General features: G+C 48.1%; 7 protein-coding genes across 10 annotated transcripts; 1 reads left to right on the top strand and 6 right to left on the bottom strand.

Annotated features, from left to right (window-relative positions):
- Positions 1-3,586: 3,586 nt before the first annotated feature.
- TYSND1 (trypsin like peroxisomal matrix peptidase 1) lies at positions 3,587-12,042 on the bottom strand. The gene is made up of 4 exons (XM_072756219.1): positions 10,679-12,042; positions 8,696-8,826; positions 6,789-6,974; positions 3,587-4,468 (listed from the first exon to the last, which is right to left on the bottom strand). The coding sequence occupies exons 1-4, from the start codon at positions 11,911-11,913 to the stop codon at positions 4,251-4,253; spliced, it is 1,770 nt and encodes a 589-aa protein (XP_072612320.1). The 5' UTR covers positions 11,914-12,042; the 3' UTR covers positions 3,587-4,250.
- Positions 12,043-14,708: 2,666 nt separating this feature from the next.
- On the bottom strand, positions 14,709-29,913 carry SAR1A (secretion associated Ras related GTPase 1A). 2 transcript variants are annotated; one of them, XM_072756220.1, is made up of 7 exons: positions 29,716-29,913; positions 25,470-25,543; positions 25,230-25,349; positions 24,730-24,795; positions 21,621-21,724; positions 18,547-18,678; positions 14,709-17,106 (listed from the first exon to the last, which is right to left on the bottom strand). In XM_072756220.1, exons 2-7 carry the CDS (start codon positions 25,525-25,527, stop codon positions 16,990-16,992), a joined length of 597 nt encoding a protein of 198 aa, XP_072612321.1. In that variant the 5' UTR covers positions 25,528-25,543; positions 29,716-29,913; the 3' UTR covers positions 14,709-16,989. The 2 variants fall into 2 exon arrangements, with proteins under 2 accessions (XP_072612321.1, XP_072612322.1); XM_072756221.1 differs by lacking the exon at positions 29,716-29,913 and adding an exon at positions 29,166-29,594.
- An 8,921-nt stretch (positions 29,914-38,834) lies between these two features.
- Positions 38,835-76,521, bottom strand: PPA1 (inorganic pyrophosphatase 1). The gene is made up of 11 exons (XM_072756222.1): positions 76,291-76,521; positions 73,601-73,659; positions 59,069-59,122; positions 58,090-58,209; positions 53,501-53,587; positions 52,081-52,207; positions 47,589-47,716; positions 47,230-47,315; positions 40,910-40,979; positions 39,878-39,920; positions 38,835-39,188 (listed from the first exon to the last, which is right to left on the bottom strand). Exons 1-11 carry the CDS (start codon positions 76,352-76,354, stop codon positions 39,157-39,159), a joined length of 870 nt encoding a protein of 289 aa, XP_072612323.1. The 5' UTR covers positions 76,355-76,521; the 3' UTR covers positions 38,835-39,156.
- A 9,679-nt stretch (positions 76,522-86,200) lies between these two features.
- Positions 86,201-112,132, bottom strand: NPFFR1 (neuropeptide FF receptor 1). The gene is made up of 4 exons (XM_026003926.2): positions 111,913-112,132; positions 97,452-97,766; positions 95,029-95,128; positions 86,201-93,831 (listed from the first exon to the last, which is right to left on the bottom strand). The coding sequence occupies exons 1-4, from the start codon at positions 111,917-111,919 to the stop codon at positions 92,949-92,951; spliced, it is 1,305 nt and encodes a 434-aa protein (XP_025859711.2). The 5' UTR covers positions 111,920-112,132; the 3' UTR covers positions 86,201-92,948.
- Positions 112,133-121,933: 9,801 nt separating this feature from the next.
- On the bottom strand, positions 121,934-205,702 carry LRRC20 (leucine rich repeat containing 20). Of its 2 annotated transcripts, none has more exons than XM_072756223.1 (5): positions 205,590-205,702; positions 200,139-200,283; positions 168,910-169,059; positions 149,011-149,178; positions 121,934-124,461 (listed from the first exon to the last, which is right to left on the bottom strand). In XM_072756223.1, exons 2-5 carry the CDS (start codon positions 200,218-200,220, stop codon positions 124,307-124,309), a joined length of 555 nt encoding a protein of 184 aa, XP_072612324.1. In that variant the 5' UTR covers positions 200,221-200,283; positions 205,590-205,702; the 3' UTR covers positions 121,934-124,306. The 2 variants fall into 2 exon arrangements, with proteins under 2 accessions (XP_072612324.1, XP_072612325.1); XM_072756224.1 differs by having other exon boundaries at positions 205,426-205,661.
- A 26,647-nt stretch (positions 205,703-232,349) lies between these two features.
- Positions 232,350-257,462, top strand: EIF4EBP2 (eukaryotic translation initiation factor 4E binding protein 2). The gene is made up of 3 exons (XM_026003948.2): positions 232,350-232,757; positions 249,857-250,042; positions 251,005-257,462. Exons 1-3 carry the CDS (start codon positions 232,613-232,615, stop codon positions 251,034-251,036), a joined length of 363 nt encoding a protein of 120 aa, XP_025859733.1. The 5' UTR covers positions 232,350-232,612; the 3' UTR covers positions 251,037-257,462.
- A 2,713-nt stretch (positions 257,463-260,175) lies between these two features.
- Positions 260,176-268,114, bottom strand: NODAL (nodal growth differentiation factor). Of its 2 annotated transcripts, none has more exons than XM_026003957.2 (3): positions 267,846-268,114; positions 262,482-263,179; positions 260,176-261,083 (listed from the first exon to the last, which is right to left on the bottom strand). In XM_026003957.2, exons 1-3 carry the CDS (start codon positions 268,039-268,041, stop codon positions 260,931-260,933), a joined length of 1,047 nt encoding a protein of 348 aa, XP_025859742.2. In that variant the 5' UTR covers positions 268,042-268,114; the 3' UTR covers positions 260,176-260,930. The 2 variants fall into 2 exon arrangements, with proteins under 2 accessions (XP_025859742.2, XP_025859749.2); XM_026003964.2 differs by lacking the exon at positions 267,846-268,114 and adding an exon at positions 267,161-267,585.
- Positions 268,115-285,345: the final 17,231 nt, after the last annotated feature.

Below are 285,345 nucleotides of genomic sequence, written 5' to 3' on the forward strand. Positions count from 1 at the left end.
GCATCTGCCCTCGGCTCAGGGCATGATCCCAGGATTCCAGAATCAAGTCCCATATTGGGTTCTCTGCACGGAGCCTGCTTCTCCCTCTGCCTATGTCTCTGCCTCTCTGTCTCTCATGAATAAATAAAAATCTTAAAAAAAAAAAAAAAAAAGTGGCTTCCAAAGTCTCAAAGTCTCAAATGATTGCCTCCATTCCCATCAAAGGGAGGGGGGGAGAGCACACAGGTTGTTACAGCCAGGCCTGGAAGTGGTGCACCTCCTTTTTGCTCTAATTTCACGAGCTGGAACTCATGGGCACAGCCACCCTGAAAGTGGCCACCGTGAAGTCTAGCATATACCCAGGGGGAAGAGGGATGCTGGTAAGCTAGGTCTCAGTCTCCCTGGTTCTCTTCCTGTGCCTCTGCTTGTCTCTCCTTGGCCCCCTGGCAGACTCCTGTTCTGCTTCTCTCCTGTAACACTACTGGCCCAGGCCCTTCACTGCACCCACATCCCCAGTGTCAGCTGGAAGCACCCAGCCTCATGTGCAATGCAGATGGCTGTGAGGGGCTTCTTCCAGGCCAAAAGAACCCACCCTGACACAGCCCCAGCCATAGCAGGGCATAAGAAGATGATGGGCCCAATCAGACATCTGCTCTCTTGGGCATTTATTGAGGGAATTTGAAAACAGGGCATGTGATAAGGAGAGCTAGAGGTTAAAGGGCATGGACAGAGGGCCAGAAAGGTCTGGATGGCCAAATGCAAACCATGCTTACAAGGAAGGAGAGACCCTGCGTGCAGAGGCCAGAGACCGGGAACAAAGCAGAGAGGATGTGGATACAACTGGCGCATACCTAGTGGCCCTTGAGCCTGCCTGAGTCAAGGAGGTTTCTGACACCTGTCCAGGAGGTTCTGAACACTAGCTCTATTTTTATTTAGGTTACAGAAGTGACTCTTTGTTCCTAAAGTGGCACTAAACTGAGATCCAGCTTGGCAGGGTCAGCCAGCTCTTCCACAGTCATTCTAGGCTGTGAGGGTCCTGCTGGGAAGCATCTGCCTAGCTAAAGACATTTCCCACCCTGCCACTTGCTTCTGGGTGGAGCCAAGTTCTCCTGAAGGTACGTGAACAGAAGGGATATGCAACACTTCTGGTCTGAAGCAGTGAAGAAGCAAGGGTGACTTCCTTCCCTCAAAAAAAAAAAAAATCACAATAGGCAGGCTTGTGGGGGAGTGGTAATTGTGGCCTGTATGAGAATAGCCTCAGAGCATGGTGACAGAGGCAGGCCAAAGGGGTCAGAAGGTTGGCCACATGCAGGGGATGGAGCAAACAGGAAAATAAACTAGGGATAATGTAACATGTTTCTCACTGACAGGAGGGAGAACAAATAGGAAGAGGGGAGAGCCCGAATGAACCTCGTGGCATTAAATACAAGTCGGTTACTCGGTGGTAACTCCAGGTTCATCATATTCAGAGACAGAAATAAATATAGATGTAGGATCTACTGAGAGAGCCCAGGAGCAGCAACAGCTCGGAACAATAAGCACCCCTTATACCTAGATGTTGGCTTCTAAACACCATTCTCCAGTAAACAGAATCCTGGAGAAATGTCTGGTTCCAGGGAAAGTATAAGGCAAGCCCAGAACATTTTGTCTTGAAGGCAGGCCTCAGAGAATGATGGGGAGATGCCAAAAAGAAGGAACACAGAAGCTAGTTTGAAGGCGCTCTCACCAGCCAATAGTTTGGGCCTTAAAAAAAATGACAATAGATTATAATCCACTGAAAAAAATACGAATCCATGAGCCCACACAGATACAACTAAACAAATTGAGGGGAAAGCTATTATAATAGAATGCCAACTAATAAATGTAGGAGAAATAATGAAAATAAAGAAATGACCATTTTGCAATGATTAAAGCTACTCAGCCAAGAGGCATAAACAGGTGGTGAACATCATGGTGAAAGTGGGATACAGAACCGTGTATTTACATTGTTTCATAGTGATTCCACACAAAATAGTTATTAATTACAAAGGAGGAAAAAAAACTTTACAGCAGAGAAACCTCGCAGGCGCCACCTTACTCAAATGATCAACATTATCACCTGTAATAGGACCGATAAACATCACGGGCCACCCAGTGGACACATAAGATGACAGCACTAATGTGACATCACCACCAAAGAGCATATCCTGAATCAAATCAGGAGGAAGCTTGGACAAACCGAGGCTAAGGCGCATCCTCTGTTACCTTCAGGAGGGTCAAGGACATCAGACTCATCCATTTCTCTCCATGTTTAAAATTGTTCCAAAATAATTTTTCAAAAAGAGGCAGGAATCGGGGCCCCTGGGTGGCTCAGTTGGTTAAGCAATGGCCTTCAGCTCAGGTCGTGATCTCAGGCTCCTGGGATCAAGCCCTACGTTGGGCTCCCTGCTCAATGGGGGGTCTGCTTCTCCCCCTGCCTCTCCCCCACCCCCCACACTTGTGCTGGCGCGCGCTCTCTCTCTCTCTCTCTCTCCACCTCGGCGTTGCCCCAGATCCTGTGCCCTCACATGGTCTTCTCCACGTCTACCAGTCCTGCTCCAGCTGTCTTCTCCCCCACGTGCCCCCCCCTCCCCCGTGGAGCTGGCTCCCGAGGCTCAGTCCTACCCCTTCCCACTTGCCCTCCACCTGGCACTTGTCAGAACACACAAGCTTTCTCACGTCCTCATCCCAGCTCCTGCTGCTTTCCACCTGGGACACCCTCCCTGTTTCGTCTGTTCAGTAAATCCCTACTTCTTTTTCAGGCTTCAGCTCCTGAGACACCTTGATGAGGCCTTGCCTGAACCCCTCCCTAGGCCCCAGGACACAGCCTTCCATCAAAGCGGACAGAGCTGCCCTACTCGTTGTACTAATGGGCTGACACTCTGGTCTCCCCAGAGTACCGAGCTCCTTGGTACCCACTGGAAGAAATGTTCCCCTCACACTGCCAGCTAAGTCAGACCTCAGCCTTCACCCCCTCTACATCCATTAATCTACTGTGGGGTTTCTCTCAGGCTAGCCTGGCCCTCGGAACCATTCCTGAGCTGTACAGGGGAGAACAATCATTACAGTTCTTGGTTGCCCAATTGGCACTCAACAGACAGATGCTGGAAACAAAGTACTCCTGGATTCTCTCGGCTTAGAATTAGTACCCCATGCACCCCCCAGTGGCATTCAACCTGCCGATGACATCACAGTCATTTCTTGAGGGTCGACATGGGCAGGGCCCTGGGTACACAGTGCATGTTCTTGACTTGCAGGGTTAGTCTCAGCTCCTTGGGGCAGCCTTGGCCTCATCCATACCTCTGAACTCCCCAACCCAGTACAGGCCTGGAGACAGCCTGGGCACTCTGCGAGCCCCTGCTGCCAGGCCAGGACCACCCCCGCCCCTGGGATCTGCAAGCCCCACCCAGTGCTGTCTGGCACCATGACCAGAGTCCAGGCCGAGTCTGGAATGAGAGCAGCCCATGAGGACACACCACCAAGAAAGCAGGACAGAAAAGGTGTGTTTCTGTGCCTGGTGGTTTCCCATTCCCAATTCAACTTCTGAGACAAAGAAAAAAAAAAAAACCCAGAACCTGACGTACAGAAGTAGAGTTCTTGGATAACATCCTCTTTATTCCCCACCACCAACCAGACACATTCTACCCCACAAGATCCCTGAGGCCCATTTTATGGGCTGGAAAGTAAAGGCACTGTGTCAGAGTGCCCCTGGAGGTCAGCGACACCCAACTTATGAAGACCCACAACTTTCAGGGACTCCACCTAGAGATGTAGCAGAACAGAAAGCCGTTCTCTCCCTTTGTCTTTGGTCTTCAGAGCGCGCCGCTCCGCCAAGGGTTTCCGAGGAAGCCCCTGCCCCAGTGAAGCCGCTGCTCCGGCGGCCAGTGGCCATCAGCAGACAGTGAACAGGTACAAACCAGGGCTGGGCCGGCCCTCCAGCCAGCACCCGCGTGTCAGGGCCGGGACGGCTGTGCACTTGCACGGGGCCCCTCAGAAGGCCAAACAGTACAGCTGAGTCTAGTGCCAGGGGCCAGACGGAGGTGAGGGCTCAAAAAAGCACCCCCAAACAGGCTGCCCGGCTGGAGACCCATGGGGCCGAAGGGAAGCATGGTCCAGATTTCAGAGCTGAACGAGAGGTGGTGATGGGGCAGCGGCCCAGCTGGGGTGTGCCCTGTGGGGGGATCCCGGGGCTGCTCCCCCAGTGCGCCTGGGGCGTAAGGCGGTGGCTCTTCCGACCAGAGGGCTGCCAGGCGTCAGAGCTTGCTGCGGGGTGCCTGGGTCAGGGGCCGCTGCAGCCGCCACACCACCTTCACTGGCTCCGCGGCCCCGTCCAGCTCCCGGAGGCCACCCAGGTCACCTGTCTGCCTGTACCGCTGCAGGGCCGGCTGCAGCACGGTGACGGGAACGCTGAAGTTCAGGTGGGGGTACGTGGCCCCGGTGTTATTGTCTCTGGTGTTGCTGGCCACGATGCCTGTGCAGGAGTCAAAGAGGAAGCAGGGTGTGAGCCTGTGGCCCAAAGGACGATCAGACCCCCATCTCCAGGCCGGGGGCCCTAGGACTACTGGGGGCTTGAAGCCTCCTTCCTGGCCTCGGGCCTCCCATGCCTCGGGGCCCCTTCCCAGACCGACTTTCCCCTCAACGCTGTCAGGACCTAACACACAATGTCTCACTTACTTTGTGACCTTTCTCTCCAGCTAGTGTCTGTTTTGTGGGCTCTCCGCACACATGGGCCTCACACCTACAGACTGGTGCCTGACCCGGGGGCATCAACAGGAACGTGTGGGCTGAATGAATAGATGAGTTGTGCCTTGTGGGGGTGCATGTGTGTGCGCGAGTGTGTGCATGGGGATGTGCTTTTTTAGGCAGATTTACAGCAGCATTGCCAAAATAGGAGAGTCCTTCTATGCCCTTCAGCTCCTCCTCCTGTCACCGTGAAACACTGATCAAAACCAGGAAAGCAACCTTGGAACAACACTATTGACTGAGATACAGTCACGTGTGTGGATGTCACCAGTCAGATTCTATAAGCACTTTTTCTGTTCCAGGATCCATCCAATCCAGGGTCCCAGAAGCCTCTTGCTGTCATGTCCCCAAGTCCTCTCCAGTCTGGGCCAGGTCCAGTCTTTCCCTCTCTCTCTCGTGGCCTGGACACTTGGAACAGCACAGGTCAGTTGTTCTGTAGAACGTCCCTCAGTGTGGGGTCCCCCGATGTTATCTAGTGGTAAGTGTGCGATTGAGACTAGCGCCCCGTGCCCTTCTCAATGCGGCCTATTGGGAGGTGGCTGATGTCTGTAAGCATGTCCTGTGATGCCAGCTAATCTTGATCACTTGGCAAAGGTGCTATCTGTAGGTTTCTCTCACGTAGGCTTACTGTTTTCCCTCTTGTAAGTACGAAATAATTTAGGATCATGCAAATATCTCATTTCTACTTTCCACTCATCGGTGGGTCCTGTGTGCAGCAATTCCTTCTATGGTCTCCTAATAGCGGTTTTCTACTTCCCTGGTTTCTTCTGCATTTAGTAATTGGAATTCTTCTGTAAGGAAGCGCTGCCACTGGTCTCTGTCTTAATATTTATTCAGAGAAGCCAAGATCTGGGCTTTTGGTGTGCTCACTGCAACTGGGGTGTCACTGCTTCTAACCCTCTCAGCAGACAAAGCTAGATATAGATATAGATATAGATATAGATATAGATATAGATATAGATATAGATATATAGATATAGATAGATAGATATGCACTAACTCATGCCTACACACACATTGATATTATCACTACCTCCACTTCTTTGTGTATGTATTTCTAAAAGTCCGCCAGTCTATGGAGGGAATAAATGCAGACTGTGACAACTAGCTCTAAGTGTATCACCAGTGAATCATTAACTGTGCTAAAGGGGAAGCGGAAGACAGGAGTTGACCTAAGAAATGAGGGAAAACAGTGTTTTGCCAGGACATGTTAGGGCTAAAGGCAAAAAGAACTCTATGCACTTGAACGCTGTACTCTAGATGGTAGATCTATTTCATGCAGGGGTGTGAAGTATAGATTCTGCATGTACTTTGTGTCCTACAGTTGAAGAACTAAGGAAATCCATTCCAGCTAGCATGAGCAAGGCAAGGTTTCTCACTAGGTCAGAAGTAAGGGAAGGGGAAGCATCACATGACCTGGTGCAGGCATACAGCTGGAGGTAACCACATGCACTCAAGGTTGGCTTTTTTTTTTAATGTACAGACTGTTTTGTTTTGTTTTTTTAAACAGAATTAGTTACCATAATGTTTAAATCGAAAGGTTTAACAACCACATATTTAGAGGGGGAAAAAATGGGTCCAGAGCTGCTAGTGAACAACTACAGAATCAGGCAATGTTAGCCTCAGAGTCCTATGGGATGAGGCAGCGGGGTGCTGGAGCAGAGTGGTGCTCCCCCCAGTCCCCTTAACCCTCTACTCCATGCTGTTTTCACTCCCTCATTCATTCACTTGACCTGTGACTCCTGGACTAATCCAACTCCTAGTTTCACAGACCCAATGAGATCAGGTGACTTACCTAAGGTGCTGCAGTGGCTTAGTGGCAGAGAAGGAACCCGACTCAGATCTCTTTCCACCTTGCTGCTCAGCATCTGTCCCTCTCCACTCTCACGAGCACAACTGCCCGAAAACCTTGGCTAACTACCTCTTGGCCATAAGGCCCATCTCCCGAGGCCGTGGGGGGCTCCCAGGACAGGGTACCCGGCACTCATTAAATGGGACTGAGACTCTGGCCAAGGGGAAGGCTGGGAGAGGGCCAAGGAGCTGGTTACCCAGGAGGTCTCCTGTGCAGGTGGAGAAGAGGGGTCCCCCGCTGGAGCCGCCATGCACAGCACATGTGGTCTGTAGCATCACCGGTGTGTCATCCACCCGCACCACGGCTGACAGGATGCCTGAGGTCACCGAGGGCCCGCAAGCCTGGCCAAAGACGCCAAAGCCCACCACACTGACAGCTTCACCTGCCCGGAAAGAAAGGAGGATGAAGGTGGGGAGTTGCCTCTGTCTGACACGACTCACACACACTCCCCAGTCTGCTCCCTGTCCTCTCCAAAGTTCCAAACCTTCTCTGCCCTTCAGGCTGCTGCTCAGATACTCCTGCCTCCAGGGAGGGAGTCTGCCCCAGGTCCCTCTCGGGAAGAGGCTGGGACGTCCACTGAGCTCCCAGCACCTGCTCACCCCTTGTTCTCTGCCTCAGGCTGTTCTCCAGCCCTCATTTCCCTGCTGGATGAGGGAGTCACTCTTCAGGGTCCCTGGCACCCAACTCTGTGCTCAATAAATGTTTGTGACATTAACACCCATCTCCTCAAAGGGAACCCTCTTACACTGTTGGTGGGAATGTGAACTGGTGCAGCCACTCTGGAAAACTGTGTGGAGGTTCCTCAAAGAGTTAAAAATAGACCTGCCCTACGACCCAGCAATTGCACTGTTGGGGATTTACCCCAAAGATTCAGATGCAATGAAACGTCGGGACACCTGCACCCCGATGTTTATAGCAGCAATGGCCGCAATAGCCAAACTGTGGAAGGAGCCTCGGTGTCCATCGAAAGATGAATGGATAAAGAAGATGTGGTTTATGTATACAATGGAATATTACTCAGCAATTAGAAACGACAAATACCCACCATTTGCTTCAACGTGGATGGAACTGGAGGGTATTATGCTGAGTGAAATAAGTCAATTGGAGAAGGACAAACAGTGTATGTTCTCATTCATTTGGGGAATATAAATAATAGTGAAAGGGAATATAAAGGAAGGGAGAAGAAATGTGTGGGAAATATCAGGAAGGGAGACAGAACATAAAGACTCCTAACTCGGGGAAACGAACTAGGGGTGGTGGAAGGGGAGGAGGGCGGGTGTTGGAGGGGAATGGGTGACGGGCACTGAGGTGGACACTTGACGGGATGAGCACTGGGTGCTTTTCTGTATGTTGGTAAATTGAACACCAATAAAAATTAATTAAAAAAAAAAAAAACACCCATCTCCTCCTTGGATTAAGAAGTCTCTTGGTGAAAAAAAGTGGTGATGATGACGACCAACTGCCTGCCAACTTCCTTTCCCAAGTGCTTTGAACACACAGAGCATGCATCTAAGTGCTTTACAGGCAACGTCTCACTCTCTCCCCACAATGCCCAGGAACAGGGAGCATATCCCCATTTTACAGACGTGGAAACTGAGGCAAAGAATATGGAGTTGCCTGTCCAAGGACACAGGGCTAGCAAGTGGCAGAAGAGATGGCCACTTAGAGGTGTCGTCTGTCCATCACACTGCGCCTGCACGGTGACACGTCAGGTATCCAAGGCAGCATGCCGTGCCATCAGAGCCTCAACAGGGGACCACCACCCTGGCCAGCCCGCAGTGTTCTGAGGAAACCCCCTGCTCAGCCTCTCCACGTTACACTGCTGCAGGGCTTTGCTATGGATTCCATCTGCGCCTCCCCCACCCCCGCCCCCCGCCCTGGAGCATGCTGGCCACAAGCAGGGAAGCCTCCAAGAGCAATCCCAGCCGATGCACCAGGATGCTTCACTGCAGCTTCACACTGTCCCGACTCATTACCCCAGCATGGGGTGGGCAGGGAACCAGCCTAGGGCACTGGCCCGCCAATCTAGAGGGTCAGAGTGCCCAGCGCTGACTTCGCTCCCTGAGGTCTTCCCCAGACCAGAGGACCAACTTTGTCCTTTACCTTCGTGGAAGTGCTCAGTCGGCACAGGCAGGGGGATACCCTGTAATTCCTCCTCCAGGCTCACGACCGCTATGTCATAGGGAGAGGTCTCCTGGGTGGCAAACACCACATGTCCCCAGATCATGGCACTCCTAGGGGCAATGGAAACAAAGTGATGGGCTAGCTTTCTGACCCTTTAGTGCAGGGAGGATGCCAGGGAATGAGAGTGACAGAAGTCACAGACCTGGGGGTTAACGGGTCTGGCACCAGCCCTGCCACGTACCAGGCAGGCATCTGGGCCTCAGCCACCCAGTGGTACATTTCCAGACATGCTTCGCCGACTATAGCAGCCTTCTACATAAGCTCCCTGTGCCTCCCCACACTCCGAACACCCGGTGAGCACTATGGGCCAGGGCTGGTGTTGATGCTCTGTGAACACCATTTCATTTTGGTATTTAGTTCTCATGAAGCCCTAACAACTAGGCACTGGAGGGCCACCTGGGTGGCTCAGTGGTTGAGCATCTGCCTTTGGCTTAGGTCGTGATCCCGAGGTCCTGAGATTGAGTCCCGCATTGGGTTCCACTCAGGAAGCCTGCTTCTCCCTCTGCCTGTTTCTGCCTCTCTGTATCTCTCATGAAGAAATAAATAAAATCTTTAAAAAGAAAAAAAAAAAAAGAAAAGAACTAGGCACTGGTGTTATCGCCATTTTAAATGGTACGTTTGAGGGCCAGAGAGGTTGAATAACTTCCTCAAGGTCACACACTAAGCGGCAGAAGCCAGGGTACACATTCCCAATGTTTTCCTTCATTGCCTCATCTCAGGCAAACAATCCTGCCAGCTGGTGAGGCAGACACACCATTTCAATCCTGTGTCCCTAACTACATACATAAGCACTAGCACTTCTATGGCTCTCACAGGGGGCCAGGCTCTGTTCCAAGACTTCACAGGTCATCCCAGGGGGAGGCAGCCTACAGACCGGCCTGGGATCACACAGGGGCTTCCCGCTGCACTCTGCAGACATGGCTTCCAGCAGACCTAGTGGGCTCCCTAGAAGCCAGCATGTGTGTTGGCAGGGCCGGGGGATTGGGCATCTCACATACGGGGAACTCTTCATTATCAGTCTTCCTGCCCTGTTGGACACCAGCAGGGAAACCCTATGTCAAGGCCAGGCTGGGTTGACACTGGAAATTCAGCAGAGGGATGTGGAAATGCCTGGGCTGCGGGGCTAGGCTGAGCCAGGTACAGAACCTCAGGCATGAACACCAAGGTGCTACACTGCTCTGCTCCTGCGTGGGGGACCTGGGACTACAGCAGAAACCCAACAGGTACTAGAAACCCGAGCCAGGAAGCCACGGCCACTGTCCCTACTGCCCAACAAATGGAAGCCAAGGACGCCAAGAGCGCTCTTCCCTGCAGAGGGGGAACAAACGAGGAAGCCCCAACCTAGAACCTGGCTGCCAGGATCACCCGAAGATTGTTCAAATACACCAGTGTGCTGGGCCCCACTCCCATTCTAATTAGGTGGAGCCCCACACTTGTCATCTTTAGCCCGATGGGAAGTTCTGTTTAAGACCTAAGAAAGCAATCAAGTAAGAGTAAGAGGCCCGTGTCACGAGCCCAGGAAGGCAGCACCCTGGGCCTCTGGGGCTTCACTGCCGCTTCTAGGGGAGAAAGCGGGCTGGGGAGTCGGCTTTCAAGGGGCCCAGTGGTGCGGGCGTGCAGGGCTGGGAGGCCCAGTAGTCGGAATTCAGAAGCTAATGCAGGCTGGGGGGCGGGGCTCCAAGATGCCGAGTCGGGGATGCCGGGGCTCCCCCAGGGTCCCCCAACCCAGAGCTGCCGGGCATCTTGGCCAAGCCCCATTCGCCCCTTACTCTAGGCCCGGGCGCCAGGGAAGGGCGGGGGGGGGGGGCACTCAGGTCTCTATCCGCCCTCCACCCGCTGAGCAGCGCGCGACCGCCGGAGCCCTGGGGCGGGGGCAGGTTGGGGCAACCCCGCGGTTCTTACTTGGGGGGCGCGGCGCGCACCAGGACCCTGGCCGCCTCCCGGGGGGCCACGTGCCGGCAGGTCACCACGAGGCGGGGCGCCACGGCCACTCCGGAGCCCCAGACGGCGCCGCACTCCACCAGCACGGCCGCGGCTGCCCACGGCGGCCCGGGCGCCCGGAGGGGCAGGCCCCACGGGGCGCCCACCTCCGGCGGCAGGAGCGCGGCCAGGGCCGGGGCGCCGGGGCCCGGGCGGCCGAGCGCGGCCCGCGCGGCGCGGAGCAGGGGGGCGGCGGCGCACAGCAGCGTCAGGCCCACCCACTCGCGGGCCTTCCAGCAGAGCGGCGCGGCCACCAGCGCCACGAGCGCCCCCGCGGGCCGCGCCGCGAACACGCCGCCGCCCTCGGTGCCCGGCAGGCAGCGCGCGTCGGTGAGCAGCAGCGGGCCCGCGGCGTTGCTGAGCACCCCGCGGCTGAGCGTGTTGAGGAAGATGTCGGGGCAGAAGGCGCCGAACGGGGAGCCGCAGGCCAGCAGCGGCGCGCCCTTGGGCACGGCCCCGAGGGGCGCCACGGCCACGGCCGGCCCGCGCTCCGCCGGCTCGGGCCCGGGCTCGGGCTCCTGCTCGGGCTCCTGCTCGGGCTCCTGCTCCGGCTCCTGCTCCTGCTCGGCCGCCGCCGCGCCCCGCCGCACGCGCAGCAGCGCGAACCAGCCCAGCGCCCTCAGCTGGTCCTCCTCCTCCTCCTCCGACACCTCGTCGTCCGGCGCCGCGCTCGCGAAGCGCCACTGCTCGGCCGCCTCGCCCCCGAAGAGGCGCGCGAAGTGGGCCCGGAAGGCGGGGCAGCTCAGCAGCAGCAGCAGCTCGGCGGGCCTCGGCGGCTGCGGGGGGCGCGCGCGGGGGCGGGCCGGCGGGCCGGGCTCGGGGGCCGCGCACTGGGGCGTGCACAGCCCGGCCCGGCCCCGCTCCGCGCCGCCCGCGGGGCTCGCGGCCGCCGGGCCCCACTGCACGTGCAGGCGCAGGTCGTCGCCGCAACTGTCGCCGCGCAGGAAGGCGGCGCCGGCCGCCGTGAGCGCCGCGCTGCCGGCGCGCAGGAAGGGGGTGAAGATGCCCCCGTGGCACAGCACCAGGTCCGGGCCGCGGCTCACGATCACCCCGCTGCAGCTCCACGAGCCCGCCGCCGGCTGCCCGGCCCGGGAGGCGCTCACCACGCAGCCGGCCCTCTCGGCCGCCCTCATGGAGGGCCCCCACTGCCGCGCCATGTCCGCCGCGACGGTGCGCACGGGCCTCCGGGGGAACGCGGGAGCCGCGAGCGAGCAGCGAGCGAGCAGCGAGCGAGCAGCGAGCGCGCGCCCCGCCGGGCCCCGCCGGCCCCCGCCGGCCCCGGGCAGCGCCCCCGAAGCTGGCGGCGACAGGCGCGAACGCTGACTCAGGCCTTCCTCGTCGGGCGCGATTGGCTGAGCCGCAACTCCCCCAAGGGCCGCGCCGGGGCCCGAGCCCTGATTGGCTGCCCGGGCTGGCCCCGCCCCCCGCCCCGCCCCCGTGGCGGAGAGGTGCGGAGGGCGACGAGCTCAGGGACCGCGAGCGGCCGCGGCGTGCGGTGTCGCCCGCAGGGGGAGGCATAGAAACGACGCGGCCGGACTTGCCCAGACCCGGGCGGGATCCTGAGCCGTCGGCCTCTGACCCCTGGGATGAGAAGAGCAAGGAAATCCTGGGCCGCTTGGCCGCCTCGGTTGAGATTTTGTAAATAAACCCCACAGCCCTCCACCAGGTGGCGCGCAGCTCGCAGGGCTACACCTAGGGCCTTCTGAGGCCAAAGCCCAAGACAGAATTCGTGAAAACTGGGTTTGCGCAAAATAAAATTGCCCTTTAAAAACTATGATGGGGCAGCCCTGGTGGCGCAGCGGTTTAGCGCCGCCTTCAGCCCAGGGCGTGATCCTGGAGACCCGGGATCGAGTCCCACGTCAGGCTCCCTGCATGGAACCTGCTTCTCCCTCTGCCTGTGTCTCTGCCTCTCTCTCTCTCTCTGTCTCTATGAATAAATAAATAAAATCTTCTAAAAAAATAAAAATAAAAAATAAAAACTATGATGAACAGGGGCGCCTGGGTGGCTCAGTGGTTGAGCGTCTGTCTGCCTTCAGCTCAGGGTGTGACCCCCCCGGGGTCCCGGGCTCCCGTCCCCTATCGGGAGGCCTGCCTCTCCCTCTGCCTCTCTTTGTCTCTCATGGATAAATAAAATCTTGGAAATAAAACCATGATGAACAGGAACTGAAGTCAAAAATTTTAATTACACACCCCTGTATTTTTGCAGCATGCACATTTCCTCTAAGATTTAGAACCAGCACCTAGGGATTTATCAGGGCCAAACGCTTTTTCAGTAAAGGGCCAGAACGTCAGTACTTCAGGTTTTGCGGGCCATAAACTCTCAAATACCAAGTGTTTATTTCAAGTAGGCAAAAGCTAAAGGAATGGGTGGCCAGGTGGCTCAGTCAGTTAGGCATCTGCCTTGGTTCAGGTCCTGATCCTGAGCTCCTTGCTCAGCGGAGAGCCTGTTTCATTCTCTCCCTCTGCCAGCTGCTTCCCTGCTTGTGCACTAATTAAAATATTTTGGAAAAAAGATCACAAGATCCTGAGCCTTTAAAAATAATAAATGGGTGGCTCTCTCTCTCTTTCATGAATAAATAAAATCTTTTAAAAAAATTCAAATTTCAGTGTCCACAAGGAAAGTTTTACTGGAACACAGAGACACAGGGAGAGGGAGAAGCAGGCTCCACGCAGGGAGCCCGACGTGGGACTCGATCCTGGGTCTCCAGGATCAGGCCCTGGGCTGAAGGCAGCATTAAACTGCTGAGCGACCTGGGCTGCCCTGAAATTTGAATTTTGTCACAAGACAGCATTCTTTCTTTTCCCTCACAGGCCATACAAAAACAGGCAGCAGCCCAGATTATTTTGGTACATTTTTCTGTCAGCATTAACAAAAATTATTCAGTCAGTACTTAAATCACCTAACCTTTCTGCCTCAGTTTCTGAATAAAACTAATGCCACTCAGGATATTCCCCAGCACGACACAGGGTAATGTTTGCAATGCCCCCAGTGACACAAAGCTGAGTTAAATGACAACGCATCATAGTTTGAGATGGGACGGAAATTAGCAGTCTTCCCATCTGTCTTCTTTTGGTTCTGTGACACAGACAATGCCTCGATCGCAGGAAAAACTGTCCCAACTTCCTGGCAATTAAGAGTTTCTTTCTCTCTAGAGTCCCATGATTCTCCCTTAATGATGCTCAAGCCTCCAGCATGAACTGTTTTGCGTCAGGTTTTTCTGTTTACAGCATCAGAGTATAGAGTTCCAAGTCACAGCCAACAGCCGAGGTGAGACCCCCTGAGTGCTGGGCTCCCTGAGTCTGTACTTCTCATGTTCCACTCTAACTCAAACGACGCAGACAATGCATATAAACATAGAACCCATGGCATCATCTTAGTAACAGGGACATTAGTTTCAGCCTCTAATACTTTTTAATACTCAATCAAAAAGGACCTGTTGCATTTTGCTTCCCATTCTATTTGTCATATTACCTTAGTCTTAAGAATCTCATTTGGGTTTTCTAAAAACAAGGCTTCCTACAAGCCTAGTAAATGCACAAGCACACGCTTCATTCCTTCTCCTACTTTACCAAATGTAGCATTCAGCTGAATCTCTCCAACTCTGTATAAAATGGTAAATAGCTAAACTGGACCCAGTCCTTGCTAGTATGTTAGTATGAGATTTTGTTAAAAAGTATATCCCTCCCCCCCCCCCAAAAAAAGCATACCCCCAATCCTGGGATCATCACATGTTCAAAGCTTCTCAAATGGTACTAAATTTATCACTTTGAATAAAATGTGTGAATTGGCCTAGGTTTTTTTTCCTCCTAGTAGCAAAGTCACTTCTCGTCAGTAGGAAATAACTTTTGCTTCCCCACCCCCACCACACACACAACAAACATCAGCGGATGTTCAAACTTGGAACAAACCAATGCAAATACATGAAAAAAATAAATGGAACAAGACAGCAAGTTTGTTTTAACTTTTTATTAAAATGCTTAGATACAGACTGACTTTCTTTTGTAAATGACCGTTTTAACTTCTCCTGATATAGGACATATATGCACTCTGATAAAACAGAATGAAAAGTCTCAATTTATGGGAATTCCTGTACAAAGCTCTGATCCTTACTGTTAAGAGCCAAGCTCCTCACAGCGGCTTCTTTTGCGATCTTATTATAGGAACAGTGTTTTCTGTGGAGCAAGAAATAGACGGATGCCAACTGACTTTTCAATCCCCTCTTTCTCCAGTGGTCAACCACTTTCACAAAGAGCTGATCTGTGTAGAATCCACAGTTTTCTAGCTTGCTACAAAGTGATTAGGGACAAATGGGAAAAAAATGAAAACAAGAAAACTAGCACTGCAATCATACTTCTCATGTCTCTGGATAAAGAAGTATGGGTTACCTTTAGCCAAAGGAATTAAAAGTATGCAAGTTAACTACCTAGTTCATTCACCATTAGCTAGATTTGTTCATTTAAGGCTTTCACCCTCTTTCCAAACCCACAATTTTGTTTTAATCCAGCTATGCCTGCTAATAAAGAAAAGGCATGCTCTTCCCAGATTTATCCTTTACTGAGCCTCTGCATTTGGTACCTGGCAGTGAGAACATATGCTTTTCTAATAGGTCAGTACTGAAGACTAACAACAAGAAATCCATTAAAGAACAATACTCTCACCTCTGGAATATGTTATCCACACTTTCCTTACCCTCACATTAGACACAAGAATCCACTGAATTTAGTTCAATCCTTTGCAAATAAAGCATCATCACCACAATTTTGCTTTGAGGAAACTACTTTTAATCTCTCATTAAAGAAAAATGAAGATATCCACTTATCTTAAGAAAGGATCTAATATTGGTTAAGATCATGAAAACCCAATTTTACTTGTGGCACCAAGAAAAACGAATGCTATAAAAATGATCCTCATCACACTACTGGGCATGCTGAGGCTTTTTATACTGAGCTCTTACTGACAAGTGATGCTGGCTCAAAAGGAATAGCACTACACAAAGTTCTTAGAGTTTCCCCAGCTTACTTCTGGAATGGTGAAAGCCAATTCCATACCAAAAAAAAAAAAAAAAAGGTAACCGATAAAAAGAGCCATGAATAGTCCCATAAAGAGACCAAATCCTGCAAGTGAGAATTTTAAAGCCCACTAAGTAGTGCTCACTTCAGCAGCACATATAATAAAGCCCACTAAATAAATCTTTCCTGGATCCAAGCAAATGCTACAAATACCAGATTTTAAAGTTCTCAACTCATAGAATTAAAAGCCCATCGGCTGTTAACTGTCCTGTGGGACTCACCTATTCAAAAAATTTTCCCCTAGAATCTGTGCAAAAGTAACAGACACACCTGCAGTGTAGGACAACATGGGAGATGTTCTCTTTCATGAGGCAAGAGTCATTTATGAAACTGAAAATGAAAAAGGTGCTATGGAGAGAAACGAAGTTTCCCAACAGTATAAAAGCAAAGACTAGCTGAAATTTGTAACTTTAGAAGTAAAAATAATAAAATAACCCCTCTCTAAAGAAGTCCTCCACAGTGAACAATCTGCTCTACATACCACAATGAGGAATGATCCTGGCTTCCGTGGTGGAAACCTGCTACAAGCGCCAGGCCAGGCCCTGCCCTTCCTGGCTTCTCGCTGCACAAAGTGGGGCCACCTACTGCGGGGCAGCCAGACACAGGGGAACTTCTCTCACTGACCTGCTAATGCAACAGGAGTAGGTTCATTTCACGGGAGTTCTGGCCTCCGATGTGTTTCTGTGCATAATATTATGAAGTATCTAAATGCCATTCACTAGATCAAAAAAAAAAAGGAATAGAAAACTCTGGACCAAGGAAATTTTTAACTCAAAAAGTTAGGAGGGACACCAATTACATTAACAACACTTTCTTTAAAAAATAGAATCACTTTCTTTTGAAATCAACCACAGTGGTGAGACGTGTTTTTCTTTTCAGGTGCCCCATGTTGGCACACAGCTTTACTCAGCAAATCCTGCCAGCTTCCAAGTCCCGGGATGCTGACCTGCGCCGGCACGTGGGGCAGCGTCACCTCCCAACAGTGTGGAGAAGAGCACGTATCACCACTGGGCAATGAGAGAGCTGACTGACAGAGACTCTTGGCTTCTCAACGCCAGACACGGTTGAAGAGCTTTCCTTGTTCTATTAGAAAAGTTCATGAGGAAGCTGTGAATAGGATCAGTCCAGAGAAGGAAAACTCTTTTATTTTCACTGTCCAAACATCAGTCAATATACTGGGAAAGCCAGCGGAAGCCCTCGCCGTAGCCTTGCCTCTTGAGCACACTGCACATGAACACTTCCATGGGGCGTGCGTTCAGCTCCTTCAGGGTCACGTTCCCCTAAGGGAGGCAAAACCAAGAAAGGCCTGTTAGCATCTCTGTGGCAGAAAAGCTTGAAAGAGTGATCACCAATCACTGTCTTCATTCCTCAAAAGCAAACGGAAGTAGGAATTCACTATAGAAATGTGGTCCAGGCCATAAAGAGGACTTCCCCAAACTCTCTCTGTAAAGAGCCTTTTCTTTGAACACACTAGCATCTGGCAAGTTATGGCAGCTAACCAGGAAAAAGACCCACAGAATCAGCATGCTCCTTAATGGGCAGAGGTCTAAGACACTTTGGAAATAAGGACATTCTTGGGGGGCCTGGGTAGCTCAGTTAAGCGTCTGACTCTTGGTTTCAGCTCAAGTCATGATTTCAGGGTCATAAGATTAAGCTCCGTATGGGGCTCCTCACTCAGTGGGGAGCCTGCTTGGTTCTCTCCCTCTGCCCCTCCCACCATCATGCATGTTCTCTAAGAAACAAAAAAATCTTTGAAAAAACAACAACAGGGCAGCCCCGGTGGCCCAGGTGGCCCAGCGGTTTAGCGCCGCCTGCAGCCTAGGGCATGATCCTGGAGACCCTGGATGGAGTCTCGCTTTGGGCTCTCTGCATGGGGCCTGCTTCTCCCTCTGCCTGTGTCTCTGCCTCTTATTCTCTGAGTAAATAAAAAAATCTTAAAAAAAAAAAAAAAAAGAAAAAAGAAAAGAAAAGAAAAGAAAAAACAACAAAAAAAGAGGGGCTCGTAGGTGGCTTAGTCAGTTAGGCATCTGCATTTTTGGCTCAGGTAACGATCTCAGGGTCCTGGGATCAAACCCCTCCTGGGACTCCCTGCTTGGTGGAGAGTCTGTTTCTCCCTCTGCCTCTGTCACTCTCCTCACTCCCCTCACTCGTGCTCTCTCTCTCAAATAAAGAAATAGTCTTTTAAAAAAGGACATTCTCATTAACATAAGTATTCAGGGACGCCTGGGTGACTCAGCAGTTGACTGTCTGCCTTCGGCTCAGGGCGTGATCCCAGGGTCCTGGGATCAAGTCCCAAATTGGGCTTCCTGCGAGGAGCCTGCTTCTCCCTCTGCCTATGTCTCTGCCTCTCTCTCTGCCTCTCATGAATAAAATCTAAAAAAAAAAAGAAAAAAAAAAGATTTCTCTGAATTAGATTTAAGGAGTCAAAAATTCTTAAATTGATAAGTATGCCTTTCCTACCAATTTCTTCATCCTCATATACCTGAAGAAAACCTCATCAGAAAACAGTGAAAGAACAAGCTCCTGCCTTCAGAGTGACTATAAATCACCTATGGTAAACCCTAGGCCCAGTTATATTTCTGAAAGACAAGTAAAATCTAGATAGCAAAACATGAATGCCCCCCCCAAAACTGTGAAATCTGTATGAATTCATATTTCCATTCATATGTATCAATTAATTCATATTTCCTTAATATGTGCTCTGAAGATTTTTCTCTTACCTTTCCTGTGGTCTGTCCATAAAGCCCAAATATCTCCCGGAGTTTTTCTTCACTGATTGCATCTGTTCTGTCTATCTTGTTACCCAAGATCAGGATTGGCACATTGGATATTGTCTCATCAGTCATTAGAGCCTAAAGACAACAAAACAGAAGTAGGTGAGGAATCTACGAATGCCCACCAGATACGAAAACAACCCAGACTTTCACTTGTCTATAAAGTATCAAATGTAAAGTGAAAATCTGATCATTTTTATTACCTAAGTGATGAACTAAGTCTTGACATTATAGAACATTCTTAACATTAGGTAAGCCCTAAAAACTACCTTGACGATAGGTAAAAATAACCAGCCTCAAAACTGCAACTTAAGGCTGTGTCTATTTACAACCTTAACTCACAGATAAATCACTCAGCCACAGAGCATCCTCAGGCTCTCCACTGAGCAGTCCTAGAAGACTGAATGCTCTGGCTACAGAATCTCCAAGATGGCTACACGAAGTCCCCAAGTATTCACTGAGTGCCCAACGCGTGCAAATCATTATCTCAGGCACTGAGAGGAATACAAAAAGAAAGGCAAGACATATCCCTGGCTTCAAGAAATCCTCACTCTGTGTTTTTACATCTGTCAACAAAGTAAGACAAGTGGATGATTAAGTGTCACAATGAACAGGGACAGAATATAAGTACTGAAAGACATTTGGGGAAATCAAAGGGCAGGGAAAATGGTGAGCTTAAGGAACGTGTTAGCAAAGTTGCAGAATACAAACTAAGCTCTCAAAGATGGACAGGATTTGGATAGAAGGAAAGGAGAAGGAATAATTTAAGCAATGGCTTTACAGTAGGAAACTAATTCAGAAAGCCACATGGACAACTCCCTGTCTTTATGTTGAAACATCATAAAACAGAATGGGAAGCATGATCAACATTATGGTGCCAGTCTAAGAAGCTAGCTGCAATAGATCCTAAAGACTCCAAATCCAGAAATTACTGGATAGAATCTGTGTGTAATGAGGCACCTGGTGGCTCAGTCGATGAAGTGTCTGCCTTCAGCTCGGGTCACAACCTCGGGGTCCTGGGATCCAGGCCCACATCAGGCTCCCTCCTTCTCCTTCTCCCTCTGCCTCTCTCTCAAATAAATAAGATCTTAAAAAAAAAAAAAAAAAAAGGGAATGTGTGTGTAAAGAAACACAATGAATTCATACAAAGCATCTATGTGTCCTTAGATAAGAGACACTGACTTGACCTAAGATAGCAGAGTCCAAGAATAGTGCAGCAGGGACTGTGAAGAAAGAAGAGAAGAGACTGATGTCTAGATGATAAGACAGAGAAGAGGGACCTGAGCCAGCACAGATTTTTAAGCCTGGGAATCCAGTGCCCATTCACAGGAAAAGCTTGGAAAGAAGTAGAACTGAAGGGATAAAGGGAAATATGCTTTTGACCATTTTTGGTTCTCAGAAATGCTAGACAAAATCAGAATGAGGATGTCATTCATTGACTGAATAGTAACCAGATACCTACTATATGTCTGATGCTTTGCTAGGTGCAAGGGTTTCACAAACAAAACTAGGTCCCTCCTAGGTTCACGATCTGATAGAGACCTACAAGAAAACCAGTAAAGATCATAGACTCTGATAAGGTGGAGAGTCTAAGACCAAGAGATCAGGGAAGGCTTCCTAGAAGAGGTCATGGCTGAACTCTGGGATCTCTTAAAGGACATTTTTAAATTTACCAGTGAAAGTGGGTGGGGGTCAGACGAGAAAGTCAGGCAGGGACAGCCACTTGTGCATACTGAAAGAAGGACAAGTTGTTCTCTATGTTTGGAATGTAGTTCAAGGTAAGCAATAAAGAGAAAAAAAAGCTGGAGAAATAAACAGAGGAGAGATCAGGAAAGATCTTATGTGCTATGCAAAGGATTTCCAGACTTTAGCCCAAAGATGATATCTATTGAAGAATATTAAATAAGCCAATGATAGATCTAAAAACGTTCCTTCTAGCATTATAAAATGTGGCAGGGTGGTAGCAAAATCTACAGTCATTCACAGGCTCTGGACCACATATCCAGGTAGACGATGGGGAAGAGTTCCATTCTGGGAGACCAGAATTGGTAGGTAGAGTTTTCTAGTAGGTAACATTCTGTATGAGGCTAGAGCTAGAGAGGTTTATATAAGAGAAATCCATATGGGAGTCATCGGCATGTGGGAGGACCAGTGTCTGGGAGAAAGTACAGAATCTGGGGGACGCCAAGATTTAAGGGTTAAGCAGAATGGGTGATTGTAAAAGAATCTGAGCCGTATTAGCCAGAGAGAACACACCAAAACCAAGAATGCAAATGGGAGTTCAAAGAAATAAGAGAATGCCAATGCCAAGAGGTCAAGTAAGGGAAGGAATGCTCTATAAGCCACTCTACGTGAGACCAGAGCTATAGATTCAAGAAGTATACTTACAAATAAATGTGTAACAGGTTCAAATTGCCAGGAACAAGAATGCAGAGAGACAGTTACAAATTAAATAAGAGGTGCAGGGTGACCCAGTATGGGTCAACAAAGGGTAGGATTAGCAAAAGGCAACATTACAGAGAAACTGAGAAGCCAAGAAGCAATGTTGAGAAAGGAGAAAATCCAACAGTATCAAATGCTGCCCATGACCAAAACTGAAGGCTGAGAACAGACAGTGAAGGTCTGTGAAGTCATTCAGTGAGAGAGTGGGCAGGCACAAGTGAAAACCCAGATTCAAACACATAAAGAACCCTTAATCTCTCTTAGGGTTTCACTCCGCCAAGGCTTCGGAAACAGACCATCCGTGATCCCTATAATGCTAGGGCAACAGGCACACACTGGGGAGTATATGAACAAACTGGACATAGTCACCCTATGATAGATACAAACAAAGTTAACTTATACCAGTTCAAGCTGAGTTTGCTCAGGACACTGAAAAGCAGGGTCTTAGATTTTAAAACACTTTCTTCCTGTAACTAGGAGTTTCATCAAATGTTAACTGGAATGCTGAAGTACTAGCACTACTGACCTGTATTCCTTAAAAGAAATAGAGGCCAAAAAAGGAAAAAATATAATCATACATTTAGCTCAACTTTGGATTCCATGAGGCGAGGATGATCTGCACAGTCCACCAGAAAGACAATCCCATTAATTGCTGGGAGGTAATTTTTCCAAACCCGGCGTGCTAAAAGACAAAGTTTGTAGTTGCATTAAAGTTTTTTTTTTTTTAAAGTATTTTGAAAATTATATCTATTTTTTTGCCCTAAAATGGGCATACCTTGGCTCAGTTTCAATAGGATTCAACTCCATGTGGATTCTCTAAGCCCTAATAAGTATTAAATCAGAACAAAGGGTATACACTGATGACCCATGAATTGAATCTGATTTTTTCAAATTAAAAAATCAAGGTTTTCTGCCTGATTTTAGGAAAAACTGTAACATCTGGCAACCCTACACATACCTACCCACACATCACTCATCAGCTGGAACTGAATGGTATCCACCCCTTTAGAAGAGGTCTGGGCTCTTCCATTTGGCAGTTTCCACCACTCCCTACGGACACCTAGTCACTTTTACTCAGTTGAATGACTTACCTCAACCCTGAAGCCATTTGCAACCTGAGTTAAATTCATCAGGATGCAAATGACCTGTCCATATACCATCCATCCTAAGTTAAATCCTAACTAATCAGTATGTCTATGTACAACACACTAACTAGCTCCATCCATTTTCAGGGGATTGGGCTTCACAGCTGGTTTAAGTCCCAGGCAATTACCCCAGTCTGCCAATATTTAACCCAGGAGGACTTATAAATTTTTGTTTGTTTATGACATGAAGTGATAATGGTTTGGGAAGTGATGCTTTAATTATAATTTCTAAGCCATTCATTTCTGGCACTTTCAATGGATGAATAAACAAAGAATCTCTACATCAAACAATTAATAATGGTTACCTTCGAAAAGTGGGATGGGGAAGGAGAGGCTGGGGGAACTTCTACTTTTACCTTCCATATTTATACGCTGAGTGTGTACTCACTTTGTTACATGGACCCTGAACCAATGGAGTTTTATTTTGTTTTTTGTTTTTTTTTTAAGTTATCTCTGTACCCAACATGGGACTCAAACTCACAATCCTGATACCAAGAGTCCCATGTTTTTCTGACTGAGCCAGCCAGGTACCCTGAACCTGGCCTACTTTAATAGGCTAGATTTTTAAAGTTTTTTAAAAAAAGACAATCTTCAAATACATAGTATTTTAGCAACTTCTGTAAAATGGTGACTAAATTATAATAAAGTATTTCTATGAAATAAACTTTCCTCAAACAAAACAAAACTACATATAACACATTCTCCCTTATAATCTATCAAAACCTGAAAGCTAAATTTATCACACCAAATAATACGTAAGTCTCCTTTCAGAGGTCTAAAAACCTCAACTCTCATAATAGTATTATCTCTGAATTTAAATTTGTAAGCAGTTACAAATCCTTATGAAAGAAGCAGAAAAGCCACCATACACCCATTCTTACCCAAATGAAAACAATACAAGCTCATTATACAAAAAAGGATGCAAGATCATCTATCTAAAATCCTCCATTGAAACACACCTACTGCTGGTTTTGTATATATTCTTCCAATCTTTTTTCTGTAGTTATTTTATGTGATTATGACCACACTACATATGATTTTGCGGGATATAAATATTACGTGACTAAAACAAATGTAATTATATGTTAATGAAATCACTGACTATAAAATCATTTGGATCACTCCTTAGATTTTTGGTTAAAATTACTTAGCTAGGGGATCAGCGGTTTAGCACCTGCCTTCAGCCCAGGGCGTGATCCTGAAGTCCCAGGATCGAGTCCCACATCCAGCTCCCTGCATGGAGCCTAATTCTCCCTCTGCCTGTGTCTCTGCTTCTCTCTCTCTCTCTCACAAATAAATAAATAAAATATTTAAAAAATAAATAAATAAAATTACTTAGCTAAAAAATAAAAGCTATCAATATTCTGTTCTTTTACCTATTTTAAAAAGCTATAATAGGGAGCATCTGGGTGGCTCAGTGGTGGAGCATCTGCTTTTGGCTCAGGTTGTGATCCCAGGGTCCTGGGATTGAGTCCCACATCAGGCTCATCAGGCTTCCCACAGGGAGACTGCTTCTCCCTTTCCCTTTGCCTCTGTCTCACTCATAAATAAATAAAGTCTTTTAATAGTTTCTATTTCCTACTTTCCACAATATTCCCACATCTTAAATGTTTTACTTCTAAAGCCTAGAATCTTGCCAAATGGAAAGTGTCCATCAGAAAAAGGTGCCCCGGGATGCTGTGTGGCTTAGCAGCTGACCGTTGCCTCCGGCTCAGGGCCTGATCCCGGGATCCAGGATCAAGTCCCACATCAGGCTCTCTGCATGGAGTCTACTTCTCCCTCTGCCTCTTTCTGTGTCTCCCATGAATAAATAAAATCTTTTAATAAATAAAGAAAAAGATGCCCCATTATACGTATCTCCAAAACCCACACAAGATACCTGACAGGAGTCTAAGAACCAAATGGAGATGACTTGCATAAGACAGAAAGTACTGTGAGAACAATAAGATAGAAGGAAATCTACCAACCGCCCCACATGGATAGAGTATACAAAACAGATCAGAGTGGTCACATGTATATCACTGTATTATTTTTGCAACTTTTAACATATTTGAATTAGGTACAAATAATAAAATATTCTACCCACTTATACTCCACTGAATAAAGGATATAAAAGAGATAAGATTAAATTTGATACTATACTAGATCTTGTTCCAGAAGAAAAATGCTATAAAGATTATGGAGACAATCGACAAAAAGAGAAATACATACTACAGAGTAGATAAAAAATAAAACTTCCTAGGTTTGATAACTTAAATATTAGTATGTGTTACATAGAGAAGGAAACTAATAAATTGGGGCAAAAGGCATAAAGGAGTGGAGTTCTCTGTAATTGGGGCAAAAGGGATAAAGGAGTGGAGTTCTCTGTATTTATGCAACTTTGGACAAGTTTGAAAGTACTTAAGAACAATAAGTAAATAAAACAACTTTAAGATCTCAATAATTTAAAAGGTAAAAATGTCACACTACTTAAAAAAAAAAAATAAGAGGGTATAAAAGAACCATAAGTCAATACCATTCTTCCACTGAATTGTCCTCTTACCTTGCTCATGCCCACCAAGATCAAAAGTTGTAAAAGTCATTCCAGCAATTGTCAGCTCTTCTGATGCTGAAAAATTGTCAAAACAGAAAAAAGAAATAAACTCCTCCAAGCAAAAAAGACCCAACTCCCAATACTGTAAGCCAATATAAATGTAAAACTTAATGAAGCTTTTACCTTATAAAGAAAAGGATACAAGGGTGAAAACATTCTTAAATTATTCTAAAAAGTCATTTCTTTTTCTCCAATATGCCTGCTACTTCTTGCAAGTAGATATGGGAAATGTGTCCCCTTACAGAACTAGTGAGAATAGATACTGACAGAGTCCTAGAGGGTTAGATTTAGGGGCATGTGACCTGAGTGTGTCCTACAGGGAATTTTTTCAAGTGAGCTGTCTTTTGGGACTTCAGTTAATACAAGAACTGCATCAACTGAGGATTCATCCCCAAACTATGACACTGACCTTCAAATATCAAAAGGTCACCTGGTATTTTCAAACTTACTCGGATGTAATGTCGGAACATGTTGGCCCAATCGGTCATCTTTGAGCATGTGTAGGAGAGTGGTTTTGCCCGCATTGTCCAAACCCAAAAATACAAGTTTTCCAGATTTCTTGTAGAGTCCTAAAAAAGAAAAAAATTTTAACATAATTTTGTTTTCTACTTACCAAAGGCTGCTTGTATTTTTATTGAAATGTACAAAGTTTGAAACCTATGATATTTATTTCAAGGAAATGGCTTTACCTAGGAACTGGAGCACACTGCTGAAGCCATTGTAGATCCACTCAAAGATGAAAGACATTATTAACAGTTACTACCTGTATAAAATATGAAAGCAGCAAACATTAGCTTTCTGAATGTTAATACAGTTCTGGAGAAGTTAAGTCTTATTCTGTAACCCTGATGCATGTTTACTGTCCCATATTTTCAAGTATAAGAAAATAAAGGATTTTGTACTCTGAAGGGAAGTCTCTGGGGTCCTCAGATCTGCACAAACTCCTGGTTTTCTAACAATTTTCAATCTATGATACTCTAAGGACTAGGAGTTAAAGCTATACTTTCCTCTTTTAATGTGTACTCCTCCAAGCAGCTGATCATCCCCTGGATACACTGTCAACCAGTAAACAACACCTCTAAGAAATCAGTCACATCAATAATCTAGATAAAAATGTCACACTGGGAGCGCCAGGGTGGTTCAGTTGGTTAAGCATCTGCTTTCGGCTCAAATCATGATCTTGGGATCCTGGGATCCAGCCAAGCCGGTATCCAGCTCCTCCATGAAGAAGTAAGAGAATCCTTTCAAAAAGTGAATAATCAAGATCTAACCCATTTTACAAAGAGGGATTCTCTTAAAATAAGAATACTTGCTCAGGGCGTAGAAGTAGATAGCTAGCCAAGTACACACGTTAATTAGTACTAATATTAAGACCACTTTTCCTACTGTTTTCCATAAACCTAGACAAAACAAAAGATGCCTCAAAGCTACTAAGAGATCTACATACATATATTGGCAATAAGCAAGATCTCTGAAAGAAAAGGGTAACATCTAAAGCCAGTGGTGGTGTCAAAGTTCTCAGGGTCAGCATTTTCTGGTCACTGAACTTTTACCTAAATATCTCATTTGGCACAGAAAAAAAAAAGATCCCCCACTTTCACTCCTCTCCATCAGCAAGAACATGTGAGCACAAGGCTACACTAAATGTGATCAACTGCTATCAAATACAATTTTCATGAACTTTTGTTTTTTTAGGGGGACCTGGGTGGCTCAGTGGTTCAGTGTCTGCCTTTGGTTCAGGTCGTGGTCCTGTGGTCCTGGTATGGAGTCCCACATCAGGCTCTCTGTGGGGAGCCTGCTTCTCCCTCTGCCCATGTCTCTGCCTGTCTCTGTGTCTCTCATGAATAAATAAAATCTTAAAAAAAAAGGGGGGGGGGTAAACAAACATTTACTTTTGTTACTCTTAGTAGTGACTTTAACAGGGTTATCCACAAAAACCCACCTATATTCTTCATTCAAAGAATGCTAGATAAAGAAGTTGAAAAGTAGGGACAATATGTTAATTTGGGAGCTCTTGGCTGACTCAGAGGAACTTGTGACTCTTGATCTTGGGATCAGGAGTTTGCACCCCACATTAAGGGTAGAGACCACTGAAATAAACCTAAATATATATATATATATATATATATATATATTTTTTTTTTTTTTTTTCTGTCCAATTACTGGGTTTTGATTGTTTTTTTAAATCAAGCCTGACCTATTGGCTTTAGGGACTGTTTAATACTTATTTTCTACGGCTCTTATCACAGAAGACCAAATGAGGCTTGGGAGTTTGGGTGAGAGTCTAAGGCAAAAGCTTTCATAAAAAGATACTATGGGGGGATCCCTGGGTGGCGCAGCGGTTTAGCGCCTGCCTTTGGCCCAGGGCGCGATCCTGGAGATCCGGGATCGAATCCCACGTCGGGCTCCCGGTGCATGAAGCCTGCTTCTCCCTCTGCCTGTGTCTCTGCCTCTCTCTCTCTCTCTCTCTCTCTGTAACTATCATAAATAAAAAAATAAATAAAATAAAATAAAATAAAATAAAATAAAATAAAATAAAATAAATAAATAAATAAATAAAAAGATACTATGGGGTTGGGGTTTTTTTTTTGCTCTTTTCAGTAACATTAAAATATATTTTGGCAGAAACCAATTTAGCATGTTAGATAATTTGTCTTGAAACTTAGCACTTTAATAAGTTTAATGACTTAAATACACGTAGAAAGCTCCTGCTTTTAAGTTCCCACTGTAGGTAAGTAAAGGAACAATGTGCCTCTTCTCTACAATTCTCCCAAACCAGGCATCTTTCCCTACTTTCCTCAGTCTACAACTTGGAGAAACATGGCTCATCTTTACAGAGACCTCTGATTAAGATCACTCCCACTCCCATCACTCCTTTAAAACCCATTGTTACATATTTACTTGTACTACACTGGTTTGTGGTCAATACTGAAAAGTTTTACCACATCATTTTAGAATTCTTCCAAACCCAATGAATTCTCCAAGGGTGACAATGGGAAAACCCTCCTTTGAGGAATTTTTCATGGGAACTGAGCTGGTCTGATTTTCCAATTTATCTTCCCTTGACACTTCTGCTTTAAAGTCCTATAATTCGGGGCGCCTGGGTGGTTCAGCAGTTGAGCATCTACCTTCTGCTCAGGCCGTGATCCCGGGGTCCTGGGATCGAGTCCCACATCAGGCTCCCACAGGGAGCCTGCTTCTCCCTCTGCCTCTCTGTGTCTCCCATGAATGAATAAATAAATAAAATATGTAAAATAAATAAATAAAAGTCCTATATTTCTTCCCTCCAAAATGATCTATGGAAAAGTGCTTGAAAAAACTCTTCAGGTGATGCTAACAGAATCATAAAAACTATTATTGGACCCAAAGCGTTGCACTGTATTGCCCCTCAAAGTCAGAGAAATGGCTTTGAGGCTCCTCCATCCTTGAGACCTTAGGATTTGTACCCCTCGTGAGTAGTTCTACACTTTTTTTTTTCTTAAAGATTTTATTTATTTATTCATGAGAGACACACACAGAGAGAGAGGCAGAGACAGGCAGAGGGAGAAGCAGGCTCCACGCTCAGGGACTCCATCCCAGGACTCCAGGATCACGCCCCGGGGGGGAAGGCAGGCGCTAAACCGCTGAGCCACCCAGGTGTCCCATGGATGGTATTCTGATAATTAGCACTCTATTTATTCCCTGTCCTTGATCCACTCTATCACCTTAAGGCACTTCATGGCATCTTATGGCAAATCAGCATACTCTACAACTTAAGAACTCTAAACTACCACAGAAGCACTGCCAATGTACCCCAAATTAAAATTCGCAAATTTTCAGGACTGAAGTAGATAAAAAAGAGGAGGGGATCCCCGGGTGGCTCAGCGGTTGGGCGCCCGCCTTGGGTCCAGGGTGTGGACCTGGAGACCCGAAATCGAGTCCCGCGTCGGGCTCCCTGCGAGGAGCCTGCTTCTCCCTCTGCCTGTGTATCTGCATCTCTCTCTGTCTGTGTCTCTCATGAATAAATAAATAAAAATCTTAAAAAGAAAAAAAAAAAGAGGGTCACCAGCCATCACCGACCATCAGCCACTAACAGTGTATACGTTCCTTCCTGTACACGCTCACTACTTCCTCCACGTACTCGTCACAACTTTGAAACACCGTTCCAGGCCGACCCGGGAGGGACAGCAGGTTTTCAGCTAAGAAGCTGTGCCGAGCTGCAGGATAACTAGTAAAGGTCAAGCCCCCAGTCACGGCCTAGGCCGACGGAGGACGGACGAGAGCAAGGGGGAGACTCCGGCCGAGGGCCGCCGGGCGCCAACCCTCGCAAGCGCGCTCCCGGCCTCGGCGACGACCCCGACCAGCGCGGACTTCTACCGAACGCGCGGAGGAATTTTCCCACGCACCGAAGAGAGGGAAGAAAAGAGGCAGGTGGGGGGGAGGAAATACCGGGCTCGACCCGGGGCCTCACGGACGAGAACTCAGGGCTGAAGGCGGGGAGGCCGGACGCGCCCCGGAGCGACCCCCCGAGCTCCTCCTGCGACCCGCGGGGCCGCGGCCAAGGCACAGGCTCTGGGGCCTCGCGATTCCCCCTCGGGCTCAGACCACGCACAGTCATCAGGACGCCCGCCCAGGCTAGGGGCTCGCCGGGCCGGGCCGGACCGGGCAACCGCTCCGCAAACCCGGGCGCACGGGACACACAACGGTCACCCGCCCGGCGGCTGCGGGACCCCGAGGAAGGCCGACCGGCCCGCACCCCGAGCGCTATCGGAACGCGGCGGCCCGGCGGGGCGGCCCATCCCCGCCCAGAACCGGCCCCGCGGCCCCGCAGAACCGCCTGCGTGTCACTTCCCCCCCCAACTCCGCCCGCGCCCGCCTCCGCCCCGACCCTCCCCGCCGTCCGCGGCAGCCCCGCCGGCCCTCGGCTCCCTCCCCTGCAGCAGCCCCCCTGCTCACGGCCGAGGCGGGGCTGCTCCTCCGGCGGCGGCGGGCGGCGGGCGGCGTCGACCCTCCCTCACAGCACACAGCCCAGCAGCACCAGGGACCGCCAGCTACTCGCCGGATATACGCAACACGCCCCTCCCCGGGGACTTCCGGGCGCGTCTCGACCCCGCCCCCTCGTGGCGTCACGGCGCTCCGCCACGCCGGGGCCGCACGGCGATCCCGGGGCGGGCCCGCATTTGGCCACGCCCCCTCCCGCACGCAGAGCGAGACGCGCGAGACGTGGCAGCGTCGCGGCCCCGGGGGCGGGGCGGGAGCCGGGGGGGGTGGGGTCTCGCTCCGGATCTCGGGTTCGAGTCCCGCTGCCGTTGGACGGAGTCGGGGGCGGGGGGGCGAGGGGGCGGCGACCGGACGCTTGGTCGGTTCTCGGAAAGAAGCGTTTCCCCGACAGCCCTCCACCCTGGGTGGGTCCCAGAAAGCCCGTCCTTTCCGTCGCGGTTCTCTGGGATAGCCTGTGTTTGGGAGGAACGGCTAATATTCTGAGCGCCTAGGGTCCAGGCGGTGCTCCGAGCCCTTGGCGTGAATCCTCCCTCCATTTTTTTTTTTATTTGACTTCGATTACAGCCCTGATGAAGCAGATACTGTTATTATCCTCATTTTTTGCAAATGGGAGGACCAAGGTTCAGAATAGTCCAGTAGCCGAGCCTGAGCTCGTAGGCGAGCAAGGCGCAGAGCAGCGCGCTGGCTCCTTCGCTGCGGCCCTTCCCTAAATGAGCATTTCCTCACTTAATTCTGAAGACACAGCCCTACGAGTTTGGTATTATTACTCCAATTTTACAGATAGGAAAACTAAGTCAAATAATGAGATGGATGATGTTTTTGGATAGTTAAGGCCCGATATAAACATCTTAATTCTCCTTAAATACAACTATAAATTTAACATAATTCCCATGAAAGTAATAATAGGATCAGTAGGGTGTGTGTGTGTGTGTGTGTTAAACCACCCTGTTTTGTTCCCGCCTAAAATTCAAATGGAAAAATCAGGCTATTCAGGGAACAAACAGGATCTGAAAATGAACACAAGGACGGGGAGCTAGCACTGTCAGATACTCCAATATATTATAGATGCTCAGTAATTAGAACACCTTGGGGAGGAGCCCCTCGGTGGTTCAGTCGGTTAAGCATCTATCTGCCTTCAGCTCAGGTCGTGATCCCGGGTCCTGGGATCCAGCCAAGCCGGTATCCAGCTCCTGGCTCAGCGGGAAGTCTGCTTCTCCCTCTGCCCTCCCCCTGCTCCTGCTCTCTCTCCATCTCATAAATAAATAAATAAAATCATCAGGTGGCCATCTGGCAACTCCAGTAATATTCAGAGGGCACTGGATGAACAAGCTCACCCCTTTACCCCTTCTTTTCATCCTGTGAGTCTTCTGCATTGAGTTTGAATCCTCTCCAGATGCAGAAAGCCATGTTCTGAGGCTTCTCACCAGCTTTGGTGAAACCAGGGGAACTGTGTCCACAGGACTTGGACCTCCAATGTGTGTGCCCTGGAGGTATAGGGCTCTCCTAACGCAAGCTGTTGCATTAGATTACTGGCCCTGACTGAAGGCTGGCTGCAAGAGGTGGAGGTGGGGGGTGTCCCAAATCACAAGGATGGCTTGGGGGGCTCAGGAGGAAGGAAGGAGAACACAGGCAAATTATCAGGAGAGCTGCAAACTCTCCTTACCAGATAAGCAGCTTTGAGCAAGTTGACAGATGCCGCAGGCTACAGGATACCGCACTTCAAAATGGGTGAAAGGATGTTGCACATGTAAGCAATTATTTCTTTCTGCTCAGTGGTAAAAACCAGAATACCATCTGTGTCAATATGTACAAGTTTGTTCAAATCTTGCGACAAATGTAAACATTTGACCTTTGTCATCTGGAGGATTTCATACAATGTTGATTAGAAAAATCATCCTGAAAAGCAATCTTTTGTATTGTATTTTTATTTAGAGAGGGAAGAGGGAGGGGCAGAGGGAGAGGGAAAGAGAATTTTTTTTTTAAGATTTTATTTCTTCATAGAGACAGAGAGAGGCAGAGACATAGGCAGAGGAAGAAGCAGGCTCCATGCGGGGAGCCTGATGTGGGACTGGATCCCAGAACCCCGGGAGCACAACCTGAGCCAAAGGCAGGGGCTCAACAATAAGCCACCCAGGAATCCCAGTAAAGAGAAAATCTTAGGGACGCCTGAGTGGCTCAGCTGTTGTTTCTGTTCAAAGCCATTGGAGACGCATCAAGTTCTTAGTGAACTCCCCCTGTGGGCTCAGTGCTGTGCTGGAGGACAGGCATGAACACGGCCTCTGCCTGTGAAGAACTGGCAGAGAGTCTAGGGATCCCACTTCCATGCTCGCAATGTGTTTTAATAAGCTAGGAGGAGAGACAGGGCGGCTAGGGAAGTAGACTTGAAGCTGGAATGCAGTGCAGCTATGCCATCTGCCTCCACAGGGTAGGGGCAAGGAGACAGGTCAGGGGACAGTGGCCTCAGGTGCATGAGCGCAACAGCAAGGAGCCACAGGTCACTCTGGAACATCCACACTACCGCTCTCAGGTGGAGCCTTGGATGTCAGACTGGAAGAGGCCCTCCCAGGGCAACCAGGTCAAGCCCCTTATTTCCCAAGATTGGGAGTTGTACGTTGAAGGTGACCCAGCTGGTTAGCCTCTTGAGACCACCTGATGTGACTTGCCAGGTGAAGGAGACCAGCTTGTCACTGTGGGAAGAGCCATGGGGCTTGGGATGGTGTCACATTCCCAGCCCTTTGCAAAGGGCCTGGCCCAAGGCACTCAGAGACCTCAGGGAGGTCACTTGGCCTCCCTAGTTCCATGTTGCAAGTGCATTAAATGAGATGAATTACATAAAGTATATAGAACAGGGCCTGATATTTACTTAGCAAATACCAATTGGAGCTACTTATTTTTAAGATTTTTTTTTTTCGAGTAATCTTCTGCACCCACCATGGGGCTCAAACTCACAACCCTGAGATAGAGAGGCAGATGCTCTATCAATTAAGCCAGCCAGGCGCCCCACAAATGGGAGCTATTTTTGTTGCTGTGGTAGATGTTTGCTGATTATCTCATGCTGATTATATTACAACCTGCTGAGAACTCTTTCTCTGATTTATGATTAGAGTAGCGGTTTTCAAACATTGAGGAATGTTAGGATTACCCGGGGAGGGGAGAACTGGTTCAAAATTAGATTTCAGGGGATCCCTGGGTGGCGCAGCGGTTTGGCGCCTGCCTTTGGCCCAGGGCGCGATCCTGGAGACCCGGGATCGAATCCCACGTCGGGCTCCCGGTGCATGGAGCCTGCTTCTCCCTCTGCCTGTGTCTCTGCCTCTCTCTCTATCTCTCTGTGACTATCATAAATAAATTAAAAATAAAAAAATAAAAAAAACAAAAACAAAAACAAAATTAGATTTCAGGGCCTAGCCACACCCAATTGTAATTCAGTAGGTATTATATGTATATACTACTGTTTTACATATATATAAGGCTATCTATCATCTATAATATGTATATTGTATTTACCTCTTTATTTTTTACAAATATCTCAGGTGATTCAGTGCTCGTGGTTCAAGGACCACCAGGAGGGAGGCTGCCTTGAGCCGGGAGCCCTCTGCCACTAGCTGTGCTAAGCACTGTCCTTGGTGTTCTATTTCATTTGATTTTCTTAAAAAAAAAAAAAATTAAAATAAGTCACACATGCTTTTAGAAAAGCAATTTAAAGAGCGCAGAATCTCATCAAGTGGAAGGAAACTCGCTGGACCCCACATCTTCCATGCTGTTCTCTACATTCCTACCTCCTGAGATAATCATCATTAACTGTGGTTGGTTTTGTTTATTTCCAGAAATTGTGCCCATACAAGCATATCCACTAATGTAGCTCTTTTCCCCCATGCTTACTTTGTAAAAAAAAAAAAAAAAAAAAAATACCAAGAAGATCATAGGATAGAGCAGGGGTTGGCAAATGACTTCAGTAACACGTTGAATAGTAAATATTTTCGGCTTTGTGGGCCATATGGTCTCTGTCCCAACTACTAAACTCTCCCTTGTAGCTTGAAGGCAGGCACAGCAATTTGCAAATGAATGGGTGTGGCTGTGTTCCAAAGCAGTTTTAGTTACCAGACCAGACTGGCAGCAGGCAGCAGGCGGGATTTGGCCCACCGGCCACAGTTGGCTGCTAGAGTACAAGGTTCTCTTATCACTTGTATATTTTGAATATCTTTTCCATATCAGCTCATGCAGTGACTATTCTTTAACTGCTACATGGTACTGATAACATATTTAGCCACTTCTGAACTGGACAATTAGATGTTTTTCCGGGTTTTGCTGGACTAAACAAAGCCACCATACACTATGCACTTGGTTGACTATTCTTAGTCAACTGGAATGAATTCGCAGAGCAGAATTGCTGACTCAAAGGGTGTGAGTTTAAAATTTTGATGGACACTGCCAAATTGATCTCAGGCTTCTTTTTAAATTCAGATTGGCACATAACCTTGTGATTTTTTCATTGCTTAATCTTACTTCTGATGAGTATTTTCTGTTAATTTAAAGGTTTTGTAATAACTAAAGGAAAGATTCCAAAGACTAGCAGAGGGAACAATGAACTATATAGTAGTGAACTCAAGTTCCTAATTCTTAAATATTTGCCCACCACAAAGCAACTTATATAGCATTCTTGTCATTGTAAAAGCTAATTCCCTTCTGCCCAGACTCCCAGAAAGCAATAGGGGCAGCTCTTTTTAAATATAAGGAACATTCTGTGTAAAAGAACAGTTTAAGCCCTCACAGAGCAAATATACTGATCAAATAGGACATAAGTGCCTTTATAGCTGTAGCACATGCAGGCTTAGGTTCTGATGGTGAAAATGAAATTTGAATTTCCAGTGGGAGTTCTCAATCAGACTCTTTACACAGCTGGGCCTGTTTCAGATTCCCTTATCTGGAAAAATGCATTGCTCACACTCACTGTTGTTGAGATTACAATTATGAACAACCAGCCTCCATCGAGCAAGCCTCTTACCACTTTGGCACTCTGGAAATCCTTCATCTACATTCCTTCCATCCTGTGATGGCTTCATGATCATCTTACAGATGGAAAAACTAAAGCTCAAATAGGTTAAGTAATTTAACCATGGTGATATAGTCAGATTTGACTTCTAAGTCCGTGGGAAAAAATTCAATCATTTGCTGCATTGAAAACTGTCAAAAACCTTGCTGACTGATTCCTAACTAGTGGGCCAATTTTTATTTTTTTAAGATTTTATTTATTTATTTATTCATGAGAGACAGAGAGAGAGAGGCAGAGACACAGGCAGAGGGAGAAGCAGGCTCCATGCAGGGAGCCTGACATGGGACTCGATCCTGGGTCTCCATGATCACGCCCCAGACCGCTGAGCCACCGGGACTGAACTGGGCCAATTCTTATGAAGTCTTGCACATTGTATAATCTTTCTTTATATATATTTTTTTGTTGTTTATTTATTCATGAGAGACACACAGAGAGACAGAGACACAGGCAGAAGGAGAAGAGGCAGGCTCTGTGCAGGAGCCCAACGCAGGACTCAATCCTGGAACTCCGAGATCACGTCCTGGGCCGAAGGCAGATGCTCAACCACTGAGCCACCCAGGTGTCCCTATACAATCTTTCATTACAAAATCTATTTCTCATCCTGACAAATAAATCACTTAAGAAATCACATAGGATCATGACTGAGACAACATTTAAAAATACACTTAAAAGGGAGTAAGGGATCCCTGGGTGGCGCCGCGGTTTGGCGCCTGCCTTTGGCCTAGGGCGCAATCCTGGAGACCTGGGATCGAATCCCACATCGGGCTCCCGGTGCATGAAGCCTGCTTCTCCCTCTGCCTGTGCCTCTGCCCCTCTCTCTCTCTCTCTGTTACTATCATAAATAAATAAAAATTAAAAAAAAAAAAAAAAGGGAGTAAGAGAAACATTGCTAAAATCTGAATGCTGATGTTTCTGATTCGGGTCCAAACAAGATAGCATACATAGACCCATTTTTCCCTGCCCCTCATGGCTAAGCACAGCTTCAATCCTGGAAATGGCAAAAGAGACAATCAAAGGAAAACTCTGAAAGGTGGCAAAAAGGTGAGCTGGTTTGGGACCAGGACCAAAAAACAGCACAGTGGCAAGAGCACATACATCCTACCACCCAACTAGAGAGTCTTTCTCAACTCTTGACCTAGTAAAATAGGCTCACTCCTCTCCTTTAGAGAATGGGAGTCTCTCTGGTCGGCATGATACCACTTGGCAAGGGTGGGAAGACTAGCCAGGAATAAGCCACCAGGGAGGTATTTTCCAGACTCCCTGTTTCTACCAAGAGCCTCCTAGGTGGGTGGGCAGGCTGAGCCCAAGGGAGAAACCCAGCTATAGCAGGTAGACTAGTCCAGGAAGCCTCTTTATCCTTGTAGGCTAAATAAGACTCCTCCCCAACCCAGGGACACTTGCCTGAGTTGGGAGGATCAGTTGAGGGATCCACATGCCCTTCCTCCAGAGATACCCGCCAGTGCCTTGAAGCAGCACCTGCAGGAACCAACAGAAGCCCCACAGCACCAGAGAAAACCAAGCACATCAGAGTTAACAGTCCGAAGCCACTGAAAATTAAACCACCATGAAACCACAGTCCATAAAGTAGGCTGAGCCCCATGTGCTAGGCCTTGGTGGAGGATGCCTGCTAAAATACAAAATTTACGTAAAATTTACATAATAGACAACATGTCTAAGACACAACTAACCCATCATATCGTGAACGAAGAAAATCACAACTTGAGTGAAAAAAGACAATGGACATCAACACAGTAATGAATCTTGAAAAGGATTTTAAAGCAGCCATCTTAAAACTGCAATTAGACTGTCCATTAGAAACGCCCTTGAAGTAAGTTAAAAAATAGAAAATCTCTGCAAAGAAATAGAAGTTATAAAAAAGAACAGAATAGAAACCATAGAATTAAAAATACAGTAATCTAACAGTTCCATAATAACAGAACACCTGCTGGCTAGGTTTACCATGAGCTTGGAGATGACAGGACAGGTTTCACAAACTCAAGGACAGAACACAACACAACTCATCCAGTCTGAAACAAAGAGAAAATAGGTGGGAAAAACAAAACAAGAGCCTATGGACTCATGGACAGCAGCAAAAGATCCAACCCTTGTATCATTAGGGTCCCACAAAGAGACACTGCTTCAAGGCACTGGCGGGTATCTCTGGAGGAAGGGCATGTGGATCCCTCAACTGATCCTCCCACAAAGAGAGGAAGAGTACGGTTGGGGCTGAAAGAGTATTTGAAGAAATACTGCTAAAAAATTCCCACATCTGGTGAAAGACACAAATTTACAGGATAAACACCAAACAAACAGGATAAACACCAAGCAAACACCAAACAGGATAAAAAGCAAAATAGCAGTAATTATCTTACATGTGAACTAGTACAGCCTTTTTGGAGAACAATCTTGCAGCTTCTTATGAAACTAAGCATGTGGGATCCCTGGGTGGCGCAGCGGTTTAGCGCCTGCCTTTGGCCCAGGGCGCGATCCTGGAGACCCGGGATCGAATCCCATGTCGGGCTCCCGGTGCATGGAGCCTGCTTCTCCCTCTGCCTGTGTCTCTGCCTCTCTCTCTCTCTCTGTGTGACTATCATAAATAAATTTAAAAAAAAAAATTAAAAAAAAAAAAGAAACTAAGCATGCATCCATCATTTCACCTAGCAATCACAGTGACAGGTGATGCTGACACACCTATGTGTCTGGGAATGTTCACAGCAGCTTTACATGTAATAGCCAAAAACTAGAATAAGCCTACTATGGAATACTACTTAGCAATAAAAAGGGATGAATAAAAAGCTATGAACTATTGATACATGCAACAATTTAGAAGAATCTCCAGGGAATTATGCTGAGTGAAAAAAGCCAATCCCACATGGCCACCCACTGTGTGGTACCTATTATATAGTATTCTTGAAATGACAAAATTGTAGAAATAGAGGACAGATTAGTGGTTGCCAAGGGTTAAGGATGAGGGTAGAGAGAACCTGTAAGAGGAAGGTGTTGTTGTAAAAGGACAAGACGAGGGTATGCTGTCAGAACTGTTCAATGTCTTGGGGCACCTGGGTGGCTCAGTGGTTAATCAGCTCAGGTCATGATCTCAGGGTCCTGGGATAGAGCCCTGCTCTCTGCTCAGCAGGGAGTCTGTATCTTCTCTTTCCCTCTCCCCCTACCCCCACTCATGTTCTCTCACACACTCTCTCTCAAATAAATAAAATGTTAAATAAAACAAAACAAACCTGTTCAGTGTCTTGTAGGATGCCAGAACATACATGGGAGATTCAGTTGTACAGAACAATATGCCATACAAACGAGCATAGGTAAAACTGGAAAATCTGAATAAGATCAGCAAACCATATCAAAGCTAGTGTCCTAAGTGGTCATATTATACTATCGTTTTGCAAAATCATATCTTTGGAGGAAATGGGAAGGTATAGAGTGACTCTCTTTCTTACAATTGCATGTGGATCCACAATCATCTCAAAAAATTTCAATTAAAAAAATTTACTTAATACAGGCCATTACATGAGTAACATCTTATTTACAAATGAGGAAACCAAAGCTAGGTAGTGGGTTAACTGACCTAAGATTAGAGAGTTAAAAGCAGATGGGCTAGGATTGAAAATTCAGGTCTGTACAGCTCCAAAAACCACGACCTTAATCACAAAGCTATTTGGAGTGGATATCTCAGAATACAACACAAATGACTTAAGAATCCAATCTGCTGATTCAAGAAGTAAAAAAAGTAACTATATCATTTCAAAAGGTGAGCAAAGTTTTGCTTTTCACTAGGATAGAAGTTTAAAAGCTTTTGCTTTATAATGAGATGCTAGGAATCAGTAGGAATATAGTATCAGACTACTGTAAACATAAGGGATTTTATTCTCAGGTTCCTAAAAATAAAGTCAGTTTTAGTCTAATAATTTTGAAATTAAATTATAAGATCATGGATAGAAAACAAACACCAAATAGCGCACATGCCTGTTTGGTAATGTCAGGCTTCAGATTAAAGTAAAAATATTATAAATGAAGTTTCAGCAAAATAATTTTATTTTCTAACAAATGGTAAACATATACATCCAATATGCACTCATCTTGCACATTTATTCACAAATGACTTCCAAATTACAACTGCTTTGATATTGAAGAGTGTACTAACAGTTATCTTAGTTGAGATATGAAGAATGCTTTTAGATATATAACATCCTGAATATATTGGTCACAGCAGAATTTTGCTTTAGTTAGATTAGTTCTATGAATTTAAAGTTTTGAAAAGCTACTACTTTGCATCTAATACTCCACATGAATAGGATGCAGGAATATCAAGCTTGTATTCCACAGAATATTCCTTAGTTTTTCTGGTGATGGAACCACTTATCCACTGCATTCAGAGAAAAAAAAAAAAAAAAAAACAAATTAGAATCTCTATTAAGATTCAAAAATTTTAAAATAATAATAAAAAAATCAAAATACAGTCAAACTATAACAAAGAATACCATACTTGCTTTAATGTATCCTACCATGGATTACCTTAAAACAAACTTACACCTAAGTTTCACCGCAGCAAAAATAGGTAATTTAATCACAGTGTTTTGGGCTTTCTCACTCTTGATACTAATCAATATATATGTGATTCTCACCAGAAGACTCTTACAGAGAATTCTTTTTCTTTTTTAATTTGAGAGTGAGCGAAGTGAGAGGGGTCCTGACAGAGTTGCCCCCTACAGAGAACTCTAAACATAAAGGGAGAGAAAACTGCTTTCTGGGTGAAGCAGCTGGTGGCCTGATGGGGATCCAGAGCCCCACCTGCTCCAACATCCATAAGGCATCTACCTGAAACCCAGAGGGGAACAGTGGGTCATGGTTTGGGAATTGCTCTGATGGGGGGTGGCGTGAAAGGTGGTGTTACAACCATCTTTCTTCCCACATACTTATGGAACTCTAAAAATGTTTCCTCCCCCCCCCCTTCTCTTTCTCTGTGGATGTGGTGTGTAATATGTATCTGTAGATAGATATAATTTTCCCACACATACACTGTTTAGTGTAATTTTACTAGAATATAGATCTTACCATCTGTTGGTACTGTGCAGGCAGATTCGCATGGTGGCGGTAACTAAAATAAAATATTAAAATATATTAGTCTAATTCCAGAAAACAAGTAAGCTAAAAAAAAAAAGTATACCAATAAAAAAATTAAAAGGAATCTGAACAGAAGAGAACTTTCCCAATTTTTAGGTCCTAAAAATAATTTATAACATATAGGAGGTTCATTTGACTACCAAAAACCAATTCAGGCTTCTTAGCTTTCAATTGCACACGGGAGAATAAATAGAGATGTTGCCTGAAATAACTGATTGATGCTTATATAATGATTTTATATATACATACATATACATAGAAAGTAGACAGAGTATTCTCATTGAAAAGTTATATTAGCTAATGGTTTTTGTCTTCCAATTTTTCTTATTCACCTCAACTTTGTCAGGATTCATATATAAAGATAAATCTAAATATACAGGCTTCAATGTTTTTTCCTTGTACCATACCCCATTTACAAGGCAGTACAAAGTCAGACTTCATTTTCTTTTGTTTTCCTTATTGGATATCATAAATGAGAATAAGATTACCTCGTTCAGTCTTTTGGTTAATCTAAATCAAATAATTAAAAATAATACAAGCTAAAATTCTTTCCTTCATGAATAGTCTACTACCTTACAAGAAAGCCTTTTCTAGGATAATGAGCCACTCCTGCATGGTGCCTGAAACTTGGCCACTTTCTTAGTCCTTGCTATAACCAAGTCCAGTAAGTTCCGGTTAATTGGTACACAGGTATTTGGGTTAGTTAGTACATTCTGGAATCATTTTGATTGTTATAATTGTACTATTTTCCCATTTAGAATTGATTGGGGCCCTTCCCAGCCTCTCCCTTCAGTCCACTGTCTACTTGGGTCCACTCATGGTTTGTGGTTTCAAGACCTCACACAATAACATGCATGCAGGAGGAACTCCAATATTTGTTGAGAGAAGTACTTTCTCTCCCCATTAGCATCATATTTTTTTAGTCACCAGGTATGCTCTCGTTCAAAGAAAAGTTTTACATACAGCATCCACAATAGCTTTGGCAGCATCAGGATCACACTTGAAGGGGCTCTCAGACACCGTAGTATTCATGCTATCAAACAAAACAGAAGTAGTCATGAGTCACAGTAACAAAGCTGGTCTCTTACTAGTTAAAAAACAGTAGGTTGAGATGGTAGACCAGATGAGATTCAAGTCAGGTTTTCCTGAATCTCAAGTTTACTCAAGGTGCAGGACACAAAATCAGTATATACAAAAATCTGTTGCATTTTCCACACACAGTAATAAACAATCAGAAAGATAAATTAAGAAAACAGTAACATTTACAGTTACAAAAAGAACAGAATATCTAGGAATAAATTTTTAAAAGTAATCTCTATGTCCAACGTAGGGCTTGAACTCATAACCCCAAGATCTAGAGTTGCATGCTCTCCTGACTGAGCCAGCCAGGCATCCCAATTTAACCATGGAAAGAGCTGTAAGCTGAAAACTATAAGACCTTAATAAAAAGAAATTGAGGAAAATACAAATAAATGGAAAGATAGTCCATGCTCATGCTCATGGACTGGAAGAATTAATAAAATATCAAAATATTTATACTACCCAAAGCAATTTACAGATTCAATGCAATCCCTACCAAAATTCAGTGGCATTTTTCACAGAAACAGGACAAACAATCCTAAGATTTATGTGGACCCACAAAAGACCCTGAATAGTCATAACAATTTTGAGAAATAAGAGCAAAGCTGGAGGCATCACACTTCCTGATTTCACGCCACAGCGATCAGAGCAGTATGGTATTAGCATAAAAACAGATACATAGATCAAAGGAACAGTATAGAAAGCCCAGAAATAAAATCCATCTGTATAAGGTCAATTTTGTTTACAAAAAAGGAGCCAAGAATATACAATGAGAAAATGGCAGCCTCTTCAACACATGGTGTTGGAAAAACTGGACAGCCACATGCAAAAGAATGAAACTGGACTGCCGTCTTCTATCATACACAAATGCTAAGTCAAAATAGGTTAAAGACTTGAATGTAAGACCTGAAACCATAAAACTCCTAGAAGAAAACATAGGCAGTAAGCTCCCTGACATTAGTCTTGAGGATAAATTTTTGGATTTATCCAAAAAGCAAAGGTAAAAGCAAAAATCTGTAAGTTGGGAGCACTTCAAACTAAAAAGCCTTTGGCACAGCAAAGGGAACCATCAACAAAATTAAAATGCAACCTACTAAATGGGAGAAAATATTTGCAAAGCATATATCTGATGAGGGGTTAAGATCCAAAATATATAAAGAACCCAAACAACTCAATAGCAAACAAAATCTGATTTAAAAATGGGTAAGAGGATTGGACAGGAAATTTTCCAAAGAAGACATACAGATTACCAATAAATACAAAAAAACATGCTCAACATCATTCATCATCAGGGAAATGCAAATCAAAACCACAATGAGGTATCACCTCACACCTGTTAGAATGGCTGTCACAAACAAGGTATGAAATAACAAGTGTTAGTAGGATGTAGAAAAAATGAAGCCCTTTTGCACTCTTGGAGGAAATGCAAACTGGAGCAGCCACTATGGAAAACAGTATGAAGAGTTCTCAAAAAATTAAAAATAGAACTACCCTATGATCCAATAATTCCACTTCGAGTATTTATCTGAAGAAAGCAAAAACACTAAATGGAAAACCTCATGTTTTGTAGCAGGATTTACAACAAGACACAGAAACTACCTAAAGGTCCTCCAATGAACGAACGGATAAAGAAAATGTAGTATATACACACACAATGGAATATTACTCAGCCATAAGAGAGAATGAGATCTTGCCATTCATGACAACATAGATGGAACTTGAAGGCATTATGCTAAATGAAATAAGTCATACAAAAAAAAAAATACCATATAATCTCACTTATATGTGGAATCTAAAAAAAACAAACAACAACAACAACAACAAAAAACCGAAGTTCATGGATATAGAGAACATATTGGTGGTTACCTGAGGTGAGATGAAGGGTGAGCGAAATGGGTGAAGGGGGTCAAAGTTGCCAATTATCAGTTATGACTAAGTCATGGGTATGTAACGTACAAGCATAGTGACTATAGTTAATAATACCATATCGCATATTTGAAAGTAGCTAGGACAGTGGATCTTGAAAGTTCTTATATCAAGAAAAAAAAAATGTTGTAACTATGTACGGTGATGGATGTTAACTGGACTTACCATGATCATTTTGTAATAAATACAAATCGACTCATTACACTGTATACCTGAAACTAACACAATGTTATGTCAATTACATCCCAATGAAAAATAATTTTTTAAAAAGTTGAAGATAGTAGACCAGATGAAAGTCAAGTTTGATTTAGTTGAAAGCTTTCTCCACCTATATTATATATTCTATTTATTTTGCCAAGGCATAGTTCTTCTTGTTGCCACTTTTATTCAAGCACCCAAAACAAGTTCAAATTTAGAAATGCCCTGTAATGACTGAATGCCCTGTAATTCTCACTGAAATAACTAGAAATGCAAATTAAAATGAGAAACATATCCTTCCTAATTAGACAAAAACAAAAAACTTATCAGTTCCTATCAGTGCTAGTGAAATATCTGAGATAAACTGTCCTAGTGGGAGCAACACCTAGTTCCCAGAGAAATATTTCTGGAAAATACTCTGATAAACTGTGTCCATGTGCTTTGATAGAAAAGTTTCACCTCTTAGAATTCAGAGATTTAAACAATGATCTAGGGATGCCTGGGTGGCTCAGCGGTTGAGCGTGCCTGCCTGTGGCTCAAGGCGTGATCCTGGAGTCCCAGGATCAAGTCCCACATCGGGCTCCCTTGATGGAGCCTGCTTCTCTCTCTGCCTTTCTCTGTGTCTCTCATGAATAAATAAATAAAATCTTAAAGAAAAAAAAGAAAATGCAGACAATCATAAAATGAAAGCCTTCCTCTCCTCTCCAGGTGACTGTCTTCAAAGGCAATTTATAGTTCTTATTTCCCCCAGAAGAAAAAAATTTAGATATAAATACAGATGCTGGCATGTGGGTGGGTGGGTGTTTATCTTGCATAAATGGGATCATATTAAATATACTACTAGGAACTTTGCTTTTCTCCCTTAACATATTTTGGATATCATTCCATATCAACATATATAGAGATTTTTGAATGTGCTAATTACTATTCTATTACATAGATGTACATAACCATTATATTACATAACATTTTGTTATTATAAATGACACCATTTTATACATGGATCTTGGTGAACTATGGATATATTCCTAGCAGTGGTGGTATGAAGAAATACATGCAATTTTATTTTTTTATTTTATTTTGTTTTATATTTTAAATATTTTATTTTTTATTTATTCATGATAGACACAGAGAGAGAGAGAGAGAGAGAGAGGGAGAGGCGCAGAGACACAGGCAGAGGGAGAAGCAGGCTCCATGCAGGGAGCCCGACGTGGGACTCGTTCCTGGGACTCCAGGATCATGCCCTGGGCTGAAGGCAGGAGCTAAACCGCTGAGCCACCCAGGGATCCCATATATGCAATTTTAATTTCGGGGCTGGATCCTGTCAAACTGCCCTTTACTAAGATATACCCATCTATAGCTTAGCAGCTACATATGTATGTTCTTGGTATCCCTAGCTATCATCTATTTTTTTTTTTTAATTTTTGCAAGTCTAATGGGTGATACCATCATCTTGCTGAATTGCATTTTTTTCCCCAAGATTTTATTTATTTATTTTATTTGACAGAGAGAGAGTGAGCAAGAAAGAGAACATGAGCAAGGGCAGAGGGAGAGGGAGAAGCACATCCTCACTGAACAGGGAGCCCAATGCAGGGCTTGACCCCAGGACCCTAAGATCATGACCTGAGCTGAAGACAGACAATCAGCTGGGCGACCCAGATGCCCCTGAATTGCTTTTTAAATTATGAGTCAGACTGTATACCTTCTTCTATGTAAACTTCCTTCTCTTACCTTTTTTCTCTATCGAGTTGTTAGTCTTTCTTACCAACTTGAACAAGCTATTTAGCCCTTTGTTGTGTTTTGTTCAAATAAAAAAATACAACTGGGAAAAACTGTCTCTTGATACATAAAAATATCCATATCTTGTATGGATTTTGAGTTTGTGCTCTGTTTCGAAAGGCCTTCTCTGCTATAAGCTAATAAAGAAATTCAATTATACTTTTTCGAGAATCTTTTCACATCAAAATTTATGTGTCTGGAATTGAATATTGATGTAAGGGCTGCAAACTCAAGTACTAACAGACCGCACCCTGTTATCATAAAAGTGGGGAAAAGCTAAATGTAAGAAAGGTGCTGAACTACTTCTGAGGGGCACTCAGGGAGCCACCTGCCCAGTTACAGCACCTTTGAGACACAAAATGAAACAGCCAGGGGCACCTGGGTGGCTCAGTCAGTGAAGCAACTGCCTTCAGCTCAAGTCATAATCTCAGGGTTGGGCCAGGCCTGCATCAAGCTCCTGATTCTCCCTCTCCCTCTGACCCTCCTCCTCATTTGTGCTCTCTCTCTCTCTCAAATAAATAAATACAATATTTTTTAAAAAAAAAGAAAAAAGAAAAAAAGAAAAAGAAACAGGCAGCACATGGTGGCAGATGCCACTATGCATCTCTGATAAAAGGATATAGGAGGGCAGCCCTGGTGGCTCAGCAGTTTAGCACTGCCTTTGGCCCAGGGCCTGATCCTGGAGACCCGGGATGGAGTCCCACCCACATCAGGCTCCCTGCATGGAGCCTGTTTTTCCCTCTGCCTGTGTCTCTGCCTCTCTCTCTCTCTCTCTCTGTATGTCTCTCATGAATAAATAAAATCTCAAGGAAAAAAAAAAAAGAGTATATGAGCAAGATCGAGATCTAGCCTGTTTTCTTAAACAGCCAGAGGTCCAAAACCCTCCACCTGTAATACTTTGTTATAAACTAAATTCCCCTACCTCTGTGGGTCTACTAAACTCTAAAGGACTGAGTGATCTGACTTTCTTCTTCAACATCAAACTTTCAGGAAAACAATATTACTAAACAGGACAAAGATAACTCCACCCCACCACCACTACCTCATTTCCCCCCGCAGAATTGTCCTGGCTATTTTCACATGTAAATTTCTTCTAATGAAACGGAAATGTTATTTACAAACATAGCTTCCTTTTCATTCAACAGATTTTATATTCTTCAATAGTCTTAAAGTTTTCTTCTTCTGGGTCCTACCGATGTCTTGTTTATACCGTGGTATGTTTTTTTTTTTTTAACACTTTTTTTAAAATTTTTATTTATTTATTTATGATAGTCACAGAGAGAGAGAGAGAGGCAGAGACACAGGCAGAGGGAGAAGCAGGCTCCATGCACCGGGAGCCCGATGTGGGACTCGATCCCGGGTCTCCAGGATTGCGCCCCAGGCCAAATGCAGGCACCAAACCGCTGCGCCACCCAGGGATCCCCTATACCGTGGTATGTTTTATTTCTTAAATACTATATTCTGTATGGAGCCTTTTCCTCCACTATAGTTTCTGTTACCATTTGTATAGAAAGCTATCAAAATGAATACACATATATTCATTTTGTAGTTGGTCACCTTGCTGAATTCTTTACTTTTCCTATTGTTTTCTGGTTACAAAATCATATACCTGTGACAGTTTGCTCCTCCTTTTCCAATATTCCTGCATCAAAACACATCATTTCCCTTATATACTTCACTGACTACTATTTCAAGAACATTAGTTAAGTGGTGATAATGGGCATTCTCTTGTCAATCTTTACATACCCAAGAGGAAGTATATGATCCTGACCATGGTTTGGGGGCCAGACAGGCTTGGATGTGAGTCCTAACTCTAAAACACTTATCAGGGGAGGACATTGGTTAAGTTTAATTTCCCTGCTACATGCTTGGCAAATATTCAACTGCTCACCAAATATTAGCTATTATTATTAGCAGTAGTAAATTTTGTGTACGTGGTAGATACTGGTTTTAGCTGCAGCATATCTTACATATTTATATCAGAAAAACTTTGCACTCAACATTGTTTTACTCACTACATTCGGAGCACCCCGATATGAGGAAGCCTTTCGATACCCTCATGAAGCTCTGATCTCACTCTCCCTTTATGGTTTTAGTTTGTACTTGTTCAGAGAGTATCTTACGAGTACTTTTCAGTTGCTTACATATCTACCTTCCCACTCACTTTAGCACTGAATGACAAAACCAGTTATCTCTGTTCTAAGGGAATGTAATGATACAGTGTGCTTAGGTCATTGAAACCTTTGGAGCAAGCTGATGTGCTTGTTGTGTTAAACATGCAGAGAAGAGTTACTACTTACCAACTGATTCCCTTTCCATCGATTTTCTTCGTCACTAATGCTCTCCAATGGTCATGAGTGCTTTTAATAATATCAATTGCAAAATCCTGTAATTTGAAGAGATATGCCTTACAACAACAGGTAAGTGTTCTTTCCTTGTTAGCAGTTTCCCAAAGCCTGATAACTCTGTCTTTTCTGAATTCACTTCCTCATGTCAAAAACAGAAGAGAACATTTAAATGAATAAATCAACATTAAGGCTGTCTCACTTATGTCTTTAAACACTTGTTTTATGATCATATAGTCTTTAAATGGTTAATAAAAGTTACATTAGTCTCAATACAAACAGGCCTAAAGCTATACGTCAAAATGACACATTACCTTATCTTTAAATTCTGCATTGAAAGCAAACTGATTCTCTGGTTTTCCATCAGGAACCTTGTACCTTCTAAACCAGTCCACAGTAGCTTCCAGGTAGCCAGGTTTCAGCCGCTTGACATCATTAATATCTAAGAAGAGAATAAGCAGGTTGCAAGATGCATATATAATTATTCATGCAATAAAAATCTCAAGTATGTACTTTGAGAGAGCTATGAGATAGATTATCAACAAAGTAAAAGATAGCATAGCATTAGAACTAACCACCATGTTATAAAGAGAACACACATAAAAAGGAAATCATCTAGTGTATTAAGGGATCAATACAATAGTAACTTCTATTAAAAGAGAGGGAGGAAAAATGACTGAGAGGGAGGAAAAATGACTGGGGACTGCATAAGAAAGGAACTGGTTTGGCAAGTGTAGGTAATTTCTATGAGAAGGGCAGCAGATACTAAAACAGACAGCCTGAGGGCTATATTCAGAGGCACACACCCCAATTACCAAAGATAAGAAAAAAGGGATTATACTGAAATCCCTTGACCAGTGACCTGTTAGATAAGGCTAGACTTCTCACTCTACAGGATAGGCATCTATATCACAATGCTGTGGTTCTGGCCAACAGAAAAATGTCCTGTTTAAAAAACTTTTCAGAGTGCCTGGGTGGCTCAGTCAGTTAAGCAACCAACTCTTGATTTTGGCTCAGTTCATGGTCTCAGGGTTGTGGAATCCAGTTCCATGTTGGGTTCTGCGGTTCTGCAGTTAGCTCAGAGTCTGCTTGAGATTCTCTCTCCTTCTGCCCCTCCTCCAACTCACTTACTGGTCTCACAACCTCTCTCTCTCTCTCAAAGAGGATCAATGTATTCAACCTAGTTGCTTTAGTGGATAAGCAGTCCTCTTCCATGGCTCTGTGTCTATCTCTCCCAAAGTTGTGGCTGGTCAAGAGTTCTCCCCATCTAGAAACTCCAGTAAACTCTTCAAATTATAATGGATGGCAGACAGATACTGTCTTGAGTTGACATTGTAGGAAAGCTGCATGCTACTTGCACCATGGGGCAGCCACCCAGAGAAAATTTTCAGGGTTCTAATAGCTTCTACTGCAGGGAAATGATGCCCTAGCAAAATGCCACTGACACACTGACAGTTGTGGGTGGCTTCACTAACTGTGGCTGGAGCATGCCACTTAGCACAAGTGCTCTTATGTAAGTAGCACATATGAAAATAGACATATTGATCATGAGAATCACTGTACAAAATTTTAATACAGAACTATCTGAAACTATATTTATCCTTTTTCTGACTCTCTCTGACTCTTCTTCTGTCATCATATTGCCTTCTGACTATAGGTGAGAAAGGTTCTCTGCTTTCAAGGACTCATGATTAGATGGGGCCCAGCTGGATAATCCATGATACTCTCCCCATCTCAAGGACCTAATCTTAATCACATATGAAAGTCCATCTGCCATGTAAAGTAATCTATTCAGAGTTTCTGGGGACTAGGAGGTAGACATCTTTAGAAGGGGCACAGCTTTATTCTGCTACTATAAAATCCTAGAGGTTTTGACAAATGCATAGTATCATATATCCACCATTAGTGTCACCATTTGTGGCAAGCAGAAGACTGTCCCCACTTAAAGATGTACATACTCTAATTCCCAGAACCTGTGAATTTGTCATGTTACATGGCAAGGGGGAATGAAGGTTGCAGGTGGAATTAAGGTTGTTAATCAGCTGAACTTAAAACTGGAGATAATCCTGGGTTATCTGGGTGAGCTTAATCATAAAGGTCTTCATGTGGAAGAGGAAGGCAGAAGAATCAGGGAAGAAGAGATAAAAACTTGACTTGCAATTGCTGGCTTTTAAGATGGAGAGAGAACATGAATCACAGAATGTGGGCAGCCTTTAGAAGCTGGAAAATGCAAGGGAAAATATTTTTCTTTAGAGCCTCCAGAGAGAACACAATCCTGTGACATCTTGATTTTAGTCCAGTAAGACCCATTTCAGACAGGCAAGAGAAGGCCAATTCAATAACTAAAATGGATTTGATTATTAACTAGAGGCAAGATTAATATAAAAAATGGTCATGATAGGGTAGCCTTGGTGGCTCAGTGGTTTAATGCCGCCTTCGGGCGGGGTGTGATCCTGGAGACCCAGGATCGAGTCCCAAGTCGGGCTCCCTGCATGGGGCCTGCTTCTCCCTCTGCCTCTCTCTCTCTCTCTATCTCTCTGTGTCTGTCGTGAATAAATGAATAAAACTCTTAAAACAAAAAAAAATAGTCATGATAATAAGACACAGAGTTACAAGGTATAAACATTTCTTTTTCAAAAAGGACTCAATCAAATTATAGCACTAACCCATACATTTTTGGCCAAGTGATTCCCAATAATGGTTCCCAATGATTCCCAAGACAATTCAATGGGGGAAAGAATAAATGGTCTTTTCAAAAAATGGTGCTGGGACAAGTAGATATCCACGTCCAAAAGAACGATGCTGACCTCCTAATCCATAACTATACACAAATTAACATAGAAAAGATCAGGGACCTAAATGTGAGAGCTAAATTTATAAAAGTCTTAGAAACATAAGTATCAATCTTTGTGACCCTGGACTAAGTAGTAGTTTCTTAGATATGACACTACAAGCACAGGAAACGAAAAAAAAAAAAAAAAAAAAAAGATAAATCAGACTACACAAAAATGGAAAACTTGAGTGCTTACACTAAGAAAATTCAAGGACAACCTACAAAATGGAAAAAAATATAGGTAAATTATGTATTTCCTAAAGGTCTGGTGTCCACAATACATAAAAAACTCTTATAATCCAACAATAAAACATACCACTAGAATGGCTATAATAATAATAAAAAAAGTAACAAGTGAGCAAGGAAGTAGAGAAATTGGAACACTTATAGCAAGCTGGCAGGACTGGTAAAATGATGCAGCTGCTTTGGGAAAGAGTTTGGCCATTCCCGAAAAGGTTAAACATGAGAGTTTCCATATGATTCAGCAACTCCACTCCTAGGTATCTGTATCTGAGAAGATTAAAAACATTTGTCCACATAAAAGTTGTTCAGGCATGTTCAAAGCAGCAGCATTATTCCTAATAGCCAAAAACAAACCAAATGTCTATCAACAGATGAATGGATAAACACAATGTGGCATATATCAATGCAATGTATGGAATTCAGCCAAAAAAAGGAAGGAGTACTGATACGTGCTACAACATGGATGCACCTAGTAAGCATTATGCTAAGTAAAAGAAACCAGACACAAAAGGTCACAAGTATATGAAATTCCAAGTATACGAAACATGCAGGATGGGGAAATCCATGGAGACAGACTTGCAGATTAGTGGTTGCCAAAGCCCAGGAAGAGCAGGGACTAGGGAGTAACAACTTAGAGGGAAAGTTTTCCTTTCAAGTGATGAAATGTCCTGAAACTAGACAGTGGTGAAGGCTGTACAACCTTGTGAATGTACTATATGCCACTAAACTGTACACTTTAAAATGGTTAAAACGGTGAATTTTGTGTTAAGTGAATTTTACCACCAAAAAAAAAGAAAAGAAAAGAAAAAAAAAAGGGTGTGGGGGGGCAGAGGGAGGGGCGGCAGATGAAAGAAGTACTGATATATGTTAAGATGTAGATGAGCCTTGAAAACATGATGCTGGGTAGCCCGGGTGGCTCAGTGGTTTAGCGCTCCCTTCAGCCCGAGGTGTGGTCCTGGAGACCCGGGATCAAGTCCTCTGTCGGGCTCCCTGCATGGAGCCTGCTTCTCCCTCTGCTTGTGTCTCTGCCTCTCTCTCTCTCTCTCTCTCTCTCTCTAGCTCTCATAAATAAATAAATAAAATCTTTTTTAAAAAAAAAGGAAGAAAGAAAGAAAAAGAAAACATGATGCTATGTGAAAGAAGCCAGCCAGGCACATTATCATATGATTCCACTTGTGTGAAATGTTCAGAACAGGCAAATCCATAAAGACAGGCAATAGATTAGTGGTTGCCAGGGACAGCAGGAAGTGGAAATACTGAGGGATTGCTAATGGATATAGGGCTTCCTCTTAGGGTGGGGAACTTGTTCTGGAATTAGGTAGTAGTGATAGTTGTACAACCAAGTAAATATATAAGAAATCGTAGAATTATATACTTTAAAGCTGCAAATTTTACAGAATGCAGATCATGTCTCAATAAAAAAAATTTTTTTTTAAGTAAATAAATAGAGCAACTGAATGCTAGTATGTGTGGAAGGAAAAAAGAAAACAGTAGACACAAACTACCAGATTTTTCCTTTCCTGGAACAAAGGAGAAAGTTTAGTTAACTACTAAGAAGTTCACTATGTAAAGTAACATCGCTTTGTTGAATATTTTGCTTCTCCATTCTTTAACAGTCTGAAGGCATGGGCTTATTCTTTATTGCTTACTGAAGCCAATTCTGTCATTATAGGTTAAGTTTGGTGGTGCATAAGATTTGGATACAGACTTAGATCTTCAGATTTCCTTACCATTGTAATTGGCTGCATCAGGATCATCCACATTAATGGCAATGACTTTCCAGTCAGTTTCTCCTTCATCAATCATAGCCAGTATGCCCAGAACTTTCACCCTAATTATTTCACCTCTTGCACATACCTAAGAGTCAATACCCACAGTTAGGACCATACTACAGAATGAACCTTTGGAAGAAAAGTTTTACTTGGTAGTTAACAGGAAATACAGAAGATGCTGAATTTCTGCAAACTTACCTTAAGATTGTTCCTTTAAGCAATTTTTAAAAAGCTAAACAAGCAAATCCCTGTCAGTCCTATCAAAATTGAAAATAGGTACCTTATTACTTATAGGCCCTAAGAAAAGCAATAATATGGTTCAGGATAATTCCTACTTTTTGAACTGCCACTGTTTGTGCCAAAGAACAAATCCACCATAATGTCTCAAATTCATATTTAAATGTGTTTTCTTAAAATAAGTCAGTCAGAGAAAGACAAATACCATATGATCTCACTCATTTGTGGAATTCAAGAAAGAAAAAAGATGAACATATAGGAAGGGGGAAAGAAAAAAAGGAGAGAAGGAAACAAATCATAAGAGACTCTTAGAGACAGAGAACAAACAGGGTTGCTAGAGGGCGGTAGATGGGGTAGGGGATAGATGGGTGATGGGGATTAAGGAGGCACCTGTGTTGAGCACTGGTTGTTGTATGTAAATGATAAACCACTGAATTCTACTGAAACCAAAAAAAAAAAAAATTCTACTGAAACCAATATTGCACTATATGTTAACCAGTAAATAAATAAATAATAAATATAAATAAACAAATAAACAAACAAACAAGCTTTCTCAGCTTTTTATTTTATAGAAACGACTGAATTAGGCAAATCATATATGACTTAACTTTATGAGTTAAAAAAATGAATGACAGCCTTCTTTTTGGTTAACTATTTCCCTGAGCCTGAGAAAAACCATAAAGAAATAGAATTATAGTCATAATCTTAGAGCAGCCCTACTTGATAAAGAAATTCTGACCAATTGTCTCCAGCCCATGAGGTTATCTGGCATGAGTCAGGTCGCTGACTGCTCCCAGTCATTAGGTAAAGTTTGCCCCGTATTGAGATGAAATTTGCCTCCTAGTACTCTTCACCTACTGACTCACCATCTGCCTTCTGAAGCAATGAGGACACAACCATTTCTCCCACATGTATGTACAGTCATGTGTGCATATATACAAACTTTTCCACACTAGTTTTAAATGCACAGATTGTAACATACAAATGCTTCAATGAACCAGAAGCTTTTAATTTATCAAAGGGACATCATTATTTTGCTGATACTCATATATTTTATCAACAATATTTTTTGAAGTATGAACTTTGTATACCTCATTACTATCTTGCTGACTCTACAGAAAAATATTTCAGATTCCATTACCTTACTTCCAATTTCACACACATCGATGGGGTCATTGTCACCACAACAGCCAGTATGTTTGTCATTGTGTCCTGGGTCTTCCCAAGTCTAAAAAAAATAACAATAATAAGGCTGACAGTATATCACTCTTCTACATGTTACTAACAAAGTGGATCATGTTTGACATTAAAAAGTAACACCCCATGAGTCTGCAAAAATACAAATCCAGTCAACAATACTCAAAAAAAATTTTTTTAAGATTTATTTATTTATTTATTTATTTATTTATTTATTTATGATAGAGAGAGAGAGAGAGATAGAGAGAGGCAGAGACACAGGCAGAGGGAGAAGCAGGCTCCATGCTGGGAGCCCGACGTGGCACTCGATCCCGGGACTCCAGGATTGCGCCCTGGGCCAAAGGCAGGCGCTAAACCGCTGAGCCACCCAGGGATCCCCCCGAAAAAATTTTTTTAAATATGAATCTTTAGCTATTTTCTTCTCATTTTTAATTTTGCAGGTTCCTCACAGGGAGCCCACCCAATGCAGGACTCGATCCTCAGAGCCCAGGATCATGCCCTGAGCCAAAGGCAGATGCTCAACCGCTAAGCCACCCAGGCGTCCCTATTTTCTTCTCATTTTTAAGAAATTATTTCATTTTTTTTTAAAGATTTTATTTATTCATGAGAGACACACATAGAGAGAGAGGCAGAGACACTGGCAGAGGGAGAAGCAGGCTCCATGCAGGGAGCCTGATGTGGGACTCGATCCCAGGTCTCCAGGATCACACCCTGGGCCGAAGGCAGCACTAAACCACTGAGCCACCTGGGCTGCCCCAATTTTTTTTTTTAATTTTTATTTATTTATGATAGTCACAGAGAGATAGAGAGAGGCAGAGACACAGGCAGAGGGAGAAGCAGGCTCCATGCACCGGGAGCCCGACGTGGGATTCGATCCCGGGTCTCCAGGATCGCGCCCTGGGCCAAAGGCAGGCGCCAAACCGCTGCGCCACCCAGGGATCCCGAGCCCCAACATTTAATTAAAATTATTGTATATAGTGAAGATTCTTAGATGTAAAATAAAAATTTGGGCAGCAGGGATCCCTGGGTGGCGCAGCGGTTTGGCGCCTGCCTTTGGCCCAGGGCGCGATCCTGGAGATCCGGGATCGAATCCCACGTCGGGCTCCCGGTGCATGGAGCCTGCTTCTCCCTCTGCCTGTGTCTCTGCCTCTCTCTCTCTCTGACTATCATAAACAAATAAAAAACAATAATAAAAAAAATAAATAAATGTTGGGGCTCTATTATGCTACATATGCTATATATGCTCAAAAATATGCTAAACTGAATTTAAAACTTAAAAGAAAGAATAATCTTTTCTTAAGTTTATTTATTTGTTTTATTTTTAGTAATCTCTACACTCAACATGGGGCTTGACTCCCCACCTGAGATCAAGAGTCACAGGCTCTACTGACTAAGCCAGCCAGGGTCCCAATAATGAACCTATTTAAAACAAGCAAAAACAACCACCTAATAATAGCTCAGACAACATGCAACACAAATACAGACCCAAATATTTACCTAAAAAACACATTGAAAGTAAAATGCGTTTGATGAACTCTTCATGTTCACTATCTTCTACTAACTAGATTTTCTTTAGAACAAATTTCCAAAACAGACGTAGGTAGACAGTAGTACTAATGGAAATGAGGGGATCCCTGGGTGGCTCAGCGGTTTGGTGCCTGCCTTTGGCCCAGGGCACGATCCTGGAGCCCCGAATCGAGTCCTGTGTCGGGCTCCCAGAATGGAGCCTGCTTTTCCCTCCTCCTGTGTCTCTGCCTCTTTCTCTCTCTCTCTGTGTCTAACATAAATAAAAATAAATAAATAAATCTTTAAAAAATAAAGTAAAATAATAAAATAAATAATAAAATAAAATAAATAATAAAATAAAAAATAAAACAAATAAAATAAAAAAATAAAATAAAATTTAAAATAAATAAAATAAAATTTAAAATAAAATAAAATAAAAAATAGAATAGAATAGAAAAATTAAATAAAAAAATAAAATAAAAAAATAAAAAAATAAAATAAAATAAAATAAAATAAAAATAAAAATTAAAAAAGTAAGTAAAATAAAATAAATAAAATAAAATAAATAAAATAAAATAAATAAAAATAAAATAAAATAAAAATAAAATAAAAATAAAATAAAATAAAATATAAAATAAAATAAAAAATAAAATATAAAATAAAATAAAATAAAATAAAATAAAAAATAAAATAATAAATAAAATAAAAAAATATAAAATAAAATAAAATAATAAAAAAATAAAATAAAATAAAATAAAATATAAAATAAAATAAAATAAAATAATAAAATATAAAATAAAATAAATAAAATAAATAAAATAAAAAATAAAATAAAATAAAATAAATAATAAAATAAAATAAAATAAATAAAATAAAATAAAATAAAATAAAATAAAATAAAATAAAATAAAATAAAATAAAATAAAATAAATGGAAATGAGAGGCTCTGGTGGTAAAAGTGTCATCACTGACCAGGAGCCAAGACTGAAAAGTTTAATCAGGATTTTTCTGGAGCTTTCAATTGCTGGCTTTATTTCCTGAGTCCTCGTAAAGCATCTCACAAATGAATGGATAGTCTGCGCACTACCAGAAGTTTAAAATGTAGCCATTGTTCTAGTTCTTTGCTCCCCAATCTAGAACTTATATCTTGGATTTGTTTGCTACTCAACTGGAGTAAAGGCAAAAACATCACAGTGAAGAGGCATAAAGGGCAACTGGGGGATCCCTGGGTGGCTCAGTGGTTTAGCAGTGCCTTCAGCCCAGGGTGTGATCCTGCCTGTGTCTCTGCCTCTCTCTCTGTGTCTCTCATGAATAAATAAATACAATCTTAAAAAAAAAAAAAAAAAAAGGGCAACTGGGTCCAACAAAGCCAAATCCAACCTCCAGAAGAGTAAGTAGTTCAACAGTGTTTTCCCAGAGGGATCGTTTTTTGAGACTAACGACTAAAGCCACTAAAGTACAAGGTGAAGTGCTATAATTAAGGCAAATGACTCTGTGATTACCTGACAAGCTAGGAGTTTGATCTATGTTTTCATAACTTACAGATTGTTTCACAGCAGATTCCACTTAGTAGACTTAATGGTTAATAAAAACAAACCATTTATCAACAGGAAAAATTAAATTGAGTATTTCATGTAAAAATCATAAGTACCACAGGCATTAGCCTGCTAAATCAGAATTAAATATCCATCATTTACTTATAACAGACACAATTCTAGTTATTCTTCATTCAAATATTAAAAAAGAACCTACTATGCACACTGGGATGGTCTGGGGATAAATTGGTAAGCAATGTGGATATCCTCCCTCCTCAAAGTGTTGGCTATTTAGGAAAACAGAACCCAGGGCACCTGGGTGACTCCGTGGTTGAGCATCTGCCTTCAGCTCAGGTTGTGATCCTGGGGTCCTGAGATCACGTTCCACATAAGGCTCCCCAAAGGGAGCCTGCTTCTCCTTCTCCCTATGTCTCTCTCTCTCTCTCTCTCTCTCTCTCTGTGTCTCTCATGAATAAATAAATAAAATCTTTTTTTTTTTTTTTAAAGGAAAACAGGGGCAGCCCAGGTGGCTCAGTGGTTTAGTGCCGCCTTCAGCCCAGGGCATGATCCTGGAGACTCAGGATCAAGTCCCACGTCGGGCTCCCTGCATGGAGCCTGCTTCTCCCTCTGCCTGTGACTCTGCTTCTCTCTGTGTCTCTCATGAATAAATAAAATCTTTTAAAACATAAAATAAAGGAAAACAGAATCCCATTTACTACTCTATCACAAAAGAGTGGCATTAAGAAGAAGAAATCAGGACTCTTAACATAAAAGCATACATGCGCTAGGTTCCTCACAACAGCCTGTGAGCTAGGTGCTAGTAATATCTTGGGGAGATAGGTCTTGGGAAGGAAGAAAGGCAAGTTAGTCGAGTGAGCTAGCAAATAACAGACTTGAGATGTGGTACCAATACAGAGCTTTCAACCACCAGGCTATACAGGCTCTCCTAACAGGTTTGCCACTCATTATGTAAAGAAATAGTGTGTATGGTTTATGACCAGTCCATACAGAAAATAAATATTTCAGAAAAGAATAAACTTTCAAATGTGAATTTAAACACTGTAAACAGGGACACCTCAGTGGCATAGCGGTTGGGCATCTGCCTTTGGCTCAGGGCGTGATCCCAGGATCCAGGATCGGATTCCACATCGGGCTCCTTGCATGGAGGCTTCTTCTCCCTCTGCCTTGGTCTCTGCCTCTCTCTCTCTCTCTCTCTCTCTGCCCCTCTCTCTCTCTCTTTCTCTCTCTCTGTGTCTCTCATGAATAAATAAATAAATGAAATCTTAGAAAAAATAAACACTGTAAACATTTATCTTTCAGTTTATTTTGAAAATAACTTGTTCAAGAAAGTACTGAAATAATTACTCTTCTGTTGTTAAAATCTACCATAGTGAACACTTTCCACAGGTGTCTAAATCTTTTTCATTAACACCAGCGGGTTAACTTTTTGTAAGCTAAAAAGTACATTTCGAGCAATCACACAGGGACATACCTGGGGGATGGCACCATAGTTCCAGATATATCCTTTATAAGGGAACAAATTTGCAACATAACGGAGTTTTCCTTTCTTCACATCTTGTTTAATTGGGTTTAGAGGGTCCTTTGTAGCTATCTGAAATAAAAAATTTCAAATCAGAATATTTGGATATAAAATACTATTCAAATAAGGATTTGAGGAAATGAATTGTGGAATACATAGCCCCTAATTCCACTTTAATGACATGCTTTACCTCTAACATTTTCATGATTTGATATGTTTTTCCGTAATCAGCCTTTAAGTGGAAAACTTATTTGAGGTATACAGAAAGGAAAACAAACAAAAAACATTTACTTACTCCAGAAAGCAAAAACTAAAATTATCCTAATAATTCCTAACATTAGTAATAAATCCTAACATTGGAGAAATGTTTTAAGGTTTCTTTTAAACAGGCAAAATAAATATTATCCAACTTAAAATTTTCTTTAAAACATTTTAAATTATTCAAATATTTGAGTATATAACATATACAAAGTGGGGTTACTGTCAAAAAGCTTAATTAACTGATATAAAATGTGTAACAAATAACCACAACAAAAAGCCAAAACTATTAGGTATCATCAGAAAGAAATTAACAAAATGCAATAGAAATTCTAATAAAATCACAGGTGGCTGGGGTAACTAAAGAGAGCCCACTGACTCTGTGGAGGCATCAATGATGGACTTAAGAGGACAAAAGAGGAGAAAAAGGTAATTCTAGGCTTTCAAAATGCCAGAAGCAAGGGTGTGGAGACGGAAAGTCCATAGCATATTTGCAAACAGTAACTGGTTGGGTTGGAGTCTCAGTGGGAGATTGGCAGGCAATAGGGGATCCAACTGGAAAGCAGATTGCACTAACAAGAAGGGCTTCAGCTGTTGAACCCTTAAACAAATCAGTGTGGCTAGGTCAAAGTTAGTACCCTAAGTCTAATTATGAATATAAGGGGAAACATACCTCCATTTTTGCATTAGACCAGCGTGGTACTTCAACTACCATGTGGAAAACGTCCTGAAAAAAAAAAAACAAAAACAAAAAAAAACAGAATTCAGATGGTCCTAGGAGCTAATCTATTCTCTTACTTCAGTGAGCATGCTCTAGTTCTTCCAGAATTAAATTGTTCATTGTTTTGGACTTTGGAAGTCAATGGGCTTTCAGTAAAATTCATCAAAAAAAAATCAGATAACTGATGAAGAATGAAGAGATAAAGCAAATATGCAAAATAACTGTAGAATCAAGGTGGTGGCTGTATGCCTGTCCATGGTGTATATTCTTTCAACTTTTTTGTGTGTTTAAGTAAAGATAATAACTTTTTCATAATAAAATGTTGGGGGTGGGTAAGAATGTTCCTATAAAGAAACAGTTTTTAAACATAACAGAACTTCTATCTCTGAGGAAGCCCATCTTCAAAGTGATCATTTCCAACGGCTACTTACTTCCTCCAATGACAGTGCAATTGCTGAGGATGTTTTCGGAACTCTGATTTCAGAGGCAGTTTGTAAGACAACCCAAGTCCATTTAATTACTTTGTCATACTTTAGTTTTAGCCTCATACAAAATCAATCAGCTCAATTACCCACATCATTCTCCCAACTTGGCTGTTTTTAAAAAATCAAGTACTCCTTGAAAAGACAAGAAGTTTGACACTGAAGAGTACATAAGTTCCAAAAATATTTTGATTCATGGCAGTGCTACTGTAATTAGTTTACTGCCTTAAACTGAGCTTTACTTTTTTTTTTAATTTTTATTTATTTATGATAGTCACAGAGAGAGAGAGAGAGAGAGGCAGAGACATAGGCAGAGGGAGAAGCAGGCTCATGCACTGGGAGCCCGACGTGGGATTTGATCCCGGGTCTCCAGGATTATGCCCTGGGCCAAAGGCAGGCGCCAAACTGCTGTGCCACCCAGGGATCCCTTAAACTGAGCTTTAAATGGTCAAATTTATTTTTACCAAGAGATCAAACTTTTTTTTTTAAGATGTTATTTATTTATTTATTTAAGAGAGACGCAGAGAGAGAGGCAGAGACACAGGCAGAGGGAGAAGCAGGCTCCATGCAGAGAGCCTGATGCGGGACTCGATCCTGGATCCTGGGATCATGCTCCGAGCCGAAGGCAGATGCTCGACCACTGAGCCACCCAGGCGTCCCGGGATCAAACTTTAAATGCAGTTTTCCAATTTATAGCCTCTGCAAAAGGCTTATATGAAGACAAATCTGCAATTATTCTTTTATAAAATGTATATTTTTAAAGGGAGATTTCAAATGAAAATCACTTAGTTACACACTTCTTAGGATTACTTCTCTGCTACTTTGCATCACAAATAGGGACTGGTAAAAAGAGAGATAAGTGCTCTATCCCTGTAAGGTAAATACTATGTGGTTTAGAAAAAGTAACACATTGTTCATGGGTAGACCCAATCTTTGATTAAATTTCATTCTACCTACTACACGTTTTCAAGAACTGCATCTATCTTGTACACTACTCAGGTAGGTATTAAAATGGAAGATCTTGGGACACTTGGGTGGCTCCGTGGTTGAGTGTCTGCCTTCAGCTCAGGGTGTGATCCCGGAGTCCTGGGATCGAGTCCTGCATCAGACTCCCTGCGAGGAGCCTGCTTCTCCCTCTGCCTGTGTCTCTGCCTCTCTCTGTGTCTTTTATGAATAAATAAATAAAATCTTTAAAAAAAAAAAAAGATTTTTACGAACTAATCATACGAGTCATACGAACAAGCAGCAATATCTTAAGGGTCCACAAGATGGCGCTGCTACCACGTGAAAGTGAGAAGCAAAAACCAAGGAGACTGGTTTTTGTTTTTTTAAGATTTTATTTATTTATTCATGAGAGACACAGAGAGAGAGGCAGAGACACAGGCAGAGGGAGAAGCAGGCTCCATGCAGGGAGCCTGACGTGGGACTCAATCCCGAGTCTCCAGGATCAGGCCCTGGCCCAAGGCAGGTAGTAAGCCACCCAAGGATTCCCAGAGATTGGTTTTTTTAAAGAAAGCGTTACCAAATAAATAAATTACCTCAAGGGAAAAAGTAGCAAATAGAGGTAAAATATATGATTTCAAAATTTAGTAACTATATTTATAGAACATTTTAATTGGATTACATGATAAATACGATGATAAATATAGAGCCTCAAAATACATGATAAATATATGATATATATAGATCCTCAAAAACCACATTATATAATGATACAAAAACCCACATAACTATATATAATGGGAAGCAAGTAAGCAAGCAAGCAAAGAAAGAAAAGAAAGACCAACATTACAGGAAAGAAAACATCTTTCTGAAAATGGTAAGATAACTACTGCAAACAGAACTCCAAAACTGTGAAGGTTTGATGCTTTTTAGAAATTAGGTAAGCCAAAAAATAGCAAGGAGTATCCTTAAAAAGTCTCAGAGCTGATTCATTCATTTTCTTTCAACAAATAATGAATCACTGGGATCCCTGGGTAGCGCAGCGGTTTGGCGCCTGCCTTTGGCCCAGGGCGCGATCCTGGAGACCCGGGATCGAATCCCACATCGGGCTCCCGGTGCATGGAGCCTGCTTCTCCCTCTGCCTGTGTCTCTGCCTCTCTCTCTATCTCTCTGTGACTATCATAAATAAATTAAAAAAAAAAAAAATAATGAATCACTGATTGCCACTGTTCTGTTACTTTCCCAGGCCCTGAAGACTAGTGGTGAACAGAAATAAAAGCTCCTTTTACTCCCTAAAAGTTGGATCTCCAAATTGGGTTGTTTCTGTGTGGAGTCCTCAGGCTACAGCCGGGGAGTCCACAAACCTGAGTGAGGGACCTTGTCTGTAAAACGAAATGTTTAACACATTTTCAAGTGTTTGGGATGCTGTAGTGATTATTGTATCTTTTTTTTTTTTTTAAGACTTTATTTATTCACGACAGACACAGAGAAAGAGAGAGGCAGAGACACAGGCAGAGGGAGAAGCAGGCTCCATGCCGGGAGCCTGACAGGAAACTCGATCCTGGGTCTCCAGGATCACACCCTGGGCTGAAGGTAGTGCTAAACCACTGGGCCACCGGGGCTGCCCATTTATTATATCTTTTTTTAAAGCAATGAGCTTGGGATGCCTGAGTGGCTGAGGTTGAGCATCTGCCTTTCGCTCAGGGCGTGATCCTGGAATCCAGGATCAAATCCCACATTGGGCTCCCTGCATGGAGCCTGCTTCTCCCTCTGCCTGTCTCTGCCTCTCTCTCTGTCTCTTGTGAATAAATAAAATCTTTTTAAAAAATTATTAAAAAAATAAAATAAAGCAATGAGCTTATAGCTTTTAGTCATTATTCTCTCCAATTATTATCACAATATAGGTGTTACTTAAGTATTTTGATATACAACAGAGGAGCTTCATTCTTTAGCAGGCACTACTACTACAGAATAGTTTATTCCTCCTAGAAAACCATGGCTGCAATTCAGAGAGTTGTTCAGGTGACCAGTAATCCTTAGGATTTTCAGGGTAATATAAGTAATCCAACCAATTACTACATTGCCAGAAGCGCTTTTACTGTTAAATTATGCATTCTAATTGGAACTCCTATGCACTGTTTGTAGGAATGTAAGATGGAATAGCCACTGTGAAAAATGGCAATCCTCCCAAAAACTAAAAACAGAATTACCCTATGACCCAGCAATTCCACTTCTGGGTATTTACCCAAAAGAACTGAAAGCAGGGTCTTGAAGAGGCATTTGTACACCCATGTTCATAGCAGCATGATTCACAATATCTAAGCCCAAAAGAGGAAGAAAATTCTAACATGCTATAACGTGGCTGAAACCTGAAGATGTGATAAGTGAAAGAAGCCGGTCACAAAGGACAAATACTGTATGTTTCCACTTATCTGAGGTATCTAAAGAAGCCAAATTCAGACACACAGAGTAGAGGGTAGCTGCCAGAGGATTGGCAGGAGGGATGGGGAGTTGGTGTTTAATGGGGGTGGAGTTTCAGTTTGGCAAGCCCAAGAGAGTTCTGGAGATGAAGGGTGGTTATGTTTGCACAACACTGTGAATGTACTCAATATCACTAAACTTAACAATGCTTACGACTGTCAATCTTATGTGGATTTTACAATTAACAATCAGAAAAAATTACGCATTCTCACATTTCCAATGTTTACGCATTTAAAATACTGAGGACAAGGGGTGCCTGGGTGGCTCAGTAGATTAAGTATCTGCCTTCGGCTCAGGTCATGATCCCAGGGTCCTGGGAGCAAGTCCCACATCAGGCTTCCTGCTCTGTAGGGAGCCTGCTTCTCCCTTTCCTGCTCTCCCTGCTTGAGCTCTGTGAAATAATAAAATCTTAAAAAAAAAATAAAAATAAAATAGTAAGACAAGTTTTTAGGATATTTCGTACCACCCAGTTATGTATTCATGCCTTCTTTCACTAATCCCAACTGGTTTCAACTATGACTTAGCTCAATCCTAGACTTATTATCTTATTATCCCCATTTTTAGGGCTTCTCAGAACTCTGTTCTCCACCTCTACTCTACTTTGATTCTCATCCCTGCTCTGGCATCTAGGTCCTTATTTATAGTTTCAGAGGAAGGAAGGAAGAGGTTAGCATCCCTTGTAGGAGGATTCTGACAAGCCTGTGGGAGGCAGAGGAAAGGCAAACCATAGCTTTAGCTCTGACTTCCCAAAGTTAGGCATATCAGTCTTACTTCTCAGATTTGTAATCATTTCATCAATAAGAACGTCAAAATTTAAGGATAAAATTAATTACATCATTCCATTAAATTAAAAAGACTTTAAATAAAAGTATTTTAGGGACAGAAGAAATGTAACCTATATTTTGCTTAGTCTTTTCATTTCATTCATTAAATAGGGATATTATAGTGGTATGGTGATCATAAGTTTCATCTCCAAACTGGTTAGTTTTCTTGTGGGTCAAATTAGTAGTCTAATGAGTTGTTGGCTAGTGAGCAGGCTATAGCTATTTGGTAGGCTATTATTACTAATGTAGTTAAGTATGTGTATATAGGGACCATGCTCTTAATATAATTATATCCCATTTCTGAATCTTAGTAGTAAAGTTAAATGGGTCTTTACTGGGGGACCTGTGAACACCTCATGATTTACAATCTGTTTCCAACACTGCATCTGAAGCCTAGTGAACATGACATGCTATAATGCAAAATTATGTCAGTGGCTTAAATTAGCATTTTCAAGTTGATCCATCGCATTTCTCTGGATAACCTCAGGAATCAAGGAAGAAAGACTTAGGAAAAAATACAAAATCAGTCTCTGATTCTATCATCCTTCCTTTTACTTTTCTGTTTTGCACTAAAATTTACAGAAAAACAGTGGTAGTTAGGATTTTCTTCCAAATATATCTAGAGATTAGACATGAAGCAAGAGGCTAATAAAAAACAAGGGCAGCTTGCCTTTTTTTTTTTTTTAAACCTCTAGAATAGTTTTGGAGTATAAAATCCCTATCAGAAGAGTTCACATAAGGAAATGTTCCACCCCCATAGAGGAACTTTTGAAAAGGTATACCAGATTTCATCATTTCTAAGGTATTATACCTTACTAAGTACTCACCAAGTGACAAGGGCTCTTAACTCTTGATTTTAGGTTTTGGCTTCAAGGTTGGTCTTTTGATTACAGGATATACTCTAAACTATTATATGTAAATTGATTCCTCCTTGTGCACTGTCGGTGGGAATGTAAATCAGGTGCAGCCATTATGGAAAACAGTATCCTGGTTTCTCAAAACTCTAAAACTCGAACTACCATATAATCTAGCAATCCAATTTCTGGGTATATACCCCAAAGAAATTAAATCATAATCTTGAAGAGCACTCCCATGTGTGGGAATCTTATTTAGTTTTAAAAAAGGAAATCCTGCCTCTTATGACTACATGGATAAATGTGGAAGACATATGCTAAGTGAAATATATCAGTCAGATAAAGACAAATACTATCTGATCTCCCTTGTAAGTGGAATCCAAAAAAGTCAAACTCATAAAAACAGAGTAGAAAGGTGACTGCCAAGGGCTAAAGAAAAAGTGGAAATGCTGGTACAACTTTCCATTATAAGACAATTAAGTTCAGGAGGTCTAATGTACACCATGGCTTAATGAAATTTGCTAAAAGAGCAGATATTAAGTATTCTTGTCACGCACACACACAAAAAGTAAATATGTCAAATGGTGAAGAGATCTATTTGCTTAATTGGGGGAGATCATTTCACAATGTACATATATAAAAACATTATATTATATACCTTAAATACATGACTATTTGTTAATCCTACCTCAATAGAGCTGAAAAAAATTTAAAAAAAAATTTTTTTTTTATTTTTTTAAAATCTTTTTTTTTTTAAGATTTTATTTATTTATTCATGATAGACATAGAGAGAGAGAAGCAGAGACACAGGCAGAGGGAGAAGCAGGCTCCATGCACCGGGAGCCTGATGTGGGATTCGATCCCGGGTCTCCAGGATCGCGCCCTGGGCCAAAGGCAGGCGCCAAACCACTGCGCCACCCAGGGATCCCTAAAAATTTTTAAAACAAAAAAGTAAATGGGTTCCTGATTATTTCAATGACAAAAGATGTCTATTTGAGCAGCTGATGGAAAAAAAAAATATGATAAACAAAGCTCACACCCTATTCATTTAGAATTGTAACTTCACAAAGGAAAATATGATTTATGCCAACCAAAAAACTTTGCTCACTAAATTTAGTATTAAAAGTCCAGAGGAGATGGTTAACCTATTAAAATTTAAAACCCAAGGGCCCCTGGGTGGCTCAGTGGTTGAGCATCTGCCTTCAGCTTAGGTCCCACATCCAGCTCCCTGTGGGAAGCTTGCTTCTCCCTCTGCCTGTGTCTCTGCCTGTCTCTCTCTGTCTCTCATGAATAAATACATTTTTTTAAAAAAATTTAAAACCCAAGAAACACCTTACAGTAATACTCATTTAGGTTTCCAAAAACACAGATTTCCTATTCCCGGCAATTCCAACAAACTCTATGGTATGTATCTATAGAAAGTAATAAAACTGGGCAGCCCCAGTGGCTCAGCGGTTTAGTACCACCCTTGGGTCCAGGGCATGGAGACCCAGGATTGAGTCCCACTCCCTGCGTGGAGCCTGCTCCTCCCTCTGCCTGTGTGTCTGCCTCTCTCTCTCTCTTTCTCTGTGTCTCTCATGAATGAATAAATAAAATCTTTATAAAAAAAAAAAAGTAATAAAACTTAATTGACATGCCATAGCTAAAAATAAGCTCCTTTCCAACCCTATCAGATGAGCTTTAAGAGAACTAAATTTTAAAAACAGATATTATAATCTGTTTACTTTCTTCTCTTTATAAAATTAAGCAGATGACTGCATTTTCAGGTGTCAAACTTTTCTATGATTTCAAAAAATCCCTACTCATCAGGGAGCCTGCTTTTTTCTCTCTCTCTCCCTCTGCCCCACCCTGCCCACTCACTCCCTCACTCTCTTTCTCAAATAAATAAAATAAAATAAATCACAGGTTCTAAGCCAGAATGCCGGGGTTTCAAGCCTGTCACTGCAACTTATGAGTTCTAGCTGCTGATCCTGAACAACGGGGCTAATTAAAGAACCCAGCTCAGAGAATGACATGATCACTAAATGATATAATCCACATAAGGGCTTTAGCATAGTACCTAAGGTACAAGAAGCATTCAATAAATAGTATAATATACTTTTCTAAAGATTTATTTACTTATTTGAGAAAGAGAATGCTCATGAGAGGGACAGACAGAGAGGGGATACAGGCAGACAGCCCCCTGAGCACAAAGCTCAATCCCAGGATCCTGAGATCATGACCTGAGCCGAAAAGCCAAATGCTCAATGGTCTGAGCCACCCAGGCACCCCAGTAACAGTATTTTTTTTTTTAAGAATGCAATGATCTTTATGAGGTTTCATCAATAAGCTATATATACAGAACCATGGGACATCATCAGCCTAAAATGTAATCTAAAACACTCACTAAGATTAACACTGCTCAGAGGTGAAGTAATCTGCTCAATTATCATAAGTGGTAAAACCAGGACTAAAAATAAAATCCAGATTCCTTACTCCTGATTCAGTGATTTTTACTCTATAAAATAGAGCTTTGAAAGGCTAAAGAAATAATCAGTCCTTGTGCTCAATATCATCATCCTATTTGTTTGGTTATTGTTTACTGAGACTTTCCTAAAAAGCCAGGCATTGTGGCTGTGTTACATGCATAATCATCCATCTCAACTCTATCTTTTTGATGAATAGACCACAGAGATTATGGTTAGAATATCTCTTTTCAAAATTTAGTCACCTGAAAGCTCATTTGAGGGGGAAAAATGAGTTTACTCTCAGTTATGACAAGCCAATTAAGTTTAATTGTCATCAGTTTTCATCTGTTCCTAGTTCTAACTTTGGCTTAGGAAACATGAAACCAAAAGATAAACAAAACAAAACAAAACAAAAATCCAGAAAACCCATTCCATAAACATACAAAGTGAAGGAAGAAAACAATGTTTAAATTATTAATTCAGTGACATTTTAAAAACTTCCATTTAAAGAACTGCCTAATATAAAAGAAACAGAAAATTCAAAACAAAACAAACCCTGTAAGGAAGTGAGTAATCAAAAAAGCATCCACTTGGGTATATCTCCTATATAAAGGAGATATACCTATATCTCCTATACAGGTATAATACCTATATAGGGTATATCTCCTATATATCCCAGATACCTGGGTATCTTCAGGTACCATGAGATGGTATCTTTAAGAAGTTAAGAATGATAAATGAGGGACGCCTGAGTGGCTCAACGGTTGAGCGTCTGCCTTTTTGGCTGAGGGTGTGATCCCGGGATCCGGGATCGAGTCCCACATCCAGCTCCTCTTGGGGAGCCTGCTCTCCTCCCTCTGCCTGTGTCTCTCATAAGTGAATAAAGAAAAAAAAAAAAGATAAATGACGGCAGGGGTGCCTGGCTGGCTCAACCAGTGGAACATGTGGCTCTCGATCTTATTCAAGCCCCATGTTGGGCTCAGAGATTGTTTAAAAATAAAATCTTTAAAAAAGAAAAAACTGAGAACGATACACAGGTGCAGAAAAGATTCTGTTAAATTTCTGAAGCATCAAGGTATTTGATTACAAGTTTGACTTTTTTTTTAGAAGAGGAGAAAAGAAACATACTTCCATATTTATATATCCTCCCAACAGTCACTAATGGAAGCCTATATTGTTAGAACAAATATGTAACACTGAAGCTTAAGATACAGAAAAATATCAAACTTCTAAATGTAAATATCAAGTCATGATATTTAAGCACTTTAAGATTTAGATAAAGCTTAATCTACTCAGTGTTTCACACTTTTAGGCTATGTTCTGGATTTTAAAATTTCTCTTATCTCAGAGGTTTTATGTCAGAAGATAGTCTGAGCTACAGGTACTTTTACATTTGACCCAAAAGAGACCTAGAGCAAATGACAAAATCCATCGAGTCCTTCCCTTTGCCTTCTTCTACTCATGGACTTGGAAATAATCCAAGCAGGGTGTTTGAGTCACAAGGATTCCCAGAACTCTCTGGGAAATATATACCCTCAAAAACTGTCCACATGTGGATGGACCTAGAGGGTATTATGCTGAGTGAAGTAAGTCAATCAGAGAAGGACAAACATTATATGGTATCTTATTTATTGTTTATTTATTTATTTCTTCAATTTATTTATTAATTAATTAAATTAATTATTTATTATTATTATATTTGGGGAATATAAAGAATAGTGAAAGGGATTAAAGGGGAAGGGAGAGAAAAGGTGCCATTCTTGTTTCTTGTTACCACAATTTCCCTTTTTACAATACAACTGGCAGTTGCTCAAGTTGTATTCCTTTATGTATAAGATGACCAGTAAACTGTAAACTTTCCCATCCGGAAATATCAGTGAGGGTGAAAAAAACATGAAAGATACCTAACTCTGGGAAATGAACAAGGGGTGGTGGAAAGGGAGGTGGGCGGGGGGTTGGGGTGACTGGTTGACAGGGCACTGAGGGGGGCACTTGACAGGATGAGCACTGGGTGTTATACTATATGTTGGCAAATTGAACTTCAATTTTAAAAAAAAGGAGGTAGCCCAGGTGGTTCAGCGGTTTAGCGCCGCCTTCAGCCCAGGGCGTGATCCTGGAGACGGGGATCAAGTCCTGTGTCAGGCTCCCTGCGTGGAGCCTGCTTCTCTCCCTCTCTCTGTGTCTCTCATGAATAAATAAATAAAATCTTTTTAAAAAAAATTTTTTAAAGGGCAGCCCGGTGGCTCAGCGGTTCAGTGCCTGCCTTCGGCCCAGGGCATAATCCTGGAGACCTGGGACAGAGTCCCACATCGGGATCCCTGCATGGAGCCTGCTTCTCCCTCTGTGTTTCTGCCTCTCTCTCTCTCTCTCTCTCTCTCTCTCTCTGTCTCTCATGAATAAATAAATAAAATCTTTAAAAAAAAAAAAAAAAAAAAGCTGTCCACATTAAGAGGTCCTGACATGGAGCAGAATAGAAGTCTTTGGGCATTTTCCCTTAGCAGAGCCAACAGAGTTGTGTGAAAGGTACATTCCTTCATCATCACCCCTCAAATGACTGACCATATTAGTGATAAAGCCTACAGCCAGGGATCCCTGGGTGGCGCAGCGGTTTGGCGTCTGCCTTTGGCCCAGGCGCGATCCGGAAGACCCGGGATCGAATCCCACATAGGGTTCCCGGTGCATGGAGCCTGCTTCTCTCTCTGCCTCTGTCTCTGCCTCTCTCTCTCTCTCTATCATAAATAAATAAAAATTGAAAAAAAAAATTAAAAAAAAAAGTCTACAGCCATACACATAACAATGTTACATGAACTTAATCACATTGGAATTAAAAAAAAAAATCACACTCTTCTGTAGCCAATGGAATTAATCAGATCCTTTATTTAGGCTATAATCCAAAATAATTTCTGGGTACCACACCCTTTTTTGTGTTTTGTATATACTAAACTTCCTTAAAAACAAAAGAACTCTTCCTGCTTCTCAGACAGGAATCTGAAGAGCTGAGGTTCACTGAGCTCTGGATCACTGGTAAAATCCAGAGTTGTTACAAGAGCTTGTGTTTTTTAAGCCAGCCCAGGGTGGTACAAAGGCTGTGTCTTCATTTGAGTAATCCCAGATTATCACCACAATCAGTCCCATACCAGACTTCAAGGAGTAGCAGAATAATCTGAGTGAAGATGTTTTACACGGCACCAAAATACAGTCTCCATTTCTTATTTTGGGGGTAACGAAGCAGTATGAAAACTAGGCACTGCAGCTGCTATAAGCATCTGATCGTTGGCTAGAAAATAGTCTGGTTACTTATAGCTATGGTCTGAAAATTCGTGTCCCCTCCCTCTCAAATTCATTTGTTGAAATCCTCACCCTCAATGGTCATTGTACAGTAGGTGGGACTTTCGGGAAGTATTTAAGCCATGACTCTGGAACCCTCATGAATGGGGTTAGTACCTTATAAAAGAGGCTCCAGAAAGATCCCTAGCCCCTTCCTCCACATAGGTACATAGCAAGAAGTCCACGACCAGAAATGGGCCCTCACCCAACCATGCTGGCACCCTGATCTCAGACCTTCAGGCCCCAGAACTGTGAGCAATAAATTTCTTTTTTAATTTAAAAAAAAAAAATTGTTTAAGATTTTATTTATTCATGAGAGACACACAGAGAGAGAGACAGAGACAGAGACAGAGAGACAGAGAGACAGGCAGAGGGAGAAAAGCAGGCGCCACGCAGGGAGCCCGATGCGGGACTCGATCACGGGACTCCAGGATCACGCTCCGGGCTGAAGGCGGCGCTAAACCGCTGAGCCACCCGGGCTGCCCGAGCAGTAAATTTCTGCTGTTTATAAGCTACCCAGTCTACAGTGTTTTGTCAGAGTAGCCCAAAAGGACTAAGGCACATACAAAAAACCCTGCTCTAGGGACACCTGGGTGGCTCAGCGGTTGAGCATCTGCCTTCAGCCCAGGGCGTGATCCCGGGTCCAGGGATCACGTCCCACAACAGACACCCTGTCAGGAGCCCACTTTTCCCTTTGCCTGTGTCTCTGCCTCTCTCTGTGTGAATCTTGTGAATAAATAAAATCTTCAAAAGAAATTTTTAAAAATCTTGCCCTATGTCAAGAAAATATTTTTTTTCCTTAGCACATCTATATGTCAAGTTGATAAACTTTCAGTCATCATTTTATACTGCTTAACTACTCAAAATGCTGTGAGAGGGTATTGTGAAGTACTTTGATATTTATTTAATTATACACCAAACAGATAATCAAGCCAACCAAATGATGCCAATTCAAGAGGAAGGAAGGATCCTGCAGTTCATATCAACTCCCAGGAAATCATATGTAACAAATTAGTTTCTGAATAAATACAACTTTGAGAATCCCACAGGAGAACATGTGCCAATTAGAGGTCCCTGCTGTAACGGTGGCACATAATTGGCCTCTGGCTATTTGCTCCACTGTCTCCAGTTGGAGCCCAGCTCACGTAGGCTCCTCAGTAGCAACATGAGTTGGATTTTCTGCCAATGTCCAAGTGTCAATCTAGAACTGAAGCAAATTTCCTGGTAGTTCAGTGAATTCACCTATTTTTCTCATAGTCAAATACATAAAAGTAGCACATACAAAGACAAGATTTAATCTTTAATGCTATTCTAGGCATGCACTGGAATGAGATGTTCACATGTATTATGTATGGATTATCTAGCTAAGGAAGATTAATAAAATTTGCAGCATTTACAAGTCAAAAAAAATTTGTACTCACTGTGAATCATGCTTCCTGGTTGAACAGTAAGAATTTTTTTTTTTAAGATTTTATTTTTGAATAATCTCTATACCCAACATGGGGCTCAAACTCCCAACCCGAGATCAAGATTCCCATGCTGTATGGACTAAGTCAGCTGGGTGCCTCAAAAAGAATTTTTTTAAAAAAATTTATTTATTTATTCACAAGAGACACGCAGAGAGAAGCACAGACATAAAGGAGGGAGAAGCAGGCACTCCATAGGGAGCTCGATGCAGGACTCAATCCCAGGACTCCAGGATCATGACCTGAGCCAAAGGCAGATGCTTGACCACTGAGCCACCCAGGTGCCCCAAGAATTTTTAAAGATATAAAAAAGCAGCAGACATTTTTCCTTGTGTTGGTTCCTAAATACTGTATAAGTTCTCCTATTGGGAAGGCATCTAAAACAAGCTATGAATTAAAAAAATAATAACTATTAAACATTTGTACAAGTAATGCATACTCTGTAAAAATACTAGAAAATATAAAAAGGCAAAAATGAAAATACAAACAGAAAGAGACACTAGCAATTCTACTTCCAGAGGATCACAGACTATGTATATAGTTGTAGACATTTTTTCCTAGCCAAGTAAGATTCTTACCAATCTGTGGTAAACATATCAATTTGTGAGGTTTCTTCAGCTCGCCGGTGTGCAAAGGAACAGACCTCTCTTTTTTAGAAGTCTGTAGACTTAGAGTGCCTGGCTCAGTTGGTTAAGCATTCAACTCTTGATTTCGGTTCAGGTCATGATCTCAAGGTTGTGTGATGGAGCCCCACACTGGGCTCTGCGCTGGGCATGGAGTCTGCTGGAGATCGTCTCTCCCACTTCCCTCTCTTCCCTGCTCTTGTGCACTTGCCTTCTCTCTCAAAAAAAGTCTCTAGACTTAACCTTCTTATTAATACTACTTGTATCTTAAGTCTACCAATCCATTAAAAGTACTGCATTTTCCGGTAGTTACTGAATAGTTTATTTTTGCTGTTTAATAAATATCCCATAACCCAAATATTATGCTGGCTATCTGGTTAATTTTAAAACCACTTATGAAGTACTAAGATTTTAGTTCCAAATACACATACAGAGAAGACCAATGTGATTCCTTTCTTTAAACCAAGGAAGCCGGCACCCAGGTGGCTCAGCAGTTTAGCACCACCTGCAGCCCAGGGTATGATGTAGACCTGGAGACCTGGGATAGAGTCCCATGTCAGGCTCCCTGCATGGAGCCTGCTTCTCCCTCTGCCTGTGTCTCTGCCTGCCTCTCTCTCTCTCTCTCTTTCTCTCTTTCATGAATAAATAAATAAAATCCAAAAAAAAAAAAAAAAAAACAACACCAAGGAAGCTTAGCCCTGCTAAGTGCAGGGCCCGAGGTGGGGCTTGATCCCAAGACTGTGAGATCATGCCCTGAGTGAAAACCAAGAGACAGCCACCTAACCAACTGAGCCACCCAGGTGACCCTAAGCCAAGACACCTTTAAAACATCTGTGTCTGTTCCTCTACTCGTTCTCCAATTTATGGTTGCTTCTTTAGGCAAATAATCTGGATTTAAGACTGATTTATTTAGTCAATGTATATTTAACTCATGGCACAATGAGGCATTTTAAGCACTATCAAGATATATAAGAAAATCCATGTGGAACTAACTGATCTGAGTAAAGAGACTATGTTTAAATGATGAGGACAGCTTACCTTATCTGCATAAATTGGAACATCATGAAATGGAGATATATATTGTCCTTTTTCATTTTCTGCAAAATGAATTAGAAAAAGTTATCACCAATTTTTTGTTAATTGTGTTTCCAGATGCATTAAGCACACATTTTTAAAAATATTTTTTAGAGTAATTCTAGGTTTACAATAAAATTGAAAAAAAGGTAGAGATTTACCATATCCCTGCCTGCTCCCACACGTGCAGAGCCTCCCCCCATTATCAACACCATTCACCAGAATAGTGAAGTAGACATTTTTTATTCTCACACCAGAAAAACTGGTTGTATATTTTACTTTCCTGACCCCTCCAAGATTGGGCTAAGTTTTCATCCTATGCTTTCCTTAGGTGTCTAACAGATACCAACCTCTATAATGAGGGCAGGGGCTGCCTTACATAATTTTGTATACCCAGAGTCTAGCAGTGCCTGGTATACAAAAGGGGATCAAACTGTTTTGGACTGATCTTACAACAGTTAACAGTTTACAGAACTAATGAAACAGTTGGGCTGGGAGTGGGGTGGGAGACAACGGAGGGGACCAACTTGCTGAATTACAAAACCCTATTGTTTTAAGTATAATGTTCCAGGAAGACAAAGTCATCTTAGATCATTATATTTCTTAAGGATAATCAAGTTGCAACAACACTTTCACAGGTAATTTCTATATTCTAGAGACCTAACTCCCATATCCAAAAAGTAATTTCAAAACTTCCTTACTGTTCTTTAGGTAAACCTCAGAGTTAGTCCACGCTGTATCCCTTCACATTTAAAAACCAAGGTACGGGACGCCTGGGTGGCTCAGCGGTTGAGCATCTGCCTTTGGCCCAGGGTGTGAACCCCGTCCCACATTGGGCTCCCTTTGAGGGAGCCTGCTTTGCTTCTCCCTCTGTCTGTGTCTCTGCCTCTCTCTCATGAATAAATAAAATCTTTAAAAAAAATAAAAATAAAAACCAAGGTAGAAGAGCAAAGACTGAGTCCCATCTCCAGTTCCACTATGATCCCTTCAGACTCACCTGTGACTCTGCAATCCTATCCACTATCAGTTTTAAAGAGACTGGCAAATATAATATTACAGAGGTTAAAAAAAATCCTCTGTTAAGGAAGGTGCGAAGAAATCTATGGCTTTAAAAAACTCTTAAAGTTAATTACATACTGCTAATTACTGGCATTTAAGTCCCAGAAAGTTCTGATAAAAAGCTCCTTCAGCCAGTGCCAAAGCCAAGGAGTGGCTGCAGTCTTCCACAATGGCCATCAAACACTCCCTACCAACACGTAACCTAAGTAAAAACTGCTGCACAAATACTGCTTGAAGGCAGTTACCTAATCCTCCCTCCACCTTCCAACTCTAGGGGCACCTCTCTAATTCCCTCTTACAGAGGAATTCTGGGGCAACACTAACTGCAACACAAACTCCGGGGCAACGAAACTACTTTTCCGTGAATTATTCATCAGAAGTTCCCACACTGCCTGATTTAACTCTGAAATTAAATAAAATGGGGAGTCCTAGCCACCCTGGATTTTACAGGAATCGTCAGCTCCGTGCGTCAACCTGAGTTCACTTTGTTTCCTCCCACAGCAGGAGCTTTGTGCAGATTCTCTCCGTATTCCCATTTGCCCCCTCCACCTCGCTCTTTCCTGCCCTGCACACATCACACGCAACGACCTCGCTGCACCTGCCCTGTTCCCTTCCCTCCGAGTAAAGCTGTTCTTTGCAGTTGAAATTGAACGCCTCTGGTGACACATTACCAAACGCCTCGGTCGTCTCCAATAATCTATTCCTAGAGGCTTGGGCGGTGGGCGGGGGGGGGGGGGCGGGGAGCGGTAGGTAGAGGTAAGGCCGAGGTAGCCTTCCTCCACCTGCAGGATGGAAAGGTCGTGCACCGGGTGAAAGCGCAACTCGGCCGGCCCGGCTCTCAGCGCAGCTCCAGGTGCAGACTCGGGGTGGGTACCCCTCGGATGCCGATGCCCTGCCCGGGGGGAGGGGGGGCAAGAACTTGGCACTTTCTCACTCGTGCTTCCCAGACTGACGTCACCTGTTTGACTCGAGGGGAACAGCTTTCCGTTTCGCAAGCCGCCTTCCCAGCATCGCTGCTGCGGGGGACACCCCAGCGGGAGGGGAAGGAGCGCTACCGCCCCCCCACACCCCGGGGGGCTCGGGCCTCCACTCATGTGGCTCCTGATCCGAGCCTCAGTTTCCCCGTCTGCAGAACCAGGGGGCAGATGCGATCCTGCTCGGTGCCCACGAGCGGAGCTACGGCTCAGGAATTAAGGTCCTTAGGGAGTCACCCGCCACGCCCCAGTCCTCCAAACCCAGCAATCCTCTTACGAGGGTTCGTTCACCTCCAGACCCCGTCGGGGGTGACTCGGTGGTTTCCTGTCCCGCCGGGCGGTGCCCGCCAAGCGGGGCACCTGCAAGACCAGCCCGGCCGGGGCCGGCCCCACCGCGCGTGTGGAAGGGGAACGCCGGGCCCGCCGGGCCGCTGCGGGCGCCACCTGCGACCCGGGGAGGCCCGGCCGCCCAGCCCCGGGGAGCCCGGGGAGCCCGGCCCGCGCCGGGACGAGGGGCGGAGCGCGGCCCGCAAGCGCCCGGGCAGGAGGCGAGCCGCGGCCCGGGAATGAATGGGCGGGCGGGCGGGGACGGGCCGCGGGCCTCGGGCCGCCGACACTCACTGAGGAAGACCCGGTACTCGAGCGTGAAGGGCGCGGCGCGCTCCTCGCTGCTGAAGCCGCTCATGGTGCCGAGGACTGGCCGCCGCCGCCGCCGCAGAGCCACCACCAGCACGCGGCGCCGGCTGACAAGGACGAGCCTCCGCGCCTGCGCACCGCGGCCACTGGACCCGCGAGCCAGCGGGGAACGGCTTTAAGCGGCCGGCCCGCCCCGCGCGCAGGCGCACTCCGCCCCGCCCGCGCGTCCCCGCGCCCCGGCCCCGCCCCCGCCCCGGCCCCGCCCCTCGGGACCGCCCGCCCGCTGGCTCCCAGGCTGGGCCACGTGGCTGGCGGCGAGCGCTGGCGCGACCTGCCTCCCCCCTCCGCCCCGAGGGCAGAGGGACCCTGACCGAGGGCGGTCACTGCGCAGGTTCTCAGCTCGCACCGGCTAGGCGTTGACCGGCACCCATCCCCCACCTTGCACACTGGGAACTGGCACCCCCCCTTCGCCCCCCTCGCCCCCCCTTCGCCCCTCCTCCGCCCAGAGTAATTCCTGGTCTCAGAAGGAGTTCCGAGGTCACGTGCTTCATCAGGCCCTGCCTTTGATCTTAAAGATGCGCATTTTAAGCAAATCCGAAGCATATTACTGACACACGCACACACACACACCCCTCCCATGGCTACCTGGTGAGTAACCAGCTCCACCACTTTCTGGTGTGGGACAGCGGGCAAATTGCTGCTAACCTTTCTGACTCGGTTTCTCATCTTGGAAATGGAGATAATAATAGTAGCTATTATGAGTCGTTGGGATGATTAACTGACCTGAGGCATGTCAGGACTCCGAGGAAGAGCTGGCTCCCTGTGAGCACTATGGAATTGTGACTTGTTATTTCTACCCTCCCCGGTGAGGGAGGATTCACTCTGCCGCCCTCCTTGCTCAACTCACCCCGGAGTCCCAAGGGACTTTTCAGTTGTAAGCGTTGGGAAGGTCCAGGCATGAGCTCAGAGTCCCTTGAGCACGTTTCTCTCAGGCATAAGTTCCTTGGAGCTTGTTTTTCAACTTCTGTTCTATTGAGTCAGGCCAGACCCCAATAGCTAAAATCTGATTGAGGCTATGGTCAGTTAATTGCATCATTTACTTCCCCAATCCTACATATATATTTTTTAATGTATTTCAAAATCCAAATTATAAATTAGGAACTGATTATTCACTAATTTGATTATATAATAATGAGTATTTCAAAGAAAGCCTAGTTTGATGGGCTGGGTTCCTTTAAAAGATCTTGTTTTTCTGGGCCATTAAAGATAGTATGCTTTTGTTTTTTCAAGATTTGTTTATTTTTGAGAGAGAGTGTGTGTGTGAGTGGGGGGAGGCAGAGGGAGAGAGAGAGTCAAGCAGACTCCAGGCTGAGTGCACAGCCTAACACAGGACCCTGAGATCATGACCTCAGCCGAAATCAAAAGTTGGATGCTTAACTGACTGAGCCACAAGGTACCCTAAAGATAATATGGTTTAAAGACATTTTGATTTAATTTTTTTATTTCAAAGCAATGACTACTATATAAACAGAGATGACCCCTGTATTAAATGAAAACCTAGTGGGATAATTTTCTAATGAGTTAGAATGTTACTCCCTTGTCTCCATCCAGACTCCAGTTAATTTTCAGAAAGCCATGACTCACTGACCTTTTGAACAGTACACCACACTATTTTACTGCAGTTGGAACACAAGGCAGGCAAAAAAAAAAAAAAAAGAGTCAAGCAATAATTTAGTCAGTAATACAATATATTACTGGAAGTTAAAGGAATCTCTGCAGAATGAACACTAAAGTAGGATTAACTTCAGGGAGTTTCTTAAGGGGATGTTCTTTGGGCTGAGTTGCTCTCAGTTTTCTGCTTTTGAGCACAGGAACTAGCTTTTTGGAAAAACACAGAATCTTGTCTGTGGCTGACTTATGAACAAATGGAAATGATGCAATTGTGTACTACATACACTTTCCCTTTTGCCTCCTGCCAGCTCAGAGCAAGATAACAAAGTCTTGCTGACCTCTGGACTTGCACACCAACTTTTATTTCATTGAGTGTGTTTGGAAGGCCAGTCAGTAGCAACTCTAATAAAATGCCACGCCCTGGTTTTGCTGGGCCACAAGTCAGTGCTTTGGAACTTTTCCCTTGCAGGCAATGGTGGTGAGACCCACAGGCTCAAGTAGATGTTGTTCTATTTCTCATATCTCCCTGAGCCTAGCATAGTACCTGGCCTAGAGGAGATGTTTAGTGAATCTTTGCTGGGCTAATGGATAGAGGAATTAATGAAAAGGAGGTAACAATACCTTCATAAGTATATTAGTTTGACAAAGGATAAACCCAACTGCTGCCAAACGTTATATAATCTTTCTTGCTCTGTAACAACTCCAGTGGCACTTCTCTTCAATCTGTATCGTGTCTTCTTTGCTGTGCTTGACCCTAGCAGGTGCCTCTAATTTTCTGATGGCCTCTCTTCTTTGACTTATGACCACATTCTCCTCTGACATTTCTCCTACTTCTCTGGCCACTCATTTCACATTCTTCCTCTTAGCTTTGTCTTCATCTCTTTATCTTAATCATCATTGTCTTTCTTCTCATGTTCTCTGTCTCTAGAGATACCATCTCCCTAGATTGTCTCATGTATATATTTGGTATTAACTACCACCTTAGGTCTTGTAACATGAAAACTTTCAAATCTACAACTAAGTTTTATTTAACACTTATTGTGGTCATTGTCTCTGCTAGGTGGTAGGGATGTGGCACTTAGACAGACATGGTCCTGGCCCTCAAAGAAGGTATAGTCCAAAGGGAAAGCAGACTTCAGCAAATAATTACAATAAATGTGGATAAGTAGAGTGATAGAGTAAGTACAAGGCATTGCATTATGGGAGCAGGGAGCCCCTTCAAGGCAGTGATCCTTAATCTATGACCAGGAGGATGAGAAGGGGTTAATAAAGCAAAGAGAACAAGGCAGAAGCCAGAAAGAGAATATTAAGAGATGAGACCAGAGGGACACCTGGGTGGTTCAGCGGTTGAGCATCTGCCTTTGATTCAGGGCATGATCCTGGGGTTCCGGGATCAAGTCCCACATAGAGCTCCCTATGGGGAGCCTGCATCTCCCTCTGCTTATGTCTCTGCTTTCTCTCTGTGTCTCTCATGAATAAATGGATAAAATCTTTAAAAGAAAGAGAGAGAGAGAGAGAGAAGACCAAAGAAGTAGGTCAGGGTTAAATGGTGGAGGTTCCTTGGAAAGCATGATGTAGGGTCTGAACTTTTCCCTAAAAGCAATGGGCAACTTAAGAGTTTTTAGCAGGAAAGGAGCATGATCAGAATTGCTTTAGAAAGTGGCTCTGTTATGGGCAGCCCCAGTGGCCCAGTGGTTTGGTGCCACCTTTGGCCCAGGGCATGATCCTGGAGACTTGGGATGGAGTCCCACATCGGGCTCCTGGCATGGAGCCTGTTTCTCCTTCTCCCTCTGCCTGTGCCTCTCTCTCTCTGTCTGTGTCTCTCATGAATGAATAAATAAAATCTTAAAAAAGAAAGAAAGTGGCTCTGTTAGCAGCATGGAGCCTGGGTTGGAGTTTTAGCAAGACTACATACAAGGAGACCAAGGAGGCGGCTGCAATAGTGACTGAGGTTAAAGATGCTGATCAGGTCCTGAACATACGTAGCAAAAGAGAAGAGCAATGATGGAGCTATGTTTAACATAGAATCAATGCAACTGGTTTCATTGGTTGGATGGAGTGGAAGACAAGGGACTGATTGCTTGAAAAAGGAAGGAAATTCTGACACACGCTACAACATGGATGAACCTTGAAGACCCTATGCTCGGTGGAATAAGTCAATCACAACAACACAAAGGCTGTGTGATTCCATTTGCATAAAATACCTTGAGAAGTCAAATTCACAGAAACAGAAAGTAGAATGGTAGTTATCAGGGGCTGGGGTAAAGGGGGAATGGGGAGATAATGTTTAACGTTATGGAGTTTCAGTTTGGGAAGAGAAAAAAGTGCTAGAGGTGAATGCTAGTGATGGCTGCATGGCAATATGAATGTACTTTCTGCCACCAGACTGTACACTTAAGAATGGTTAAAATGGGGGGCACCAGGGATCCCTGGGTGGCTCAGCGGCTTAGTGCCGCCTTCTGCCCAAGGCCTGATCCTGGAGTCCCAGGATTGAGTCCCACTTTGGGCTCCCTGCATGGAGCCTGCTTCTCCCTCTGCCTGTGTCTCTGCCTCTCTGTGTCTCTCATGAATAAATAAATAAAATCTTTAAAAAAAAATGAATGAACATTTATTTCTTGTTCAAGTTTCGTGGTGGTGCTATGAATCACCTGTGGCTCTGACCCACATGCCTTCTCATTCGCAGACTGAAGCTGAAGTAGCATCCCCCAGCCTGCCCTAACAAGACCAAGCAGAGGGGGGAAGAAATGGCCAAACCACATAATGGCTCTTTAGCTTTTGCTTAGAAATGATGTATGTCACTTCCACTCACATTCAATTAGCTAAAGAAAGTTTTGTGACCTTGCCTGATGCCAATGGGTTATGGAAATATACTCCTCCTGTATGAGACAATGCAAATGGTAACCGTGTCAAGGACTATATAATTCTCCTATAGGGAGAGAAGCAAATAGATAATAAAAATAATATTCTCTTATCACAGTCTACCTTCTTGATCATAAATACTCATTTCTATCCTTTTGGTATGAAAAATATACTCACTCTTCCTAACAAGAGTGACACCCAAAAGTTTCAACCAATCATGACATGAAGGCCAAAGTTTAATATCTCATGATAGTCTCTGCATTATGTCCATATATAGCTCCTCTTGATCCAGAGACTAATGAACTCAAAGACAAACAAATGTCATCTACTGTCCCCCACATCTCTACCTAATACAAAATGGTTGAACAGAGACGGAATAAACACTTCTGTTCATCTAAAGAAAGAATGAAAAAAAAAATAAAGAAAGAAAGAAAGAAAGAAAGAAAGAAAGAAAGAAAGAAAGAAAGAATGACAGTCTCACAACCATCACTGGTTCTTAGAATTCCCAAATCCTGCTGGGTGTAAGAAATATTCCTTGATTAAGTTCCAGTGCAGGTCCCTGGGAATAGTTCCTCGTAACTTGTGGCTGATTGGGACCTGAGCAGCTTTCTCAGCTTCCTTCCTACGCACAGAAATTTGGAAGCCCAAATGTCTCTAGCAATCACATCTTTTAACCCAAGCTGATATGTCTTGGCTGTACACCTCTCTTTACACCTTAGTAGCATTTTACCAACTTTGGACAGTCAGCTCTGTGTGCCAAATACCACGCTTATGATTCTTTTCAACAAACCTATCTCTCTAGGCATAACTGCTAAGGTAATGAACTTACCAAGCCTCCGCTGGAGAGCCACGCTCTTAGTCTGTTTTCCCTGGGTCACTTTATTCAACCAGGGACTTGTTGGCAGCCACTGCTCATGACCTTGATCTGGTCTCTGTCCAGAGGCTGAGTTTTAAACTCTGTTTACAAAACAGTTCTTTTCTGAGCTCATCTATTTCTTTTTTTTTTTTTTTTTTTTTTTTTTTTTAAATTATTTTTTTTTTAATTTTTATTTATTTTATTATTTATGATAGTCACAGAGAGAGAGAGAGAGAGAGGCAGAGACACAGGCAGAGGGAGAAGCAGGCTCCATGCACCGGGAGCCCGATGTGGGATTCGATCCCGGGTCTCCAGGATCGCGCCCTGGGCCAAAGGCAGGCGCCAAACCGCTGCGCCACCCAGGGATCCCGAGCTCATCTATTTCTTGTAGCAGCCCTGTCAAATGCAGCTAAAAACAACCAAGGCACACTCATGACAATCTGTTCCCCAACCATTTTGTCTAAACTCACAAGCTGCTTAATAGTAATCTGCCTTCTAAATGACCAAAAGCCACACCACTTGCTGCCCACCGCTGGGAAGCAATGGCACATACTTAAGGACAGCATTCTGCAACTTACACTGATTATTCTATCAGTCAGATTTTCTAGATAATGTTGAGTTAACAGACAGCCGTCCCCTGCTGAAATCTCACTACATTCGTTTCTCAGATTACATGTCAGGGCTACAGATTGGTTTGGCTCTGCTCCATATATCTGTTATTCTAGAATCCTGATGGAGGGAACAGCTCTTATCGTGGTCTTATGTAGAGGGAGAAGAGAAACTTCTGAGTCACACTGTGGTTCCTAAAGCTTCTGGTTGGAGTTGATATAGAGCTTCTGTTCACTTTCCATTGGCCAAAGTAAGTCATGTAGCCAGGCCGAAAGTTAAGCGGACAGAGAATTATATTTATCTGCAGGGAGGCATTTATAATGCACTTGGTAACAAAGGGTTCTGTGCTCCTACTTCAGGGAAGAGAGTGAATAATTGGAAACAATAAGATAATCTTGTATTCCTCTGACACAGGAGTTTGGGAAACCTAGTCTATAGGGGACTACTGCCCCCTGCCCCTGTCCACAACAAATACAGAAGAGCAGGGAAAGAGAGTAAAGAATGGATGGATATGACAACAGCGACTTAGGACAGCAGTAGAGCTGGATGAAGAGGCAGCTTGAAGTCACAGTGGTGTAGTCCATTATATAAGACAGAGGAAAAAATGTCCAGAATTGTCAGTAACACATAATGGAGAAAATCTTATAGAGATTCTAGGGGGTGACAAGAGACAGAAGTCCAGGTTGAGAAGTTCAGTAAGTGGTTAGATATGAGGCCTGGAACTGAGAAGAGAAAGGAAGGTTGGCTAAAATCATTGATTTGGGCAAATAGAGCCACAGGAGAAAATGAGACTACCTAGCAGAACTATATATATTAATGAAATAAATATATATTTATATATAAACATGTAAATATTTAAATATAAATATATCTATATTTTTTAAAGATTTATTTTTATTTATTTATGATAGACATAGAGAGAGAGAGGCAGAGACACAGGCAGAGGGAGAAGCAGGCTCCATGCCAGGAGCCTGACGCGGGACTTGATCCCAGGACTCTAGGATCGTGCCCTGGGCCAAAGGCAGGTGTGAAACTGCTGAGCCACCCAGGGATCCCCCGAATATATATTTAAATAGAAATATTTATATTTAAATATATATTTATATTTTTATATATTTGTGTGATTGTATATTTAAGTTTATTTTACATATATATATACATGGTTTACATATATATATATATATATATATATATATATATATATATATATATATGGTTGTTGTTGTTTTTTAAAGTAGAGGGCCCAGAACAGAACCCTGAGAAATCTCAATATTCCAGGGATGGACGGCAGAAGAAAAGCCAAGAAAGGGTCAAAAGAAGCCGTGACAGAGAGGTGGGGGCTAAAACAAGGAAGTATGGTGTCTTGGAAGCCAGAGAAAGGGGAGAGGATTTAAGAAGAAGGAGATGATCAAGCCTTACATAGAGTTCTCAGCATAACTGGTGCATGAGCATCTCGTATTCACCAAATCCAAAAATCTTTTCTCTTGAGATAGACTCAGTTGCCAGTGCCTCAACTGCCCACTCATCCTACCAAGAGGTCCTTGTGGGTCTCTTTTGGTTAATCTCTGTGGCAGTCACTGGTAACCCACTCAATACCTGTTCACGCCCCTTTCTTTTTCCCAACAGGACTGTGTTGGTCAGACATGCATCCACTCACCCCTGGGTGGCCATGTATTTCGGGAAATGTGGTGCCATCCCAGCCCCAGGGGAGGGTCCGATTAAGTTTATCACAGTGATTCTGTTCCCCCTTGCCAATGACTAGTTTGGTTAGAAATATGTGACACAATGCTGCCAATGCAGTCTAAGGGGAGGTTCTCTTGCTTCTATGAGAGATGCTCTTCTTTCTTTACACATTGTCATGGAATTTGCCAAGCACAGCTGTCTTACAATCTGGAGGGGACATAGGCTGCAGGTAGTACAATATACCCAAAATGAAGATGCCAAATGGAAAATCTTAGGTCTTGATGTCACTGAGCTGCTGACTTATTAAAACTGGGCCCTTCCTGCCTAAGGCTTTTTATGAAACGATAATAAATTGACCTTACTAATAGTTAATGCATGATGTAAGATAATAAATTGACTTTGTTGTTGTGTAAAAACTGGTGTGATTCAGAGTATTATGTTTCTTGCAGCTGAAAGACATTCTAATGGATACAGCTTCCCATCAGTCACCTCCTCCCCAAGATTACTTAGGTTGGGGCAGCCCCGGTGGCGCAGCTGTTTAGCGCCGCCTGCAGCCTAGGGCATGATCCTGGAGACCTGGAATCGAGTCCCACGTCAGGCTTCCTGCATGGAGCCTGCTTCTCCCTCTGTCTGTGTCTCTGCCCCCGCCCACCTCTCTCTCTGAATAAATAAATAAATCTTAAAAAAAAAAAAAAAGATTACTTAGATTGGAGATTGACTCTGGTTCCAGGGAGGGGCCTTGATTCGTCTAAATCAATCATTGTAATCATATGCCCTTTACCTGTTCAGGTAAATGCTCCATCAAAGAGCATGGAACTCAGAACATGGCATTCTCCTAGCCACAGGGACTGGTTCAGGAATGGACACCTGATCTAAATAAGTTTCCTGCTTCCTTCTGAGAAGCTACTTTGTTCTCTTAGGCAAAGGTCACGGGAAGAGATAGTGCTTCTCAGGGCGCCTGGGTGGCTTAGTCGGTTAAGCATCTGCCTTCAGCTCAGGTCATGATCCTGGGGCCTGGGATCTGGCTCTCTGCTCAGCAGGGAGTCGGCTTCTCCCTCTCCCTCTGCCCCTCCCCCTGCTTGTGCTCCCTCTCCCTCTCTCTTTCAAATAAATAATCTTTTAAAAAGAGAGAGAGGTTCGTTCTCTCTCTTTCTCTCTCAATGTAAATAAGAAAGCAGGTAGCTCTGATTGCTGATGGCTGCATTCTGCACCCAGAGGGAAGCCAGGCTGAGGACCAAGTTCACACCGTAGATGGCAGAGCAGAGGAATGGAGACAGTGTAGTGTGGTCCTTGGGAACATTGCTGAGCTTCTGAATCAACCAATCACCTGCACTTAACTATTTTGTGAACCTTCCATTTAAGCCAGTTACCGGCAACTAAAAGTATCCTGGAATGATGGCCCATCCTCCCCCATCCTAGCAGTTATGGGATAATACCAAATTGATCTCTCAAATATCTTGCTGTCTCTTCTCCATTCCTACTGCCTTAGCCAATCCCAGGATCTCTAACCAAGATCCCTCCTCCTACCTCACTGGTCTCCAGCTCCATCTCCCTCCACGTCACTGTCTACCCACTGCCAGGAGAAGCTTTAACAGATGAAGATCCGAGTGCATCACTTCCCTGCCTCAAACCCTCCTATCTGGCTGGCTCTAATTCCATCTTTAAGACTTACTTCAAGCCTCTTACAGGAATTCAGCTCCTCAGGCTGTCCCAGCTCTTCTTTGGCCAACCATGGTTGTTCCCTTGTGAAAAGTAGTATGCCGGCCGCATAACAGTTTTTGTCTTTTCTCTCTCTGCCTACTGGGCTGTGAGAGGTCTGTGTTCCCAGAGTCAACAGACACTAGGTTTGTTGAGAAGGAAACATGCCAGAATTTAAGTTTTATCTAAACTTGTCACATAGGCCTAAAAGGAGGGAGCTAACCAAGTAAGAGACTTGCTGAAGTGTCAAGAACACTTGATCGCAACCCACAGAGCCTGAAGCTTCCTTTCGATTTCCCCCACTGTCAAGATGTGGGGGCCTCAGGGAAATTCCTGGGCCCCTATGCAACTCAGTTTCCCATCTGTAAAATGGGAATCCTGCCTCTCTGTCGGTGGTAACATAGCCTGCTGTCTGCCTTTTTGGGGAGGATGGCTACTTGCTGGGAAACTTTTCATTCACAGTAAAGATGCAAAAGAGGGAAAGCTACACATGCAATGAATGTAGAAAGTAAACACTCAACGCTTTCGTAATGAGTTTATTTTCCATGATTTATAGCAGAGGTAACAGGATCATTTTCCAAAGACATGGACTCGAGGAGAATGAAGGGGTGATTTTGATCATGAGAAGTGGCTTCAGAGGACCTCCAGACAGCACTGTGAATGAACAAATTACATTATGTAAAATACTCTTCCTTGGGGGTGGTCAAAACATGGAAATGTAGGTTGCTCTGCTACTAAAACAGCTTGACTTTGGCTGTTCTAACCTCTCCGTGGAGAGGAAGACAGAGCGGGGCGGGGAGTGATTACTCCTCAAACAGAGAGTGATTTAACACCACCACTGGCTATGTGACAGATAAACTAATTTACCCAAATCACTAAGCGTGGGTTTTTCCATCCACATTAATTTGGTTGCTTGCACATGACAACAGCAGAATTTGTTGGTGACAGGGATTCAAAGGTCTGGGCATTGCAGCTCAGCAAGAGAACACAAACAACTCAAGGCAAGATACTACAATCACTAGGGCAGCTTTCGCCCCATCATGGACTGCAAGGCACAGGAGTCACAAGGGTGATTTCTTTCAGCCGGTGAAGGCTTGATGTGGTGCTGGATCAAACTAAATTTTCACCTTCTAATTAAACTGCTGGTATTCCTTCCATCTCAAATTTTTGGAAGCCACTGAATGTGATGGAAATGTGGTCTTCCGGCCAACACAGCAGTCTGGAGCCTGTGGCTGGCTGGTTTTATTTTTGGATTACAGGGGACCTCCATCAAGCCTCTTTGTTTTATTCTGAACTTCACTTTCCCAAATATAGGAAGGAGAATCCACAGCGGCTTGGGGAGTTGCAAAACCTGTGCTTTCTGGTCAGTTGGATCAAGACATGAGTCCTAGCTTCACCACCATCTAGTTATGTGACCTTCAGGAAGTTATTTAACTTCTCCAAGACTTGGGTTTTCCATCTGTAATATGGGAATAGTAATAAATACTTGCTTATTTCATTACATCATCTATTCAGCAGACATCTACTGAGTGCCTCCTATGTACCAGGCAATGCCCTAGATCTGAGTCTACAAAGGTGAGTGAAGCAGACATAGCTCCTGTCCTCATGGAGCTTATGGTCTGTTGGGAGAAATATATAATAGGCAAAAGCACTTACTATTGTCCCTGGCTTTTAACAGGTACTCATGTTTTCAGATGACCAGAAATGTAGTTCTTGAAATTCAGTGCCATTCAATATGCATTAATTCCTTTTTCACCGATCCCTTCCTATCTCAAGGGCTTTACAAATGATATTCTCTATCCGTCTTGTTCTTTTCCCAGCAATTCACATGACTTTCTTGCTTTATTCATAGCTCTACTCAAACATCACCTCCCCAGAGGCCTTTCCTAATCACCTATTCAAATAACCCTCCCTCCTGTATCATGTTTCATCTACGTATCTTGCTTTAAACCTATTCTTGATGGGTTTAAAAATCACCTATTAGGGCAGCCCCAGTGGCCCAGCGGTTTAGCGTCACCTTCAGCCCAGGGTGTGATCCTGGCGACCCAGGATCAAGTCCCACGTCAGGCTCCCTGCATGGAGCCTGCTTCTCCCTCTGCCTGTGTCTCTGTCTGTCTCTCTGTGTCTCTCATGAATAAATAAATAAAATCTTAAAAAAAAAAATCACCTATTAGTGGGAGTGCCTGGGTTGCTCAGTTGGTTGAGTGTCCGACTCATGATTTTGGCTCAGGTCATGCTCTCAGGACTGTGAGATCGAGCCCCATGTTGAACCTCCATTGGGCTCCACACTGGGCATGGAGCCTACTTTAGTTTTTCTCTCTCTCTCTCTCCCTCTCCCCTGCCCCCAGCCCCTCCAAGAATAATCTATTAATGAAAAATTTCTCTTAGATTTAGGGTAAATTTTTGTACTAAAGTCTGCAGTATAATTACATTTTTATTTTTATTTTAATTTTTTTTTAATTTTTTTTTAATTACATTTTTAAAAGATAGGCAAATTTGGAAACATTTTACAATAAAAGATTTAAGAATGACCAATAAGAAAAAAAATTAAAAAAAGAAAAAAGAATGACCAATAAGCCTAAGAAGAGATGCCTACCATCACTAGTCATCAGGGATAGTTTTTCAAGACTGGTACTACTAAGCATTGGCAAGAAAAACTGGAACACTTGTACTCTGCTGATGGAAGTGCAAAATGGTGCGGCAACTTTGGACAATACTTTGGTGGTTTCTTACATGGTTAAACTATACACTCACCATACAACCCAGCAAACCCACACCTACACACTTACCTAAGAGAACTGAAAGCATATATATACTGTAAGGACTTGTATATGAATTTGTTTATAGCAGCATTATTCATAATTCATACTTGAATAACAACTCAAATGTCTATCAACTGATGAACAGAGAAATAAAATGTGATATAGCCACACAATGGACTACTAGTCAGCAATAAAAAGGAACAAAGGCTACAACACAGATGAATCTCAAGAACATCATGCTAAATGAAAGAAACCAGATTCCAAAAGCAACACACTGTATGGTTCCATGTATATGACATTTTGAAACCAGATGGATGGTTATCTGGGGCCAGGAGTGAGGGACACGGTTGACTGCAGTATGGCACAAGGGAATTTCGGGGGGATGCTGGAACTATCTTGGGTGTGGTGGTGCTTACACAACTGTACACAACAGCTAAAACTTATGAAAGTGTACAATTCAGATAGGCAAACTTTGTTGTATGTGAATTATGCCTTAATAAAGCTGTTACGAAGTTTTAAAACACATTGCTATATATCTCTACCAAATGACTTTATGCTTATCTCTTGTGATGGGATTTAGGTGCTTTTTATCTAAATGCTATAAAATTTCCACAATGATTATGGGGTATTTGTGTCAAGAGAGAAAAAACCAACAATAAAATGCCATAAACATAAATAATCGTGTTATTCCACAAGGAATCTATTGTCGATTCAACATTGTTTTCTTGTAATGATGCCCATTTGGGTTACCTCCTCCTCATCTATCTTTCCTCAGTGGCACTTTTCAGGGGTGAGCTGAGGAAACAGATGCAAAAAGGTACAGAGCTTAATAGCAATGCTTTGTCCACCCAGCTCTGGGTTTGGCTCTCACCTGGATTTCTGGATGAATACACAGTAGACTAATGATAGGGGGCTCTCGTCCTACTTTGCCAGCTCTCCGCCCTCCATTCCAACCCAAATCAACTCATGCATCTTCCAGGCCCCAAGAGAAAGTTCTTAGCATAGGACTGGGCAGATTGTGGTTTGTGGGGTCCAGGCCAGGAGCCTGCCTCCAGCTCCCATTGGTCTATTGAGTGCTGCATGGTCTTGGTGAAGTCAAGAGGCCATTCATCAGTGGAAACCCATGCTTAGATGACCGCTCATGCTGCACGTGGCAAGATGGGACACAGAGTCCCTCCAAGAGTCTTCGGGGCTGGAGGTGCTCAGTGTCAACAGGTCTCTGGCACTTTTCACCCATCACACATCCAATTCGTCTTCAGGCTCTCTGCCTGTGGAAGGGCAGTCACCTTAGAAGACCCAACTGGCCTGTAGACGAAGGATGGTACATCAGGAGAAGCATTGTTCACTCTATGTGCCTCGGGAAAGCTGGACAAGACTCCTGACAGGGTCCAGGTATCGGGACACAGGATTCCAGTGAGGACATTGAACCTGTAGCTATAAAAATAGTGTCATAAGATTTTATCCCATGGAGGAAACAATCAATTTTGTAGCCACTCTAGTGAAGAAATAAAGCCCATGAGATGCTCAGAACAGCGGGGTGGGCACAGAGAAGTGAGACGAATCACAGCTTTCCTTGACCTCTGCTTCGTCACCCATCGATGCTGAGGTGGGAGAGATCCTGAGTTTCCAACCTGGGGTCTCTGTCCCCAGGCTCACACAGGCATTATTTTCAGGAACTACTTCCAATATCTTAAAACTCCACAAGTGATTCACAATAATTAACATGAGGATGCAACCCAAATGCCCACCAATGGATGAATGGATAAACAAAATGTGGCATACACATACACTATAATGTTATTTGGCCTTAAATAAAAGGAAATTCAGACATACACTACAATACAGATGAACCGTGAAGACATTCTGGTCAGTGAAATAAGCCAGACCCAGAACACAAACACAATTTGATTCCACATGTGTGAGGGACCTAGAGTAGTCAAATTCATTGACACAGAAAGAAGAATGGTGGTTACCAGGAGCAGGGAGAAATGAGGAGTTAGTGTTCAATGGGTATAGTGTTACAGTTTGGGATGTTAAAAAAAGTTATGGAAATCTACGGTGGTGATAGTTACATACCAGTGTGAAAACACTTAAGGCCACTGAACTGTACACGTAGAAATGTTAATAATAGTAAGTTTTATGTTGTGTATATTTTACAACGTGTACAAAAAACAAATATTCTGCACATACCCACAAGGCCTCACCCCCTCATGAAAGCATAAAGTCATGCCTGTTACCATTCAGATCAAATCTGTGAATGGGCAGGCACAACCTTTGATTGATTTTCAAAAAAGAAAAACAACAGCAAAATATACGAACTATGACCAAGTGCAGTTTTTTGACAGGCCCAATCTTTCAAAGCATGGCATCTTTCGGAGGAAATATAACAAAGGGGCCTTGGTGGAGAGGTTGGCTGGGGTGAGCACTCTGCTCTCCCCTCACTATAAAGGCTGTGATTTTGTGGTTGCAGAGGCCATGCTAAAGGAGAAACACACCCCGGAGGAGAAACCACAAGGTGTCTCTGGACAGATCCCACCCAGCCACAGGGACAAGCATTTGGGTTTGAGATGGCCCTTTCTCTGGCCAATTTTTAGAGCCTGGAGACAGAGTTCTTCGCAATAAGCAGCCAGAAACTCTGTGCCCTATGTGACACTCAACACAGAGCACCAGAAATGGGGCCCATATGTGTATCAGCTAATGAGGAGCAGGATGGCATATCCTCTCCTGAGACGCCCCCCTTCATGACCCCCAGATACCAGGACCAGTGTGGGGTCACGATGGGTCTCAAGGGTCTGCTCAGTACATGGGTTATGGATATTTGTGCACAGAACAGCTCAGTCTGGACATCACAAGAGTAGACATAGTCCCGCTTCCCAGACTGACAGCTTGACGGGATCCTAGCTCCACGAGTGTTCTGGTTCACTGTCAGGCAGAAAACCTTTGTAGGAACTTCAATTCTCCTCCCCATTATGCTCCAGCCACTTCCCTGAGAGGCAGACTGCATCTGGAAAATACAACAAAGGGGCCTTGGGAAGAAACCTCAGAAGACAAATTCTAATCCAAACCCTGCCACTCTGTGGCTGGTGACCTTGGCCCCTTGCAGCCTCGCTCACATGGATCCAATGAGACAGTGTCTGAGGACATGCTCTCGGAGATCGTACTGTACAACTGCTCTGGAAGTTTCCTCTGCTCCTATGTCCAGTACTTAGAGTGGAGTAAAACAGGGTTAAGTCGTTGTCCATTACAGAAGCCATCAAGCCTCGGAGCTGCGTTCTCTGGCCTGACCCCTGGAAATAGTTATTTGCTATGCACTACAGTCCTAGCAACATTGTGTTTTCTGTAGAGATGAGGGGGAAATGTCCAGTGAGCTGCAGATTATCGGGGCCTTGCGGGGATCACACTGAGGCAATGCCATTTCCTCCCATCTCATGGAGAGAAGCCTCATTTCTTTGAGGTGATGCAGGTACACTGGGAGACAGCCAGAGAAAACAAAGGACCTCTGGTTGCCACCCCTTTTCAGAGGACTGGAGTTACGTGTACCAAGGAAGGATTTGGTGGTGGAGCTCCAGAAGGCCCCGAGGGCACCTGGACTTTGACAAGCCTACCCACTTCTGAGCCCTGAGGCAACAGGGAAGCGAGGCCTTGGGAAGGCTTTGTACTTGCAGCTCCAGTGGGCAGATGTGTTTCCAAAAGCTGAAAGGTACTGTGCTTTCCCTCCTGCCCTTGAGTAAACACTGTGGCCTTACAGCTGCCGGTCGCATTGTAAATTCTTGCCCGGGCCTGAGTGATGGCAGTGGGCCCTATGAGGAGAGGAGGGAGGGCCCTCCTCTTTTCTTGGGGCTCCGGCCCAAAGGGCAAGACCCAGAGTGTCTGCAACTGACAATCCTGCAGCTGCTCAGACACGATGTCCCATGTAGTACTCTGGGAAGAAGAGAACGGCCCAGAACCCCTCTCGGAACAAGCAAAAGACAACCCTACAGGGAGTCGGCAGGAGACAACACCGTGGTCTCCCAGGAAAGGGCGAAGCAGAGGCGCTTCAGTAATACGTGAGGGACTCCAGCACATGGACACAGAGCATCAGAGGGACAGGACAACTTTGCTTTTTCTCCTTCCCAGCAGCGCCATTAGGATTTACCCATTTCACTGTGCTCCACCTTAGGGGGCTCTTCTGGGGACAGCTGGAGAGGTCCACGCAGGCTCTGAGTCAGGCTCCTGGGAGGTGTCCAGCTGAGAGCCCAGGCTAGTCCCCTCGTCTCCGGTCCTCAGGTTCTCCTCTGTAGGAGGAGGGACAAGGGAACCTACTCCCGCAGCGTGGTGAGGATTCCGGGAGCCGGCGCGTGTGCGCAGTCGGCCACAAGGAAGGGTTTGGTGCAAAGTGGCTTCCTTCCGCCCCGGGAGGGGGAAGGCCGCAGAAGAGCAGATGCCCCCAGCAGCTGCCGCCGCCGATCCCGTCCAGGCTGCCGCGTGCCGCCGGGGCCCCGGGTCCAGGCCCGTGCGGGTGCCGCTCAGATATCCCAGGCGGGGGTGGTGACGGGCAGGTGGCCGCAGCCAGGGCCCTGCCCGGCCAAGCCGTGGTGGGCCACCCGGCCACCGCGCAGCGGGAGGCGGCCCGGCCGGGGCGCCCCGCTGCTCTGGCCCGAGTCGCTGGGCGGCACCTCCAGGGAGGGCGGGGCGCGCAGGAGCCCCCCGGGCCGCTCCGAGTAGGCCTCCCTGGGGCGCGCCCCCTGCGGCGGGCACGGGCAGAGCTGCGCGCGGAAGGCGGCCTGGAAGCCGCGGCGGAAGTTCTCGTTGAAGTAGCCGTAGATGACGGGGTTGGCGCTGCTGTTGCAGAAGGCCAGCCAGTGCGCCAGGGGGAAGGCGTAGACGGTGACCAGGTGCAGCTGCGGCTCGCTGAGCTGGCCGTAGTCGGTGAGCAGCAGCAGCGCCCAGAGCGGCAGCCAGGACAGCGTGAAGACCAGCGCCACCACGACCAGCATGTGCACCACCCGCGCGCGGCGCCGGGCCCCCCGGGCCCCCCGGGCCCCCCGGGCCCCCTCGGGCGCCGCCTCCCCGCCCGGCCGCGCGGGCCCCGACGCCTTGCACAGCTTGCGGGCGATGCGCGCGTACATGAGCACGATGAGCGCCAGCGGCGCCAGGTAGATGTGCGAGAAGAGCACGGTGGTGTAGACCCTGCGCATGCCCTTCTCGGGCCAGGCCTCCCAGCACGAGTAGAGCGGGTAGGAGCGGTTGCGGGCGTCCACCATGAAGTGGTGCTCCTGGCGCGTGACGGTCAGCGTGACGGCCGAGGGGCACATGATGAGCAGGGCCAGCGCCCAGATGACCGCGATGGTGACCAGCGCCTTGCGCAGCGTCAGCTTCTCGCGGAAAGGGTGCACGATGCAGCGGAACCTGCGGCCGGGGAGGAAAGAGAAGTGGGCTCGGGACGGGTCCCAGGGGTCCCAGGGGTCCCTGTCCCCCACCCCCACCGCCCGGGGGGGAGGGGGCCAAAGGCTACGCCTGGCTGGCGGGGGCTGGCAAAGTGCAGGCACTCCAGGGGCAGCATCATCAAGGGCAGCTTCCAAGAGCAGCTGGGGGTGGGGGCGGTTTGGGGTTTGGGCTCGTTTGCAAGCAAATTGGTTCACACCTGCGAGGGAGTCCGCAACTCCATTGGCTGCAGAGCCAAGGAGCAAAGGCAGAACCAGGAAGGAGGAAGGAACTGCAGGCAGCGTGGGAAACAATCCTGTGCACTTTGGGGATGGAGGGGAGGGGGGTAAATTGATTAGCTGGCAGCTAGCAAAGTGATCAGTCTGCACATTCTGTCCTTTGAGTAGGCTGATTAGGTAGGTGTATCAAAGAACATTTTTAGCTGTTTAAGGATTCTTCAGAAAACTCTGGGGGTTCAGGTGTGGAGTCTACATGACAAACTGTCCCTATGTCATCTTGGCCAGCGTCCTTGCCTGCCTCCCATGCTCTCTTGGGAAGAGTGCCCTGGGGAACCCTTAGTGCAAGAGCTCACTGAGGGGGAGGAGGGGAGGAGGACCTACTGCATGCATTTGGGTCAGTTTTGTTGTTTGCAAAGCTTCCTTGTTCCCTGGCTCCATTCTATTAGCCAAACTCATGCTTATCAGAGAATCTGATGGAATCTGAGGCTGAAAGAGACCACAGGTAGCTTGAGGTAGGGTAGAGATGAGGAGTTAGTAAGGCCTGGGCTGCCAGGGAACAGCAAGTAGGGAGTAGGAGAAATGGGAGGGCTGTGAAGGAGCAAGGCCATGCTCTGTGCACCCCACCCTGAAACTGGCTTTCCTTGCTCAGACTCATGGGTGGCAGGATTCCTACGGCTCAGGAAATAAGGACTGCTGTCAGGCTCTCACAGGACCCAGGAACCCCTAGTAAACCTCCACAGGAGCTGCCTTCAGGCCTCCCAGAAGAAGGTGTGGTGTTCTCTGTAGGTCCCCCAAGTGTAGAGGGCAGCCAGCCCCACAGTCCTTCCCTTTATAGCTCATGATTCAGCCCCAGCCTCCTGGTCAGTGTAACAGTGGAGACGGTGGCTCTTTCTAGTGCTGGTCCCCCGTTGGCCAGGGATAACTCTACCAGGAACCCTCTCACCTTTCCACAGCAATGGCCACCAGTGTGAACACGGAAGCCGACACAGACATGCCCTGCACCAAGCCGCTCATCTTGCATGTGGCGTTGTCAAAGGGCCACCCTGCAATGACAGAGTCCACCACAGAGTGAGTGCCTTATCCACAAAGAGCCAGAGATCATGGGCTATTTAGTCCAGTCCCCTCCGTGACTCGGATCTATCCTCCGCGTCCTGCTAGGTGGTCATCCTGCCTCTGCTCACACACTTCCAGAAATGATGAACTGACCTGTGTATACCACCATGGTCATAGTTCTCACGGTTAGAGAGACAGTCTTTGTATTGACCAATGATTTCTCTCCAGGAGCTTTGTATCTGTCCAGGCCTGCCTGGCTTTCTGCCCCCATAGCCCTGCTTCAAGTTCTAGGCCAGCAGTTCTCCACCCTGGTCACTCACTAGAATCACCGGAGGGCTTTGAAAAGAGCCAGTGCCCAGACCCATGCCAGGCCAATTACAATCAGTATCTCTGAGGGTGGGACCAGACATCAGTACTTTTCAGATCTACCCAGGGGATCTGAGTGGCAGCCAAAGTTGAGAACCACTAGGACAGAGCAAACCTGACTCCCAGGTCAGGGAGACATACGCAGATTTAGCTTTGATTCCTGGGCTGCTCTACCCGGAGACCTGGGCCCCACCTGGCCTCAGGACTGGAAGCCAGATCCACACCTTGGTTCCTTGAGGCCATGTGTTGGTAACTGCCCTGTGTCTCTGCCCTTCTAGGCCTGGGGGTCCCACCTGTTCTTGTCTCTCGTGCCTGGCCACAGGAGCCCTCTCCCAAGGCTGGGCCCACCTTCAGTGGCAGCCACCCCCAGTTGACTTTCTGCCTGCATAATTACTGAGTGTCGGTCACTGTCTTGTTCCATCCTCCCAACAACCCTATTACCCTAGTGTAATATCCTTTTCATGGAAGAGAAGACTGAGGCGAGATGAGTTGGTTTCGTCTCTTTGCCCCCAAATCACTATGGGTTAGTGTGAGAGTTTGGTGTGGGTGCTGAGGAAACTGGAAACCTTTTCAATCTTGAACCACGTGAATGTGTTTTTCAAACAATTGTTAAAATTTAGGCAGGTGAAAAGGGCTGGAGACACCACCTTAACCAACTAGTGACTTCACCATATCATTATTAACTGGTGCATGTGTATGTGCGTGCCTATAGGTGTGTGCACACATGCATATGTGTGAGTGTAGGTGTGCTGGGAAGGAGAGGATGAGCATTTTATGTTCAACAGCCCTGATGGAACCTGAGAGCCAGCTGTGAGTGAAGGTCCCACCAGGCAGAGCCAGTGCAGCTCAGGGACAGGTGACTGCCCTGGCTCTACTTCCCAGGGCCTGAAACCTGTAGAAACACAGACTGTGACTCCCTGCCCCAAGTCAGGGAAGTCATTTCCAGCGGAGCTGTCCAGGCTCTGGAGCCAAGCTCCTGGGCACTTTGAGCTCAGAACCTGCAAGCTCAGACCTCTAGACATCTCCACGGCTCTGGAAGCCAGTCCAACTAGAGTCTCGGGGGTCCGTGGAAACTTATTCTGAAACAAGAAAGACAAATCACCTGGGAGGGAGTAGATGAGAGTGTGATCCTTTTGATGTTTGCGGGATGAAAAGGCAGGAATTTAGAGGTCAGATGGTCTAGTTCTGCTTGAATCCCTTCTACCAAGTCACTGTTAAATGGCTGGCCAGTCCCTACTTTAGACACTCGTAAAGGGAGGTCACTACCCGTAGGATAGAATCTCTTTGGTTGGAGAACAACTCAAATAAGTGGATCATTAGGTCCTTATTCAGGGGAAACCTATGGGTTCTAGCTCTGCCCAGGGGAGCTACTCAGAAGAGTAAGACTTAATGGTGTAATGGTTAGAAATATGGGTGTGGGGACGCCCAGGTGGCTCAGTGGTTGGGTGCCTGCCTTCGGCTCGGGTCGTGATCCTGGGATCCAGGATCGGGTCCCGCATCGGGCTCTCTGCGAGGAGCCTGCTTCTCCCTCTACCTGTGTCTCTGCCTCTTTCAGTCTGTGTCTCTCATGAATAAATAAATAAATCTTTAAACAAAAAACAGACAAAAGAAATATGGGTATGAAGACATGGGACTTGACACTTAGCCGTGTAATTACAGACCTGTGTCTCGTCACTCTGAGCACCAGTATCCCCATCCCAAAGATCAGGACAATAATAACAATGCATTGGATTGTTGTAAGCATTAGTGAAGTTGATGCAGGAAGAGTAAGTCATACAATTCCTGGAACCAAGAGAAGAATTAGTTCATTGTATCTATTATTTCTAACCCAATCCCTCAGCCACAAGAATGGAGAGTTTGAGACAATGACATCTTGGCCAAGAGACCAGGCCAGCAATGCTTTTGGGGGCGGAGGGGACTCCCACTGCCTCCATGGCCTACACTCACCAGTGATGAGGTTGTCCACGAGAGTAGTGGGCATGCAGAAGATGCCCACCAGCAGGTCACTGACAGCCAGGTTGAGAATGAACATGTTGGTGACGGTGCGCATGTGCCGGTTCTTGAGCACAATGAAGCAGACCAGGGCGTTGCCCACCATGCAGAGGAGGAAGATGAGCACATAGGCCACAATGAACATGGCTGCCACTGGTGAGGAGTGCTGGTAGTAGGCGGAGAAGGTGAGGTTTACTGTAGGCGTGGCCTTGGTATGACTCCCATTCTGGCTTGGGGGCCAGCTGCTGTTAGGAGGCTGGGAGGGCTCCCCTAGAAGCAAAGGAGCATACAGGTCAGGATCCTAGGCAAGGAAGAGATGACCGATCTTGCCACTGGTGAGGCCCTTCAGTGCTCCACATCCTGACCATGACCTAGCACCTCGATCGTATGCTTGACTCTGATTGTGACTAGATGCACATTCAACCCACTGCACCCAAACCCTGATGTCATACCTTCATCTCATCTCGTCCACAACTCATTTCCCAATGTTGGCTATTCTCCATTCACGTACAGCCCACCCCCCTGCCCCATCTGGGCTCCACCCTTCTTAGTTAGCCCTACTGTCTGCCCCAGAGGCTGACCTCCAAGGACTACCACAGCCAGGTTCCCTCACTCTCTGGTTTCTGACCAGATTCAGCCAATGGAAAGCACTGAAGGAGACTGAACGACTGGAGAAGCCAGACCTCAGGGTATTTCTCTTTCCACTCCCTCCCTGCCTGACCCTCTTCTCCTGTGGGGCTTGTCCATATGGATACGGCTCCTGTTAGGTGATGCTCTTCCAGGACTCTAGCTCTTTTGGGACCAGACTGATACTGTTTTCTCTCCTTGCACCCACAGCTTCCTGTGATCGCCACCAGTCCCAGTGCTTGTTCATCCCTTGCTGGTTCTCTTACCCTCCCCCTTATAAAGTCCCTCTATTAAACTCTCAGGTAAATGCTTTCTGGGTGCACCACTTGTTTTTTCCTGGGGCCCTGCCTCTTGTACCCTCAAAATCTTGTTGTCCCTCTTCCTCTCCTCCAGAGAACTTTAGCTGGGAAAGGCAAGAAGGCAACACAGAAAGGGACAATGGAAGAGGACTCTGAATGAGAGTAAGGAGCAAAGGCCCACATTAAATTTACCAAAAGTCCATCCAAAGCCAAGCCAAGGCTACCATGCGTCCTTCACTCTCTCCCATCATGGTACCAGCTGCTTCATTTGCACAGCATTTAACAAAGCACTTGTTATGCATATGCACTTGCATATGCATTATTTTTTTTTTTATTTTTAAGGAGATTTTTATTTATTTACTTGAGAGAGAGAGAGAGAAAGCATGATCAGGAGAGGAAGAAGCAGGCTCCTGCTGAGCAGGGAGCTTGACACAAACTCAGTCCCAGGGCCCTGGAATCGTGACCGGAGCTGAAGGCAGATGCTTAACCAACTGAGCCACCCAGGTACCCTGCATATGCATTATTTTATCTCATCCTCCCAATCACCCCCTGATGTAAACATGTTAGGTATTAGCCCCTTTTGAAATGGGAGAACTGAGATCAGAGGTGTTCTGTGACATTCCCCAGGTGGCTCAGGAGTATGTAGCAGAGGTGGTCCTGCTCTGTGCATCTCTGAATCAGTTCCAGGCTTCAGCGTGTGCTTCCCCAGCCACCTTTGGGAAGGAGCAGCTCTGTGTCCAACCACAGCTCCTCTGGGAAGCCATTAGTTGTGGTGACTCATGATGTTGTCTCATAAACTCTCCTCCTGTCTTCCGCTGGGACTGAGTGTGGCCTGTTCCAGGGGATGAAGAGTCTTTGGGGAGTTTTCTGTCACATCCAGAGCTCAGCCACTAGCCTGGAGACCCACCGGAGGCTTGGGATCTGGAGGCTAGTGATACTCTAGGGCCAATGAGCTGGCATGACCAGGGCTGGAGGGCCCAACAGGGGCAGCAGGTGCACTCGGGCTGGGTGGAGGTGGAGACCTGGCAAGCTTCAGGTGCATAGTGAGAGGAGGAGGTGCTAACCCCCTGTTTAGGTGCTCTTGGGTGTCCAGTTGCACCCAAATATCTTTATTTTACTCTGGAAGACGTCAAACATGCACAAGAGAGAACATTATAGTGAACATATACAAGAGTATATCGCTGGGACACTGGGTGGCTCAGGAGTTGAGTGTCTGCCTTCAGCTCAGAGTGTGATCCTGGAGTTCCAGGATCGAGTCCCACATCGGGCTCCCTGCATGGAGCCTGCTTCTCCCTCTGCCTCTTTCTTTCTGTGTCTCTCATGAATAAATAAATAAAATCTTAAAAAAAAAATTTTTTTTTAAAGAGTATATCACTTAACGAACTATTCCAAGAGAGGAATATAAAGACCTCCTGTGCATACATCCTCCACCTTCAACAATAATCAACTTGGGGGCAGCCGGGTGGCACAGCAGTTTAACGCCGCCTGCAGCCTGGGGCATGGTCCTGGAGACCCAGGATCGTGTCCCGCGTTGGGCTCCCTGCATGGAGCCTGCTTCTCCCTCTGCCTGTGTCTCTGCCTCTCTCTCTCCTCTCTGTGTTTCTCATGGATAAATAAATAAAACCTTAAAAAAAAAAAATGATTGACTTAAGGCTAATCTGGTTTCACCCATACCCACCTCTCACCTCTCTTTGGAACAGCACATCACTTTCTTTTATCCACAAACACCCCAGTTTGTATTGCTAAAAGACAGAACTAAAAAAAAACAAAAACAAAAACAAAAAACAAAACCCTCACGTAACCACAGGATCAGAATTATACCTAACAAAATTGACAATTCTGTCTAATACTGATCACTGCCCCAGCATCCAACATTCAAATTCCTTGATCACTAGATAATTTTTAAAAGTTTGTTTGTTTGTTTATAGTAATCTCTTCACCCAGGCTCAAACTCACGACCCTGAAATCAAGAGTTGCATGCTCTTCCCAGTGACCTGATGCCATTAGCTGTTCACCAATGTTTTGAGCAGCAGCCCCTAAGGATTATTGCCTAGACCCCTCATTGTCTTTCAGATACAATCCAAACTCTGTCCTCAGAGGCATCCAAAACGCTCTGTGCTCTGACCCCGTCGCCATCTCTGACCTCACCCCCTGCCACATTCCTGTTTGCCTGTTCGGCCCTGACCACCTTGCCCTGGCTCCCACACGCTCCATCTCTGTCCAACTACAAGGATTTTACCCCTTCCTATTGCTCCTGTCTCCTCCTCCCCTTATCCCTCAGCTTAGACTAGGCTGTCTTCTCAGAGAAAAGCCTGACCTGGTCGTTCTATTTCAAGTAGTTGCCCTCCTATTTATTAGCTCTCACAGCATTTTTTTTAGTTTCCTCCATCTGTCCATATATTATTTGTTTTTGGGTTGATTGGCTTTTTACTTCCCCACCCTTGAAAGTCAGGTCCTGGAGAGCAGTTGGCACCAGCATCCCCAGCATCTCATCAGTCCCTGCCCATGGTCAATGGTTCAGTAAATGGTTGTTGGATAGGTACATATTTGCTTGAAAAGAAAAAGGAAGGAAAGGTGGATTCTGACATCGGGGGACAGGGGGATGTTGCTGGTGTTGGAAGGCTTTCACGGGCTCTTCTGGAAGGAACCCCATCCCATGTCTGTTGGGAGCCTCCCTGGGCAGCTCACCCTTCCTGAGCCCCAGATCAGCTCTGAATCAGTCCCCATGACATAAGAAATCTGTGGGTGTGCATGGGTAGAGGAAATTGCCGCAACCTGCCGGGCCAGACTCCAGTCTGTCTTTCTTTGCCCTTCGCTCAGCCTCGGAGAAGTGCTTAGTGAGCTCCTATTCTGTAGTCCTTGCCCGGGGAGTGCCCAGGAGTGCCCCTGCCCATCTCCAGACCCTCGGCTGCACTGGGCATCTCTCCCCACCCTCACTGCAGCTTCCAGCATTGCTGAATGATCCTTTCTCAGGGAGGGCAACTCCCCTGGGTAGGGGTGAAATGAGTTGGGAGTGGGCAGGCCTCCCACCCCAGCTGGGCCGCGCTAGTAGCCAGAGGCCTCATTAACACCCTGGACTCGCCCTTCCTGCGATCTGCCCAGTGCCCTCATGGATACATTAAAGTCTGTGAAAATCTTATCCGCTGAATCCAGTTAAGTCATTCCCTTACTTGGGGAGCTTCCTGGAGGTCTCAGGATACAATAACGGTTGCTTCCAAGGCATTCTGATGATCTCAGAGAGCAAGTCCAGGGCCAGAGAGAAGATGAAGGTATCCTGGTTCTCACTGTGATCCTGGCCAGCGGCATCAGCATCACAGACTTGTCAGAAATGCACATTCTCAGGCTTCACCCTGCCCGAGGGAGCCTGAAGCCCAACTGTCTTAACACATCCTCCAGGTGATTCGGATGCAACACGAGTTTGAGAACCACAGATTTAGGGACATCTGGGTGGCTCAGCAGTTGGGTGTCTGCCTTTGGCCCAGGGCGTGACCCTGGCATCTGGGATCAAGTTCCGCATCAGGCTCCTTGCGGGGAGCCTGTTTCTCCCTCCGCCTGTGTCTCTGCCTCTCTCTCTCTTTGTGTCTCTCATGAATAAATAAATAAAATATTTTTTTAAAAAAGAGAACCACAGGTTTAAAGGACTTGGCCCAAAGGCCCTGGAAACAGTGGACACACACAGACTGGGAGGCCCCAGCCCTCCTTCCTGGCACTTCAGGTGTCCCCTCAACATTCACAGATTGAAACCTAATCCCCAATATGATGGTATTGGAGCTGGGGCCTCGCGAGATTAGATCCCCATGGCGAGCTGTCATGAATGGAAACAGTGCCTTTCTGAAGGAGACCTCATCCCTTCCACAGTGGAGGACACAGCAGAAAGAGGGCTGTGTGCAAAGCAGGAAGCGAGGCCTCAGCAGGCATCATCGTCTGCACCTGGATCTTAGCCTTCCCAGCCTCCAGGACCGTGACAAATAGGTTTCTGTTGTTTCTAAGCCCCGCCCCCCCATGGTGTTTTGTTACAGCAGCCCCAAGACTGAAAGACCGCCTGGCCTCTGTAGGAACTCAGTGTTCTCATCTTGAAAGTGGAAACACTTGATTCCTGGCTGTGACCTAGCATAACTCACACCACCTCTCTGGAATCCAGGGTTCTCAGTGGTAAGATGGGGATAGGGAGGTGCAGTGAGGGCCATTGGGTGGAGGGGTGGAGGGCTGGAGGCACCTTGGCACAGTGCTGGGCACACAGTGCTCCATGCATGTAGCTCAGTACCAGCCAGACTGGCAGTGTTAACTACACAACGGATGTGAGGGTGAGACCTTCGTGATGCTCTTGGTCTGGGCCTTCCCGCAAAGCCTGAAAGCTGTGTGAGAGAGAAAACACCACCAGAACCACCGCCCAGAGCACAGAATCAGGCTGGGTATTTGTTTCTGGAGTTTCCAGCAACTCCCACGAATGCAGTCGTCGTTACTGCCACCTGCTGGTCGGTCCTGGCAACACGGGGAGCTTGGCGCGCCACCCCCCTCCAAGGACCTGGGGTTCACCATTCACCAGCCACTTCCTGACAGCCTCCAGGGTCAATGTGACCTGCTGGAGAGGCACTGGGGACCTGCTGAAGAATACAACACGAAAAGCACAAATGGCTGATAAACACATAAGACAAAAAGGTTAAATTTGTTTGTGATCCAAGAAATGCCGTTTTCAAAAACTTTTCCATCCGTTAGATTGGCAGAGAAGAAAAGTGCTCAGCGATGGCCATGGTGTGGCTCTGCTCTGGGGGAGGGGAGGGTGGGCACATCCATCCAGCACCCTGACAAGGGACCTGCTCCAGGATCCAGCCGTTCCATTTCTAGGGACCTATCCTAGGGGATAAGATCTAATGCTGCGGGAGGAAATACCGACTGTGGGCTGTAATAGTTACAAAACAGTATATATATAAATCTGCATTCTGTATAAAAGGGTGTGCGTGTGTGTGAACAAGTGACAAAAAATAGTATTTATCCACAGGGATGTTTCAAGTGATTTTCATATTTCTGTTCACTAACTTGCATTTTGACCTTTCTAATCAGAAGGAAGCTCCGATAAATGTGATTTTAAACCGACTACATCAGTGGTTCTGAACTCTGACTCAAATCAAAATCACCTGGCTTTTAAGGATACAGCACCCCCTCCAAATGAATAGAAATCTCTGGGGGGGGGGGGAATCCCTGGGTGGCGCAGCGGTTTGGCGCCTGCCTTTGGCCCAGGGTGCGATCCTGAAGACCCGGAATCGAATCCCACGTCGGGCTCTCGGTGCATGGAGCCTGCTTCTCCCTCTGCCTGTGTCTCTGCCTGTCTCTCTCTTTCTCTGTGTGACTATCATAAATAAAAAAAAGAAAGAAAGAAAGAAATCTCTGGGGGTGGAGTCCAGGGACTGGCATTTTTCTCAAAAGCTCCCCTGGTGATTTCCAAGTGCAGCAGATTTGAGAACCGCTGAATTTCATAATTCCTTTTCAAGCACCTTGAAAAGGTGCTTGTGGGCAGTGAATGTTTCACATTGTGGGAGTCACCAAACTCTTTGAGCCTCTGATGCATTTGAATTCATTTCACAGATGCTTTCCTAGAGCTTTGTCTTAGTATGTCAAGAAATGACCCCTGTCCAGATGGAACTCACAGTCTTTGAAAGCTTTGGATCCTCTCTCAAAAAGTGCACTTGATAATTCACACACTTTCAAGGGAATGGTGGACAGTTGGGCTTGTGGCTCACCCTACACCCATTACCTCTGCTGGCCTTTAGGAGTAAGCCCTCTTTGTGTGTGTAACTAGAGGGACTGTCAATCAGGAGTCTACACTGCCCTGTGGCCAAAGGATAGCCAATCAGACCTCTTCTGTGTTGGATTTGACTCTAGGTCTCGACAACACAGCTTTTCTTTCCCTTAGATGACTTGCCCATACTCTTCCAATACATTCCCATTGGTTAAATTAGCCAGAAAATGTTTCTGTTGCTTGTAGCCTATTGTCTTGACTAATACAAAGGGATCAAAGTTGATCATCCTTGGGCCTCTTTGGAATCTGTGGAGTCCAGGTTCAAAATCCCAGGGTCTTGGGGCACCTGGGTGGTTCAGTGGGTCAAGTATTTGTCTTCGGCTCAGTTCATGATCCCACAGTTCTGGAATCAAGCCCCACATTCGGCTCCTTGCTCAGCGGGGAGTCTGCTTCTCCCTCTCCCTCGGCCTGCTTGTCCTCTCTCTCTCTGTCAAATAAATAAATAAAATCTTTAAGATTTTACTTATTTATTCATGAGAGACACAGAAAGAGAGGCAGACACAGGCAGAGGGAGGTGAAGCAGGCTCCATGCAGGGAGCCTGATATGGGGCTCAATCCTGGGAATCTGGGATTAGGCCCTGAGCCAAAGGCAGACACTCAACCACTGAGCCACCCAGGCATCCCAAATAAATAAAATCTTAAAAGAAACACCATAAAACAAAAAAAACAAAACACCAGGGACAGCTGGAAAAGGGTAGGGATAGAGCAAGATTCCTGCTCCCCAGGTTAGATATCAGCCCTCTCTGTGCTTCCTCTAACAGGCCATGTGATCTTCCGTGGAGTCTTTGCTGGTACAGACAGGAAAGGATACTGATTTAGGAGTCAGCTAACATGCCTTTGAGAGTTGGCCCAGTGGTGGTCACTCCAAAACTTTCATATAGAAGGGGCTGGCAGGGAATAGTCTGGTTTGAAGGCAAAGCTTAGCTTAGGAACTTGTCTTAAAGCTGCTTATGCACTGTTTTTATAGGGAGGTATATTTAGTTTGGGGTCGTTTGAGGACTGCTGGTGGGGGAGCTTCATCCTGCATGCCCCCCCTTGGTATTACTCTGTGAACTGGGGAGGTCCACTTCACCTCCTTGTGTTCTCTTTCAAAGGTAAATGGCCTGGGCTTCTCGCACCTCCCCACCTCATGGGGTTGTTACCAGGCTCAGGAAGATACCAGAGTAAATTATAGAGGGCCTCTTAGACCTAAGGGCTGTGTCTCCGTATTAGCTATCTGCCAGGCAGCTGCAGGGAACTGGGGGGCTCCAGTGAGGTTCCAGTTCACTGGGATTTGTCCTCAAGGAAACCAGGCTGGCAAGCCCTGTGTTAGGCCACACAGATGAGTGAAATGTGGGTGTATGGGGGTGTCATTGCTGAAGAGGGAGGCTTCCTGAGACTGCGACCTCCCTTCTCTCCTCCTGGCAGCTGAGCTAAAGCCCATCACATCCCAGGCACCCACCACTGCAACACAGATCCTGCAAGCCTGGCCCTTTGTTAGTGAGGAGGAGTGTGGGCCTCCCAAGAATCTTTTGAGTCCACAGAGGCCAAGGCCAAGGGCTGATGAGCTCCCAAGGCAGCCAACAGGAGCCAAACTAGCCTCTTTCTGCACTTTCCGTTTTACTCTGAACTCTTCATTTCTCCTCACTTCCTCCTGGAGCTCTACAGTTTTCTGTTTTACTCATCAAAACCTCAGGAAAGAATGTTCTTTTTTTTTTTTTTTTAAGATTTTATTTATTTATTCATGAGAGACAGAGAGAGAGAAAGAGAGAGAAGCCAACACACAGGCAGAAGGAGAAGCAGGCTCCATGCAGGGAGCCCGATCCGGGGACTCGATCCAGGGACTCGATCCCGGGACTCCAGGATCACACCTTGGGCCGAAGGCAGGCACTAAACCACTGAGCCACCCAGGGATCCCCAGGAAAGAAGGTTCTAACGCAAACTGTTTACCTCTCAGTAGAAACTGAAGTTAACTGAGCTGCTCTTTACTGGCATCTTAGGCCTATACTCTCAGCACGTTCAGAGGAATTCCAGACCTTAGAAAAATAAGAGAGGGAAAGACTTTCCTCTGTCCTGCTCTAGGTCAGGCCAAGCAGATGCCCAGGAGCATCCTTTCTGGGTTCTATGATTGCTTCCTCAGGGTCTACCTGTAGCACTGGTCACATTCCCTTTCCTACTTCAACTATGTATATAGATGTTTTTTCTTCCATTAAGCTGGAAATGCCCTTGGGGCAGAAGCTATGCCTCTTTCATCTCAGAATGATCTCCACTATCTGGCACAGGCATAGGACATGCAGACAATTAATAAATTGTAGCAGTTAATATAGGTCTTGAAGGCTATGAATTTTCCTCTAATCACTGCTTTAGCTGTATCCCATGAGCTCTGATATACTGTTTACATTATTGTTGAAATGCTTTTTATACAGGGATGCCTGGGTGGCTCTGTTGGTTGAGGGTCTGACTTTGGCTCAGGTCATGATCTCAGGGCCCTGGGACCGAGTCTCACAAAGGACTCCCCGCTCAGTGGGAGGTCTGCTTGTCCCTCTCCCTCTGCTCCTCACCCTGCTCATGCTCTCTTGCCCTCTCAAATAAATAAATGAAATCTTAAAAAAATAAAAATACCTGTTATACAGCATCAAGCTATCTCTGACAAGGAAAGGAGAATTATTGATTTCACAGATAGGCAATCAAAGCTCAAAAGCAGGGATGCCTGGGTGGCTCAGCGGTTGAGCATCTGCCTTTGGCTCAGGGCATGATCCCGGTCTGGGGATTGAGTCCCACATTGGGCTCCCTGCAAGGAGCCTGTTTCTCCCTCGGTCCATATCTCTGCCTCTCTCTGTGTGTCTCTCATGAATAAATAAATGAAATCTTAAAAAAGCAGAGACCTACTCTTAAACACAGGAGGCACTTGGCTCCAGGATTCAGAGTCCATCAAGTAAGCCAAGGGACCTAATCTGAGTTTAAGCCCTGGCTCTGGTTCTGCTACCTCCAATCAGTTTCTCTTTGCTCTTGGTACCATCAGACCATCTATTAAGATCTCTAGTGTCCCTTTGCAGCAAATGGGGATCTCTGATTTGAGGGGTCCCTGCCTTTCCAAGGCTCTAGCTGCAAAGCTGACACCATGAATACTGCATGGGTCATCTGAAACCTCTCCTGAGGAAGCAGGGACATGACGGCCAGAGGCAGAGCCAGGGCTCAACTGAGAAGTAATGGGCGTGAACACCTAACTCCTTTGGGATCCATTCTTCCCCACCCCATACTCCCAAGTAGGCATCGTGGCCGGTAGCCTCAGCATCCCTGTCCCAAGCTACTTATGCACTCTCTCTCCCCATTCCTAGCATGATCTTTTAGGAAAGATTTTGATGGATTTGTTCACACAGATGAGGAAATGACTCATAACAGCTTGAGGTGTGGTGTCTCTTTTTGGTGTTTGCATTTCAAAGGGAGTCAAACCTTAAATCAGGATTTAAAAAAAAAAAAAAAACTTCAGTCATGTAATTTCAGTTATTAAAGAGAGAGTAGCAAAAGGTTTTTGAGAAGGCAGGACTGAATTTAATTCTTTTATATTTGTATCTTCAGTAGATCTTATAGAAATGAGCTGTGTGGCCAGTTCCACTCTCTGTGCCTCAGTGTCCTCATTTCAAAAAACAGGGTTGAGCACCTGCTTACCCAAGCCTCTCCCGGCTCTAATAACCTGGCGCCTTTGCAAAGGAATGGCCACCCAATGATTGGAGCAGAAATACTTAATGGAATTATTTCCTCAACTTGCTGCTAGAAGCAGGACAGACTGCCAACGAGCCAGATCATGGCTCCAGTGAGGACCGGATATGCATCTACCTGGCCTGTGCTTCCCCAGCAGCAGCTGAGACCCCTCCCATTCCCCACTCCTCGGAAGACGGGAAGGTGCACATGGTCCTCAGGTCACAGCTGGACCGCTGGACTCCATGGAGGCTGCAGCCTTAAGTGTGGCCAGAATCTGGGTCGTTTGTACAGAAGCCAGCAGACCTGATTTAGTTCAAGCCAGGGAGAGGCGCACCTCCCAATTTTCTCTGTTAAATGGGGGGAGGGGGTGTGATCCTGTCTCCCTGTGCGCTTCCCAGACTGGCTGAGCAGCTCCAAGGCAGCGAAGGGCTTTGCATAGAACACAGAGCACAATGCCTCCGGCAGCATTTCCAGAGGCTTAGAAAAGCAGAACCCACCTGGACCTGCGAGACATTTCTGTGGCCTGCACTGGAGGGAGCCCAGCTGGTGTTCTGCTCTCTCTCGGGCCGCTTCCCCACAGTACCCCAACCTCCAGCCAGTGCGAGCATACATCGTCCTCTGGGCCTCCCTGGGCCACAGAGCTGCCGGGCCAGGCAGCAGCCACCGAGGGAGCCACCAGCCACCAGTGGGACTGGAAGTGGGGGTGGGGAGTAGATGTGTTCTGCAGCCCAGTGCACCACAACCAAGGCCAGTGGGAAGTCGGACGGAGGTTACTGGCCGGATGGGGGTTACTGGACTGCAGTGTCCATCTGCAGATGCCGGGAGAAGGCTTTTGACCCTCAGTGAGCTCTCCGGGCCCTATTTTTGGTCCACACCCAAGAAGTCCCCCCTGGGGACCCTGCCAAACCCGCCCCCCCCCCCCCCCCCCCCCCACCGACCCTCGTCTGAGCTGGACAATGAGATCTGGTGAGGAGACAGCTTCTAGGCCAGTTTGGAGAGCTAGAGAGTTCTTCCTGACAGTTGAGTTGAACTGTCTTAATGTAACCTGCCCCCTGGAGCCACATAGACAGGAGTGAGCCCCTGTCCCCAGGGTCGTTCCACTTCAGCCACCTTTGTCCCACCAGAACCACCAGGGGCTCTTCGGTGAAAGGAGTTCGAGGCCCATCTCATCATCATCGTCAGTTCCCTTTCATCTGCCCAGTAACTGGCCTCAGGAATCCAAGCCAGAGCTCTGTCATTGTCACCACGTGCAATTGACTGGACCTTTGGACCGAAATTCAGGACTCTGCATTCCACTTACATTTACCTTTCCTTTCCTTAGCTTTGATCTGAAGGTTGAGGTAGCCTCAAATCTTGAATCTGTTGCCATGTGGGTGCTGTGGCTCTTATCCAGAGATTTGATAAGCACACCTTTTATTTTCCCTCTAAATTACTTAATGTCAGGACAAGGTCAGAGCCCAAAGGGACCTCTGGGCTGCATTTCCCGAAACCCCTCCCCACATTTCCCCATGAGTTTCCAGGGCTTCCATGAAAGATCTTTGCTGTGTCCTGCTGAAATCCTATAATCTGTCTTTGTCCCTCTCAGAAACCCAGTCTGAAAGAGGGAATTTGGTGGCTTTGGTCTGATTCAGTCTTAGTGAATGAACACGGGGATACTGGCTCTTCAGGAGCACCATGTCATTCTCTTTCTTTTTGGGAAAAAAAAGTTTGTTTTTATAAAAAAGGATGTGCTCCTGATAAAACAGTTCTAGGCACTACTGAAGAAGAGGATGGCCATCACTGAACTCTTGCACACACAAGGGTCACCCACAGCCAGTGTGTTTGTGACACCTTTTGCCACATCCCCTTGGTCTGAGGATCCCAGTCCTGGTGGACTATTCCTTGTGCTTCCTGCACCCCACCAAGCCTGCACTCGGGTCTTTCTGCTCTGCTTTCTTTGAAGCTAAGTACGGGAAACTTCTAGGAGTGCAGGGAGGGCAACCCTCAGCCAGCACAGGAGGCAGCTCCCCTTCTCGAGTGAAGCAAATTCTGGGTGCTTTCTGCACGCTTCACAGAGGGTCCAGAGAGGGACAGAGCCCTCAGGTGCCTACAGCTAAGCCCCATTCATTCCTGTACCTGTTTTTCTCCCTCTCTCATCTCACTCTCTTCACTTCTGCTTTCAGGCATCAGATTCCCTGGACCTGAGCCCTTGTCTTAGGGTACGCTTTCAGGAGCCAGGGAATCCAAAGGAAGAGGTCTCTTGGCATGCATTTTACATACATATCCAATAATAAGCCTATATAATTTTGCATAAAGGGGATCATACTACTACTGTGTTCTAAAACCTGCTTGTAAAAAGTTACTCACAGCAGGCAGGGAACATATATCCCTGCTTGTAAATAAAATCCTAAACGCAGTTCTTACTGTCTACACAGTATGCTTGCAGATGCGTTTCATCATTTAATTTACTTTAATTATGGGCATCTCGATGGTTTCTGGTTTTGCATTGAGCTGAAAATGCTCATGCATATCTCTTTAAAAGTGTACAGGAAGGCATCCTTTGAAAAAATTCCGAGGTGTTCAATTGCTTTATTGTCTCTTAAGTATTCATTATGTGTTTGATAATTTATAGAGGCCAATATTGATCTTAGAGTCTTTTTTCTTTTTTTAATCTATCTTTACTTCCTTTTTTGGAGATCAGGACATTTGCCCATCTTTAGTTTTCTGGTTTTCCTTCATTCTTTGTAATTTCCTTTAAGGCATTGATTACATCAGCAAGCCTCCACGTCCCTGGGATGTCATTTTTCTGGCCTTCGGTGCCTTCTTCCCATCACCTATCTTGGGTTTCAATTTCCAACTTACGCTCTTTATTCCATCATTTGAGTAAAATTGCCTTGTGCCCTGCTCTGCTACCCTCCTTGTGAGTTAAGCTTACACCTACACCGCATACCGTAAGCCCTGAGCAGATTCCTTCGTGTTATCCTTACTCAGACTTTGAAAGCTCTTTGCTCTGTCTTTGTTCATATCCCCTAGCTTCTGTTCACTCGGGCTTTGGTGTTTTGCTAACACTCTTTTTACAGATCGATCTTGCCAGTCCTTCAGATTCGTTTTGGGTTATGCGATCTTCATCGCATCTTTGTATGTGTGCAGTTTTCAAACGCTACAAGTGCAGCCACACAAGGGGTGACACTCTCTTTTCTTTCTTGCCAGCAGTGTTCCCAATTACCTCCTTGGAATTTCAGGGTTTTATCATCTCCCGAAGCACCCTTTCTTACTGGTGTGGATTTGTTCAACACATTTTGTCTTACTTTACCCTCCTGGCCACCCGGTGAAGCCAACTAAATGTAAATTTCTGCATTCAACAGATAGGTAACCAGTGGCACAGGGGAGCTTAGCCCCCGCCCCCCCAAAGACACCCAGCAAGCCAGCGGACCAGCCCTCAGTCTTCCAGTTTCTTAGCCTAAATTTGGTTTCCTTTGCTCGCTTTGGCTGAGACCCACGGGGGTCTGGACCCCCACATGGTAAGGCTGAAGCAAGCAGCTTTATGCCTGGGTCTTATACCTTTGAGTCCTGGAGGTCGGGTCCATAAATGCACCTTTCCTCCAGGGAGAAAAATTTGCTCTGCATGGAAGAAATCTTGTCTAGAATTTCATCTCCCCCAGTGCTCCCACTCTTAGCAGGCAAAGTCAGAGGGTGACCATTCCACTGAGGCCAACAGCCAAGCTCCCCTGGTTTCAGAGGATGCCCCGCCCGGACAGGAGCAGCCTGCGACCGCACAGCGACCCGGGGCACCAGGTCTTCTCCCGGGCTCCCCGGCTCTGCGTCTCTGTCTCTGGCACACACACGCACACCACACACAGTACAGAGCCCTCTAGGTCTTTCGGCCTCTGCCAGGGTCTCTGTCTCTGGCACACGCGCACACACATTGTCACACCCCAGCCCCTTTGCTCTCCCCCCGGCTCACCGCTGGGGAGTCCGTGCCCGACCCGCTCCCACTCCCAGCCCGCAGCCCCAGCCCCGGGGGCTCACTCACCCTCCATGCTGCCCACTCCGGCCGGCTGGGGGGCACAGCGGACCCCTCCGCCCTGGCAGGGGAGTGGGGCGGGGGCGCTCGGGCGCCGGGCTGGCCTGCCCGCGCCCCTACCTCTGCATTCCGGGGATCGAGTCCGGGGCCGGGCGGAAGCGGGGCGGGGGGGGCGGCGTGCGGCCGCGGGGCCCAGCCGTTCGCGGGGTCTCGCTCCCCTCGGGGCTCCGAGCCCGCCCCGCCGCGGCCCGGCCCCCTCGCGGCGCCGCCTCCCGCCCGCCCGCCGCCCGCCGCCCCGCGGCTCCCGGGGCGCCAGCGAGGGAGGGGGCTCGCGCGGCGCCGTCGCCACGGCAACCGGCACGCCTGTGCCCGCCGCAGCGCCCCCTGCCCGCCGCCCCCCGCGTCCGCAGGGGCCCTCCGAGTGGGGGGCACGGCCCGGCCGGCCCCTCCTGAGAAGGGCGGGAGAGGGGCGAGGAGGGGGGAGGGGGAGGGGGAGGGGTCCCCCGTCAGCCCGCGCCAGCCCAGCGAGGACGGTGGGACACTGTGTCCCGGCTTGGGGCGCGGCGGCCCGGGCGTTCGGCGCGGCCCCTCCCCCGCCGGCAAGTTTCTAGGGCCGCACCCGCCTCGGGCTCCGCGTTCGTAACGAGGTGCAGAGCTCCTGCCCGGCACCCACCAGATGCCCCACAGGTGGTCCCTGGAGCTGCACGGGAGGCACCTCCCTCCCATTACCCGAGCCGCCGTCAAGCCCCCAACAGCCACCGCCAGGGACTTTTGTCACTGGAAAGAAGATCCCAGGTTCCAGGCAGAGGAGAGGGAGTGAATGGCCCGTCGTCCTTTACTGGGGGGGCGGCTTATATCCAGAGTTCTGAAGAAAAGCTTGGAATCCAGCTTGGGCCCAGGTTCCCTCCAGCTCCTCCTCTGCCCTGAGTGGGGGGCAGTCTCAGAGCTCCAAGGCCTTAGAGGGGTCTAAGGGGTCTAACTCCACCCTGGGGTCTGGATCCTAAAGCCCAGCAGTGGGTACTTCTGCCTCTAATCACCCTCTCTTTGCCCGGGATGGCCCAGAGACAGCAGGAGGGAGTCCACCCTTCTGCAGGCCAAACATCTGATTTTCTTTGGCCTTTTTTCTTCCCGTGGCCTCCCTCAGGATTATCTGTAAAACGGGACTATTTTTTTTTTTTTTTTAAGATTTTATTTATTCATGAGAGACACAGAGAGAGGGAGAGAAGCAGAGACACAGGCAGAGGGAGAAGCAGGCTCCCTGCAAGGAGTCTGATATGGGACTCGATCCTGGGACCCCAGGATCACACCCTGGGCCAAAGGCAGGTGCTAAACCGCTGAGCCACCCAGGGATCCCAAAATGGGACTATTAATAGTCCCTATCTCCCAGAGTCACTGCAAAGATTAAAGGAGTTAATCTGGCACATAGTAAGTGCTCTGTACATCTTGGGTATTCATACCATGACTGTCTTGAGTCCACCACAGTTCTTAGGGTACCTCTGACGGTCAGGACCCAGACCTGTGACGGTCATGAAGCCCCCTTGACCAGTGCAGAACACCACCATAAAATCTGTATAGCCCAGCACTGCCAATCGTTGTAGGTATGACTTTGGGAAAGTCATATAACCTCCTTGTGCCTCAGTTTCCCCTGATCTACAAAATAGGGATAATAATAGTACCCACCATAAAGTCAAGCACTTAAACAGTGCCTGGCACATAGTAGATGCTCAAGAAATATGAGCTGTAAGTATGTGGGCACTAGGCTTTGAATAATTCAATCTCACTTTTTCGCTTTTCTCCCCCTCATTCTTCCCTATTCTCCTGCCTTTCACCTTTCCTTAGCAGCCACATCATCCTAGGGCATTGACTTAGGCTTGTGGCCAAGTTCCCTCACTCCTTTTTTAATTTGAATGGTTCTAGATCATAAAGCCTCTTTTTCTTCCTTCTGCCTCCCATTCTACAGACTTCTCTTTCTTCCACCTTTACACAGTGCTCAAGTACATGGACACACCCTAGCACCACACAGGACATACTCTGTGGGTCTAGCCTCTGAGGAGCAGGGAGGGCAGTGGCACGGATGGAAAAACCTGCGTGTGAATTCTTCCTCCACCACCTATCACCTGTGTGACCCAGGTGACAAGCCCTCTGCCTTAATTTTCCCCATCTATACAATGGGATTCCTGTTCCTCATCTCAAGGCTGCTGTGAAGATTGAAAGTCAAGTTCTCCTAATACAGTGCCCTTCCTTATTCCCCAAAGCTATGGGTAGAGTCCAGATAGACTGGGTAAGATCTTTCCATGCAGATTTTTTTTTTAATTGTCTCCAGGGGATCCCTGGGTGGCTCAGCGTTTGGGAACCAGACTTCGTGTCTCTGCCTCTCTCTCTCTCTCTCTCTCTCTCTGTGTGTGTGTGTGTGTCTCATGAATAAATAAATAAAATCTTAAAAATAATAAAATAAAATAAAAATTGCCTCCTTTCACTCTCCTCCTTATCCCAAAGGGGCTCCCAGGAAACCTGAGGGATCTCAATGTCCTATTTTTTTTATTTTTAAAGATTTTATTTATTTGACAGAGAGAGCACGCACACAAGCAGGTAGAGCAGAGCAAGAGGGAGAGCAAGAGGGAGAAGCGGGCTCCCAACAAGGGGCTCAATCCCAGGACCCCGGGATCATGACCTGAATCAAAGGCAGAGGCTGAACCAACTGAGCCACCCAGGTGCCCCTAAATGATTTATTTTATTTATTTTTTATTTTATTTTATTTTTATTTTATTTTTAAACGATTTACTTTAGATCACGCCTTCCTCCTGGGTTCACCTGACTGCAGGGCTGGGGTACTTCCCAATGCTGAACTGTGGATCCAGAGCACTTCGGACAAGCAAGGCACCACTGCTCCTATTTTGCAGGGGAAGGCATCGCACTACCCAGTGGCTGACCCAACACCGCACAGCTGGACGGTGGCAAAAAGAGGAGGAACTCTCTTCCAGACTTCCTGGGCATTTGCCCTGCTGCCCCCACCCCAGCCTGCTCTCAAGGTTCTTGGCCCTCTGGGAGCATCTGAGAAACTGCAGGTGTAGTCACCCAGGGCACAGAAGGTGGAGGTGTGGAGGCCGAGAAAAATTAAGGCCATTCCACCTGAAGTTTAGCATTAGCACAAGTACAGCCATCTTAGGCCCCTGGGAATAAGAGCTGAACTTCACAGGAAAAACTGCAGAATGTCCTCAGCAGGGAATCCCATATCAGATCTTAAGAAACTCCCCCACCCTTTCCCCCATATTGGAATGGAAAAAATTCCTCCACCCCTTCTGAAGATCCCCTAGACCAGCCCATAAAAAACCCAGCTGTAACCCACTTCGGGTCCAAGCCCCTGCTCTGCTGTGTGGAGTACACTTGGACCCAAGCTCGAGCTTGTAAATAAACCCTCGTGTACTTGCATGGGTGTCGGTTCCTGGTGGTTTCTCAGATTCGCAATCTTGGGCACAACAGAGGTCCACCCCCTCCTTGCCCTGCAGAGCTCTGACTGCCCATTCTGGCCAAACTCTAGTCCAGGTGCCTCATCCTCATGGGATTGGTCCCCATCCCAACCTACCTCCATTAGCTGTGACCTGGGGATTCTTCTCCAGAAAGCCCCACTATCCAGGAAACTGATTTGCATCTGAAAAACTGGGAACCAAGAGGTGGCTGGAGGGCAGTGGGATTGCAAAGGTCCTTGACCTGAGAAGAGCCTTGTGTGCTGAAGAATGGATGTAAACACCTGCTTGGAGATGGGTCTAGAGGGAGCAGGGGAGGAGGTAGAGGGCGATCTTCTTAGAATCAAGCTTTCTGGGGGGCAGTGAGGGAGGTCAAAAGGGACAATTGCATGATTCGAGGACTGCCTTTCTCTTTGGAGGTTTAACATCTTGGTCACAGGCCTTCGGTGGGTATGGCTGGAATAGACATGAGCCCCTTCTCCTCTCAGCCGGGTTGGAGGTATGTTTGGAGATGCCTGAGAGGGTTGGTAGGAGCTGAAGGAGGGTTGGCATGAAGCCACGGAGGGCCCTGTGGCAAACCTCCCCGGTGGTGGGAAAGCCAAGTGTCTCCGATGGGAGGCGCAGTCTCTCCTTGGCTGGAAATGGAAAGGCACTTGGGCCTTTGAAGCAAGGAAGGCCGGTGGCAGAGCCATCAGTTTCAAAAGGCTCAAATCCACAGGGAAGGGGAAGGGGACTCAGCCTGGTGGCGATAGGGTGGCTGGGAGGCAGAGCCCAGCCCACTGCTGGAGTCGTCAGCATCTATTTGGTGGTAATGGGCGTCAGGAGGTGCCCCTCCTCTCCAGCCAGCCTCCGAAGAGCACTTCCTCCAGAATGCTTTCAAATGCTTATTAGTGAGCTCTCCCCAAGGAAGGAGGCCAGAGTTGTTATCTGCATTTATAAATGACAAGGAGGGCTCCGAGGACTGACTCACTTCCCCAGCACAGCCGGGGCAGCGCTGCTGTGGAGGAGAGGCCGGCAGGGGGGAGCGCTAAGCAGAAGAGCTCCCCAATGTCAGGGCCCTGTGGGGGCCCCAGAAAGAACCCAGGGGCAGGAGCCAGGAAACCTGCCCATTGGTCTGGGCCCTGCCCCTGGCTCCCTTTTCGTTCTTGGGCAAGTCACTCTGGGTGCCCTTTGCAACAGTCCCTCTGGAACTCCGTGTCCTTCCCCATCCCTAACACAGGAGGGGTTTGGGCCAGAAGAACTTTCTCACTCTGACCGTTTACCTTGTCCTCAGGAGAACCCCAGGTAAGAAGTCTCTTCCTGAGTAGGGGGGCTGGGCGGCACCCCCAAGCAGCTCCAGCTCTCTGGCTGGGGTCCTGCATTCCTGGGCTGTGGTGCTGTAAGCTTCTGGATCAAAGTGGGGTTCGGGTGAGGCTCCCCAGGGACAGGAAGGACACATGTTGGGGAAAGGTGTCAAAGCCTCTTGGGAAAGGTGCAGCTTTCTGGAGGCAGCGCCGGGAGCCTCCTGGGGGTCAGGTGGGGACTTTATAAACCATTTCCCCAGGGCCCTGGACAACAAGTCTAAGAAACATGGACTCGGCTCAAAAGGCGTGGGTTTGACGGCCAATGGTTCCTTCTGACCTTGGCCAGGTTCCTGGCTTACTCCTGCCCCCTCAGTACCCTCCTCTAGAAAAGGTACAAACAGTAGCTAGCTCATGCGATGTTGTGGGGATTAAGTGGACTGAAAAATGGGAAGCACCTGGCATAGTCACAGACCCGGGGTAAGCTGCTAGCGTATATTTTGATTTTACTGCTTTCACCTCCTCTGTTCCTCTCCCCACCTTTCTGTTCCTTTTTTGCAGCGCTGGTTACTTTCCTTTCCCTCGAGCTTTGGATCCTTTCACAGAAACCCAGAGCTGCAATCCTCTTGGTTCTGGGAACAGTCACACCCTCCCAGGGGAATCCGTTATTAGGAAATCTTACCCAAACCTAGAGAAGAGGCCAAGGTGGCACGTGCACGCTCCCAGCGCCGGCGAACAGGCTGGCCCCTGAGAAGGCACCACTGTGGGTTGGTTGGTTACCATGAATTAAGGGCACACTCTGAGAAGTTACAAGCAAACTTGTTCATTTGTGTCCAGCAGGAAAGGACGTCGGCCCCAACGTGGCTATTTGTTGCTCTGGAAGACGCTCAACGGGCGTCGGAGGCAGCAGCAGGCTGAGTCCAGGCACACTGGCTTCAGGTCCCGGAATGTTCTGGGAACCGGCCTCAGCACTGGATGAGATCGAATAGAACCTTTGACCCCTGTTCATCCTATAGTAAGATGCGTGTTTTTAGCTTCTGAATATTACACTTTGGCACTACCTACTCCCCACCTGCACCCCGGAGACTTGCAGAGGATGACACAGGGTCTCAGAGGTCGAAAGCCATGGCCTCAAAGCTCAACGTGCCCAGGTCACGTGATGATCGTGTTAAAATGCTACTCTGGGGGATCCCTGAATGGAAAAAATTCCTGAAAACTCAGCGGTTTAGTGCCGCCTTCAGCCCAGGGAATGATCCTGGAGACCCGGATCGAGTCCCACGTCGGGCTCCCGGCATGGAGCCTGCTTCTCCCTCTGCCTGTGTCTCTGCCTCTCTCTCTCTTTCTCTCTCTCTCGGTGTGTGTCTCTCATGAATAAATAAATAAAATATTTTTAAAAAAATGGGACTCTGACTCAGAAGTTCTCGGAGGGGGGTACCTAGCCTCTGCAATCCCAACTCGTCCCCAGGTGCTGTCGATGCTGCCACCCGAGGACCACACTTTGGGTGGCAAGGGCCCCCGGCAACATCTCAGGGTTGTGTGCAGGCCCCTCCCCTCACCATCCCGACAGGTTGGAATAAGATCAGGGGAGAGCCTAACCTACAGCAGGGGGCTCCTGCTGGTGGGATTTCAGGCACAGTGGCAGGCCGCTGGGGGTACCGGGGAGCTGCCCATGCTCTCGGCTGTGTGCACGAGCTAGGGGCCACGGTACGACTTGGGAGGGGGGGAGGACCACGGTGAGGAAGATGTCCTCCTGCTTGTCGGTCCCCTAGTGAGACACAAGGGCCCGAAGCCTGAGCAATCTGGAGTATTCTAGGAAAAGCGGAAGCCCGTGTCCCCGGAGTGCGGGGGAGTTAGGAGCCTCAAGCTAGAGCCCGGAGGCAGGGAAGAAAACAGGCTTGAGGACCAAGACAAGGACTTGGCTTTCATGCTGAAGTGCCATGGAGAAAGCTGCAGAACTTGGCCAGAGGAGTGGCTTAGGATTGAAGAGGACCTTCTGGGGGTGCCTGGGTGGCTGAGACAGTTAAGAGTCTGACTCTTGGTTTTGGCTCGGGTTGTGATCTCAGGTTGGTGAGATCGAACCTTGCATTGGGCTCTGCGCTCATCGAGTCGGCTTGAGATTCTCCCCCTGCGCCTCCCCCTTATGCTCTCTCTCTAAATACATAAATCATAAAAAAAATTAAAATAAAAAAATAAAAGGACCCTCTGGGCGCAATGCAGGAAAGAGAAATACTCTTCAAGGTGGGCTCTGCTTCGAGTCTGGCGTACCAGGGCTCAGGTGGGCCTGGGAACCTCTATTCTAAAATACCCAAGTAATGGACTCTCTGTGGGGTCCAGAGACCCAGCGCCACCCCTTACACAACTAACTCCAGGGGCCCATTCACATTGTTCTCTAGGTAACTGGTGCCAATCAGCTGGAGCGCATGGTGAGCGACATCCTGGTGGGCAGCGCAGTGCGGCAGCCCCGCAAAGGCCACCCTTGAAGGTGCCCCCACTTCAGGTGCTTCCAGTCTCCAGGAATGAGGATGCCCGGGTCCCTTGGCTGTAAGAATTTGGGCGTACACACGTGGTGCTTCATGAGCCCAGGTTGGCCCCAAGCCAAGGCCTGGAGGGCCTCATCATCCCCAGTCATTTGGTGTCCTCAGAGGCCTGCAGCGGAGCTTGAGAGATCCCCAAACTATGAAGACAGAGTGAGCGGGGTGAGGGGGTGGGGGGGTGATGGTCAGTGTCCCACCAGCACCCAGATGTGCTCCAGGCCTGTGCGACAAACAGGGCGGCACCCAGTGCCCCCATCCACAAGAGGTTCTTGGGAGTAAGGGCTGTGCTCACACCAGGCGGGTGTGCCAAATGGGCGTGATGCTGCTCACCGAGGGCTGCTTACCTGCATCGTCTGCTGTTAACCCCCCTCTGGTATTAGGGAAGGCAGGCAGTGGTGGCGCCCATTCCATAGATGAGGAGAGTAAGGCTGAGGGTGAGCAACATGTGAGCTGGCGAAAGCCGTCGTTTCTCCTGTTTGAGCTGGCCTCTTGGTTGTGACCCCAGCTCTGCTCCTTCCAGGCCCCTGCTAACCATCCCTCCCCCCCAACCCCCAATAACCCTGTTTCCACATCTGCACAGCGGGGCACTGCTAACAGTAAAGAGAAATCTACACCTGCCTGCCCAGTGCTGCTCAACAGCAGGAGCTCAGTGGAACGTTCTTGCTCGGTCCTAAAGCAGCTGGGCTCATGGCCCTTTTCTGAGGAAGGGGTTCGGCCCACCTGGCCCTGAGACACAGGTCCGCAGCCTGGCCTGGCTGCTCCTGGGCCCCGAGTCACGTGCTGTCCCAGGCCTGCCCTTCTGACCTGGTATTTCTCAGAGACTGAGAACCAATACCCCCTGTGCATGGTGAGGGATGGTAACCAGACTTCCTGGGGTACTCTTTTCACAGTACACGCATGCACTGAATCACTCTCTTAGACACTTGAAGAGCTGAAGCTAATATAATGTCATGTCAATTATATCTCAATAATCATTAAAAAAAAAACCCAACCCTCTGCTCCCACACTGCACACTGTCTACACTGCTAACACTTGGTTATATCCTCGTCTTCTTCAGCGTAAGGGCACCATTCCAAAAAACTCTCGCCCAGGAAGTAATAAAAGTTGTAAATACCTTTATTGTTCATTCTGGGTGCTTTGAGAATCATTTAAAGGAAAAAATGGCTCAGCTCTTTAGAAAATACCTTCAAAAGAGAGTGTATAGCTTAAGACTTCGAATTCCTTGCCTCAAAATGCCCCCTGGCTGCACCCACCCATCCTAAACCAGAGGATAGGGATCCCCGGGTGGCTCAGTGGTTTAGCACCTGCCTTTGGTCCAGGGTGTGATTCTGGGGTCCCGGGATCGAGTCCCTTGTCAGGCTCCCTGCATGGAGCCTGCTTCTCCCTCTGCCTGTGTCTCTGCACCGACCCCCGTGTCTCTCACAAATGAATAAATATCTTTTTTTTTTATTGGAGTTCAATTTGCCAACATATAGCATAACACCCAGTGCTTATCCCATCAAGTGCCTCCGTCAGTGCCTGTCACCCAGTCACCCCCACCCCCCAAATAAATAAAATTCCTTAAAAAAAATAAAAATAAACCAGAGGATAACCTTTTTTTTTTTTTTAAATATTTTTTTCTTTTTTTATTTATTGATGATAGTCACAGAGAGAGAGAGAGAGGCAGAGACACAGGCAGAGGGAGAAGCAGGCTCCATGTACCGGGAGCCCGACGTGGGATTCAATCCAGGGTCTTCAGGATCGCGCCCTGGGCCAAAGGCAGGCGCCAAACCACTGGCGCCACCCAGGGATCCCTGGAGGATAACCTTCATCCAGTCTTGGTGAAGGCGTCCATCCTCCACTGCACTGAAAGCCCACGCAACCACACCCAGATATTTAGCTACTGTGACTCCGTCCTCCCACAGGGACACGCTATTCGTACTCTCTGGAGGCAGGGCTTCCTTTGCCATGAGGAATCTCGAGTTCTGCCTTAATGGGCCAACGTGGCGCTATTTTGGAGAGCCAGGGTTTGACCAGAAGAAACAGAGTCCTGTGCCTGAGCTTTGGGGTGAGGGTGGACAGCCTGCGTCCAGGCTAATCCGCAGGGGCAGTTACAGCAGGGCCCCAGATTCGAGAGACAGGGGTCTTCGGGGTTCTTCTGGTGCAGCCCCTTCACAGACAGGAAACGGCCCGGAGAGGGAAAGGGATTTGTCTAACTCAGCACTAGCTAGGGTTGTTCCAAGATTAAAGGAGTTAAGCTGTGCCACAGGCCTAGGCACTGCCTGGTGCCCACTAAACTGTTCGGTACACGAAGATAATGGAGTGTGTGGCCTAAAACCTAAGACAAACTCGGCTGGCCCTTCAGATGGAGAAAACCAAACCTGACTTAAACTCCGAACTCGAGCAGGCGTCGACCATCCGGAGTGCTGGCCCCACCCGGTGTCTGATTCTGCAGAGCTGGGCTGGGACGGGTAATTTGCACGGCTGACCAGTTCTCTAGGTGCTCCGCGGCTGCTGGTCCAGAGACATCTGCCTGAGAACCACAGACCCTGAGGAATCCATTGCTAAGGTGTAATTTCTGGCTGCCCTGCAATGGCAGGGTTCTAGGGCATGCAGCACTTTACCTGCCGCCCACCTGCGAATATTCTGAGTATCACCCCAGAGGGTGCCTTTTGACCTCAAGCTTTCAATAAGAGAGGCAGCCCCTCAGGTGTGACCCCCAGGCTCCTGGAGGTCTGTGTGGAAAGAATGAATCGAGCACCAAGCAGGCAGATGAAACCAATGCGTTCTTTATTGCAGACTGAAGCTAAGGGCTCATTTACACAGTGGGCTCCGATCTGGGGGCTTCTCTCACTGCCCAAGCTTCCCCAGACAGGCAAGGGAAAACTCCCCAAGCAGAGTAGAAAACAACTTCCAGAAGCAACCCCTTCAGAGAGCTTCACGTGAGGATCTGGGGAAGCAGGAGCTGGGTGTGCAGAAGGTAACCAGAGAGCCAGTGTCCCGAGGGCCAGGCAAAGCCAACCCTCATCTGGTGACTTCAGGTCACTCCCTTCACTGCAAGAGTCCCGCAGACTCTGAAAAGATTTAAGAGACCCAGGGTGTCCTGGGGCTGGTTTAGGGAGAGGGGTCTGGAGTAGCAGGGGGAGGGCTGAGAACCTCCATCCTCTACTCCAAGGATATCCCCTGGGTCAGCCCTAGGCCCTGGCTTCTCAAATGGTAAAGTGCTTCTAGGAATTACCCAGGGATCTTGTTGAAATGCAGGTTCTGATTCTGGAGGTCTAAGGTGGGTCCTGGATTCTGCATTTCTAACAAGTTCCCATGGATGCCAGTGCCACACTTTGAGTTGCAGGGCTCTGGCCATACAGTGCCTTTGTGCAAGAAAAGTGCACCTATTCTTTGACAAGGAGTAACCCCACTCCGGGACACCGGGTGGGTGGGGCCAGGCCAGCCTGGACTGGGCCATGGTTCCCACTTGTCCACAGCTGAGCCCTGGAGCACTGAAGATCCATCCTGACCTCCCTGCCCTGCAAAGCCCTTTCCCAGAGCTTGGTGAACCAGGCCTTATGACACAAGAGAGTAAACACAGCATCTCTTGGGGCACTGAGCACTCAGTGATGGGCCAACCAATGGTCCAACCTGTCGGTCCTTGCCAAGAGACAAGGCGTCTGGGCAGGGGCAGGCTCCAGGGCTGGGGAGGAGAGAAGGAACACAGCTTCTGATAAGGGTCTGGGCTAGGAGAGGCTTAACCCTGGGAGTAGAAGAGTGGCTACTGGTGCATGGATGTAGGGTTGGGTGGCCTGGCCTGTCCCATGTCCTGGGGCCTCAGGTATCTCCCACAGACCAAGACGAAGGTCTAGGCCAGGTGGGTTCTGGGCTCTGAGTCCGCTTGCTCCACAGATGAGAAGGTGGGAGGTGGATACTTGGAGGGATCAAGAAGTCAGGAGTTCTCCAAACCCACAGATATTATCAGAAAGCAAGAACCGTAGGCCCTTTCCTCATAGGAAACCAGTTGTCCCAGTTTGCCAGGTACTGTCCCAGTGGGAGCACTGAGGTCCCATGTCCTGGGAAACCCTCAGTCGTCCCAGTTGAACAGGGATGGTTGGTAGCCCCATGGCCTGGCCACATCCCAGACTTCAGATGGAGGGCCCACAAATGACTAGGTCATCAGGGCTTTGGGTGGAGGCTTGGGAGCTGGCCAGCCACAAATCCAATGGTCCAAAGTGCCCCCAGCTGGACCAATGAGGAGGCAGCCAGGCTGCGGCCAATCACCTGTCCCAGAGCCACAGGCACAGTCGGCTTTGCTTCTCTTGGGCCACCTCTCCCTCGGCTCAAGGGGTGATGCAGGCACACCTGGTCTGTCCTGAGGCGCACTCAGAACTTTTTACCCCGCTGATATCTTCATCTTGAGGAAGGACAGAGCCGACCTGATTTGCTCCTCTGGTTTCCTGGCCTGATGGGCCTTGGGCTCCTCTATAAACCTTCGCAGCCCTGGCTAGAGCACAGGGCCACACTCTCTCCACAGCTTTCCCACAACTGCTGGTTCAGGCTCCTGCCAATCCAGAGACCCACAGGGCCGAGGATGGGGCCCCGTAGAAGGCCTCATGCGGGTCAATTCTCAGGAAGCAATAAACAGATGGAGGTTATCTTCTATTCCTCTCAGGCCAGTGGCTGGCTTTCGGCACCAGAAATAAGGCCTCGAACCCCACAGTGGCCCGGAAAGCGCTTGGCAATGGCCATCTGTGAGCTCAGATGGTGCCTGATGGTTTGAAGGTAACTTGAAGGCATGTGTTGCCCAAAAAGCCTCCAAGGAGCTCAAAGGAGGCAAAGCCCCCCCGCCCCCACTGCCCCTTTTCCCAAATAACAAGGCTCGGAGAGGGTGGGGGTCTGCCCAAATGTGCACAGAAACTGTGCGTGCCCAGCATCCGGGCTCTGGCCCCACCTGGCCCCCTCCTCCTGGGCCCCCTACTGCTCTAAGCTATCTATCTCGGACCAGCTGCACCCCCTCCCACCACGTGTGCTCTTTGGCCCACCCGCCCCCAGCCACCCCCCCAGGCTTGGCCTCCCATGGGCCCGTGGGATGCCCTCCCCTCAGGGTGCCAGCTCAGGTGGCCTCTGTCCCTTGCTGGGTGGGCATGAGGAGGGAGGCCTAAGGTGGGGGGGCCCGGGCGCCCTCAGGAGACATGAGCATGTCAAACTTGATGAGCGGCGGAGCGATGACGCGCACCTCAGCGCTCAGGGGGTTGAAGCGGAGATTGATGCTGCGCAAGGCGGGCATGGCAGCCAGCTTCTCCACGGGCACATCTGTGGGGGAGAGAGGGCAGGTTGGGGGGCCAGCAGGCAGAGCAGGACAGGGAACAGGAAGACGCTGCTACAGCTCCCCACTGCCCACTGCATGTGGGGCTTCGCTGCAGGCACCCAGCCCCGGGTGGGGGGGCCCTGGGGACCACTGCACCACTATAACCACATTCAGGGAAGCATCCCCCCAAATACAGCTAACTGTGGGGATTGCCATTTATCCCAGCACGGCCACTCCTGGGTAGAATTGGAACAAGGGAAAACAGGTTCTGGAAGACTTGGGCACAAACATCCCCCACAGCGCTACTCCCAACAGCCACATGTCCAGCCACAGGTAAGCAGATAAACTCAGTGTGGTTCTAGCCAAACAGCAGAGTATTATTCAGCCAGGAAAGGGAATGAAGCCTTGGTACGTGCCCTGGATCCCAAAAACATTATGCTGAATGAAAGAAGCCAGATCCAAAAGTTAACACAGCGTAGGATTCCATTTGTAGGAAACGTCCAGAACGGGCCACTCCATGAGGCAGAGGGTAGATGAGCGGTACTGGGGCCTGGGGAATGGGAGTGGGGTCCCCCTTGGGGTGAGGAAAGTACTTTGGAACTAGGTAAGGCGATGGCTGCAGAACACTGTGAATGCACTAAATCCCATTGAACTGTACACTTTAAAATGGCTGGTTTTATGTTACATGAGTTTTGCCTCCATTAAAAGAAAAAAAAAAAGAAAAAAGAAAAAAAAAACAGAACAAGGCAGCAGCTGCGTGAGGTCTTGCTAACACTGTACAGCATCTCATACCTAAACTTTAGGATCACTCAGTCTTTGGGTCAGGTCCCTCTAGGTCACAGTAACCGCTGTGAGCCTAAAGCAAATTCCTAACCTTCATCATCTTACAGGCTAGATCTACCTCACAGGGTTGCTCAAGGATGGATGGGAGAGTATAGGCACCCTGCACAGTACTCCGTGGCCATCGGATACGACGACTGAAGGGAACCGAGGCCAGAGAAGTTAAATAACTTGCTTAAGGCCCCAAACTCATAATGAGCAGAGCCCAGGTTGGAATCCAAGTTTTCAAAAAGAGTGCAAGAGTCCACGGGGGGAAGGGGCCAGGCTGGACACAGAGGGGGCAGCTGGGCTAGGGTTTGAAGGGTGGGCGGGATTGAATGAGGGGAGAGGGCACTTGTGGCTGGAGGGAAGTAGAGGCCAAAGAGTAGGGACAGGATGCCAGACCAAGAGCTGGGGGCAGCAGGAGAACTGGAAGGTTCTGTCAATGGCATCTAGAATGGCGCCATCCAGGCCCAGATCCTGAGGGCGCAGTCGTCTTTTTTTTTTTTTCTTTTAAGATTTTATTTATTTATTTATGAGAGACACAGAAAGAAAGAGTGGCAAAGACATAGGCAGTAGGAGAAGCAGGCTCCATGCAAGGAGCCTGATGTGGGACTTGATCCTGGGACTCTAGGATCACGCCCTGGGCCGAAGGCAGGTGCTCAACCGCTGAGCCACTCAGGTGATCCCCATGAGGGTGCAGTCTTGCAGGGAGTTTAGAACACCAAAGCCTGGAGGACCTCTCAGCCCATCTGGGCCCGGGGAGACCTGTGGGACAACCAAGCTGTGCTTCTGTTCCCCACTTTGGACCACCGTGTGGCGGAGTCTCTACTTAGGAGTGTGCATGTTGTGGTTTAGAGTGTTCTGGGCCACCTGGATTCAGATCCCAGTTCTGGCATTTTCTCGCTGTGCATCCTTGGGCAAATTAATCCAACTTTCTGTGACTCAGTTTTGTCATCTGTGGAATGGTAATACCACCTATCTCATGGGGATATTGTAAGGCTCAGAGGAGTTAATTCAAGGCTCTCAGAGCAACGGCTGGACACAAGAGCAGACGCCAACAACCAGGAGCCAATGCCATGACACAGAGGCTCAGGGATCAGCTGCCCTGGATGCAAACATCCCCTGCACCTCGATCCAACTCTGCGAGCAGCCCATACAGCATGTGACCTCCCACCCCACCCCAGTCCAGGACAGGGCCAGGGCTTCACCCCTGAGTCCTGCACAACCTCCAGCCATCAGTAATGGCAAGAACAACTCCTTCCTCTTTTGGATGCCTTGCATTGGGAAGATGGAGGGTTTTCTGTTTTTGTGCTTGTTTTGTTTTTAATTTTTGACCACTTTGGCATGTTATATGCATATTTTTAACTTAGGTAAATGGTACTGTGTTATAGATCTCATTCTGTTGTTTTGTTTTATTTAATAAGCACTGAAAGAAAAATTTTTTTTGAGATATACGTACAGCAACATGCCTCAAATAGGTAAATTACAAATAGATAATACAGATAGGTAAATACTCCGGTGACCAGATCAGGCTATGATACACTTCAAGGATTCCCCTAGGGCTCTCTTGTGCCTCTTTCTCGTTAATCCCTCCTTGGTTTTTCTCATCACTGATTCACTTGCCTGTTCTTGAACTTAATACAAGTGGAAACTACTTGTATGTCTCGCTTTAGACCTTTAGTGTAACAATTTTACACTTGGGGACATTTTAAATATAATTTTCTCAAGTTACTCTTTTTACCTTTTTACTTGGAAATAATGTCTTATAAAAAGCTGCAAAGGTAAAACTCGTACAGAGAACACCACAAAACCTTTCACCAAGATTCACCAATTGTTAGCATTTTACCCTCTTTGCTTTATCATTTGTACCTGCTGCGCCTTCTCTGGACACAGACACACAGACACACTTTTTTCCTGAATTATCTGAGGGTAATATACATATGTCATGGCCCTTCATCCTTATTTCACTGTGTATTTCCTTTTTTTTTTTTTTTTTAAGATTTTATTTACTTATTCATGACAGACAGAGAGAGAGAGAGAGAGAGAGACAGAGGCAGAGACACAGGCAGAGGAAGAAGCAGGCTCCATGCAGGGAGCTGGACATGGGACTCGATCCCAGGTCTCCAGGATCAGGCCCTGGGCTGAAGGCGGCACTAAATCCCTGAGCCACCAGGGCTGCCCTCACTGTGTATTTCCTAAGAATAAAGACATTCTCTGCTGTAACAACCACAGCTATGGATTTTGTAAGTTGATAGAACCCTTACCTAACATATGGCACATATTTCAGTTTTCTCAGGTGGCTTAATCATGTCTTTTCTAGCAACCCCCTCCAGTACAGGATCCAGCGGTCACATGTTGTCCTGTCTCTTTGTACTCCTTTCTGTCTTTTGTGACACTGACATTTTGGAAGAATATCAGGACCATCATCTCTGTCTTTTTAATAGAGTCTCATGTTTTGGGACGCTTGGCTGGCTCAGTTGGTACAGCAAATGACTCGTGATCTCAGGGTTGTGAGTTTAAGCCCCAAGTTGGACGTGGAGCCTACTTAAAAAAAAAATCCTAGGGGCAGCCCAGGTGGCTCAGCGGTTTAGCGCCACCTTCAGTCCAGGGCGTGATCCTGGAGTCCCGGGATCGAGTTCCACGTTGGGCTCCCTGCATGGAGCCTGCTTCTCTGTCTCTCATGAATAAATAAAATCTTAAAAAAAAAAAAATTTAAAAAAAGAGCCCCACATTCTGTGGTTGTCGGGAGCTTCCCCATGATGAAAGACTGCCGAGGTGGTAGGTCTAGGGGTATCACACCCGAGGCACACAGTATCCCATCCCTGTCCCTCCTCATACGTGATGTTAACTGTCATCACCCAGTCCAGGCATTAATTTCTCCACTGTGTAATTACTGTTTTGTTTTTTTCCTCCTTTGTAACTTAAAAGAAGTCTGTGGGGACACACTTTAAGAGCGTGTAACTATCTTGCTCCCGTCAAAATTAAAATCCAACACCCCTAGATTTAACTCCTGCTGATTTTTGTCTAATCCGCTGCAAATTGACCTTCCAACTCCTGCAGCACCTTAGCATTTTACTGTAGGCAAGAGCCTTCTCTTCTCTCCCATTTATCTAATGGACTCTCATATTTCTAGCGGCTTATAGTTCCTTGCTGTATTTCATCATTTTAGTGCTCAAATTGCCCCTGATCCAGCTAGCAGGAGGCCCTCTAATCTGGCTCCAGGGTCTTGTGATGAACCCCGCTTCCCCCCACTTTAGATGCACTTCCTGACTTTGCAATAAGGCTCATCTCAAAGCTTTGCTGCCCCAGCCCCTAGCATCAGCCATCAGGAAGTCCTGCTTCCTCTAAGTGAGAAGGGTATAGGGCCAATACTAACAGTGCTGGTGACCGAACCATGTTTTACAAGCCACCCACGAGGCCCCAGTGTACATCTGATCTACCTGCTTTGGACTGCTGCCTAGAACACCATCCTGTGTCCTCCCACACTCTCCCTCTCTACTGTGCCAGTGATGGACAGCCAGGTGGCCTCTGTCCTTAAGGGTTGGTGTGACAATGTCTTTGGGTGTATGCCCAGTAGCAGAGTTGATTGCTCTGTCAAAGGATATGTGTGTATACTTCATCTAATTGATCTCTAGAGGGACACCTGGATGGCTCAGTGGTTAAGCTCTGCTTTTGGCTCAGGGCATGAGCCTGGAGTTCAGGGATCGAGTCCCACATCGGGCTCCCTGAGGGGAGCCTGCTTCTTCCTCTGCTTATGTCTCTCTCTCTTGCTCTCTCTCTGTGGGTCTCTCATGAATAAATACATTTTTAAAAAATTGCTCTCTAGAAACCATGCTGAGTCTATGAGGAGCTCTAGCCGCCCTAGTTTGAAAACTTTCAAATGAGGCTGCCCCAGGTCTGCCAGCCCCAACCTCCAGGCTGATGAGTCCTTGATCTTCAGCAAGAGTTCCGTGTGTTCTTCTCTTCCCATTGCCCTGGAGTTGCCCAGTGAGGGGTGGGCAGTACCTGGGGCTCCACGGCCCAGGGAGAGGGTGAGCAGGACCCACATTGGGCTCTGCTGCCCCCCTCTTTGGAAAGCTAAAGTGCTTCCACAATGGAATCCTCTGAAGACATCTATTCCCCTCCTTTGTGGACTTGGTGACTGGGACATGGCTACCTCCTTGCTCTTCCAGGAGAAAGGAAGGGGAGGCCTGTCACTCAAGTTTACAAAGCACTTCCATATTTGATCCTTCCCAGAGCCATGGAGTGGAGCACCACAGGGGCTCCTCAACCCATTTTACAGATGAGGCAACTGATGCCCCGGGGCTGCTTGCTCATTCACAGCATCCCCCCAGCACTTAGAGTCCAAATGGAGCATCAGCTGTCGTGGGAGGGGAGAAAGCAACTCAGAGGCCTTAAACCTGCATCAGTTGGTGATAGGGTACCCATGGTGGCAGGGGGGGGGGGGGCTCTTCCCTCCAAAGCCATCTGCCCAAGGTGCTCCTAGCAAAGTGGGAGTTTGTAGCCATTTGGGATCTCTGCCAGTGGGTCAGTGGTTTTTGTTTAACCAGTGAGCATTGAGGGCTTGGTGACCTAAGTTCTTTAAGTTTCTAGATCCTCACAGCAGTCCTGTAGCTGAGTACCATCTTCTCCCCATTCTATAGATGAGGAAAATTGTGGAGAGGTTAGGTAGCCTGGTCGTGGTCACACCCATGGAAAGTGCTAGAGCTAGGATATGAAGCCAGGGCCGGCTGGCTTGAGTCTGTGCTTCTCATGCACCCTCCCACTGAGTTAGGGACAAATGGAGCTAGGCAGGGCTAGGTAGGGGGCCACGGAATCAGGCTCACGACAATCCCAAAAATGTGGAGATGAAAGGAAACCAGAGATAAATAAACCAGACCATCCTGTCCCAGGTGCCAGAGGTAGGAGGTAGGGTCTTGTTACAACAGCTACTTGTGACCAACAAAGAATTACCCAAAAAGGACCTTAAAAAGGAAGTAAGCCATTAAAGGTGTTATCATTAGTCTTTACTCAATGGTGATATCAATAGATATGTTAAAAGATTTAGGTTCCCTGGTTGGCTTTCAATAAAAGACCAACCGTACAAGCCCTCAGTGGCAACCCTGTTAGGACCCATCTCACTTCTGAGAGCTTTCTCTCTATCTTTGCTTAATAAAGTTCTATTGCTTTATTCAATCTCCTTTGTCAGCGAGATTCATTCTTCGCCTCTGTGAGAGAAGAACCAAGCTCTCCTGTATCACCACCTGGCCCTCCAGCCTGGAATCCCATCCCCCCAGACCCCCACCAGCCAGGAGAACCCTCCAGATTCCCTTAGTAACAGAAGACAGAAAACAGCCTTCCTGCGGGGCTCCCGGGGCTCCAGCAGGAGTGGGTGGCTTTCCGACCCGGGGCACGTCACCCACAGCTCTCGGGGCCACCCAGCCAGGAGCAGCTCCCTCCCACAGTCCAGGGGAAGCCAGGGGCACAGAATTTCTGAGCTCCCTAAGGCCCCCTTGGCAGGTGTGGCATTTTTGCTGACCTGCCCTGAGAGAAAGGGCTTCCTGGAGATTTCTTGGATTCATTCCAGAATCTTCCACGCCTCCTTGTTCTGCTCTGGGTCACAGTGCAGAACAAACCTGTCCCTTCTCGTTCATGATGACGTTTCTGAAACTTGTTGCCCAAAATGTCTTTTGGGGTGAATGCAACCCCAGAGCCTTTACTTCATGTGGTTAAGTGTCGGGGGGCGGGGGCGGTTGGGGTAGGTGGTGGTTAGGATGCTGAACAGAGCTTTGGCATCAGAAAGAGAACTTTCCCGGTGCCTGATGGTTGCCCCAGGTGGGATCTTTGAATCTGGGCTATCTCACCTGTGAAATGCAGGGAGACCGTGAAGGCGAGGGGATGACGAGGGGGTGACGCGATGCCCTGCACAATGCCCTGGCCGCCCTTGCTCCCTCTCACGGGTCTGGTCCCTGCACTGAGCCCCGCAGCCCAGCACCTCCTCCGTGCCCTGGGACAAGCACCCCGGCTTCGGCTTCGGGCCCGAGGGCTGAGCTTGGCCAGCCTGGCCAGCAGGGTCGCGGAGCTCACCAGATGGCAATGGATGGAAGACCCAGTGCCGCAGAGGTGCTGAGCCCCAGACTTCCCTGCCAGCACCACGCTCCCCGAGCCCCCCACTGATCTGGTAAACAAAGGCAGAAGGAAATGCAGATAAAACTAAATGTTCAGATAACCTGCAGCCCATTGACAAACACTTGAGGCCAGCAGAGTAGCCGTTCCTCCAGGAAGCTCCTGTCTGCTGTTAATGCCTCGCCAGAGGGAAAAAGAACCTTGGCTTGACAATAGCCAGGCCTCAGCTTTCCCCAGAATCTTCTCTAGCATATGAAGATCCTTTTGAAACGTCCCTTATCTTTACTTCCTCAACCCCCAAGTATGTAGACTCCTCACAACCCTGGGGCTGCAGCTCCTTCTGCCACAGGTCCTGTCTCTCTGCTTTAATAAAACCACCTTTGTACAGCGAAGACGTCTCAAGCATTCTTCCTTGGCGCCTCCGGACCCCACCGACTTCACCGACACCCCCAAACGACATCCCCCACCACTACTCAGAAAAGGTCAGAAGCCCGGGACATGGCCTCCGTGGAGAAAATCAACCTGAAAGGCCCTCAGGTACTTCCTCCTTTTCACGGCTTGCTGGTCAGGGGCTGCACAGATTATGGCAGAGGGGCAATCTGGGCTGGGCGGCAGCCAGCAACTGAGGCACAGTGGGGGGGACAAGTTTGACCCAGGCCCTGGGTGGCCGGGCTGACGCGGAGACTGAGGCCTGCTTGGTACGCAAGGGAGGCAACTGCAGGAGTCCTGGGGCTGGAACAGGGGGCCCACCCTCATTGGCACTTTGGGGGACCAGGCTCAGAGCTCCCTGAGGCCCAGCTTGCTCTTTTTCTGGGGTTCAGGAAGGCAGGGGCTCTTCTCTGTCCTTGAATTCCCGGGGCGGCGGGCAGGGGCTGGTCAGCACAGACCGGGAAGGAGGTGGTGCCAGGGACCCGGAGCCCAACCACACCGAAGGGTCCGGTGGAGAAGGAAGTAAAGCCAGGCTTTTCCAGAACTCAGGGTTGGGAGCCGACTTCCTCCAGGGAGGGGAGCAAACGATGCACCGACCCCAGTCCCCACCTGCCACCCAATGGTCTCCCCTGCGCTTTACTGTCTGCTGATGTCACCGTACCCCCTGCCAGCAGCCTCCTCCCTACTGCTCAGTGGGCTCAGTGGGCCGGGCACGGCAGGAGGGGGGCTCGAGGGGCTGCCCGCCGCATTTTAGGGCTTCCACGTGAGCTGGGCCCCCATTTCTCCTGCCCCACAGCTGGGAACAAAGGGGCTCCTTAATTGGAAGCTGTACCGTCTACACTAATTGGCAGCAGCTCTGTAAAGGTCATGGCCACCAACACAGCCAGCAATGGGGGCAGGGGGGTGGGGGAGGTGACACCAGGCTTTCTGCCGCAGATCACTCAGATAAGAAAACCCCTTTGCATTGGGTTTTGAAGAGCTAAAGTCACTTCACAGGGTATGGTAACCCGCATGTGACACAGAAGGGCATCAAGGCCCAGGGGGGTGGAGCACCTTGTTTTTAACAAAAACCCATTTTGTAGATAAGAAAACAGGCTCCGATTCTTGGTGCTGACAACGATTCTCTAGCTCTACTCCAGCTCCCCTGAGTTTTTCAATTCAAAAGAAAAGCCTGACTTGGGCTTCTATGTTCGACTCTCATGGTCTTGTTTAGAATCCTGCTAAATGGTTTAGCCGGAACCCTCCACCCTTGATATCTGATTGGGTTCTTCGCGCTCCACCGTCCCCCAGGTGATGTCCGCTTACCCCAGTCTCCTGCTGCAAGAAGCCTGTGAGGTCAGTTCAGCCTCACTCACCCCCCTTTGTAATTTCCATCCACTGCCGCCCATGCTGCCTTTGGGATTGAGCCCAGTTCTGCACTGAGGTCTCTTCTCCTCTGCTGTAATAGTCTTGCTTTTACAGCTTTCCCTACTGCCCAGCTCTGGTTTTTCTTTGACAGGTCACCAAGACCGTGAGTGGTGAAGGCCGGACAGTTCCTGATCCCAGAGTCCTTGTGCTTCATCCTACAACACTGAGGGGCAAGGCCAAGGCCAGAGCTAGTCTCCATCCAGTGGCCCCTCCTCACCCCACAAAGGTAATCACGATGGGCAGATTTTGCTGAGCAACTCACTAGGGCTGGACCCCGGGCTGAGGGTGACATAATCTCAACTGTCAATACAGCCTGAATTCAGAGATGGGGGCTGAGGCTCAGAGCTACTGTCACCTCATCTCACCTGCCACTGGGGACCACTGGTCCTGACTCAGTTTCTCCAGAGGGGGGTTGGACTAGGACATTTCTCTCTCTGGACTCCTGACTCCCCCATCCCCAAGGGGGAGAGTGGCCAGTGACCTACAGAGTGGCCAGGGAGGCCAGTGGCCTACAGAGTTGCTGGTGTTCATGAGAGCAGCTGGGAAGCGGCGGGGGGTGATCTTTCTGTGAGGTCCCTGCAGTAGGTCTGCTGGATGTGACATGAAGACCAGGTGCGGCCCCGCCTTGGAGCAAGTCCCCACGACTCCAGGCTTAGAGACAGCAGTGCTACCTGAGTTCCCAGCTGTCATTCCCAAATCTACTACCAGGCGGGCCTCTCCAGGGTCTGCAATGCTCTCCAAACCACTCTGCCACAGACAGTGACGGCTTCTCGGGTACAGACCTGGGAGTAGGTGTAGTTCTTTGCCCTGATGTAACTGCTCAAGTCACAGACACAGCTCGGAGGAAGAAGCAATGGGGCCACCAGGCTGTCAAAACCAGTGGACTCAGTGAACTGGAGCAACCAAGCTAGCAAGCATAAGCCCAAGAGGCCAAATAGAAGTTTCTGGATAAGGCTTAAAAGCACAAAATTTACACTCACAGCATCCTGATGAGAGAGAGATGGCTGGAGGGTGGAGGTGGACATGAAATGACCTGCATTTTGTGGATAGGGAAGCTGAGGCTGGAAAGGTTAAGTAAGCTTCCCAAGGCCACAAGACACATCAGCAGCATGAAAGTAATAGAAGCTAATCTTTGGACTTTGGCACATGTGGAGAAGAACAGGGCCTCCAATCTCCCTTCTCCCGAGGGCTACACCCCAGTTACCATCCTTATCACCCTCATATTCTAGCACTAAGGCTGCCTCCTCCATCATTCCCTGTGGTCCCCAACCAAATGCCCAGAACACTTTACACCAGACACGCATCATGCATCGTGCTCTGTGCCGTCAGTGTGCTTGTTCACCCTGTAAATGCAACACCTAGTGCAGTGCCTACAGGGGGCTCAATAACTCTGTTGGGTGGATGAATGAATGAATGTTTTGGCTCCTAAACTAGATTATAAGCTCCTTCAGGCTTGGCACCACTTGCCTAAGCAACTCTGACCACAGCACATTCAAGAGTTGGGGCGCTTGCCCCAGCCTGACTCGCTCTGTGCCCATCTGCCAGTCGGAACCAGGTGTCTGTGCACCAAGGTTGTGATAGGTCACAGGCCCATTAGCACCAGTCAGTCAATTCAGAAAATGAGAAAACACTGATGTGCAAAACCAAAACCACCCATGTCCCATCATCTAGAATCAACCACTGGTAGTGTGCTGGCATATGGTCTTCCTGACTTAGCAATCTGCATGTGTGCCTTGGTCCATCTAGATTTGAAAAATGGCCTCCTTGATTCTATGCCATCATGGGCTTTTCTCAGTGATGTATCATAAATATCTTTTCAGGCTGGAAGTCCAACATTTTCATGACTGGGTCGTAGCCCATGGTATCCAGAGGAACATTCAGGTTTCCAATTTTCACTATGACAGATGATGAGGGGCGGAGTCCACCAGGCTCTGGGGTCACTTCATCTCTCAGCCTGTGACTGCAGAATGTAGGATGGGAACTTCTAGAATCCTTTAATGAAGCCAGAGTAATGCTCCTCCAACTTTCTCAGGGCCCCAACTGCATGATTATGATGATGATGAACTTCCACAGTGAGGCCACACAGAAGCCCATGGTAGAGAAGAAGACCTCCCCCAACCTGAGCTGGACACCATGAATGCAGGACGGATGGGGGCACAGTCCCCTGCATCATCCTGTCACCTCGAGGCTGCAGCTGGGGACCCCATACCCTGCCTGACCCCTCCTCACACTGCAGACAGCCAGCCCAGGCTCTTGCCTATGTCTGGAAGCTTCAAGTAATCAATAATAGAATCAGAGTGGGCAGTATTTAGAGGAAATTACTTCCCTGAGGTCAGCTTGACCTTATCTACCTCACTTGTCATTAGCACTACTGCCTAGCAAACCTGTTTTGTGCCAGTGGGATCTCTGGAGACAGGATGATCAAACGATCACTCCAGAGCGCTAGTCTTCACATGTGGTGCCCATAGTCTAAAAAGACCCTGAGAAGAGGAGGGGTCTGGGCCCAGGGAAGTGGTAAAGGAGACTGAGGGAGCCTCCCAGCACAGAAGACAGCAGAGACCAGCCCTCTGATTTCTGCTTTGGGTGGGGCCAAGCCCCATGACCTCTAAGGTCCCTTCTGGAATTAGGGTCTGAGGCTCCCCACGCCCAGGATGCAAGTTGTCTGGCTTCCCTGGCAACACCATGGCTCCTCATACCCTGCTGCAGGCTGGAGTGCACTAGAGAGTTTCCACGCAGCTGGCTGTCCCACCTCTGACCTGGGCAATCTCCTGTGGCCAGAATTCTTGGTTTTGCAGGACTCCAGGGAGTGTGGAATCTGAACCTTTGGGACACCTCACAATGGCACCTGGAGTGCTGGATAACAATGCAGGGGTAGCGCCCCAGGCCTGCTTCCTGAGGTTTGTGGACCTCTCCAGGTGACTGGACACGCAGTCGAGAATCCAGGCTGTCCCCATTCCTCAGGCTTGATGCAACACTTGGTGCCTGGAAACCTAACCAGCCAAGATCAAGGATGCTGTGCTAAGCTGAGCCGAGCTTCACGTCACTACTCAAAATGCCACAAGAGACAAGCAGACAAACTATGGTAACCTAGCAGGACAGAGAATCATGCCTATAATAGGAAAGCTCCTGGGGCACACTCATTCACATCCCTCACTCATGGCTGGGTCTGTCACTCTCGAAGGCTTGGAAGGAGCCAGGCGGGGGCAGTGGCTGAGCCTCCCCTACCCCACGGAGCCCCGTACTGGGGGTGTGAGGTGGGAAGGGTGGGGCAGGAAGGACATGGAAGTAGCCCTTGCTTTTGGGAGGCACAGAGGACAAGGCATGCCCCTTATAATCCTGCAAGCTGAGTCCCACGGCCCTCAGGGAAGACTGGATCAGCAAGCCCCCTGCTGAAAGAGAGTCCATGGGGGTGGGGGAGCAGACAGGGTAAAGACCCGGTCCTTAACCTCTGATCTGCCATTTCAAGTTGTACAATCTAGGGGCACCTGGGTGGCTCAGTGGTTGAGCATCTGCCTTTGGCTCAGGTCATGATCCCAGGGTTCTGGGATCGAGTCCTGCATTGGGCTCCCTGCAGGAAGTCTGCTTCTCCCTCTGCCTCTGTCTCTCTGTGTCTCATGAAAAAAAAAAAAAAAAAAAAAAAAGTTGTGCAACCTCAGGCAGGCCCCTTAACCTCCCTGGAGCTCCACCTTTCATCTTTCAAGGGGTCCTCTGCCTCATGGAGACACAGGGGCCATTATGGAGGGGCCGTGAGGTGCACCCCTAAGGAGGACGGGGTTACCAAGCTATGGAGAGTGCAGCGGGCGCCCCAGTGAGAGGACAGGGAGTGCAGAGTGTTAAGAATCCACAACTGGAACAGCAGATGGTGGCTACCCTGGTGGTGGTGAGCACAGTGTAACATGTAGATGTATGCATTCGCTATGTTGTACACCTGGAACTAAGGTCCTATAGTGCGTCAACCGTACTCCAAAAAAAAGAAAGAAAAAAAGAAAATCCGTTAATGAACCTAGAGACACTTTTTTCCGCCCTTCAAGCTTCCAGGAAAGGGACGCCCGGGTGGCTCTGAGGTTGAGCGCCCGCCTTGGGCCCAGGGTGTGACCCCGGGGACCTGGGATCGAGTCCCGCATCGGGCTCCCTGAATGGAGCCTGCTTCTCCCTCCGCCTGTGTCTCTGCCTCTCTGTGTGTCTCTCATGAATAAATAAAAATCTTAAAAAAAAAAAAAAAAAAAAAAAAGCTTCCAGGAAAGAAGAACAAAGGAGGAGAAAAGTGCCTGCCGAGAGCCCTCCTTGCCATTTCCGGCTTGGCCAGCAAAGGTGGGTTGCCAGGCGCCTCCTGCCGCGTGTCCTCAGGCCAGGCTGATGGACAGTCAAAGACGATCATAATAATTTTCTTCATAAATGACTCAGCCTCGCTGGCCGCTCCGGAGACAGCTAAAGAAGTAAATGAAATTGCCTGGCCCTTGCCAGGCATTTATCTTCCCAGTGATTTCCGGTGGTCTCTGCACCCCCCCTCCATCCCTGTGCCTATCCTTCCTCCCTGCTGAAGTCCCTGCTCTCCCCCCACGGCCCCCTCACTGGGCCCCTGGAAGGCGCCTCCTGAGCCTCCACTTGGCCCCCAGCGAGGTCTGGGGCGTGGGGGTGGGTCATGGGACTTGCAGATGGAAAAGTGATCACCTCCCCTAAAGGTTCTTCTCCCTGGGGTGGGGGACAGAAGTGAGAGTGGCACCTTGGAAAATCCTTCTCTGTGCCTACAAACTGAGGTTGCCAGGCCTAACTCTACAAAACTTTCTGCTCAGATTTCCGACCACTGTCAGAACTAAGACTTCCCTTACTGTTGGAAAAATAAGAAGCAAGGCTCTGAAGATAACCACCAGGTAGGAATGAGCTCCGCAGCCTCCCCTACCCCCGCCCCCAGGAAAACCAGCTTCTGGGAAACAAAACTTGGGTTGAAGGTGGTAGTTGGGGCAGCCCGGGTGGCTCAGTACTTTAGCGCCGCCTTCAGCCCAGGGTGTGATCCTAGAGACCGGGGATCGAGTCCCGCGTCGGGCTCCCTGCATGGAGCCTGCTTTTCCCTCTGCCTGTATCTGCCCCCCTCTCTCTCTGTGTCTCTCATGAATACATAAATAAAATATTTTTTTAAAAAAAGAAGGTGGGAGTTGGAGAGAGTGGTCAAGACGCTAATGACAGCAAGGAGGTGGAGAGAGCTGAGCCAGCGGCGTGCAGCCTAACAGCTCACAATCTACTCCCCAAGGAGGAAAATATCCCACATATCCCATGTGTAGCATCTGCCAATGCTTTGTGGTGCAAATACTCCCACCAGGGCCAATTTCCAGCTACTAACCTGACTGAGCACCCCAGCAGGCCAGGGGGGAGCCGAGCTGAGTAGCCCACCCCAGCAGGACTGCAGGCTCCTGCATGAAAGGTGCTGGTGCTCAGTCCAACTCCACACTTAAACTAGGATTCTCTGGCATAAACTTGTGCTCTGGGAACCAGCCCACTGTTTTATCACCCCTATGTTCTCAGTTGCCTTTGGCTTCTAGAAGTTCCTTGAGAAAATGTTAAGTAAGCTTGCTGTGCAACAGGGAAGAAAGGATTTTGTGGGCACTTGGCAGCAGAGCACCATGCCCAGGGTCCAGTATGGTCAGTGTAGAAGGGGAGCCCCAAGGGAAAGATGCAAGTCCACAGAGCTCACTCCTGCCACCCTTCCAGCCAAGCGTCAGCTGTCATGGCCAGGCTATTGCTTTTCTCATCCTGATAAAGCTACAGACACACATAGCAGACAGACGCTGGGAAGAAGAGGAAAGTTACAGCTTCTTCAGGATGGAATGCTGGTGTTGCTGGAAGGTCTGGGTCTAGCTTAATGGTTCTTTTCTTTTTTAAGATTTTATTTATTTATTTGACAGAGACAGCACAAGCAGAGAGAGTGACAGGCAGAGGGAGAGGGAGAAGCAGACTCCCTGTGGAGCAGGGAGCCCAGTGTGGGACTGGATCCCAGGACCCTGAGATCATGATCTGAGCTAAAGGCAGACACTGAACCAACTGAGCCACTTAGGTGCCACTAGCTCAATGGTTCTATCACGCCTGCTCTTTCGAACCATCTGGGGAGTTTAAAAAATCAAAACCTACCATCAGAGATTCTGATTTAATTGGCATGGAGTGTCGTCTGGACATGAGGGCTTTTATAAGCTCTCCAAATGATTTGAATATACAGCTAGCTTGAGCACTGTCGGTCTTCCCAATGTTGTTTAATGGGAGAATTTGGCAAAAATATGCACACAGCACTTCCATCCTGGGATGCTGCCCACCTGTTCTGCTCTGTGAGGGAGAGCTGTCAGGAGCCAGGCAGATGGCCCACGTGGCCTAGGGAATCCTGCCTCACTACCTAATACCCTTCTCTCACCCCAAGGGAGCTTCCTTCCAACTAAAGTTATTTGCTTCCACTGTGACTTCACTGTGGCTTTTTTTTTTTTAAAGATTTATTTATTTATTTATTCATGACACACACACACACACACACACAGAGGCAGAGACACAGGCAGAGGGAGAAGCAGGCTCCATGCAGGGAGCCCAATGTGGGACTCGATTCTGGGACTCCAGGATCATGTCCTGAGCCAAAGGCAGATGCTCAACCGCTGAGCCACTCGGGTGTCCCTCACTGTGGCTTTCTATCTCTCTACAGCTCTATGCAAAAATCTCTCCCTACACAAAGCCCTGTCCCAAAGAGCTGGAGTTCTGGAGCAAGACTGTTTGGGCCTGAACCCTGGCTCTGCCTAGGCAGCGACCTAGACCCATGGCCTTGGCCAAGTCACTCAACTTCCCTGCGCCTCTGTTTCCTTACCTGGGGAGGAGGACAATACCTGTCTTCCAAGGTTGTCATGAGGACTAAACAGGAGCACACTTGAAAAATGCTTAGAGAAGATCAGATGTGAAGTAAATGGTCACTGAGTATCAGCTAGTATTAACGGACCATGCCACAAGCTCCAGGACCCCAGAGAACATGCTTTGTACATCTCTGTCTCCAGCACAGCGCTTGGCACACAGCAAGCTGTTCAATCAAATGAACCACTGGTGAATGAACACACATTTCCAATGCCTCGATTTGTTCCAATGCCTGCAAGCCTTGTTCCCTGAGTAAGGCACCTGGCAAGGCTGAGCTCTGAGGTTCAGAGCCTAGGGGCTGCTCTCCAGCACTCTGGACAGGGACAGGAGACTGGCTGGAGACTGGCCGGCTGGCTAATGGAGCGTGCAAGTGTTTTATTTTAAACAAATGTCAAATAACTTCTTTCTTGCTGTTTCCCTGTGTGCTACCAACAGAATGCCAAGAGCATCCTGGATAATTGGAGGTTCCGAGTAATCAAGGCTTTACCACACAGTGGTTGGCACAGAGAATGTCATTCCATTTGGGCAGAGACCAAGTGTGTGAGAGGTCTTCTGCCCAGAGACTCACTTGCTCACTCCCTGTGGGCAGACACACATGAGCTCCTTTCCTCCCATGTCAAAGGGGGGCATGTCTAACTTGTACTAATTGCTATTAAAGCCTGTTTGTTTACTGCCAGCCTCTCCGTCATCCAGGCTCCGCGGGCGGTCAGTGCTCCCCGTGTTGTGTGTCTGGTAATTACCTCCCAAGCCGCCTGCCAGCTCGAGGGATGCCTGCACCGACTGCTTGCTACCCATGGCACAGCATGGTACTCTGTTGTGCTGGACAAGGGCATGCTGGGAGACAGCATGCATCTGCTGTGGCACTCTGGCAGCTGCCACGTGGAGGGCAAGTCATTCTCCCCTGGGTCCTGTGACAGGGCAAGGCTCAGACTGCTACAGGTGGCCGTGCTCAAGAGAAATCCAAACCCAGTGCCCAAGGAGGGGACTGGCTCTGTTTCTCCCCAGATAGGTTTGGAGCTCCAGGTCTAGACTCAGGAGAAAGGTGCCAGGGGTGTGACTTTGGCCTCCCAAACCTGCCAGCCTAGTCAAATTCTTGCCAGGCTTAAAGCTACACATGGTGATTGCTCCCTTTTCTCAGCTACTAAGTACCTGTCTCAAATATCTTCCTCACCAGAAGCAAGAGTGGTACTGGGAATGGTATAGCAACCTGCTTCAGGGTGCTGGTGGGGGTAAGTGGAGTGGATTTCAAGGGACCTGGGTGGGTGCCACAATTCTGCAGGGGCTGGCCACTCAGAATCCTCTGGAAGGACAATTTGGGCAAACCTTCCTTGGCTAGTTGAGCCCTGTCCTGGATGCTGTGGCCCACTCTGTAGTCTCTATCCAATTCTTTAGCTAGGTCCCTTGGCTCCTCTGTCCTGGTCCCTGGGTAAGTGCAAGTGGCCCAGCAGGTAGCATGTGGTCAGGACCCCAGGCTGGCTGAATGGCAGGAGGACAAGCAACTGGTGGGGAGCGACCGCAGTGAACCCAGTCAACCCAAAGGGTGGAGCCGTCCTCCCCAGCAGGGATGAAACGGGTGCACAGAAGTGAGGCGACTTGCTTATGCTAATGATATAAGTGGGGCTTCGGGCCTATGCCTTTCCTGCTAAAAACAGACTCTGCTTTTGCTATCACCACGGGGGGCTCCCCTTCTGTCCAGAGTGAAGACAGGCAGGCAGGCCTGGGAAATTCTAAGAAGCCTTCCCTGCTTGTGGTTCAAGCTGCCTCTTGGGCCCAGAGGAAGTTCGGAAGGCAGCTGGTGAACAGTCCCACTATGCCCCTGCCTGGTCTAAGAGGAGGCAGGGCCTTGCGTCCAGAAGCATTTGCTTTGGCCGAGATTCTCCACTTGCTGCTTCCTCACCCTACTGAGCATTGGTGGGTCTGCAGGGTGGGCAGCAAGCCTGACCTCTCAAAGCCCTTGAGGCCTTGACACAGCCTCTTCCTAGCCTGGCAATTCAGATCACCCAGGATCAGAGCCTAGCTAAACCCCAAGTGGTACATGGTGGAAAATGGAGGAGCTCAAAAGATATAGCCAGCTGATTCCACAGGTTACTTTTACAGCTCTGGACACAGGCCGCTGACTGACGGAGCAGTATGTTGGCATTGGAGGGTTCAAAGCACACCATTTACTCAACCGTGGTCAGGTTAGACCAGCCTCTCCCCAAGCAGAGCCTGGAAGCCTCATGGTGAAGGGTGAGGAGGGCAAGAGGCTGGCTTCTCAGCTCTGACCTGTCTTAGGGGCTGACAGGCCTGTCACAGCAGGCAGCGAGCTACAGGAGGTCTGTCTACTAACCAGCCTCTATCGAGCCACCAGCAAATGAGGCCTTGCAGCGTGCCCTCTCCCGGAGGAGCTTTCTCTGCAGCTTCAGGGCTCTTTCAAGGGCTGGGCAAGGCTAGTGGGCAAAAGCTATCGCTTTGTAACCTGCCAACTTATTGATGGGTGCCTACCAGACCGGTGGCACCTGCACCTGTCACTTCATGTAGCTCTCCCATCAAAGAAGCATGGGATAGGCTCGGGGACACTGAAGATATATAGGCTTGGATGACCAGAGACCTGGGTTAAAATCCTGATTCTATCACGTCCTCGTGCAGGCTGCTTGACCTCTGTGAGCCTCTCTTCTCAGCTGTCAAGTGGTGATCATGCTTCCTATCCAGAAGGGACGCTTGGGCAGGTTAAACAAGATCATGGCAGGAGAGCTATGCTAGGCACCTACAGCAATCAGGTTTTGAAAAGTCTCTGCACTTCTATCTTTTTAGGTCAAATAGGGTATCATTTCCACCTCTGCTTGTCCAGTTTTCTCTGTTTAAAACAACATTTTCTGGGCCCTAGTAAAAGAACTAGGGAGACTCCCCTCCCATTCCACCAGAGGGACAAAGGGTTGTGCTGTGGAGAAGGACCAGTCCCATCCATTCTGCCTCCTCCAGGAAGTCCTCCTAGGCCCACCTCCAGGTATGCTACTCCAAGACGCAGAACTCAGTGCATCAGCCTTCTCGCCACACAGGTGAGTTCTGAGAGCACCCAGAGCCTGCAGAACCTCTCACTATGGGTAGAACCCCCAAAGAGAAACAAAGCCGCATTCCCTCTGCCCCTGTGACACTGATCAATTCATTCTGTGGTACCAGGTGAGGCTGGAACAGCCATGTGAACATCCCAGGAGGGCTATATGAGGTCCTGGCATCTGTGCCCTCAGGCTAGGACAGTGGAGGCTGCATTCTGGTGGATCTCTTCTCTTGACAGAGGCCAGAGTGAAGCTGCGGTTCCCTGGAAGGATCTGCCCTACCTTGCCTGCTGGAGAAGGGCGAGGATGGTACGATAACAGGGCCCAGGCACCCTGTGATACACTGGGTCATGGCAGGAGTGTAGGGGACCCCTGGGCCAGCCATGCTCCCTCCAAGTCCCCACAGTGCCCCCATTCCCATCTTTGTATTGCAGGGACAAGGGTCCTGTACTGACGGATAAGGGCTGGCGCCACGGCCCAGGTAAACTATACCAAAAGACTGAAGCCCGGGGTGAGGGTCTAACACAGATTCTCAATCAGCACACTGCTGTCTCTGCCTAGGTCGCTTGTTAGAAATGTAGGTTCTTGGGCCCATCCGCAGAGGTTCTGATTCCATTAGGTCTGAAAAGAGAACCTGGGAGGCTTCCTCTCTAGCCAGCACTCCCAGGGGATTGGGATGTGGGATCTGCGGCCTGTACCCTGTGGCATGCTGTGAGGCTTACAGAGCAGTTGTGCTTGGGCGGGAGGGGTGGGACAAGAGAGAAGAGAGTAGCCTGCAGCCCGGAGATGCACCTAGGAAAAGCCCCCACCCACCCCCACACACCTCACCAGCACTTCCCAGCCTGCAGTGTGCACAGAAATCACCTGGGGACCTTGCTCAGTTGCAGATTCTGACCCTGGAGGACAGAGGGTAGAGTCTGTGGCTCTGCATTTCTAACAAGCTCCCAGGCGATGCCCATGCTGCTGGTCTGTGGATGAAGCTTTGAGAAGCCATAGCCTCGGCAGGGGCTTCAGCATGGAGCCGTATCACCGGTGGGGGCAGCTTGTTAAAACAAATCGCCTCCTCCCAATTTCTAACTGAGGAAGGGCCTAGGAATGTGCATTTCTTTCTTTCTTTCTTTCACCCAGCATGGAGCCCAAGTCAGGACCCTAAAATCAAGACCTGAGCTGAGATCGGAGTCGGACACTTAACCAACCAAGCCAGCAGGGCGCCCTGTGAGAATACATTTCTAACAAGTTCTCAGGTGCTGCCCCTGAGGCCCCACTTGAGGAGATGCGGCCTTCCATGGTAAGAGGCGAAACAGTACGGAGCAGGATGAAATAGCATCCCCATGTGACTTAGCTTTTTCAAAGTGCTATTATCTATTAAATTCTTAGCAAGAGCTTGTTTTCCTATGATCTCTGGCTCCCTCTGGAACACTGGGAAAAACCCTGGTGAGTTGAGGGTTATGGAAAATTAATTCTAGATTAACTGAAAGAGTCCCCTGCTTAGCAAAATGAAGTCTCCTAAGTACTTAATTTTCTCCTCACCCCCCACACATTCTGGGATACGGTGAAAGACCATGCAGGATCGAGTTCTAATGAGAACTTCATGTGGCTCCTGCCCAACCTCCTTCAAGTCACATGTGGCAGCTGCCAGGGTGAGAGACCTGGCTTCTGGGTTTTTTCAGAAGACGGGTGATCCAGCATATTGTCATTGTCATTCAGACCAAATACCTCCACCTCCTCTGAAACCCCTCCTGGGCTCTCCTGGGAACCCCACCTCACAGGGACACATGGCCAACCACAACTGTGTCCTGGTAGCTTGTCCCCAGGACGCCTTCCACAGAGGAAGAGGCAGAGGAGTGAGACGCCTTGATCTGTGCTACTTCCCGTTCACCTGAACCTGGCCCAGACCCACAGACTGTGGGGCGGGGGCCAGGTGTGTGTGTGTGTGTGTGGCCATAGGCAGAGAAAACGGTGAGACACAAGGAAGGACTTTCAGACTGCGCATGCAGGCTGGCAGCATGGGTGAGGTGGGATGGGCAGGGATAAACAGGTGGCACTGACCCTGTCGTCTACCTGATTCTATAGTCAGGTGGGTGGCAAGCCTCCCCTCAGCCAAGGCCTCCCTGCCCGTCCTCACTCCACCCCCACCAGTTACCAGGAAGGTGCCGAAGGTCGTGGCCATGGATGGAGAAGAGAGGAGGGAAGGATGTATTGTGTGGCTGGCAGTGTGAGCTGGGGGGGCGGGGGGGCTAAGGAGCTAGGCTGGCCATGAAAAGACCCCTCATCTCTTCAGGACATCTTAAGGGAGTGGCTTCTGATACTTCTTCATGGTGACCCACCGTAAGAAATACGTTTTTACATCACAAACCAGTACATACAGCTGCGCATGTACATAAACCTGAAACGAAAGTCACAAAGCACTAGTACCATGCTACAGGTGTACTTCATCACACACTGGCCTCAACCTTCACACCTGACTTTGTGACTCATGAGTGGGTCACAGCCGGCAACTGGAAACAATCTGCTGTATTGTGTGTCAGTCATTTCAGAGGGCCTTTGGCGCTTAGGAACTTCTGCTTCACTCAGGTCTCTGAAGCACCCGAGGACGTGCTGTGGGGCAGACAGCACACTAGGTGCTGGGTGGACGCAGGAAGCAGGGCGGCTCCTGGGATGAGGCTATAGAGATCATGCGCGTGGACCGGACTGTCTGTACCAAGAATGGCAATGAGGCCACCAGGGCCACCCGGACACACGACTTGAGGACATTCAGCTATGGGTGAGCACCGAGGTCCAGCAGCAGCACCACCACCTGCTGGCAGCTGGCATCACAGTGCAGACCAAGCGTCCCCAGCTCTGTCAGCCTACGTACCCTATTGAGGGCCCCCTCCTCCGTGAACTGGAGCCCCACTGTGGCCCAGAGTGGAGGAAGATTGGGTGCAGCACTGCTGAGAAGGCAAAAGATGACAGAGCTGTCCTTGCTCTCCCCCTCCCCCCACCGCAGGATGCTTCCTGGGGCCAGGCTGGGGGCATCCTTAGGGGCTGTCCCTTCAGACTGAGACTCCTTCTGACTTGGGGGCTTGCTTTGGAGCTACCTGTTGTCTTCTCGCTGAACTAAAGCTTTAGAGCAACTCATGCATCTCAGATTTATTTCTCAGAAAAAAGAAAAATGTTTCCAACACCTTCCGTGGGCTCTGAAGGGGAAAAATTAGCCACTCTTAAGACATCCTAAGCTCCTACTACAATTTTCCTAATGAGATTCTACAGGAGATGAGCTATAGCTGGCGACAGGTGCAGAGCTACTTCCATAATGAAGAACGACACACTCCTCACCTTCCTCACCATGATCATAGACCCCTCCGTGCAGCTGGGCTATGAAGGTGAGGGCCCGACCTGCCATGGCTTCGGGAGTTAGAGGTGATCCAAGTAAGCAGGATGGATCAGGAGAGGCAGAGAATGGAAGACAGGAGACTCCAGCAAGGGAACACGTGCTGCCTCCACATGCCCCTTCTGTCCACGTGGGGCACGTGGGAGAACAGAAAGGAGTCCCCAGTGTCCTCGGAAAGCCCTCGTGCAGTGGCGCAGGCCCTGAGATCAATGGGCAATTCTGGGAGCCTCTGTGCACTTGGCAGAAAGCAGGTGCCTCTGCTGCACAGGAGTGGCGCCCGCATCTTGGGATCCCCTGTGCCTGGCCCCTCAGGCTGGCACCAGGAGGCTCTGCTACAGGTGGAACTGGCTGGGGAAATAGCCCAGGGGTTGACTGACATCTCTTTCCTGGCTCACCTGGCCAGGTGCACAGCAGACACTTGGCCATGAAGGTGAAGGGAAATCCCTTAGAGCCTAAGTTTCTACAGCTATCAAATGGGCCTTGGGCCTGTGCATGAGCATTCTTGATAAACTGTAAGAGGCTCCCATGTGTCATTATTGCTGTCCCTCAACAGAAAGGAAGAGATATCTATACAACAGAATGAGTCAAAACAGCAGATGCCTGGGTGGCTCAGTGGTTGAGCATCTGCCTTCGGCTCAGGGTGAGATCCTGGGGTCCTGGGATCGAGTCCCGCATTGGGTTCCCTGTGAGGGGCCTGCTTCTCCCTCTGCCTATGTCTCTGCCTCTGTGTCTCTCATGAATAAATAAATAAAATCTTTTTTAAAAAAAGCTGATCTTTATTTTGGGAACTGTTGCTGTGAAGGGATGTTGTTGGCCTTGGGGAGGGGAGGGATTGGGGGATCTGTACCCCCTTGTATGCCCCACTTTGTACCGCAGCCAGCACGGAGGCCCACACACCCTGTTCCCCTGCTGGGGGCAAAGCTCCCTTCCCGGGTGGGGGTTGGGGGAGAGCCCCTGTTTAAAGACTGAGAAGGAGCTGGGGCTCCGACAGGTGACGTGAGTCTCCTGAGGCTGCAGTGGGGAGGTGGGGAAGCCAATGGCCGACACTCCTCCTGACCTGCCTGCCCGCAGTTATATGCCCAGCTCTGGTCTCGGTGTCAGCAGGTAGTAGCCCCTGCTTGGGAACCGCCCCGTTCGGATAGGCGGCAGGAGGAACTGGCTGCATCAGTAATGGTCTCAAGAATAAGAGGCAGGGGAGGGAGGGCGCAGGAAGGAGGGCCTGGCCGAGAATGAAGGGCTCAGGGCAAGACCCTAGATAGTGAGGGCAGCATGGGAGAGCCTCGGGGTGAAAAGGCACTTCCGGGCGTGCCTCTTCCAGCTGAAGACAGCACGAGGGCTCAAGTGACAGAAGGGCCAACCCAGGGGCGAGGCACACAGTGATCCTGGGTCAGACAAGGAACCTCATCCGAGGCACCGGCCCGAGTTTGAGAGTCCTGGACTCTTCTATCATCTCCCTGTGCAACCTGATGCATTCTCCTGACCTCTCTGAGCCTTAGTTTACTCATCTGTAAAGAAGTGGATCTCAAGCCTCAGGGGTAAACTGATCTCATGCCCCCTCAGCCAGGGCCAGAGTCCTGCTGGCAGCACTGCTGACAGACGGGATACTCAGCACCCCATGCAGAAGGCAGGCTACTCTCCATCTAGCTCCAAACCACTGGAGAGCCATTGCTTTTAGTCAAATTGCATAATGGCTGTGAAAGCAATTACAAAAATAAAAGCGGCACTGAAGGGGGTTATTATTGGCACTGCCAACATCAGAGGCAACGTGAGGGGGCACCAAACAGGGCTGAAGATGTGCTTCTGAGGGAGCCAAGGCAGCTGGAGGAGGGGGCCGAGGATGAGGGGCACAGCGGGGCCCTGCTGAGAGCTGGTTTTCTCTGGGGAGATCCCTCGGCAGCTGGAGAGGATGCTCATGTGGAACTGCCTCAGGAGGAGGAGAGGACCACTCCCTGGGCCTGCCCTTTGCAGAAGGCACTCTGAGCCCGCGGTGGGAGACCCCCAGGTTCCCCGGGGGGAGCGTATCTGTGCACTGCGAAGCATGAAGAGGCTGCTCTGGACACGTCTGCCTAGCGGTGCCTAAGTACTAACGGTGAAGGGCTCATGGTGAAGGCCAGGGAGGGAGATGGGGTTTGCGGGGGGACTTAGGTGGAAGCAGACATATACTGGGTCCAAACTGGAGAGTCTGGGAGGCAGCCCGGGCTGGCAAACAGAGATGCAAGACAGAGGTTGTAAGCCACGGTGGTCTGCTGGCTCAGGGCAGGCGGTGAGGACACTGGGGCCTCCTACCTGCCAGGTGAAGGCAGCTGTCCAGCCCAGCCTGCAGCAGGTGGCAGGGCCTCATAATGGCTCCCCTTCCAGGCCCAGTGGCCTGAGCTCCAGGGTATCTGACCTTGCCAGCATGTCTGTGAAAGTCTGACTGCAGAGCCCCACGTGTGGGCCCCGGGAGACCAGAGGGAGGAATGGCAGATGGCAGGAGGCACGGGGGCCAGAGGGCTGGGGCCACTCACCCACGATGTTGTTCTCTTCCAGGTTGATGGTCTCCAGTGCTGGCAGGGTGGTGAGCTGCTCAGGGAAGTCACGGAACTGGTTTCGGGAGAGGTCGATGGCCTGGAGGTGCCGCAGGGTGCTGACCTCGTTGGGGAGGCGGTGCAGGAAGTTCCCTTCCAGGTGGAGCTCTGCCATATGGGGGGGAAGAGAAAAAGGGCTGAGAGGAGGCAACCGACAGATCACAGGGACAGTAGCGCCTGGGCCAGGAAGGCAGCAAGGTCACCCCAGTCATAGGCAGTTCCCCACCTAGGGAGGCGCTCCATGTATATGCAGGAGGGGGGCCTGCCCCACTATGTCAGCAGGGCTCCCTGCTTTGGGCTCTCCTGCAGAAGCGTGACCTAGACAAAGGGTCAGAGAGCCTGGCTCCTCCCTCAGACAGGGCATTGACTCTGGGCCTCAATAGGACAGGCCAGGGCGGGCAGTCCCTGGACTCCCCACACCTGCTGCTCAGCTGAGGGTCCTGCTTTCTAGCACCCTCCCTGCTCCTTCTGGGTCACATGTCCCGGCTCCCCTCCTGAACCCCAGCTGGCCGGATGAGCGTGGGGTCACGCCCTATGGCAGGTGGCTGCTCTGAAAGCCGACTAGACCAGCGACAGAGCTCAGGGGAGAAGGTGAGCTGGGCCCAGTAGTCCCTCTGCTGGGCATGGTGGAAGCTAAGCTGAAATGCTGTGTTCTGCAAAGAGAAGCCAGGGAGCTCTGGGGGGCAGGCAGGAGGGTGGGGGTGGGAGCCCTGGGCAGGGAGAAGAATGGGGGACAGAAACCAAGAGTCAAGGGGGAGGTAGCGTAAAGCAGGGTTGAATAGTGGGGGATCTGAGGCCCCCACTGCCTGCTTCAAACCCCAGCCGTGCTGCCTCAAAGCTGTTCCCTCAGTTATTTAACTGTGTTCATCTCAATTTCCCCATCTGCAAACAGAGACTAATAATACTACTACCTGCCTCGTAGTGCTTGTGGCTGGAGCGGTCACTGTGTCGGCGAGGGTAAAGCACGTGGCGCGGTGCCCGGCACACAGTAAGCATTCATGCACGCTGCTGTTACCACCACAGCACGGGGCTGTGAACATCAGGGCTATGCAATGTGCTTATTAGCCCGTGTCTTGCACACAGTCGGTGCTCAAAAACACTGGGGAAGAACGTAAGGCAGCAGAGGAAGCCAGCTGGCAGCAGCAGAACGGGAAAGCCCGAGATAAAGAGGCTGGGCCAGCAGAGGCCTTGATTCCTGCTGCTTTCCTGGCCCCCATCCACATGCGACCTTGCAGACGTCCTTCGCTACATGACGCAGGGGCACCTGGTCACCCTGTCTGACCTGAAGGAAACTGAGGCCCAGAAGTGCCAAGGGACTTGAACAATGACCGGGGCCTGCTTCATGGGCCTGCAACCGGTGCAGTCACATGGGGTCCGAGGCTCAGAAGGGTCCCACACTGGAGACTGAATGTTCTATGCTCCCATTTTAAAAGTCTTAATTCTATCCCGGAATCTGTGTTTTATAAATAGAGCTGGAGTCATGGAGTGTCAGGTCCCGCCCGGTCCTGCCTCCCACTGCCTCCCCAGGACACGTTCTCAGCAGCCTAATCTCCTGCCCCTGACACTCCAAGATAGGCTGGCCTCCTTCTCTGGAGCTGTGGCAGCTCTCCATCCCCAGCAGGGGCCCAGGCATGAGCATCCATTGGCCACACATGCCCATGGCATCTCAGGTGGAGCATGGTGCCAGCAGTCCCCCCACACTCCCTGCCCTTGGGCTGGCATCACCAAAGTCTGTCTAGTGGGTGGTGCCTGGAGGCTGAATCTAGGCAATCTCATCCACTCTGACCCAGGTTAGGGCATGTCCTGAGATAGAGGCTTAAAGATCCTTGAGAGATGCCTGGGTGGTTCAGTCAGTTAAGCATCCAACTTTTTTTTATTTATTTTTATTTTTATTTATTTATGATAGTCACACAGAGAGAGAGAGAGAGAGAGGCAGAGACACAGGCAGAGGGAAAAGCAGGCTCCATGCACCGGGAGCCCGACGTGGGATTCGATTCCGGGTCTCCAGGATCGCGCCCTGGGCCAATGGCAGGCGCCAAACTGCTGCGCCACCCAGGGATCCCGCATCCAACTTTTTTTAAAAAAATATTTTATTTATTTATTCATGAGAGAGAGAGAGAGAGAGAGAGAGAGAGAGAGAGAGGCAGAGACACAGGCAGGGGGAGAAGCAGGCTCCATGCAGGGAGCCCGACGTGGGACTCAATCCCGGTCTCCAGGATCAGGCCCTGGGCTGAAGGTGGCACTAAACTGCTGAGGCACCTGGGCTGCCCAGCATCCAACTTTTGATTTCAGCTCAGGTTGTGATCTTGGGAGTTATGGGATCAAGCCCTGCTGTGTCTGGCTCTGTGCTCAGCAGGGAGTCTGCTTGAGGTTCTCTCCTTCTCTCTCTCTCTCTCTCTCTCTCTCTCTGCTTCCACCCCTGCTCACACATACTCTCTCTAAAATAAACAAATCTTAAAAAAAAAAAAAAAATCCTTGAGCTGCCTGCTGCATCTCCCCAGATCCTATCCCTCCCTGGCCAGAGCTGAGTACAGAGCTGTCAGGCCTGAAGGTTCATGTGTGTGTGCCCTCCATCATGGGGATAGAGAAACCCTAGGACTTCTGAGAAGCTGCACTTCCTCCCTTCCCTCTGTCCAACCTTCACGAGCCTGGCTTGAATTTGTCCCGGCCCACTCAAGGCACCCTCGAGAAGCAGGCTGCAAAACACAAATTGTGTAATTTCTTAATACAAATGAGTTAAATGCCCTGATACTTGCATCTCAAGCTGGCCTGGTATGGTATAAAGATGAAAGGTAAAATTCACACTAACAATTTTTTTTAACACTTATAATTTAAAATAAAGTGTTAATTTCTCCTTACTCAGAAAGACCTTAAATAGCAAATGTAAAGTACCATGACACCCTGAGAGTGACCTCGAGGGAAAAAGGGAAACACTTATGTCCCTTTAATGGCACTGTTCTCCTGTTTTTTTTTTTAAAGATTTTATTTATTTATTCATGAGAGACAGAGGCAGAGGTAGAAGCAGGCTCTGTGCAGGGAGCCCGATGTGGGACTCGATCCTGGGACCCCAGGATCACATCCTGGGCCGAAGGCAGGCACTAAACCGCTGAGCCACCAAGGGATCCCCTGTTCTCCTGGTTTTTGAATGAAGATCCTGCATTTTCATTCTGCGCTGGCTGGCCCTGCTCCTTCCTTGGGCCCTCCAGGATGCAGCCCTGAGCTGCAGGAGGTGAGCTGCTCTCAGGTGAGACAGGGTTCAGCAGGGAAGGTAGACCTGCCCTTATGTACTCTCTCTACCCACATGCCTGGGTGCCAACCACACCTGGGCCCCTGTTCCACCATGCCGGGGCTCTGGTGGGACAGGAACTGCATCTGACTGACTTGTTCCCAACAGCCACCCCTCCAGCAAACACTGGATGAATAGTGACTCTTCCCACCCCACCACCCAGGAGGCAAACAGATAATGTGTGTGTGCGGGGGCTGGCTTGTCTGCCTCTCATTCTCCCACCTTCAGGGACATCCTGAACCCAAAGCTCCATCAGCAGAACCACCACTTGTTCCCCCGCCAAAGCCAGCCCTCGCCACCCCCCCAGCAGCCAGGTTCTTAGATAGCCATTCCTTAAACCAGGAACTGTCCCCATCCAGATCAAACTTATAAGGGCACCATATTGGAAGGGATGCTGGCCAGCGTTCAGTCCGGTGCTTCCCAGTATGACTTTGCCAGACACTCTGAGTGTGCTGCTGCCTCAGAGTCTTTGCATTTGGAGTTCTCTCTTTCTAGCACACTCTTGACCAGTATATTTCCAGTGAGTGTCCTTGCTCAAATGTCACCCTGTCTAACCTAACACGCAGGCCCGTTTGGAAACCAGCTGTCCCCCCCATGACTGTGGGGGATTCGCTCTGCCGTGGAAAGGTGCCCACAGCACGGTACACACAGAGGATTGATTCAGTATTGGATGAGACTGTGAATAAATAAACGAATGAATCTGAGTATCACCCTCACAGTTTTGCCAAACTTCTGTTCCACATATACACTGTTTTTCCTTAAATTAGGTTGTTCTTTTTTATTACATAAAAATGGAAAAAGTTATTACTTTCCATAAGAATAATATTCAATTTTCACTGGACGCTGTTGCCAGATGAGGAATCTGGGCCCCAGGTGCATTTACACAGCAGATGGAGGTGTAGAGGGCACATTCCAGGCAGGAGGTTCCTCCTGGAGGCTCTCAGAAGCCACTTGCCTAGAAGGGACATTTGTTCTCAGATGAAAATTGGCCCAATTTTCCTGGCTGTTCAGTTCCTATTTGGTACATTTCCCTGAGCCCTCGTTTTCTTTCTTTCCTATTTATTTATTTATTTATTTATTTATTTATTTATTTATTTATTTATTTATGGGAGAGAAAGAGAAATTGAGATGGAGTGCACAAGTAGGAGAGGGAAAAGCAGACTCCTTGCTGAGCAGGGAGCGTGACATGGGGCTCAATCACAGGACCCGAAGATCATGACCTGAGCTGAAGGCAGACGCTTAACTGACTAGGCCATTCAGGTGCCTCCTCTTATTTTCTAACAATGTGCCTGCTGTGTTCTGTGTGGTCTGGCTGCTGCCACGCCCCCAAATCCCCAGTTCACAGGCCATCTGCCAGTGGGGCTTGCAATGGGCCACTTAGGGAGCCAGTCTGGCCTCCACGGGGCAGCTGCTGGTGATTAACAGGGCAGTTCTGAGGGTACAACTCCATCTGCTGAGCTTTGTGGCAGGTGCCAGATGGTGTTATGGACAGGGAGGTAGCCAACATCCTCAACTGTCCTCAGGTTTGTTTTCATTCCCAAAGTCAAGAATGTCAACTCTGGGAAGGCTTCCTCACACTTGGGTGCTGGATCCTCCCCTCCTGAGATCTGCCACATTCCCCCCAGCAGATCTCGCCTGCTGGGTTACACAGATGAGATTGGGGTAACGCCCCACATAGACGGGGAGGCCCCTCAGCACCGCCCCCCCCCCCCCGGCACCCACCATGGCTTGGGGTGAGAGACCATTTGGTACGGGTGTGACAAAGCCAGGTTCTGGGGCCTGGTATCTGCAGATTCAGAGTCAGACCTGCCACTTCCTGACTATGTGACCTTGGGCAAATTGTTCATCTTTGCCTCAGTTTCTTCATCTGTTAAGGTGAAGACAGTACTAGACTCTTCTATAGGATGGCTGTGGATTTCAGTGCATTAATACATGAAAAAGGCTTTGAACAGCACTAGCCACACAGTAAGTACTGTGTAAGTACGTGAGGTAGACAGAAGGACAGGCAGACAGATACAGCAAACCAGGTCAGGCACCCCGTAAATGCAGGAATCCAGATAGGAAGGAGTTGGCTGCTAGGTTTGTATTTTTAACCACTTTAACTTGGGCTTAGAAGAAAATGTTCTTTGCCTGAAGCTACAGTGAACACAAGACCGTCCTCTACTGCTTTGGATAGCCTCGCGGAATCCTGAGGCCTTTGGGGAGCAGGTGTCTGCAGCAACGAGCAGTGGTGGAGAGCCGAGAAGCAAGGCCCCAGCATCACAGTGGCATAGCACGTGAGCTTGCTGACCTTGCTGCCACCTGCTGACCCTATCCCCTGACACCCCGGGGCCAGAACCCACAGTTGGGGGTGGTGGCGACTGGGGTAACTGGTGCAGGGTGTGGGGAAGAGAATCTCCCCTTCTTGGTTTTGTTATCCTCAATTTTTGACATGTTTTAAATCACTATATATATATAATTTTTTTAAAAGAACCTTTTATGAAACCATTTTAGGCCTGAGTCTAATGACAGTCCCAAAGTGGTTCAGAACTGCAAAAGCATCCAGTGCGACAGACAACTTCTGAGAGCCTCTGAGGAGCTTGCCTCTATGTGCAGCCTGAATAGTCAGGGCCAATGGGATCACGAAAGCTGACAGGAGGGTGCTCCCTGGGAGGGGGGTGTCTCAGAGGCCTGCTCCGAGCATAGGGGGCTCTGAGGGAGCATCCCTGACTAGCAGGAGCCTCACCTGCTTGCCGTTTCTGCTGCTCAGGGCAGGAACAACCTGCCATCAGTCAGCTCAGGGATGGTGGAGTCAGGCCATCTAGTCTAGGAAAGTGAGCTGCAAGAAGGCTTTGCCCAGTGCCCTGAACACAAAACCCGAGGGTCATGGCCAGTCTGGGAAGCCCTCAGCATCATTCCCCCTGCTCAGGGTAGCAGATTAGATGTCATTCCTGAGGCTGGTGTAGGGGCCATGACATCCTTGAACAGAGATACCCAGAATGACCAGAGGGGCCTTCTTTCCTGTACCTCAAATAGGCTTGCCTTGTAGGTTGTTGGCACCTGCTGCTTACATACAGGGTGGGGGTGATCACACTGAGGATGGGGAGTGGGTGCATGTGTGGCCTGGCTCCAAAGTCTCACAGATACAGTCCAGACCAACGGGGCACTGCTTTTATACTGTGGGTAACCAGGTACCACTGGGTCAGAAAGAGAGGGCAGGGGCCAAGGAACAGCAAATGGGGAACCAGGCAGAGCTGGCCATGGAGGCATGAGAACTCCAGGCAGCAGGTGGGCAGCATTCGGAAGACCCAGGGACAAGGACAGTGATGCTCTGGGGAAGGTCCATGAAACGTGTTAGAACAGGTCCCAGCTGAGCTCCAAGGAAAAAGACTGAAGCCAAGTTACCAAACTAGGACAAGGCCAGACCAGAACCCTTAAGGGTTTGGATCAGTGAGGTTCATCCTTGTATCCTGCCCGGGTGCCCAGCACAAGGCCTGACACAGAGAGGGCGCTGGGGAAAGCCTTGACAAATAAGGAACCAGTGGATTGCCATAGGCTAACGTGACCACAAATGCCCCAAATTCTTCCCGCTGCTCCCAGCCTGGCATGGGCTAACCCTGCATTATGCGTGGGGTGCATGAATGTGACCAATTAGTCTCTGATTTGATAGAAATGAGTGTTGCTCTTTCCCAGAATGGGGTCCAACCAAATGGAGTCAAAATGGAAAGTCACGAGGGTTAAAAGAGCTTAGGAAGAAGAGCCTGCTGTTGAGTGGTTCTTGAGCAAACCTTTCTGGAGGCAGGAATGTCCTGCTGGACTTTTACTTTTTAATTAACTATGCTGGGTGACAGAGCAGTCTTGGCCTTCTGATACCTGGGGCCTCGACATGTAGGGACTTGGCATTTTGCAAATCTTGTAAGAGTAAGCTTTTCCCGGGTCTGTCAGGCTTTGAGACTCTCCAATCTCAGAGCAACCACCCTCTGCAATAGATTCTGCTTATGAATCCTTCGCCCACCCTTTTGGAGACAGCCCATGGTGTTTTGGAGCTAGACAGATCCAGTATCAGATTTTAGCTGCCCCACTTTGCTAGCTGTGTTTCGTTGGGCAAATCACTGAACCTGAGTCCTTTCTTTCATCTTGAGAGAGAGAGAGAGAGAGAGAGAGAGAGATGAGGGGCACCTGGGTGGCTCAGTTAAGTGACTGCTTTTGGCTAAGGTCATGATCCCCAGGTCCTGGGATAGATCCCCACATCGGGCTCCCTGCTCAGTGGGGAGTCTGCTTCGGCATCTCCCTCTATCTCTCCCCTCTGCTCATGTGCTTGCTCTCTTACTCTCTCTCAAATAAATAAATAAATAAAGAAATATCTTTTAAAAAATAATGAATTGAAAAAAGAGCTGATAAAACTCACCTCTGATGTGCTAGGAAAATTGAAGGAGATGATATGTCTACTGTGCCTGGCATATAGTAGGTGTTCAAATATTTAACTCTGTCCTTTCCTAAGGTATAGGAAAGAAAAATGATATAAATCATTTCACAGTCAAGTAAACCTACATCGTAGAAGCGTGGTAGCCTGTTGCCCTGGGTGACCAGGAACTGGAGAAAGCAGGGGTTGGATTAGGGGCAGGTCTTAGCATTCACTGAGCCATAAGCACTGTTGGGTAGTTCCAGGCTCGGCTCAAGGAACGTGTATTGAGCATTACGAGAAGAGGGGGGCTCCTGTCCTGTTCCTCCCCAAGCCCGAAGAGGAGTGGCTGTGATCCTGCAAAAGCCTCTGGATGGTGTTCATTCCAAGAGCATGTGAGGGAAGGAGATATGCAGAGCCCTTGAGTCATAGCTGGAGAAAGACTGAGATATAGAGAAAAGCTACTGAACAGCAGGAAAGGGACCTGGCAGGACACACTGAGCATATATTAAAACAACATCAATCAGATGAAAAGCTTTCCAGCTCCCCAGCTCTGGAGCAGCCCCTGGTTGATCCTGACACAGCTCCCCAGCAGAGTGGCTCACGCTGCTCTTCTGTCCTGAAGATGTGCCAACTGAGCTTCCCACAGAAGTGTCTTCAGCCTTCCTCGGACTCTGCTCCCCCAGTCCTGGCCCCATCTTGGTATCTGGATGTGTCCCCACCCCACCCACCTTCCCTGAGGAAAGGAAAGGTCCCCCTTCCCTTATCTGTGAATCGGAAGGAACGCAGGGAGCATGTGTACATAGACACTGTCTGTGCTACTGTGGAAGCTGTATGCTCAAGACAAGTCATGGTCCAGTCCTTGATCTTCCTGAAGGTGGCAGGTAGCCTAGCATTGGGCAGTGCTGATAACTATCACAAAAACCAAATGTGATCCCAACTGGGCTGATCCTTATCCTGACTGATATGGTTTAACCCCAAATGCATTTTCTGCTTATGAAAGCAGTGCATGCTCATTGTAAAAATATAGACATCCCAAAAATGTGGAACAGAGAAAAATGAAAATCTCATGTACTTCTACCCCTAGACAGCACCAGAGTTGTTTGCTATTCTTCTTCGGTATTTCTCCATGTACATACTCACGGATGGATGGATAGATGGGCAGACAGATGGATAGACAGGTATTGTTCTATTTTTAAAAAAGATTTCATTTATTTATTTGAGAGAGAGAGAGAGAGAGAGAGAGAGAGAGAGAGAGAGCATGCACAAGCAGAGGGGGAGCAGCAGAGGGAGAGGGAGAAGCAGGCTCTCTGCTGAGCAGGGAGCCTGATGCAAGGCTCAATTCCAGGACCCCAGGATCATGATCTAAGTAGATGGCAGACGCTTGACCAACTGAGCCAGCCGGTGCCCCACAGGTATTGTTTTAAAAAAACAAAAATGCAGGGGTACCTGGGACTCTTGGTTTTGACTCCGGTCATGATCTCCCAGGAGATGGAGCCCCATGAGAGCTTCCCATCTCCCTCTGCCCTCCCCGGTCCCACCCCTGCCTCTGAAATCAATCAATCTTAAAAAAAAAAAAAAAAATGCAACTACAGACTATAGACTCTTTTGAGACCTGCCTTTTTCACTCCACAGGGCTGAGGCAGTTTTCAAGTTATTGCTTGGTGCCTCCTCTGGAGATCACTGCTCTAAAGATTAAGAAACTTGTAAATACGAAATCACCCCTGGCCCCAGCTTCCTGTGCCCCGGGGAAGGCTGCTCTCTGAAGTCTGGCCTTCTTTTAGCGAGGCAGGCTCTGAGGGAAGGCTCAGCTACTAGGAGGAGGGGATGGATCTGCCTGGAAAGTGGCCTCTCCCACAGCTCCCAAAGCTTCTTCAGAAGCTTTTCTGAAAAGCAAAAGGTGCTGAGGGAGTAGTGGCTGGGCTGGCTGGGCTTGCTGGGCTTGCTCCCTCAGCGGTCCAGTCCTTCACTGCATTAGGGTCATCACAGGGGCTGCATGGTGGCTGGATAGAAGGGGAGGCTTTCCACCACTGAGCTTCAACGGGGTTCACTGGCAAGGCAGTGTCCACCCACTCGGGTGACTCAGGCTCCACTATGTCGGCTAAGTGTGGAGGTGCTAGACTTGAGTTGGGGAGGATTCCAGGAAAGGGCTCTTCTGCTGGACACGGGGTCTGGGGCTGGTTAACAAAAAAGCAGTAAGACCAGCCAGCAGCTCTTGGGCATTGCTAGGCTCCAGGTGCTTGTTCTTGGGGTGCGCCTGCAGTTAGCATTTTAATTTTCTCCTAACCCATTAGCCCCAGTTTGCAGAAACATAAAGTAACTCATCCCAGGTCACATTTCAACCTCTCCTCCAGATATTTGACTTTCCTCCCCAACTCCCAAACCTGGGTTTGAACCCCAGCCAGATTCCCCGAGAGAAGTGGGCCACTCGGGGTACCCAGCTTTCTCCAGTGTGGCTTCCCTAACCCTGAAGTACCTGTTCTCAGAGTAGATACTCAGCAAATCCCTGCTTCTGACCTGCTTCTGGTCCATCTCCTCTTGTGTCGTGGGCCCCCCACCCTGTGATCGGCCCCCTGAGGAGGTAGGTCTTCCCTGCCTAAGTACAGCAGGGCTGTGAGGATGCCCTGACAGAGTGCTGTGATTGGCAGACGTGCTGCATGATGAAGATCATTTCTCAAGCACCCCCTGGATGCTCAGCCCTCCACTTGGACATGAAAAGGATACTCCCTGAAAAGTAAAAGCACTCAATCGATGGAATTCTTTCTGTTAGGGAGGTACAAGAGCCATGAGACTTAATTCTTGGATTCTGGAGGCTTTTCTGGAAACAAAACTGAAAGCTAACATTACAGAGGAATTGAAAGGGAAAATAAGAGAAGGTAAATGTAGCCTGGACACATGACTTACGGCAAAGTCACTGAGACACAGTGACTCGAGAACAGCTTGCACTCCCTCGCTCAACCCACGCTCACTGGGCGCCTGCCACGGGGCAACTGCTGTGTGACTTCGGGGAATACTAGTGCCTCCCCCTAACAAGCTTACACATGAGAGCGGGGGTGGAGGGAGAGAGACAAATAAATAAGTGAGATTATTTCAGATTGCTAGGAAGGCACTTAAGATTAGAGCAAAGGATGAGAAGCTATCAGGAAATCATGAGTATAAGGCCCAGTAGTAGGAAAGATGTAACACATCCAAGGAACACGGAAGGGTCAATGTGCCAGGACAGGGGAGTGAAAGAAGAACATTAGTAGAGGTGAGGCCGGAACCAGGTTAGGCAGGGCCTCAGAGACCTCTGGAAGAGAGTGGATTTACTCTACGCGAAAGAGGAAGCCAGGGGCAGCATTTCGAGAATGAGTGTGCATGTTTTGTTGATTTTGCATCCCTGGGAACTTGCTGAACTCGATGGGTTCTAGGAGGGTTTGGTTTTTGTTTTTTTTATAGATTCCTTGGAGTCTTCTATGCAGACAATCATTTCGTGTGCAAGGAGGGGCAGTTAAAAAAAAAGATTTTATTTATTTATTTGAGAGAGAGAGAGAGAAAGAGAGCGCGAGCAGGGGGAGGGGCAGAGGAAGAGGGAGAAGCAGACTCCCCGCTGAGTAGGGAGCCTCACCTGGGACTTGATTCTAGGACCCTGAGACCATGACCCGAGCTGAAGGCAGATGCTTAACTGACTAAGCCACCCAGATGCCCCAAATAGGGGCAGTTTTATTTTTCTTCATTTCCAATCTATATGCCTTCCTTTCTTTTTCTTGTCCTGCTGCAATAGTTAAGACTTTCAGGATGAGGGCAGATATCATGACCTTGTTCTCAACTTTACAGGGAAAAGATTTCATCATTAAGTCTGATGTTAGCTATAGGAATTTTTTTTTAAGATTTTTAATTTATTTATTCATGAGAGAGAGAAAGAGAGAGAGAGAGAGGCAGAGACAGGCAGAGGAAGAAGCAGGCTCCATGCAGGAAGCCCCATGTCAGACTTGATCCCAGGATTCCAGGATCACACTGGGCCGAAGGTGGCGCTAAACCGCTGAGCCACCAGGGCTGCCCAGCTATACGATTTTTATAGATATTCTTTACCAATTAACAGCACTTCTCTTGTATTCCTAGTCAACAGATAGGATCGTATGATTCTTCTTCTTTAACCTTTGATATGATAGAAAACATCGATTTTTCAAGCGCTTTGCAAATGTTGAGCCAAACTTGCACATCTGGAAAAATTAGTAAATCCCACTTGGTCATGGCGTAGAATTCTTTTTATCCTTTGCTGTATTTGATCACTGACAATTTTTGTCTTACTTAGTTTATGAGAGACATTGGCCTATAGTTTTCTTCTCCTATCATCTTTATCTAAATTTGAAATCAAAGCACTACTGGCTGTATATCACAGGTTGGAAAGCAAGCTCTTCACTTTTTTGGAAAAATCTATATAAAATAGATGCTAATTTTTGTTTAAATGTTTGATAGAATTCTCCAGTGAAATCATCTGGGCCTAGAGAATTTATGTGAAGTTAATGAGTGCAACTTGTTTACAATAGACTTGGTAAGTTTTGAGTGGGAACCAAACCACGGAACAGCAGCCTTCAGGCCCCCCTCATGAGGGGAGGGCAAAGAGCACAGGTTTCTTGGGATCAAATCCACCATACCTGTCCAAGTCCTAGTCCCGTCTAGCTCCAACACTTTCTGTGGCCCCACCCTGGGTGCCTGAGCTTATCTCTGTTGTCTCCACTTCAGAGGAAGAACAGAAGTATGGCAAGAGCCAAGCCACCTGATGGGCTGGTGTGCTAAGCTTCCAAAAACCCACAGCAGCAGCCACGGCTAGCCCTACTTCTCACCCCTGGGGCCACGGCACACTCTTATACATGTGGTGTCACAACAATGCCCAGGCCTCCCCAGCCTCTCTCTTGGGACACAGAGGGCTGTGGTCTTCTGGTGCCAGGGGGCTGCGTCAGTGGGGGCTGGCCCCATGTGTTTCTTTCTGCTCTCTTATGCCACAGTTCAGTTGAACAACCTAGGCTCCCAGGATGGACAGGGGCTCTGGGAGCAGACCTTGTTCCATCCGGCTTCCACGGTTGTCCACAGCCTGAGAACAGCCCATCATGACATTCCCTTATTTATTAACCCTACTGAAGTGTGGTTTCTGGTGTCTGTTTAATGGACCTCTCCTTCCCCAAGTTCTTCTTATTATTTCCGCATCAACCTCATCTTGGGCAACTGCCAGGTCTGACTCAGAGGCCTTGGCTTGACCTCAGCGGACAGAGGAAGCCTGCTGATTCCATGAAAGCACAGATGAGGCCGGTCTGCAGTAATTATGTAGCCAGACAGCGAGGGAATGTGCCAGCTCCAAAAATACCTGCCCGCTGAGGATCCACCAGCATCTCGGCCGTGACCCTGCGTCAATGAGCAATCAATCATGTTGCTGCCTGCAAGGGGCCCCCCACAGGGCAGCCAGTCATTGGGGTGAGGCAAATAGGTGTCCTTCCCTTGGCCCATGCTGAGCACAAAGACGGCTGCCGTCCACAGCAGACAGAGGGGCGAAGAGACAAGAGTGAAGTTTCCAAAAGCCACATCTACATGGACACAAGGAAAGGTCGAGAAAACTCTAACTGGGTCTAGAAGTAATTAAAGCAAACCGCTAACCGTCTGCCTCATGAAAAGAACAAGGTGACTCTCATTGTACCAACATGTGCCACTTGCTAAAATATATTGCTCAGTGGGAGAGACAAGTTACAGAGCAGGGCACACACTCTACAAAGGGGCCTGGCTGTGGACCTGCTGTCCTGACCCCTTCTTTCTCGCTGTGGGGCCCTGGGAAAGTTCCAGATCCCCTCTCTGCCTCAGGTTCCTCATCTGAAACGTGACGAGAACACTACTGACCTCACAGGGTTGCACAGATTTAAATGATTTTATACTGGCAAAGTGCTCTATCAGCGCTGGCCCATTGTAATATACTGTGACCAACATTAGGTACATTTAGGTTCACATTGGCATGGATTACCTCTAGGACTGGGAAGTAGCTGCCTCTGGGTGGAAGAAATGGCTATCTGGGGACAGGGATCAGAGGGAGACTTATTTTTCCCTATGTCCCTCTCTGACCCTTGGAATATTGTACTGTGTGCATCCATTGCCCACTCAAAACATATAACGGGAACCTCGAATGAAGCCTTAGAGTCTTGTAACGACTAGAGGAATGTATGGGAAGAGGGTAAGAAGGGCAGAGTGGGGACGGACACTTCTAAATCTCAGAGCCAGGCTGTACAGGGATGAACTCAGTCAATCTTCCAAGGAGCTCTAGGAGGTAGAGCCTTCACCCTTATTACCTCACAACACCAAGGGGGAAACTGAGGCACAGAGCAGCTCAACAACCTGCCCATTCTTACAGAGCTAACAAGTGGCAAAGAGCGGTCAGGGTGCCAACCAGAAACAGATGGCACACTCAAATTAGGATAACCATGGAGGGTTTATTTGCAATGAACTGTTTACAAAGGTATAGGGAGCTGTGGGGGTACCTCAAGAGATCATGTAGGAGCCCTAGGTTCAGAGCAGGGAGCTGTCACCACCCACAGGAACCCTGGGATGAGAGAGTCGTGTGGAGGCTGCCTAGAGGGAGGTGACCTCGGGACGAGGGGCACAGCCCTCGAGGTGGACCTCATAGGGAGGTGGCCAAGGAGGTATATTCACTGCGTCTCTTCTCTCTCTTTTCTAATCCCCATTGGCCACATCCAGCCACAGCCAGAGGGCTAGAGTAGGATCAAGGGAAACACAAGGCAGCACGCCTCAGAACTGGTGTCTGTACCTTGCACAACAAACAGCCCAGCCTCCCATCTTGCAGGTCCTGGTACAGCCTGACAACAAGGCGGGCTGCTCCTCACCGTGCTGGGTCCCAGGCTCAGGGTGACGTCAGGGCTTGACGACCTCCTAGGAGAGACCAACCGCCTTAAAATGCTGGCCTTGGTGCTTCTACTTCTGCAATTCCATCCTAAGGATGCTAAAACCCATAACACTTCGGATTCCTTTAATTCTCTGCTAGGGAGGGCTGACCTACTGCCCTTAAGCGTGCACACAGAGGTCACTAAGAGCTTGGCATTTGGCTCACTGAGCTCGGCTCCCTAGAGGACAGGCATACTTGAAGACCAATGGCAAAAACTGATGCAAAAGGCCACAATCTGATCACTAACACGGTATCAGGTAGGAGCTCTTGATCGTCAGCAGCTGTGAATGACTCAGGAGAGACAGACCCTCCTGGCCCCCACTGTTCCAGGGGTGGGCTGTGCAGAGGGAGCAGAGGATGTGCACCCAACAGAGTAGACATGCCTGATCCTAGACTAAAACCAAGACGCTAGCACGCAATTGACCACTGCAAGGCTTCAGTTCTGCCCTGCTTTCCCAGCACACCTCCAGATGCCCTTTTCTCTCTCTCTTCATCTATCAGCTAAAGTGCCATCAGCTAAAAAAAAAAAAGGTAAGCCAGTGGGTCCGGGGCAAAGCAGGAAGCAGAAGGAGACACACCCACCTCCGCCTTGTCTACTGCTGCTTTTGGGTCACTTGCCTGGGCTCCCTCCTGGCGGACTCTCTGAGGACCGCTCACTCGCTCGGGCCAGTCGCTGAGGTCACACCATATCCCCCTGCTTTCTAACAGTCTTGTAATGTTTTTATTTTTGTCTATTTCCCAAGCACACTTCCCATCTTCCTGAAAGATGCCATGGCAGTTCCCCCTTTCTGACCCTTCTAGGCCGTTTTCCCTGGAGGTTCCTGACTCCCCAGTATTTTGGGCTGCATGATGTCCAATGCCCCAAATTCTTATATTGAAGCCCTAGCCCCCAGAACCTCACAGGGGTGGCTGTGTTTGGAGGTGAGGTCTTTAAAGAGGTGCTCAAGTTCAAGTGAGGCTGTCAGGGTGGCCCTAATCCAATCTGACCAGGGTCCTCCCAAGAAGATGAAGTGAAGACTTACAGAGACTGTGGGAACACACGTGCATGGGATGGCCACACGAGGACACTGTGAGAAAGTGGCCACCCCCAACTGGAGAGAGAGGCCAGAGGAGAAACCAAGCCTGCCTCCACCCTGATGTCTGACGTACACGCACCCACCCAGGGGCAGACTCAACTTCCACATGTCCACCAGACTTTGAGCGAACAACTGCTGTGTCGCCCCTCCCGTGCGTTAAGGTGGGTGTCTGCTTGGACACCTGCCTCCCCTGAGAGACTGGAGACTCCTCAGGGACTGTGTCTAGGTCCTTGTTGTTCTACCTACCCTAAAGAGCCAGGACTAGGAGGGTTAACAGAGATGACACATGTCAGGCCCTCTGAGTGAAGCTTTGAGGGCTAAGTGCCCCACAAATTCGGACCCTCAGGTTATTACTCATCTGTCCGTGCCCACAGCAGGGCCACAACAGGTGCTCCTGCGGAGCTGTTGAATTGAGTTGAAAGGCAGGCTGTGAGTGACTGGATAGACATGCAGACAATGGCCAGGCCAAATATAAAAACAGAACTCCGGCCCACAACCTGCAGCACCTTGCCCGGGGAACCAACCCATCAGCGGTGGGGACCGGCCAGGAAGCCAGTCTGCTCTAGGCCACGCTTGCAGGGACTCAGACGGCCAGCCATCTCCACTGACAGTCCAGGAAGCCAAATGATGCTCCCGTAACAATCAGCCCCAGCCCCTGGCCTTGATTGTCAACTGACAGTTTCTCTAATTTTTCTTCCAACTTCCAACTGTGGGTCACCTGGAAAAAGCCAAAATGCACCCTAACCAATCCCATAGGATACCTGCTGGGAGCTGGCCCGCATCAAGCTCCCCCTCCACCAAAGGCCTCCGATCTGGGGCACAGGCTTCCCTTTTATCCCCCACCTCTGCCTGCCTTGAGTCTCTGCCAAATGCCTGTGACAGCTGCTGGCTCCTCCGCTAGAGCCAGTTCTGAATAAACAGCCTCTGCTTCTCATCTGCGTGGTCTTTGTTGACTTCCACAGGTGTGTCTCACACACCTGGGGCCTGGCAGGCCCAAGACACAATCAATAAAAAGGGTTCAATGACTGGTATCAGGAGGAAGTGTGGAGATAGGGACATAGGAGAAGAGAGGACAGGAGAGCTAGAGTCAGACAATGAAATCCACACCACGGGACACATCTGCCTTATGGACAGATCCCATTTGTGCCACAGGCTTTCTCAGGTTTTGTTTTTTTGTCTATAAAATAGGTGAAGGGTATAAGGGGATGGAATAATTTTAAGATGACCCAACTCTGCAGGGGCCATAAACCCAGTAGAAGATAGTCCCCAGGGCACCCACAGGACACAATGAGGCATGTGGGAAGTAGGCAGATGGCTTTCTCCCCAGCATCAAGGCAGTCCACCTCCTCGGCAAGAAGCAAGAAGAAGAAGCTGGCAAGCCAGCAAAGCCTATTTAAGCTTCTCCTTCGCACATAAAAGGAGAGAGTTTTTCTATTTGAAAGAGAAACCATAAATAAAGGCTGGGGCCCAGAGCCATCTCTTTGGGAGCCAGGTGCAGCTCTCAGCACTAGCGCCTCCCCGCCCCTAGTCACCAGCTCTTGGATCTGCTGCCGCCATCACCACATCTGCAAAGTCCAATTACCACGCACAGCACAGCTTTCCTTTTGTAATCCAGGCCGGTGCGGGGGAGTCAGGAGATGCCAGCTGCACGGAGGGAGTTCAAACTGCATCCTTCAATGGACTTCTGACCGGAAGGGTATTATGATAAAGACGTTTCCATAGCTAAGGCACACATGCCTGGGGGCTCTGGGCACATTTCTCTAGCATGTGTCACTGTGTCCCTTGGAGAAGGCCTCTTTTTTCATCCCCCAAGGCACTGCCAAATGTCAAGTCCTTTGAAAGTCTTTGCTTCCGTGCCCACCCGCTGCCCAGGCCACTTGCAGGGAGCATGAAGCTTTCTTCCCAGCGGTCTCAGCATGTTGTCCACACCGGCATCAGGGGACTTGGGGTTGTTAACAACTCTGTTCTGCAACCCTGGGCTCCTTTAGGGAGAGACCTGGTCTACTGGTCTCTGTTCCCCAGCCTCTAAACACGGGTCTGGATTACAGCAGGTCCTCAAGGGAAAGCTAAATGAAGGGAACACAAATGAACGCTCTGCTTACCCAAAGGCAGCTCATTACCTGACTGCCCTTCCTAGGGGTCTGAGCTAACCCCCCCCCCCCCCACTATCCATTTTCCATCTTTCTGCCCTTCTCTGGGAAGCAAATATTTCTAGAGGGCCCTTGAGCTGATGTGAGTGGACTGGAAAGGCAGCTCTGGCCTGCACAGTGGACGATGTGGGCGTGCTGCTCTGAGATGCCTGACGAGCCTCCTCTCCCCAACATTCCTTGTCCATCCATGAAAGGACATGACAGAGACAGCTCTAATATATTATGGGAGATTGATGGCCCATGGGCTAAATCTACTGTGCAAGTGTGTTTTATTAGGTTCCATGTTATATAAAAATTGGTAAGATCCACATAACCCCCACCCCCCCTCTAGTTTCTATCGAATAAAGCAGAACACTCTCAGGGCTCCTCTGGCAGAAGCTGAGCGTGGCACGTTCTAGTTTGCCACAGTCCCCACCACTCTCATGCCCAGACGCTCATCACTGACTTGCTAATCTCTTAGGTATTTGCATGTATAACCCCTGGGCCATGGCCTCGACCTCCACACTTCAGGATGAATAGAACAGGCTTTCCAAGACATGTGCAAGGCCCAGGCCCATACTTAGACATTCTGACTCAACGGTCGTGGGGTAGAGCCAAGGTAACTATGTTTGTAGAAAAGTTCCTCACATGATTCTAATTTCTGCCAGGGCTGAGAGCTGTGGTCCACAGGGCCTGCTGGCCATGAGGCCCCATCTCATCTGTGCAGAGCAGCAGCCACCAGAAAAGGAAGAATGGGTAAAGTTAACCCGGTCAAAAGTGCCCACGGGGCTTCCAGGAGCCAAGTGTTGCCCAGGATCCTCCACCTCCCAGAGGTTTAGGCACAGACGGAGTGAGTCCTGAGCTCATCTCAGAAACAACTACACAGATCAATCCGTCCTCCTTGGCCCCTGTGCTTGCAGCTAGTCGGTGGCCTTTGCAGGCCCTGCCTGTAGCTTGCGCCTGAGCACTATACAAGCTGTTTCTTGTCCCTGGGCTGTGTTTGTCAATTCATGCCTCCCGCGCCCCTCTGGGCTCTGCCTGAGGCCCTTGCCTCCTCTAGGAGGCCTCAGATCGGCCGAGTGAGGTCTGCTGGCTCATGTCTCTCCTGCTCCATCAGCATTTCATTTACTGGTTTCTCCAAGCAGGCCCGGAGACCCGTTCCATGCCTCTACCAAAGAGAATTCCAGAAGACAGGAATCACCTCCCCCAAGCCCCCTGTGCCCTCCCCAATTCTCCCACCCTATGGCTCACTGAGCGGCAGTGGATTCTCGTGGAAGGATAGAGGGGCTGCTCTATGGAGCCGGGAGTGGGCACCGCAGCAGCCACCGCGTCCTGCTTGCCAATCTGGAGGGGCCGTTTCAAGAGAATCCACAATGCCCACCTTCCGGCCTCCTGCCCATCTCCCTACCAAGCACCCTTGTCCACTTGCTGTGTGTGTGCCCAGTATAGGATACACCAACATCCATCACTCCTGAACCAAGCCTGCAGCACAGGAAACCAGTGTTAGGGTGGCAGGGTAGGAAAGGGGCTTGCTCACGTCTACTGAGCAGTAACTATTTGGGATGCCTGGGTGGCTCAGCGGTTGAGTATCTGCCTTCGGTTCAGGGCATGATCCCGGGGCCCTGGGATCCAGTTCCACATCGGGCTCCCTACAGGGAGTCTGCTTCTCCCTCTGCCTGTGTCTCTGCCTCTCTCTCTGTCTGTCATGAACAAATAAATAAAATCTTTTTTTAAAAAAAGGTAACTACTTGTGGGGCTCAGGACCCCACACGATTTGCTGCTCTCTTCTAAACAAGACAATCACTCCTGGACCCACACCCTTGCCACGATGGATCTAATTCATAGCCAGCTAGAGGTAGGAGCGTCACTTAGAGACTTCCCGGCTGTAGGGAGCACACAGGTCCAGCCGTGAAGTCTCCCTCAGGAATGATTTCCTGAGTGTCGCCAACCAGACGCTGGCCCCAGCGGACACTGTGTGGACTGGGCTGGGGCCTGAAGGACCAGGACTGGCCATGCCCTCCCGGCCCGCGCTGGTTGGGGCCTACCTCGGAGCTGACAAAATGTGGTCATAAACTTGCTGGTGAGGGACTTGAGCTCATTGTTAGCCAGCGTGATGAGGTGGATCTGGTCGGTGACGTTCCGCAAGACCTTGTAGATGCCAATGGGGAAGGAAACCAGCTTGCACTCGGCCAGGTCTGCAACCAAAGAACAGAGAGCAGAGTTAGCCACAGTCACTTAAGGACTTACCCCAAACCACACAGCCCCCGACCCAGCTCTCCTCTCCATCCCTTTCTCTCTCACCCGTCTCCCCTGTGCCAGGCTCAAAACCCTGCCCTCCCTCTCCCGAGAGCCGTCATCACCATGGGTCACACTTGCCACTCTCTCGCGCCCTGAACCTTTGGGTTTAGTGCAGCACCTCACTAGTAGCACGGCCTGTGAGCTGACGTGCAGAGGGAGCTGCTCTGCAGGCACAGGACTGACCGGCACTCACGGCAGCGTCCTGGGGCTCCTGCAGTAATCGCCCTCTGCAACAGCCAGGCTCAACGGTGAAGCCGTCTTAACACTGCTTTTTAAAATTTATTTATTTATTTATTTAATTTTTTTAACACTGCTTTTTAACAGTTGACTTTGAAAACAGGCGATTCACAGACTTTGTGGTCTGACCTCCTTCCCAGCCCTGTCACTTGAAGGCAAGCCTGTGCAAGAGGCAGCTGGGAGGCCGCCGCGGAGCACAGTCTGGCAGTTTCCCAAATGGTTAAGCCTGTTGTTACCACATGACCCAGCAATTTCACCCCTAGGTATACACCAGAGAAAACTGTCAACACGTGTCCACGCAGAAACACATCACACAGGACAATAGCTCCAAAGTACAAACGACCCAGATGTCTATCCACAGACTGAGTGGAGAAGCAAAATGTGGTATCACTCATAAAAAAGAATGTTATTTGGCCATAAAAAGAAGCTAAGTACCAATACATGCTACAATGTGGATAAACCTTGAAAACAAGATGCTCAGTGATGGAAGTGACCCACAAACGACCACATATTTTATGAGATCATTTATATGAAATGTCCAGGCAAATGTATAGACACAGAAAGTAGAGTAGTGGTTGCCTAGAGCCAGGGGGGCTGGGGGTTGGCAACTAACAGGTGGGGCTCTAAAACCTGATTGTGATGATAGCTGCACAACTCTGGGAATCTACAAAAACCACTGAATTGTACACTTCGAGTGAACTGTATGATATGTGAATTCTATTTCTTTTTTATTTTATTTATTTTTATTTTGTAAAGGTTTTATTTATTTATTCATGATAGAGAGACAGAGAGACAGAGAGACAGAGACACAGGCAGAGGACGAAGCAGGCTCCCCATGGGGAGCCTGATATGGGACTCAGTCCCAGGACCCTGGGATCACGACCTGAGCCAAAGGCAGATGCTCAACCACTGAACCACCTGGGTGCTTGTTAATTCTATTCCAATAAAGCAATTTTTTTTCTGTACATATGGTAGCAGGGAGGCACTGAAAGCCTGGAAGCTCAGAAATTAGGCTCTCCAGCTGCTCTAAGACATTTAAATTCGCTGAGCCTCAGTTTCCTTATCTGCAAAACAGGGGTATTATTATCTACCTGAGCAGAGCTGTCATGGAAATTAAATATGAAAAGTACTAAATGTGCTAACAAAGTGTCTGGCAGGTGCACAGGGGGGATGTTGTTTCTCTCTGTCTACTCCACTTTACCCTTCCCTTCCCACTCTACCCAAATTCTCTCTATGCCTCAAAGCAGCTCCCATTCTACCTTGTTGGAAATCTGCCTGGATCATCCCCGTTATTGGTGGTCACCCTCCAATCCCTGAACCCCAGGAGCACTAACCAATCAAACAACAGTATCTCATCTCTCTACAAACTCTTCTTTTCCCCAAAGAGGCCAGACTCCCCTAAGTCCCTAAGCCTTTAAAGATTGCTCCAAAATAACTATGTAAAATTCAATTAATATTCCTACATGCCAGTAATAATAAATCATTTTTAAAGATCCAATTCTGAAAAGCAACAATAATGCAAAGTCCATCAAAATAATCATAATTGAAGCCCTTCTTCATCTGCCTCATAGAATTCCTACTCTTGCTCTAAGACCAGCTCAAATGTCACCTCCTCTAAAAGCCTCCTCTGACTGCTCTAAGTAGTTAGTCGCTCTGATTTCTGAGTCTCATACAGTACGAATGAGACTTCATCCAGCACTGTGTTAACCTCTTTTTGTGTCTGCTTTCCCACTGGACTGGGAACACCTCCAGAGCACAGGGTCAGCAGAGCTCCAGCAGGCTCAGAGGGCAAGGCAGGGGTATGGTAACCTCACAGAGCAGGTCTGAGAAAAGAAAGGGGACAAGTGGGGCTAGTACAGATGACTGAGGATCCACAGGTCTTGTGCAGGGCAACCTGTTAAGAAGTGTCTTGGGGTGCCTGGGTGGCTCTGTCCATTAAGCATCTGGCTCTTGATTTCAGCTTGGATCATGGTCTCGGGGTTGTGGGGCTGGGCTCTACATCAGGCTGTGTGCTCAGTGGGGAGTCCACTTGAGATTCTGAGATTCTCTCCCTCCCTCTCCCCCTCTCCCCACTCACGCATATTCTCTCTCCCTCCCACCCTTCTCATATAAGTAAATACATCTTAAGAAAAAAAAAGTATCTTTACTGCTTCCCCTGGTCCAGGGCTGTGCTAGGTGACTCTAGCCCTGCCACTGTCCCATGTCAGGCACTGGTTCTGTCAGCCAGTAGGGCTAGCAGAAGATAGCACGAGGTCATGCCACGGAGGAATGACTCCAGAAGTCAGTCTTTTAGTAAAGGGAGATCAAGGATCTGGAAATGGACTAGCTAGCCCTGTAGGCTCAAAGTTTGGGGCAGGCTGGGGATTCTAGAAAAACAAACATGGGGTGCTGGGTGGCTCAGTTGGTTAAGCATCTGCCTTCGGCTAGGTCATGATCCTGGAGTCCTGGGATGGAGGCCCACATCGGGCTCCCTGCTCAGCAAGGAGCCTGCTTTCCCTCTCTCTCTGCTGTTTCCCCTGCTTGTGCTCCCTTGCTCTGTCAAATAAATAAATAAATAAATAAATAAATAAATAAATAAAAAAGAAAGAAAGAAAGAAAGAAAAAAGAAAAGAAAAGAAAAGAAAAGAAAAGAGCAAATGCTTCCAATTAGTCTCCTAGTGCTTTGTGCCAGATGGGCTAGGGCTAGAAAGGAATCTTTGTTGTGGTTGTCAATCATAATGGTCCCTTTGGGTAAAATTGGCAGATCTCATTCAAGGTAGAAGCAACATCAAGGAAAACATCAGAAGCTTTCCCTTTAAAGCAAAGAGCAAAATAAGGGTGCCTTCCATCACCAGTATCCCTGAATATGGTCTGGGAGGGTCTGGCCAAAGAAACAGAAAACGTAAACACTAGAAACAGAATGATGATTAAGTGCACATGAAATGCCTGCATAACCTTGAAAAACCAAAGTAGTCATCTGACAAACTATGCAAATCAAAAAGGTCTCAGCAATGTGGCTAATCAAAATGCATACACAAAATTCAGTAATATTCCCAAATGTCAGCAATAATATATAATTTTTAAAGATCCTATTTCAAACAGCAACAATAATATAAAACATAATCAGAATGGAAATTGTGTCTGACCAATATTAAATAGAAAAGTTCACAAAGCTGTCTTTGGAAGTACAGAGTATTATGCTAAGCGACATAAGTCAGAGAAAGACAAATATACGATTTCACTCATGTGTGGAATTTAAGAAGCAAGACAGAGGAGCATAGGGGAAGGAAGGGAAAAATAAAAAAAGACAAAATCAGAGAGAGGGACAAACCTTATGAGATTCTTAATCATAGGAAACAAATTGAGAGTCACTGGAGGTGTGAAGGTGGGGGGACGGGGTAACTAGGTGATGTAATGAGCACTGGGTGTTATATGCAACTGGAGAATCACTAGACTCTACCCCTGAAACTAATAATACACTATATGTTAACTAAATTAAATTTCAAAAATATTTTTAGAATTAAGGAATGCAAAAAAAAAATAGATTTGTAAGTGAAGATATAGAACCTGCTCATTCATGATAAGTCAAAAGACTAAAATGATAGTGATTTTTTTCAGAAATTGGTTTATAGATTGTTTAATGTAATTCCTTACTTTCATTCAGAAAGTTCTTTTTAACTTTAAAATCCAAAACTGGGCAGCCCCGGTGGTGCAGCGGTTTAGTGCCGCCTGCAGCCCAGTGCGTGATCCTGGGGACCCTGGATCAAGTCCCACATCGGGCTCTCTGTATGATGCCTGCTTTTCCCTCTGCCTGTGTCTCTGCTTCTCTCTCTATGAATAAATAAATAAAATCTCTATGAATAAATAAATAAAATCTTTAAAAAAAATCCAAAACTATTTTTAAAATGGTTTTAAATTTCAGCTAGGGGATTAAGTAAGCAAGGCTCCCTCAAAAGAGCAGAAGATAGGGTGATAACCAATATTCTAAGACTACAATAATTAGGGATCCCTGGGTGGCTCAGTGGTTTAGTGTCTGCCTTTGGCCCAGGGTGTGACCCTGGGGTCCTGGGATCGAGTTCCACATGGGGCTCCCTGCATGGAGCCTACTCCTCCTCTGCCTCCGTCTCTGCCCGCGTCTCTGCCTGCCCCCTCTGTGTCTCTCATGAATGAATAAATAAAATCTTAAAAAAAAAAGACTATAATAATTAAAACAGAGTACAACAGGAAAAATAGATTATAGAAAGAAAACAGTCTAGGAAATGTAGTTGATAAAGAACATATCATAATTTAATAAATGCCCAAAGAGGTCTCACAAATAAATTGGGGAAGGGAAGGATTAATAACTGATATCAGAATAGCCAATTAATTCTGGGAAAATAAGAGAGACTCTTAATTAACCTAAGAATCAAAGTAAACTCAGGACACTTGGGTGGCTCAGTCAGTTAAGTGTCCAACTCTTGATTCCAGTTCAGGCCATGATCTCAGGGTCATTGAGACAGAGCCCCACGTTCAGCTCCAGGCAGGGCAGGGGAACCTGCTTCAGGATTCTCTCTCTCCCTTTCCCTCTGCCCCTCCCCTTTCCTCTCTTAAAAAAAAAAAAAAGGAAAAAAGGAAAAAAAGAAAGTAAACTCTAGAGAGAATTACACTTGAAATATTTTTGAAATCAAACAACAAAAAAATCAGAAGCAGGGGCGCCTGGGTGGCTCAGTTGGTTAAGTGCCTGCCATCGGCTTGGGTTGTGATCCCGGAATCATGGGATCGAGCCCTGTGTCGGGCTCCTTGCTCAGTGGGGAGCCTTCTTCTCCCCCACCCTCTGCTGCTCCCCCTGCTTGTGCTCTCTCTCTTCTTTTCACTCACCCTCTCTCTCTCAAATAAATAAAATCTTTAAAAAAATCAGAAGTAAACAGAATTCAATATTTATACAACCTCTTAAGTGAAGATGACTTTCTAAACCTAGGAGCAATAAAAGAATCACAAAGAACAGATCAACAAACCTACCATATAAACCATATAGAACACCTGGATGTTTAAAAAAATAGGGCTATAGATTGTGAAAAGGGTCTGTAAATAGGATGATAAGTTATCTTTAGGGGAGCCTGACTAACTTAGTTGGTGGAGCACGCAACTCTTCTTGATCATCACAGGGTCATGAGTTTGAGACCATGTTGGGTATAAAGATTACTTAACTAAAAAACTTTAAAAAAATTATCTTTGGGGTGCCTGGATGGCTCAGTTGGTTAAGCCTCTGACTCTTGGGTTTCGCTCAGGTTGTGATCTCAGAGTCATGAGATCAAGCCCCCACTGGGTTCTGTGTTCAGTATGGAGTCCGCTTGAGATTCTCTCTCCCTCTCCCTCTGCCCCTCCTGCTCATGCTCACTCTTTCTCTTACATAAATAAGATCTTTTTAAAGAGCTATCCTTATTTATTTAACAGTCTCAATATAATTCAAATAAAAAAATTAAGACCACCAGTGGAGAGACGAGAAAAGAACATAAAGATGTTCACAAGGGGGAAAACTAGTAAACAAATAAACATGGTTCCTGAAATGTACTGCCAAACTGCTTTCCAGAGAATTTATGTCACTTACCATACATTTTGCCCAGTAAGTAACAGGATCATTAAAAAAAAGATCTTTGCTAATATGATCAGGGGAAATGGCATTCCTTGCTTTTAATCCACAAGCCTTTCAATAATGAGATGGATTATCATTCATGGGTAATCAACCATTTTTGTTTCCCTGGTGGCAAATCCTGTTCACATCTCTGGCTGTTCTTCTATTTGGAGTTCTGGCATTTCTCTCCACCCCTCCCAGTGTTGGTAGACCTTCGTAAATAGTATTATCGACCTATGTCCATTGTTTCTCTTGTTTAATAATGCAAGTTATAGCATTTTTTAAAGCACAATTAATAAAAAGTATATGCACTCTGTAATACTGTAAAACTAGGTAAAAAAGTGCATATGCCTGGGAAAGAAGATCAAAAGGAAAATAAGCACATTGAATAGTTATTACAAAGGATTTGAGAATTTAGTACTACTTATGGTTCTGATGTTTATTTTATATAAAATAGGCAAAGTACCACTGCATATTTAAACAAAAATATTTCTGAGGCATATATGGTGATACTTTACTTTTAAAATAGAAAAATTAGGGCACCCCAGGTAGCTCAGTGGTTTAGCGCCACCTTTGGCCCAGGGTGTGGTCCTGGAGACCTGGGATAGAGTCCCACGTCGGACTCCCTGCATGGAGTCTGCTTCTCCCTCTGCCTGTGTCTCTGCCTCTCTCTCTCTCTCTCTCTGTGTGTGTCTCTCATGAATAAATAAATACAATCTTAAAAAAAATAAAATAAAATAGAAAAATTAATTTATCACAGAAACAGCTTTTTTTTTTTTTTTTAAGATTTATTTATTTATTCATGAGAGACACAGAGACAAAGAGAGGCAGAGACAGGCAGAGGTAGCAGCAGGACCCCCACAGAGAGCCTGATGTGGGACTTGATCCCGTATCCTGGGATCACGACCCGAGCCAAAGGCAGGTGCTCAACCTCTGAGCCACCCAGGCATCCCCCAAAACAGCTTTTATTGGAAAAAATAAACCTGGCAGATTCAAGTATAACCTGAGGGCAGCCAGCTCTTAGTCAATAAGAGAAACAAAGAAACAAAAAAGACCCATAAAAGAAAGAAACCCTGGTGTACTCGGGTGGAGCAAAAGCTAGGAGATGGACCTTTCAGGACTCAAGCACCAAGAATCAATCGTGCAATGCACCCGCACTCCTCATGGTGGGGAGAGAAAGTGCTCACAATAGAGGCAGAAGAGACATAAAGCCATAAAGCCATTCCGGTTGTTTCCAAGGGTCCTCAAAGCAGCCGTCTTCCCGGAGTACATCAGCCCAGACACTCCCAGCCCACAACCTCTGTCCAGCCACCTGGGCCACCCACACACCATCCCAACTGTACATTCTCCCCTTTCCCAGTCTCCCATTCAAGCAACACAGGCCGAAGTCACAGAAGCACGTGCACCGCCCCCGCCCCAACATCTGAAGGGTGCTGAAGGCTTGGAATGTATTCATGCCTGCTGCTCTCCTTCATTCTCCATAATAGCCCTACTGTGTGCCACGCAATGTTCCCCACTGTGCCTAGTGACTTCCCTAGGATTGTTCTTGTTGTTCTTAGCAATGCCATCTGTTCCACCTATCTTTTGACCCCAGAACGACCTCTTAGAGCCTGGTGTGCGTGTGGGAGGGGTAGAGCCCAAAGCTCCCACCGAGCACAATCTGGCTGCCACTGATGGTAAAGGCCTCTGCTGGGATGTGAGGCAAACGACCAGGCCTCATCACCAGCCACTAACACTGCACAGGGACTCCAATCCCTGCTGAGAGGACAGGTCCATGATCTCCAAAATAGTTTTCCAAGGTCCCTGGAACAAGAATATGGAGATCCAGGTACCCAGACATGTGGGAACAGATCTCAGCCCTGTCCCATCTTCTCCCAGCCTGTGCCCTAGGAACAATGTAGCTCACATTCATTCCTTGTGGGATGGGGGGTAATAATAACCATAAATAATACCACTTCCTATTTCACATGTGCTAGGTTGTAAGAGCTATCCTCTCTGTACACATAAGGAAACTGCAATGCAGTGACTTGCCCAAGGTCATACAGCTAAAAGTAGGGGAGTTAAGATTGAGATGGTTAAGCTGTTCAGGAAGCCATGGGTCCTAACCATTGTACTATCCTCCCCCCTTGAGTTAAGAAGTACCTAGATGCCTGTCTCTAGGCCAAGCCAGAGAAAGGGGAGTCTGCAGAACATCTCAAAGGGAAACCAGGGCCGTGGCTAAAAAATCCTTTTTACTAGGCCTTTCTATCTAGTTCAGAGTATGTGATTCTGGGGAAGAGGCCTTTTGTTCTCAGGAAATTCTTCTCAGATCTAATTCAGAGGATGGGCACCATTTATACCTGCTACACCCGTCTACAGTAGAGAAAAGCCTCCTACACTGAGCTAAGATCAATGCTGGGCCCTGGGGCTTACAGGAGCACTATTTATGGCTAGGAGACAGGTCTCACTGGTGGAGGGGGTATCCCACCCAGGTAAGAGAAGCCCCAGACTGGAGACAGGTGAGTCCTCCTCAAGGAGCCAGGGGATGTCTTCAAGAAAAGGATCCCATTCTCTATGCAACAGTTGATAGTACAGAGAATATTCAGCCAGCCATACAGGAAGGGCTCCCACCCAAGGAGGTGAGGGCCACATTGTGGGGGGTGATCTAGCAGTCACCACCCAGAGGATTCACAAACCACATGGAGGCCAGGCGACCTCAAAGTTCTCCCTCAACTCAACCAAACAAACATAGCTAACATCACTGAGTATTCGGTATGGGCCGGGCATGGTAATAGGCACTTTTTATACAGTAACTCATTAAATTCCCATAGCAACCACGAGTTACCCTCACAGGTACAAAGTGAGGCCTGCATTGATAGGTAAACTGTCCAAGGTCATATTGGCAAGATGATAAAGGGCAAAGAATCTGAATGCAAAGATCCCACTAGAGTGACCAACCTGTGCTGGTTTGCTCAGAACGTTCCCCATTTTGGCACTGCAAGTCCTGGGGGACTGCTCCTCAGTCCCGGGAAATTCCGGAGACTTAATCCTCCTTGATTCGGGCTAGATGCTGATGGGTGAGAGGCTATACTAGAGGTTATACTAGAGTGGGGGGAGAGAGGGAAGGGAAACCCAGATGCAGGCCATGGCACAAGCAAAGGCCCCGGAGACCTTCATTCCTGCCAGGAGCTACAATTTCCTAGAGCCCCGCCCTCACTCAGCAAGTCCTCACAAGGGAGGGTCTGGCAGGGACCATTTCATGCTACGGGGTGGTGCATGCAGGCCCAGAGACCCCAAGTGGGGCTCGGGGGTACTACCACCAGGAGACAACATCTGGACAGCATCTGGACAGCAGTGGGACACCAGGATGCCTTTCCCCAGTGTCCTCCCCCACAGAGGCAGAGACCTGAGCTGCAGCAGAGAACAGAGAATCCTGCAGGAAGGCTTGGTAATAAACACAAGGCAAAATATTTCTCATCATTGTAACTATTATTGCAAGAAGGCCAAACTGCTCCTCCCTAAAATTCTAATTAGGACAGTACCTTATGTTAATAAAGCAGCTTTTATGCACAATGCACAGGTCTTTCATTAAAGGTCATCTTGTTAATTCTAGTAAATGCCTAATGAAAAGTAGCTGGTGGGCAGCTCCAGGGCAAAACAAGCAAAATCCAAGAAGTAAACCAAATGTACTGAGGGGAGTCAGGAGGGCTGGGTCAAACTCATGTGTTTCAGAGAAACACAGAATTGTGCCCCCTGCTCAGTCCCTGCTGAGAGCTGGGCCTGGTGGTGACGGGGCCCTACAGGGGGAGGCAGAGAGGGTGGCACAGCCCTGGCCGACTCAGTTCCAGGCCAAAAGGAGACAGTGTTAGGGACTCCGCTGGCATGCACACCGGCTCTGTGGCCTGGCCAAGAAGCAGGACTCCCAAGGCTGCAGGAGTGTGACCTGATCCTGCCCAGAATGTCTTGTTTCCAAATAACCTTTTTTTCCCACAGAATCTCAGAGTTAGAAGAAGAATGGAGGTCATTTGGTCCATGTTTTCCAAACTTCCCAGTAAGAATCATGTGAAGAGGCAAATCCTAGATCCCTTACCCCTGAAATTCTGCTTCAGTGTCTGCCATGACCACTGGAATGTTTTTAACAAATATTCTCAGGTGATTCTTAGCAATAAGCGAACTTGGGAAATACTAAGTAATGTAGCCTCTAATCTCAGACCCGAAATTCTCTTAATATCTCCACCAGAGGGCATAAAGTTCTCGAGTACCTCTGGTGATGGGGAGCTCACCCTCCCTTCTATAGAATGGTTTTAACTGTTAGAGACTTCTTTCATGAACTATGTGATAACTGCTACTCTGCCCTCTTGGATCACACATAGTATATCTGCCCTGGCATGGCAATCTTTTACATCAATGAGGATGAGGGACATTATAAGGTTTTCTCTGGACAAAAACATCCCAGGAACCTTGAAGCCCCATGGTTTTAGATGCTCCCTCTAGGGAGCCAGGACTGGCTCAACTCAGATCCTGCCTCAGCCAGAACTTACTGTCATTCAGGCTTTCAGTCTACAACACAGAGCCGCAGCCACTATTCACGGATGCCAGCCGTGTGCAGGAAACTGTGTTTGGGGCCTCAGACTTACAATTTCCCCTATTCTTCACAACCACCCCGTAAGGTCAGTTCTCTGCTTGCCTCACTTAACAAAGGAGGAATCTGAGTCACAGAGAAGTTAAAGGACTGGACTGCACAAGATCACGTGACTTATCCAAGGTCACCCCGTTAATGAAATAATAATTAACATTTATGAAGGGCTCCCCCGTGTGCAAGTCACTGATCTTGGCATGGTCCCATTAACCCTTAGTCCTCCCCACAGCTCCATGGATGAGTACTATTATCACTGTCCCCGTTGTTAGAGGAAGAATCCGAGGCACGAAGCCACCGGCCTTGGTTACTAAGTGGCACAGCTGGCCTTCAGTGCATGCCAATGATCACTATGCACACTGCCTGCCTAAAATGGACAACTCACTCAGCACAGACATCTGCTCTGCAATACAACAGGAGACTGTTTTCCAACGAGCAGACCAATCTCCCAAGGTGTGATGGATTCCCGGGGACACTGGTCTATTAATAGCAGCTGCCACGGAGCTATTAGAGACTAAAGAGACTTAGAATTGAAAGAGCTGGTAAAAGAATTATCTGGCATCCGGAGCTTGGGATGTGTCACCGCCGTGGGACCTCAGGCAGGCGGCTGTGGCCCTTACTGCTCTGGTTTGCATCTCGGTCAAATGCCAGGTCCTTCTGGCATTTCCTCTCTGGGAATCCTCTCTGGAACTTCTGGTCCCTGAGATGCCTCCTGACTGCCACTGTGGACTCTAGCTGGTGGTTTTCAGACTTGGCCACACTGGAATCACCTGGGGAGCTTTACAGACTCTTGATGGTCGAGTCTTACTCCCAGAGACTCTGACTTAATTAGTGGGAGCTGGAGCTTGGGAATCAGGGGGTTCCAAAGCTCTCTGGGTGATTCTACTCTGAAGCCACAGTGGGGAACTCTGCACTGTACTATTGCTTCTCAAACCACACCATACACACAGACGACTGGGGATCCTGCTAGGCAAGGCTTCTGGGGTGGGGCCTGAGATTCTGCATTTCTCCCAGGCAGGTCCTAGGACCATGCTCAGTAGTAAGGGCCAGGCTCACACAGTGGTTCTCAAAGTGGGAACCCTGGACCTACAGCATGGCATCAGTAACACCCCAGAACTTGCTAAAAATGCACATTGTCAGGCCCCACCCAGACCTGTAGAATCAGAAGCTCTGGGAGCAGGTCCCACCCATCTGTGTTTTAACAAGCCCTCTACCTCTGGTGTGCAGCCGTGTTCGAAAGTCACTGGCACAGGGCCTGCCATCAGCTGTGGCTACTTGGCTTTGAGGACAATAATGGTGGCAGTAATGACAGTAACGCACATTTACTAAGGGCTGGCTGGTCCGGGCCTGTGCAGGGGGCTTAGGTTTGCCTTGCCCACCTCTTGTTTCCCCTCAGACCAGGCTATTTCAAAACAGAGCCACTGTCTTTCATTCTTCTCACTGGCCTGGTTTGTGTTTCCGGCTCTGGAAGGGGCACAGGCGACCCTCGATGTGGAAGCAGCAGTGGGCGAGGCTCTGGAGATCCCCGTTCTCATCCTGGCCCCTGTTCTAACAGCCATGGGGTCTCAGGACCTGGTCTCTCCTCTTCTGTAAAATGAGGGCTGGAACTATGGGGATTTGGGGTGTCTCAATGAGGCTGGACATTCTGTGAATCCATGATTTTCTAGACAAAGGCTCTTTGGCCAATGCTCCCATCAAAGAGGAGAGGCTGCAAGTTGTAGTCAAATGCTTCTAAGCTGTCTGCCTCAGAACATGCTAGAATGCGGACTATCATGGGGAGATCAGAAGCTTCTTGAAGTTGGCTACCCATGCTCACGACTATAGAGCTGGGATTAGAACCCAGAGTAACCCAACTTCACAGCCCATGATCCTTCTGTGACAGTCTACACTATGCTATGCTCACTCTTCTTACCATGGTCAGAAGACAGTCCTAAAAACAAAAAGTATTAATAGCTTCTTACCCTTACGTGGTCCTTCCTCTGTACCATATGTATCCATGCACCTGACACACTTTGTCTAATTTGACAATCCATGAAATAGGTATTATTATGTTCATCCCCATTTACCACTGTGGAACCTAGGCACAGAGTGTAAATAGAAGAGCTGTGACCCAAACCCAGCTCTCCTATCCTGTGGGATTGTGTGAGGGCTTTGGAACAGAAGTCCCGTGAGGCATGGGGCTCCCATTCAGGAGGCTGATGGAGAGAAAAGAGATTTTTCTGGAACGTGAAAATGAAAACTTAGGCTGGTGCCTGCACCCCTTCCAGAAGATCAAATTCCCAGCACCTCCAGGTATGGCACCCTGGAACAAGAGGCAACCCCGTAGATAGCCGGGCCTCTCTGACTTGGCTGCCCATCTCTGAAATACCACCGGGTCTCCAAAGCTGGGAGGTGCGGGACACCCAGAGCAAGCAAAACACACCAGTCATCAAGGACGAGCACCAATGCACCACTGTGCACAATTCGCCAGGATTTTAGCAGAGTTACTTGTGCACAGTGTTTACTGAGCTAACTAGTTCTAGAAGACTTAAGACAAAAAGGCGGCCTGGCACTACTTCCTCTTCACAAATCTCCTTCCCCACAGACGACTGCTTCCAGGTCTTTTCAGGGATTTTGCTGGTGTTCAAATTCCCATCTCTAGAGCAGAGTTCCCTAGTCGGTCCAGGTGTCATGCCACCTGGAGAGAAAAGGTCACAGGAGGAGGAGCTCACCAAGGACCGCAGAAGTCCAGAAAGTTCCACCACGATGGCATTTATACTGGGGCCCGGCCAGTAGTTAGGGAAGAGGAGAAAGGCATTTGAGAAGGGGGAAATGGGTAGGGTGCCTTCTGGGAATGTGGGGAGACCATTTAACTTGAATGTGGCTGTAGGTCTGGGAGAGTTGTTTCTTTCACCTCCTACTTTATGGATCTCTGTATTGTCTAATATTTTTATAACAAGCACTCATTGTTTCTTACTAATAACCTCGATTTCAAGAGAGTGACATCCTTACCATCCAGCTACCTACCCATGAGAATGTCTTCCCTCAAGTGCAATGCTGGGCCAGTGGAGATCATCTTGATGGGGACAAAGGGATGGGCTACAAACCCATCAGGATCAAGCTCAGAGGAGCTAACCGCAGAACCGAGCCGAAATCCTGTGATAGATCCCACACACACATGAATCCAGACGTGCTTCCTCACTGACTACTGCAGGAGTCCCAGCCTCTCTGGGAAATGACACAACTGCAGGGTGTCTGCCTCAGAGAACAAAGCTGAACTCTGGTCCCCCAGCCAGTGGCCATCACACCCAAAGGTCAGAACATGCTCTAATCACATGAGAGCTAGAGGCCTAAAAAGGAAGAGGTGGCTGCAGTGGGGCCTGTGAGCTTGTTCTTCCTCAGGATCCAAACTGAGCCTTTCCTTGTGCCAGGGCCTTCCTGCTATGTGATCTGAAGCAAGTTACTTGATCCCAGCCTTGGTTTCCCCTTTGATAAAATGAGAACAAGAATTCATGTAAAAACCTACAGGTGCACGTTCATAGCAGCACTATTCACAATAGCCAGAAAGTAGAAATAGCTCAAATGCCTATGAGTGGAGGGACAAACAAAATGTGCTATCTCCATACAATGGAACACTATGTGGTCGTGAAAAGACAAGAAGTACTGATACAACATGGATGAACCTGAAAGAAGCCAGTCACAAAGACCACATAGTATATAATTCCATGATATAAGATGTCTAGAATATGCAAATCTGTAGAGACAGAAAGGAGACTGCCAGGGGCTGGGAGAGATGGGAAAAATAGGGAATGACTGCTTAAATGGTACAGGGTTTCTTTTGGGGATGATGAATTTTTTTTTTTTTTTTAAGACTTAATTATTTGAGATAGAGTGCAGAAGTGAGCATGAGCATAGCGGGGGCGGGGGGGGGTGTAGGCAGAGGGAGAGAGAGAAGCAGACTCCCTGCTGAGCAGGGAGCCTGACACCGGGCTCGATCCCAGAACCCTGGGATCATGACCTGAGCCAAAGGCAGATGCTTAATTGCCTGGGCCACCGAGGTACCCGAAAATGTTCTTAGATGGATTGTGGTAATGGCTACACAACCCTGTGGATATGGTGAAAAACCACAGAACACTGCACTTTAAAATGGAGAATTTTACAGATATGAATTAGTCCTTAATTTAAAAGAAAATGGGAATAAGATGATCCAATTAATTGTTCTGAGCATGAAATAAACTGTCCTCGAGGAGCTCCGTGCAAGAGGTGGCAGACGGTGTCACTCAGGGAAGAGGAGGTGCTGCTTCGGGGATGTAGACATTGTTTCTAGGTGAGAATTCATTACAAGGATGAGCTCCAGCTCCGTGGCTGGCTGAAGGAGGAAGACAACCCCTGGCACTCACCCACTTTAAGAGCCTCACAGCAAGGAGACAAGTGTGCATGGTATTGTAGGGTCTGGGACTTGCCAAAACAATCTTGATGTCCTCCTAGCAAGCGAGCTATTCAACAAAAACCTATTTAATTAAAATCAAAAGTAAATAAATCCCACACAGAATTCAACCAAATGACACATAGTTCCCATTTGAGATATTAAATTATTTTAATTTGATAGATGACTCATTGCTAACATATTGGGACAAAAGGGAATAGACGTAGCAGCCATAAAGATACCGACAGTGTGGCCACCAATACCTCACAGGCAACCAACACTGGTCCAGGAGGAGGCCACAGGCTGAGCCAGACCCGGAGAAGGCAAGACAGGCCCTGAGGTCTTCTAGAAAGATAAGCACACCGATGGAGCATCTTCCCTAGATAATCCTGAGGACATCCTCTGAGGAAGGGCATTATATTATCTGTCTCCTTTTGCAGATAAGAAAACTAAGGCTCAGAGAGGTTAAAAATTTGTTTGAGGTCACACAGTAAGTAAAGATGGGGTGGAGCCTGACTTCCTCTGAGGATGCTGCCCTGCACAGTGAGTCTGGAGACCTGGATTCTGAAATGCTGTTGCCCTTAACTCATGGGCAGGTCACTCTTGAACCTTAGGCTCCTCATGTGTCAAGTACAAAAAATGAACTTGGCCCATCTCTCTTCAAGTGTGGAACACACACACTGGTGACTATGGACCAGACTTCCCAAAACATGATGTACCCATGAGTCACCCCAAGGTATTGTTAGAATGCAGGTTCTGATTCAGCAGGTCTGGGATGGGACCTGGGAATCTGTCCTTCTAATGAGCTTCCTGGTGATGCTAATGTTGACCACACTTTGAGAAGCAGGACATGGATGGTAATCACTATACAAGTGGCAACGTGCCACATGGTGAAAAACGCCTATTTCAAACTCCCATCTGGACCTGGTCCCGTCCGGACCTGGCCATCACCTCTCTCATCTTTGCTCTACCCTCTTTCTAAGGGGGGAGGAGATTTAAGCCCAACATATATACCTAAGATTTCCTGATGGTGCTTTGTTTTCTTTCTTTTTTTAAAGATTTATTTATTTTATTAGAGATCAGCGAGAGAGACGGAGAGAACAAGAAGAGAGCATGAGAAGGGAGGAGAGGGAAAAGCAGACTCCCTATTGAGCAGGGAACCCGACGTGGGGCCCAATCCCAGGACCCCGGAATCACAACCTGAGCCAAAGGCAGACCCTTAACTGGCTGAGCCACGAGGGGCCTCCCAATGGTGCTTTGTTTTCATATTTACTTTTTTTTTTTCACATTTACTTTTATGGCTACCAGTTATTGATTTTCCATTTATAGTAATGATATAAAGTCATTTTAAATTTTACTTAAGTGCATTTCATTTCAAGAAAAACGTTAAGTAACAATAATTGCAATACTTTTATAGCACTGAGTATATGCTGGCCGCCCTTCTAAATATAACACAATTGTCATCCTTCCAACTCCAGAAAGTGAGGACCTTTTAGACATGAGAAAATGGAAACCTAACTCAGATCAGAACTTAACTTGATCAGAGAGAAGAAGTAACTTGTCCACAGTCACCCAAGCAACAAGCGGCAGAGCCAGGCTTCAAATCAGGGTAGCCCGACTTTAGGGTCGACCATGTTATTCCATTGATGAATGAGTACAGCTGGCCCTGTGATGTGGCAAAAACTTGTGAACGTTACCTACGCGTGGTCAAAGGGAGGCAAACACTTGTTTCTTGCTGGCAAGAATAGTGTCTATACACCCCTCATCATCCCCAACATCTGTAGTGCCCAGCACAATGCCTCATCCACAGTAGGGGCCAATGCATGTTCCAGAATAAATCTCCTTGGCCTGACTTGTTGGGCCCAGGAGAAGCCTTGAGTCTCACCTATGCTTGCCGTGGCTGAGGCGCTGGCCACAGAGCAGGAGCCCACGTGTATGCACATGTGGACATCTCCGGGGGTGATGAGATTGCAGACAACTCAGCTCGCCTGGAGCCCACCTCTGAGCAGGGCAGACGGTGAGCAGGCTGCGGCTGACAGCGGGGAGGGCACGCTTACAACAAAGGCAGGGCCCTGGGCACCACAGAGCTGCAAGCTTAATCCCTGACTAAATTTTCACCTTTTCTCCTCCAAGAATCGATCAGGGTTTGAAACAGTGAGGAATCCAGGCCTGTAAGGAATTCATTCTCTGAGCAGTAACTGGGCTTCCTGAGGTCACAGCTCGATGAAGGGACCAGGGAACAGCAGCAAACGCCTCTAGAGAGCATCTGCTCTCAGCATCTGACTTAGTCAAACACCAGTGCTGGGCCATCAGCCTGCACACCCTGTCTCGTCCACCTGCCAGTTGTTGAGCTCACTCACCACCTGGACTGGGTCCATGCCATTCCCACAGTCCAGAACACCCCTCAGCCCCCACAAATCCTCTGGCTGGACAGTCCCAACTCCCCCCAGGAAGGGTGACCAACTCCAGGACACCTGCCTTACTACTTGTCCTGGATCATCCTCTCCCAGCTGCTAAAGATCTATAGACTTGTGTCTGGGATGCATGAGTGGTGAACTTGACAGGAGACATGTGCATCCTGCTGAAGACCCCTCAGGCCTGGCACTCAGCTAGCCAAACACTTCTGAACTTAACTATACTCTGCACCACTGAGGAGCTTTGTCTTGGGATTCTCCCTTTGTAAAACGGGGGCACATAGGCCCTTTTGGGAATGAGGAAAACAATAAGCTAATATCTGTCTAAGGTTTGAGTTCGCAGCAAGAATCAAGCCTTCTATGGCCAAGATGTGAAGATTCCAACTAGTGAGATCTTTTTTTTTTCAAGATTTCATTTATTTATTTGACAGAGAGGAAGCACAAGTAGTGTGAGCGGCAGGCAGAGGGAGAGGGAGAAGCAGGCTTCCTGCAGAGCAAGGAGCCTGACGTGGGGCTCGATTCCAGGACCCCAGGATCATGACCTGAGCCAAAGGCAGGCATTTAACAGACTAAGCCACCCAGGTGCCCCCCCCAACTAATGTGGGCTTGTTACCTGAAACCAGCTTTATAATCCTGGAATCCACCTTGACAATGACTGTGGCTGGTCCTTTACTAAGGAATCCTTTTCCCTGGCTCTGCACCCTGCCCCCACCCTTCCATTCTCACCCTCTGCCCCCCAATACCCTTGGCTCCTTGGAGAACCTCCAGGATGCCTCACATCACATGAGCGGAGCCCATCCTCTGCAGCAGGAGTCTGGGTGCCCCTCCCCACCCTGGCCAAGCCAGACTGCTCAGTGCTCCCTGCAAACTCCCTTTACTTTCCCACCTCTGTATTTTTGCTGGCGCTATTCCCTTAGCCTCAAAAACATCCCTCATCAGCACCATATTAGGACGCCTCTGAAGGCTGCCTTTCCTTTTTTTTTTTTTAAAGATGTATTTATTTATTTATTTATTTATTTATTTATTTATTTATTTATTTATTTATTTATGAGAGAGAGAGAGAGAGAGAGAGAGAGAGAGGCAGAGACACAGGAGGAGGGAGAAGCAGGCTCCATGCTGGGAGCCTGATGTGGGACTCGATCCCGGGACTCCAGGATCGCGCCCTGGGCCAAAGGCAGGCGCCAAACCACTGAGCCACCCAGGGATCCCCTGAAGGCTGCCTTTCCAAGAAGTCTTTGCTCATGTCTTCTGCCCTCCAGGTCCCTTAACGCATCTGCCCCCTCTGTCAGGGTGCTCACCCTGTATGCATGTCTTTGTCTCACCCTCCCTGGCTGGGCGGAGAGCTCCCCTGGGGATCAGTCCCACTGAGGCGAGTGGCAGGTTACAGGGGGCATGGGAGCCAGACAGACTCAAGTGCGAAGTCCAACACAAGATTTGCTGGCTGTGAAAATCCTGGCAAACCATGGATGCTCACAGAGCCTCAGTTTCCCCTCCTATGAGTAATGTGAAGATACCACCCATCCAGGGGTGTTGAGAAGATCAGATGCAGTCATTCACTTGACAAAGTCTCTTGAGCCCTTGCTCCATGCTAGCACTGGCCGGGCAGATGGTGGTGAGCAAGACAGAGTCCCTGACCTCAAGGAGCTTACACCATAGTGCAGGGAGAAGAGTAGTTAAGTACAGACGAATACCTGAGGGAATGTCAAGCGGCGGTACTACTCTCAAGACCATGTGATGGTAGACCAGATGACTGAGACGGACGCAGGGGCAACCCTTACTAGGGTGGTCAGGGAGTGCTTCTTGGAAGAAGTGGCACTTAGCTGAGACAAGAGTAGGAAGGAGCAGGACATGCAAAGATCTAGACAAAGGGTAACCCAGGCAGAAACACAAGCGCCAGCACGCACACAGTGTAAAGGGACCCCAGGCAGGGCTCAGTAGTCAGCTCCCTCCTCCTTCCCACACCTTCCTATCCTCCGCAGAGCCTTCCAGAGCCTGACACAGCACACAGCGAGTAAAGGTCTGCTGAAATGAACTTGACAGGCTAAGAAATCCTGGGGATAAATTGGTACATGAGAAAAATAGGCACCTTAGCAAAACAGTCCACCAAGACGAGGCAGGCGCCAATGACAAGTCTATTGAATCCAGCCTCATCTTCAAAGATAATGACCTTCTGCTACACTTGTCTCTCTGAATGAACCACATTTCCTAGCCTGCAGCGGAAGGCAGAGACCACTCGTTTCACTCAGTCACCACCTTCTCAGCGTGGGGTTTGCTGGAGCCCCACAGCCAGGCCCCCTCCATTGTGTACTCTGCCCCCGGTGCCCACCGTCTCGGCAGCCAGAGGCACGGAGGTGTTTCTGGAAATATTTGATTTTCATAAACTCCCCAGTCTCACTAAATCACCTTCCCAAGGCTAACACTTTCCTACTTGAGCAACGCCAGCCCTGGATACCACAACAGGCTCTGTGTGGTTCTCTCTCCGAGACAGAACATTTTCAAGCATCTGCCAACACATATCTTTTGAGGCTGCATAATTATCCAAGTGATTTCAGTATTTCTCTTCACCTTCAAAAAACAAAACAAAACAAAACAATGCTGCTTTGAGCACCTGTGACACGAGGGCAGCCAGGTGGCCAGGGGTCTGTGCTGGAGAGGTGAAGGATATGCTCTGGGGGTGGGCAGTGCCCCCCACAATGAGGGTGGGGGCTGAGACAGCACTGCTCCCAGGCAGCAGCACTTCCATAGAAATCTCCACTTCTCTCTGGCTGTGCTAATATTTCCAGTGTCCATGCCATGCACTTCTTCAGGGACATGTCCCCTAAGGACCCCAACTCATCATAATCCATTTATCTACCCCAAACGGCCCAGATTTCCCTCTTTCTGTTATGGCATCACTAGGCTTCAGACTGCATGCTCCTGCAAGCAATCAGCTGCCCACCCCCACACACAGCTTTCTTCGCCTGTCTCCCCTGGACCCTGGGCCCTACTCAGGACAAAGCCACACCAGCACAGGCCTGGTCCACAGAAGATGCCTCTCCCCTGGTTTCCCCTCCCGCTGTGCTTATATCCATCCTCTGCCTAGCGGTGATCCTCCTAAATATCACCTGGATCATGTCACTCCCTGCTCAGAAACTGCCAAATTGGGGCGACTGGGGGGCTCAGTGGTTGAGCGTCTGCCTTTGGCTCAGGGTGTGATCCCGGGGTACTGGTATCGAGTCCCACATCAGACTCCCCACAGGGAGTCTGTTTCTTCCTCTGCCTGTGTCTCTGCCTGCCTCTCTCTCTCTCTCTCTCTGATGAATAAATAAATAAAATCTTTAAAAAAAAGAAAGAAGGAAATAAACTGCTAGATTAAGCATGGCAGAGATACTCAGGTCCCAATGAACTCACTGGCCTCAGATGCTGAGCGTGACTAGCATCTGATGGGATGTCTTTCCCTACATGGATCTGCTATCCACAGTCAGTGACTTCCCCTGATTGCCAGCCATCAAAGCGGACTATCCCATGCTGTTGGCTAACCCAGCAGGAAGAACACGGACTGTGCAGCTAGAGTGATGGATTCGAATCCCCTCCCTTGGAGAAGCAAGTGGCTTAGCCTTTCTAAGCCGGTTCCCTCTTCTGAAAGTTGAGAGTTAACAGCAGCTCCCTCACAAGGCTAAATGATGAACAGATCACAGGGTTGCAGTGAGGATGGAATGAGACATATATAAAACAGCTGGGAGACACCCAGGTGGCTCAGCAGTTGGGCATCTGTCTGCCTTTGGCTCAGGGCATGATCCTGGGACCTGGGATCGAGTCCCACATTGGGCTCTCTGCGTGGAGCCTGCTTCTCCCTCTATGTCTCTGCCTCTCTCTGTCTCTCATGGATAAAGAAATCAATCTTGAAAAAAAAAAGCAGTTGGGACAGTTTAGCACATAGCGGGTTGTAAATTAAGTGTGAGCTCATTATAATTCATGGGTCATTTTGACTCAAGGTTTTTTTTAAAAATATTTTTATTTATTTGAGAGAAAGAGGCAGAGAGAAAAAGAGAGAGAGAGAGAGAGCACAAGCAGGGAGCAGAGAGCCTGATGCAGGGCTTGATCCCAGGACCCTGAGATCATGACCTGAGCTGAAGGCAGGTACCTAACCAACAGAGCCACTCAGGTGCCCCTGACTCTAGGTGATTTTCTGTCTTTAGAACCTGTCTTTAGAACCTAAAACCTGCATACAAAGTGATGAGAGAAAAACTCTAAAGGCCTGATATACAAAGGAATCCATTTTTTATTTCTAAGTCAACATGACTGTGTTCTGACTTTGTTCAAAAGCTGGGCTGACAGCCTGCCACGCGTACACTGTACATTTGCTTTGTGACTGAGCAGCTTCAAGAAAAACCATCCCGACCTGGAGATAGCGATCAGTACTCCTCCTCCCTGAGTTCCTTCAAAACTTGTGACTCCCACCTATATGTAAACCTCCAATCTTTTGAGATTTTGCAAGATGTAAAAATTATATAACCCTATAATAAAAACCACTCATTCTCTGGAGCACTTTCTTCCCTGCAAAGGCCGTGCTTCCTGGGCAGCTGTCCTAACCTGGGCTCTAATAAAACTCTCTTCCTTGCTTTTAGAGATTTTAAGAGGGGCAGCCCGGGTGGCTCAGCCTTCCGCCCAGGGCGTGATCCTGGAGTCCCGGGATCAAGTCCCACGTCAGGCTCCCTGCATGGAGCCTACTTCTCCCTCTCTCTCTCTCTCTGTGTGTCTCCCATGAATAAATAAATAAATAAATAAATAAATAAATAAATAAATAAATAAATTTTTTTTTAAGGAGAGATTTTAAGAGGTTTGTTCATTTTGCATTGACAACAGGACTTTGCTATAGGCACTACTGCAGGTGACACTTGAGGGCCTCAGAGCCTTCCTTCCTCTCTGGGTCACCCCCACAGGAGCCTGCCTGCATACAGCCATGCCTTTGCCCACAGAGACACCCTCTTCTAGAACAGCCTTCCCCTCATGCCTCACCCACACCCTCAAACCTGCTCTATCCTCAGGGGCTCGGCTGCAGTACCCCCTTTTCCATGCCACGCCCTCAGCACGGGCACTCAAACAATGCCCGGGATATGTAGAACCCAAGACAGTAAAGGCAGACTCATCCATGTGGTTCATTTTTCATCCTGCAAGTATTTGACACCCAGCTAATGGCCTCCTCGCTGTGCAGGGCTCTCTGCCTCCCACAGGACCTCCCTGGAGACCACTCAGGGTTGGGCCAGTTCTCACAGCTGAGCAATTTCCTTCCTGCAGACAGAAGAACGAGGGGGGACGGCTAATGCCTTAAGTGGTCTGAGGGTACCTGTCCATCCACTTGGCAGATGCCTTCTGAACACTGCTACATGGGGCAGCATTGCAGTGACCAGGAACCCAAGATACAGGTTGGCCATGCTGGAAGTCGCCCAGCACTGACCCCCACCTCCACCTCCCCCCATCTCCCACCCAGAAGTCTAAAGTCCACATCGGGGCTCCAGGAGGGGCAGGTGGGACTCGTGGTCAATGGAGCTCTCAAAGCTCCAGGAGGGGATTCAGGGAATCCCAGTAGAGAGACCTGGGCCATATCTGTTGGGCTTTGGCGTCCTCTCCCACCACTGCTAGAAAGAGTCCTGGAAAAACTTCAGGACACCAGCTATCTTCACCCCTAGCAATTCCAGAGCTTGCCAGTCTAGCCCCAACAGGGCCTTATAACTAACCCTCTGCTTCCACAAGACACTATGCCAGGGACAAGGGGCCAGGGCACAGAGGACAGGGCAGGAGGAAGCCTGGCTTCCCACTATTTATCCTCTGAGTCTCATGCTTTGTACTCTTGGGTGCATGTAATACCTACCAAGTTATTGTTTTTCTTTTTAAAAGATTTTATTGATTTATTCATGAGAGACACACACAGAGAGAGGCAGAGACATAGGCAGAAGGAGAAGCAGGCTCCATGCAGGGAGCCCGATGCAATCCCCATCTGGGGATCACACCCTGAGCCGAAGGCAGACTCTCAACTGCTGAGCCACCTTGGCATCACTTTGTTTGTTTGTTTATTTATTCATGAGAGACACACAGAGAGAGAGAAAAGCAGAGACACAGGCAGAGGGAGAAGCGGGCTCCATGCAGGGAGCCTGACGCAGGACTTGATCCTGGGTCTCCAGGATCGGTGGTGCCAAACCGCTGAGCCACCCAGGCTGCCTCTTTTTTTTTTTTTTTTTTTAAATCAAATGTTTATAGCTACAGCAGCCTGCCTTCCCAATTGAAAGGCAGGAAGCTAAGGACAGCATATCAGAGGCTTCCAGCCCTCATGGTGAACAGGTGGCCCTGGGTGGGCTGAGGGCTGCCCTGTGAGGACCCACTCCCTCTTCTGCACATTCAGAGCTGACCTGAGCCTGGTTGACCCTCAGGACTTCCCAGGCCAGGATACATCCGAGCAATGGCATACCCGTCATTGCCACCAGCACCAGCCTCCTGGGCTCAGGGCCAGGAACTGCATGCAGGCCCCTGCCTGGGACCAAGAAAAACTGCTTCCACCACAGCCCCTGGTTGCTCCCCTCCCTGACATGTGCCTGTCTGCCTCCCCCTCCAGACTGGGCACTCCTGGGGCACTTCCTCTAAGTGAGGTATACAAAGGAGGGGCTTAATGTAGTTACTTCTTGAAAAGGGACCGTGTCTGGCCCAAGGGAAGATATTACTCTGATTTAGTGAGTATATATAGATACATTACGTGCTTCTTGAATACTGAGCTTCCTGAATACCCTTGCTCAAGAAAGGGGCTACAAAGTCAGATTGCCATGGGAGTCAGCTAGGAATGTGAATACAGGAGGTGAGGACGTGGGACGTGGGCATTCATGCCTGCCTGGCAACAGTGTGGTCAAGACCCGGTCTCAGCTGCCTGTCACGTGGTGACAGGGCACCATCTGCTGGTGAGAGTTGGAGGAGACAAGCAGTCACCCCAGCAAAGTGGGGATAAGCCTGGGAGAGAGGGTAAGTTGCAAAGGGGAGATGCATCTCTTCTCTCACTAGCTCTGGTCTGCCCACCTGACTATCTCACAGCTCCTGGCCCAGCTGCTCAGTTCACTGAGGATGGATCACACCCACGTTCACATTCATTCTGTCTCTCTCTGTCTCTGTCTCTCTCTCTCACACAGACGCATATAAACACACAGAGACCTGCCCAGACAACACCCTTCCCTACCCAGCCCCCCAGAACCCACCAGGAGAAGGAAGTTCCAGACTGTAAATCATAAGCCAGTAGTTTATTCAAGACAGCGAAGAATCATACAAGTTCATGTTCAAATGCAGATCACCATGCCCATGCTGGGATTTCACCTTTAAAGCTCTAGAATGGGCTCTATGAATCTGTCTGTAATCAGAAGCAGCTCACGGCGGCTGTTCTCACCACCACCTGAGACATCTTGACCAGGCAGGTATCAGCCTCTGGTAATTCTCCTCCTTGTCAAGGAACAGGGTAGGGCCGACTGTGGTTCTGACACGGCGCTAGCAGAGAGGCAAGCATGAGGGGGAGCAGGGGCTCCAAGTTCTCATCTCCTCCCCTGGCCCTCAGTGGGAAAGGCCACCCGGCGCTGGGACGGAACTGGCTCCACCTCTCGATACCTGTGTCACATCCTCAGCCTTAGCTCCAGCTTCTAGAAAACAGGGACTCTACTTCAAAAGCAACACGGCAGAGGAGACAAGCTGAACGCCCTAGTGCCACCAAACACTTAGAAACTCTGGATTAAGAAAGCTCTGTGCCTTGGTTTTTTCATCTGTGAAGTGGGGGGATTAAGATCACCCCTGTCACACAGTCACTGCGAGGATTCAATGAGGCAACACCAGCCAAGTGCTGACAACACCGCCTGGCATTTAATGAGAGCGAGCTGCAGGCGTCCAAAGTAGAGAGGAGCGCCAAGATACGGCGACAGGCAGCTACAGACGCTCGGCCCACCACGTCTGCTGTGAATCCGGGTTATCGGGGGCCCGGGCTGAATGGTCTAGAAGGGTGAGGAATGCAGTGCTGGGCCTGACTGAGGGATGCTGAAGCTGAGACCCCGTGGAGCTGGAGTTCTGAAGGACTACCTTCAGAGGAAGAGCGCACTAGGGATAAGACGCGCTTCTTCATAATTGGAGTGCTGCTTTGTCTGCCTGGGTGCTGAATTAAAAAAGAAAACAAGTTCCCTGTAAGGTTCTGAAATCACAGGTTCTGAAACCACCACCCTCACGGCAGGGGTAGGGTTTGAAGAGTCCTTTCCCCTAAGGCCCAGAAGCCCCTAGGGCTGAGTTGTTTTTTTTTTTTTTAAGATTTTATTTATTTATTTATGACACACACACACACACACACACACACACACACACACACACACACAGAGGCAGACATAGGCAGAGGGAGAAGCAGGCTCCCTGCAAGGAGCGCGATGTGGGACTCGATCCCAGGACTTGGGGATCATGCTCTGGGCCAAAAGCAGGCGCTCAACCACTGAGCCACCCAGGCGTCCCAGAAAGAGTGTTTCTAATAAAACAGGTGTCTAACCTGGTTGCAGGCAGGTATCTGCTGGAAGCAACCACAGCCCTTCTGGAGGATAGCCCCTTGACCCAGGGTCACACAGACGAGGCTCTACCAGGCATAGGGCTTAAAATGACATCAAATTCACCCAGAACAACCCACTGTGAGCTAGAGTCAAGAGGAACAGCAGACGTGGGCTGCTGAGAACGCCCTGTGATAGAGGTAGTACAAAAGATTAAAAAAAAAAAAACGATTAAAGAAATTACAAGCAGATTTAAACACATAAGAAAGGAACAAGATATTATTCCCTAAAATAGGATTTTTTTTTTTTTTAGTAAAAGGTAAAAGATTTATCAGATCTAAAGAGAAATCAGAGTATATAAAGTCAGATTTCTTAAAAGAACTAAAACAGAACTTTTTTTAAAAGTAGGCTCCACACCTAGCATGGATCCCAACATGGGGCTTGAATTCACAACTCTGAGTTCAAGACCTGAGCTAAGATCAAGCGTCAATCACTTCATCGGCTGAGTTCTGATCCCCCAGAACTTTTTTTTCTCTTTTTGATCCCCCAGAACTTTTGAAAACTAACTAACTAACTAAAGTATGTAGCCTTAAAACTCAACAATGGGTTCAGGAGCAGATTGAACACAAATGGAGAAGCAAACAGTGAAATGGCAGATGGATCTAGAATGTACTGGAGAGATGATGATAAAGGAAATACACTAGAGCGACGAATGCACAGGATGGAAGCCCCAAGAGAAATTCGAGGCAAAAGAAACCCAAGGGAAGGGGGGAAGGCAACGTGCCTAGAGCTATTGATTCAGAATTTACTTGAAATGAACACAGACAGGAATCCTCTGGCAGGAAGTACAAAAGACCACAGAAAGAATGAAAAGAGGACTCAAACATCTGTGCTCAGCATGCAGCAGGCCCTGGGAAATGCTGGCTCCTTCCTCTGTAGCTCTTACTGGGTGCTCCTTCCCACCAGCTTTGCCAGACTCTGTCCCAGCCAGCCACACTCTCCCAGACCTTTCCAAGTCCTGCTCCTCAGCAATCATGATCAGTTTTTACAAGTCATCCGCAAAGGCCTGGGAGTCTCTCCCCTGGAGAGGAGTGGGGTGCAGGACGGCCTGGCCTGCCGATCCACTGGCCAGGAGGAACGGTAAGGTCAGACAGAGGGCCCCAGGGATCTGAGGACCCAGGAAGCCCAGATGGGTCTGAGATCTTTACAAAGATAAAGAACTAATTTGGGGACACAAGGAGAGGAGGGTGAGGAAAGCCTGAGGATGGTGCAGAGTTCCCAACTCTGTGCAAGCTCATTCAAAAAGGCTGAGGAGGGGTGAGGGGCTGGGGAAAGTGGCTTCAGCTCGGGCTGAGGGGCAGACCAGGGGCCAGGGGGGATGAAGAGGCCTGGTGTGGGAAGACCAGGGCTGGGAGTCACAGCTCAGGTTGCAGGAGGAGCAAGCCTGGCTCCAGAGGGCACCGGCAAGCACCTGGGGGAGTGCGCGTGATGCTTACCTAAGTAAGGTGAGAGCCTGTAACTGAGCTCTCCCAGCCCAGTCTGGATCTTCCGCCCTGCGGCAAGATGCCTGAGTCTTCTGAGCAGCCATCCTAGAGCTGCACCCTGGGCCTGCACCCAGGTAGGCAGGGAGGGGAAGCCAGCAGATGGGGAGAAGCCAGAGAAGCCTGGCCCACACCCCAGGGCTGAGAAGGAGGTAGCCCCAAAACTCTCCTCTGCTGTTGGCAAGAGTTATTTCCACCTCCTATAGCGGCAGGTGGTCCTTTCTCCAAAATCTAGACTTCTCTACTTATTTTATTTTATTTTTTTAAGATTTTATTTATTCATGAGAGAGACACACACAGAGAGAGGCAGAGACACAGGCAGAGGGAGAAGCAGATTCCCCATGTGGAGCCCGATGCGGGACTTGATCCCAGGACTCTGGGATCATGACCCGAGCCAAAGGCAGGCACCCAAACACTGAGCCACCCAGGCGTCCCTAGACTTCTCTACTTAAAAGAGTAATATGTTTATCACAGGACATTCAGAAAGTGCACAATGGTATTTTCTAACATCCATTTGTATCTTGTTTTATTTTGTTTCAATTAGTTCCCCTATAGACACATGTTTAACTGGCATCGTGCTGCTTATACAGTTTGGGATCTTTACTTTTTTTCCAATTCATGTTATATAGAACAAGCTGCCAGTCTTCATTCAAGCATGTAATGAAATTTTATGCGCCACTTTTAATAGCTACATAAATTGCATTGTACAGCTCTAACAAAACCTATTTAAGCAATTTTCTGGTCCTGGTTTTTTTAGGCTGCTTCAGATTGCTTGCTGTTTTACATGAGAATCATAGTGGGTTACTTCGCCCATCTTTCAAGACCCATTTCAATTCCCACCTCCTCCAGAATGCCTTTAATACCCGTAACATTTCCTACCTCTGAACTCCGACCACCTGCAGTGTATCCCACATGGCTCAGCATGGAAACCTTGTGTCACTCACTGCTCTGTATCCCACAGTGGTAGACTGGTCTCACATCCAGAACTCTATTGCACATAGCCCAAGGGAGCCCCCCAGCACCTTGCACACACCAGATGCTCAGTACAGACAGCTCAGACTCCCAGACCCCTCAGATTGCATAAGCTCAGTAAACTCCACTTGCCAAAGGGTCAGGACTACAGGTGCCCGTAGTGGCATGGTCTGGCATTTTGCTTCTTCACTGGGCACTGAAGAGGTAGGTAGGCCCCCATCAATGTGCTCTAACTTTAAAGACCTCCCTGTGAAAGTTTCGAGCTCTAATCAAGACATCCAGGACTAAAAGGATGAATTCCTCTCCAAAGCTGGCTAAAGCTTTGCAGTGCTCACAACCCTGGGGCTTGGCAACCATCCGTGCCCCCACCCCAGGACAGCGTGCGTGATGTGGAAAGGGCCTGCCTGGGCCCTGGTGCTGGACAGCCAGGGTTCCAATCCTAGTACAGCAGTGGCCAGGCAGGATGACAGAGGCCTGCCTTTGGGTTCTTCAGTGGGCACAGCCCTGGGCACAACAAAGGAACTGGTCAGAGCACACCCCACCTTAGACCCCTTACACACTGCACCCCAGCAGCAGGGCAGCCCTGCTTCAGTTCCAGAAATTCCCCACCTGGCCTGGAGAGAACTCTAATCTCCGGTCCACAGACATTTAAGTCTAGACTCCATGCAGCTTTCCAGGTTCCCTACCTGCTGCGTGCCATCCCCCATTCCCCCATCCCCTTCTCCATGTCACAGTGGCAACTGCGCAGCTTCCTGGGGCCCCAGCCTCCTCACTACTGCCTCCTAGAGTCCTTTATCTAGCAACACCAGCCCCAGGAGGTAAAAATGTTGCTCCTCCATCCTTGCCCCCATGAGACATGTGGATGAGGCTGTGTTGCACATGTGTCTTCCTCCCTGCAACATTTTAAGGCAAGGGTATGTTATACCCTGCAGAGACTTGTTGATTTGCACTGAGCTCCCCATTTGAAAACAACATGAAGAGATCCAGCCAGGTGGCCAGCTGACCCTGGAGGAGGTATGTTTGTGGCAGAGCAGGACTTCGGTGCCACCCCCAGCCCCTGGAGGTGAGACAGTAACAGCTGCCATTCACTGAACTGGGAAGACCAGTGCCTTACAGACACCCCCATTCTCTGAACCACCTTGATGAGATAGGCACAGTTACCATCCCCATTACAGACACAGAGAACCCAGGTTCAGTTAGAAGTTAAGCTACCTGCTGAGATAGTGGCCTAGTGCAGAGTGGGGATTCGAATCCAGGCCATATGAGTGGTAGAGAGCTCTGAACACTGGGCTAAGCATGAAAACATCAGTACCAGCACAAGATTCCAGTTCTTTTCCTGAGGGTCCATGACCATTCGCTCACCAGCTGAAGGCATCCCCCAGAAACTTCCCTCCAAAACCAAAGACAACCTTCAAGTTTGTCTGCTGGCAGAGGAAGATGCTTCTCTCGCTTTAGCCCACCCAGTTCACCAAATGCTATGTGCTTACAAAGTACCTAACACAGCTCTTGGGGTGGGGGTGGGGGGCAAAAGTCCCTGCCTTCTAGGGACACCGAGTGAATGTTACATAGAGAAGGAAAGGAGCGAGGGGTGAATGGTGTAGAGCTGAGGGCTTCCTGAAAGAGGTGGTGACCAAGCTCATCTTGAAGGCTGAGTGCCCCTCCACTTTCTGGGCCACCCCCCCTGCCCAGCAGCCCCAGACACACCTGACCAATGGCTGTTCACAGAGATACTCTATCTTCCCAGTCTCTGGATCTTTGGTCAGGCAATAAGCTCCATGGAAATGCTCCTTGGAGAGACAGACACAAATGCACACGGGCACACACACACATCCCTACCCCCCTGTGGAATTCCTCTCTGTGTGCCAAAGGCCCCATTCAAATCCCACCCTATCTACGCAATCATCCCCAAGGTGAGATGGTGCTCCCCTCACTCTGGGTTCCCACAACATGCTAATGGTTCTAAGGGGGTACACACATTCCAGCGGGTGAGACACACGTACACACGCAATCCTTGCACATGTGAATGGTCAATAAGTATCTGTTGAATTCAATTGAATAGGATGGTTTGCTCAGATGCTTGAAGGCTTGGCATAGCTGTATGGGCTAAAATGCTACGACCAAGTCAAAGCAAAAAACATACGGGATGCAATTCAAGGAAAGCAATGTAGTGAAAAGGGGCCTCCAGGCTGGGTGACCTGGAAAAAGCCCACTTTGCCTCTGACCCTCCATCGCCTCATCTGAAGATCAAGGTTAGTCATGCTTGGTGGGTCTCCTCCATCACGAGGCCACGCTGAAGATTCAATATGACAACACTCACGAGGCACCTGCACAGGGCCTGGTACCTGGGGCTACTTGGCAGTGCCAGCTTTTGTCACCTGGACCGAGGGCACACACACTCAGAGTCAGTGGCAGTGCAGACAGGCTCCCAGCAGATGGAAGCCCTCGCTCAATGTTTTTCAAACCTCTCTGATTGTGACCCATAATAAGAAATAGGTCTTACGCGGCCTATTTTGGTTTTGCCTATTTTCTTAGGCGAAAAACAAGCACAAGTGCGATAAAACTCCATAAAACACTTCTCCTGGTGTGGAGGGGACACACCGACACTCTACTCTTCTCTTTCAATCCACATCGACACTGATATCACATGCTGCCTAAGGGGCGCCCTGCCCTTACTCACCCAGGGTATCAGAGCCGCTCTCCACGGTCTCGTTGACCTTCCTTGCAACTCTGGCCACGGCCTCACCCATCTTCTTCAGCATGCAGGCGAGGGGGTCCTGCTGCCAGCCACCAGGCCGGTCTGCTGCTCACAAGGGGGCCTGTGCCTGGGGAAGACACAGGGCCATGAAGCGCCCACCCGCCAGCCAGAGAAATGCCCCTGAATCTGTCCTCCCCAGGGACCCAGGCTGCAGGAAGCCTGCAGGGAGAGCCCCAAGCCACTCACTTTCTCCCAAGAGGCCCAGAGACCAGGCGACGTACAGCTTGGCCTTTGGAGCAGCCAATCTGCCCATCAGAGGGTCGGGGCAGCCCAGCCTAACCACTTTCCTGGGTGATCCACTCGTGACTTCACCAGACTCAGGACAAGCACTTCAAACAGCGGCCAGGTGTGTGCCGCCTGTGACTCACTTAACAGGGGGAGCAGCGGGGAAGAGGCAGAGAACAGCCAACCGCAGGGGGGAGATGCGTGTCCCTCCATCCTACAGCCTCTGGGCAGCTGCCCTGTCCATACATACACGGACAAGTCCTCCATCCCCGGTTCATCTCACCCACCTCTGCCAGGCACCTTCTGTGTGCTGGGAAGTGGGGGCACAGAGACAAATCCAGCCAGCCTGCCAGGTCAGAGCTCACAGGCAAGGGGTGGGATAGGGGTGTGGGGTCTCTAAGAATTCCCTTCCTACCTGTCAACATGGAGGGAAGGCTACAGGTTGATTACAGTTTTAGGCCGCAGACCTGACGATCAGCCTGGTGCAGAGTTTATCTGCCAGACCCAGAGGGAGAAGGGGGCGGGGGCAGGGCAAGGAAAGGAGAGAAGGGAAATTGGATCCCTGGGGGAGAAAAGGCTTCAAGACAGGTGAGGAACACAATCAAAGTTATTTGGTGTTAAAGACATGAGGGACTCTAGAAATGTCTCCAACTCCCTGTTTATTACAGAGAAGGAAACTGAGGCACAGAGAGGGACTAGATGACCTGGCCAAGGTCAAAGTGAGTCACTGGCAACAATGTTAACGGCCCAGCTCCATATCCAGCCATCACCTCTTTACGAGAGTCGCCCACAAGGCCGCAGCACCCCAGGGACAGAATGAACTTGGGGCCAAGGTCCGGACTCTTTTTTGCCTCTGGATCCCAATCCCAGCTTCAAAAATGGCTCAGGGAGCTCTAATGTGCTCATTCTGAGGGTCAGAGGCCAAAGAACGGGAGGACAGAAAGAAGGGGGTGAGGGTAGTACTCGGTGCTGCTAATAGATACCACGTAGAAGTCCAAACGTGCTCAACGACACAGGTGGGGCAGACAAGGCTGCCCCGGCTAGTCAAGCCCACCCATGTGCTGAGCATGTTAGCAGTGAATATGTGGGTGCCCCATGTAGGCTGACACTGAAAATTTGAGACACTCAGTGCGGTGGAAACAGACTGGGTTTTTGAAGAGAAGCCTAGTGCCCAACTCTGCCATTTGCTAGTTCAGGAGCCTGGGAAAGCTTTTTAACTACTCTGAGCTGTAGTCTCTTCATCTGAGTGGAGGTCTAGTAATATCCATCTCACTGAATTCACATGAGGGTTGAACAAAAATATTTATATCTTTCCAGGCCAGGGCCCAGGACATGTAGGTCTCAACAGATTCTAGTCGAGGATAAAACAGGGGGCACCCGGGTGGCTCAGCAGTTGAGCATCTGCCCTCAGCTCAGGGTGTGATCCTGGGGTCCTGGAATTGAGTCCTGCATCAGGCTCCCCACAGGGAGCCTGCTTCTTCCTCTGCCTCTCATTCTTTCTCATGAATAAATAAATAAAATATTAAAAAAAAAAAAGAAAAAAAGGAGGATAAAACGGTACACATGCAGACAGGACACTGGCCCCTGAACCCAGTTTCATACCCATGTGACTTCAAACAAATCACTCAGTGGAACATGTACTCATCTTTAAGGAATGACTAGGATTTCCTCTGCCATCTCCAGAAAGTCTTCCCTGATTGCCTCATCTCTCAGTGTTTTATCCTCCCTCTGAGTTTCAGCACCAATTACAGACTTAGTACAAGCCACTTGGGTTGTTTATGAGCTTTTTAAAATAAATATACTTGTCTCCCTAATTGGCCTGTGGGCAGCTTGGCACAGGGAGCGGATCTATACTGTGCTTTCTCCCAGCACTTTACACCATAAGCTGAATATAAATGCCTAGTTAGGATACCGCAATGGTGATGATGATCAACAGCCATCATTTGGGTTTCAAATCTAAATACACGTCAATGTGGACTCTCATAATAAATCTAAGATACTGTTTAAATGAGAAGGGTCATATAGTCAAATGCCTAATGGTGTTAAGTAGACAACTTGTATGAGGTAGGCCAGGGTAAGAAAGTAGGGAATAGTGATGATTATGGCAAACTAAACCCAATACCTCCACCATGCTGCCCTTAGGACCATCCCCAAAGTCTAGGGCACAGCAATGTTGCTGGGATCTTGGTGGCTTATCCCTGTGAATGGGAAAACTGAACCCCAAGAGGGGAGATAAATGAGCTTAGATGGGAAACAAAACCCTGGGTCTCCTAACTCCTAGCCTAGTCTTCTTCCTACTACACCATGCTCCTTCCTTGCCCTATCTCCATTACTTATCAATAACAACAAACATGTACTGAGCAGCTACTAGGCATAGGGCATATAAGAATGAAGAGGACAGAAACACAGGAAAAAGCTCTGACTTGTGATTCCGATGGACAGCTTTTTAGGAAACATCACTGAGGCAATCCTGTCCTCCCTGCACAAAGGAAAGAGATAGATCTCCAAGCTGCCCAGGGTCTGTTTTAATAACCCTGAGTGGGACTGTCTGGGCTGATGACTTTCAGCCAGGCACTATGCTTACAATTCTACTAGCTGTCACCAGGTTGGGGGGTGGGGGGAGCAGGGCAGGAGGATCGTAGGGATAGAGCCCACTGATGATAACTAATCAAATTAAAAATCTCACCCCTGGTGGCAAGCAAAGACACTCTATGGTGTGGGTCAGAGAATGGACATCAGAGCAGGAACAGGAGCAATCTGACAGCCAGACTAGGACTTAAATCCCAGAGGATGCTCTGGGTACCTCACAGATGGTCCCTAGACCCCCAAGAACTACCTTCTGCCTAAAATCGCCACCCTCACTAATTGGCCAGGACACCACCTCACTTCACCTAACACTACTCCTTCCCTCCCAAGGGAGAATTCCTTCCTACAGTCCAGCTGGCTGTCCCTCTCTGAGGTCAGACAACAAAGGCTGGTCACTCTGGCACAGTCAGGGCTGTGAGAGAGGAGCATGGCAGGGCCGCATGGGGTAGAAGGCCCAAGATGGGGTAAGGGGGCGCCAGACTGAGGGAAGAACAAACAGGATGACAGGAGTCTGGATTGGGTCCCTGAAAGAGCCCTCCTGGTACCAGAAGCCACCTACAGGGCCCCAGGGTAACACCACAGACGCAAGTGTTGGGCTCCTTGAGGCATCTGGCCAAACCCACAGGCAGAGTCCATAGCAGAAGAAAGTCAGAGAATGTCCCCCAAGGGACTGCAGGGAAGCCTTAGCTAATTTCAAAGCAAGTGCTCCAAATCCTAGAGATCCTTCAGCACAGGATCCAAAGCCATATTCACACTGCTGCTGCCCCAGCAACACATCCCTCTCTATACATCCCCAACTCCCCTTTCCTCAGAGTGGACATCATAGCCTCAGGAAATGTTTAAATCCAACAAACATCTCCTGGGCACCTTCTAGAAGGGCCACCCAGGGGAGCAGAGTTATAGAGATGGGGCATGAGCCAGAATGAGGTTCCCCCAACCAGGAGAAACTTAGTGACAAGACAAAGAATGAGCTAGATGCTAGTAGGGCTGTGATGCCAACTGGAAGGAGCGTGTATTCCCTCTCTATAAAGGGAGAGAGATGACATATCTGAGCAGAGGGACCCAAAGAGATGAGAGAAAGAGGCAGGCAGGTAGCCAATCTGTCCCCAGGTTACTGGGGGAGGGGGCCGTAGGCACTCCCCTAACTCTGTCCTCTGTTTCTCTGCAGGCAGCTAGGGAAAGTTTTCGGAGGGAAGCAGCCTAAGGCCAGTTTGGAAAGTTATCCAGGTGTTTGTGAGCAGCGCCCTCTGTAAAATGGAAATACCACCTACCTTGTTGAGTTGTTCTGACAAGTAAATGATATAGAACTTTTGAGCAGGGTCTTTGCAAATGTTAAGCACTTCCCACAAAATGCATGGGTGACCGGTACAGACAGTAAGTTAGGATATCATCAACTGAATGCCAGAAAAGCTGCCTTCCTTTGTGGGAGCTGGCGATAGGCCCTTCTGGATCTATAACCTAGTTTCATCCGGAAACGAGGCTGGAGTTGGGGTGATTTCTGCCTAAACCCTGACTGCAGCCCCCTGCTGGAGCTCCTGTCCTCACTCGTGAGAACTCCACCTTATCTGGAGCCTCGAGATCTGTGCAAAGGAGCTGCTGCGACACCCCGTCCACACCAGCTGCTCCTATATTTAGTTACTGGTGTGGTCACTTGGGAACTTTAGAGCCTGGCAGCCGCTCCGAAGGGCAACTCGAGCCTCCCGAGCCATGTGTGCAAGCTCCCCGACCGCTGGCTCCTGCGGGTCCTTCAGGCCAGGCCAGGTCGGGGGAGCAGGTGGGGAAGGGGAGCGGCGGAAGCTGGATGGTATCCAAGTAGCCCCGAAAGCCCTCGAGACCTGGGCAGAGCTGACCCACTTTTTCACCCCAGGGAGAGCAGCCGCTGGGGCGCGAGCGGACGGGCTGGCGCCTGGGTTTTGGGCCTTGGGGTTCGCAGCGCCGCGCGCCCCGCTCCCTCCGCTCCAGGCGCCCGGCAGCGCCTCCCGGGAAGGCGCGGCGGGGCGGGCCGGGCCAGGGTCTCCGCGCCGCGCGCAAGGGGCCCGCCTCCCGCGTCTACCCCACCCCCGAGCCCGCAGCCAATGGCTCCGCGCCGCCGGGCCTCCGCTCGCGCGGCAGGCGGGGACTGGGGGCAATAAAGCGGGGAGAGGGGCGAACGCGGCAGTGCGGAGGGCCGGGGCACGTGCTCCCGGGGCGGGAGCGAGCCCGGACAGCGCTGCCTCGGCGGCACCTCCCGCGGGGGCGGAGGCGGAGGCCCGGCCCGCGTCCCCGGGCTCCCCACTTCCTGCCGCCGCCGCGCCCACCCCGCGGGCCGGCCGGGTCCAGCGGCAGTGGACGCGAGCAGGAGCCGGCGCGGCCCCGGGCGCCGGGCCCCGGGGCGCTGCGGAAGCCGCGGCTGACTCACCGCTGCCCTTTCCACCCGGTGACCTGGGGGGGGGGGGGCGCTGCAGGACCGGGGGCGCTGCCATCCCCGCGCCCCCGGCCCTCCAGCGCTCGGCCTCAGCCTGCGGCTACTTTGCGGGGCGCGCAGCGTGGGCCCCGATGCTGGCCGCTTGCGGCTCCACTTACAGCGACGATGCCTCCCAGCGCGCTGCGCAGCGCACTCGCGCTCCCTCCGCCGCCGGCGGCGCCCCATGCAACAGCCGCGCGCCCGGGCGGGGCGGGGCGGGGCGGGGCGGGGCGGGGCGCGCGGGGCCGCTCGGCCAATCGCCGCGCCGGCACCGGGCCGGGGCCGCGCGCAGCCAATCAGCGCGCCGGGCCTCCCGCCGCGCCCGGGAGCTGCCCGCGCGGAGAAGCGGACCGCGCGCTCTCGTGCGCAGGGTGGATCCGCTTTGTGTGCGGCTGCGGGAGGGACGCGGCTCGGGAGGGCGGACGTGTAGACCCGAACGCGCCGCACAGATCCCGGGGGCAGTAGGACTGAGTGGGGCTCCAGGTTCTCAAGGGAAGAGAGCCGAATTAGCCAGATCAGGGGTACTCTGGGAAATGTGAAGGTGGGGGTGGGGAACTTCACGGGATGCCTTCGGGCGCCAGTTCAGGTTTAGAGTTCTCTCGCCTCCCTAAGTCCCACCATTCTCCACTATAAAAGAGGAGTGACAACGCCTGAATACTCTACAGGAGTCCTTGCGAGGACTACTGCAGGGAATGTTTCGCACAGTCTGAGAGCACGTCCGCTTATGGAAGGGGGGCCGCTTCGCAGGGCTTGCTTCATTTATGAAGAGCTCACCATCTACCCTTTCCAAGGCACTTTGGAGAGCTCAAAAGAGGCGAGGCCCCGGGCTCAGCCCGTGACGATGAGCATGTCTAATGCTCTAATAAACAGAAGCGTGTCTTAAATACGCAGGAGTCCTAATTCTGTCTCTGGGTATTAGGGCAGTCGGATAAGGAACACACATTCCCCTGGGTCCTGAGGGATGTTATGGGTTGAATGGTCTCCCCTACAAGAGGTATCTCGAACTCTTAACCCCCAGTACCTAAGAATGTGACCTTATTTGGAAATAAGGTCATTGCAGAGAGAAGCTCATACCAGGGACACCTGGGTCTGCTCAGGCAGAGCATCTGCCTTCCGCTCAGGGTGTGATCCCAGGTCCTGGGATCGAGTCCTGCATTGGGCTCCCCAAGGGGAGCTTGTTTCTTCCTCTGCCTCTCTCTCTCTCTGTGTCTTGTGAATAAACACATTTTAAAAATCTTTAAAAAAAAAAGAGATAAGTTCATGCTGGAGTAGGATGTACGTGGTGTTCTGATGAGAAAAGACACAGACACACAAGGAGAAGGGATTCAGAAGACAGAGGCAGAGATGGTAGTGATGTGCCTATTAGCCACAAGGAATCCCAAGGACTGTGTAGGCAAGGACCCAAAGCTAGGAAGAGACAAGAAAGGAAACAACTCCGCAAACACCTTGGTTTTGGACTTCCAGCCTCCAGAACTATGAGAAAATATATTTCTTTTAAGTGACACAGTGTGTGGCAATTTGTTATCACAGCCCTAGGGAATTAATATGATGGTAAGTAGGAATACAGGGAAGGGGATGAAAACTGCCTCCAAGAAAGTCTTTAAACCTGAATGCCTAGTTTATGCAACGTCCCGTGTCTTGGGGTATTCCAAGATCAATTAGACACAGACCCTGCCCTCAAGGGGTTACCACTCAGGCGGATGTCTGAGCATCCATGTTTTCTGACTCCTTCCCAGGAAGACCATCAATGGAAGCCTTTCCCTAACCTCATCATCGCTCTATCCCTGCCACATATATACCACGTACCAGATATAAATAACAGACAGATCAAACCCTGTTCTGCCCAAGCCAAGATCCTTCTCTGGACAAAGTGGACCCTGCCACTTTGTTTCACTTAAACCCACCCTTACTGAGTGCCTGGTTGGCTCGGTCAGTACAGCATGTGACTCTTAATCAATCACTGGGCTGTGAGTTCCAGCCCCATGTTGGAAGTAGAGCTTACTTAAAAAAAAAAAAAAAAAAAAAGGAAAAAGAAATAGCCTTATATCTCTGTCCAATTTCCACAGATGGATGACTTCTCTTCCCCACCGGGCCATACGCAGACTTGAGATCGCCAGTCCAATGCTTCTGTACATGTAGTAAGGGCTCAGTAAAGACCACTGACTGACGGCCCCACCCTGAGGCATCTCACATTCACACCTTATCATACCCAGTCCTCTCTCCCAGGAATTTCCTCCTGGATTCCCCACCTCCACATAGACAGGACTCCTGCCCAGCTCAGGTGCCACATCTTCTGTTGCTAGTGTGTTTGCTTCTCCAGAACACTTATTGCACCGTGTCCATTACTATGCCATCTCTGCACGTGTCTTTTCTCCCAAGACTCTGCCTCTTTTCAGATCAACCACAGCTTGGCACATAGTAAGCACCTTCTTTTCCTGCATCATGAAACACCCCAAAGTGCATAAATTTATTTATTTATTTATTTATTTATTTATTTATTTATTTATTTATTTATTTATTTTAGGGCCTGAGGGAGGAGTAGAGGGAGAGAGAATATTTTAAGTTGGCTCCATACCCAGCCCAGAGCCCAATGTGGGGCTTGATCTCATGACCCTGAGATCATGACCTGAGCCAAAATCAACAGACGCTTAACCAACTGAGCCACCCAGGCACCCCAGAAGTGTCTTAAAATAATAGATATTTATTTAGCTTATGATTTTATGGGTCAGTATTTTAGGTTGGGCTCAGCTGGGCAGTTCTTCTGGTCTCAGCTGGACACCCTCATATACCTGGCATCAGTAGCTAGGCAGCCAGAAGCCACTGCTTCTGGGGAGATGGATAGCTGCCAACTGAGGTAATAGGGTTACATGTCTCTCTTCCACCAGCAGGCTAGCCCGGGCTGGTTCACATGGAGCTGTGCAGTTCCAAGAGCAAGACTGGAATCATACAAAGTCTCTAAAGGTCTGGGCTCAAAACTGGCACTACATCACTTCCATAGTCATGACTAAACCAAGTCACAAGTCCAACCCAGGTCCAAGGGTGGGGAAATAGACTCCATCTTCTGATGATAGGAGCAGCAAAGTCATATCGCAAGGAACATGAATACAGGGATGAGTAGCGAGAATCAAGGCTAGTTTTGCAACCGACTGCAGTGCTCAATAAGTATTCCCAAGACACCCGGCACATAGTGGACGCTCAGTCAATATTTAACATGGTGCTAAGATTTTCAATTGTGATATTTCCTGATCTCATTCAACATAGTCAACAAGCAAAATTCTCTCACTCACAAGATATCCATTGCCACCTTCATTTTCGGAATAACAAACAAGAGGATCAGGAGGACAGGGCTGTGCAAGAGAAAACCCCACTGAAGCTTCTCAGTGAAGAAGCTCTGTGGGCTCCACACAGGCTCCTGCTCCTAAACAGAGCATCTTTGGAGGCCTGGTCATATGAGATGGAAGTCATACACCTTCACCTATAAACAGAGAGAAGCTTATTTGCCAGAGCTTGAACACAGCCCCTGTTGATTTCCTGAAAGCCTTGCAGCTGCCTGCAGAATAGGAAAACCTTTGTGCCATGGCAACTTGTTATCTGGCTACTTCCTGAGGGTCTGCCCCTTGCCAAGCAGGATAAATTCTCAGGGTACTTGTGGAAGGGGCAGTATCCTGTGGTCAAAGCCAGCAGCTCAACTCCACTGACTAAGAGCCCGAATGGGGTCTACTTCTCATAAAAAATGACTAGAATCAGAGGCGCCTGGGTGGCTCAGATGGTTAAGCATTTGCCTTTGGCTCAGGTCATGAACCCAGCGTCCTGGGGTCAGCCCTGCATCGGGCTCCCTGCTCAGCGGTGAGTCTGCTTCTGTCTCTCCCTCTGTCCCTTCCCCTGCTGATGCTCCTTCTGTCTGTCAATTTCAAATGAATGAAAAAAAAAATTACTGGAATCAGTCTCAAGGCCTGTGTGTGTTGACTTATATCCCCCAATAAAGGTATGTTAGAGTCCCAACCCCTAGGATCCCACACTGTGATCTTATTTCAAGATAGGGTCTTTACAGAGGTAATCAAATTAAAAAGACATCATTAAGGTGGATTCTAGTCCAATATGACTAGTGTCCTTGTAAAAAGGGGAAATTTAGACACAGATAAATATGAGTAAAGGGAAGTGTGAAGAGACACACAGAGAAGAGGGTCATCTACAAGCCAAGGACTGAGGCCTAGAACAGATCCTCCCTCAGCCTCAGAAGGAACCAGTCCTGCCAGCACCTTGATTTCAGACTTCCAGCTCCCAGAACTGTGAGACATTTGTGGCACTTGGTTAGAGCAGCCCTAGGAAACTAATACAAGGCCTTAAGTCTCTCCTTTTTTTTTTTTTTAAAGATTTATTTATTTATTCAGAGAGAGAAAGAGAGGCAGAGACACAGGCAGAGGGAGAAGCAAGCTCCATGCAGGGAGCCCGACGCGGGACTCGATCCTGGGTCTCCAGGATCATGCCTTGAGCCAAAGGCAGAGCTAAACCACTGCGCCACCAGGGCTGCCCAAATCTCTCCTTTTCTATTCTAGTCTCCTCGTATTTGTCCTTATTGTACACCCCTTGATGGAAAAATACATTCGGGTAGAAACAAAATATGAAGTCCTATTGACATGCATGAGCCGGATCCTATGCATCAACCTGTGTCCTCCTGAGTCTTCCGCCTGGAGCTGTGACTCTGTCTGGAGCTGAGTAAGCAACAGGCAGGAACTCAAAGTCACTCCAAGTCACTGTCATCCTATGCAGAAGAGCAATTCACTCAGTCTCTCTTCCAGATTTTCAGCCTGGTCACAGGTACCCACTGTAGGGATCTCTCCAGTACTGCAAGGTTCGCAAAGAGGAACAGGAAGCAGGCAATACCTTCAAGACGCAAAAGCACTCTGCTATGACAAAGAAGATTCACACAAAAAGTGAGTTTAATACATGTTTCTCAAGCTTCAGTCATTGCTGACATCTGCTGTACCTGAGCCCACCTGGTGATGAGCTTGAGCTGTCTGTGCAGACTCAGAGAGCTCATTCTACACACTTCCCAGCTCTGCATTCAGTGGCGCCACCTTGACCATTGGAAATAGCAAAGTTAGAAGGTTGATACCATAGAAATCAGCCCACGCTCTAAATCAGGACTTTTTTTGGACAGTTTACCAGCACATGATACTATCATTTACTTTGTTTTCCTTTAAATTGATTCATGGTTTAACTTAAAAATATTTACTTTTAAAAAAACTTTAGGGGCACCTGGGCAGCTCAGTCAGTTAAGCGTCCAACTCTTCATTTTGGCTCAGGTCATGATCTCAGGGTGGTGAGATAGAGCCCCACATAGGGCTCCATGCTGGGTGTGGAGTCTGCTTGGGATTCACTCTGCCCCTGTACACCCTCCTTTCTTAAAAAAAAAGAAGAAGAAAAATAAAATTTCATATCCTAACTACAAATGGGAAGTAATATCATTTGGTATAGATAGAAAGTAACCTGAAAAATAAATATTGTATGTCAATTATATCCCAATAGAACTGGAATAACATTTGAATATAATTAAGTGAATAAAATGAAACAACCTTATTGTTGCCTGCTAAAGGCCTGCTCCTGAGGCTGTTCTCTGTTTTTTTTTTTTTTTTTTTTTAAGATTTATTTATTTATTTTTTTATTTATGATAGACAGAGAGAGAGAGAGAGAGGTAGAGACACAGGAAGAGAGAGAAGCAGTCTCCATGCTGGGAGCCCGATGTGGGACTCAATTCCGGGACTCCAGGATCACGCCCTGGGCCAAAGGCAGGCGCTAAACTGCTGAGCCACCCAGGGATCCCTGAAGCTGTTCTCTTTGTAATAAAAGGAGGCTAGGGGCTCCTGGGTGGCTCAGTAGATTAGGTGTCTACCTTTGACTCAGGTTATGGTCCCAGGGTCCTGGGATTGAGCCCTCAGCCGGGCTCCCTGCTCAGTGGAGAGTCTGCTTTTCCCTCTCCCACTGCCCCTCCCCTGCTCATGCTCTCTCTCTCTCTCTCTCAAATAAGATCTTTTTTAAAAAAAAGGAGGCTAGCAAGTGCTACCCAGATAGTAAAGACATGGCAGTGCCTTGGTTAATTTAAAACACTTGGAAGAAATTAAAAAGGGAATCACACTCTCAAAACAGTGCTCTTGGACCTCCAAGAATATAGGTCCCACTCTGGGAAAAAATGTCTCAACACAACAGAGAACTAGGAGTTCAGCAATATCAAGTGAAAGGTTTCAAGGATGGGCTGCTCCTGATTGGCCCACCAACCACTTGAAGAAGTCTTCAAGGATCAGTTGAATTGAAATAGGCACAGAAGACCAAGAAGGACATGAGAGAGGGAAAGGAGTAGGGAAGGAAAGAGCATTCCCAGAGTGAGGCCCAAATTGAGCACGGGTTTAGCAGCCAGAAAGCATAAAGCATTCCTGGGAACAGCCAAGTGCTCACCTCTGGCTGTGGCCTAGGGGATGAGGAGCCATGGGAATGGTATGCAAAGGTACATTGAGCCATCGTGAGAGCCTTTACTGCGGGGATGACAAGGTAGTACTTGACTTCTTGGGTATTTCAGTTAGCTTTTGCTTTGCAACAAACCACCTTGAAATTTAGCAGCTTACAGCAACAAATGTGTGTTATTTCTCACAATTCTGTAGGTCAGCTGGGCAGTTCTGGTCTGAACTGGCTGGGCTGAGCTCTGCAGTCAGCTGGCACCCAGCTGGGGCCGGATGGTCTAGAACAACCTCACTCCTGCATCTGGCAGTCAGCAGGCTGTTGGCAGAGGGGCCTCAGTGGGGAACAGACTGGGACCTCTGCTCCAAATGGTCTCTTACCTCCCGGGGGACTGGCCCAGTCTAAAAGGCAAGCCCATAGTGAAAGCACTTTTCCAGCCCCAGCTAGTGGTACAAACATTCTGTTGGCAAAATGTGGCCAACCCCAGATACAACATGGAAGGGCCACTGAGGGAGTAGACACAGGGAGGAGTAAACATACTGGGCAAGGAAGTGACCTGAGAGAAACACTCTGGAAGGAAGGAACAGAGCACAGGATGGTTGGAAATATATCAATAACAGAAACAATAATGGATCATGCCTAAAATGTCACTTTTTCTACCACATGCTTTATATTATCTAGTCCATCTTTACACACACTCAACTGCTAGTCCATCTTTACATACACTCAACTGCCAGCAGCCCCATTTTAAAGATTAGGAAATGAAGGCACACAGAAGTTAGAGTTTGTCAAAGGTCACGTAGCTTCTAAGTGGTAGAGTTAGAATTCAACCTCAGGTAGCCCAATTCCACAGCCTACGTGTATCGTGGCCAAATTCTGGAAGGTCCCATGCAAAGCCCTGTTGGTGGGCGACATGAGGAAGACAAGGTTTTAAGGTAGCTTAAAGAGAACAGAAAAGGGGGCAGCCCGGGTGGCTCAGCGGTTTAGCGCCGCCTTCAGCCCAGGGCGTGATCCTGGAGACCTGGGATCAAGTCCCATGTCAGGCTCCCTGCATGGAGCCTGCTTCTCCCTCTGCCTGTGTCTCTGCCTCTCTCTCTCTCTCTCTCTCTCTCTCTCTCTGTGTGTGTGTGTGTGTGTGTGTGTGTGTGATGAATAAATAAAATCTTTAAAAAAAGAGAGAGAACAGAAAAGGAACAGATGCAAGAGATACTTCCAGAATAGACAGGACAGCACTTGGAATGATGTGGAGATGAAGGAGAAAACTGTGTGGAAGAGGGATCAGTGCAGGGGAGTGGCCTGTGCCCTGTATGGAACAAAGGACATAGGGGTCTAGGGGTGACTAAAGAACAGGAGAATTTAGGGTTGAGAAGATAGTTAAGGGCACATCTACTGGGAGCCATCCAACAAGGTCTTGGATGTAGAGTCAGGAGCTTCAGAGATAGACCAGGGCTGGAGCTCAGGTGGCAGTGTCACCAGTCCCCAGCCCTGGTTGAAAGCATGTGATAGGAGAATAACCCTCATAGACAAAGAGGGCAGCCACAATGAAGCTATGGCTACTGGCAGTCCTAGACTAGGGGGTGGTACCAGAGGCTCTCAGGGTGCAAAATTTAAGGAGCCACTGTCTGCTGCCAATCCCATACCCGCACAGCCTAAGAGTGCCTGGCTCCTGGCTCCTCCTGAAAAACTGGAAGCCAGAGACAGGCCTGCTATGGGACTTGGAAACAAAGCATTTGGAAGAAATGTCACAGTGGAGAGTATTCCTCCCCTGACAGTGTTGGAGATCACTATGTATGCAAGTACACATGGGACACCTCTACTCTATTCTCAGGGAGTATATCAACTAGCACACAGTGAGCCCACTGTAAAAAAGACCCGAAAATACTTCAACTTAAATAAAATAATTTCGTTCCCTCTCTCCTGAAACAGGTGACCTAGGGAAGGTTGACAGCTCTGTTCTGAAAACATCACCTAAAAACCAAGCTGGCCAGTTCCCATGTCATCTTCAATATGCTTCTTCCACCTCTGGGGCCCAGGCCACTCCTGAAGTTATATAATTTCTGAATTGGAGAAAAGGAAACATCCAGAGCAAGCCACTTTGCCTTTAAGGGGATGACCCAAATATTGCCTGCATCCCTCTCCTTCAAAAGCCACAGCCCCAACTTGGTCAGGTGACCATACCTAACTTGGAGGAGGCTGGGACTATAATCTATGGCTGCGTGATCATGTGCTCAGTTAAAACTTGTGAATTTTATTATGAAAGAGAAGAAGATGGAAATGGATCCTAGGGAATAATTAGCATATCTGCCTGAGGGAAGGATTTGGGGTAGAGTTTCCTACAGTTCAGTAGGTGGGGACTAAGCCAAAGAAATAAACCTTGTTTCTCATGCTCAGACTCCTGAGGCCCAGGAAAATATGATTCATTAATACAGATCTTATGTCTGCAATCTATTTATGAGCTGCTTGAGGGAAGGGCAGAGATTGACAGCGGAAGGAGCCCCTACCTGGCATGGGGCTGGAGACTCTACATGCTTAGGGAGTGCTTGTTAACAAACTGTTTATTTATCAGCGGGCCAGGGAATTATTAATGCATCCATTCTCTTCACCCTTTCTCGTAGATCGGTTTTTCCGGTTCCTGACTTTGCAGGATATTGGCAGATGCTACTCGTGGCCATTCCAATATCCACTCCCTTCCCTTTTCTCATCAACAGAATCCAATTTTATTTGGGGCAGCCATATGACAATGAAGTACCTGCTTTCCTTGCCTCCCTTGAAACCAGAGGAAGCTATGTGTCATGGTCTGCTCGTTTGTGTCCTAGGGCTGCCATAACAAGGTACCACAGACTGGATCACTTGAACAATGGGCATTTATTGTCACACAGTTCTGCAGTTCCGCAGGACTGGTTCCTTCTGGGGGCTGCGAGGGGAGGCTCTGCTCCAGCCCTCTCTCCTTGGCCTGTAAATGGCCACCTTCTTCCACTGTTCCTTTACATCGCCTTCCCTCCCTGCCTGTCTGGCTCTGTCCAAATTCCAAATTTCCCTGTTTTACTCGGACACGGTCATATGGGGTTAGAACCCACCCTAACGACCTCTTTTTACTTTGACCGCCTCTTTAAAGATACAGTCTCCAAATAAGGTCACATTCTGAGCTACTGGTGCTCAGGACTTCAACCCATCTGTTTTGGAAGGACACCCATGACAGAAGTGAAATAAAAACAGAACTCAGCTGGGGGTATTTGGACACGTGTTTACTTTCCTGATAAAACGAGACCACTTTCTTTCTGCCTTGAATGTGACTATGATCGTTGTAGCCTCAGCTGCCATCTCTGACTGTGACAGAGGCCTTGAACCAACTCCAGTAACCTCAGGACTCCGGACATCTTGTCACATGGCTTTTATTCAGGATTTTGAGGAGATGTTTCTCTTATCTGCAGCCGAAAGCACTCCTAACCAGTCCAGCATCTCCCCAGATGGTTGTTCGTTCCCCTGCACCTGTTAGTGGACATTCAGAACTTCATGTAAGGACTTCCTCACTCATTTATCTTCCAACGTCTCATTCCGAGAGCCATGTAACTTCCAGAACAATGGCGAGGCACAGGCATACATCCTCCACCAAAGTGCCTGAGGAGGCTGGGCTTTGAAGAGATGCAATATTGGAGCTGAGAAGGCCACAGAGGACTGAAGACCCAAACCAGAAGAGTTTTTGGAACAGGGGACAAGTAGGGTGGACAGGAAAGGGAAGTGGGGGGTAGAGGCAAAAAGCGGACAGGTCCAGTAACACTTGTTACTGTGAAGACGAGGGAAAGGGGATTTTCTAGGATTAGCAACATGGCAGGGCTTGGAGGAAATCCTAAGGGAACTTCCTCCATTGCTGAAATACGATAGTGCAAAATCACAGGCTGGATGCAAACTGGAGAATATCTAGTTCAGGTTTAGCAAACTCAGATGCTTCCAGGGTGCGGGCAGTAGCATGAGTGAGCAAATCTGCAAGTGAACACTGTGGAGAACCATCCACTGGTGCAGCAGCTGGAAGTCAGCTTCCAGTCTTGATCCTGCGCGTGCTGGGCTCAGAACTGCTAAATCTGATTTTTCCAGAAAAGCTAGAAATCCATTTTCTTATGTTGAAATCTCCAGGCTTGTATTTATTTTTTTTAATGTTTTATTTATTTATTCATGAGAGACAGAGAGAGGCAGAGACACAGGCAGAGGGAGAAGCAGGCTCCATGCAGGGAACCCAATGTGGGACTCGATCTCAGGTCTCCAGGATCAGGCCCTAGGCTGAAGGCAGTACTAAACTGCTGAGCCACCCGGGCTGCCCAAAATCTCCAGGGTTTAATGTTGGAAACTCATCAAACAATTTTGAACTATGTATGAGCCACACAGAATGCCTCTGTGAGCTAGTCGTGGTCACCAGCCCCACATCACATCCAAAGCAGGAGACCACATTCCAGCCCCTCCACTGTAGACCTTGCCTTGAGCCCCTCCACTGACTCAGATTTCATTAAAAAAATCCACTAAACCCTGCACCTCCAGACATCAATCCACTTTTCTCCAGTAGCTCTAGAAGAGCAAAAGATTTATTTCCTTGGTACACCCATTGTAGCTTTTCCTTTGCCTGTTAAAATCATTCCCATACAGAGGCAACAGCCAAATCAGTGTCTTTTAGGCTCTCTATATGGAATAAGAGGCAGAGGAGATGGGTGCATATAAATATTTAGGAAGCCAAGAAGGCAGGTCACTGTGACTGGCTAGAGCTAAGAAGTGAGGAAAAGAGGAACGGAGGCTGACCTTTATTTTATTTATTTTATTTATTCATGAGAGATACAAAGAGAGAGGCAGAGACATAGGCAGAGGGAGAAGCAGGCTCCCTGTGGGAAGCCTGATGCAGGACTCAATCCCAGGATCCCAGGATCCTGACCTGAGCCAAAGGAAGACACTCAACCACTGAGCCATCCAGGTGCCCCTGGAGGTTGACCTTTAGCCTCTGATGGTGCCACGTTCTAGGAAAGGGCATGCAGGGGGGAAAGGGGGCAGCATTGTCTGCTGACTCACAGGATGTATAGTTAGATGTGCTTGAGGGACATCCAGGCAGCAACAAGGAACCTGGGCTGAAGATATGGGTTTGGGAGCCCTGAGCAGATGCTGGAGCAAAAGGAGTGGGAAAGCTTAGTGGACAGAGATGTGGGGTGAGAAGGGAAGGGGACCAAAGGCAAAACTCAGAGAATGTCAACATTTCCATGAGGGGCACTAGGGTTAGCAGGGGGCATATGAAGACCAGCAAGGAGATCCCAGGAAGAGACAAAAGTATGCAGAAGAGAGCAGTGTCCAGAAACTCAAAGGATGAGAAAGGGCTGAGAAAAAGTGAGCAGTCAGATGAGGACCAAAAAAGTGTCTGCTGGATGTGACATCAAAGTAGCTTCTGAGCTACTGCAGGGTGGAGGCCCAGCTGAAGGGATTGAAGAATGAATAAATGGAAGCGAGAGCATGATACATCAGCAAGTGTAGATGCCAGAAGCATGGCTGGAAAGTAGGGAAGAAAACATGGCCATAGCTAGGAAGGATGTTGGGATCCGGAGAGGGATGTTTAAAGCTGTAGAGACATGGGCATGTTTAAACTCTGATGCCTAAATAAATAAATAAATAAATAAATAAATAAATAAATAAATAATAAAATAAAATAGAATCAGAAGAGACAGGAAAAGTCCAGTTGGAGAGACAGGAAAATATAAGCCTAAACTCTGAGGTTCCTAAACCTTATTTTTATAGCATAAAATGCCTTCTAGATAACCCCATGTCTTAATCTTCTCAGGCTTCCAAAACAAAAATACCATAGGTTGGGTGACTTAAACAGTAGAAATGTATTGTCAAAAAAAAAAAAAAAAAAGAAAGAAATGTATTGTCTTATAGTCCTGGAGGCTCGGAAGTTCAAGAGAAAGGTGCCAGTTAATTTGGTTTCTGGTGAGATCTCTTTTCCTGGCAGTAAACGACTACCTTCTTACTGCATCTTCATGTGGCAGAGAGAGCTCTGGTATCTCTTCCTTCCCTTTTTTAAAAAAAAATATTTTATTAATTTATTCATGAGAGACACACAGAGAGAGGCAGAGACACAGGCAGAGGGAGAAGCAGGCTCCATGCAGGAAGCCCGATGTGGGACTCAGTCCCAGGACTCCGGGATCACGCCCTGAGCCAAAGGCAGATGCTCAACCACTAAGCCACCCAGGCGTCCCTCTCTTCCTCCTCTTATAAAGGCACCAGCCTTATGGATTAAAGCCTTATTCTTATGACTTTTTTTTAACCTTAATTACCTCCTTATAGGTTCCATATCCAAATACAGTCACCCCATTTCTAAATACAATCTCTGTATTGTATTTCGTTAGAACTTCAACACATGGATTAGAACTTCAACACCTGGATCGGAGGAGAGCAGATACAATCCAGGTCCTAGCACCATGTACTCACCTACTTATTATGGGGACAAGCTATTTGGCATTTTGTGGGCCTTCTTGGAACTGCCAAGCTGGAGCTCCCTTTACCCTTACTCACCCTTCCTTTCTCCCCCTGCATTTTCTGTCCTCAAAGTAGAAACTCAAAGGGAGGACATTGCTAAGAGAGTTGCCTGGTGATCAAAATACAAGATGTTCTCCTGAAAGGAGGAAGGACTCTGGAGCTTCCAAGAGAAACCCACTCATTCCAAGCCCTGAGTCTGGCTCAGTGTGACTGCTGTATAGACACATTATCCCCACCAAGGATGCCCCCAATACATTCTCAGCTTCAGTTGTTCAGTTATGTCATGATAAAAGTGAGTTCTTAGGACTATAGAAACCACTTTCTCCCAAGTCTAATCGCTGAACAACTCTGTCTCTCACTACACTCATCCTGAGTCCACCCGCTAAGTTACTTATTTATTCACCAAATAGTACTGAACACACTCATGTGCCAGGCACTGCACTAGTCCCTGGGGTAAAGCAGGCTGCTTTTATGGACCTTACAGTCTAGAGAAGGGCCAGATAGTAATTAATCATACAACTATGCCTGGACAAGTCATATGCATGTGAGGCACACGGTGACCTGGGAGCCTCTAATAGGAGACTGAGCCCTGTTAGATAGGGAAGGGAAGGCTGCCCTGAGAAAAATGCATCTGAGTGGGGATAGGGATAAGGAATGAGTAGAAGTCGACTAGGTGACTATGAGAGAATATATTGGTTTTCTATGCTGCATATAGAAAATAGTAACACATTTATACAGCTTTCGTTTTTTGAACAAAAACTTAGTGACTTAAAACAAGACATCGATTATCTCACAGTTTCTATGGGTCAAGAATAATGGCATGGCTTAGCTGGATCCTCTGCAAAGCTGAGATCGAGGTATGATACAAGGCTGCTTTTTTCACATGGAGGCTAGACTGGGGAAGGATCCACTTCCAAGCTCATTCAGGCTTGGAAGTGGATTTTTTTTTTTTTTTTTTTTTGTGACAACAGGATTCATGGCACCGTGTTTCTTTAAAGCCAGTGAGAGCAAGAGCAAGACCAGCTGGGGTAGGGGAGGACTCTAAAGTAAGTGTGCTAGCAAGATGGAGTCCTACAAACACAATCACAGCAGTGACATTCCATCACCCTTGCCATAATCTGTTGGTTAGAAACAAGTCACAGTTCCCCTTACATCAAGGGTGTGAATGCCAGGAGAGGAGTGTCATGGCAGTCACCTTAAAATCTCTTCACCACAGAGAACAATCAGGCAAAGGGAATGGCACATGCAAAGGCCTTGTGATGGGAGACAGTGTGGTCCATGTGAAGAATAGGAGCACAGATAATCAGAGGGAGAAACCGAGAAGCTGAGACCAGACCATTCAGGGCCTTACTCAAGATTCTGTGGGAAGCCATGGAAGAGAGAGTGGCGACATAATCCAATTTGCACTTCCGGTCAGTACTATCCCAGGGCTTCTGAGCTGAATTCAGAGCGGATGGATGAATAACCCCACCCAAATCCAGCCAGAAGACCTGGATACAAGGAATTGTCACCAAGGCAGGTAAGTCCCATAGCTAGAAGCTCCATGAGGTCTGTTCTTGTTCACTCCTGAACCCAGAGTTGGGGCTATACTAGCATCTGAACAGATATTTCTGAATGAATTTGTTGATGGAGAGATAGAAGCCAGGTATCTTGTTTAGAGTCTGCATGGAGAATGAGATCCCGGGAGTCAAGAGTTTTTCACCCTGAATCTCACAGCACCTACCTAGTCATCATAAAAGGATTCTCACTGAGAGAAAAAAAAAAAAAAGATTCTCATTGAAAACCCTGGGCTCCACCCAAGAGAGAGTAGAAGCTCCCTGGGGCAGAGTACCTCTTGCTTCAGTGTGGCAAGCCCCCACTCTTGGCTGTTGGCTCTGAGGCTCTGTAGACTGTGTGCTTTGCCTTTGGGCTGTGGCTAGCACAGGGCATGCACACCACTCACTGTTTGGATGACAGGACATTTCTATTTCAAAAGTGCTCTCTCTGGTTGGAGGTCAAGCTATCAAAACCAGAACATCCCACTGGATGTGGTGTGGCATTAAGTGTACTGCCCACTTTCTCCCTGCAGGCCAGGGGTAATACAGGGAAGATTGTATCATGAAGAATCTTCTCCTTAATACTGGGATAGACAAGGAGAAAGACAGATGTTGAATTGTAGTAAACAGGCAGATGATAAACTGGCTTCAATGGAGGACTTTATTATGCCAAAGTAACCTTGAACAAACCAAACCTCATTTTCTGAAGTCAACTACAGACTTCTGTTGGCATCACCCAACAAAAGCTCCAAAAGAGGAAATGCTGAGGCTGAAGCATGGCCCCTCTGGCATACTCAACAGTCACACATGCTGCTACGCCACCTGCTCTTCTCCCAGCCTCATGGCCCCTGGCACCTTCTTGGATCTGGATTGGTGCCTAATCACCATTCTTGTTGGCCAAACCTTGGCTGGGCCTGACATGTCATCCTTAGAAGAGCACTCTGTGTATGAGGGGTTTGCCTTCCCATTTTTCAGAGGACAGAATAGCTTCAAAGCTCATGGTCATACATCAAGCAGGTGGGAAAGCCAGCATTTAAACCAAGGAATGTCAAAGCCTATACACAGTAGACTGTTCCCAACCACAGCAAGAGGCTAGAGAATTTCTAGAGATATAGCAGGTGACCTTGGGCAAGCTAGTTTCTCTAAGGCTGCTCCCTCACCTGTAAAACAGGCATAATAATACCTATCTTGTATAGCAGCTGGGAATATACAGATAAGATCTCTAGAAGCCTCATACAACACCTGACTCAGTCTGGATGCCTATAAAAGTTATCTATGATTGTTATCACCTTCTGAACACAATCTGTCTCTTGTATTTCAGGCGCTCCAGAAATGGATGCTGTTCATTGCTCAATGTATTCAGAAATGTGATGATAAAGAATCGGTACCCAAGGGGCGCCTTCACCTAAGATGAAAGAGAAAATGTACAAGATGGCCAGCCAGAAGCAGGAACACTGGTCCTAGCTCCATGGGTCCTGGCTGCATGGTTTCAGTGAAGTCATAACCTCTTTGAACCTCAGTTTCTTTATCTGTGAGAGGTAGATGAGAATAATAATAATCACTTCTCAGCCTTTTGGCTAAGATCAAGTGGAGAATAATAAGCAGCCTCCATCATAGGGCTGTGGCTCAGCTTATGTGAGATAATGGTCCGAAAGTGCTTTGTAAAGTAGAAAAGTGTTATCCAAAGGTAAGGGGTGATTATCCTTATGATGATATAGATTTTGCATGGATGGCCTCATTACAGAGGGTGGGGCCAGCCTCTCGTTGCCCCTGAGGAAGACAGAGACAGAGGGCACACAGGCACCTGATAAATGCAGGGAGAAGGAATGAGTTTTAGAAGGCCTAGGTGGCCAATCCCTGAAATATTAGGCAATAGCAGGACACCTATGTGCTCAGTCAGTTAAGTGGCTACCTTCGGTTCAGGTCATGATCCCAGAGTTCTGGGATCAAGCCCCGCATCCTTGCTCAGCAGGGAGCCCGCTTCTCCCTCTTCCCCTGCCCCTCTCCCCATTTGTGTGTGTACACACTCTCTCTCAAATAAATAAACAAAAATCTTAAAAAAAAAGATTATAGGAAGGGCATCCCTGGGTCAGGCACCCCCAGGCCACTTCCATTTTTTGCAACTCCAATTATATCAATAAATGTTCAATTTTCCAAGGAAGGGCTGCCCAAATGTGGTGTGTTTTGCATATTCAATCCATACTTTGCATGTTCAATGGCGGGACATCAGGTATGGACCTAGGGGTGTGTGTCTGTGGGGTCACAATTGCCCTGGCAGCTTCCCAATCGCCAACTACCTAGATAAACTTATTATGAGATAATACCCAAATAGTATATTTGAGGCCACATGAGGCCCTCCTTGTTCCTCATGGTAGGCTCTGGGAGAGGAGGCAGAGATATCTTTAAATTTTCATCTGACAGATAGACTGTGGTATATCCATAAATGGACTACTACTCAGTCATAAAAAGGAATGGACTACTCAAACAAGCAAAATGGTATGCTGCATGACATATTAAACAATACATATGGTATGATTCCATTTATATAAAGTTTTAGAACAGATAAAGTGAATCAGTTGTGATTAAAAGCAAATCAATGATTCTTGCCTGGGGTTTGGGCTTTGATGTGGGGGGGTTTGATTACAAAAAGGTTCGGGGGACTTCTGGTGTGATGAAATGTCCTTTATCTTGACTATGGTGGTATTTGCAAGAATGGAGACATCTGTCAAAACTCATAGGCAAGCACACTTGAGAGGAGTGCATGCCAATTACACCATAACCCAACTGAGAAACAAAAATTCTCATCTGAATAGGGAGGGCCTACACCAGACCAATCTGCCTGCAACTGTGTCTCCTGTTTATATCTCAGCTTCCACAAAAGCTTTATAAAGTCAGTTCGGCACGTACAGACCACAGGCTGGTTCTGAGCCAGGCCCCATGGGATGGGAGGCAAGGAAGTCCTTGTCCTTGTAGAGTTAGCAGTCCTGCAGGGGACCAGATGCAAAAGCAAACAACGCTCCTGCACAAGGTGGGTACAAGTGACCTCAGTGTACACAGGGCACTGCGGGAGCTCAGAGGGAGGGAACCAACCCTGGTTGGGGAAATGAAAGTCAAGGAAGGTCAACCTAAATGGAGTATTAAGTAAGAGTGTGGGCTAGGCAAGGAAGTGGGGGAGGAGACCATCAGTCCAGGTGGGATGTTCATTCACTCCATGGGATCTGGGGCGCCTCTGTCTTGTGTACTGCTATATCCCCTCCTCCAGAAAGTACCTGACACATAGCAGGTGTTCATTAAGGATTTGTAAAGGACAGTATGACCAATATGGGAGTCTGCAAACTATAGCCTGTGGGACAAATCCATCTGGCTGCCTGCTTTTGTTAAGAAAGTCTTACTGGGGGCTTCTGGGGGGCTCAGTCGGTTCAGCTTTTGTCTTTGGTTTAGGTCATGATCCCAGGGTCCTACAATGGAGCCTGACATCAGGCTCCCTGCTTGGCGAGGAGCCTGCTTCTCCCTCTCCCTCTGTCGCTTCCCCTGCTTGTTCTCTCTCTGTCAGATACATAGATAAAATCTCTTTAAAAGAAAAAATGGAAGAAAGAAAGAAAGAAAAAAAGAAAGAAGAAAGAAAGAAAGGAAGGAAAAAGAAAGAAAGAAAGAAAGAAGAAAGAAAGAAAGAGAGAGAGAAAGAAAGAAAGAAAGAAAAAGAAAAGAAAGAAAAGAAAGAACAAACGAACGTCTTACTGGACCCATACTCATTTGTTCACACATTGTCTATGGCTTCCCTCTTGCTACAATAATGAAGTTGAATACTTGTGACAGAAACCATCTAGTCTGCAAATGGTAAAATATTTACCCTCTGATCTCTTATAGAAAGAGTTTGCTAACTCCTGACCAAAGGCAGGAGGGGATGCTTGTGGAGTTTAACCCTTAATTACAGACTAGGAGAAATGAAATTAAGTGAGGTGAGAACAGTGGGAATGAATGCTAGTGTTCAGTGACAAAATGTTTATATACATTTCCTTACTGTTTGTGGTGGATAGGTAGATTGGTGCACTCAACGCCTTTTCTAACTTTCTTCTGCTGTGCCTTCTCACACTACAGAAGCTGGAAAACTAAAAAATGTCATTTTCACATTCCCTGAAAGCAAGACCCTCAGATGTATTTCAGAGGTCAAGATTATATCAGCATATGCCTTCACGTAACACTTGAATTCAGAAGTGAGTTAGGTGGGGGTTGGGGTTGGGGTGCGGTGTTGTTTTAGGCACCACTATCTGGATGGATCCAGCAGGCTCTGCGTGGCTCTGAAGTCCCATCGGACAGCAGCTCTCTGATCCTTGATCGTGGCAAGGGTGGGGCGGGTGGCTGGGCCAGTAGCTGTTTACTCCCCAGCTTCCTGACTCTGGTCAGGGTAGCAGCTCTCCTAGGTCAGTTCTGCAGGGTTCTGAGGGTCATTCTTTGTTTTACGCACCTACTTCTCTGAATAAACCTTTTCTGTTATTAGAACTGCCTCCTAACTGAAAGGCTATTTAAAAACGTGTTGGGGCGGGCAGCCTGGGTGGCTTAGCGGTTTAGTGCCGCCTTTGGCCCAGGGTGTGATCCTGGAGACCCAGGATCGAGTCCCATGTCGGGCTCCCTGCATGGAGTCTGCTTCTCCCTCTGCCTGTGTCTCTCTGTCTCTCATGAATAAATAAGAAAAAATAAAATAAAAATGTGTTGGGGCACCTGAGTGGCTCAGCTGGTTAAGAGTCTGCCTTAGGTTCAGGTCATGATTCCAGCGTTCTGGGATCGAGCCCTGCATTGGGATCCCTGCTCATCAGGGAGCCTGCTTCTCCCTCTCCCTCTGTCCCTCCCCTCTGCCTGTGCTCTTTCCCTCCCTGTCAAATAAATACATAAACAAACCATGTGTTATGTACTTTAAATAAAACCAGGTAAACATATATTTAGCTCTTTATGTGTTTTCACATTAGACAACCCCCCCCCCCCCAAAGTGAGAGCCGATTTTTTTTTTTTTAAGCATAAACCCATAAGGACTAAGAAGTCAGGAGAGGATATGGCACAGAACCAGTGATAGCAACAACATTCTGGAAGCTGGAAAGCAGAGAGACGCATGGTGACTGACTCCATAGAGTGGGAACAGTGGGGGCGGAGCAGCTAACAAGAGAAAGGCCAGTTTTTATCAGCACTCCAGGGAGGCTCACAGATCAGAGGTTCCAGGTACCTCTGCGATCAGGGGGGCAAGGTGTGGTTGGAGAGAGAAAGACTGGCTTAACGTCTTTAAAAGGAACAGCTGGAACCCACAAATCTCTTCCACTATCCTACCCAGCCAGCCACCTTTCCCTCTGTGACACCAGCAGGTGAAGGGAGGTTTATCTTTGAGACAGGGTGAACAAGAGACACAGCAGGTTGGGGACCCCTTGGGCTTCAGAGACACACTCCAGGTGTAGCCTTAGGAAGGTGCTGTACTGAAAGAAAGTGAAAGTCTGCATTCTGAATAGAGAGTCCCTGCTCTCTGCCTGGCCCCAGCTTGGCCCCAGACTTGTACTCCCCAGGCAGGAGAATGTAGGCTGCTTTTTGGGGGGAACAATGATCAGCAGAAGATAAAATATTTATAGGTACTGACATTTGGGTGACCCCTAGTGAAATAGATGGTCTGGATCAGATGACCACACAGAGAATCTCATCCTGAGATTAGCCTCCCCTCCACCTCAGAGCTTCCTTTTAGTATTTCAGCCCCTCATGAATGGACAGCTGAAGATCATCAGGCACGTGAGGAATGCTTTTAACCTGAAAAAGGGAGCTTAAAAACAGAGAAAGCAAACAAGGAAATAGAGACAATGCAAGTTGGAAAAGACAACTCCAAAAAGACTCCAATATTTCAAGGAGATGAAAGGTAGTGTATTGTGTTAGACTGTTACATTGGCAGCCCCCAGTGAGCTCTAACTCCCAGTAAGTGGGCTCCTGTCCCCTTCACCATTACTTCTGGGCTTGGCAATGTGATTTGCTTTAGCCAAATGGACATTAACAAGTGTGGTGCAAGCAGAGATTTATCAGTGCTTGCACACTGTGCTTCTCCTGTTAAAACACTTGCAATCTTTGTGACCTTGGGTAAGTGTGGTGGTTTTAAAATATACAGCCCAGGTGGCTCAGTGGTTTTTTTTTTTTTTTAAGATTTTATTTATTTATTCATGGAGATGCAGAGAGAGAGAGAGGCAGAGACACAGGCAGAGGGAGAAGCAGGCTCCATGCAGAGAGCCTGATGTAAGACTCGATCCAGGGTCTCCAGATCACACCCTGGGCTGCAGAGGCGCTAAACCGCTGCGCCACTGGGGCTGCCCTGGCTCAATGGTTTAGCGCTGCCTTTAGCCCAGGGCATGATCCTGGAGACCTGGGATCGAGTCCCACATCGGGCTCCCTGCATGGAGCCTGCTTCTCCCTCTGCCTGTGTCTCTGCCTCTCTTTCTCTCTGTGTCTCTCATGAATAAATAAATAAAATCTTAAAAAAAAAAAAAGGTGGAGCCTAATTTCCTCCCTAGAAAATATTGGTCTTACTTAGTGACTCGATTCTAATAAACAGAATGTGGCAGATGTAACAACATGATAGGTGATTTCTATGGCCAGTTCGTAAGAGTCACTGTAGCTCATTCCTTGTTCCCTCTCACAGTGCAATCACTCAGGCAGAAGCCAGCAGCCATGTCACAAGGACATTCAGGTGGCTCTGGAGAGGTCCACATGGTGAAGAATTGGGGCCTCCTGTCCCCTGCTATGTGAGTGAGCTTGGAAGCAAATCCTCTGACCCCAGTCAAGCCTTCAGATGAGGATAGACCTGGCAAACATCCTCACTGCAACCTCGTGAGTAAAACTGGCTTTCACATTTCTGACCTTCAAAGATTGAGAGATAGTAACTATGTATGGTTTCAAGCCAGGAGTTTGGAGTGATTTGTTATGCAAGTCATTCACCTTCCTTGAGCCTCAGTTCCCCATCTGTAAAATGGTTATAATAATGGAGGCTACTGTACAGGGTTGTTGTCAGGAATATATAAAACGGTGGTATGCATAAATTATTTAAAAGAGTGAGACATTGGACATTAGTTGCTGTCATGGTTATTGCTCAGTTGCTTCTAAAAATACTCTGCTGACCTACAATGGTCCCACTTCCTTAAATTCCTCATCTAGGAGTAGCTTTCCCCAGAGAATGTCACTTTAAGCAGCAAATTTTTGCCAAGACTATTCAATGGGGTGGGAAAACGGCCTTTTCAACAAATAGTGCCGGGTGGACTGGTTAGCCACATGCAAAAGAATGAAGGTGAATACCTACCTCACTCCATATACAAAAATTAACTTAAAATGGAACAAAGATCTAAAAGTAAGAGCTAAAATTATAAACTTAGAAACACAGGCATGAATTTCTGTAATCTTAGATTAAGTAATGGTTCCTTAGATATGATACCAAATGCACAAGCAACTAAAGGAAAAAAAATAGGACATTACTGAAATAAAAAACTTGTGTTTCAAAGATTACCATTGAAAAAGTGAAGATAATCCATAGAATGAGAGAAATTATTTGCAGGTCTTATATCTGATGAGGTTCCAGTTTTTGGAATATTAACAAAAAACACTTAAAACTCAATAAAAAACAACCCAGTTTTAAAATGGGCAAATTAGGGGGGATCCCTGGGTGGCTCAGTGGTTTAGTGCCTGCCTTTGGCCCAGGGCGTGACCTGGAGTCCCGGGATCGAGTCACACATCGGGATCCCTGTGTGGAGCCTGCTTCTCCCTCTGCCTGTGTCTCTGCCCCTCTCTCTCTCTGTCTGTGTCTCTCATGAATAAATAAACAAAATCTTAAAAAAATAAAATGGGCAAATTATTTGAATAAACATTTCTCCAACAAGATACACTCTGGAACATTGATGGGTGCATGAAAAGATGCTCAATACCATTAGTCATCAGGGAATGCAAATCAAAACCACAATGAGATACCTCTTTACATCCACAAGGGTGGCTATAATGAAGAAGACAGATAATAACAAGCATTGGCAAAGAACCTGTATACACCATTGGTGGCAATGTGAAACGGCACAGCCACTCTGAAAAACAGCCTGGGAGTTCCCCAAATGGTTAAATCTACATTTACAATTCTATCCCTAAGTGTACACCCAAGAGAATTGAAAACGTACTCACACAACACTTGTACACAAATGTTCATAGCAGTGCAATTTGTAATAGCCATTAAAAGGAACAAAGTAGGGCAGCCCGGGTGGCTCAGTGGTTTAGCGTGGTTTACTTTTAGTAAACCGCTTCAGCCCAGGGCGTGATCCTGGAGACCCAGGATTGAGTCCTACATCTGGCTCTCCCTGCATGGAGCCTGCTTCTCCCTCTGCCTGTGTCTTTGCCTCTCTCTCTGTGTGTGTTCTCATGAATAAATAAGTAAAATCTTAAAAAAATATATCTTTTTTAAAAAAAAGGAACAAAGTATTGACATGTGCTACTCATAGTTGAACTTTGAAAATGTGCGAAATGGAAGAGACCAGTTGCAAAATAAGGAAAGCTATATAACCAGAAAGTAGATTATTGGTTGCCTAGGGCTGAGGAGGTTGGAGGTAAATGTGAGCCACTGCTAGTGCATATTGGGTATCTTTTCAGGGTCAAAAAAATGTTCTGAAAGCAGATGGTGGTGATGACAGTTGAACGAGTTTGTGAATGACTAAAAAACCACTGAGTTGTATATTTTAAAAGGCTAAAATTTATGGTAAACTACTATATCCCAATAAAGCTGTCACACAAGTAAAGAACACGTTTTTAGAAAGAGCGTGAAAAAATTATTTGACTACGTTTTTGGTTTTTTTTTTTTTTTAGGGTAGTGTAGAGGTGATGAAATCCAGCCATACATGCACATACACAACCATGTGCATGTGTGCACATACACACACACTTTTAATTCTAGGCCAGAAACCAGAACAGGTGACTATGATACCTTCTGTTTGGGGAAAGAAGACACACCAGAGCTCCTCAGACACACTGCTTGATATTCTCTCTCTCTCCTTCCTCCTCTGTCCTCTCCCCACTCATGTTTGCTCTAAAATAAATAAAATCTTTTTAAAAAAATAAAAATATTTATTTATTTATGTAATCTCTACACCCAACCTGGGGCTTGAATTTACAGCTCCAAGATCAAGATTTTTTAATTTTTAAAAAACAAAAATTCTAGACCTCCATTAATTTCAATATGACCTTCCTAGAAGATAATTATTTGTTAACTGTGGGGAATCCCTGGGTGGCTCAGCGGTTTAGCGTCTGCCTTTTGCCCAGGGTGTGATCCTGGAGTCCCAGGATCGAGTCCTGTGTCAGGCTCCCTGCGTGGACCCTGCTTCTCCCTCTGCCTGTGTCTCTGCCTCTCTCTCTCTCTGTCTTTCATGAATAAATAAATAAAAATCTTAAAAAAATTATTTGTTAACTGTGTTAAACAGTTTATATGCTTCACTCACAGGACTACTCAGTGAGGTAATGGTGTTATGTCCATAATATGGATGAAGCTCAGAGAGTGTAAGTATCTTGCTTATGGTCACATAGCTGTTAACAGGAGAGCTCCTTTCTGTACTTCAGGCTGACTGTCAAGATGAATTTAAAAAACAGATGATACTTCCCTGTCTTTGTGATTTCAAAATTGTCAACCTTATTTAGTTTATTTCATTCCATATTCCAACCCAGTCTCTGGGCAGAAAGATCTCCCTGTTCTTCCCAGAACACCCCAAAATCCATAATCAAAGAGAGATCAAGAAGGGGAGCATGTTGTAATCATATACTTTGTAAGCTTTACACAGTTGTAAACTAGTATCTCACCTTTTCCTTCCTCTAGAAAGTGCCTCTTTCTTTCTTTTTTAATTTTAATTTTTTGAAATTTGAATTTTTAAATTTTTTAAAAGATTTTATTTATTTACTCATGAGACACACACATACACACACACACACACAGAGAGAGAGAGAGAGAGAGAGAGAGAGAGAGAGAGAAGCAGACACAGGCAGAGGGAGAAGCAGGCCCCATGCAGGGAGCCTGATGTGGGACTCGATCCCGGGTTTCCGGGATCACACCCTGGGCCGAAGGCAGCACCAAACCTCTGAGCCACCAGGGTTGTCCCAATTTTTTGAATTTTTAAAAAAATATGTTATTCATTTATTCATGAGAGACACACAGAGAGACAGAGACATAGGCAGGGAGAAGCAGGCACCCTACTGGGAGCCTGATGTGGAACTCAATCCCAGGACCTCAGGATCACAACCTGAGCCAAAGGCAGATGCTCAAATACTGAGGCACCCAGGAGCCCCTTCTCTCTCTCTCTTTCTCTTTTAATTTATTTAGGAGCATCTGAGTGGTTCAGTCCATTGAGTGGTTATCTCTTTGTTTCAGCTCAGGTAATAATATCTGGGTTCTGGAATTGAGCCCTGTGTTGGGCTCCAAGCTCAGTGTGGAATCTGCTTGATATTCTCTCTCTCTCCTTCCTCCTCTGTCCTCTCCCCACTTATGTTTGCTCTCTCTAAAATAAATAAAATCTTTAAAAAGATTTATTTATTTATGTAATCTCTACACCCAACCTGGGGCTTGAATTTACAGCTCCAAGATCAAGAGTTGCAAGCTCCACCACCTACTGAGCCAGCCAGGCGCCATATGCAAAGGACATATGCAAAGCCATGGAAACTTTCATGGTTGAGCTCAGGCTCCTCCAACTCTGGGGACCTCTATGGTGCAGGGCAGGAGGGGTTCTTCTTTCTGAATTCTTGGATGCTCATCACAAAATCAGTTCCACGTCATGCTCTGGCCCAACCTGACCACCAATAACAATGTTTGCTTCACTGTGTAAGTTTTCTTGCTTGTTTTCTTGCTTGCTTACTAAGCAATTGATTGGCGCTCTCAGTAGTGAGGACTAGTAGCTATTTTATTTGGGTTAAACACTCAATATCTCTTAGCTTCAATTTCCTCATTCGCAAAATGGGAATGATAGCTATGTTGGTGGTACCCGTGATTCTCTTTCCAATTCCATTTAGGGTATGTTGTAGGCAGAGACAATGCTGCCTAGAGCAGCAGATCTCAAAATGTGATCTGGAGATCCCTGGGCGGGGCGGGGGGGGGGGTCCCTGAGACCCTTTCCAAGATTCTGTGAGGTTTCCTATTTTCAACTACTTACCTGTGTGAATCTGGCTTTCCTTCATGTACTTGAATCAAAATAACACATCACAACAGATCGAGTGCAGAAACAGATGTGAGGCTCCAGCTGTCTTCTACGAATCACATGTTAAAATGTCTGCCAAAATGTAAAACAATGCCACTGTTCTCAGTAATTTCTTTTTGTTTTGAAAAATAGAATTTTTAAAATAAAAATACGTTAAATGTAATGACATTATTTTATCAAGGAACCTATTTAGAATTCTCAGTTTTAATTTCGAATACAGTAATTATCAATAGCTACAACCCAAAGAAAAAGCCCTTGGGAATCCTCAGTTATTCTTAGGAATGTAAACTTTGAAAAGTTTGAGAACCTCAGAGGAAAGACAGACCAGCGTTTCAAAACTAGGTTTTTCAGGTACCTTGTGTTCTTAATCTTTCCTTGTGCTTCAGTTCCTTTCTAACACAATACTCACCCTTGTGACATGAGTAGCTATTAATCTCTTTGTTTTCTTAATGTGTAGATTTTGCATTATGTGGGCCTGGAAGGGACTGTCTCTGGCAGGATACACAAGTATACAGAAGTGCACAGCTGGTACCAGGGCTCTCCCCGGGAAAGGGGGATTGGGAAACCAGTCCAGACAGCAGTCCTGATTCTTTTCCTAATGCATCATGCATGCATCGCCTATACCTACTATGGGGCAATTAAAAGTAAAATTACACTTTTGTTTAGATGGTTAGAAAACAGAAGTTGGCTCAAGTAAAGTGGTGTTGACCAGCGATTGGCAAAAAAAAAAAAAAAAAAAAAAAAGGGCAGCCCTTTTTGGCTCAGCAGTTCAGCGCCAACTTCGGCCCACAGCGCGGTCCTGGAGACCCAGGATCGAGTCCCGCATCGAGCTCCCTGCATGGAGCCTGCTTCTCCCTCTGCCTGTGTCTCTACCTCTCTCATGAATTAATATTAAAAAAAAAAAAAAAAAAAAAAAAAAAAAGCTTACTAGGTTCTCCACCCCCACCCTGGCGTAGCTCTCGAGCACTCAGTGCAAAGGACCCCGAACTCGCGTCCGGCCCGCCGGGGGTCGGCCCCGCCCCTCCCGTGGCCCCGCCCCCTCCGCAGCCCCGCCCCTCACGTCACTTCCGCGGACCAGCTTCCCCGAACTCCCTCTGGCTCCCGCCTTCGCCCGCTTCCGGTCGTCGTCGTCGCCGCTGCTGCCGCTGCTGCTGCTGCTGAGGCTGCTGGCGGAGGCCGGAGGATCGGGCGGCGGCGGCGGCGGCGGCTGAGAGGGCGGCGGCGGGAGCGGAGCGGGACCAGGGAGCGAGAGGAAGCAAGCGTGGAGCGAGCGGAGCGCGCCCAGCCCCGCCCGCCCTTCCGCTCGCCGGAGCAGCCGGAGCAGCCCGGGCCCCCAGCCGCCGCCGCCGCCGCCGCCGCCGCCGCCGCCGCCGCCGCCGCCGCCAGCCCGCCCGCCCGCCGGACAAAGCCCGAGAGCCCGCGCCCAGAGCCATGTCCTCGTCCGCCGGCAGCGGCCACCAGCCCAGCCAGAGCCGCGCCATCCCCACGCGCACCGTGCCCATCAGCGACGCCGCGCAGCTACCTCATGACTATTGCACCACGCCCGGGGGGACGCTCTTCTCCACCACGCCGGGAGGTGAGCGCCCGCAGCCCGTCTCCTCCGCCGCGGGCCTCGAACTCAGGGCGTGCCCGAGCCGCGCCGCCCCCCCCCCCCCCAGCTCCGCCCGAGCCCGGGGACCCTGCTGTCGGGAGCCCTAACTTCGCGCGTCCCCTCTCGGCTGCACGCCCCTCGCTCGGCTCAGCAGCGCGCCGCTCTGGGAACGTGGCTCTCCCGTCGCTGGGGCGGAGGGAAAAAAAAAAAAAAAGCCCTTGTTCCCGCTTCGTGGCAGCTTTCCGCGCTCGACCCACTTTTCTCCCCCCTCTCTGCCTCCTCCTGGGCAAATTCGTCTGCACTTGGCGTTGCTCTCACTCCTGCATCGCCTGCTGCCTCTTGCATGTCGTGCATTTGTGCACGTCGATGCCCGGTTCCGGAGCTCTCTCCCGGGCCTTTTTAGAAAGGAAGCAAAGTAATTCGCTCCTGGGACCGTGCGATGACTTGTTTTGCCGCTTTTAGAACGGCCGGAGGAGGCTGGAATGCAGAGTTCGGACGCCTCGCCCAGCATTATCCTGCTTTGACAGCATTGTTTACTTGCTGGATGAGGCTGCCCCACGAGTGGAGTTGGGGGGGGGGAGTCCCCAGGCACAGGCTAGGGGGAGAGAATAAGATAATACTCAAGTAATAGCCCCCGGGGAAGACGGGGGGAGGGTAGTGCAGTGCTGGCAGCCCTGAGGATCGGTTTTTGACGATGAGGCTTTTGGGGATAGATGTGGAGGGCGTTATGGAGACGGGCACCCGAATCGGTAGGATGGATCCATCCCGGGGAAGGGGCAGCGCAGTATCCCGAGCATTGCTTTTCCGAGTATGACCGGGAACTGTTTACAAGGAAGAACACTGGGGGAGAGGTGAACCACGTTGAATCGGTCACGAGACCAGAGAGCTCAAAGGTTGTCTGTCCCTGGCTGGGCGGTTCTCCAGACGAGGACACGGGAGGGCGATCTTGCAGGATCTTATGGAAAGGGGACCGCGCTTCATTTTAACTAAGGAACTTTGCCTTCGTTCGGCGATGGGGCGGCCTCTTTCTAGAGGGTTGAACTTTGCTGGCAGCCCTTGCCCTGGGAGATTGCTAGTTTCATTGCTGTGGGCTGGCCGCCCCAGTTGTGTACTACAACCAATCCGGTGCAGTCAGGCCGGGGTGATCCTTGCATTGGTTGCACAATAGCAAAGACCCACAGAGTAGGAAGACCTTCTTGCCAACAAGGGATAAAAATCTAGGAGGGAGCTCCATAGGGGAATCCATCCAGGCCAGTCTAGGGGAGCGGTAGCTGCCTTGGAAGACTTCAAAATGACCCAAGCAGGAGGAAACCATCAGTATTTTTGGAGAGCTGGGCTTAAGAGAGGCTTTAACTTTGCAGGACAATGGGATGGTGACTCCTGAGGCTGCTTGCTTCACTTGGAGAACCCTCCCTCCTGACCTTATCTGTTCAAGGCCAGCCCCGGAGCATGCCGTGGGTGATCTTGCTTTTTGATCATGAAAGATTTTGGCAGACCGGTATCTGCTCCAGATCAAGTTGTCCTGAACTTTGGACCAACAGCTTTTAAGAAATGGATATTCTTTCCCAAGGTGATAGAAAGGGATTTATAACTTCTTGCAGAAGTCTTTGTGGTACAGGTCAGTAAAGGCCCGTACTCCCAGCATTTGAGAACATATGTCCCGGTAACAACTGCACTCAGCTATTATTTATGTGGGGGAGGGAATCAAGCTTTCAGCTATTTATTAGACCTTGTTTTCCCCTGACGGAAGAGCCACAGAGGGGTTACCTTTTGGACATATTTCTAACAGCCAAGCTACGATGCTTTTAGGATAAGGGCATAGTCTAAGGATTGCTTTAAAGATAGAAGCCTGTCTCATAGTCTGGATTAGTTCCTAAAATGCTTGGAAAGATTTTGCCAGAAATACTGATTCATTTACCCTTCCTTCCAACTTACACAGTCACTGCTGCTTTCTCAAATACCACTTAACCTATCTCCAGATATTTTTTGTATACAGCTCTTTGTGTCAGATTTAAATACTTGTCATCTTAGCTCATCGATTATATTGAACTCGTATTTATTGATAGAACAGGTTGTAGTCTTTGGATTTTTAGCACAAAGACTTACATAATGTGTTTATGGGATATTGCACTGTTGGGATTGGATTTAATCACTGTTAACTCTGCTGTTTAGATGCTCAATACTTACTGATTTAATTTTCCCCCTTTGGAATTTTCCCCTCTGATGGTTTGTTCATCTCTCTTGTTATATTCCTCTCTTTCTCTCTCTCTCTCTCTCTCACACACACACAGACACACACACACCATGTAATTGAGCCAGGATAAGATAGTTTGTTATTTGGTCACCTCCAGGCACCTGAATAATATGGTTAGGTATTTTAAATGAGTTTTGTGGGCCTAGCTCATTGCTTTGCGCAAAAGGGAACCACAGACAAAAGTAGGAAATGCAATCTTTGCTCTCAGTGGTCTTAAAATCCTAAAGGGGGTTGGGGACTGATAAAGATTTTTCTGGAATAAAAAAATGTATAGAATCCAGTGCTAAGATACATTTCAGGTGTGAAATCATTTAGAAAAATGATAATAAGTTTGGATTGGAAATCTGTTTAGTGGAAAGGAAGGAGATTAGCATGACCTGTCTTAAACTTCTGGAAACCTTCTGGAGTGTCATACACGTGTTGCAGCATTCCAGAATAGCAGTTGATGTGCTGAATGCTCTGAATGATCAGACTGGGCAGGGACATTCACCACATAGTGAACTTACGATTTCTTCTCCTTTGAGAGTCTTTTTCTTCATTGGGGATCAGAGGTTACAGCCTACCCCTTGGGAAAGATTTCTCAAAATTGCCTTCTCATGGTTTAGGAAATGAGAGGTGGGTGGAAACACTTTCTGACCTTTGGATTTCTCAAATTGCTAGACGAGTCCCTGTTTTCATTGTTAAGGAGGAGGAAATTTTTATTGAGTAAAATTCAAGGCAAAAGAATAATGCCCTTGGATTTTGTTTTGTTTTATCTGTCTTTGGAGGAGTGAGGATGATACTTGGTTCTTTGAGAAGCTACATCTAGCCTCAGTGGAAGGGAAAGTGACTAGTTGTCTTCACTTTTATAACACTGGTTAGCTGGAAGGAACCTAAAGCTTTTGTAAGTTCTGAACTTTCTCTTTCTGGGAGTGTTGTGCTCTGAGAAATGAGCAGAAACATAGAGAACTCTTTCAGCCTTTCTTTTGCCTTTCTTTTCCTGCATAACATCCTCATCAGCTGTGGAAAAGTGCTGTTGCCATAACAAGAGCACCAGAGGGGAACTAACTGACGGTCTAAAATTGTACTGCTGTGCTTCCTCTCTGCCAGCTGGAGTATTGCTCTGATTGGTTCATTGGGTCAGAATTACCTGAAGGCCATTGGAAGGGTCTGGAATTAAAGGAGAAGGTAAGAAGAAGGGAAAATAATCCACTTGGAGTGAGCTACAATAATAGCATTTGCAGGAAGTCTTAAGTTTTAATCTGGTTCCTTTCTTGGGAGACAAGTAGAGCTCTCTGTAGATAATGGGGAAAGAAGGTCAGTTTCTGATTGTCGTGAAATTTCTGACTCCATAACCTTGGGTTGAGTTTATTCTAGGCCAAAACTTCTGAATCAACAAATGTACATATTTGGCTCTCTAGCTTCAGTTATTAACCGAAGAACTTTATTATGACGTGAGAAGTGAGAAGTCCATGAAAAACATAATGAAGGGTGTTCAGTCCCTGTACCTAGTGTTCGAGGAAGAAGGCATTTATTTATCTCAGAGTAACCCAAGTTATTCACATGTTTGTCATTCTGTGGGCGATTCAGCTGTGGTCTCATAGTCATCAGCTGCCAAAGTATCTATTAAAGAAGATGTACTCTAGTTTTTGTATTGGGTGCATTTTTTGCTCACAAAAGATTGAATTCTGAGCCTGGGGGAGGCAGCAGTCTGTGTCCTCAAGGTGTACAGCAATGCATTATATGGAAGGGCACACCTCTGCCTGTCCTGAGTTATATGCAGTCTGACCAGGGAGGAATGGTTCTTACGAGTCAGTATGTATGAAGGCCATGTGCACAGCTCCTTCAGCTTGTGGTGGCCTGTTGTGGACAATAGGAAGAGGGAAAGGTGATCAGTCTGAAAACCAGCACCTGGAGGGTTACTCGGGAAAGATGACTGATTCTTAACGACAATTTCATAAGAGGGGTCTTGCAAAGGGGTACCTGGATGGCTTAGTAGGTAGAGCATGTGACTGTTATTTTTTTTTTTTTAAGATTATATTTATTCATGAGAGAGAGAGAGAGAGAGGCAGAGACACAGGCAGAGGGAGAAGCAGGCTCCATGCAGGGAGCCTGACTTGGGACTTGATCCCGAGACTCCAGGATCATTCCCTGGACTGAAGGCAGGCCCCAAACTGCTGAGCCACCCAGGGATCCTACATGTGACTGTTAATATAAGGGTCGTGAGTTCAAGCCCTGTGTGGGGCATGGAGCCTACTTAATATGGGGGGGGGGGGGAGAGCAGTCTTGCATGGGTTGGCTGCACCGTAGGCTTGATTATGTGTGTGTGTAAAAATATGCAGATCAGATAAGGTACAGTTAATGTGGAGTAAGCCAGTTAGTCGTTCATTGGGTTAGAGAAGACAGCCTGAGCAGACTGGTTCGTCGGTGTGTGGCAGAACTTTTTCTTGGCTTCCAAGTCTTTTGATGAGTAAGGTAATATTTAAAAGATTTTTGCTACTGTATAACAGAACAAAAGTCCATTGAGAATTTTAGTCCTTCGACTTATGGAATAGGTAAGGCCTAGACTTCCATGTTCAATTTGTTCATGGTGGAACTTCATTTTGTGAAGGCCCCTGAGAACCTGTTTTTTAAATGACAGCAGCTGTCTGTCCCATGGGCGCCTAGTTTTTAAAGGTCCCCTGCACCTGTTCTCAGGCCAAAGCTCAGAAATCCCTGAGCGTTTACATCTAAGTAAATAATCTTTCAGATCTTCAGGACGCATGCCCTGACAAACAGAAGCTGTTCAGTTCATTGAGTGGTTTGAGAAAGTAAAAAACCTTATAGTAAGCAAGGACAAATGAACAGGAGAAGGCAATTCAGTTCATGTAGATTCCATGGGACTTCTGATAGACGAGAGCCTGTCACCTGTAAATAGTGATAGTTTTGTCTTCCTGGTCTCTCTGGGTGCCTTTTATTTTTTTCGTGCCCAATTGCTCTGGCTAGAACTTTCAGTACAGTGCTGAACAGAAGTGGCAAGATAGTGCAAACAGATGCCCTTCACTTGTTTTCAGCGTTAGAAAACATCTTTCACAATTTGGTAAGATGTTAGTTGTGGGTTTTTCATAGATACCCTTTATCTGATTGAGGAAGTTCCCTTTTATTCCTGGTCTGTTGGGTGTTTCTGTCATGAAAGAGGGGGTTGGATTTTGTCAAATGCATTTTTTTTTTTTTTCACTTACTGAGTTGATTGTATGATTTTTATTTTTTATCTTGTGGACATGACATATTATGTCAATTGATTTTTTTTTTAAGATTTATTTATTTATTCATGAGAGACACAGAGAGAAAGGCAGAGACACAGGCAGAGGGAGAAGCAGGCTCCTCTCAGGGAGCCCGCCCGATGTGGGACTCCATCCTGGATGCCGAGATCACGCCCTGAGCCGCAGGCAGGTGCCCAACCGCTGAGCCACCCAGGTGTCCTGGTCAATTGATTTTTGACTGGTGAACCAGCCTTGTATTCTTGGGATAAATCCCACTTAGTCATGGTATATAATCCTTTTTATATGTTGCTAAATTTGTTGTGCCACTATTTGGTTGAGGGTTTTTGCATCTCTATTCATAAGGCGTATTAGTCTGTTTTTTCTTGTGGTGTCTTTGGTTTTTAGAACAAAGATAATACTGGCCTCATTCAGTTCTAATTATTTTAGAAATGGCCTGCTGAATTTAGAGCAGAAATGCTATTTATTGGTGAAGGTAGACCATTGCTCTCTAGGTGTTAGACACTTTTCAGAAAGTGTGAGAGGCTTGTGATTCTTCATTTCAAGGTGTCATAATGAATCATTTGGGCCTCAGAGGAGCCCATGTCACCACCAGAGACTATTTATATTAGAGTCAGGCTGCTTTTAGGTTGAAATGAAACTATTCTCTGGGCAGGTAAGTTCCTAAAATCATGACTAGGCAGCAGATGAAAACAGTGACCTGGACCGGGGATCTCCAATAGACTCTTGCCTCTCACAGACTTTGTTGGTAGACTTCAAGCTCCTTACTTGAAAGTAAGTGAAAAGTGGAAGATGTTAGTAGATAGACATCATTTTTATTTTTTAAAATAAGTGTCCACAAGCAGTGAACTTTGGAAGAAAGCATACAGTTGGAATGAAAGCCAGGTTTGAATCTGAATGTTTTCTCCATACCAATAGCAGTGATTAATTATTAGTATTACAGACAGAGGCTGAACCACATCTGTGAAATCTATTCCAAAGAATTGATCCAGGACACAGCTAGCAACCTGGCACATCCAATCAACATTTTCCTGGAATCAGAGCGAGACATTTTTGTAGAGATTTATTTCAAGATGAATGTTCAAGCCCAAACAGGAGTATGTGTATTTGAGGGGCTCCTGGGTAGCTCAGTCTGTTAAAGCATCTGCCTTCAGCTCAGGTCATGATCTCAGGGTCCTGGGATTGAGCCCTGCCTGGGGCTCCCTGCAGGGAGTCTGCTACTCCCTCTCCCTCTGTTTTACTCCTTGCACAAACACATGTGCACTTGCGTTCTCTCACTCAAATAAATAAATTCTTAAAAAAAAAAAAGTACATTTGGTATGCTTTATTTTGACCCAGATTTTCCGATAGTCAAGCCTAGACAGACTTAAAAACTTTTGACATTTATTTAAGATTGGTTGTGGTTTGTATACCATTTTGTTCCTGATACTAGCTAAAAAGATCTTTTCAAATCATGTTACAGCTGAGACTCAAGAGAACCAAATTTGCTTAGTGTACCTAGCTTATTTGTATTGGTCTCCTGATTCCTGGGTCACTATGTGTCTTTTCACAAATACTTTTAACTTCTCTAGATATTAGTTTCTTCAAGTCTAAAATGACAGGCTTTTGCCAGATGTTCTTTAAGCCTGTTCTAAACACTAGACCTTCAGAATAGAAACACGGTCATTATCCATTCCCTTTCAGCCTAGGCGTGTGTTCTTTGATGGCAGTGTCCTAAGTGACTGGGCCAGAAGCCATCCTTTGACAATATCTTGGAAATCTGCTCCCAGTTATTGAGACTTGGAGTTAAACAAAGAACAGTAGGATTGGCTTTTCACAAACCTTAGACGTCTCCCATTTGCCATAGTACTTTAGTCACTAAGTTATAAGATCCCCAGGTTCCAGTTTTACCTTCAGTTGATGTAAAAAAGTTGTCCCTCTCTTGATTTTATTAGCACTTTAGGGATTTTGATTTGTGCACAAACTGAATGTGGTCTGGCCACCATCAACCTCCCCAGAGGATGCTGGCTTGGGCAGCTTTTAGTTTCCTCTGGTTTATATAGCATAGAGCTTTATTGGAGTCTGTCTTTTCATCCAGAGTCTCCATAAAGAACAGATGTTTAAACAGACTTTTTTTTTTTTTTTTAAGTGGCAGTGTGCCAAGCCCCCGGATATATACCATAGTTACCAGTCATGGCTTCCCCTAGTGTCTGGTCTGGTGTGCATCTGACCCAGTTCTGGCTAAATGAGATGGGGGGCAAGTCGCTAAAGGTTTGCTGAGAAAGATTTTCTCTTGGTTGGAGAGAGTGCCCTGAGGTAAGCCCTGTTTGACTCCACATTCTCCCTTCCTCTTTGAACACTGTTGTATGAGGATATTAGGTCCTTCTTAGCCTTTGGAGGATTTTGTCACCAGCTTATTCAAGCTGTGCGATTTAGGCAAGTTACTTGATGTTTCTTGTTCCAAGCTGTCATTTGGCATGAGTGTGTGCTTTATTCTAATACAGGAAGCAGCTGTAGTTAAACAACTTTCTGCTGGGGACCCTATGAAAGTACAGTAATGACTACCCTCTTCAGTTAACCACATTACAGTGGGCTTTCTTTCTGTAGGTGGTTTAATTTGAGGTTAATACAATTTCTTGAATGTATATAGCTTAATTCCTGGGTTAATTATTTAACTAAGCTACTTGGTCTTAAAAGAGACCCTTAGGCTTGAATGACCTTGTTTAGGTACCTAACCATCTTGGCAAGTGTAATTTTGAGCCTCTTTTATTGGTTTTGTTCCTTGCCATTTGAAAATCACTAGTTTTTAGATCAAAGGGTAGATGCTTTTCTCCCCTTTCTTTCTATTCTCCACCAAAGGAACTCTTACTCCCCTGTTTTCCTAGTAATGTCAGCATCTAAAAAGTACTGGATCGTGGTATTAGATTTATCTTAGTATCTCTGGTAATCAAGAGGTAAAGAAAAATTTATAAATACCTACTGTTAAAAGATTTAAAACTTCATCTTTGTTCCTAAATCCAAACATGAAGACTGAGGTAATATATTCACATTTGAAAAATAATATGGAAAAAAACCCCAGAAGCATCTGAAATGCAAAGTAAAATGCCGGTACATGACTGCTTTTAACAGTTTCAGTTTGTAGTGCTTTTATTGGTCACCACTGTTGCTATACATATATGTATACCACAGTTTCTTGGTTTGTTAACTTTAGATGATAACCATTGACTCCCTGTTACGAAAGATGAGTAATCTGGAGCACTTCCATTACTCTCTCCCTGGTTTCCACTCCCTCTTTATTTACCAGTTTTTGTAAATTGTGTTATTGGTTCTGATTCTTCTAGTAGCTGCCTTTAAAATGGAAAATAATAGAGTAAAAACCTCTGTCTCAATCTGTCAATTTAGCTCTCTGCTGTATAAAATTATACAATACATCTTGTCTCTACTTCCCTGGTAGGTCAACTTTTCCATTATTTTTACAATATTAGGGCCTGTAACATTTACATACTCTCTTGTAGTTATTCTTTACTTTTATTATAGTTTGATCACAAACAGTGAAACCAGTATATAGCATATGTAATAGTTTGGTTCTTAACTTTTCAATATAAAACCAAGGGGCATGATTATTTTTATAGAAAAGGAAATGGAAAACTAACTCACTGAAAGGAAAAGCATCCATCATCAAGGTGAGATAGAAAAACTTTTTTTTTTCTTTTACATTCCATCAGCTGATCAAAATCATGGTCCATTTTTAAAAAAGATTTTATTTATTTATTTTTAGAGAGAGCACCTGGGGGAGGGGCTGAGAGAGACTCTCAGGGAGACTCCTTGCTGATCATGGAGCCCTACCTGGGGCTTGATCTCACCACCCTGAGATCATGACCTGAGCCGAAATCAGAGTCAGATGCTTAACTGACTGAGCCACCCAGGCACCCCACGCCCCATTTTAATATGTTATATTCAAGGTTGGATTTCTTCTATGGTCTTTGTTTTCCTTCTTCGGGAATTGAGGATTAACTTCTAGTTGCTTGTAGCTGTGTTGGTTGACATGAAATAGTCCTGACATAAATGTGGCAGGCAGTTTGGATGAAATGTGGATCACCAGGAAGTTCTTGCTTCAGAAAATAGATGTCTCTGTGTGCACATGTATAAGAGACCTTGAGGATTGTAGATTTTTTTAGTTTTTTTGTCTTGGAATAAATATAATCTCATGGTAAACACAATATAGGACAAAGAAAAAAGGTTTTTTTTTTTTTGCCATTTTATTCATTTTAATTTTAATGATTTTAATAATCATTATCATATTAAATCATAATCATATTAAAATCATTTAATGATTTTAATAATTTTCATTATTCATTTTAATGTTTTTCTTTGAATAGTTTTGATTTTTTGAATGGTCAGATGCTTTTGAATCACACCATAGATCCTTAGTCACTGACAGGCTGATTGCCCATTTTTGCCCTGTATCTGCTACAATGAAACTTTTTCGCTTGCAGCGATCTAAAATTCACCTAAAATACTATCCTTTTGTACTCCTATTTTTCTTGAGAAAATTAATGGCATCACTTAAGACTCCAGCTCTTCAGGGTGTCTTGTCTTTTGAATTAATTTACTTTGTTTGCATTCAAAATCAAATGTGTTTTAGGAATTCACTAAAAGACTATTGAAACTAACTGAGTTTAGGAAGGTTGCAGGATACAAGATTGGTATACAAAAACCAATTGTAACTTCTATATACTTTCAATGGACAATGCAAAAATGGAAACAATTCCATTTCTTATAACCTAAAAATAATAAAATATATAGGCATACATTTTTAAAAAAATATTTTATTTATTTATTCATGAGAGACACAGAGAGAGAGAGAGAGAGAGGCAGAGACACAGGCAGAGGAAGAAGCAGGCTCCATGCAGGGAGCCCAAAGTGGGACTCGATCCCGGGTCTCCAGGATCATGACCTGGGCCAAAAGCAGGCACTAAACTGCTGAGCCACCCAGGGATCCCAAGGCATACATTTAATGAAAAGAATATAAAACTTACACTGTGGAAACTACAAAACATGGTTGAAAGAAATTGAAGAAGACCTAAATAAATGGAAAGACATTGCACATTCATGGATTGGAAAGTGAGATTGTCAGGATGACTTTACTTCCCCAACTGATCTACACGTTCAACACAGTCCCATCAAAATCCCAGCTGGCTTCTTTGCATAAGTTGATAAGCTGATCCTAAAGTTAATAGGGAATTTTAAGAGACTTAAAATAGCCCAAACAATTCCAAAAAAGAAAGAAAAAGTTGGCAGACTTACATTTCAAAAGTTATTACAAATAAAAACAGTATGGAACTGCCATAAGGATAAACAGTGGTATAGAATTGAGAGTTCAGAAATAAACCCTCACAGTTGTGGCACTTGATCTTTCACAAGGATGCCAAGACAATTAAATGGGGGGAAAAATAGTCTTTTCAACAAATGATACTGGTACAACTGGATATCTGCACACAAAAACTGAAGTTGGACCCCCTGGCTTGAAGACCTAAATTTAGGAGCTTAAAACTATAAAACCTTTAGGAAAAAAACATGGGCACAAATCTTTATGACCTTGGTTAGCAAATAGTTTCTTGTGTATGGCACCAAAAGCACAAGCAACGGGGCAGCCCGGGTGGCTCAGTGGTTTAGTGCCGCCTTCAGCCCAGGGCGTGATCCTGGAGACCTGGGATCAAGTCCCACATTCGGGCACCCTACATGGAGGCTGCTTTTCCCTCTGTCTATGTCTCTCTCTCTCTCTTTCTCTCTTTCTCTCTTTCTCTCTGTGTCTCTCATAAATAAATAAAATCTTAAAAACACAAACAACAAAAGAAAAAGACATAAATTGGACTTTATCAAAATTAAAAATTTTTGTGCTTCAAAGAATACCAATAAGAAAGTGAAAAAGCAACCCACAGAATAGGGGAAAATATTGCAAGTCATATATGTAGAAGGGACTTGTATTAATAAATATAAAGAACTCAAAACTCAATAGTAAACAGCCCACTAAAAAATGGGCAAAGGATCTAAAAAGATATTTTCCCAAAAATGTCCATTGGAATGACCAATAAGCCTGAAAAATGTTCAATACCATTATCTGTCAGGGAAATGCAAATTAAATCACAATGAAATTTAAGAAATAAAACAAATGAGCAAAGGGGAAAAAAAGGAGAGAGGCAAACCAAGAAACAAACTTTTAACTATAGAGAACAAACCAAAGGGGAGGTGGGTGGGGGGAGGGGTGAAATAGGTGATGGGGATTAAGAAGTACACCTGTTGTGATGAACACCAGGTGTTGTATGGAATTGTTGAATTTCACTATATTGTACACCAGAAACTTAATATTACACTATGTGTTAACTAACTGGAATTTAAATAAAAACTTAAAAAAAAATCAAACCACAATGAGATACCACTTTACACCCACAAGATAGCTATAATAAAAAACAGAGCAAGCGTTGGCTGCAATGTGTATACATTGGAACCCTCACACACTGCTGGTGGGAGTGGAAAATTGGTGCAGCCACCTTGGAAAACATTCTGGTGTTTCCTCAAAAGATTAAACACAGAGTTACCATATGATCCAGCAATTCTTTGCTTACCCAAGAGAAATGAAAACATATGTCCACACAAAGACAGGTACATGAACTTTTATAGCAGCATTACTCAGAGTAGAAACACCCCACACATCCATTAACCGATTAATTGATAAAATGTGACATATACATGTAATGGAATATTGATTGGCAATAAAAAGAAAAGAAGTACTGGAGAAATGCTAAACATGAACGAACCTTGAAAATAGAGGCAAGTAAAGGAAGCAGTCAAAAGATCACGTATGATTCTGTTTATATGAGATGTCCAGAATAGGCAAATCTTTAGACAGAAAACAGTGGTTGCCTAGGGCTACAGGGGTTGGAGGACAACGGGAAGGGACTGCTCAATACAGATGGGTTATCTTTTGGATAGTTGTGGTGTTCTAAAGTTGATCGTGGTGATGTTTGTGCAGCTCTGTAAATTATATCTCAGTAAAGCTGTAAAAATATGTATTTTATCGTTTCTGCAGAGTCATAGAGGTTCTTCAGAGTTTCTCTTATACCTCACATATTTAAGTGGGCTCTCTACTGCTTATTTCCTAGTTGGTCCAATTACAGTTCTTTAATGCATATGCTATTGCTAATATATAATTTAGACATAGAAAGCTTGCTTTTATCCTGTGCTTTTTTTTTTACCGTCTCATCCCTAGAGTTCCAAGCTTGACATCCTGCAGAAGAATAATCTTGTTCTGACTTGCAAGTTGAATGTTAGCTTAAGAACATCTGACAGTGAAACTTCACTCTTTTGAAACCTAGCCATGAACAAAAGTGGTGGTGACACAGCAAATACGCAAAGTCCATCCACTAAAGCTTCTTCCCTTGGTTCCTTGGAAAGCCATCAGGCCCCTTTCTCAGCCCGTCTGCTTTTATTTTACATAGTGTTCTAATAAGTGTATCAGTGATTTCGGAGTCCCTACAAGGTTAGGAGCATCGGGTTAGGGTAAGTGAATTGTGCCCCATCTCCATCCCCAAGTTCCTAAATCGAAGCCCTAACCACCAATGTGTTGATATTTGCAGATGGGGCCTTGGGATGTAATTAGGTTTAGATGAGGGCCTGAGGCCCTCATGAGGGGTTAGTACCCTTGTAAAAAAAAAAAAAGAAAAAAAGAAAAAAAAAAGGCACCAGGGAGCTTGCTCCCCTATCCTGCTGCATCCAAGGACATACTGAAAATGTGGCTGTGTGTACACCCTGAAGAGAGCTCTCAGCAGAAATAGACCACACTGTCATCTTGGTCTAGGATTTCTCAAGAACTGAGAAAATACATTCTGTTTAAGCCACCCTGTCTATGCTATTTTGTTGTAGCAGCCCAAGCTGAGTGAGACTTGGAAGAAAGGGGGGTTCTTAAGCCTAATAGTGAGGGAAGAAACTATGAATGAGGGAGCAAGCACAGGTTCTTTGAATTCTGTCCAGTAGAAGGAAAATGTAGAGCCTAGGCTCCAAGATTTCATCAGCCACAGCAGTTTATAGAGTGATCTTTATAATAGTAGCCCCAGTTCATCAAGAAAGGGTTGGATTGTTTTCTGTTTAAAGTGGTAAAAAGTGGGACACCTGGGTGGCTCAGTGGTTGAGTGTCTGTCTGCCTTTGGCTCGGGTCGTGATCCTGGGGTCCAGGATTGAGTCCTGCGCCAGGCTCCCTGCATGGAACCTGCTTCTCCTCCCTCTGCCTGTGTGTCTCTGCCTCTCTCTCTCTCTCTCTCTCTCTCTCTGTCTCTCGTAAATAAATAAATAAAATCTTAAAAAAAAAAAATAAAAAGTTTTAAATCTGTACAAGAAAATTTTCCATCCAAAATAATTCACATTCTTCACTTTTTGGAAGTTGAACTAAGTTTTCTGCTGTCCAAAATGACACCTTCGTCATAATTTCCAGACACTTAAGTTGTCGCTCTAGTTCTTATTTTTCAAAGTAAAGAAGGCAAAGAAAATTTTGTACTCTCCTTGTCCTAAAATAATATTTGAGACAGGATGTAAGACTTGTGGCTTCTTTCAACTGGGAATGAAGGATTTCCAACTTTTCCAAGTGCCCTCCAGGGGCTGGAGGGAGGCACACAGAACTGCTCTGCCAAGGTGAGGTTTATGGTGTGAGTCCTGTCACAGGCTGTGGGCCTTTGCCTCTGTCACTTTACAAGTAAAAATAAGGAAGCTAATTCTAGCTCTAGGACCCAGAGACTTCGTCTGTGAAGTTCTCAGCCTTTACCTTTTTCGCCTAGGCGGAAAAATGAAAGAACTGGCACTTAAGTAATTAGAGCTGCTGCCCAGGTTTGTGCCACGCTGTCCTTCAGAGATTATCCTCCAGCATCCCCTTTTACTACCAGTAGTCTGCGAGGCCCCCCTGCTGCTCTGAAACGAACTTACATTACAGGACCTATCTACTCACGTAATTACGAAAATTGCGTATTTCTGCTACATATGCAAAAATGAAGGGATAACTACTTTGTCAGATACATAAGTAAGTCCTTGGGCCTTGGTGAACTGGAAAACCAAGAAACAGAAACCACCTCTCCCCAATTCTGTAACACTCCCAAGGACCAGGAACAGCACCGCCATCTCACCGCTTCCCTCTGGGAGTGCAGTGCTCCAGGGCCAGCAAGGTGGTCTCTGGATGAAAATTGCCCTTCACTATGGTGTTGATGTGGAAGTGACAGTTACCTGCCCAGTCCTTTGGCTTCAGACAACGTGCCCCTGGTGTGGATGTCCCTGGGGATTGAGGCAGAGTAGAGAGAGGGCAACACTGGGAGTCTGGAGACCAGGGGCTCCTCTGTTCTGATTTTGCCTCTGCTTTGCTCTGTGAACTCTATTCAGTTACTTTCTGGGTGTCTGCTTCATCTGTCAAGGTGACCCCGGTAGCCCCTTCCCTTGTTCTCTCACTAATTCTTTGATATTTTGCCTGTTTTCAGATGGACTATTACTAGGCTTTTGGTAGAAGATTGAAGTCAGGTGGTTTTTGTTTTTGTTTAAGATTTTATTTTTAAGTAATCTCTACACCCCAGTGCAGGGCTCGCAGTCACAACCCCTAGACCCAAGAGTCACATGCTCCATCCCCTGAGCCAGCCAGCCAGCCCTGAAGTTGGATTCTTCACTTTTTAATGAACAGGAGAATGGCCCAAGGAACTTAAAAATATAGATTTCCAGGTTCTAATCCCAGGGATTTTGATTCAGATAGGACATTTTAAACAAGCTTTCCAGAGGATTCAGATGCAGATACCTGCAAGAAATACTGTTGTGATAGGTTCCAAATATGGCACAGCATTTTTCATAGTACTCTATCTTGGAGAGGCTGAGAGCCAGATACTTTATTTTCACCTCTTATAAATTGTAAATATGATTGTGTATGCAGTGTAGCTGTGACAGAACTAGATAGTAAAGGGGAAAATTGATAACTTTTAGAGTTGGTTTGAAACCTTAAGGGTTGTGTTTTGAGGATGCCCCCCTGAGAACATTTCTTCCATTTTGAGACACTGAGTCATTCTTTCCCGTGACAGGTTTTGTAGTATCGAGAGAAGAGTGTGTTTAGCACTTGATTCTGGTTGTAAAAGCAAGGATGGGGGCAGGGGCAGTTTGGAGGGTAGAGTCTCTTGGCCATTTTCTCACCTAGGAGTCACTAGTTTGATGCTTATTTTCCATCTAGTTAAAAAGAAACAACTTACTAGCATTTGCATGAAAGTGTCATGGTACCACTGCAGATAGGAATCCCAAGAAAACACTGAGTTTGTAATTCTACTTCCCAGATATTTAGCAGAATATTGGTATCATCTCTTTAAATAAATATCCATCTCCTTCCTTCTTCGGGAAGACTCCAGAATTTCCATTCCTCTTGCAGTAGATGCCTTGCTTTTTTCCACCTGCTTCCACTCATTTCAGGTAGATTTATTAGCTGTTTTTATTTGTTTTTCATTTCCCGGGATGTAGCTGTCACATGGTATTTGAGAAAATCTGCCTGAACCAGACTCAATATGACAGGAATATTTTCACTTGAGAATCGACAAGCATTGACCAGCAGATACTATCTACCTCTTTAAATGGGTAACTTTGTATACTATCTAGTTTTCATGCCTGAATCTTTCCTTCCTCCGGTTTTAAGCTTAGTTTGGGCAAGATGCCTCCACCTGACCACTTTGCTTTGTTTGTAGGCAGGGGTGGCAAGTGTGTTGGGCAACCATTCCCTCTTCTCCCTCGTTCAGCAGATGTCACTGAATGGTGGCCACGTTCTGTATCACTGAGCCAGCTGTACTCTAGGTTCAATAGTAGAGCCCCAGGCATCCACTACATTAAGCCAACATCAAGCATCTTTAACTTGTCACTTAGTTTTATATCTTATTTATAGTAATTCATAACTTTGGCCAGCCATGACAGAAGAAGTAGCAGGTTTTCTTAACTGTTCATCAAGTCCAGTGCACTCTTTAGAAGGATTGTTGCAAAACACTCTGGTAGCACTTACGGTATGCAGATCTTTTCATAAAATAAAGAAGGGCTGCCCAGTCCAACTTCTCCCACAACTCTGTTGGGGAAGAATGTTGGTTGGTCTCTGTGCCTTTGAAAAGCCTTTAACTTAAAGGCAGCTGTCTGTTGGTGATTTTTTTCCACTTGTTTATTTCTTCATTTAAAACTTTCTAAATGGTAGAACCAAAGTCATATAGAAAGAAGACACAGCCCCGGCATAAGCAAGTCACAATCTTTAGAGGAGAGGCAGATCGATAAATGGGTTCCTACAAGAGGTGATGTGTATTGAGTCAGATGGGGGAAAGATTTTTTTTTTTTTTAATTTTTTTCTGTAAAGGAAATGATGCTGGGAATGAGCCTTAAAGATGAGCGGAAGAGGAAAAGGCACTCCTCTGGCAAGGAGCCTGGTCCCAGGCAAGGAGGGTAGAACTTGTCCTTTGTGCTTGAACTGTGAACCCTCAGGTTAGGTTTAGATGGAATTTAAAATAAATTCTTGGGTAATGTATGTTCATAGCCCCTTAATTGATTTCAGACTCTTCAATCCTGTTTTCCAGGAACCCGAATCATTTATGATCGGAAGTTTCTGTTGGATCGTCGCAATTCTCCCATGGCTCAGACCCCGCCCTGCCATCTGCCCAATATCCCAGGGGTCACCAGCCCTGGCACCTTAATCGAAGACTCCAAAGTAGAAGTAAACAATTTGAACAACTTGAACAATCATGACAGGAAGCATGCAGTTGGTAAGAGAATGCTGGTTTGGGGGCCAAGTGGGTAGCCCTGGGAATTCAAATGGTCGATCACAGGTTGAAAAATTGATGCCTCGGTTATAACCAGCATTCATTTACATGTCTGTAAAATTCTTGCCTCCCCCGGCTTCCATCACTAAGGTTTACTGAAATGTTCTGGAAATCCTAAGTTCTAAAGCATAAGCGAATCTAATCGGGGCGTGGCGGGAAATCCAGACACAGGGCAAAGGAAGTCCTTAGATGAGCCCTTGAGCCAAGCCTCAGAGCCTGCTTAGCCTGGGCTGTCCTGGACTCAGAGCAACATACCGAAGAGGCCCCATTTCCACTGCCTCTTGGAAGTAGATCTGATTCTTACAAGAACAGTGTCCTTTCTGTGGTGCAGGGGGAAATGTGGTTTGTTTCCCCCATTCTCCAGGACTGCCTGTGATACCTACACACACACACTCACGGAGTAATGAGTCCCCTCTGTCTCTGTGGAAGGAGGGAGGTGGAAATGGCCAGCTCCCGAGAGGTATGCCCTGAGTTGTACCCTCCGACCTCTGTGCTCAGGCCAGCAGTCTGCTGAACCTTTTTTTCAAATCCTCAGATTCCAAATGAGCCTTTAATAGACAAAGTGTTGATTCAGAGCAGGGCCAAAGTTGAGAGCCTCCAGAGGAGTTTGCTGACGTGATAGATGGCAAGGAGCTCCCCCTGGGGCATCTGCAGACAGGGGCATGCTAGGAGAGTTTTCACCTGGATCTCTTCCCCCAGGTGCTACTCCTTGTGGGTTGTTTGACTGCCATGCCATTCCCTCCCCCCACCCCCCGATTAAAAAGACCAGCCAAAGCAAACAAATAATTGTTTTAAGGCAGCAGAGAATGGGAAAGTTTGGATTATTTTTTGACCCTCATGCAGAGGAATGTTGGGGCTGCTTGGCTTTCTCTTTTTGTGCTAACCTTTGTCTTGATTCTTACTAGGGGATGATGCTCAGTTTGAGATGGACATCTGACTGCCCTGCAGGATCGCAGAAAAGCAGCAGCGCCAAGGCTGTGTGCACCGGATTGGGCCCATAGGATCAACATGAACAGACAAGGGGCAGTGCCAGCAGTCCCAATGCAGTCCCCATGTCTCCCTCTTCTTCCTTCCTCTGGGTGCCAAATGATGCGAAGATGAACTTCATCTGACCATTTCCTCTCCCTATTTCCTGTCCCCCTTCCCAGTCACACAGATTCGATCCCAAGTCCTTGGCATATTTTTGTAGACATAAGCAGCCCACAGAGGGAAACAGTTACAACTCTGGCTTCCGTAGTCACTTTACATTTGGGAAAAGACCTGTCCTCCCCGCTCCCATCCCTCATTTTTTTTTCAAATCCCCAATCGAATATCAGCCTGTCAACAATCGCCTGGCTGGGAAGTCTGGGGAAGCAATATTGAAGTTTTGGTGGGTTCAGCATTATCTGTGTTCTGACCCTCTACCTGCCTTCCCCATCCTTGCCCCCCACCTATGGTTCAGAGCTGCAAGAGTCTGTGTGTTTGGGGTCTTCACAACCATCAGAGGGAAATGATAAATGAAAGGAGAGCCACTCTCCCTCTTACCTTGAGCTCTTGGTCCCTAGCGGCAGAACACAGTTTATAAAGCTCTGGTAGCATGTGACTCTTGTGAGGTCCCCTTCCCCCTCTTCCTCCGGCAGGAGTGTCTCCTGTCTTTGATCTTCCGGTTCAGCTTCCCAGTCCTTCACTTAGCACATCTGAGTGGGAAGGTCTGAGCCCTACCCCAGGGGGAGGCCTTGGTAAGCAGCAGGGCTCTCCTCTTCTTCTTCCCTGCTGGTGTCCTGTAAGCAGTGGGGCTCTCCTCTTCTCCTTCCTCCCTGCTGGTGTCCTATTGCTCGCCCGTGCCCTTGTATCTGAGCCACCAGGGTGATTCTGCTGCTCCCAGAACAGGCCAAGTGACAGGTGCTTTGGGGGAGGCCTGGTCATAATCTGCCAGTGACACTGGAGAGTGACCGTGGGAGTGTGCAGAACCAGGTACTCAGTCTCAGTAGTCCTTGCCTTCTAGTCTCCTGAGCTTTGCCATGCTTGCTGTCTTCCTGCAGTTTCTTATATTTGGAATTTAAAAAGGTGACTTTCAGAATGCTCTTAAGTAAGAACAAAACTTTTCCTTTGTGGACCTGCTCAGGCTGCTAGGATAGATAGGCACGGGCTTGCAAGTGGGTTCCTCCCAGTTCTCTTGCCTTTCCCCCATCGGACTTGGGGTTGTCCCTCTTTCCCCCACCCTCCCTCCCTCCCTGCCTCCCACCTCTCTCTCTCTCTGCCAGGCCATTTTTCAAGTACACATCAAAGATACCTCAAGTGTTGGTATCTGATAATATCTCACTCCTCTTATCTGAGGAGTGATCTTTTATTTTTAAGATGACTACAGACCTATTTTTCGATATGTTTTCAATACGATTTTGAACAGCAACTTTTTGATTACACATCTTCCAGTGTTAGGGAGGTGAGAAATGTCCACAGGCGAGTCTGCTGTTCCATGTCACCATCCTTTGTCTCCCCCAGTCCCTGATGAGCTCTTTGCTTCTCCCTCTCGTTTGGGGTGTGCATGTTTGCAGTTTGTAGTGGGTGGTTTGTAAAACTGGACCATTATGCCTTGCCGTGGGTTGTTCATGAGAAGCCTCGTTCTTCACCCCCCCTCGCTTTTTCATGTCCCCCGTACCCCCCCCGCCACGCCCTCCCAGCTTGACTGGCACGATAATCCCGGGACAGTGACCCCCTCGTAGAAAGACTAACACCTCTGTCTCCTAGACCAGTAAAGTAGCCGCTGGTGTCCTGGGAATTTCTGGTTGCATTTGGTGCCCTGAACCCTCATTAAGAGATCACATCCCAGGGTGAGAGGAACAGGCCAACTGGCTTAAGAAAGAGAGCTGTTAGTTTTTCTTTTGAACTCTGAAAAGACCCTGTTTATGAACACATTTTAGAAGAGAGGAAGGCTGTCTGAGGAACTTTGTTCTGTTTTCTACTACAAAATGTGAATAGTTCAGAGAGTGAACCTTTTGTGATGGTTGATGTTTCTCAGGAATAAGCTGGCTCTCCAAAATTTGGGGGATGCTTTCAGACTAAAAAAATTAATCAGAGAAGCATTTTCTTGTCTTTTTGTAATGTATCCTTGTTCTGATTTTAATTAAACTCTGAATTTCACTTTCCATACTCTTGGAAAAACTTGAGTTGCACTGTCATTTGCATGAGAAACTTAATCAGCACCCCTCTGTCCCCTGGAAGCTTGATTCTTTGGGAATGAAGCTTCTTGTCCTTCATAGCTGGCTTTGGCATCCTGTGGAACCCAGATCCAACTCCAGCAGGTCGAGCAGTGAGCAGAAGTTTGCCCCTTCTTGATCTTCATCAGTACACATGAAAACTTGGCCTCCTCACTGAGCAGCGGGGGAGTGGATTTAAAACATGCCAGCTTGAGTAATATTGAGGTGCCCTTTCCCCTTTTCTGCCATCTTGGGGAATCTCTGCACATAGCTCCCTAATCGGAGGCCGTTTTTCTAGTATTTGTGGCGAGCGTCAGCTGCATGATAGAGCAGCGGCCCGATCCTTCAGCCTTTTCTGCAAGGACCTACTGACTGATTGGTACTCTTCTATCCTGGAGGCCACCGCTGAGAGATACTGTGACCTGCATGAATCTGCATTTTAAAGATGGTTTGAGAAGGCAACAGATTAACTTGTAATGGATGACACCTTTGTGCCATGCATCACAAGATGTTTTTTTTTTTTTTCCTTAGGGTGAGCCACATCCAGAAGAAAGTGATCTGTCCTGGCCTTCTCATGGGGAGGGAGAACCCTTAGGGGGCCATTAGCATGAAATGGTTCGTAAAATCTTAGTGATCATTTGCTCTTTTGATGAGGAAACCATGTTTCTGTACCTTTGAGGACAATCCATCTTAATGAGAAATGACCTTGTCCCTCCAAATTCCAGCAAGAGACATGCAATTGTCTTGGTACAAGTAAGTGTCTGTGCTACACTATGGTTTGCTGAGATCACCACTTCTTTGTATTGTTTAGCTAAACGTCCTCAAGATCATACTGCCGAGCAGCTGGCTTTTTGGTGCTGGGCTGTGAAGCTCAGAGTTGTCCTTCCACCTGTATTGGTTCTCTATTGCTGTGTAGCAGATTACCCCCAAACTTTAAATCTTAAAAGAGCAAACCTCTGTCAGCTTCTGGAGGTTAGGAATTGGGAAACAGCTTAGCAGGATGGTTCTGGCACAGGGTTGCAGGAAGTTGTAGTCAAGATGTTGGCAGGGACTGCAGTCATCTGGGTCTGGAGAATCTACTGTGCTCTCATTTTTGTGGCTGTTGGCAGGATGCCTGGGTTCTGTCCATACGGGTCGCTCTGTACAGCAGCACACGTGTCCTCACACCGTAGCAGCTGGCTCCCCCCTGAGCAGGTGATCCCAGGAAGAGGGCAAGAAGGAATCTGCAGTGCCTTTCATAGCTGTCTCTGATAGCACACACCATCACCTCTTGTGTTCCTTAGAAGCAAGCTATGAAGCCTGGCCAACACACAAGGGGAGGGGAAGATACACACCACCTATGAATGGAACAGTATCAAAGAATTTGAGGATGTATCTTAAAATCACCTCACCCCCCCAACAGAGGATAAAGTCCTAGGGGTTAGCTTAAACTAGATAACACAAAGCGATATGTTGCTACTGTATCTCCAAACTGGATAGAAGACTGACATTCTTTCCCCAAAGCCACCTGCTGGTTTTGAGAGTGGTGACAAGAAATGACAATTCCCAAGAGAATAAAAAGAGCTATACATTTGCCTGGCTAGCAGCGGTGTAAGGATGCTTCATTGGGAGTCCTAGGCTTGATGTCTCCGAGACTCCTCTGTACCACATTTTTGCATCTCCCTTAGCCAGGAACTGATAAAGGGAATTCGATCCTTCTTACCGAGCCACTAAAACGGACTTAAATTGCAGTCAGAGTTGCTAAACTAAAGGAAGAAATGTGAATGAGATGTTGGGGTCCTGGGCTGAGTAAAAGCTTCACAGTTCAGATTCAGGATGAAGTAGGTGATAGCATCAGCATCTGGAAGCCAGGTCCCTATCAGAGTTGATGTTAGCACTTGGGCCCTGCAGCCACACCAGCTGAGACAGATTTGGATTGGGTCTCCCCCAAGAAGCCACTTCTCTGATGTGGTGGGGAACATCTGGGATTTAGAAAGGTCCGTGCTTGATTGCTCCTTTAAACCCACCGTGTATCTTGACTGCCCACCTCGTCCTGGGCTCTCTGGTGGAAAATGTGTTCTTAAAGAGAAAGAAGCGGTCCTGGCTTCACCCTTGAGAGAAACAGGTAAGCCTAGTCCGTCGAACACATACTTCGTGGAAGTCTGCTGGGTGTCTGGCGCCCAGGCCCAACCACGTTTTAGAGACTTGAGACATCTACAAGATGCACATTCCTGTCTGGCTTTAGGCTCTGCCTCTTCCTGGCATCTTCTTTCTGGCCCTGCTTGGAGCATGAACTTGACTAGGAAGCATTGCTGCTGAGGCAGCCCTAAGAACAAGGGTACTTTCTCCACAAGTCAGGAGCCCCTCTTCACAGCACTTTCACCTGCATTGTGTTTTTCCTTCTGATTTTGAGATGGAGTCAAAATAGATGGTCTTTCATTTTCTTTTGAGTGGGTTACCAGCTCTTTGGGACCATCCGACCTTTCCTGTTGGTACATCTACACGCGGCCTGTATGTCTGGGTTTCACCCCAGAACCCAAATGGAAGCATTACCCATTCTCCCCTTGGGTATTCCATGGCGTGTCAAGCATCTTGGCTGGTTGAAGCTGGGGCCCTGGGCCCTTTGCATTCTCCTGCAGAGAGGCAGTCCGCTGCCTCTCCATCTGGGTCAGAACTTGCCCCCCTTGGCAGGTTTCTGGACTACAGGCATAGCAGCTGTTTATTAATCTGCGAAACCCAATCACTTGCCCACCCATGACATCTGGGACCTGGTAATCATTTGAAGAAGCATGGTTTCTTTGGGAGGGCAGTTTGTCTGGACTTTGGAAGGGGTGTGGTTAACCCTCCCCACCACCCCCACCCCCCACCCCGGCCCCATTCCCGAGTCTTTACCTCTCAGCTCTTAATAAAGGATGAAATCAGATCTTGAGGCAACTGGGTCACAATTCTTTTTGAATTCTTATACCCCAGGGGCATTTCCTGTTCTAGTAAGGATTTTCCAGTTTAGCACTGAGGTTTCCTTGAGGCTAGCTCAGGAATTTCTTAGGGACACTCTTGAGGAGATGGACACAAACTTCTTTTTTCAAAGAATCATTCATGTCACCTTTCTCGCCCTCTGGAATTTAAATTTCTTTATCTGGGCTGGTCCTAGAAGTGAATACCTTGCGGCGAAGCTAGATTTAAGAGGTTTCTTGAGTCCCTGTTCAGATGGTCTATGGTTTTTCTTAGCTTACCCTCTGCTGACACCACCCCTCCCCCAGCAGACCATGGGGTATGGATGGCCAGTGGGAAATGTTGCCGAGGTGAAACGCAGTTCCTAGGGTATTTAAATTCTCACTCTGCCGCCTTTCTAAGAGTGGGGAGGCTGACAGATGCTGCAATGCTTGATAATCATTTGGCCACGCTGAAATTTCCAAAGGGAGCTCTTGCCGGTGCTTACTCCCTGAATTCCTGGACACTTCTGACTTAGAGTTCCATGAATCTAGCACAGAATATTCATTCTTGCCCCCAGTGTATCCCTTCCTCTACATCTTAACCTTTAAAAACAAAAAACCCAAGCCCAGGCCAAGGGTAGTTTTTACTTGAAACCAGGAGGGTGGGGGAGGAACACAAAATGAGGACGGGTTGTACTCCTAAGCCATCCTGCTCCTGGTGGCCGTGTCCAAATCACTGAGTACTGTGAGCCAGTGCCTTTCCTTCCCCTGAAGATAGAGCACCCCCCCCCACCTCCCCCACCCCCCGCTTCCCACTTGGGCATCCCAGGGCAAGCCTCATTGGAGGCATCTTGGGGGAGCCCAGAGGACACTCGCATATCCAGGTGTCTACTTGAGCATCTTTAAAATATTTTGTATCTAAAACAAATGCCCTTCCCCGTCTTAGTGGCACCAGCGGCCCAGCTCCATCCACTCTGAATGGAAAGTAGAGACTGCCAGTACTTCCCTTGGTCTTCCCTTTGTCCTTTGATGTCATTGTCCTCTGCCCCCCCTCCCCCCCTCCCGCCTCCCCCTCCATTTCACTGTCGTGGATGGATAGCAGAGGACACCATGCAGTCTTGAGGCCGTCCTGTGTGAGTCCATGATCACTTTTGTTGGGGTTTTGTTGTTTTTGTAACTGTCCTAAACCAGCAGGTGTTTGGAAATTAGGGGAAAAATTAAATTCTCACCAATGGTTGCTGTTACAGTCAAATCAATAAAGATCTTGAGTATCAACTTGAGTTTTGATTTTTTTTTTTTTTTTAATTTCAAGTGAAACCCTGTTGATTTCACATGTGGAGGGTCTTGACCGGTGAGGGAGATGGGCAAAGATGGTCAGCCGTTCCGTATGGCAGTTCTCAACATCCGCGGCACGCTGGCTTTGTCTGGCCCCTATGTATGCAGTGGGTTTCTCTCCCTGCCCTCAGAAGCGTGGTGGTGAACAGGTGCATGTGGGGCCGCACACACCAACGCAGGCCCCCCTCTGCCTACCGGCCTCACAGAAGCCCAGACAACAGTCTTGCCTTTTTCCAGAAGGGGGCTGCCTGCATTCCCAGGGGCACTTGTCAGAAATGCATCCCGCCCGAGGTCCTGAACTCCAGGAGCTGCGGGAGCATCCGACTGCTATTATGAATCCAGTGAGTCTCACGTATTAATACTGAGGACGAGAATCCTGCCCTGTTTGAGCTGCCAACAGGTCCACAGAGTAAAAGTGGACTTGAAACGTTTTCCCTACAAGGACAGCGTCGAGGTTTGGTTGTCTGGCTTCAGAGTGAGCCAGCCTTGAAGACCGGCTGAGTGGCTCCGAGGCCACATTCCTTCCACCAGGGTTCTCTAGGGTAGCCTGGGATTAAGGACTACGCGTTCCCAGGTGGCTGTGAGGCTGGGCTCGGCTCACGGAAGGCGCTTAGCCCTGGGCCTGGCACGAAGAGTTCAAGAAAGGACTGGAGCACAGCCTGGCTGGCATGGCAGCCAGAGGTCGGCCGGTTGGGCCTCCTTTCCCTTGGGAGTGAGCAAGTTTGGGCGTGGAGTGGGCTTGCAGACCGCGGCCCCAGCCAGCCCTGGGACCTTTGGAAGGACTAAGGAATCTTTCCACTAGCACTTCATCGTCCTTTACTCTGCACAGAGGCAGGTAGGATGGGGCAGGGCAGGATATGGGGAGGCTGAGGATGGAGGCACAGGCCTCCCACCACCCGTGTAGCCCGTGTTTCTGCTTCTCTCCTTCCAGTCCTGTCTCCTCTCCAGGTACTGCCCAGCCAAGGACAGCAAGGCAGCTGATTGTCCCCACTCAGCCACTGGCTTGGCGCGGCTCTAAGTACGGTGGGGCTTTGCCTTGAGAGCAAGTTCTGGGAGAGCCCCTCCTGGGCCCCCAGGTTAGGGCCCGACCTCGTTCTCAGAGGAAAGGAGCAGGGTTTCCCCCAGGTTAGGGCCCGACCTTGTTCTCAGAGGAAAGGAGCAGAGTTTCCCCTGGGTTATGGAGCCTGCCCGGCCCAGGGGGCCCAGAGCAAGAAGCTGCGTGGCTAGGCTTGGCCCCAGACGCCGTGGAAGACCCACAGCTCTCAGCAGGGGTCAGTCAGCAAAGCAAAGTTCCACTCCTTGGACCCCTCCTGCTGATAGGAAGCGCTGCCTCTCAGGGAGCTTTGTTCTCTGAGGCAGTGGAGCTGCCAACTGTAAACTCTCCCACAAGCTGTGGCCACAAGTAGCTTGAACTTTCTCTTTCTTGGCCCTAGTCACAGAAGAAATGTTGGGCACCGATTTAGTAAGGAAGACGCTCTAAAGCCCCGGGGTGGGATTTTCACTTCCCAGAATTTCCATGTGGTAGTGGAATTGGGTCCAAATGTTTGGTTCCAAAGGCTAGGCCTTGACCAAAAGTAGGGGAGCAGAAACCTCCAGGTGCTATTAAGGCCGGCGCCCCTGGGGCTCCAGGGACCAGAGCCGAGTTCCTGACCCAACCCCTCCCAGCTGTGCGGTCGGGCCCTGGGCCTCTGCGGGGTCTCACTGAGGGAAATAGATGGGATGCGAAGCTGCCCTCACAGGGACTCCCCAGCTCTGGTGTTTTCAGAGCTGAGTCAGATGCAGAATCCTATGGGGATTTGCAATTGTGGTCTGGGCAGGTCTATTTCCACCCCAAGAAAGGAGCAGCTGGATCCACTTGGTTGCTGAATCAGGGCATTGAGGTTTCTCAAGCCTAGGCCGGGCTCCAGCCTCTCCAACCTCTGCCTAGGCCTGGATTACTACCTTGTCTCAACCGAGGCTGCAATCGAGTCACATCTAAAGTCAGGAGAGGTTCCCACATGATGGAGATTGGTTTCCTCAGCCTGGAGCACGGGTTGGCCGGCTTCCCGGGGAGGCAGGGGCAGAACTACCATAGGCTTGCGTTCCCGGGGGAATGGCCCCCTCACGCTGCCAAAGATGGCCCCTGTCCTGGCGACGCTCAATGAGGTCAGCTAAAAGAGAAAAACAGAACGACTGCCTTCGGGGTCTTTTCATCCAGGGGGCAAAGCCGTGCTCAGGTGTTTTGGTAGCAGAGCATCCCACAAGAAAGCTGGGGTTCTTTCTGCTGTGCTGTCAGGTGGAACCTGAAAATAAGCCAGACTTTGCACCCTGAGCAACAGAAGAGCTGGTGAAGGTTCGATAGAGGGGGTACGGCAGGCCTGAGGCTTAGCAGCCTTCCTCAGCTGTGCAGGGTGACGGGGACAAGGCCCAGAGCACAGCCCATGACGGAGGGCCTGCGGCTCTTGGGGTCCTGCTCACAGACTTTTTAATAGGGGCGCGTCAGGATCCACTCACTTTGACTTTACAGGAGGGGCCCGAGTGAGGAATGACTCACCTGAGGTCACCCAGCTTCTCAGCGGCTCAGCCGTGACCATAACCCAAGTCTCAGGATGCCTCACCTGCACTGGACGGGAGGCACGGGGGCCTCATTAACAGCACACATGAGACACTGGGGTGAACTGTCACCAACTTTAATAGACTCGGATTGTGTCTGCCCAAGCGGGCTGACGGCGGGGATGTCCGAGGCCTCCACTCCTGCAGACCCACGTGGCCAGTCCTCTGGACGAGTTCCTGCTTCTCCCTTCAAAGGCACCAGCTGGCCTAGGAGGACTTCACAATGTCTTTATTGTTCGTGCGACTCATTAGCAGAGACCCACTCCGGGGAGCCTCTGGACAAGGCCAGCCCAGTGCCCCTGGCCAGTCCGGGAGATGTGGGGGCTTCCCTGAACCAGCCGGACATGACAGTGGCCAACCGTTTTTCATTTAACACAGTGAATGTAATCTTGGCGGAGGGGAGAGGGTGGTCAAGGACCACTTTTGAGAATACATGAAGGTTACGGATAACCTGTCCCACCTCACAGATAAATGCACATATGCCCCAACGTTTGCTTCTGATTTCTGCGGGTTCATAGGTTAAAAAGTCAAGAACCCTTGCACCAGTGCTTTTACTCACCACTGTCTCTTCAGTAAAGAGAAAACCAACAAGCCTGCCTCACAGGCTTGCCTCCCTCTCTCCTGACAGCAGCCTCCGTGTTTGCCAGACTCCACAGAGCTTGCCTTTGCAGAGCTGCCCTTCCTCCACAGCCCTGGCAGACAGAGCAAGCTCTCCCCCTCCGGTTCTCCTCATTGCATTCGATGGTTATCGTGTCTTCTAGGACCTTCCCAACTTCCCAGGGTACAGGCAAATCCAGCCCCCCCGCCAGGATTGCCTCAAAGGCACCCACATTCTTCCACAATCATGTCTTTATGATGGTCCAGGAGGACTCTGCCATTGTCCACATACAGCATGCTCAGGGGCTTGGTCTTCACGGGGGCACAGCAGGTGGAAGGGACTCGGTGGGGCTGGTATCGCTTTAGCAGACTCTGCGGGGGGGGAGAAAAGTCAGTTAAAATCTGGGTACAAAAATAGAAGAAAATTGTTCTCATAAAGAAAATCAGCCTGCCAACATATCATCAACTTAACACATAAAGTAACTTCACAGGCTGTTTAAAGAAAAAAAAAAAAAGGAGCTAAACAGAAGATTCTAAAAGCTGTATCTGGGTAGAGCAGTAGCAAGCTTACATGTCCTCCTATTGTTCTAGTCTAGAGTGCATACCAATTCCAAGAAACTCCTGGTTTAGTTCCAGAAACATGAAGCAGAAGAGAGTCATGCGGAAATTCTTGTGGGATTTCCTTTGTTGCCAGAGAAAGGCAAATAGAGTCAATAAGAGAAAAGGTAACAATCCCTTGGCACTCTGGAACCGGGCCCCGTCCCTGTGGTCCAGTGAGGTCTTTTCAGATGCTGAAAAGAGCTGCTAGTTGGGACTCTCTGGGTCTCTGGGGGGTCCCTTGATCATGCAGCAGGTAGGTGGGTGGAGCAGAAGTCCCAGGAGAAGCTCAGGCCTTTGCCCAGGAAAGGTCCTACAGGGCTCTGGCTCCTCTGGTGTTTTCCTTGCATCAGCTCAGCTCACATGCTCCCCAGAGCCTCTGTACCCCAATACCAGGGCCACCGCTTTGGGCTGTATTCCCTGCTCCCTCCTTCTCATTCTCCCTTTGCTCCCCTCCACCACCTTCCAGACCTTAGGCTGATTAGTGGCACCTGGTGGGCCTTCTCTCCTACAAAACCGTGTCCAACTCCCGTTTTAGGCAGCAGGAGTACAGCGGCTGGAACAGTGTTATCCCAACCATGGCCCCATTAATGGGGCCCCCATTCCATCAGTGAATCACGCACTTTTAGTAACGATAATGCAACATCAGACATGCCAGACCCCTGCCAGCATACACGTGCTCTAGGTACACCTAGCACCTCATTTAAGCCTACAACATTCCTGTGAAATCTGACACGGCCACCCCCCTCTCGCAGGTGGGAAAAGTCAGGCTCAGAGAGAATGAGCAACTTGGTCAGCGTCACCGGCTAATACGCAGGAATCGACCCTGCTTTATTCCCCAAGTCCGGGTTCCGACCTTCCTTTCCTCGAAGTCAGAGCTGAGGGGAAGCAGCGGCCTTCTAGGCTACACCTTCCACCCCTAACTTTATGGAGGACATCCTAAGGAAGCAAGGCGTTCAAGGTGACCCAACGGGGGCAGCACTCCACGTAGACCCTCAGAGGATCTGTCACAGGTCATCACTACAGTACAGGATAGGAGCCAGGATAGGAACTGGCACCCGAATAACAGTGAATGAATGGACCACGTGATTTACGAGCCACGCTGGCGTCCTGTCCCCCCACCTCCCCATCCAGCAGCCCACGGCCTCCCCTCCCCTCGGCAGGGCTCTGCACCTGGATGTATGCGTGGTTGGTCGGATGGAACTCCTCCCCCACGGGGTTAGGACACTCGCCCTCGCAGCGATAGGCATTGTACTGCTTGGGGTAGATGATCCAGGAGCCCCATCCAATGAGGTTGAAGTCCACCTGGAACTTGACCTTCCGGCACAGCTGGCTTCTGTCGGGCACATGGTGGCGCCGGTGCCGCCGGCGCCTCTCTGAGGACAGCTGTCCCTCCCGGGCCCGCCAGGAGCTCTCGGCCTCCCACAGCAAGGTGGAGCCGCCCAGCCGCCTCTGCTCCAGCGACAGGTTGGAGTAGAGCACGAGGAGCACGCTGGTGACAGGTGGCGTGGGAGGCCGCTGCGGACACCCTCCAGCCACGCTGGACATCTGCGCCTCCAGCTCCCCAGGGTGCTTCAGCCACTTGGAGAGTGGCCCGGTCACCTCCAGGACCATGCTGCCCGAGGAAAAGGTGACGTGGGACAGAGGGACAGTGAACAGGTCCATCCGAAGACGTTCCTGGCAGGCAGCCGGGTCCTGCTCCGCATCTGGCTTGAGCTGGTGGAAAATCTCGATGGAGAGGAGCACGCCGGGGGGAAGGGCCACGGGGCTGGACAGCTGCAGCCGGAGCTCAGCCCACACCAGATCCTCCACTTGGCTCAGGAAGGAGAAGTCAAAAGCAAAGGTCCAGTTGTGTCCGTCCACCTCCACATCTGGGTGGGGAAAGATGGAGAAGGGCAGGGTGAGTGGGGGCCCCCTGTGGCCTCATCCTCGTAACAACCCCCAGGGCTCCTATTGGAGCCTTCACCTAACAGGCCTCCTCTGCATCCCCACCCCAATCCTAGGAGTTGGCATCGCTGAGTCCTTTTTAGTCCAATTTCAGGTGAGACTCAGAGAGGTTAAACCACCTGCACAAGGTGCCAGGGCCAAGAATTAACCTGGATTTGCCCAACCTCAAAGCCCAAACTCCAGATCACGGTTGGGCTGCTCCCTCCAAGGCACTCCGCGGCCAGATAACAAATAGTAGAAGCTGGATGAATTCTCTCTGCTCTAAGGCCAAACCGTGAGCTTCCCCTCACCCCGTGACCCTGAGCAAGTCACCTTCCCAGACTCCATTCTCTCACCGGAAAGAGACCTACTTCACGGGTACATGAAGTTGGTATGCCTATCCTGCAAGGGCAAGCCTCGGCGCGCTCAGGGACGCACATGAAACAGAAGCCAAAGACTGGCCACCCTCTCCTCCACCCATTCCTCAAGGCAGAGGCAGAAACTTCGGGAGTCTTGGACAGCCTTACACACAGGCTTCTACGGGCATTCTAAGCACGACTCTGCACGGACCTGGCAGTTTTCCACCCAGCGGGCTTTCTCATCTACCTGCAGAGTGCTTAGCACCACCCTCCCAGCCCCTCATCCCTGCCCTGGCCCGGGCATTCCCACACCTGCAGCAGACACCTCAAGCGCACACACAGCCCCCAGCCCTGTTCCACATCCCCCCTCCAACCCCAAGACAACTCAATCCAAACTGGATGAAAAGGAATGGGGAAGCACATTCCATTCATTTTAGTCCTGGACTAATTTAGTCCACCGTCTGGGAATAGCATGTATTTGTGGATTTTCAGCTCACCTAAAAGTGACCTTTAACTTTTTTCAAACCCAGTTTCCTCTTCTTTGCAATGGGAATGGTCATGCCCTACCCTCCTTGCATTATCCTAAGCCCTCATGGAAATAAAGAGGCTTGAAGGTTTGTTGCTAAAGAAAAGTCCCTTAGATGATCCCTTAGAATAAAAATACTAACTGAGCTCTGATTTAGGTCCACTCTGGGAAGACCATGTGACAGTTTCTTTCTTTCTTTCTTTCTTTTTTTTTTTTAAGATTTTTATTTATTTATTTATTCAGGAGAGACAGAGAGAGAGAGAGAGAGAGAGAGAGGCAGAGACATGGGCAGAGGGAGAAATAGGCTGTGTGCGAGGCCGATACCGGACTCCATCCCAGGACCCCGGGATCACGACCTAAGCCAAAGGCAGGTGCTCAACCACTGAGCCACCCAGGCAGCCCCCATTTTTTTGTTGTTTTAATTGTCTCATAGAGCATCTTTGGTCAGGTGGTAAGTGAATTTCTCCGAGAAATCCACCCTGCACGACAAGACCGTTCCCAGCTTCAGCCTGCTGGCCGCTTCTCCCAGCCCACCTCCAGCTGCTCTTCTTCACTTAATTTCCACTTCCCTCCTCATTAGCACCTGCAGGGGGCAATAACCGGGCCCTGGCTAGCAACTCTCCCCAGAGGTGTGGGGAGGAGCCCAGCATTCCCCATGGCCCACTGCAGCACCCGAGCCAGCTGGGGGTTAGGAGGGACCTGCAGCGTGTCCTGGCCAGGAGTTAAAGACTTTTTATCTCAAGCATCCACAAATGGCCTTTTAGAGGAAGGCGTTCTGGCTCCGTGGCTCAGAGCAAGGGCTCTGGTGCCTCCTGTGATCTTCAAATTCTGCCACTTGCTGTTTAACGTTGGGCAGGTTACTTGCCTCCTCTGGGCCTCAGTTTCCCTCTCTGTAAAAGGGAGATAGTGACAGCATCCAGCTCCCAGGAATGTTAGGATTTACTGAGATAGCATGTGGAAAGTGTCTTGACCAGCACAACCAAAGTACAACACGTTGGCTGTCATCAACCACTTCCTTATTATTGCCGACGTCCAAGGTAGAAATGAAGGTGTCCGGGGGCCCCTGGGTTGCTCAGTCGGTGAAGCATCTGCCCTCAGCTCAGGTCATGGTCCCAGGGTCCTGGGATCCAACCCTGCTCAGCAGGGATCCTGCTTCTCCCTCTCCCTCTGCCTGCTGCTCCCCCCGCTTGTGCTCTCTGTCAAATAAATAAATAAAATCTTAAAAAAAGAAAGAAAGAAAAAAGGAAAGAAAGAAAGAAAGAAAAAGAAAGAAAGAAAGAAAGAAAGAAAGAAAGAAAGAAAGAAAGAAAGAAATGAAGGTATCCAGATAGGTAGTGAGGGACCTGGATAGAGGAGCAGAGTCATGGTTACCGGGATGGACAATGTGTATGGAGGGCTCCTTCCCAGGGTGGGAAGAGTCTTTGCCTTCATGACCCCACCCCCAGCCAAGGGCTCCTTGGGAAATAGTGCTGCTGGGTGCTCTTAGGTCCGGCTCTGGTTCTTGTCAGGACAGGGTGCCTCATCCCTTGGGGGTCACTGATGCCCGATACATGGTAAGAATGCTCCTACCTGTACAACAAATTTGCTTAGGGCTTGGTCTCCGGAGAGGGTTCACAGACACCCTGAAACCTGTCCATGGACTCAATGGAGTCGGCCACACAGGCCCCAGTGAGATCTTGACCCATGTCTGGTTCTTTCTTTTTTGTTTTTTAAGATTTTACTTATTCATGAAAGACACATAGAGAGGCAGAGACATAGGCAGAGGGAGAAGTGGGCTCTGTGCCAGGAGCCTGATATGGGACTCGATCCCAGGACCCCGGGATCATGACCTGAGCCCAAGGTAGAGGCTCAACCGCTGAGCTACCCAGGCACCCACCCACATCCAATTCTAAAGAAGAAAGTGGTTGGGCCCATGCCCTTGGGTTTCCTCCCCTCAGACAGGGTGTTGAGGCTGAGTGACGACTTGGGGCTCTGCAGGAAAGGAGGGCGTAAGACACTAAGTGTCTGCTCTACGTTATTATAAACATAGGATATGTTTAGGATGAGGATAATTGCCACTAACTGCTTCCGGCCGATCCTCGTCTCCTGCAATCCTCACCACCGCTATTACCATTTTGCAGGTGAGAAAACTGAAGGTTTTCTAAAAACCCAAGGTGAGCCCTCAACGGGGACAAGCAGATGCAAACCCACTTTGGTTAGACTCCAACACCCACGTCCCGCTTTCCTCCCAAGGCGAACAGATAAACCCACGAGGGAAAGGAGCGTCTGGGACATCCCTTCTCCACCTGTGTCCCTCCAGGCAGGCTCTTCCTGCTGCTTTTAAAAAAAATGAAGCCCATTCACAGCACTGAATGTACTTAACGCCGCTGCACAAACTGAGAAAAGGTGAGTTGGTAGTTCTGTCCTGTATTTTACCACCTGTACACACAAATGAGGCAGAAAGCCAGCCCCCTATTTGACAGAAGGGGAAACTAGAGAAGTCAACCGATATACAAGGTGGGGGCACCAGGAATTGGGAAGCAGGCTTGGAAGGACCAGCACCCCTCTTTCCAGTCTCCCAGATTCTCAACCCCCCCCCCCCAAACCTTCTGGAACTCTCCAGAAGGACGAATGAACCGAAAAAGCGCACGGCACCCCGGCCCCTCTGTCCAGCCCACTCCCCGCGCCCAGCTTTCTGGATGCAGGGCCTGAGCAGAGCGCTCCCGTAACTGCCAAGCCCGCTAGCCCCTCGGATGTCCCTCGTCCGTCTGGTCCCCAGATGACCCCTCGGGAGAGGGTCATCAGCTGTCTGACCCCAGACGTGGCCGGCGGGGTAGCTGGGAGCCCCAGCCCCAGCCCACAAGGGGCTGGCGGGTGGCCAATTAGGTCCGATTATCGGATGTGGATTGCGCCCCAGCGTGGGGCGGGCCGTCTGGCCCCAGCGCGGAGGGAGGCGCAGGCCGGCGCAGGGCGGCAGGGGTCGGCCCGACCCCAGACGTCAGGATGTGGATTGCAGGGGGCAAGGGGACCCCGCAGGAGCGCGCCCTCAGCCCAGCACCCACCTGCCCGCGGCGCCCGACGCCCGGAACGCGCCGCCCGCCCCGCTTCCGAGGGTGACGCTCCGGGGCCCCGGGGGTCGCGGAGGGGTCCCTCCATCCAAACCCGGGGACGCGGACGCCTTCCCAGCCTGGGCGGGGTTCCCAGGCCCGCCTGTTTCCGACCTCGGGGCACCCCATCTCCGAGCCCCGACCTCACGGGACGCGCCCCTGCTGGGTTTCGGGGCTCGCGGCCAGCCCGGGCGCTGCCAGCGCCAGACTCCCTCGCGCTGTCACCCACAGGCGCGAAAAACAAAAGAAATCGACAAAATGTACGCGGCGGTGATAGCGCCCATTGACCGCTCCGCGCGGTTTCGCGCCGCGCGCGGCCGTGCTGGGGCCCCCAGCGCTCGCCAGTCTCTAGGGCGGCCCCGGGGTCCCGCCGCGGGAGGCGCGCCCCGTGCAGCCCGGAGCTCCGGTGGGCGAGGAGGCCCGCGGCGTCCCGCGGCGCAGTCGGCCTCCCACGCTCCCGCACCGCGCTCTGCGCCCCCAAGCACCGCGCCACGCCCTGGGCCCCCCGGGCCGCCCCCGCCCCCGCCGCCGCCGGCCGCTGCGCCCTGGGGCCCCGCGCGCCCAGCCCGCGCCCGGCCCCGCGGCCCCGCGGCCCCAGCCCTTCCCGCGCCCTTGCGGAGGCCGCGGGGCCCGGCCCTACCTTGCGCCTGCAGGCTGCGGATGATGTCAGCCCGGGGCAGCGGGTCGCGGTAGAGGCTCAGCATGTAGGCGAGAGGGGACGGCGACGAGGGCTGCACCCGCGTCCGCAGCGGCACCGGGGCCACCGTCGTGGCGCCCGCCTGGAGCAGGGCCCAGCAGGCGTGCAGCAGGAACAGGGGCAGCCGGGGGGCGTGCATGCTGGGCTGGCGGGGCCTGGAAGCGGCCTCCGCCCCTTATATCCCGGGCCCTCGCTGCCGCCCCGCCTCCTCCCTCCCTCCCTCCCCGGGAAGGCCTCGAGATCCTATACCTCCCTCCACCCGGGGGTGGGGGGAGGCCCCCAGGGAGACCACCTGCTGGGGGCGGGCCGGACCTGAGCCGGCCAAGCTCGGGACCCTGGCGCGGCTGCTCTAGGTACCGAGGGCCTCGTTTCTGCGGCACAGCAAGCCTGTCGCCTGCAACTCTCAGGTCGGAATTGTGGCTTCCTCGCCCTGGCCCTGCCGTGCCCCGGATCCCTGCCACGCCCTGTGTCTCCAGGCTCCGAGCCGTGTCTGGCTCAACAGGAGCAGGTAGAGAGTGGTGGCCCATCCTGGAGGCTCTCCCCACATTGGCCTGCGATGCTCCCCTCCCCCCCCCCAGTCGGCCAGGTGCAGCCTCCCCACTCATAAAGGTGTCACCTGTAATGTCCGTGCCCTGCCGTCCCTGCCTGTCCTGGCAGTTCCCCCCCCCCCCCCCCCCCCCCCCCCGGGAGACCCGGGTTTCAGCCCAGAACTCTCATTCCCTTTGCTGGGTGCCCTGCTTTCCTCACCTGCACAGGACTGATCCTTGTCTGGCTCCCTTTCCAGGTGCAGTCAGATCAGAGCTGGAATTACCTTTAAAGAAATAGAAATCCCTTCCCCTTGTCAGGCCAGAGCTGTTTCCCTCAACACAGGAGGCCTCCTCCTGCCTCCTGTCCTTTCTTAGCCTCTCCAGGTACATGAACAGCTGGCTGGCCTTTGCTGAAATGCTAGGTGCCGGCCCCACCTCGGCTCCTTCCAAAGGTTGCTCCAGCTCCGAAGAACCAAGGCTCAGCCCAGACCTGGTGGAGACGGGGGAAGCGGGCCCAGCAGGCTCAGCCTGGAGCTGCAGACTTGGGGTAGGGGAGGCAGGATGGGGCAGGCCCACCCAGCAGGAAGGGGCCTCCCCTAGAAGAGACCTGGGCTGCACACCCCAGAGGGCCATGGGACCTGGACGATCTGTTCAGCCTGCAGATTGTTAGTTCCTTAAAGTGGGGATTGCCTTGTTCATCGAGTTTTCCTCACAGTACACATTTTAGTTTGGACCCGAAAAATCTTAGCTAAGTAAATAAATCAGTGAATGGAAATGTGTCCGGACTTGCCCCAAGATAAGTAGCACCTTGGGTGTTTGTTAAACCTATTGATTCCTGAGCCCCAATCCAGACCTCTAAGATTTAGGATTTGGAGACAGGTCTTGGTAATCCACATATTTCACAAGGGACCGGTGGTCCTTACCAGACAACTCTGCCAACCTGGGTGGGCTGGGGTTCTAGGCGCAGTTTGGAAGCCACCTCTCTGGGTTCAGTTTCCTCTTCTGTAAAGTGTTCCTGCGGAGACCACCCTCTATACAGGGTATGAAGCGAATGGCAAAGTGCTTCACAAACTCTAAAACCTGATGTATTTGGAGAGCTTTATGCATGTTGGGATATGATTATGGGTGCTCCGTGGTTGTCCTTCAACTTCCCCAGCCTGGGGGCTTGCTGGTTCGGGATCATCAGCCCCAGCCATCTGCACCAAACCTTTCCTCGGAGGCAGAAGGCATCCTCACCCAGGTTGTGAATATATACGTAAAAAACAGTGACAGATTGTGGTTAGTGCAATGGGAGTCCTGATGAGGACCTGAGAACAAAGAATGGCACCACAGGGCAGGTGCAGATAGCTAGCCAGAGGTACAAGAGTCTCCCCCAAACCTGGATCTCCCCAAGTGACCTCGGATCCTCATAGCCCCTGTTTAAACAGGGACATTCAGCCCAGAGCGGTCTTATCCACCAGGATGGAAAGGAACGAGAAAGAAGATATTTCTACTTCTCACGGTGACCAGAAGCTTCTTGAAATTCAGGATAAAGCTTATTCATCCTGTGTCCCTTGCACCATGGAACACACAGGAGGCGCTTAATAAATGTCTTAGCTAAAATGGACGATTATGACAAATAGCTGACACTTACTGAGTAAGTGCTCTGTTCATCACTGCACTGATTTTATCGTTAGGCCCACTTCAGAGATGAGAAAACGGAAGAAACAAGGCAATTTGCTCAAGGCCACAGATTTACAAGTGGGAACAGCCAGTTTGTGAAGGGCAGGTCTGCGTATGACCCAAACCTGTGCTTTTAGCCCTGTTGCTTCCCCACAGATGAGAGGGTGACCATGTACCAAGACTTAAACGACTCTCAAAGTCTTGCCTTTCCTGGGCCCGGGAGCTGCAGACAGAGCTCCTTCTGATGTGTATTGGCCCAGAGCCCTGTAGGGGCCTGGAATCACTCTCTGACCAGCAAGAGGGACTCTGTCAAAGCCCATCCATCACTGCCCTTTCTGCAGCTCCGGCACCTAGAAGAAATCGAATCTCTGTCACCTCTGCAGGACCAAGGCTGCTACCCTTCTTACTTTTGAAAGGTATTTGTTCATCCAGGATCCATTGCCTGCAAGAAGGATCCCGAGTGCCCTCTTTCCAGGTGAGGAATGACACCTTCTCACATCCCCTGCCCCAGACGGACTGACCAACAGATTACCTGACCTGCGAGATAACCTTTCAGGGCCATCCCAGCTGGCTGGAGGGTGGGGAGCAAAGTCCCTTGAAGTTCTTGAATGCTTTCCATCAGACCGTCCCAGACGCTCCCTCAACAGGAGCAACGGTGTGTGGCATGGTTAAGTGCTGGAGCTGGGAGGTCAGGCTGCCAGGAGCCAGAGTCAGGACCCTTCTCCGTCACTCCTTGGGCTCATTACACCGGCCACTTACCATACTTCCTCATCTGTAAAATGGAAGTGAAGGACAGTATCTCCTTGAGAGGAATGTTGTAAGTAGTGAGTGTGTGTAAAGCACATAGTGCCTGTAGCATCTGGCCATTTGTGTCTTCATTCCTTTTTTCTCCCCCCAAGATTTTATTTATTTATTCATGAGAGACACACAGATTGAGAGAGAGAGAGAGAGAGAGAGAGGCAGAGACACAGGTGGAGAGAGAAGCAGACTTCATGCAGGGAGCCCGATGTGAGATTCGATCCGGGGTCTCCAGGATCACGGGCCTGGACCAAAGGCAGGCGCTCAACCGCTGAGCCACCCAGGCATCCCTGTGTCTTCGTTCCTTGAAGGGACCTCCTTTCCTAGCGCGTCCACAGCAGCTTAAGGGCAAGAGCTAGACTGTCTCGGAGGCAAGGCAGGAAGGCATCTCAGTTCTGCACACATTTTTTTTTTTAAATTTTTATTTATTTATGATAGGCACACAGTGAGAGAGAGAGAGAGAGGCAGAGACACAGGCAGAGGGAGAAGCAGGCTCCATGCACCAGGAGCCCGATGTGGGATTCGATCCCGGGTCTCCAGGATCGCGCCCTGGGCCAAAGGCAGGCGCCAAACCGCTGCGCCACCCAGGGATCCCCAGTTCTGCACACATTTGATGAGCATCTCCCCTATCCCAGTGTGACCCTGGCTGTCTTCAGTTTCTCAGCAAACCTCTGCGTTTCATGTGCTCCTTCTTCCACAGGCATGTTTCCATCGTATCCCCCTAGTGAACTCCTACTCAACTCTCAAGACACAGCTTGAAAGTTCCCTTCCTCCACAGACCTATCACCAGCTCCCCGGCAACGTGGCAGGGGCCTCTTCTAAGTACAGTGTGATAGAGCCGTCGTCCAAAGTCTTGGGTGGCTGCCATTGGACCGTGGCCTCCCAAGAAGCAGGGATGGCTCCCGATTCATTTCTCCTGAAGCCGCAGCCCCTGGGTCAGAGTTGACTGTTGCTTGCTGTGATCTTCAACCCCCATGAATGACCCCAGTCCTAGGAACAGTAGAGAGGCACCTGGGTGGCTCAGTCGATGAAGCGTCTGCCTTCGGCTCAGGTCATGATCCTAGGGTCCTGGGGTCCAGCTCTGCGTCGGGCTCCCTGTTCAGCAGGGAGCCTGCTTGTGTTCGCTCTCAAATGGATAAATAAAATCTTTAAAAAAAAGAAAAATAGAAATGGTAGTAAATATCCCAACGCTGCGGATCTTGGAGGCCAACACCCAGAGCTGAGAAGTACCATCGAGGCGCCTCTGCCAAGCACATGCGGCTCGTGTGATCCAGAGAGAGAGAGACCCAGCCCTCCCCCCCACAGTGCCCCTGTACCCCAAATGTGCACCAGCCCCGGGGGAGCACCTACCCATCCCCCAAAGTTCAAAGCCATTCTTCCTCTGTCCAGGGTAGTTCTCCCCCTTCCTTATTCACACAAGACACTCCTATTTATTTCCATGTCCAGCTCAAGGGTCTTCTCTTTTTTTTTTTTTTTTAATTTTTAAGAAGATTTTATTTTATTTCTTCATGAGAGACACAGAGAGGCAGAGACACAGGCAGAGGGAGAAACAGGCTCCCTGTGGGGAGCCCGATGCGAGACTTGATCCCAGGACTCTGGGATCACGACCTGAGCCAAAGGCAGATGCTCAAGCACCACCCAGACCCCTCAAGGGTCTCCTCTTCCACAAAGGCTTCCTACATGGGCTCTCTCCCGCTGCAGGCTCTGATCTGGGCCACTCTTCATTGAGGGTTGAGGTCCTCAAGCCCTCAGGAGTTTCCCACCAGCAAGCCAACTGTCTGGTTCGCTTTGCATTCTTCAGAGTGTTCAGCAGAGGGCTTGGCACTCTGTAAGTGGAGGTTGCAAACCATGCCTGCAGCTGGCCTTGGCGTATAGCCATGTTTTGTCTACCCCCAACAGTTGTTTTGAAAGGTTTTTGTTTAAATCATCAACACTAAAAATGCTTTAGATTTTGAATAAAATAGTTTGGCATTTTTATTTTTTATTTTTTTTAGTTTGGCATTTTTTAAGAGTAATCTCTACACCTGATATGGGGGCTTGAACTCATGACCCTGAGATCAGGAGTCACATGATCTACCAACTGAGACAGCAGGGCACCCCTGAATGATATGGTTTATTTCATCACTTGGGAAATGGAAAGATCTTTTCCCTCATCTCAACATAGCAAATGTTCCCTAGAGTGGAACAGTAGCCGCCTTCTTCCTGGCAGGGTTTGTTCTCTAGTGAGCCATGGTCCCCATCACTCCTTAACTTATCACACCCCTTTGCCTGGCTCCCCCGAGACAGATGAATTTGAGACCCGTGCTGTATGCTGGATGAGAGGAAGACACTCTGGAATCTGTTAGGAGACAGAGACTCAGTCAGAAGTGTCCTACTCCATGGGGACAGACTTCGGGTACCTGGCCCACGTGGGATGAGCTATAAATAATCTATTAGTTCATATTAGTTCATAAGTGCTTACCACAATGGGCTTGCATGGTCTAATTTACCCCTCCTGCCCCTGTGAAGCAGATGGGATATTTACTCCCATTTTACAGGTGAAGAATCTGTGGCTCAGAGCTTGGTCAAGAAGGAACACCTAGCAAGTGCAAAAGCTCTGATGGATCCTGAGTTATTCTGGCTTTGGAAGTGAGGCTGGACACTGCTATGTCCCAACACAGTCATTTGCTACTCTGCTTGCACAGAGAAGCCCTTCCCCACTTACCCCGTCTCCGTCGGCCTCCTGTAGTCGATCCCATCACCGTGTTCATTTTTCTCACGGGCAGAAATGAACCTGTTTTCCTGGTACTGTTCAGTTTTTGTCTCTTCCCTCCTCCAGCACCGGGCTTTAAGCTGGATTCTCTGTCCAGTTCACCACTGAACCTCCTATGTTTAGCACAGACCTTGACACCTACAAGCGCTCAGTACATATTTGTTGAATGCATATGTTTAACCCAGTCCCTGGACTGGGGGACCCAGAGGTAAGACGAGGACAGGGAGATCCAGTGGCCACTGAAAGGATATAAGCCCCATAGGTCACCAGCTTTCTCTGGTTTTAAGTTCTTTCACCTCACTGTCCTGAGCACTCGGCGGGGGGGTACATAGTAGATGCTCAATAAATGCTTAGGACACCCATCTTAGCATGTTAATGTCTTGGCATCAGCAAGAGAGTGTCTCCTTAGTGCTCCTGGCTTCTTATGACCATGATACATGTGAAGGAGCCTTCATGCCACCCTCTTGCCTCCATTGCTGCTCCAGATCCTTGCAGGAGCTGTGTGACCTGAGCAGGGCTGGCGTCACCCTTGGAGAGGGGGACTAGTCTGAGATGGTAAAGGGGCCAGGCTTGTCTGACTTGGAATCTGACGCTCCCTCCAGCCCGGGCTCTCCTTCCAACCCCTCCTGGGTAGAGCCCAGGCTCGGCTTGTACTTCCCACAGGGTCAGGAGGTGAAGGCTCCGACTGCCCTGGGAAACAAACAAAGAGACCACCAGGAGAATCCCTGTCCTCCCACTGGGAAGCTTCTCAGAGATTCCCACAGCCTGCCAGCCACCTCCTGCTTCCCACCTTCCTATTTCCTGCCACTGAGTCTCACTGGTGCTGAAGTTGAGCTGGAGTTTGATGACACAACCTAGCCTGGGGTTGGAGAGGCTCCAATGTGCGTGTATGTGGATGCATGTGTGCGTGCGTGTGTGTGCGTGCATGTGTGTGTATGTGTGTGTAGGGCAAGGAAAAGAATCAGAACTAAGGGCAAACACTCAAGGGAGCATGTACTGTGGGAATAAGGAGTGCTTAGGGAGTGCTACCTGTGTGCCAGGTACTGGCTCTGCCGAGAGACTTACGTGCACTGTGACTTGGGGTCTCCTAAAACTACCTAACCACAGTAGTCCCATAGGGGCACTTATTAAAGATAAAGGGAGCCCCAAAAGTCAGGGTACACTTTTAGTGCCCTTTGAAATGTTAACTATGTTAAAAGTACCAATGATAGAAACTTAAAAAAACCACACTTCAATGGTGCAATTATGTTTCTTTTGTACTTATTTTTTATTTTATTATTATTTTTTAAGATCTTTAAAATTTATTCTTGAGAGACACAGAGAGAGAGAGAGGCAGAGACACAGGCAGAGGGAGAAGCAGGCTCCATGCAGGGAGCCCGACGTGGGACTCAATCCCGGACTCCAGGATCATGCCGTGGGCCAAAGGCAGGCGCCAAACCGCTGAGCCACCCAGGGATCCCCTCGTTTGTACTTATTTTATTTGTAAATTTTTAATAAGACATTTAAAAATATTTTATTTATTTATTTGAGAGAGAGAGAGAGAGCACAAGCAGGGGGAAAGGGAGAAGCAGGCTCCCTGCTGAGCAGGGAGGCGGACTCAGGGCCCCATCCCATCCCATGACCCTGGGATCATGACCTGAGCTGAAGGCAGACGCTTAACCAACTGAGTCACCCAGGCGCCCCAATAAGACATTTTTAATTAAAATTATTTTGTTCCAGTTGACTTTTGTTGTCTTCCAAAAAACATTAGATGAAATTTCATTATTTGAAATTTAAAACAAGCTGCACGCCCATTAGTGGGTGACTGGATACACAGACTGTAATGGGTATCTGAACATCGGAATACGACTTGACAAGTAACTGTTGATAATGCAATGAGTATTACTCTCAACGTAATGACGCTGAGTTACAGAATCCAGTATATGCTGGATGATTCTATTTCTATCGAATTTTTGAAAATGCAAACTAGTGATTGCAGAGAAGCAGGGCACAGTGTGGTTCAGTGGTTGTCTGGAGGAGAGGGGAGAGGAAGAAATTATAAGGGGGCACAAGGAAAGTTTTGGGGGTGATAAATACATTTATTGTCTTGATTGTAGTAGCAATGCCTGCATAGCATGTCAAAGCTTACTAAAATGCACACTTCAGATATTTGTAGCTGTTGTGTGTCAGTTATACTTTACTAAACTTGTAACAACAGAGACTCCTGGCTGGCTCAGTTGGTGGAGTGTGTAATTCTTGATCTCAGGGTTGTAAGTTCAAGCCCCATGTTGGGCGTAGCAATTACTTAAAAAAAGAAGATCTTTTAAAAAAAATCAGAAAATAAAGTTGTCACAATGAATGTAACTCTAATAAGCCTTCAAAATACAAAAATTATTTTTCAAAATCCATAAAACTAAATAAGCATAAAAGAAATTTAGAGGCGTGCCTTGGTGGCTCATTTGGTCAAGCATCCACCTCTTGATTTCAGCTCAGGTCATGATCTCATGGTTGTGAGACTGAAACCCACGTCGGGCTCTGAGCTCAGTGGGTAGTCTGCTTGAGATTCTCTGTCCCCCTCTCTCTAGAATAAATAAATAAATATTAAGAAAAAAAGAAATTTAGATAAATAAGCTTCAGTGTTCTTTGTGATTTGTGGCATTTATGGTTCTGAAAAAGAAATCCATCTAATAGACTCTACTTCTGCTAAAGCTTCCAAGGACACTAAGACGTTCGGAATACCAAAGTCTGCTTTTTATCCATGGACACTGCCAAGTAAGCATCATTAAAGTCTCCCATCTAAGAGTCTCCCAAAGAGCCTGAGCAGCTACGGAAGCTCTTCATGGGAAGTTTGAGCTTTGAAACAAGCGATGAAAGTCTGAGGAACCCTCTTGAGCAATGGGGAATGCTTACCGACTGCATGGTCGTGAGAGATCTGGACACCAAGTGCTCCAGAGGCTTTGGCTTTGTCACCTATGCCACTGTGGAGGAGGTGGATGCAGCCATGAACGAAGGCAAGGTCACACAAGGTGGATGGAAGAGTTGTGGAACCAAAGAGGGCTGTCTCAAGAGAGGATTCTCAAAGACCTGGTGCCCACTTACCTGTGGAAAAGATTTTTGTTGGTGTCATGAAAGAAGACACTGAAGAACATCATCTAAGAGATTATTTTGAACAGTATAGGAAATTTGGAGTGATTGAGACCATGACTGACCCAGGCTGGGGCAGAAAGAGAGGGTTGGCTTTTGTAACGTTTGGAGACCATGACTCAGTAGACAAGACTGCCCTTCAAAAATCCCATACTGTGAATGGCCAGAGCTGTGAAGTAAGGAAAGCTCTATCTAAGCAAGAGTTGGCTAGTGCCTCATCCAGCCAAAGAGGTCCAAGTGGTTCTGGAAACTTCGGTGGTGGTTGTGGAGGTGGTTTTGGTGGGACTAACAACTTTGGTCGTGGAGGGAACTTCAGTGGGCGAGATGGCTTTGGTGACAGTTGAGGGGATGGTGGATATAGTGGTAGTGGGGATGGCTATAACGGATTTGGCCAGAGAAGTGACAGGAAATCTATAGGTTACAACAGATTTTTGAACTCAGTCCAATACAGTGGTGGCAGGGCCTAGCTGCTACAAAGAAGACATGTTTTAGGCAATGCTCATGTGTTTGGGCAAAAAACTCGAGGACCAGGGGATCCCTGGGTGGCGCAGCGGTTTGGCGCCTGCCTTTGGCCCAGGGCGCGATCCTGGAGACCCGGGATCGAATCCCATGTCGGGCTCCCGGTGCATGGGGCCTGCTTCTCCCTCTACCTGTGTCTCTGCCTCTCTCTCTCTGTGTGTGACTATCATGAATAAATTAAAAAAAAATAAAAAAAAAAAAACTCGAGGACTGTATTTGTGACTAATTGTATAACAGGTTATTTTAGTTTCTGTTCTGTGGAAAGTGGAAAGCATTCCCACAAAGGGTTTTAATGTAGATTTTTGTTTTTTGCACCCATGGTGTTGATTGTAAATGTTATAGTCTGCTCATGACACTGAATAAATGTGTCTTAAAAAAAAAGGAATACCAAAGTCTTCTAGGTCTGTAGACTCACTGGAGGAGTATGGTGCAAAACAGCATCATCTCTTTCTCTTTTCTACTCTCTCTTCTGTCTTTCCACAAACCCAGGAGGTAGCTGCTTCTGGGCCTGAGGCTCAGAGGGGCTGGGTAAATCGTCCCAGGTCATGCAGGTAGTTAAAAGCAGGGCTGGGATCCAGGCCCAGGTGGTCTGACTCCAAAGCCTGCACTCCGGGTAACTCAGGCAGGGTGGTGGTTGGGGGGTGGAGGTGGGGGTGGTGACACACTCTTATTTCCAAACTCCACCAAGCCCCATGCCCTGTTGGCTACTGACCACAAGGCTGGCAAGATCCCAGGCTGGTGCATCCCCCACTCACATCAAAGGGCCCCGGGCTTCAAAGGCAGGCTGAGGGGAGATGCACATACCTGGCTAGGTATGCAGGAAAGCCCAGGAGAGCTAATATGATTAACCAGGGACCCAGTGGGGCAGGAAGAGTCTTCATGGAGCAGATCATTCAATGGAAGGAACTTGAATACATTCTCACCCACTCCCCCACCCTCAGGATCTTTCACTCTGTGGCTACTCACAGACGCTGTAGACACCTGGGGGTTAGGGGTGAGCTGGGGGCTGTGCCAAATGCATGTCCATTCCATAGATGGAAAAACATGTTGGAAAACAGTTGTTACCAAGTTTGTGCCAGGCACAGTGTTGAGTGCTTTGGATGCATGCCTCATGCACAACTCCAAGGAGCAACCTCCACGCTGTATTATTATTTTTTAAGATTTTATTTATTTATTTATTTGCTAGAGAGCAAGCACAGGCAGGCAGAGTGGCAGGTGGAGGGAGAGGGAGAAGCAGACTCCCCACGGAGCAGAGACCCCCTATGCAGGGCTCCATCCCAGGACCCTGGGATCATGACCTGAGCCAAAGGCAGATGCTTAACCAACTGAGCCACCCAGGCACCCCCTTCACATTGTATTCTATAGGTATAATTATTCCCATTTTACTGATAGAAAACCGAGGCTTGGATTGCTTAAAGACTTGGCCAAGGTCACACTGATATTAACCAGCTGAGCTGGAACTGGAGCCCAGGTCCCTTTTGACTCTAACTTCCATTCCCCATCCTATCATTTGTAAGGGGACAAACAGCTAAGACCCCAGGGTGTTCTTCTGGTCTTGCCTTCACTCTGGTGTGAGGGTGGCGGGCACAGGAGGTGGTGGCACTGTGCCTCGTTGCCCACTTACTGCATTCGCATCTTTGGGGGACAGGGACTGGGTAATCCAACACTGAGATAATGTCCCCAGGATTTGAGGTGTTATAAATCTTCAAGACTCCCCCCACCCACATTATCCTGTGGCTCTCATATCCATCCCCTACACCCCGATCACTCCCCTGACAGCTGACACTCAGAGACTGCAGCCTCAGAGTGCTGCTCTTTGCCCACGGGTAAGATTTAAGATCATAGGACCCTTTTTTTTTTTTGGTTAAGATTTTATTTATTTATTTGAGAGTGAGAGCCAGAGAGATGATGGACGCAGAGGCAGAGGGAGAAGCACACTCGCTGCTGAGCAGAGAGCCTGATGCAGGGCTTGATCCCAGGGCACTGACATCGCGACCTGAGCTGAAGGCAGAGCCACCCAAGCACCCACATCACAGGATCTTTCACTGCCTGTCCCTGCCTCAGGTCCTCAGCTGCCCTAGCAGGGCTGGAGGGGCTGGTAATAGAGACTGACAGGGCCCTGCCCTGCTGGGGTATCCAGCCAAGAAACCCCACCCCCACCCCAGGTCAGGGGAGCCCAGACAGGGAAGAAGGTATTGGTTTAAATTCATACCAGTGGGGACCCCTGGGTGGCTCAGCAGTTGAGTGCCTGCCTTCAGCTCACGGTGTAATCCTGGAGTCCCCGGATTGAGTCCCACATCAGGATCCCTGTATGGGGCCTGCTTCTCTTCCTGTGTCTCTGCATCTCTCTCTGTGTCTCTCATGAATAAATAAATAAAATTTAAAAACCTCTTTCTTAAAAAAAAAATCATACCAATGAGACTTGTGTGTATGTTGAGGGGAGGTGAAGGGAGCTGGGACTCCTAGGACCTCCTCTCCGCTCCACCCAGACCAGTCTGACCTTGGCCAAGGCACGTGGCCTCGTGGAGCCTGTTTGCGCATCTGGCGCCGTTCCAGGGCCCTTACATCATGCCCCCTATTGCCTACCTCCTCTTGGATCCTGAGCTTCCAGGGGGCAGACGTCTCCTTTGACCCCTGCGCTCAGTGCCCTGTGTACAGTAGGTGCTAATACATGAGGCCCAAAAGGGTACTCCTCTTACCGGAGGGCTCGCTTTCCCCAGGAAGGCTGGTGGCTGTCACTGGGAGGTGGTGGCCTCGGCCAGGGAGAGGAGGAGCCGGGGCCTTGGAGGCAAACCTTGCGCGCCTGCCTTGTTCCTGAGAAGGGTCTGGAAGGGATGTGAGGGCGCCCCCAGCCCTGCGCTGGCACCGCGGGGGGCGTGGAGATCGAGGACCAGACGGCGGGTCGAGCGCGCCCCCTCCTCCGTGGGAAAGCGGCCCAGCGGCGGGGGCCCGAGGCCGCTGGGCGGTGAGTGTCCCCCGCGGGCGGGAGGGCGGCGGGGCGTCCCCTCCCCTCCCCTCCTCTCCCCTCCACCGCCCCGGGGCCCTCGGATGTGAGGCCCCCCTCCCCCCCCTCCAGCCGGGTGGTCAGCGGTGGTCGGATGGTCCCCCTGCACCTGCCGCATCCCCCCCTGGGCTCTGTCCCTTGGCCTCATTCTGCTGCTGCCTCTGGCCTCTGGGGTTCAGGGCCATCTGCAGAGCCCCCACTTGGTGCCGGGCTGGCTCTGGGGTGGGGTCCCACAGGCAGCCTGGGTCACACACATACCCCCCCCCCCTTTTTAAAGATTTTATTTATTTATTCATGAGACAGAGAGAGAGAGGGAGAGACACAGGCAGGGGGAGAGGCAGGCTCCTCACAGGGATCCCAGGTCTCCAGGATCACACGCCCCCTCCCACTGAGCCAGGGGGCTGCCCTAATCCCCCTTTTTGTCCTCAGTGCTTCCTGCCCCCAGGAGCTCCTGCCGCCACTGGGCTCCCTGAGATCAGGGCTCTCCCCACCATGGTCCAGCCCCGCAGGAGCCGGGCTACATGAGCAGCTGCTGCGGTGTGTCACAGGGCACGTGCGCCTGAGCCAGACCCACGGTCAACACAGGGCACAGTTGTCTCATGGAGTGCTCAGAGCTCTACAGAGTGGGCACTGGGAGGTCCTGGGAGTCCCCCTAAAGCTCCTGAAGTATAAGCTTCCAAGGCCACCCACCCTATTTTGTATTTTCTTTTAATAGCTCCCTCCCCCCGCAGTACGAGGCTCAGGCCCTACAACAAGTGATTTTTACCTCCTCTGTCTGCGGTCCTCTGCCACGTGGGTGGGGGAAAGGTGGGGGTGGGGGATGGGGGTGGGGGTGTGCAGGCCTGGCAGGAGGGCCGGGCATGCAGACCCCGTCAAGGGGCTCATGTGACCGCCCAGCCCACGTGATTCTTGGCTTCCCCGGACTCCAAAAGGCCTGGCACCCTCTGGTCACCCACCCCCTTTGCCACCTGTGGAAGGAGCCAGCTTGGGCAGAGCCCTCGTGTGACCTGGAGCTTCTCTGTGGGGCTCAGTTTCCCTCATCAGAGGAAGGTGTGGTCCTTACAGGATTGACTACAGAACAGGGGGGTGGGGGGTGGAGCAGAAGGAAGAGGCTCTGGAAAGCTGCTGGGTCCTGCAGCCCTGCCAGTGTCCTGTGTTTGCCTCCATGCCCCTCATCCCACCAGGACACACCACTGTGCCCTGACACCCCATCTTTACAGCCACCCACCCCGATTCCCTTCCAGCTGCTACATCTTCTCACTGCCGAGTTGTTGACAGGTTCTGGCTCCGCACAATCCCTACCTCCCAGGGTCACTCCTCACCCCCTAGAGTGCCTCCTGCTGTCCCCACCCACCATGCTTGGGTTGTGGGCCACTTGCCAAATTGGTTCTGGCCCTAGTTGACCTCACACCAGCCTGTGACACAATTGAAACACTTCCCTACCCCCTGGGTTGCATGCCACTGAGCTTCCCTTCCACCTCCCTGGTGTTCCTGCTCAGTCCCTGTCCCCATAGCCTCTTCCTCCTTCGCTCTCCCACTCCCACACTCTGCTCCCATGACTCTCCTCTCCTCCCACTACTCGCTTCTCCTCGAGGCTTTAAAGCCCCCCCATACCAGTGGTGCCCTGCATTTCTCTGCCCCAGGCCTCTCCTCTGAGCCCGAGGGCCTTGATCCACCATCCCCTGCTCATCTCCCTTGGGCTCCCTGGAGGCATCCTGTGCTCCCTCACCCTGTCCAGGACTGAGCTCTGTGTATCTTGCCCACTGTTCCCATCCACTCAAGCCCCTCCCTCCACCCAATTACTCAACCCCCGATTCCCTCAACACCCCACATCCAATCCAATACCAACCCCGCTGGTCCTGCTTCCAAAATGGTTCTCTAGAGCCTGCCTGTCCCTCTCCATCTTCTCTGTCTGCACCCTGGTCCCAGCCACCATGGTGTCTCACCTAGACAACTGCACTGGCCTTCTTGCTGGTCTTCCTGTGCCGCCCCCCATGATCTACTCCCACGGGGGCTGCTGTCATAGGTGGGACTGCAGCACTTTCCTGGTGTAGAATCTTCAGAGCCTCCCACCGCCTTTAGGAGCACATACAAGCTCCTGAAGCTCCCGCCTGTGGGCCTCATCGCTCCCTGCTACACCAGCCATCCTTCGGGTCCTGGACTTTGATGAGCTTGCTTCCACCCCAGGGCCTTTGTCCTTGCCGTCCTGTCTGCCTGGAATGCTCTTTCTCCCACTCTACCTGGCAGACACCTGATCGACTTCCAAGTCTTTGCTTAGATAAGACCTCAGAGAAGCCTCCCTCGGCCACCCTGTCCAGTGATGCCCCCCTCACCTTCCCTCTGAACACCCTGTAGCTTTCCTTCAAGAGCACTTATTGTCAGTTCTAGTCGTGTCTTTATTTGTGATTGGTTTATATCTGCCATTGGTTTATGTCTGCCTCCTCGACCAGACGGTGAGTGCCGCCGGGCTGTTGACTTTACTGTCTGTGTTGTTCAGCATCTCTACGCCTAGTACTAGTACGGGGCTTAGCCCACACCGTGGGCACCCAGGAGCTACCTGTTGTGAGGGAGAGGACAGAGGCTGGCTGCTGAGGCTGTCCCGTTGCTATCTGTCCAGCAGGTGGCCTCCCAGGACAGAACATGGGTCCTTCCATTCCAGGACCACTCCTCAGGTCCCAGGGCCTCCTAGTTGGAGATCTAAAAGGCAGGTACAGGGCAGCCCCGGTGGCCCAGCAGTTTAGCGCTGCCTGCAGCCCAGAGTGTGATCCTGGAGACTTGGGATCAAGTCCCACGTCGTACTCCCTGCATGGAGCCTGCTTCTCCCTCTGCCTGTGTCTCTGCCTCTCTCTATATGTCTCTCATGCATAAATAAATAAAATCTTAAAAAAAAAAAGGCAGGTACAGCAGGGACGCCTGGGTGGCTCAGCAGTTGAGCAGTTGAGTGTCTGCCTTTGGCTCGGGGTGTGATCCCAGTCTGGGGATCGAGTTCTGAATGGAGCCTGCTTCTGCCTCTCTAAATAAATAAATAAATAAATAAATAAATAAATAAATAAATAAATAAATAAATAAGGCAGGTACGGGAGCCAGTCTGCCCCCCCTCCACACTTCTTTGAGACTTGTGACTCCACATCATGGTTTTTTTTTTTTTTTTTTTTTTTTAGATTTATTTATTTATTTGAGGGAGTGGAGAGAGAGGAAGAGGGAGAAAGGGAATCTCAAGCAGACTCCTCACTGAGCGTGGAGCCCCATGTGGCCCATCTCATGATCTTGAGATCATGACCTGAGCCGAAATCAAGAGCCGGGAGCCCCACTGACTGAGCCACCCAGGCACCCACTTCCCCCACTTTTTTTTAAGTATTGCGCCCTGGTTGTTTTTGCCCACATCCCCTGCAGAGGTTTTGTGGTAACTTAAGCCAGAGACCGGAGCTAACCCATTTTTCCCCTTGGCGACAGTGCAAAGCTCCGTCCCTAAACTAATGATTAGTGGAAAACAAGGTGACTTGGTCCCATGGAAAGGCTGTTCCCTGGGTGGTTAATGTTAAGGCTGCGGAGCCCAGTTGCCGGGCCTCTAATCCTGGCTCTGTTGCTTACTAGTTGTGAAATTTGGGGTAAGTCAGTTAACCGATCTGTGTCTTCTTCTCTTTTTTAAATATTTAATTTATTTATTCATGAGAGACACACAGAGAGAGGGAGAGACACAGGCAGAGGGAGAAGCAGGCTCCCTGCAGTGAGCTCCATATGGGACTCAATCCCAGGACCCCAGGATCACGTCCTGGGCTGAGGGCAGATGCTCAACCACTGAGCCACCCGGGCACCTGCTTCTGTAAATGTGAGACTAGCACTTGCCTCCTAGGGTCATTGTGAGACCAGAATGAGGAAATACGTGGAAAGTATTTAGAATGGTGTGAAATAAATGTCAGGGAACAAGGGCTCAGTTGAACAATTCCCTTCCCCCCTGCCGGGCCCCCCGATGGCAGATGCGGGAGGGACTGCCCACCGTGGCACTGGGCAGCACCGTGTGTGCAGATGCGCAGCACGTGTGCACACAGCCATGTAGGAAAAAGCCCAGGAACAGCACCCAGCTCTCTCAGCCACAGCTCAGGCAGACCGAGGTGCCTCCCTTGCCAGGACAGGGGAGCCCAGCAGATGCCCTGTCACCTTCCTGGCACTGTGGCCCCGCCCCCTGCACTCAGTGCCACTGGCTTGACAGAACAGGTTGCCATGGCAGCAGGTGATGGGGCCTGTAGCGGGACAGGGGCTGGCCTTGGCTGAGCTCTCTGGCTTTTTAGAAGGCGGTGGCTTCCTGCCAAAGCACAGGCCCTCCTGCTGCCCAGACGTTCAGCTGGCTTCGGCAGCCGCGGCCACACCCGGAGCCCACCACAGCGTCCCTGCCCTGGGAACTGGGAAGCTGAGCGTCGCCGCTCACTCTGGGTGTTCCCCCAGCCCTGGGCACAGGCCCCCTTTTACCCATTCCCCACACTTTACTAGAAAGGTCTGGCATGGGCCTTTCTCCTCTGCTCCGTGGTGAACCCCTTAGGAATTTGGGTTGTGCCCAGCACATAGTGGCCTGTCTGGCATGTTTGTGGGATGGTTGAGAAAACAAAAAATGAATTTCCTCTCATTACCTTGAAGAGAGTCAAGATGCGAGACATAATCTGGCCTGCTCTAGAGATGGCCTGTTGATCCCACAAATATTTATTAAGTGGCTTCCACCGTCTGCCAGCCTTTCCTCTAGGTGGAGTTAAGATATGAACCCAGAGGGACAAGTTCCTGCTCTCATAGAGCGGACATCATCTCAGTGGGGGAAAGACTTGAACAAGCAAACCAAGCAAGGGAAACATCTGATGGTGATGGGTGCCATGCGGGGATCATCCCAGGGCTTGGAATGAGTGGTGGGGTGGCAGGGGAGGCTGCTCCAAGGAGGCCACATTTGATCAAAGGCCTACGCAGACAGAAGGAAGGTCTGGAGGAGGAAGAGCATTCTAGGAAGAGGAACCAGCAAGTGCAAAGGCCCTGAGGAGGTCTTGTAGTTGGGCAGTTTGAAGAACTCAAACAAGT

This window comes from Vulpes vulpes, chromosome 4 (assembly GCF_048418805.1).
Source record: "Vulpes vulpes isolate BD-2025 chromosome 4, VulVul3, whole genome shotgun sequence".
Taxonomy (NCBI): domain Eukaryota; kingdom Metazoa; phylum Chordata; class Mammalia; order Carnivora; family Canidae; genus Vulpes; species Vulpes vulpes.

Bases quoted from the DNA above. Each gene is read 5' to 3' on its own strand.
- TYSND1 (XM_072756219.1), bottom strand. From the start codon at position 11,913: ATGGCGCGGCAGTGGGGGCCCTCCATGAGGGCGGCCGAGAGGGCCGGC. The intron at 8,827-10,678 runs GTAAGAACCGCG...CATTGCCCCTAG, and splicing joins GTGCGCGCCGCGCCCCCCAA to GAGTGCCATGATCTGGGGAC. The intron at 4,469-6,788 runs GTAACCAGCTCC...ACTCCTGCACAG, and splicing joins CTGCACAGGAGACCTCCTGG to GCATCGTGGCCAGCAACACC.
- NPFFR1 (XM_026003926.2), bottom strand. The intron at 95,129-97,451 runs GTGAGTGTAGGC...CTGTCATTGCAG, and splicing joins CGTGGACAACCTCATCACTG to GGTGGCCCTTTGACAACGCC. The intron at 93,832-95,028 runs GTGAGAGGGTTC...CCCCGGCCGCAG, and splicing joins GTGGCCATTGCTGTGGAAAG to GTTCCGCTGCATCGTGCACC.
- EIF4EBP2 (XM_026003948.2), top strand. From the start codon at position 232,613: ATGTCCTCGTCCGCCGGCAGCGGCCACCAGCCCAGCCAGAGCCGCGCC. The intron at 232,758-249,856 runs GTGAGCGCCCGC...CCTGTTTTCCAG, and splicing joins CTTCTCCACCACGCCGGGAG to GAACCCGAATCATTTATGAT. The intron at 250,043-251,004 runs GTAAGAGAATGC...GATTCTTACTAG, and splicing joins TGACAGGAAGCATGCAGTTG to GGGATGATGCTCAGTTTGAG.
- LRRC20 (XM_072756223.1), bottom strand. From the start codon at position 200,220: ATGCTGAAGAAGATGGGTGAGGCCGTGGCCAGAGTTGCAAGGAAGGTC. The intron at 169,060-200,138 runs GTGAGTAAGGGC...CTTTGGTTGCAG, and splicing joins GAGCGGCTCTGATACCCTGG to ACCTGGCCGAGTGCAAGCTG. The intron at 124,462-149,010 runs GTGAGTGGCCCC...TCTCCCCCACAG, and splicing joins GGAAGAGAACAACATCGTGG to ATGTGCCCGTGGAGAAGCTG.
- SAR1A (XM_072756220.1), bottom strand. From the start codon at position 25,527: ATGTCTTTCATCTTTGAGTGGATCTACAATGGCTTCAGCAGTGTGCTC. The intron at 21,725-24,729 runs GTAAGAGGACAA...TTTGTCTTTTAG, and splicing joins TCTTGGTGGGCATGAGCAAG to CACGCCGGGTTTGGAAAAAT. The intron at 18,679-21,620 runs GTATGATTATAT...TGTTGTCTTTAG, and splicing joins AATCCAAAGTTGAGCTAAAT to GCTCTAATGACTGATGAGAC.
- NODAL (XM_026003957.2), bottom strand. From the start codon at position 268,041: ATGCACGCCCCCCGGCTGCCCCTGTTCCTGCTGCACGCCTGCTGGGCC. The intron at 263,180-267,845 runs GTAGGGCCGGGC...TTCCCCACCCAG, and splicing joins CCGCAGCCTGCAGGCGCAAG to ATGTGGAGGTGGACGGACAC. The intron at 261,084-262,481 runs GTGCAGAGCCCT...CCCCCCCCGCAG, and splicing joins CCAACCACGCATACATCCAG to AGTCTGCTAAAGCGATACCA.
- PPA1 (XM_072756222.1), bottom strand. From the start codon at position 76,354: ATGAGCGGCTTCAGCAGCGAGGAGCGCGCCGCGCCCTTCACGCTCGAG. The intron at 53,588-58,089 runs GTATGTCCCTGT...TATTTTTTTTAG, and splicing joins ACTATGGTGCCATCCCCCAG to ACTTGGGAAGACCCAGGACA. The intron at 40,980-47,229 runs GTAAGTAGTAAC...TTTGTTTGATAG, and splicing joins GATGGAAAGGGAATCAGTTG to CATGAATACTACGGTGTCTG.